Source organism: Salmo trutta, chromosome 40 (assembly GCF_901001165.1).
Source record: "Salmo trutta chromosome 40, fSalTru1.1, whole genome shotgun sequence".
NCBI classification, from domain to species: domain Eukaryota; kingdom Metazoa; phylum Chordata; class Actinopteri; order Salmoniformes; family Salmonidae; genus Salmo; species Salmo trutta.
Window position 1 is genome coordinate 24,916,708 of NC_042996.1, and position 288,358 is coordinate 25,205,065.

General features: G+C 42.9%; 5 protein-coding genes and 1 pseudogene across 13 annotated transcripts; 3 read left to right on the plus strand and 3 right to left on the minus strand.

The window, feature by feature from the left end:
- Positions 1–739: 739 nt before the first annotated feature.
- LOC115180326 (protein phosphatase 1H) lies at positions 740–55,265 on the plus strand. The gene is made up of 10 exons (XM_029742336.1): positions 740–1,250; positions 21,675–21,843; positions 25,029–25,385; positions 29,886–29,998; positions 33,732–33,816; positions 34,111–34,229; positions 49,841–49,904; positions 50,057–50,164; positions 52,848–52,999; positions 53,203–55,265. The coding sequence occupies exons 1-10, from the start codon at positions 1,021–1,023 to the stop codon at positions 53,348–53,350; spliced, it is 1,545 nt and encodes a 514-aa protein (XP_029598196.1). The 5' UTR covers positions 740–1,020; the 3' UTR covers positions 53,351–55,265.
- Positions 55,266–63,301: 8,036 nt separating this feature from the next.
- Positions 63,302–107,383, minus strand: LOC115180587 (ubiquitin carboxyl-terminal hydrolase 15). Of its 5 annotated transcripts, none has more exons than XM_029742777.1 (22): positions 107,252–107,383; positions 106,233–106,363; positions 105,509–105,639; positions 103,139–103,265; positions 101,245–101,390; positions 85,693–85,754; positions 84,200–84,289; positions 75,732–75,873; positions 75,059–75,232; positions 74,187–74,345; positions 73,828–74,052; positions 73,259–73,342; positions 71,522–71,616; positions 70,711–70,899; positions 69,474–69,589; positions 68,925–69,230; positions 68,639–68,709; positions 67,391–67,506; positions 67,004–67,153; positions 66,445–66,548; positions 66,155–66,243; positions 63,302–66,058 (listed from the first exon to the last, which is right to left on the minus strand). In XM_029742777.1, the coding sequence occupies exons 1-22, from the start codon at positions 107,338–107,340 to the stop codon at positions 65,816–65,818; spliced, it is 3,039 nt and encodes a 1,012-aa protein (XP_029598637.1). In that variant the 5' UTR covers positions 107,341–107,383; the 3' UTR covers positions 63,302–65,815. The 5 variants fall into 5 exon arrangements, with proteins under 5 accessions (XP_029598637.1, XP_029598636.1, XP_029598639.1 ...); XM_029742776.1 differs by having other exon boundaries at positions 85,693–85,766; XM_029742779.1 differs by lacking the exon at positions 84,200–84,289.
- A 290-nt stretch (positions 107,384–107,673) lies between these two features.
- On the minus strand, positions 107,674–131,006 carry LOC115180427 (sodium- and chloride-dependent GABA transporter 2). Its single transcript, XM_029742499.1, has 15 exons — positions 130,022–131,006; positions 129,172–129,372; positions 126,404–126,538; positions 125,996–126,136; positions 125,743–125,830; positions 125,391–125,523; positions 123,008–123,142; positions 119,655–119,758; positions 119,394–119,518; positions 119,166–119,278; positions 118,794–118,931; positions 117,437–117,539; positions 115,589–115,689; positions 115,214–115,384; positions 107,674–108,499 (listed from the first exon to the last, which is right to left on the minus strand). The coding sequence occupies exons 1-15, from the start codon at positions 130,026–130,028 to the stop codon at positions 108,332–108,334; spliced, it is 1,863 nt and encodes a 620-aa protein (XP_029598359.1). The 5' UTR covers positions 130,029–131,006; the 3' UTR covers positions 107,674–108,331.
- Positions 131,007–131,139: 133 nt separating this feature from the next.
- Positions 131,140–182,174, minus strand: LOC115180426 (lysine-specific demethylase 5A). 5 transcript variants are annotated; one of them, XM_029742497.1, is made up of 29 exons: positions 180,574–182,174; positions 179,295–179,372; positions 178,565–178,687; positions 178,172–178,342; positions 176,393–176,557; positions 166,415–166,493; positions 162,684–162,775; positions 162,288–162,455; positions 160,222–160,341; positions 159,806–159,964; positions 159,360–159,541; positions 155,794–155,956; positions 154,919–155,038; positions 153,743–153,937; positions 153,282–153,463; positions 147,473–147,597; positions 147,171–147,321; positions 146,729–146,849; positions 146,418–146,594; positions 146,090–146,268; positions 145,297–145,453; positions 139,194–139,373; positions 138,307–138,873; positions 137,944–138,102; positions 137,073–137,201; positions 136,639–136,783; positions 135,955–136,175; positions 134,066–134,515; positions 131,140–132,660 (listed from the first exon to the last, which is right to left on the minus strand). In XM_029742497.1, the coding sequence occupies exons 1-29, from the start codon at positions 180,718–180,720 to the stop codon at positions 132,286–132,288; spliced, it is 5,280 nt and encodes a 1,759-aa protein (XP_029598357.1). In that variant the 5' UTR covers positions 180,721–182,174; the 3' UTR covers positions 131,140–132,285. The 5 variants fall into 5 exon arrangements, with proteins under 5 accessions (XP_029598357.1, XP_029598356.1, XP_029598355.1 ...); XM_029742496.1 differs by having other exon boundaries at positions 162,684–162,778; XM_029742495.1 differs by having other exon boundaries at positions 176,381–176,557.
- A 62,367-nt stretch (positions 182,175–244,541) lies between these two features.
- LOC115180197 (transcription intermediary factor 1-alpha) lies at positions 244,542–256,385 on the plus strand. The gene is made up of 17 exons (XM_029742093.1): positions 244,542–245,550; positions 245,738–245,856; positions 247,288–247,435; positions 247,616–247,748; positions 249,496–249,612; positions 249,741–249,855; positions 250,001–250,147; positions 250,322–250,436; positions 250,559–250,998; positions 251,230–251,358; positions 251,496–251,619; positions 251,749–251,797; positions 251,915–252,044; positions 252,135–252,616; positions 252,827–253,034; positions 253,229–253,384; positions 253,814–256,385. The coding sequence occupies exons 1-17, from the start codon at positions 245,253–245,255 to the stop codon at positions 254,426–254,428; spliced, it is 3,525 nt and encodes a 1,174-aa protein (XP_029597953.1). The 5' UTR covers positions 244,542–245,252; the 3' UTR covers positions 254,429–256,385.
- Positions 256,386–257,962: 1,577 nt separating this feature from the next.
- LOC115180198 (fibulin-1-like) lies at positions 257,963–271,328 on the plus strand (annotated as a pseudogene).
- The last annotated feature ends 17,030 nt before the right edge of the window (positions 271,329–288,358 follow it).

The following is a 288,358-nucleotide window of genomic DNA, read 5'->3' on the forward strand; positions in this document are numbered from 1 at the left end:
CAGTCCGAGCTTGTTTTCTTTCAAGATCCCAGTTGTCCTGAACGCACTGAAGTCGGAAGTCAGAGATTTACGAGTTCCAAGATCGTTGTTTTGAATGCAGCATATTACCGGAGTTCCACCTCTATTGAGAACTTTCTGAGGCTTACCCATATTAGGGAAGCCTGGTTCTCCATGAGGCTAACATTAAATACATATTTTTGATTTCAAGTGTAATGTTTGGGCGTTTCCATCAAACACAGAATAATATTTAATGGTTTTATTTTAGTCACCATTAGCTACTACTAGCTAGCATGACTATAGCCAGTAACCAGGTAGGGCTAGCTCGTGCCAGCTAGTGCATTTTGGCATATTGCGGACCCAATTATAATAACACACAGGGGAGCAACTTTCACTGGGGACAACATTCAGAAATTGCATTTTTGTCCCCTCCAGTTTTATCATTTGAATGTGATACCAAACAAGGTAAGTGTTTTATAGGACCATGCAGACCCTCAGAACGGTCAGGTAGGGTGTTTTGAAGTGTTTATTCGACTGGATAAAACATTTATAAATAAAAAAAGATATAGATATATAAATGTCCCCCCCACTTCTAAAATCAAAGTTGCCCCCTGATAACACACACCTCTGGGAAACTCCACGATGCGTGTAAGTCCAGGGGTTGTCCCTGACAGGTTGTAGACGTTGTCTACAATGCTCAAGATCCCAGGATAAGTGATACCTTTGACCCTCAACTGTTAGTCAACCCTATAGCTCAGTGCTCGTGCGGTGGCCCTGGCGACCAAATCCAGCAGCTTGATAGGCTGGAATCACATGACTCTGTTAATCGGGAGTGTATTTCCGCGTCCACAAGAGGACTTTAGCTCTCTCTCCAGCGGCTTTGAATAAAATCCTGAATCGGAGGAGGTATTTTTTGCATCCATCGCGCTGTCGTCGAAACGTGTCGCCGAGCTGGGAGGAAATTCGGGAAAGGGGAGCCGCGCTGGAGCACCGCACAGCACCGACACACGACGCGGCACGAACATGCTCACTCGGGTTAAATCTGCGGTGGCCAATTTCATGGGAGGCGTTGTGGCTGGTGGCGCTGAAGGTGACTATTCCGGATCAGAACTGCCGCTGAAATTCCCCTACACGAGACCCGAGTTCCTAGGACTGACCCAGGAAGAAATCGAGTGCTCCGCAGATCACATCGGGCGGCCGATTCTCATCCTCAAAGAGAAGAAGAGATTGCCGTGGGCCACTGGTTACGCAGAGTAAGTACAGTAGCCTAAACTGATGTAGCCTATAGATACGTCCATCTTCCAAGATTTGTCAACCCTTTCTTTAGTTTCATTGCAAGGCTGCACCCATAGCCCATCTCTCTGCCTCAGCATCCGCTGCCTTTTACAGATAACGGTTTTGGAACTAGATAAAAATGCGTGCCACATAATAGAATGAAACATGTAGGCTATTGCCTATCATAGATTTATGTTGTGTGTCACAGTCCAATATGTTATTCGCAATGAACAGAGAGAGAGAGTGTATGCATGTATGAGGATGGAGGAGAGAAGACAGCATCTGGGAATTATCATTTTATTTATGGCCATGGAGTTTGCGTGCCACTGACAGCTCCTTGCCTGCTCCCACGCACAGCTCAGCTCAGACGCATGAGAATAAACCTTCCGATGTATCCTGCTCATCTGTAGATAGATGTAGGCCTAATAGAAATTCCTTGTGCAGACCCATGCATTTATTGGAAACGAAAACAATCCTGAAGTCCTAACTTAAATGTGTGATAATAGCAAAATGTTTGCAATTATAGCTCATTGGAATAGGCTAATCCTTTGTCTATATGCAGTTATTTTATTCCGCACACTATTATGCTGATTTTAATGGCCTACATGTTTCATTCTCCCATTTATCGCCCGTTTTCCGCAAGTCAACATCAACAGGGCGAAATTCCATCAGAGCTCACTCAGTTACATCATCCAATATGTAGCAGTTTTCCACTTCAGAAAAGGGGGCTAGCTCTCATCAGCCCTAGGAGCTGGGTCTTTACCGGTAGCGGTGTGTGAGTAAAATCACTGGGGTAGCTAAACCAAAAAAACAGCCATAATTTGGTTGCAACCTATGTGTTGTGACAATAGCATTATTTGCTTTATAACCTGTTAGTTCATATGCCTTGTGACCGTGATATATATATATATTATATTGGGCTCCCGAGTGGCGCAGCGGTCTAAGGCACTGCATCTCAGTGCAAGAGGCGTCACTACAGTCCCTGGTTTGAATCCAGGCTGTATCACATCTGGCCGTGATTGGGAGTCCCATAGGGCGGCGCACAATTAGCAGAGCGTCGTCCGGATTTGGCCGGCGTAGGCTGTCATTGTAAATTAGAATTTGTTCTTAACTGACTTGCCTAGCTAAATAAAAAAGACAAGCGGAAGACACTGTGGCAGAATAAATTCAACCACACCTTTGTTTCATCACAAAACTGGAGAGCAACCTCTGGTTGGTGAAATCCACCGACCATATTGCATGTAACAAACAGTTACATGACCTACAGAATGGTCAAGCAACTTCATGTTTCTGAAATTTTCAGACTACGAAGCATCTATTGATTTAGAACGATGGAGAGTTACCGCAAGGCGCAAAGAAAACAGGAGCGGCCTCCACTATTCCAGCACCATTTCAACTTCAACATCATCAAATCTCCTATGCAGTGGCGACCCGTCATTGAGCCCCACATTTTTAGCAAACAAAAAAATATATATATGTATACAGTTGAAGTCGGAAGTTTACATAGACTTAGGTTGGAGTCATTAAAACTCGTTTTTCAACCACTCCACAAATTTCTTGTTAAAACCTCTCTGGGCTAGGTGGGACGTGACCGTCTCACACTATTCAACAGCCAGTGATATAGCATGGCACGAAATACAAAACAGCAAAAATATCATAATTTCAATTTCTCAAATATACGACTATTTTACACCATTTTAAAGATAAACTTCTCATTAATCCAACCACATTGTCCGATTTCAAAAAGGCTTTGCAAAGAAAGCAAAACATTAGATTATGTTAGTAGAGTACATAGACAAAAATAACCACACAGCCATTTTCCATGCAAGGACATGTGTCACAAAAACCCAAAACACAGCTAAATGAAGCACTAACCTTTGACGAGCTTCATCAGATGACACTCCTAGGACATCATGTTACACAATACATGTATGTTTTGTTCGATAAAGTTCATATTTATATCCAAAAACAACATTTTACATTGGCGCGTGATGTTCAGAAAATGTATTCCCACCAAAACTGCCGGTGAATATGCACATCAATTTACATCATAAATGTTGACAAAATACATAACAATTATTTAAGAATTATAGATACAGTACTCCTTTATGCAACCGCTGTGTCAGATTTTAAAATAGCTTTACGGAGAAAGCACATTTTTCAATATTCTGAGTACACAGCTCGCCATCACAGCAAGCTATACAGACACCCGCCAAGTTTGGGGTCACCTGAACTCAGAATTAGTATTATAAATATTCTCTTACCTTTGCTGATCTTCGTTAGAATGCACTCCCAGGACTGCTACTTCCACAACAAATGTTGTTTTTGTTCGAAATAATCCATATTTATGTCCAAATACCTCCGTTTTGTTCGTGCGTACAGAGCACTATCCAAAGGCAAAACGCGCGAGCGCAGTACCAGAGACGAAAAGTCAAAGTGTTCCATTATCGTACTTAGAAGCATTTCAAATGCTGTTTAAAATCAATCTTTATGGTATTTTAACGTAAAATTGCGATAATATTCCAACCGTACAATAGCATATTCATTCAAGAAGAAAAAGAAGGAACGGCACGCTCGCGGGACCGCGCATATCCAATCTGATTTGTGGAATCACCTTCAACACTTTGCCTATGAAACACATCGTGAGTTAGGATTCATTTAGCACTTCCTAAGGCTTCCACTAGATGTCAACAGTCTTTACAGTGGTTTGAGTCTTCTCCGGTAAAAACTGACCGAACGAGAGGCCTGGAAGGTTGGTCATAGAGGGAGGGCCATTACTACTATGACGCGGGCGCCCGTGGGTACCCTCTCGTTCCGAAACGTTTAGTAAGACAATGCAATCGTCCGCCTTGAATATTATTGAAGCTCTGATTGAAAAAGGCCCTAAAGATTTATGTTATACAACGTTTGACATGTTTGAACGAAGTAAATATATATTTTTTGCACATTCGTGACGACAAGTCCCGCGCGCCTAGTACATTTTGAGTAGCCTTCGGAACGCGCTAACAAGAAGGAGCTATTGGGACATAAATTATTAACTTTTTCTAACAAAACTACATTTGTTGTGGACCTGGGATTCCTGGAAGTGCCTTCTGATGAAGATAATCAAAGGTAAGTGAATATTTACAATAGTATATTTGATTTTAGATGACTCCAAGATGGCGCTAACCTGTATCGCCTAGCCTATTTTTCTGAGCATAGCACCTCGTTTATTGCAAAGTGTGATTTCCCAATAAAGTTATTTTTAAATCTGGCAATGCGGTTGCATTCACGAGATGTTAATCTATAATTCTTTGAATGACAATATTATATTTGACCAATGTTTTCGAATAGTAATTTTGTAAATTGTAGCGCTGATCCACCGGAAGCATTTGAGGGAAAATATTTTCTGAACGTCACGCGCCGATGTAAAATGCTGTTTTTATATATAAATATGAACTTTATCGAACAGAAAATGCATGTATTGTGTAACATGATGTCCTAGGAGTGTCATCTGATGAAGATTGTCAAAGGTTAGTGCTGCATTTAGCTGTGTTTTGGGTATTTGTGATGCATGCTAGTTGCTTTGAAAATGGCAGTGTGATTATTTTTGGCAGGGTACTCTCCTAACATAATCTAATGTTTTGCTTTTGCTGTAAAGCCTTTTTGAAATCGGACAACGTGGTTCGATTCAGGAGAGGTGTATCTATAAAATGGTGTAAAATAGTCATATGTTTGAGAAATTGAAGTTATAGCATTTATGAGGTATTTGTATTTCGCGCGACGCGATTCCACTGGCTGTTGACTAGGGTGGGACACAAACGTCCCAGGTTCCCAGACAGGTTAAACTCACAGACACCATTCAAACAATTTTAGAAACCTCAGCGTGTTTTCTATCCAAATCTACTAATAATATGCATATTCTAGTTTCTGGGCCAGAGTGGTAATCAGTTTAATTTGGGTACATTTTTCATCCGGCCGTGAAAATACTGCCCCCTACACCTTGACAGGTTAACAAACTATAGTTTTGGCAAGTCGGTTAGGACATCTACTTTGTGCATGACACAAGTAATTTTTCCAGCAATTGTTTACAGACAATTGCTGGAAGATTACAGATTATTTCACTTATAATTCACTGTGTCACAATTCCGGTAGGTCACAGAAGTTTACATACACTAAGTTGACTGTGCCTTTAAACAGCTTGGAAAATTCCAGAAAATGATGGCATGGCTTTAGAAGCTTCTGATAGGCTAATTGACATAATTTCAGTCAATTAGAGGTGTACCTTTGGATGTATTTCAAGGTCTACCTTCAAACTCAGTGCCTCTTTGCTTGACATCATGGGGAAATCTAAAGAAATCAGCCAAGACCTCAGAAAAAATTGTAGACCTCCACAAGTCTGGTTCATCCTTGGGAGCAATTTCCAAATGCTTGAAGGTACCATGTTCATCTGTACAAACAATAGTACACAAGTATAAACACCATGGGACCACTCAGCCGTCATACCGCTAAGGAAGGAGACGCATTCTGTCTCCTAGAGATGAACATACTTTGTTGCGAAAAGTGCAAATCAATCCCAGAACAACAGCAAAGAACCTTGTGAAGATGCTGGAGGAAACAGGTACAAAAGTATCTATAGCCACAGTAAAACGAGTCCTATATCGACATAACCTGAAAGGCCGCTCAGCAAGTAAGATGCCACTGCTCCAAATCCGCCATAAAAAAGCCAGACTACGGTTTGCAACTGCACATGGGGACAAAGATCGTACTTTTTGGAGAAATGTCCTCTGGTCTGATGAAACAAAAATACAACTGTTTGGCCATCCTGACCATTGTTATGTTTGGAGGAAAAAGGGAGAGGCTTGCAAGCCGAAGAACACCATCCCAACCGTGAAGCACGGGGGTGGCAGCATCATGTTGTGGGGGTGCTTTGCTGCAGGAGGGACTGGTGCACTTCACAAAATAGATGGCATCATGAGGAATTGAAAATGATATGGATATATTGAACATCTCAAGACATCAGTCAGGAAGTTAAAGCTTGGTCACAAATGGGTCTTCCAAATGGACAATGATCCCAAGCATTCCAAAGTTGTGGCAAAAGGGCTTAAGGACAACAAAGTCAAGGTATTCGAGTGGCCATCACAAAGCCCGTACCTCAAAAAAGCGTGTGGGAGCAAGGCGGCCTAAAAACCTGACTCAGTTACACCAGCTCTGTCAGGAGGAATGGGCCAAAATTCTCCCAACTTATTGTGGGAAGCTTGTGGAAGGCTACCCGAAATGTTTGACCATAGTTCAACAATTTAAAGGCAACGCTACCAAATACTAATTGAGTGTATGTAAACTTCTGACCCACTGGGAATGTGATGAAAGAAATAAAAGATGAAATAAATCATTCTCTCTACTATTATTCTGACATTTCACATTCTTAAAATAAAGTGGTGATCCTAACTGACCTAAGACAGGGAATTTTTACAAGGATTGAATGTCAGGAGTTGTGAAAAACTGAGTTTAAATGTATTTGGCTAAGGTGTACGTAAACGTCCGACTTCAACTGTAAATACACTACCGTTCAAAACTTCGGGGTCATTTAGAAATGTCCTTTGTTTTGAAAGATTTTTTTTGTTTTTTGTCAATTAAAATAACATAAAATTGATCAGAAATACAGTGTAGACATTGTTAATGTTGTAAATGACTGTTGTAGCTGGAAACGGCAGATTTTTTTAATGGAATATCTACATAGGCGTATCGAGGGCCATTATAAGCAACCATCACTCCTGTGTTCAAATGGCACGTTGTGTTAGCTAATCCAAGTTTATCATTTTAAAAGGCTAATTGATCATTAGAAAACCATTTTGCAATTATGTTAGCATAGTTGAAAACTGTTGTTCTGATTTAAAGAAGCATTAAAACTGTCCTTTACACTAGTTGAGTATCTGGAGTGTCAGCATTTGTGGGTTCGATTACAGGCTCAAAATGGCCAGAAACAAATAACTTTCTTATGAAACTCGTCAGTCTATTCTTGTTCTGAGAAATGAAGGCTATTCCATGCGAGAAATTGCCAAGAAACTGAAAATCTTGTACAACGCTGTTTACTACTCCCTTCACAGAACAGCACAAGCCATATCTCAGACTGGCCAATAAAAAGAAAAGATTAAGATGGGCAAAAGAACACAGACAGAGGAAGATTGGAAAAAAGTGTTATGGACAGACAAATCTAAGTTTGAGGTATTCGGATCACAGAGAAGAACATTCGTGAGATGCAGAAAAAATGAAAAGATCCTGTAGGAGTACTTGACGCCATCTGCCAAGCATGGTGGAGGCAATGTGATGGTCTGGGGGTGCTTTGGTGCTGGTAAAGTGGGAGATTTTCTACAGGGAGAAGGGATCTTGAAGAAGGAAGGCTATCACTCCATTTTGCAATGCCACGCCATACCCTGTGGACAGCGCTTAATTGGAGTCAATTTCCTCCTACAACAGGACAATGACCAAAAGCACAGCTCCAAACTATGCAATAACTATTTAGGGAAGAAGTAGTCAGCTGGTATTCTGTCTATAATGGACTGGCCAGCACAGTCACCGAATCTCAACCCTATTGAGCTGTTGTGGGAGCAGCTTGACCGTATGTTACGTAAGAAGTGCCCATCAAGCCAATCCAACTTGTGGGAGATGCTTCAGGAAGCATGTGTTGAAATCTCCTCAGATTACCTCAACAAATTAACAACTAGAATACCAAACGTCTGCAAGGCTGTAATTGTTGCAAATGGAGAATTCTTTGACGAAAGCAAAGTTTGAAGGACACTATTATTATCTCAATTGAAAATCATTATTTACAAACCTTGTCAACGTCTTGACTATATTTCCTATTAGTTTTGCAACTAATTTCATGTATGTTTTCATGGACAACAAGGACATTTTTAAGTGACCCCAAACCTTTGAACGGTAGTGTATATGGAACCTGCATCTGTTTATGTACTGTAGATGTGCACCTCACTCAGCTTTCAACTCAGGTTGCATGGCCTTAACTTATGTATGGAATACTATGTGATAAGTGCATGTGTAACCATATCCAAAGTATGCTAATGTATGGTGTGAAGGCATTTGGGAAGTGGTGTAAAGTACTTCAGTAAAAATACTTTAAAGTACTACTTAAGTATTTTTTGGGGGGGTATCTGTACATTACTTTACTATTTATACTTTTGGCAACTTTTACTTCACTACATTCCAAAAGAAAATAATGTACTTTTTACTCCATACATTTTCCCTTACACCCAAAAGTACTCGTATACATTTTCACAGGAAAATGTCAAGTTCACACACTTATCAAGAGAACATCCCTGGTCATCCCTACTGCATCTGATCTGGCAGACTCACTAAACACAAATGCTTTGTTTGTAAATTATGTCTGAGTGTTGGAGTGTGCCCCTGGCTATCCATCAATAAAAATAACAAAACATTGTACTGTCTGGTTTAATATGAGGGATTTGAAATGATTTATACTTTTACCCAAGTATGACAATTTAGTACTTTTGCCACCACTGGATGTGGCTGGGGGTTATAGCATTTCTTTCACATTACCCATCAATTTAGACAAGTGTGTCTGGGTAAGTGTTATCTAATATTTATAAAATATTTTTATCCGGACACTTTCTGTTTACCTTTGCTACACTACTCACTGTTTAGCTCATGACCTCACATGTGAATCCTTAAAGAGTGGGGCTGGCTTAAGAGTATGAACAATGCCGAATGGGTGTATACAAAGGAGAGCTCTCCAGTTGGTACCAAAACATTCAAAGGCCCTTTTCTCAAAAGTGAGTTTACAAGTTTATCAACTTTCAAAGCAGAATTACTTTCCCATTGTTCCTCAAAAATGCAGTATATGATATACCATTTTGTTTCTCAGAGTCTCTACTTTTATCCAATGCAACAAAAAAAACATAAAAAATGTTGCTACATAAGACTGATTTGAGCCAGTCAGTCACATATGCCCCTTTTAGTTATCCTACGGTTTTGACTTAATGTACAGGGAGAACACTGTAAGAACGGCCCATGTTCTGAATTCTGTCGCTGTACATTTAAAAAATGCTGAACAAATAGTTATATTGACTCTGTCCGTCCTAGCTCGTTCATTAATGTCTTAATCGAAATTACGGTTTGCCTCTTATTCGCTTGTCGTCCCCTTATGCCATAGTTTGTACATCTCAATTGTCAGTAGAAACCACAAGTCAGCCATATCAGCTATGTTTTTTTTTATAAAGGCAGTAAATGAGGCTGAATGAACTATTTCGCTGCCAGACAAGGCTCCGCTGATAGCCAGGTGTAGCAGTGGTATAGTGCAATTCATGTATTGTTTAGTGTTGTGTAGTGGCTTTGCTGGCATGCATCCCACACATTTAATTTTTTGCCCCACCAAGATTTACATGATGAAATCGCCACTGCTCCTATGCTTAGTCTAATACAGTTACAACTAAAAGATACCAAAAAGGATTTAGTCCAATCAACGTAAGCTAAATATGATGTGGCTGTCCATGGTTGTGATTTGTGTGTGTGTGTGTGTGTGTGTGTGTGTGTGTGTGTGTGTGTGTGTGTGTGTGTGTGTGTGTGTGTGTGTGTGTGTGTGTGTGTGTGTGTGTGTTCGCATTTGTGCAAGTAGAAAAAACATGTTGACTCAGCCTACTTATTGAGAAATGCCAATGCCATCCTCCTTTCTTTCATGTTGATGAAACAGTCCATGACTCATATAGTACACACTTTTATTTTTTGTTGTCCTAGGCTACCTGGCTAAAATGCTTGCTCGCTAGCCTAACTTCCTGTCAAGTGCAACATTTACTGTAATTCAGCACCACCCCACACACTACAGTACCATACTGTATTTTTGGTATCTGAAAAACTTTTTCTCTAAATCTACTGTGATTTACTGGCTACTGTGCTGCCAATAATTTGGTGTAATTCAATAGCACCACACAGAATACAGTACCATAATGTATTTTTTGAGTGCCAAAAACATTTTGAACACTAGTGGGTGCATGATATTGTTGTTTCTGTCTCATTAATATGTTTTGAGGCGTGCCTTGTAAGAGGCTATATTTGTTGCGCTGTTAGTGAGAGTGTTGTACCAATTTAACTGAAATGTGGTAGTAGTTCTCTAACAATGTAATGTGTATAAGGGACATATCAGAGTGGCAGCAAGACTCAAACCTTCAATGGTTGAGTGTTTAGTCCCTGCCACTTTAGAAGCCTTTGTTAAGACCTTTACAAGTGCAAGTGATATAAAGCACCACATATTATTGGTATGCTGTAATATATGATTACATATTCACTGTTAGCAATTGCTGTAATTTTATTACATTACAATTTAACAAAGTACTGTATTGCTGTTTTGGTGTATATTTACTGCAGCATTCTGTAAATTATGGTGCACAGTGGACACATTTTGTGGGAGGGTAAGTAATTGCTGGCTCATTAACCTATTTCGAGGCGTGCCTTGTAAGTGGCGCTATTTGTTGCAACCATTAGTAAGAATCATGTACCAATTTGAATTATATATACACTGCTCAAAAAAATAAAGGGAACACTAAAATAACACATCCTAGATCTGAATGAAAGAAATAATCTTATTAAATACTTTTTTCTTTACATAGTTGAATGTGCTGACAACAAAATTACACAAAAATAATCAATGGAAATCCAATTTATCAACCCATGGAGGTCTGGATTTGGAGTCACACTCAAAATTAAAGTGGAAAACCACACTACAGGCTGATCCAACTTTGATGTAATGTCCTTAAAACAAGTCAAAATGAGGCTCAGTAGTGTGTGTGGCCTCCACATGCCTGTATGACCTCCCTACAACGCCTGGGCATGCTCCTGATGAGGTGGCGGATGGTCTCCTGAGGGATCTCCTCCCAGACCTGGACTAAAGCATCCGCCAACTCCTGGACAGTCTGTGGTGCAATGTGGCGTTGGTGGATGGAGCGAGACATGATGTCCCAGATGTGCTCAATTGGATTCAGGTCTGGGGAACGGGCGGGCCAGTCCATAGCATCAATGCCTTCCTCTTGCAGGAACTGCTGACACACTCCAGCCACATGAGGTCTAGCATTGTCTTGCATTAGGAGGAACCCAAGGCCAACCGCACCAGCATATGGTCTCACAAGGGGTCTGAGGATCTCATCTCGGTATCTAATGGCAGTCAGGCTACCTCTGGCGAGCACATGGAGGGCTGTGGGGCCCCCCGAAGAAATGCCACACCACACCATGACTGACCCACCGCCAAACCGGTCATGCTGGAGGATGTTGCAGGCAGCAGAACGTTCTCCACGGCGTCTCCAGACTGTCACGTCTGTCACAGTCACATGTGCTCAGTGTGAACCTGCTTTCATCTGTGAAGAGCACAGGGCGCCAGTGGCGAATTTGCCAATCTTGGTGTTCTCTGGCAAATGCCAAACGTCCTGCACGGTGTTGGGCTGTAAGCATAACCCCCACCTGTGGACGTCGGGCCCTCATACCACCCTCATGGAGTCTGTTTCTGACCGTTTGAGCAGACACATGCACATTTGTGGCCTGCTGGAGGTCATTTTGCAGGGCTCTGCCAGTGCTCCTCCTGCTCCTCCTTGCACAAAGGCGGAGGTAGCGGTCCTGCTGCTGGGTTGTTTCCCTCCTACGGCCTCCTCCACGTCTCCTGATGTACTGGCCTGTCTCCTGGTAGCGCTTCCATGCTCTGGACACTACGCTGACAGACACAGCAAACCTTCTTGCCACAGCTCGCATTGATGTGCCATCCTGGATGAGCTGCACTACCTGAGCCACTTGTGTGGGTTGTAGACTCCGTCTCATGCTACCACTAGAGTGAAAGCACCGCAAGCATTCAAAAGTGACCAAAACATCAGCCAGGAAGCATAGGAACTGAGAAGTGGTCTGTGGTTACCACCTGCAGAACCACTCCTTTATTGGGGATGTCTTGCTAATTGCCTATAATTTCCACCTGTTGTCTATTCCATTTGCACAACAGCATGGTGAAATGTATTGTCAATCAGTGTTGCTTCCTAAGTGGACAGTTTGATTTCACAGAAGTGTGATTGACTTGGAGTTACATTGTGTTGTTTAAGTGTTCCCTTTATTTTTTTGAGCAGTATATATATAGTAGTAGTGCCCTAACACTTTTGTATGGTTATAGGGGACAGATCGAAATGTCAGCAAGGTTTAAACCTTTAGGTTGAGTGGTTTGCTCTGTAATCACAGCCAGTTTGGAAGACTTTGTTTAGGCCTCTATAACGGCAAGTGATAGTAAAACCAAATATTCTGTAATATACAAATGCATAATAGCCAACCTGCTTGCACCATGTAATTACAGTCAACTACTGTTAAATACTAATATTAAGTTTACAGTAGCATTTAACTTCTAAAAGTATAGTAGGATAATTTTACACTATTGTGATGTCTTTTTAATCAACCTTAGTTTAATGCACTGATTGTAAATTGATTTGGACAATAGCGTCTGCTTAATTATGTAATGGGAGGAGGGCTGATAATCGGCATTAATGAGTAATCTGACAATTTGACTGTCTGATCTGGAAGAAATTGTGGGGTTCATCCAGACTACTCCATACCATTGTTTTTCTCCTTGTGGCCTTCTGGCTGTTTTCTCAATCATAGCCTTACACAATCCTTGGAGAACAGCCACTAGAGTAATCACATTGTGGCTTAGCATCCCTGAGACTCATTGAGCTATCAGTCTGACCCTTGGGTGATTTTCACACACACAAAGACACACACACACACACACACTCACACACAGCGAACAAGGTTTCTGCTCTGAGCAGTAGATAATGAGTATGGGTGATGCTGCTACATTTGTAGAGCAGACACCCACAGACTGGTGCTACAGTGAGGTTCAAAAGTATTTGAACAGTGACAGTTTTTTGTTGTTGTTTTGGCTTTCTACCCCAGCACTTTGGATTTGAAATTATACAATGACAATAACTATAAGTGCAGACTGTCAGCTTTCATTTGAGGCTATTTCCATCCATATTGGGTGAACTGTAAAAAATATACAGCACTTCTTTTTCATAGTCACCCCATTTTTAGGGAACCAAAAGTATTTGGTCAAATTCACGTGTGTATATATATATATATATATATATATATATATATATATATATATTAAAAAAAAATTTTAACTAGGCAAGTCAGTTAAGAACAAATTCTTATTTACAATGACGGCCTACCCCGAACAACGCTGGGCCAATTGTGCACAGCCCTATGGGACTACCAATCACAGCCGGATGTCAAATCAAATTTTATTTGTCACATACACATGGTTAGCAGATGTTAATGCAAGTGTAGCGAAATGGTTGTGCTTCTAGTTCCGACAATGCATTAATAATATCCAACGAGTAATCTAACCTAGCAATTTCACAACAATGACCTTATACACACAAGTGTAAAGGAATGAATAAGAATATGTACATTAAAAAATATATATGAATGAGTGATGGTATAGAACGGCATAGGCAAGATGCAGTGGATGGTATAGAGTACAGTATATACATATGAGATGAGTAATGTAGGATATGTAAACATTATATGAAGTGGCATTGTTTAAAGTGGCTAGTGATACATTTATTACATCAATTTTTCCATAGTTAAAGTGGCTGGAGTTGAGTCAGTATGTTGGCAGCAGCCACTCAATGTTAGTGATGGCTGTTTAACAGTCTGATGGCCTTGAGATAAAAGCTGTTTTTCAGTCTCTCGGTCCCTGCTTTGATGCACCTGTACTGACCTCGCCTTCTGGATGATAGCGGGGTGAACAGGCAGTGGCTCGGGTGGTTGCTGTCCTTGATGATCTTTTTGGCCTTCCTGTGACATCGGGTGGTGTAGGTGTCTTGGAGGGCAGGTAGTTTGCCCCCGGTGATGCATTGTGCAGACCTCACTACCCTCTGGAGAGCCTTGCGGTTATGGGCGGAGCAGTTGCCGTACCAGGTGGTGATACAGCCCGACAGGATGCTCTCGATTGTGCATCTGTAAAAGTTTGAGTGTTTTTGGTGACAAGCCGAATTTCTTCAGCCTCCTGAGGTTGAAGAGGCGCTGCTGCGCCTTCTTCACCACGCTGTCTGTGTGGTTTGACCATTTCAGTTTGTCCATGATGTGTACGCCGAGGAACTTAAAACTTTCTACCCTCTCCACTACTGTCCCGTGGATGTGGATATGGGGCTGTTCCCTCTGCTGGATGTGATGCAGTCTGGATTCAAACCAGGGACTGCAGTGACACCTCATGCACTGAGATGCAGTGCCTTAGACCACTGCGCCCCTCGGGAGCCCACATAATACACTTAGTCAAAAGTTTAGTATTTGGTCCCATATTCCTAGCACGCAATGACTACATCAAGCTTGTGACTGTACAAACTTATTGGATGCATTTGTGGTTTGTTTAGGTTGTGTTTCAGAATATTTTGTGCCCAATAGTAAATAATGTATTGTGTCATTTTGGAGTGACTTTTTTTTTATTGTAAATAAGAATAGAATATGTTTCTGAACACTTCTACATTAATGTGGATGCTACCATGATTCTGGATAATCCTGAATGAATTGTGAATTATGATGAGTGAGAAAGTTAGAGGCACAAAGATCATACCCCCAAGACATGCTTGGATAGCATTTTTTGGGGGGATATGATACAATATGTATGCCTCTGTAGCTAGATTTTCATGTGAATATTCTCAAATCCACATAAAGAAGATATGCAATTTTTCCCATCAGTGGTGTGTTTCCAGCAAACCGACTTGTTGCGGATAAAAGTCAGTGTGTGATGACATAGTCCACACAAAATGTACTTTTTTGCTTAAGTTTTCATGTGCAGAATACAAATCTAAAGTTCAATGTGTTTCCATCGCATTTGCAACTACCTATAGTTTTGTCACAAAAACTGTTGCATTAAATAGCAAATGTGCCTACTCTGGTCTTGACACGTGCGCTCTTGCCAACAGCTCGCAGATACAGTGCGTGAAGGCTGTGCGGATAGGCTAGCCTACATGATGAGATTTATTATGGATAAGAGAGAAAATGTTTGTATTTGTCAAATGGCAGTCAAGCATCGATCAATATGTCACCAGAATAAAACCCTCAATATTTATTGGAAAGGAGCATCAACATCGCCGTGCACTTTCACCTACCTGTGAAGTTCATCATAACTTATTTAATCTGTAGCATAATAAACTGCATGATTGTCTGAGTTGTAGTGGGAGGACCACACACAATATGACTCCAAGTTTATTTCAATATGATGGTTATTATATCCATATTTGCCCATAAAGGCATTTTCACCACCATTTCATTAATTAATTTTACTGACACAAAAAGATCCCACCATGTCGAACGATCAAATTACAGCATCTGTAGGCATTTATAAAATTGGACAGAAATGTCCTGTTTCCATCACATCTGTCATAATATTTGTTTTTTAAATACGGTATGACTTTACTCGCATAAAATCCTGTGGATGGAAACGTGGTTTGTAACTTTCTCACTCCTCATTGATCATTGTCTCCACTAACCTCCCCCTTCTCCAACCTTCCCCTTTTCCCCCTTCTCCCTGTCTGTGTCAACCAACCTCCCCTTCTCCCTGTCTGTGTCAACTAACCTGCCCCTTCTCCCTGTCTGTCTCAACTAATCCTCGCTCTTCTGATCATACATTGGCAGTATTTCTATTTTAGTATTTTACATGTATTTGAAATATGTATTTAAATTCCTTCTAAGTATTTTGTAATTTGAATAACATTGGGCTGAACAACACTTCAATGTATTTTATAACATGATACTTTCGGGAGCTGTATTTTTCTATATATTCTATATATAGCGGTTCATATTTTGTGGCTCCCTTTCACCCTGCATTGGTATCAGAAGTCTGATGGCACTATGGTATGATAAGAGTGTCTCCTAAATAAATTAAATAAAAAAAGTAGATGTAAAAATTAACAATCGCAAAGCATGCTGAGTATTATTCTAATGAACGCCACCCTCAAACAAGGCCAATAATAATACCCAGTGTGCATTGCTGTTCATTTAGGTATCTTTATTTTCACATATACATTTACATCTTGGTCATTTAGCAGACACTCTTTTCCAGAGTGCATTCAACTAAGATAGATAAATAACAACATATCACAGTCATAGCAATAAAAAAGTTAATGTAGACTGTTACCGGTATGCCATCGAGCCCTGGGGTTTTTCCAGATTGTAAGGATTTATTAATAGCCTCTAAAAGTTCTTCCTCTGTAATTTGGCCTTCGCACTGATCTTTCTGTACATTTGTTAATTTTACATTTTTTTGTATTATTTGGTAATAATTTGTTACCGTAATCTTCATTCAGTGGGAGAGGATGAGCTGGAAAAGAGAACATCTGCTTAAAATATTTTGCTTCCTCTTAAAATATAATTTGGAGAATCATAGATGACTTCAGTAACAACAAGTTTCTGCAAATTGTTTTTGTTAGCGTTCCTGTGTTGGAGATTCAGGAAGAATGTTGTGCATTTTTCTCCATATTCCATCCAGTTTGCTTTATTTTTGTAATAGATTACATTTAGATGGTTCTTGAATAAGTTCCTCAAGTTCTTTTTGTTTTTCTTCTGACTTATTTTGTATCTCTGTAGTATCATTTTATTGCTATCTACCTGTACTATTAGTTCATGTATTTCCCTTGTTACATTTACATTTAAGTCATTTAGCAGACGCTCTTATCCAGAGCGTTAGTCTTGTCTCTTTAGCCAGAAACTGCTTTTTTATTATTGATGAATATTGAATTGAATGACCTCTGAAGGTACATTTAAAGATATCCCAAACAATAAGTGGATTTGCTGTTCCTATATTATACTGGAAAAATTCAGTTATAAATTATTTTGTCTTAGTTAAAAATAACTTGTCCTCCAGTAAACTTTGATTAAATTTCCAATATCCCCATCCACATGGAAATTCTATGAGAGTTATGTGAAGGCCACATAGATGATGATCCGATCGCATTCTGTCTCCTATTGAAACTTTTTAAATCTTTGATGCAAGAGAGAAAGAGACAAGAAAGTAGTCAAGACGACTAGCTTAATTAAGTCTCCTCCGTGTATATCTCACTAGGTCTGGATTTTTTTGTCTCCAAATATCCACTATTTGTAATGTGTCCATAATATTTGTGATTTCCTTAAGGGCACGGTGATGATAGTTTGTAGAGTGATTTCCTTTACGGTCCATTGAGGTACTTAATATCCTACCATAATTATTTTATAATTTGTTGCCTGTAGGTTCAATCAATTGGTATAAATATTTTCGTAGCAGTATGGATCATCCTGATTTGGACCATATAGATTAATGAGCCAAATCTCTTTTTCGACGACTTTCATATTCAAAAAGATCATTCCTAACTGTTTGCACATTCAGATCTAAATTTATGTTAATTCATTTCATCACACCTTTTGAGTTGCTTTGTCCATGACAGAAAATTATTTCACCATCCATTTCCTTTTTCCACGAAACTTCATCTAAGGATGTAGAGGGAGTTTCCTGTAAACAGTAAATGTTATATTCCTTTTCTTTTAGCCACATAAAGACTGATCTAATTTTTTTATAATCTGCTAAACCGTTACATTTATAACTGGCTACACTTATTTCACCCCTTACAATAAGTAGATACTATTCTCGGTCTAAATTGACCATAATTAGTGCTTGTAAAGTTACTGCCATCAGAGGTATTGTGACGGTCAAAACTAGAGCTTTCAAATGTCTGATATTTAGAATTCAAGAAATAGGTTCTAGCAATATGTGTTTTATTCCCTTGCCTGTTTGCCTGTGAGCCAATGCCACAGATGTTAGAAAAGTGAGACAAAATATTATGTGTGTAGTAAATCTGAGTAAGTTGATGTGTATAGTATTGGATGTGATTTAGTGAGTGTGTACGATGTCTGTACACACTCTAGGGGCTAGGGGGCAGTATTTTCACGGCCGGATGAAAAACGTACCCAATTTAAACAGGTTACTACTCTGGCCCAGAAAATTTAATATGCATAGTATTAGTAGATTTGAATAGAAACACTCTGAAGTTTCTAAAACTGTTTGAATGGTGTCTGTGAGTATAACAGAACTCATATGGCAGGCAAAAAACCTGAGAAAAATTGAGTCAGGAAGTGGGAGAAATTCGAAATGTAGTTTTTGTTTAGAATCCCTTGGAAAACTACAATGACATTGGATTTACGTTGCACCTCCTGACTCTTCCATTGGCTGTCAACAATCTTTAGGAACTGCTTTCATCCGTCATCTGTAACCGGGCAGAAAATTCTGGCTCGTCTGAGAACAGGTGTCTTATGACGCGCATCCACGTGACTTAGCTGTTGTTTTATTTTTCTTGTATGACGAATACCTATAGCCCGGTTGTAAAATTATCGCAATTAAAAAATACCCTAAATGATTGATTGTAAACATCGTTTGATGTGTTTCTACAAACGGTAATGGAACTTTTGGCCATTTCGTCTACGGATTTGCGTCCACGCCACATGGCATTGTAAAGTGTTCTGGATGGGTCAACAAAACGGACGTATTTGGAAATAAATTATGGGCTTTGCAGAACAAATGAACATTTCTTGTGGAAGTGGGTGCCCATCCGAGTGCATTCCGCCGAAGATCAGCAAAGGTAAGTAAATATTTCGAACATATTGTTAAAGATTTGTCGACGCTGTGGTTGTAGGCTAACTGTATAGCTTAGCATTGAAGGCTAAGTTCTGTACTCAGAATATTGAACAATGTGCTTTTTCCGTAATGTTATTTTGAAATCTGACAAAGTGGTTGCATAAAGGAGTAGATTATCTCTAATTCTTTAAATAATTGTTATAAACATTTTCAACGTTTGTGAGTTCTTCCGTAAATTAAATGTGCCTATTCACCGGGAGTTATGGGGAGAAAACATTTTCTGAACGTCACGCGCCAATGTATAAATTGGGGTTTTGGATATAAATATAAACTTGATCGAACAAAAAATGCATGTATTGTCTAACATGATGTCCTAGGAGTGTCATCTGATGAAGATTGTCAAAGGTTAGTGCTTCATTTTAGCTGTATATCTGGTTTGTGATGATAAAATAATCTAATGTTTTTCTTTCACCGTAAAGCCTTTTTGAAATAAGACAATGTGATTGGATTAACGAGTAGAGTATCTTTAAAATGCCGTATAATACTTGAATTTTAATTTTGAGATTATTTTGTTTTGAATATCGCGCCTTGCTATCTCACTGGTTGTTGTCCAACCAATCCCGTTAGTGGGATTGTATCCTCAAGAGGATAAGAGTAAGACTATAATGTGTGCTGTTCAAATAAATAATAACCCCGGCAATTTGCATGGTTGAGTGTCTATGTGTGTAACATGTAGTGCGTATAGCCTTAATATTCATGATGATAATTGTAATCAATATCGTATCACCATCATAGTTTCAATTAAATGTGCTAAGGTAAAAGGAGGAAAACTCATGAAAGAACTCTTAGATGGCATCTCCCTATAGGGGAAGGATGAGTCAGAGCTGTGCGTTTGCGCGCTCATGTTTATCATCTGTTGCCTGTACGGCTGTAACTTCTGGATGCTTTTACAAGACCAGTTCATTTTTCTCTTCCTGCTATACTCCTAGAAACAAAGGTTTAGATTTGCTCTTAAAGGGGTACAAACACTAGTCACTGTAGTGGTACCATGTAAGATACACCTTTGTACCTTTAGTTATAGGTACATAATATTTCAGATATTACCTTTCTTACACATAGTCAACAGGTACAGAAGAATGCCTTTTATAATAGGTACATTTTGCCTTTGTAGGGTACCACCACAGTGAAAGAGCCATTTATTTATTGTAAATGGCAAAAATGTACCTGTGACCACTCTACCATAGACCACTTAAACTGGTACAACACTTCCACTAACGGTTGGCTAAAAATAATTGACTGAAAGCCACGCCTCCAATATAATTTCCCATTGTGCCTTGCCTTTTCAAGTGAATTGTTAATTACCACCCATGACTGTTTTTTTTGTGACAGTTCTTAATTCTTTCATTTTCAGTCCTGTGGCCTGAGTGAATTCCTAGGCAAACATCATTATTTTGAGGCCTAGTTTTACCCTAATTCAGTGGCCTGAAACTCATGTTTTACAGGTCATATCAGGCTTGTAAGTAGTTACCCTACCTGCAAGTCACATTATTCTGGCTTACAAAGTGATGTGTAATTCCTATTGGACTCCAGCCAGAGTTAGGCTATCTAACAGTTGGAATTTGTATGACTGCCAGAGTAAGAAACATACAGGAGAGTAGCTAAGCCATTTAAACTGGAACTATTTCAGTAACGGGTGCAAAAAATCTAAATATTGGATTAGTTTAGAAAAATGTATGTTATTTATCTTTGTGTAGCATAAGATTAATCAATGTATATGCAAAAGCACAGATATTCAAAAATAAAAAATCTACCTTATATAGAGCATGCTGGGAAATACATATTTGCCTTTAAAGATACCGCCACAGTGACAAAGCCATTAGTTCTTTTTAAGTGGAATAAAGTCCTCATTGCACTTTATGGTGGGTATTGAGGGTTCACAAAATATGTTTGTACCCTGGGAAACAGAAATGTGCCTTCACCTTGGAGTGTGATTGTTCCATTTTTATATTCAAAATATTGGTCACAGAAATTTACCATTTATACTAGATTATCCATAGAAGTACCCAAAAAGGTACCAAACAGAACCATGTTAGATCATTGTGTGCCTCTGAAGGTACACAATGTGTATTTTGATCTTTTTGTACCCCAGGGCCCAGTTTTTAAAATGTTATATAATCGGATTCGGCACTCGGATAGGATTAAATGCATAGAAATACAATGAATAGAATGGGCGTATCGTTGACAAGAATTGGGATTCCCATTCTATTCATTATATTTCTATGCATTTAATCCTATCCGATTCCTGAAATCCAAATCAGAAAACTTTTTGAAAACTGGGCCCAGGGAACTATTTGTAGCCTAACCGTAGGGTGAAAAAAATGGAGTTGAAGCGTTTTTTTGATAATTGATGTTAAAGGTTTAAAATGGCATGTTTATTAAAACCCTTTTTTTCAATAAATTATTCAATTGTTTGAAAACCCTGTTTGTAAGCTTTTAAATTATATCAAAGTCAATCTGTCTAATGGTAGGGTGGGGTATGCAAAATGGTTCAACTTTGAGCACCTCTATATCCTTAATGTTTTGGCATTCAGTATAAAAAATGTAACTTTCTGACTAATTCTACGCATGGCAAGTTTTGTTCAAATCAAATGGGGTGCGGTCAAAAAGTGATTAAAATTAAATAGAATGACCCCTTACCCTTATTTATAAGAGTGTAAGTAGCTAATCCTGTGTGTTTGATATGTGCTCCCCTCTCCTCCAGGGTGATCAATGCAGGTAAGAGTTCCCTGAATGAGGACCAGGCGTGTTGTGAGGTGGTGGTGGTGAGAAAGAGACTAGGAGACTCCACCACCCCCATTAAGACCCCCACCGCCAAGAGAAGATCCTCGCTGCCCAACGGAGAAGACCTGGGGTTGAAGGAGAACAGCGCTGTGAGAGACAGAGGCAAACACAGACAGGCACACACACACGGGTGCCATACATATTCAGACCCCATGACTTTTTCCACATTTTGTTACGTATCAGCCTTATTCTAAAATTGAATAAATAAAAAAATATTCCTCATCAATCTACACACAATACCCCATAATGACAAAACAAAAACAGGTTTTTAGAAATTTTGCAAATGTATTAAAAATTAAAAACAGAAATACCTTATTTGCATAAGTATTCAGGGCCTTTGCTATGAGACTCAAAATTGAGCTCTGGTGCCTACTGTTTCCATTGATCATCCTTAAGATGTTTCTACAACTTGATTGGTGTCCACCTGTGGTGAATTCAATTCATTGGACATGATTTGGAAAGGCACACACCTGTCTATATAAGGTCCCACAGTTGACAGTGCATGTCAAAGCAGTAACCAAGCCATGAGGTTGAAGGAATTGTCTGTAGAGCTCCAAGACAGGATTGTGTCGAGAGACAGATCTGGGGAAGGGTACCAAAACATTTCTGCAGGTCCAAAAGAAGGTCTCAAAGAACACAGTATCTTCCATCATTCTTAAATGGAAGAAGTTTGGAACCACCAAGACTCTTCCTAGAGCTGGCCGCCAGGCCAAACTGAGCAATCGGGGGAGAAGGGCCTTGGTCAGGGAGGTGACCAAAAACCCGATGGTCACTCTGACAGATCTCCAGAGTACCTCTGTGGAGATGGGAGAACCTTCCAGAAGGACAACAATCTCTGCAGCACTCCACCAATCAGGCCTTTATGGTAGAGTGGTCAGACAGAAGCAACTCATCAGTAAAAGGCACATGACAGCCTGCTTGGAGTTTGCCAAAAGGCACCTAAATACTCTCATCACCATGAGAAACAAGATTCTCTGGTCTGATGAAACCAAGATTGAACTCTTTGGCCTGAATGCCAAGTGTCACGTCTTCACCAACCCTACTGTGAAGCATGGTGGTTGCAGCATTATGCTTAGGGGATGTTTTTCAGCGACAAGGATTCTAAGACTAGTCAGGATCAAGGGAAAGATGAGCAAAGTACAGCAAGATCCTGGATGAAAACTTGCTCCAGAGCGCTCAGGACCTCAGACTGGGGCAAAGGTTCACCTTCCAACAGGACAAAGACCCTAAGCACAATGCCAAGGCAATGCAGGAGTGGCTTTGGGACAAGTCTCTTAATGTCCTTGAGTGGCCCAGCCAGAGTCCGGACTTGAACCACGATCAAACATCTCTGGAAAGACCTGAAAATAGCTGTGCTGTGACGCTCCCCATCCAACCTGACAGAGCTTGAGAGGATCTGCAGAGAAGAATGGGAGAAACTCCCCAAATACAGGTGTGCCAAGCTTGTAGCGTCATATCCAAGAAGACTCGAGATTGTAATCACTGCCAAAGGTCCTTCAACAAAGTACTGAGTAAAGGGTCTGAATACTTATGTAAATGTGACATTTCTAAAAACCTGTTTTTTGCTTTGTCATTATGGGGCATTGTGTGTAGATTGAGGGAAAAAACTATTGTCCATTTTAAAATAAGGCTCTAACGTAACAAAATATGGAAAAAGTCAAGTGGTCTGAATACTTTCCGAATGCACTGTACACACACACACTCTCTCTCTCTTTCTCTCTCTCTCTTCCACACATTCTCTCTATCTATGCGTAAGCACAGAGACACACTTGTCTCTTTCCCTTAATCCATGATACTGTTGAGATTTAACCCATAGGTCATGCACATCCACTGGCCTTTCTTTTTCTCAGAATCCTATACCTTCTCTAGAGAGGATGTCAGTGCTCTGGTCTACTGCTTCCTGTGTTGCCTATTGCCCTGAGCAGGCCGGGGATGACTATCACTCAGCCAGTGCCAGCAGGCACATCACAGCGCTGCTCAGTGATTGGTTTGACCTCTGTAGCGTACACATGTGATTGGTCAGAGTGAGTCATGATGCGTTACTCCAGTTTTGCTGTCTTACAGAGCGAGCTCGTTACATGACTCCTACAAAATTACAAAACAAACCGAAATGTCTTAACACCAACATTTCAGCTTTGTTTTTCGTTGCTCTTATCCACTCATGCAATACATTCCCTTCATCTTTTCTGCCATAGTTTTAATGCTTTTGTATTTGAAGCAGCAGGGTACACATGTAACCTCCAGTTGTTTGATACCATAATTGCCTCTACTCTGACATAATTTCCTCACCTTTTTTGGTAGCTGTTGAATGGGGCTTGTTGCAAACCCACAGTGCGCGCACACACACACACACACACACACACACACACACACACACACACACACACACACACACACACACACACACACACACACAGAGAGAGAGAGAGTGGGGGCAGAACTCAACAACCCTTATGTACTGAATGTTCAACAGGGGTCATTTGTCATTCAAGCAACTCTTTCTCTCTCAGTTGATTACTTAGTGCTCTGAGAAGCTGTGCTGATGTATCTAATAATAGCAGGCAAGTCCATTGAAACACTAGTGTGGGTGAATGAGTGGGGATGGTTTATTATGTAGAGTTTAATGTGTATACACTGATCCTCTTATAGAGCCCTTCTAGGGACAAACAGACAGGTTTCTGGCAAGTTTAGCTCTTGGCCAGAAACACATGGGCCTGGTACTACATTGACTGGCACGATAGACTTTGTACATACTGTATTAAAGCAACAGTTGGCTAGTTATAACTACGGTAGTTTGATAACCCATTTAGAAATCCTCCTGAATGAAGGATGAACTGTGACTGAACACCATGAAAATAATCAGTTTAAATTAGATTAAGCATATTAATCTGACATGCTCCCGCCGGCCACCTCCAGGAAAATATTTGATCAAATTAAACACAATAGCCTCCTGAGTGGCTCAGCGGTCTAAGGCACTGTCTACAGTACTGCATCGTGTCACTACATACACCCTGGTTTGAATCGGCCGTGATTGGGAGTCCCATAGGATGGCGCACAATTGGCCCAGCGTCGTCCGGGTTTGGCCGGTGTAGGCCATCACAGTAACTGACTTACCTAGTTAAATAAAGGTTACGTTTTTTATTTATTATTCTGATAGCAAATCAATGCTATCAATGCTATTGAAAAATAGACTACAAAGTATCCATTCTATTCTATTTCTAAGCAAACAAATTTATATTGTCCCCCCCACACACACACGCTCACACCCCTACAGGACTCAGAGAGTCTGGTATTCTACTACTGGTCATTGTTCGACGGCCACGCCGGCTCCGGGGCTGCAGTTGTGGCCTCCAAGCTCCTCCAACACCACATCGTCAAGCATCTCCAGTCTGTCCTCGAGGTCCTAAGGAACCATGCCGTTTTACCGCCCACCATCTTCGGTGAGGAGTCTAACCACCACATGACCCCCGGGATCCACCGGGCCACTCTGACCCGGGCCACATCACTCCGTGGAGCCGCTGGCGCCCCCAGCTCCCCCTGCACCCCTCCACCACAGAGGTTCTTCACAGAGAAGAAGATCCAGCACGATAGCCTGGTGATGGGAGCCATGGAGAACGCCTTCAAGGAGATGGTGAGTACCTACCATGGCTGTTGTTGTTGCATTGTGTGCATCTCAATGAGACGCTATTGTTTGAGGGAGAATATCAGAGTTGCGGAGATGTTGCCTCTGTCCTGGTTAGATGTGCCTTATAGGTATTTTTCCTCACAGACCTCTCCCTCCCTCCCACCTCAACCCTGACCCCTCATCCCTCATCCCACCACCACCTTCACCCATTTCTAACGTATCTAGTCACAAATCCTCTTTCTATCCTCTCCATATAATTTCTCCACCATGTCTATTCATCTCATCACATCATCCAGGTCACAATCCACACAGAGAATAGCCCACCATCTGGTGCAGTGTGACATATGTATCAGTACATACAATGCTCAGCCTAAAAATACAACTGATTGTCACTGAGTGTACTAAGACCTAATAAATTGATAGCTTCAGTTCCATCTGTATGTTTGACTTAAAGAGTAATTGATTATTGAACCATGTTATCAACCATCTAAATCGCTGTATTTCGTTAAAACAACTAAAATGTGATAGCTTCCTAAATTGTTTCCTCATGCTGTCTTCCTGAGGATATGGCTTTATCTCTACTTTCTTTATCTATTCTTTATCATACTTGTGGTTTACATATCCTTAATGGAGCAATCTGCAGTTCAAACAATAGCAAAGCGATCACCCCACCACTGATTTGGTAAATAGCTGAGGGATGGGACTGGAGAAATATAACCACTCTCAAATTCATAGACAGGACTATGGATGTAAGGACGGACCATTCACAAGATCAAAATCATAGGTTTAACGATGTTTTGAGGCTATACAGTGTTAGTTTACAATTACTTTGTTTACAAACAAAACAAGCAAACTAAGCTCATGAGGCATTTATAAATGATATTCTTTAAAAATCTATTGCAGATTACCCCTTTTTAATCTCAATGCACACAACTGTGGTTTCTGACTATGATTAAATTATCACATGCTATTTTATCAAATAGATTACCTAACGTTTAATTGATTACGTGATTGAATTAAACCATGCAACAATTAAACCATTAATAACCTGGGGCACCACGGAAGCATTCATTTATATAGAGCGGTTATCTCCTGAATCCACTCTCTTAAAGATCTGAAGATCTTTTATATCAATAGCAGTCAATTATTAATCGTCACCTTGATCGGTCTCATTCTGATTGTCGTAAGTACTTGGTTATCTGCATGAACCCTAACTAACAAGTTGAATCAGCAATACACAAATTGGCTTAATTACTTATTTACTAAATACCTAAATAATCACACAGAATTACATATATATATATATATATATATATATATATACACACAGGATAGATCATACATCGATTACTAATCATGTCATGAAAAGCCCCTAGTGGGCTAACCCGATAATGATGGCTGGTTACACAAAGGAAGGGGGTTGGGTTTGAATGAAAGAGCGGGAAGACTGAGGGACAAAGGGATTGGGTCTCTATCGGACCTTGAGACGCTATGCTACCGTAAATACAGAATATTATGCATTCTAATAACCGCCCTTTCGGAAAAGGAAAATGCAAGATATATATTTACTCTGAGCTGCACTTCGATAGATGGGTCGAAGATTGAAGACTGGTTTTCCCAGCAGAGATCACCATTGTCCTTTTGAAGAATCTTTCTGGTCGTAGTGTTGTAGAGCGGATACGTTAAAGTACCCTGTTGTTCTTAGGTGATTGTCTGTCCTTTCCTAGGCCACGTATGTTTACAGCTGCAGCTGATAACTCAACGTCTATGAGGTATCACTTCTTCTTTAGTGAATAATAGTTCAAAGTTCATACCAAGTTGCCATAATCAGCTTGCACTGTATTCTGGCTGGTCTATTCGAAATTCACCATTCCAGCGTGGTGATCGTCACCTCCACGTTGAAATTCGCCCTTTTAAACGTTAGGACAGCAGTCCTAACATTTCTGGAACTAAATGTTAATTTTGTTAGGGTGTAGTTGAAATGATCTCTTTTAAACGTACGGACACCAGTCCTCACATCATCGAGAACTGAGGTTTACATCCGTCAACAGGCTTTTGTATTGGGGGAGAGAAGGGTATGTTTCATAGTTCTCAACCAATGTCTGTTCACTTGGGTGTGGCCACGGACTGGACCTACGTTTTACTATGAAACAATGTTATTTAGGAGGCTAAAATTACATTTCATCATTTCACAAATAGTTTCATATTTAAACATTTAAATTGCACAACAATTCCATGTGAGTCTGATAACTAGAATGTGTAGACTTTCCTGTGGTAACACAAGGCTTTCCAAGAGTCCATTCTGTAGAGTGGAGAGAAAAGGGGGAAAGGTATTTATGGGGGGCGTCATAAACACACATGATTAAGTGCATTTTATGCAACACATTCATATAAAATCCCAAGTGGCAGATAATTACAGTCAGAGATGGGCAGTATTTGTGTTGCATGTATTTGAGATATGTATTTCAATTACTTCTAAGTAATTTGTAAAACACTTGGCTGAACTACACCCCAATGTATTTTGTAACAACATACAAAATACTTTTCTATCACGTTTTTATAACGGTTCACAATTTTGTGCCCCCCTTTCAACCTGCGTTGGTATCAGAGGTCTAATGCACTATGGTGTGATAAGAGCGCCTGCTAAATTAACAAAATATAAATGTATATGTAAAAATGAACAATTGCAAAGCATGCTGAGAATTATTCTAGTGAGCTCCGCCTGAAACGTGGCCAATAGATGTATGTTTATTTTCACATTTACATTTTGTTCATTTAGCAGACACTCTTATCCAGAGTACATTCAACTAAGGTAGATAAACAACAACATATCACAGTCATAGCAAGTAAAAAGTTTGTGTAACCGTTACAGATTAAACAACAACTAGAGCTGAACTGTTTTCTCTAGTATACATAGTTTTTCCTGTACTGACCAGTATATAGCCTTTTGTGTAATTCCTTGCTCTGCTGAGTTTCTGATTATCGCCATGGTGTGCTTTCTGTGTGTGTTTTTATACAATGTATTTTACCAGGGCATAGTCTGACTTTTACGCATGCAACTCTGATAGAGTATCTCTTTACCCATGTCCTTTGTATACATTCCTGTGTGCTATTTTTCATGTTGTCTTCATTTTTCATGTTGCCTCTATACACTGACGTGATAATGTTGTAGATTTGTTTTGTATATAGTTATTTACCTGTCATGTGACATTTACCTGTCCCCACCCCTATTTCTAGACACACGTCAGCTTCCGTCCACAACGCTGCCTAGATAATAAAATACAAGTATTTTGTAGTTTATTTTGAGACATTGATCTTAATGGTATTTTGTAATTGTATTTTCTCTTTTTTACCCAGCCCTGATTACAGTCAGCTACCAACAGCTGTTTTGTAGGCAGCTGTCTATTCCTTGTGGCTTTACTCATAGTATTTTTCATATTGACTCAACGCTCATATCTCTCAGAAATTGTATACTGTATATGGCCTCTAGATGGCAATGTAAGTTAATATAGGATGCTCTCAAGTCTCCCACCCTGAGCTCCTTCCCATGCAAATTGAATCTGCCTTACTCAAGCTTAACCCATCTCATGTTCCCCTAACATTTAGTAAGGCTAAGGCCAGTGAAACTGCCTGCATTTTGAAGAGCCTGAGGCTCAATCACCAAGGAGCAAAATACTGTAACCTTTAAAGAGCATTACCTGCTGCAGGGCTTAGTTATACTATCCATCGGGGCAGAAAGGATCTATAGTACAGTAGTATGGGAGATGAATTTATGAACATATCCTTTCTCTAGACTGAGTACACTGTAGGCTTACTCGGCTGACCTTACTGTATGCGTTGACTGTTTTTTTTAAACTCATACCGACTTAAACTGTCTTCCAACCCCCACAGAGTTTGAAAGGATCTATTTATTGTTGCATATCTTTACTTTGTCTCAGAATGTCCTGCATTTCCCAGTGTTCCATTGGTTCCGTTGCGCCAGGCAAGCTCAAGCAAAAAATTATGTACTCTTTGAACTCCGGTCTGGTGGGGGTGGAAGGGCATTATCATGGCAGTGCCCTCAGCTGTCCCCTGTCTGTTCTGGTCAGGGTCATCAGATGGCCAATCAGCATCCAAGCAGAATACGTAGGAGAGAAACCACACCATAGCTCCTCTCTCTCGCACAGACACCTTCTGCACAGACGGCACACACAGCAAACACACACACCTTTCACAGTTCAGTGCATCTGCTTAGCCCCAGATCACTGTTTCTTGCCTTTTAGTTTATTCTCTTCCTCAGAAACTTATGAAGGAAGTCTTATTGTTTTAACTAGGTGTTAATTGCATGTTATATTTGTATTCTGTCACCTATTAGTTTCATTGATTATTTGGGGGTCAAATTCAAAAACCAACATGTTATTCACAACACCCAATTTTAGGTTGACGTGTGTGTGTGTGTGTGTGTGTGTGTGTGTGTGTGTGTGTGTGTGTGTGTGTGTGTGTGTGTGTGTGTGTGTGTGTTTTCAGGATGCCCAGATAGAGAGGGAGAAGCAGGTGTATAACATCACTGGGGGATGCACAGCACTGTGTGTTGTTTATCTGCTTGGAAAGATATATGTGGGAAACGCAGGAGACAGCAGGTTAGTGTGTGTGTGTGTTGTATCTATCCTGATTTGATCCTGAACTGCCTTGTCCCAAAAATCCACAAACCTACTCTTAACATATTGGTGGTACGCTAGGCTAATCTAACATGTCAATGTTTCCTCTATATTCATTTTTTTTCATTTTTGTTAATATTTCTTCCAAGAGGCTCTTTTTAAAGGGATAAGTGCGAGATTTTGGCAATTAAGGTCAATGTACTCGCCCCCGCGGAAATCGAATTAGCATAATACAAAATCCACATTAAAAATCCCTCAATTTAAGCTAGAGATATTTGTTTTTTTCAGATTGGATGAGTCTCAATCCATGGATCTGTGACAGTGCTAGAGCGGTGTTTGTCAGACCATGAGACATCCCGAAAATCTGTCTTCTTACAAAATCGTCTGTAGTGTCCGAACGGTTTGGACTACAAACTATTATGACCCCTCTATGTAAAGGTGAGAAGTGTCTTGGGATTCATCTGAATTGGTACAGCCAATCTGCGCACTTCTGTTTGTTGCGTCCAAACAGTTTGGGCTACACGCTAATGCCCACAGGCCTCACAAGACTCATCCGAAGGTCCTTACTACCAGTTAAAAAAAAATCTATGGAAGTATATATGGAGACAGTTAAGTGCCAAAATAAGGGGTTAGATACATGTAAAAAAAAAAGTGTGTGTATATATATATATATATATATATCTTATATCTCTGATATAGGACAGACACTTCAGAACAAATGTCCTCTCGATATATTTTGGGGGGGGGGGGACTGTCTGTTGTTCCATGTAGTGAATCTGTTATGCAATACATTTGTATGGGTTAATAGCAGTAAGGCCCAAAAATTATTTTTCATCAAGTAATTTTTGGTATATCTTTTTTTTATACTTAAAGCAGTCTTAAAAATCAAATAGCAAATGGATCCTTGGTATGACCTTCCATGTAGCTTAGTAGAACCCCCCCACCCCAGTTTAGATAGGGCTTAGACTTTAATGGGTTAGTACAATATTTTTTTTCTACTTACCCAGAGTCAGATTAATTTATGGACACCATTTCCATGTCTCTGCATGCAGTTTGAAGGAAGTTAGCTGTTCCTGTAGACTTCCAGTCATTCTTCCAACGCTAGGTAGCAATGGCTCGCAAAACTACCTTCAACTTCCTTCAAACTGCACACAGAGACATACAATTGATATCCATGAGTTAATCTGACTCTGGGTAAGTAGAAAAAAAATACTGTACTATCCCTTTACAATATAGAAAAAAATAATAATATAGGGGAAACACTGACATCTTAGACTAGCCTAGCGTACCGCCAATATGTTATGAGTAGGTTTGTGTATTTTTGGGACAAGGCAGTTCAGGATCAAGCTCTCGACTTAGTGCAAGATTTTGGCAATTATCTCTGTAAGTTCATAGTGACAGGTTACAACATACTGTACCAGTCAAAAGTTTAGACACACCTACTCATTCTAGAGTTTTTATTTATTTTTTACTATTTTCTTCATTGTAGAATAATAGTGAAGGCATCAAAACTATGAAATAACACATATGGAATCATATAGTAACCAAAAAAGTGTTAAACAAATCAAAATATATTTTATATTGGTGATTCTTCAAAGTAGCCACCCTTTGCCTTGATGAAAGCTTTGCACACTCTTGGCATTCTCTCAACCAGCTTCACCTGGAATGCTTTTCCAACAGTCTTGAAGGAGTTCCCACATATTCTGAGCACTTGTTGGCTGCTTTTCCTTCACTCTGCGGTCCAACTCATCCTAAACCATCTCAATTGGGTTGAGGTCGGGTGATTATGGAGACCAGGTCATCTGATGCAGCACTCCATCACTCTCTCCTTCTTGGTCAAATAGCCCTTACACAGCCTGGAGGTGTGTTGGGTCATTGTCCTGTTGAAAAACAAATTATAGTCCCACTAAGCGCAAACCAGATGGAATGGCGTATTGCTGAAGAATGCTGTGGTAGCAGTGCTGGTTAAGTGTGCTTTGAAATCTAAATAAATCACAGACAGTGTCATCAGCAAAGCACCATCACACCTCCTCCTCCATGCTTCACGGTGGGAACCACACAAGCGGAGATAATCCGTTCACCTACTCTGCATCTCACAAAGAAGAAGATTTCCACCAGTCTAATGTCCATTGCTCATGTTTCTTGGCCCAATCAAGTCTCTTCTTATTATTGGTGTCCTTTAGTAGTTTGTTCTTTGCAGCAATTCAACCATGAAGACCTGATTCACTCAGTCTCCTCTGGACAGTTGATGTTGAGATGTGTCTGTTACTTGAACTCTGTGAAGCATTTTATTTGGGCTGCAATCTGAGGTGTAGTTAACACTCCTTTCCTGTGGCGGTCCTCATGAGAGCCAGTTTCATCATAGTGCTTGATGGTTTTTGCTGCACTTGAAGAAACGTTCAAAGTTCTTGAAATTTTCCGGAATTGACTGACCTTCATGTCTTAAAGTAACTCTTTGCTTATTTGAGCTGTTCTTGCCATAATATGGACTTGGTCTTTTACCAAATAGGGCTATCTTCTCTATACCACCCCTACCTTGTCACAACACAATTGATTGGCTCAAACGCATTAAGAAGGAAAGAAATTCCAAAAATTAACTTTTAACATGGCACACCTGTTAATTGAAATGTATTCCAGGTGACTTGCTCATGAAGCTGGTTGAGAGAATGACAAGAGTGTGCAAAGCTGTCATCAAGGCAAAGGGTGGCTACTTTGAATAATCTCAAATATAATATATATTTTGATTTGTTTAACGCTTTTTTTGTTACTACATGATTCCATATGTGTTATTTCATAGTTTTGATGTCTTCACTATTATTCCACAATTTATAAAATAGTAAAAATAAAGGAAAACCCTTGAATGAGTAGGTGTGTCCAAACTTTTGACTGGTACTGGATATTTTTTGCAAACAGAGTGAACAGTGGCGCGAATGAGTGCCCTACAGTGCAGAGGCATGCATCAGTTTTATTTCAGGTGGTCCTACATAATTACATTTTCATGCATTTTGGCTATATTTGCCATCCCCTGCTAAAATCTGTGCGTGCATTATTAATTGTACCCTTAAGTGTTGAAGGCACCATAATATATTGTGTTGTAAATGAAAGAGTATGTGTGGAGAAGCCTGGCAGTTACAGTATGTCTAAATACCTCGGGCCCACTGACACTGTACTGTACGCACCCAGTAGTGAACATAATATTATGCTCAGTCAAACCAGTCAAATCCAGGTATATACTGTAACTGCCTACATGCACAGTGTAAAGGGGTTACCATGAATGTGACAGTAATTTACAGGCAGCTCAGTGGCAAGTAAAATTAAGTATTTAATATTACAGTACAACTACTGTAATATAAAGTACTGTGTAATTAGACAGTACAATACCATAAAATTGACTTTATTATACTGTACAAAAGTCAATACTACCTTAAAAGAAGAGGGGTTTGTATTTCAGTATTTTACTATAATTACAAGGGATTGGTTCAAGCAGGTTGGCTGCTAGGGAAACTGATTTACCTAGTTAAATAAACGTTAAATAAAATAAAAATGAAAGGAAATGTGCACAATCCATATTTTCTTTTGATGTTTATTTTCTGGCAGAATGTAGCTCAATTGGGGATTTGCACCATTCTGCTTCATTTTTTTAATTTATTGGTTGGACCTTTTAATATCTTTATTTTATGTGTGTGTGCTCGTGCGTTTGTGCGTGTATCCCCAGGGCGATCATTATAAGGGACGGGAAGGTCATACCCATGTCCACAGAGTTCACTCCAGAGTCAGAGCGACAACGGCTACAGTTCCTGGTGAGAAGAGAACCGTGGCTCACTTTTTTCATGGACACCAGTCATTTACATGTATAATATATAGCTAGCTATGATTATAAGTCAGGATACCTTGAACTTGCTCTCCTTTCTCTGCATGAAAGGTTAAAGTGTGTGATTCTATACAATATCATGAGACTACCTTATTGATTTTTCTTTTGAACTTCAAGGATCTTTTAGAAATGTCTGACAGATTGCCTTGGCTGCCAGGGCAAAGATGGCCCCGTCTGAACATAGCCTACCTAATGTAATGTAACCTTTTCTGTCTGTGTGCAGGGCTTTATGCAGCCTCACCTATTGGGAGGAGAGTTCACCCATCTGGAGTTCCCCAGGAGAGTACAGAGGAAGGAGGTGGGCAAGAGGATGCTCTACAGAGACTTCACAATGAATGGATGGTCAGTACACTTCATCTACCAGATTGAAGCCTCCCAATTTGTTACAAAACACATGTAAACTGAACAATACAGCCTTCTAAAAGCAGTCTCTGTATGGGTATCTTTCCATCATCTTTATCCACTGTACTGTATGTAGGCCTACCTATAGTTATTGTGTGCCTGTTCTCTCTACCCTATCTCCTTCATTGCTAACCACTCTATAAAGCTATACTTATCACCCTCCTTTTTTCTCTCCCTCTCCATCTTTATTCATACCAAGTATCTATCACTATTGCTCCCCCTTTTCACTCCATCGTAATTCACCCTAAGTATCTCTCCCTCTTTTCCCCTTTACTCCCCTGGTGTGTGTGTCAGGCAGGGTGCTGTGTGCAGTACTAGCATGGTTATTAGACCCGCCAGGCAGGATGGGCGGTGCTCTCTCTGTTTTGTGTCTCTGCAGTGTGTTAAAGGGATGGATGGTGTGTGCCTAGTGCATGTACAAACACCCTTCCTCCCTGTTCTTTAGATGAACCGTGGAGGAAGGGGAGAGAGAGAAACAGGGGGAGAGACAGGGAGGTAAAGAAAGGCATGGGTAGGAGAGAGGATGGGCTTGGGATGAGGGCAGAGGGAGCAGAGGCAGCATGTGGCTGGTGCTACAGTGTGGAGCTCATTTATACAGTGATGAAGCTCTGCTCTCCTGGGACACAGCATGCAGCTCAGATTGGACCAGGATGGACTAGACAACTCACTGTGGGGAAGCAGGCCATGTCTCATAATGCGTTATGTCCAATCCTTTGTGTTTAGAGCAGCCAGGTCACACCAAATCCACTTCAGTATTCAACGTGTGTCGGGGTCCCCAGGATGTCAGGAGATGCCTTCAATACCGGTCACTAGGGGCAACGTAAGCACCTATTACCATAGAGGAAAGGCTTAAACCGCGCTACGACTCCGAGGATCGCGGGTTCAATCCCGGTGCTAGGCACTTGTTTAAATGTTTTCTGTTTTAACCCTGTCCCTTACCATATCCAGTTTGAATTCATGTTTAACTTATAGGAACATTTCACCCTGGCTCTGCATATAGTCATTACTATGTTAACAACATTAAGTTTTTGTCATAAACATAAACAATTACCCATACCACAAGCATTTCACTGGTAGTCAGGAAGTTTTGACTTCCTGTGTATTTGTCTGCTCATAGTGAACCACAAAGTCCGACATTCATAGCGAATGCAGATACAGCTCCGCTAGGTAGATGGGGCGTGCCCACAAACTTGGATTTAGATGTTGTTACTTCGAAAAAACAACACACAGCAATCTCAGTACTTCTATATGCCAGATTTCTTGGGGAAACTTTTGATAACGTTTGTCATCATGCCAGTGTGGTGTTCTGTGCCTGGCTGTGCCAATTAAAAATGAGTTATCTTTCACCATTCTACCTACCAGAGATTTACCCTGATGCTTCCAGTGGCTATGAAGAATGATGTTTACGGTGACCAAAGATTATCAGAGGGAATTCATTTCAACACCAGATTTTTTTCCTTCACAACAAAACAGAAGATTCTCAATTTAAGGTAACCTACCATTAGCTAGCTTGCTAGCCTAGCTGGACTAAATTAGCTAGCTCGCTACAGTGCTGTATTGAGCTCTGAAAGCCATCAGCTAAATCGCATAGCTATCTTTTGGATACACACTACTGTCAATCAATTTAGCCTAAGCAATGCTAGTCACTGGTAGCTATCTTCAGCAAATGAAACATATTTGACTAACGTTAATGTAAGCTAGCTAACGTTAGCAAATAAGAGTATCTGAATCTTGTAGCCAGAATTTTCACTCTTGTCTGGAAAACACTTGTTACTAAAAATAATTTTCACTCTTGTCTGGAAAACACTTGTTACTAAAAATAGTTTGTGTGTTGCTAACAACACACAAACTCTCTGTTTGTGTGTTGTTAGCAATGATGAATGTGTATCAATTGTCTGCGGTTGGTTAGCTTGTTGGTTCTCAGCTGGCTACACATCTTGCTGCCAATTTAGCGATGCTAACTAGCTAACAGCAAGCTGACAATATTAAAATGTCCATGTTAGGTGTGCTAAGCTAGCCAGTCTAATACAGATCACTACAATTAGTGGGGTGGTTAAATTGTGTATTGGTATGTATTTTGTTTTAGGTGGGAAATAATCTGATTCCACCAGGATGCTTTTCCAACCGCTGGCTCTGTACAAGGTGAAGGTAAGTTGGCAAAAATATTTACGAGTTGAAGGCTAAGATAGCTTAATTTACAGTAAGCATGGCTTCAACATGAATTGGGAAGTGTTTGTATGGGTTTGTGTTATGGGGTTAGATGTAGGACCACAGAGTACCTCCCAGACAATGTAATCAATTTAGTCTACTCCTTTTCTCTTTGTAAAACTCCAGTTATTCCCAGGTCCTGCTGAAATGTATACGAGCATGAGGGAGCGGACACACCTTGCAGTTATAGAGCACCACAAGACTGTGTGACAGAAACCACTAAGGGACACTGATTCTCAAAAAACACAATACAAAAACATTACTACAAAAATCCCCCTGCCAAGGGCGACTATTGACAAGAATGATCTGTCAAAGTCAATGGGCTGGGAGAAGTTTACAAACAGGTAGTTTTTTTTGGTTGTGCAGGGTTGTGTTTAGAGACAGTAAATGCATTGTTGTGTATGAGAGCGATTGAGGTGCCATTTCTCCTCAATCAGTGTAAGAACTGCCCTCCTAAGAAGGTTCACACCTATTGCAGCCTTTCCTCTCTCATTGTCCCAAATAATACACTAGCATGTCTCTAAACACTTAGGTCCCATTCAGTTGACACTTTTATCAATAAAGTAGTGCCCTACGTCCCTTCCCCCAAATGAGTGTAAAATGCTAACACCACAACCATGTCTTTCCAGGAGACGTGCAGTACCATCAAATCTTCTGCAAGAGATCCAAACAGTTGGTGTTTAAGAAGGTCTACAAGCCCTGCACTCACCACTTCTGGCAGAGTCTTATCCAGCTGGCTATACACCGCAGACAGGACAAGACCATTCACCACAAGCACAAAGAGTCTCAGCTTCCCCAGCCCACCATGCCAAACACCATTGCCAGTGTACCGAAGCCGGATAAAGGACAGTGTGGCTCAACATAAGACCATGTAGAACCACCATGAAATAAATACAGATATTTTCTATTAATCTTAAAAATGTGTCTGCCTTTATGGATTCACAGAATATTTGTATTTAAGTTATACAGGGCTCTATAGCATCAAACAGTCCGTATATTGGTTTACAGTCCGTATATTGACATGCCTGTACATTTACATTTACGTCATTTAGCAGACGCTCTTATCCAGAGCGACTTACAAATTGGTGCAACATCATGAACAACATCATGAACGTTCTATTGTCGTCCGACATCAAACTTGTCGTTGTCATTCTGAAAAAGTGTAAACACAAAATGACAGCCTCTGCATGACATCAGCAGCCCGGTGCTCCAAATAGCATACTTTCTCTATTTTAATAATAGAGATTAAACACATTTGTTTCAAAATATATTCAGTAAATGTCAACCAATCAGCCAGGCAACTAAAAGCAATTTTCGAAACAATATTTTTGTTTGTTGCTAGCTAGTGTCTAAACGTCTAGACTTTAGTTACTTTTTATTCATTATTACAGGAAAATACACCCACAACATCATTATTTACAAGCTAATGGTGAGCTTACAGAAAATACTGCCACAGTGTGATGAAATAAAAGTAGGTCATTCTATCTGACAATTTTAGAACTCCTGCATCATCTGGTCTCAGGAGGATTTGGTCTGGTTGCTGTGGCAGTCCGGTAACCACGTCAATGGACGTTGCGACAGTCGCAGAGACTTAAACGTTTTTCATGTTTACAGACATTCTACCACCGGAGTATCAACTGGCCTTTAGACATTCAGATATCCCCCCCAAAAAATAATTGTCAAATTCTAAAATACAGGGGAATGTACACTATTTAATGCTAACTCAAAATGAGAACTGGGTGATCAGCAGATGATGGGAGAGATGGTCATGATGAAATTGCCATTCACAAAGAAACATTCAGGAAGAAAATACAGTATGATCAATGTAGTAAAGTGCAGGGAATATATGTCTGAGGTGTAAAGTGCAGACATCTGTTGATCAGCAAATGATGGGAGGGGTGTTGTCATCCTGCCATTCAGCTCCTCTTGTCATGTATTGCTTGAAATGTAGCATAATGTCCAATCCATTGAGAGGGATACAGTTCTGCTCCAATGAAAACACACAGGCAAAGGAATTATGTTTCTCTCTATCTAGAATCCACCCCAGGAAGAAGCCCAGGTACCACAGGGTATTGTCTGTAAGACAAAAAAAAGATTTACAACAGTAAATTGTTGCATTATTGTTTCTCCTCACTGCTAGTAAACCTAACTGGCTGGATAGCCAATAATTGTTATTTACATCTGTATGGAATCCTATCACGTGTCATGCTTATAGGTTTTAGATTGATTATGATAGTGGATGCATTTCAATGTCAACCTTTGTCAATTATGCTACATAGCTAGCTTGTAAAATGATTTACAGTTGTTGATGTTACACGTTTGCTAACAGGTTACAAATGCGAGGCTTGGCACGTAGCAAGTTAGCAGGAACCAGGTGAACTAGCTAGCCAACTCCAGTCAAGCTAACGTTTACTGGTAAACCTAGCTTTAGGTAGCTGGTTGTAATGTTAGTAGCTTGCTGTTCAGTAGCAATTTCTATGAAAAAAATATCTAAGTTTTACAATCAAGATAAAATAGATCTCCGATTTGTAAAAACCTGTTCTCTTTTCAGTCATAGATATGGCTACTGGTAGCTGTTTAGCTAACTTAGCTAGCTAGACTAGCTACCTACCTAAGCTAGTAAACAGAACACTAATTTGAATGTCAATAGAATATCAAAAATGCTCCATCGTCAAATTTGTGTTGATGAGAGGAATCATTTTGAAGCCATTGCGGTCTGGTCAGTTCTTCGTTTTTCACAAAGGATTTTGTGTTGTGTCTGCCTCCCCCTGTAATGGGGGAGGGACGGGTCCAGATCAGGAAGCACTTCACCACAGGAGTTGTAGTCTTTCAGAGACTGGAAAAACAATTGTCACCTTGTATACAGTGCCTTCAGAAAGTATTCATACCCCTTGACTTATTCCACATTTTGTTGTGTTAAAGCCTGAATTCAAAACGGATTCAATTATTATTTTTCTCTCCCTCATCTAAACACAATGCCTCATAATGACAAAGTGAAAACATGTTTTTAGAAAATTATGCAAAGTTATTGAAAATGAAATATAGAACTCACTTACATAAGTATTCACACCCCTAAGTCAATACTTTTTTGGGGGGGCTATCTTCTGTATGAAATAGGGCTATGTTATGTATACCACCCCTACCTTGTCACAACACAACTGATTGGCTGAAACGCATTAAGAAGGAAAGAAAATCCACAAATTCACTTTTAACAATGATTGGCTGAAACGCATTAAGAAGGAAAGAAAATCCACAAATTAACTTTTAACAATGCACACCGGTTAATTGAAATGTATTCCAGGTGATTACCTCATGAAGCTGGTTGAGAGAATGCCAACAGTGTGCAAAGCGGTCATCAAGGCAAAGGGTGGCTATTTGAAGAATCTCAAATATAAAACATATTCTGATTTATTTAACACGTTTTTGGTTACAACATGATTCCATATGTGTTATTTCATGGTTTTGATGTCTTGTACAATGTAGAAAATAGTAAAAAATAAAGGAAAACCCTTGAATGAGTTGGTGTCCAAACTTTTGATATGTACTTTATGTATAGAAAATATATACACTACCTTACAAAAGTTTTGGGTCACTTAGAAATGTCCTTGTTTTTGAAAGAAAAGCACCTTTTTTGTCCATTAAAATAACATAAAATTGATCAGAAATACAGTGTAGACATTGTTAATGTAGTAAATGACTATTGTAGCTGGAAACTGCAGATTTTTTATGGAATATCTGCATAGGCGTATAGAGGCCCATTATCAGCAACCATCACACTGGTGCTCCAATGGCACGTTGTGTTAGCTAATCCAAGTTTATCATTTTAAAGGCTAATTGATCATTAGAAAATCCTTTTGCAATGATGTTAGCACAGCTGAAAACTGTTGTTCTGATTAAAGAAGCAATAAAACTGGCCTTTAGACTATTTGAGTATCTGGAGCATCAGCATTTGAGGGTTTGATTGCAGGCTCAAAATGGGCAGAAACAAAGCCCTTTCTTCTGAAACTCATCAGTCTATTATTTTTCTGAGAAATTATGGCTATTCCATGTGAGACATTGCAAAGAAACTGAAGATCTCGTACAACGCTGTGTACTACTCTCTTCACAGAACAGCGCAAACTGGCTCTAACCAGAATAGAAAGAGGTGTGGGAGGCCCCGGTGCACAACTGAGCAAGATGACAAGTACATTAGAGTGTCTAGTTTGAGAAACAGACGCCTCACATGTCCTCAACTGGCAGCTTCATTAAATAGTACTCGTAAAAAACACTAGTCTCAACGTCAACAGTGAAGAGGCGACTCCGGGATGCTGGCCTTCTAGGCAGAGTTCCTCTGTCCAGTGTCTGTGTGCTTTTGCCCATCTTAATCTTTTATTTTTATTGGCCAGTCTGAGATATGGCTTTTTCTTTGATACTCTACCTAGAAGGCCAGCATCCCGGAGTCGCCTATTCACTGTTGACGTTGAGACTGGTGTTTTGCAGGTACTATTTAATGAAGCTGCCAGTTGAGGACTTGTGAGTCGTCTGTTTCTCAAACTAGACATTGAGTTGGAGGCGTGCTTGGCCACACAGTCATGGGTGAACAGGGAGTACAGGAGGGGTCTGAGCATGCAGTGTTGAGGCCCCAGTGTTGCGGCCCCAGTGTTGAGGATCAGCAAAGAGGTGTTGTTTCCTACCTTCACCAGCTGGAGGCGACCCATCAGGAAGTCCAGGACCCAGTTGCACAGGGCGGGGTTCAGACCCAGGGCCTCGACCCAGGGCTTGATGATGAGCTTGGAGGGTACTATGGTGTTGAATGCAGAGCTATAGTCAATGAACAGCATTCTGACGTAGATATGCTTCCTGTCCAGATGGGACAGGGCAGTGTGCAGTGTTGTGGCGTTTGTATCGTCTGTGGATCTATTGGGGCGGTAAGCAAATTGAAGTGGGTCTAAGGTGGCAGGTAAGGTGGAGGTGATATGATCCTCGACTAGTTTCTCAAAGCACTTCATGATGACAAAGGTGAGTGCTACGGGGCGATAGTCATTTAGTTCAATTACCTTTGCTTTCTTAGCTATAGGGATAATGGTGGCCATCTTGAAGCATGTGGGGACAACAGACTGGGATAGGGAGAGATTGAATTTATCTGTAAACACACCAGCCAGCTGGTCTGCGCATGCTCTGAGGATGCTGCTAAATGACTACCGCCCCGTAGCACTCACTTCCGTCATCATGAAGTGCTTTGAGAGACTAGTCAAGGACCATATCACCTCCACCCTACCTGACACCATAGACCCACTCCAATTTGCTTACCGCCCCAATAGGTCCACAGACGACGCAATTGCAATCACACTGCACACCGCCCAAACCCATCTGGACAAGAGGAATACCTATGTAAGAATGCTGTTCATCGACTACAGCTCAGCATTTAACACCATAGTACCCTCCAAACTCGTCATTAAGCTCGAGACCCTGGGTCTCAACCCGGCCCTGTGCAACTGGGTCCTGGACTTCCTGACGGGCCGACCCCAGGTGTTGAGGGTAGGTAACAACATCTCCACCCCGCTGATCCTCAACACTGGGACCCCACAAGGGTGCATTCTCAGCCCTCTCTTGTACTTCCTGTTCACCCACGACTGCGTGGCCATGCACGCCTCCAACTCAATCATCAAGTTTGCAGACGACACTACAGTGGTAGGCTTGATTACCAACAACGACGAGACGGCCTACAGGGAGGAGGTGAGGGCCCTCGGAGTGTGGTGTCAGGAAAATAACCTCACACTCAATGTCAACAAAACAAAGGAGATGATCGTGGATTTCAGGAAACAGCAGAGGGAGCAGCCCCCTAACCACATCGACGGGACAGTTGTGGAGATAGTGGAAAGTTTTAAGTTCCTCGGCGTACACATCACGGACAAACTGAAATGGTCCACCCACACAGACAGCGTGGTGAAGAAGGCGCAGGAGCGCCTCTTCAACCTCAGGAGGCTGAAGAAATTCGGCTTGTCAGCAAAAACTTTTACAGATGCACAATCGAGAGCATCCTGTCGGGCTGTATCACCGCCTGGTACGGCAACTGCTCCGCCCATAACCGTAAGGCTCTCCAGAGGGTAGTGAGGTCTGCACAACGCATCACCGGGGGCAAACTACCTGCCCTCCAGGACACCTACACATACCCGATGTCACAGGAAGGCCAAAAAGATCATCAAGGACAACAACCACCCGAGCTACTGCCTGTTCACCCCGCTATCATCCAGAAGTCGAGGTCAGTACAGGTGCATCAAAGCTGGGACCGAGAGACTGAAAAACAGCTTCTATCTCAAGGCCATCAGACTGTTAAACAGTCATCACTAACATTGAGTGGCTGCTGCCAACATACTGACTCAACTCCAGCCACTTTATTTATGGAAAAATGTATGTAATAAATGTATCACTAGCCACTTTAAACAATGCCACTTCATATAATGTTTACATACCCTACATTACTCATCTCATATGTATATACTGTACTCTATACCATCTACTGCATCTTGATGTAATAAATGTATCACTAGCCACTTTAAACAATGCCACTTTATATAATGTTTACATACCCTACATTACTCATGTCATATGTATATACTGTGCTCTATATTATCTACTGCATCTTGCCTATGCCGTTCGGCCATCACTCATTCATATATTTTTATGTACATATTCTTATTCATTCCTTTACACTTGTGTGTATAAGGTAGATGTTGTGAAATTGTTAGGTTAGATTACTTGTTAGATATTACTGCATGGTCGGAACTAGAAGCACAAGCATTTCGCTACACTCGCATTAGCATCTGCTAACCATGTGTATGTGACAAATAAAATTTGATTTGATTTAGGTATACCATCTGGGCCGGCAGCCTTGCGACGGTTAACAAGCTTAAATGTCTTACTCACGTCGGCCACAGAGAAGGAGAGCCCACAGTCCTTGATAGCGGGCCGCGTCGGTGACACTGTATTATATCCTCAAAGCGAGCGAAGAAGATGTTCAGCCTGTCTGGAAGCAAGACGTCGGTGTCCTTTTTCCTTTTATAATCCGTGATTGTCTGTAGACCCTGCCAAATACGTCTCGTGTCTGAGCCGTTGAACTGGGACTCAACTTTGTCCCTATACCGACGTTTAGCCTGCTTGATTGCTTTGTGGAGGGAATAACTACACTGTTTGTATTCTTCCATATTCCCAGTCTTCTTGCCCTGGTTATATGCGGTGGTTTGCGCTTTCAGTTTTGTGCGAATGCTCCCATCTATCCACGGTTTCTGGTTGGGGTAGGTTTTAATAGTCACAGTGGATACAACATCTATGCACTTCCTGATAAACTCATTCACCGTATCAGTATATATTATTTTCTGAAGCTATTCTGAACTAATCCCAGTCCGCGTGATCAAAACAATATAGAAGCGTGGATTCCGATTGGTCAGACCAGCGTTGAATAGTCCTTACCACGGATGCTTCCTGTTTGAGTTTCTGCTTATAGGAGGGGAGGAGCAAGATGGAATCGTGGTCCAATTTGCCGAATAGAGGACGGGCGAGGGCCTTATATGCATTCTGGAAGGTAGTATAACAATGGTCAAGAGTTTTAGAGCGTGAGTACAACAATCAATATGTTGATAGAATTTTGGGAGCCTTTTCCTCAAATTTACATTGTTAAAATCCCCAGCTACAATAAGTGCAGCCTCAGGATATGTGGTTTCCATTTTGCATAAAGTCCAGTGAAGTTCTTTGAGGGCCGTCGTGGTATCGGCTTGAGGGGGGATAGACCACTGTGGCTATTATTGACGAAAATTATCTTGGGAGATAGTACAGTCTCCATTTGATTGTGAAGATATTCTAGGTCAGATGAACAGAAGGAATTGAGTTCCTGTATGTTATCACAGTTACAGCATAAGTCATTAATCATAAAACAAATACCTCCACCCTTTTGCTTCCTGGAGAGATGTTTGTTCCTGTCGGCACAATGTACTGAGAATCCAATTTCGAGAGAGCCATGTTTCCGTGAGGCAGAGTATGTTACAATCTCTGGTGTCTCTCTGAAAAGCAACTCTCGCCTTGAGCTCCTCAACTTTATTATCCAGAGATTGGACATTGGGGTGATGTGCACGCTTCCTAAATTGGACCAGAAGACCCGAGTACCTCTCCTCTGCTGGTGTTGTTTTGGGTCAGCCTCTGGAATAAGTTAAATTACTCTGGGGAGAGCATCGGAGGATCTGCTCCAGGAAAGTCGTAATCCTGGTCGTAATGCTGTTAGTTCTGGTGAGTTACAGCCGCTCTAATATCCAATAGTTCTTCCCAGCTGTATGTAATGACACAAAACAATTCCTGAGCTAATAACGTAAAAAATTGTACATAAACAAACAAAACACTGCAGAGTTTCCTAAGAGCTAGTCGCGATGCTGCCATCTCTGTCGGCACCATCATTTAGCTCCATTCAACCCCTCCCATCTATATCTGAACACCATTCAGTTTTGATTTATTTCTATTTTCCATATATTTTTCAACCGTGCTGTGATGTTTCACAAAAGTTCTGAACCTTTCTATTCTCAGATTCTACATATTGCAAATTAAAGAAAATGTTTTGCTAATAGTATTATTATATTATTGATCGATTGACTATGACTTTTTAAATTACCCAGCAGTGCTATTTGCAGAGTTAGCTCCAGGTAAATGTTGCAATTCTTCAGCCATTCCTTAACCTGTGACGAAAAACAAGCTACATATGGACAGTACCAAAATAAATGATCTAATGACTCTGCCTCCTCGCAGCAAAATCTGCAGAGCTGGGAAGATTGTATCCCCCATATATATAACATTCTATTGGTTGCAAGAATTTTGTATAATGATTTCAATTGAAAAAAGTTTTGAATCAGCCGTTGTTTTGTGTGTCAATTCATAAACCATGTGCCATGGAATCTGAAACTGTTTTGCAATTTATATGGCACAGCTGTCAAATTTTTGGTGCTTAAATGAAATTGGTATATATTTTTATTCATCACAATTTTCTTTAACCATTTATGTTCTTTAATGCAGGGCCGACAGACAAGTTCCGTACTTTTCCCCCTTCTACTTGCCTCTTCCATTTTTGTGGTAATGCTACAATTTGTTGGTTGTAATTTTGGGTAGAGCAGACATTTCCATATGTCTGTGTTACATGCATGTGTGACCAGTCCTATTTATGATAGAATTTACAAAAATGATACATTTTTTAAACATTTTATTGAAAAATATGTTTTTTTTTTATCAATTAGTATATTTGAGTTTAACCACAATATTTCTTGTAATATTTGTTCTGTCTTTTCAGGTGGATTAAATTGAAATTGCACCCAACTTTCAAAGGCTTGTTTAAAAATAACAATATTTTGGAGATTTCGTTTTCTAATAACCGAAAGTGAGCAGTTGTAATCTGAATAAAAGGAAAAAGGCCATTCTTGAACATGGGGTGAGACATTCTTACTAATTTACTAGAGAACCATTTCAGATTTAAGTATAACTTTTGTATGACTGATGCCTTTAGTGAGAGGTCTAATGCTTTAATATTTACTAATTTATGCCCTCCGAATTCATATTCGTTATATAAATAGGCCCTTTTAATTTTGTCTGGCTTGCCATTCCAAATAAAGTTGAATATTTTTTGTTCATATAATTTAAAAAGCAGGTCACTAGGTGTAGGCAAAACCATAAGCAAATAGGTAAACTGTGATATGACTAAAGAGTTACCGTAATCAGGGTGATTTTTCCACAAATAAACAGGTATTTTTTTTTCCATGGTAGCAAGATCTTATCTATTTTTGTTAACTTTCTATAAAAAAATGTTGGAGTGAGATAATTTCTTTCTTTTGGGATATGTACAGTGGGGGAAAAAAGTATATACTTATTTCCTTCATTCAAATACAAATCATTTTATAAAATTTTTGACATGGATTTTCTGGATTTTTTTGTTGTTATTCTGTCTCACACTGTTGAAATAAAACTACTATTAAAATTATAGACTGATAATTTCTTTGTCAGTGGGCAAATGTACAAAATCAGCAGGGGATCAAATACTTTTTTCCCCCCACTGTATACGGAGTATGTCCACATCCCCGTCAGACCATTTTATTGGTAAACTACATGGTAATGTAAAAGTTGAATTTTTTTGTGATCCAATAAGTAATATAGTACACTTTTAATCCAGAGAGGTTAGCAAAAGTATCTAGATCCTCTACGAGGCTGTGGAGGGATTCTAATTGTGGTTTTAAAAGAAACCATGAATCATCAGCGTACAGCCACAGATTTCTAATCCCTTAATATTATTGTTGGATCTAATTTTAACAGCTAACATTTTGATGCCAATAATAAATAGATATGCCGATAGTGGACAACCTTGTTTTATATTTTTTGCAGTATTTCTTAAGTGACTTGTTGCAAACAGAATGCATGTTTTGGAATATTTTTATTCGGTACGGACTTCCTTTTTTTCACTCTGTCATTTAGGTTAGTATTGTGGAGTAATTACAATGTTGTTCATCCATCCTCAGTTCTCATATCATGACCATGACCATGCGATCAGTATAAAATAGAGACTCCGCAAAATGCCACAAGCATGACTAGATTTATTTTCAGATCTTGCACCTCCCCTCCCAATACACTGAAAGTCATCATAGGGTGTATTGTTCGGCGTGCGAAGCACTCTTCATGGCCACTTATTTGTGAAATATCTCACTGACCTAGAAATCCCTCGGATATGATCAAAACAAACTCATGGTCCCCCATGGTGAAATCCCCATTTTAACCATCTCTAAACCATGAGCTACAGCTCAGAGGATTGCGGGTTCAATCCCAGTGCGAGGCCCTTGTTTGTATTTTTTCTGTTTTAACCCTATCCCAAACCTTAACCCTTACTTTAACCAGTCAGAATGAATGCCTTAACTTAACTGTTGAGTTTTGACTTTTATGGACAAACGCCAATACTGTAGTGAGACCTTGAGATCTTGTTGGTTTAGAGAGATCTGGCATGCTGCTGGGATGTGCATGCGTCTACGCACTCCATTCACTAATTAATGTCCTTGGGAAGGCAGAGTGGTTGTAATGAGTGAGACAGTGTTTCACCTTCATCTCTGTAGTATACCTAGAGCCCTGGTCTTGCACGAGAGGAAGGTAGACATAATGGAAGAGATGTGGGCTGGGCAGAGCCTGTCTGTTTAAATATGCTGTTTGATGTTATGAGAGTACAGTATATTATCATTACCACAGTGAGCTAATTCAGGACGGTTCAATAGCGGCTAGACGAGGAGGGGGAACTTGTTCAGTATCGCTCTCCAATATATGGATGTGTACTGCTTTTTTTTTTTTTTACAGCTATTGCTCTGGATGGTAGTTTCTCTATGGGTCACATTAAATGTTATTATATTGTTATTATTGGAGTAGTCAACATGGTCTGCCCTTCCAGTGTAGCTCCAGTCACAGGAATAGAATGAGATTCTATTTATTTCTATTCCATCTTCGGTAGTGTGTACTACTGCAATGTTCTTTGTGTCCCAGTCACAGTAGTAAACAAGCCTTCATATCAGCCTCCCAGTCACTAACCACGTTTCCTCCACAGTTTTTATGCTAGTAAATTCCTGGCGTATAATCAAAAAATCAAGACGTGTAATGGAAACAGGAAGTGTCGGTACAATTTCATAAATGTTGACAGACAATTTGTTATCGTTCGACATGATCTTTTTGTGTAGGTCAAATTAATAATGTAACGAAATACACAACTGCTGATAGAACCGTAATCATTTCAAGGTAAATTTGCAGTCACGCGATGTTATGTTGTGTGCGAATTGAAAAAGCATGCACAGTTTAGGCTACAGGTTGGTGAAAGTGCACGGTGATGAGCTCAATGCTCCTTTCCAATAAATATCAAGGGTCTTAATTTGTATGCTAGTGACATGATGATCGATGCTTAGCTGCCATTAACAAACAAGTATCCATCTCATAATCTGTCCCTCCCGTGTCCACTTTATCAGCGAACTGTTGTCTAAAGAGCATGTGCGAAAACCAGTTTGGGCAAGTTTGTCATTTATCGCAAAAGTTTGACACAAAACTATCAGTAGAGTGGACAATGCAATTCAATGGAAACACAGGCATAAGCGACATAAGTGGTCGCTAAGGGGTCGCCGACGACAGTTTTTTGGATGTCAGTCGAGGTCTCAATTTATTGATGAGAGTTAAAATAGTAGAATATACAGGGTGCAACTTTGAAATTCGGTTGTGAATCAGCAGTTTTTATCTCATGTCAGTCACTGATAGTCACTCAATTAGCCATTAAAACTGCAAAAACAAATCTCCACTCCCTCCATGGTAAAATGGGTAGAATTGCAAGAAATTAGCTGTAAAACTGCAAAAATAATTCTCTGCCCCATGGCAAAATTTGTAGAACTGCAGGAAATTAACTTGAAAACAAATGTTTCTCTCCGCGGCGGTTACCCGCGATTTGGTTTGGGGTATTATCAAATGTTTTACCCGCGATTTGGTTTGGGGTATTATCAACAATAAAATACTTTGAAAGCAATATACTGCAGCATACAAACACCAATCCCCTCAATTTCATCCATTTATTTATTAGGATTATGGTAACATTTACTTTTTACAGCATAATACATTCAATTCTACGGTATTGTAATGTGTGTCATTACACAGTCCTTGCTTTGAGTGTATTTAGATTACAATAGGTGTACTGCAATATGAATTACAGTAACTTACTTGCTAGTGAGCCGCCTGGAAATTACTGTGAAATTCACGGAAACCCCTTTGCAACCTTTATTTAACTAGGCAAGTCAGTGAAGAATTAATTCTTATTTACAATGACGGCCTACCCTGACCAAACCTGGATGACGCTGGGCTAATTGTGCACCGCCCTATGGGACTCCCAATCACTGCCAGATGTGATACAGTATGGATACGAACCAGGGACTGTTGTGATGCGTCTTGCACTGAGATGCAGTGCCTTAGACCACAGTGTGTGTATGTGAAACTAGAGGACAGGTCATGATTAAACTTGCTGACTGTGGCTCTGAAGAACCATAATGGCTCCCTGGCCTGTTATAAAGCAAAGAAGGAAAAACTACATGAACTCTAGCAAAATTGAAAGATCTCTCTGAGGTCTCCATCTGCTTCCCTCGTTCTCAGGTGATTTTTACTGTGTTTTCTTTCTCCGTCATCTCACTCCATCTCTCGCTTTCTCTCTCCACCTCGCTCTCCCTCTCCTCCCTTCAGCGACGGGTATAATGAGGACCATCAAATACAGTGTGTGTAATGCTCAGCGCTATAAACCATGAAATAAAAAAACATTATTGTCTCCTCTTTCTACACAGGGCGTATAAAACCATAGAAGATGAGGACCTGAGGTTCCCACTGGTCCAGGGCGAAGGGAAAAAGGTTGTTTGTGTGTGTGTAACGCGAGAGAGTGTGTGTGTCTGTGTATAAATGTGGAGGTGAACAGAATTTATAACAGTTTATTACATAAGAAAAACTGATGTATATCTTAGTTTAATAGTATTCTAACTGGTGTCTTTAAAACTCTTCCTCAGGCCAGAGTAATGGCCACTATAGGAGTGACCAGAGGCCTTGGTGACCATGATCTTAAAGTCCATGATTCCAACATCTACATCAAGCCTTTCCTGTCCTGCTGTCCTGAGGTAAATCCAATTATGACACACTGCGTGTAGCATCCTGGCACCATTCTACCCACACACACACACACTATCTTGTACAGTGCCTTGCAAAATAATTCATCCCCTTGGCATTTTTCCTATTTTGTTGCATTACAACCTGTAATTTAAATAGATTTTTATTTGGATTTCATGTAATGGACATACACAAAATAGTCCAAATGGGTGAAGTGAAATGAAAAAAATTACTTGTTTCAAAACATTCTAAAACATAAAAACCTGGAAAGTGGTGCGTGCATATGTATTCACCCCCTTAGCTATGAAGCCTCTAAATATGATCTGGTGCAACCAATTACCTTCAGAAGTCACATTATTAGTTAACTAAAGTCCACCTGTGTGCAATATAAGTGTCACATGATCCATCACATGATCTCAGTATATATACACCTGTTCTGAAAGGCCCCAGAGTCTGCAACACCACTAAGCAAGGGGCACCACCAAGCAAGCGGCACTATGAAGACCAAGGAGCTTTCCAAACAAGTCAGGGCCAAAGTTGTGGAGAAGTACAGATCAGGGTTGGGTTATAAAAACATATCCGAAACTTTGAACATCCCAAAGACACCATTAAATCCATTATTAAAAAATGGAAAGAATATGGCACCACAACAAACCTGCCAAGAGAGGGCTGCCCACCAAAACTCACAGACCAGGCAAGGAGGGCATTAATCAGAGAGGCAACAAAGAGACCAAAGATAACCCTGAAGGAGCTGCAAAGCTCCACAGCGGAGATTGGAGTATCTGTCCATAGGACTACTTTAAGCCGTACACTCCACAGACCTGGGCTTTAAGGAAGAGTAGCCAGAAAAAAGCCATTGCTTAAAGAAAAAAATAATGTTCTCCAAAAGGCATGTGTGAAACTCCCCAAACCTATGGAAGAAGGTATCTGGTCAGATAGGACTAAAATTGAGCTTTTCGGCACAAACCCAACACCTCTCATCACCCCGAGAACTCCATCCCCACAGTAAAGCATGGTGGTGGCAGCATCATGCTGTGGGGATGTTTTTCATCGGCAGGGACTGGTAAACTAGTCAGAATTGAAGGAATGATGGATGGCACTAAATACAGGGACATTCTTGAGGGAAACCTGTTTCAGTCTTCCAGAGATTTGAGACTGGAATGGTTCACCTTCCAGCAGGACAATGATCCTAAGCATACTGCTAAAGCAACACTCGAGTGGTTTAAGGGGAAACATGTACATGTCTTGGAATGGCCTAGTCATAGCCCAGACCTCAATCCAATTGAAAATCTATGATATGACTTAAAGATTATGTACACCAGCGGAACCCATCCAACTTGAAGGAGCTGGAGCAGTTTTGCTTTGTAGAATGGGCAAAAATCCCAGTGGCTAGATGTGCCAAGCTTATAGAGACATACCCCAAGAGACTTGCAGCTGTAATTGCTGCAAAAGGTGGCTCTACAAAGTATTGACTTTGGGGGGGTGAATAGTTATGCATACTCAAGTTTTCGTTTTTTTTTGTCTTATTTCTTGTTTGTTTCACTCCAAAAAATATTTTGCATCTTCAAAGTGGTATGTTGTGTCAATCAAATTATACAACCCCCCCAAAAAATCTATTTTAATTCCAGGTTGAAAGGCAATACAATAGGAGAAATGCCATAGGGGGTGAATACTTTTGCAAGCCACTGTATCCAGCTCACGCCTTGTGCACACATTATAGCTCAGTTTATGATCCACGTAGCTAGGTGTACATTACCCTCGACCGAGTGAAAGTGTTGTTTTTTCAGTGGATTGGCTAACTGGGTTTGTAACAGCAAGTAAAGACAAAAGTTATCAGACTAGTAAATAGTTCAAGGAAGGAAAGAGCGATGCATAATATTTTGGGCCTTGCTTGGTTCTTGGAGTACTTTTGCCCACCTGACTGGTAGTTTCACAGCTCTTTCATCTCACTCATAGTCCATCCGTTGAGTCCGTCTCATTCAGTCTGATAATTTGCAGCTCTTTATTCATTACACAGGCAGTTCAGCCAGGGTCTCTCTACCTCTCTCTCTCTCTCATATATTATGGTGCCATTATTATACAGTATTATCATCTTTAGATCAAAGGCAGAGAGAATAGCTTCAGGGTCTACAGTAGCCTGCTCCCACACTGTTGTATGGTATGATGATAGAAGAGTTGGCTAAAGCACAGGGTGTACAGTACCACAGTTCCTCTGTCATGGTCAAACCAAGGTTGTCTGATATCAGACTCAGAGATCCTATTCGATTATATATGTAATTTGTGTTCTCTCCTGAATAAGACCCTGTTGTTTGTTACAGGGGAAGGTGTACAATAGGGTTCCCCAACTGGTGGGCAGGCCGCGGATGGTTTTATCTGGCACCGCCAAGTTTTCCAATTTTTATTGTTGGACATAAGACTTTAAAAACACCAGGAAATGAACTCCAGATGATTTTAATTTGGGAAATGTAGTAATCCCACGCGTTATAGAGATACACGTGATCGTATACAAATTTAAGCAAGGTTTGAAATGATTATGTTTGGCTTCTTGCAGTCAATTTGCAGTCGCCCCACGGCTGAAAATCTAGTTGATGATCCCTGGTGTACAACCTGACTCAGTACGAGCATGGTGCTAACTCAGTCTGCTATTGCTGTTACTGTGCACAACCTGACCCATTGTGTTGTTATTCTTTCTAGGTGACGGTGTACAACCTAAACCAATACGAGCACGGTGCTGACGACGTCCTGGTGATGGGAACAGATGGCCTCTGGGACGTCCTGTCCAACAAGGAAGTCAACGAATCAGTCTCCACCTTCTTGGCCAACTGTGACCCTGACGACTTAAACAGGTAGGTGTGTGTCTGTGTGCAAGTGGACCTGCGTGCGTGTAAAAGTACATTTTTCAATAGTTTTCCATGACATCCTTCTGACATTGTATTATGCAATTTTGTAAATTGAGTAAACATCCAACATCTTACAAACAAAGCAAATACAACTATTGACAGTGGACCATTTTTGCCATAACACCCCTCCACTTCATTTCTGTGACCAGGTACACGATGGCTGCTCAGGATCTGGTGATGAGAGCGCGGGGAGTACTAAAGGACCGAAGCTGGCGGATCACTAATGAACGGCTGGGATCTGGAGACGACATCTCGTGTTACATCATCCCTCTGATGTACGGAAACCGCCAGCCCTAGAACCACCTACAGGCTATGAATGGAGCAGACTCCCATCTCTATGGCAGGTTCCCTCCTCAACCAGCAGTACTGTACCCCTCTCTTTTTGACTCTCTCTCTGTGTGTGTCACCCCCCTCTCAGTGCTGTACTATAAGTGATATTCAAGAAACTAATCCTTCAAGATGTTACAATGTTCCCTTCTTCCCTAAAAGGGTATGAGCTTCAGATTGTGGTATGTGACCTGAGATCCCAGTCATGTGATGCTGGACTGTGCTGACCTGTGCAGCTTTGTTTCCTGCTTTGCCACAGTGTGGCTTCAGAGGAGTCACTTCCTGAAGTACAGTATTTCTTTCAGATCTACCAAGGCTCCGTACAGACAGGTGTTTGTCTGGCAGAAAATGGTTTCTACTAAAAGTATTATGTATGTCGCTTTCTAAAACATCTCACTCATCTCAACTGGAAAGGGAGGCTGAACTTAGTGAAGATCACATTTTTTTACTTGATGTAGCCTATGTAATGGAGATAGATTCTGTATCCCTCACCATAATCTGACTGAGCAAAGTGCAATAGTTTACTATGGTACTGTTTCTGTAGGACTTGATCTTGTTTTTCCTCATTGGTGTAAAAATGGTCATAGTCATTCAAAAAACAATAAGTTAAGAGTTCTATTTTATAATGTATTCATAGACCAAGACCCAAGTTCTGTTACAAATCTTATGATGTAGCTGTATATTTATTTCTGTTCATCACCCTGTTTGATCATTATTTTAGGCTGATAATGTTCAAGATGTTTATTTGCATGTAATGCTGCTTGCTTTGGGAAATTGATGGAGATTGGGTTCAGTCTGAACTACTATACCTAAGAAAAGAGATCTCTTTGCTGAAGGATGTTTTTAGGTTTCATATACTAAATGGATTATTAAGTAGGTTGGCCTACACCATTGCCACTTCAGTTTGTGCCATTTTATGCATATTTTACTTTTCAATATTGTAAGAGGATTTATTTATACTGACTGATGTATTGTCAGACTTTATCCTTCAATTCAGTGCCAGTAATCCACATGTCATACTGCACCATTGTTTTATTATTTTCATTCATACCATGATAAAACATATGAATTGATGTAAACATACTATATAATTTCCTACATGTTACATTACATATTTTGGGGAGATTGTCAGCTTTGATGTATTGTTGATGGTGGCTGAAGTTCTGGATGAAGTTTTCACAGATGCCGTGCTCGAAGATGGTTTCCTAACTAACATAAGATACTCAGTTCTGGCTCTTGACTCTGCTATCTACCCATCAGTAGACCATGTGCTACATTTAGGATAATTCCAATCAGATCTGCCTTAACCCACGATAACCGACAACTGCATAGCAGTTTGTGTTTTTATGGAGATTATTTTAGAGGTGTAACATCGTTGGAGCTGTCAAATCAGCAAGTGACTCCCGGCGTTTATACCTATCGCAGACATTGCCATTGGATGCACGAGTCGCATTAGTCTAAATCCCATGCAGCCTTGTTTCAAGCTCAAACATTGGAATGTGTGCTCGGTAAACCCTAGACACTGTCATTTTTGAAAAGCTCAGTAGGGCGGCCGTTTCTGTGATACTGGATCCGGTGCGCCTGGCACAGACGATCATACCACGCTCAAAGTTGCATAGGTCACTTGTTTTGCTCATTCTGACGTTCAATTGAACAGAAACTGAATGGCACAATGCCTGTCTGCCTACTTTATATAGCAAGCCACAGCCATGTGACTCAGTGTCTATAGGAGCATTTTTTGTGAAACCATGTGCCATTGCTTTGTGTGTCAGCAAATTTACTTGAGATAATCTCACCACAACACTGCGTCCATGTTGCTTGACATACAGTTGAAGTCAGAAGTTTACATACACTTAGGTTGGAGTCATCAAAACTTGTTTCTTTAACCACTCCACAAATTTCTTGTTAACAATCTTTAGTTTTGGCAAGTCGATTAGGACATCTACTTTCTGCATGACAAGTCATTTTTCCAACAATTGTTTACAGACAGATTATTTCAGTTATAATTCACTGTGTCACAATTCCAGTGGGTCAGACGTTTAAATACACTAAGTTGACTGCCTTTAACCAGCTTGGAAAATTCCAGAAATTTATGTCATGGTTTAGAAGCTTCTGATAGGCTAATTAACATAATTTGAGTCAATTGGAGGTGGACCTGTGGATGTATTTCAAGGTCTACCTTCAAACACAGTGCCTCTTTGCTTGACATCCAGGGAAAATCAAAAGAAATCAGCAAAGACCTCTGAAATTTTTTTTTAAGACCTCCACAAGTCTGGTTCATCCTTGGGAGCGATTTCCAAACGCCTGAAGGTACCACGTTCATCTGTGCAAACAATAGTACGCAAGTATAAACACCATGGGACCACGCAGCCGTCATACCGCTCAGGAAGGAGATGTGTTCTGTCTCTAATCGATGAACATACTTTGGTGTGAAAAGTGCAAATCAATCCCAGAACAACAGCAAAGGACCTTGTGAAGATGCTGGAGGAAACAGGTACAAAGGTATCTTATTTCCACAGCAAAACAAGACCCTAAATCGACATAACCTGAAAGGCCGCTCAGCAAGGAAGAAGCTACTGCTCCAAAACCGCCATAAACAAAGCCAGACTATGGTTTGCAACTACACATGGGGCCAAAGATTGTACTTTTTGGAGAAATGTTCTCTGGTCTGATGAAACAAAAATAGAACTGTTTGGCCATAATGAGCATCGTTATGTTTGGAGGAAAAAGAGGGACGCTTGCAAGCCGAAGAACACCATCCCAACCGTGAAGCACGGGGGTGGCAGCATCATGTTGTGGGGGTGCTTTGCTGCAGGAAGGACTGGTGCACTTCACAAAATAGATGGCATCATGAGGCAGGAAAATTATGTGGATTTATTGAAGCAACATCTCCAAACATCCGTCAGGAAGTTAAAGCTTGGTCGCAAATGGGTCTTTCAAATGGACAATGACCCCAAGCATACTTCCAAAGTTGTGGCAAAATGGCTTAAGGACAACAAAGTCAAGGTATTGGAGTGGCCATCACAAAGCCCTGACCTCAATCCAATAGAACATTTGTGGGCAGAAATGAAAAAGCTTGTGCGAGCAAGGAGGCCTACAAACCTGACTCAGTTACACCAGCTCTGTCAGGAGGAATGGGCCAAAATTCACCCAACGTATTGTGGGAAGCTTGTGGAAGGCTACCTGAAGCGTTTGACCCAGGTTAAACCATTTAAAGGCAATGCTGCCAAATACTAACTGAGTGCATGTAAACTTCTGACCCACTGGGAATGTGATGAAAGAAATAAAAGCTGAAATAAATCATTCTCTCTACTATTGTTCTGCCTTTTCACATTCTTAAAATAAAGTGGTGATCCTAACTAACCTAAGACAGGGAATTTTTACTAGGATTAAATGTCAGGAATTGTGAAAAATTTAGTTTAATGTATTTGGCTAAGGTGTATGTAAACTTCCGACTTCAACTGTAGGCTTTTCCCAAGAACTGTCTGTAAAGGTGAGCTCCCCACCCACTCAGCCTATTAGCTCCCTGCCCACTCAGTGTGTCTTTTCAGGCTTCCTGGTTGTTTGACATGAGAGAAAAATGACTTTACTCAGATATTGAGCATTGTTATTGTAAAAATCTTTAAAAAAATGATATATATAAATATATATAGAGTGGGTGATGTTTTAGTCACTCAAAAGGCTATTTTACATGGGAATCAGAATGATAGTTCAGGACCTTAAATCATGTTTTGTATTGTAACGGTTTTGACTAATTGTTTGTAGGGGTGACCGATCATTTATTTTGGTAATATAACCAATGCAAAAGAACACAGTTGTTTTTAAGTTATTTCCAATGTTTTATGGGTTTATGAAAAATGTATGTCCATACTGACTTTTACATGAGTCCATTGTATTGGTGTAGACTTGACGGACCGGATGGGACTCATTCCCTCTCAACCAAAAAGGAGAAATCTATATTTTCTCTGGTAGCCACAACCTACCTGGCACCCCCACAAAAACAATTAACCTCAAGTCAAAACCATTACAATACAAAACATGATTTAGAGTCCTGAACAATCATTCTGATTCCCATGTAAAATATCCTTTTGAGTGACCAGAACATCATCCACAATATATTTTTCTTTTTGTATGTTTTTTGGGGGTATTTCTAGGATTGGAGGTTTCAAAGAAAGTGATCACACTTGGAAAGTGTGCACATTGGATATGCAGCATTGTATTTATTATCCCAAAGTGTCCAGAAAGACTGACTAACGTACTGTAATATAACTTAAGTTGTAACCTATTTATGGATTGTTCATACTTAACAATGTGGTATGAATTTATAGTTAATGTGTTAAGCCTTAACTACTAGATGAATGTGAAGAAAGAATGAAGGCCAACTAAAGTTTTTCGTAGTTTGGAAGTAAAAAATGTAATAGCTATACTGGAATTAATACATTGCTGAAGGCAGTGGACTACTTGATATGTTTATGAATTTGTACATTTTCTAGAGTAGAACAATAGAGTAAAACAGAGAGGGTATGAAACGAAAAGTGTATTTTGACATTATTACTCTGTATCAGGAGATATATTTAACCTAGCCTGGTAGCAGATTCGTATATTTTTATCCAACTCCTCTGTCAGTCTTTGTATGCCATAAACTGTTGCTTACACGGCAGTGGAGTTGGTTATAAAGCACAAACTGGGCTGGTACCAGGCTATATTTGCCTCTCCTGTTGCTGTATATTTTAGTAACATACCAATTGCTGTTGTTTTGTTCCAAATCATCTCTCAAACCCACACTCATCCATGTGACTGATAATGAAAGGGATTAGAATTGAGGCCATTCCCTGGTGATGAGAAGATTGAAGAATGTCTTGTGCATTTCTCTGAACAAATTATGGAGAGTGGTGAAATGCTACACATTTTGATGACAATTTGACTATTCTACCCTCCTACCCCTTTACTTTATTTTGTAAACTAAAGGTAATTTAAGTCAAATAATATTTGTAAATGTTTATGGTATGTATTTATGTGCAATGACGACTTTGGGGAAATGTTTTACCTTGTGTTTTTTTTTCAGAGAATAAAAACAATTAAATGTATGTGAACACTTGAACCCAAAATGTGTCTTGTATCTTGCATTATTAGAGGACTTCTATTGGGACCTGAGACTGTTAGCAGCCCTGGCCAGAAAGCAATAGTTCCAGAAAGCATTAAGTTTCAGTCCAATCCACGAGGCCAATCAATCAATCTGAAGTGGCATTAAAATGGCACTGAGGCACAAAAACAAATCAATACCATTGCTCTTTGCATTCCCACTTCTTCTTGAGGAGAGTAAAATCAACATACCAAGTCAATATTGCTCTAACAGGTAATTGTCAGAGGGGTTTGGACATGGAGAGAGGTGGTTCAGTCCTGATGATGATTGAATGTACAGTAGTTTGTGAAAGTATTCACTCCCCTTCACATTTTTCCTATTTTGTTGCCTTACAACCTGGAATTAAAATTGATTTTTGGGGGGTTCGTATCATTTGATTTACACAACATGACTACCACTTTGAAGGTGCAAAATATTTTTTCTTGTGAAACAAACAAGAAATAAGACAAAAAAACTGAGAACTTAAGCATGCATAACTATTCACCTCCCAAAGCCAATACTTTGTGGAGCCTCCTTTTGCAGCAATTACAGCTGCAAGTCTCTTGGGGTATGTCTCTATAAGCTTGGCACATCTAGCCACTGGGATTTTTGCCCATTCTACAAGGCAAAACTGCTCCAGCTCCTTCAAGTTGGATGGGTTCCGCTGGTGTACAGCAATCTTTAAGTCATATCACAGATTCTCAATTAGATTGAGGTCTGGGCTATGACTAGGCCATTCCAAGACATTTAAATGTTTCGCCTTAAACCACCGAAGTGTTGCTTTAGCAGTATGCTTAGGATCATTGTCCTGCTGGAAGGTGAACCTCCGTCCCAGTCTGAAATCTCTGGAAGACAAACAGATTTTCCTCAAGAATTTCCCTGTATTTAGCACCATCCATCATTCCTTCAATTCTGACCAGTTTCCCAGGCCCTGCCGATTAAAAACATCCCCACAGCATGATGCTGCCACCACCATGCTTTACTGTGGGGATGGTGTTCTTGGGGTGATGAGAGATGTTGGGTTTGCACCAGACATAGCGTTTTCCTTGATGGCCAAAAAGCTAAATTCTTGTCTCATCTGACCAGAGTACCTTCTTCCATATGTTTGGGGAGTCTCACACATGCCTTTTGGCGAACACCAACCACGTTTGCTTATTTTTTTCTTTAGGCAATGGCTTTTTTTCTGGCCACTCTTCCTTAAAGCCCAGGTCTGTGGCGTGTACAGCTTAGTGGTCCTATGGACAGATACACCAATCTCCGCTGTGGAGCTTTGCAGCTCCTTCAGGGTTATCTTTGGTCTCTTTGTTGCCGCTCTGATTAATGCCCTCCTTGCCTGGTCTGTGAGTTTTGGGGGGCGGCCCTCTCTTGGTAGGTTTGTTGTGGTGCCATTATTCTTTCATTTTTTAATAATGGATTTAATGGTGCTCTTTCGGATGTTCAAAGTTTCGGATATTTCTTTTAAACCCAACCCTGATCTGTACTTCTCCACAACTTTGTCCTGACCTGTTTGGAGAGCTCCTTGGTCTTCATGGTGCCGCTTGCTTAGTGGTGATGCAGACTCTGGGGCCTTTCAGAACACACATATACATACACACATATATATATATACACACATACTGAGATCATGTGACAGATCATATGACACCTTGAAGCCCCTAAATAAGATCTGGTGCAACCAATTACATTCAGAAGTCACATAATTAGTTAAATAAAGTCCACCTGTGAAATCTAAGGGGGTGAATACATATACAACACACCACTTTTCCATTTTTAAAAAATAATAATTTTTGGGATTTTTTTGGACTATTTTGTGTATGCCCATTACATGAAATCCAAATAAAAATCAATTTAAATTACATGTTGTAATACAACGAAATAAGAAAAACACCAAGGGGGATGAATACTTTTGCAAGGCACTGTAAGTGATTGCTGCAGCAAAACAGTGAAAAGGATTGTGTCGGGTATATCACCTAAAACAGAAAGTTTCTGTTTTCTTCATTATATGCATTACTTTAAATGCATTTAGATGCATCTGATTAGTTTTTTTCAAGAAAGACTGGAGACCCCTACTTTGGAACATGAAAACACTGTGCACCTTGAAGTGTGTGTGTCTTACTTGTCCCCCCCACACCATTTTTGCCTTCAGTAACTATGTCATTTGGCATGGTTACATATCATACTATTTTGAGTGTCCCAGACGTACATTTGCTATGTTATGTCTACTCGGAGACCATGCTATGCACTGGCAGGATTGACTCTAATCTGTAAAAGAAAAGTTATTTGATATGTATACTGCTCAAAAAAATAAAGGGAACACTTAAACAACACATCCTAGATCTGAATGAAAGAAATAATCTTATTAAATACTTTCTTCTTTACATAGTTGAATGTGCTGACAACAAAATCGCACAAAAATAATCAATGGAAATCCAATTTATCAACCCATGGAGGTCTGGATTTGGAGTCACACTCAAAATTTAAGTGGAAAACCACACTACAGGCTGATCCAACTTTGATGTAATGTCCTTAAGAACTAAGAGCCCCTGGGTGAATGAGAAACTGCAAGTTAATATTTTTACTTTATTTAGAATGGAACAAAAAAACAAGTGCTCCAGCTGGTGGTGATGATGACAACCACCTACACTACATGACCAAAAGTATGTGGACACCTGCTCGTCAAACATCTCATTCCAAAATCATGGGCATTAATATGGAGTTGGTCTCCCCTTCGCTGCTATAACAGACTTCACTCTTCTGGGAAGGGCATTGTCATGCTGAAACGGGAAAGAGCCTTGACCAAACTTTTGCCACAAAGTTGGAAGCACAGAATCGTCTAGAATGTCATTGTTGCTGTAGCATTAAGATTTCCCTTCACTGGAACTAAGAGGCCTAACCTGAACCATGAAAAACAGCCCCAGACCATTATTCCTCCACCAAACTTTACAATTGGCACTTTGCATTTGGGGCAGGTTGCATTCTCAGGGCATCCCCCAAACCCAGATTCGTCTGTCGGACTGCCAGTTGGTCCATAGTCCAAAGGCGGAGAGCTTTACACTACTCCAGCCAACGCTTGGCATTGCGCATGGTGATCTTAGGTTTGTGTGCTGATATTGCTTCCAGAGGCAGTTTGGAACTCGGTAATGAGTGTTGCAACCGAGGACAGACAATTTTTACACGCTGAAACAGCCTAGTACAGAAATTTGAAGGAATGTCCACATACATTTGTATATATAGTGTACCTATCTATAGGTTAACACTTGTCATTAATATGCCAAAAAAATGACACACAGGCCTAATTGAATAGTAATTAAGTTACAACTGCACAAATACAGTTACTCAGAATGCCAAAAAAGTCATTTGGATCGGTCTGATTCAAACATGTTTTTGCTCTACAAAAATAATAATCCAGGTTTCTTGATGTGCATATCACCAGCGCCGGCAAGGCAGTCGTTTGCGCAGTTATCTCCACAGCAGGCCATGTCACAACCCGACCAACAGCACAAACTACTACCTCAGCCGGAGCACAGCGGAAAGGAACGAACCAGCGGTGTCATCCGTGTGTCTGCCTCCTGTCCAAACGGTTCAGAATGACCATATGAAGTAACTGTTCCATGATGGCGCGGTCATATACAGTATCTGTGTCGTTAAGCACTTCCCATGCGTAAAATGCAATTGAAACCCCACCCAAGTCCCCGACCGACCCAGTCTCCTGATTTCCCTGCCCTTCCCCTAAAATGACTTGATCCAATGTCCAGCCATGTCTCGGCCAAGTTCTCGTTGTAGACCTAGGCTACACAGCGTTTGACTGTGTATTAAAGGCAATAGTTTTCTTTATTTTTTATCCAAAGAGGTAGATTTCATTATCAATGATTGATATGTTAAGTAGCCTAACATCCACGTGCAGTTATCAACCTTCCTGGGGACCGAATGAAAGATGCGACATTTTACAGACCATAGGAATGAATACAGGGAGAATATTGAATACCACTATAGCCTAATACTTGACAACAAAGCTTTATCACAATCCAATAATTACGAACAGTAAAATGGCATACACACAACCTTAAAATTGTGATTGGTTGATCCAGCCCAGCAATGCAATATTGTCTTGTGCGCACACCGTATTGTCGGCGCAAGTAGCAGACAACCATCTCCCCATATCCTTTGTCAAGAAAAAAATAAAGGCAGAACAATTATCTGTGCAGTCGAGCTTTTAAGAAAAATACACGCGCAGCTCAGTCTTGCACAGCCACGCGCACGTTGCCGCATACTCTGTCAGTATGTTCCAGCTCCTTCCCGCGATCCGTGTGGAAAATAAAGGAGTAGTATGCGATCAACTGTGGATAAAATTCGCGGGAAACGTCAGATTGGGCGTAAAGAACAGCTCCATTCGTATTGGGTTGTAGGAAAGGGAGTATTTCAATTCATGCGCAAAATGTTGGCCATTGCGATTTTGGGTGAAATTCTAAAATGCACCAGACCAATTCTGAAGAAGTTTCTAATAGATAAGTCAGTCAGACAAAATGGTCATCCATGTTTGTGCTGAGCTTCAACACCTCAGACAAAATATGTTTTAGTATAGTATGAATAGACCATAATATCCAGTCATGGTCCGGCTTCAACCACAAGAGGGCCTCTATTTCCAATGTCTTTGTTGAGCCAGGAATGCTCCTGTGTTATACATTTACCTCCAGAGGGCACGAATACCCAAACCGAGTCATTATCAATCAAGTTAAATATATAGCCTACGCAACCTTATAAGGTTGGTAATTCCGAATAATTTACAGAAAAAAAAAGAGTTCTAGGCTTTACACAACTTTATTGAAGTCTGTGTGTAAATACACATGCACATTTCAAATGTAAACCCAAGTGAACTCAAGCGCAGCCAAACCTGGAAACCCCCATGTCATGCAAAGGATGCCTGAATATATTCACCTTTACAAAAAAAGTCAGAACAATAGAACATCCTTTCAAAAAGACCCAATCCCCCAGAAGAGAAAAGCACAGGTAAGAATTCTCGTTGTGTCCCAAATGGCACCCTATTCCCTATATAGGGCACTACTTTTGGCCAGAGCTCTATGCAGTATAGGGTGCCATTTCGGACAAAACCTGAACTTGTGGTCTATAAAACCAAATCCCCATTACATCTTCGGTCTTGCCAAGGTCTTTAAATATATTTTCTTATTTTTAAATGCTTACATATAAATAAATAAATGTTATCAAATGTGCACTCACAGAGTGAACTCTTATGTACAGTACTATATATCCTATATGTAATCACCACATCTCACCCACTCAGGCTGATCAGTAATTCAACCATCCACCCATCCCTCCCACTCTCTACAGAGAAAGACCCTACTCCACACACCAACCAAAATGAAGCATTATTTTCCCTTGGAAGAGAGGACACATACAGCAGTACCCAGGTATTTCTATCAAAGGTAATGAACCCCCTACTATTTCCCCCCTCACATTTAACCAAAGCAAGAAAAGAAGAGGCAAAAAAACAACCTGGCCTTACAAGTGGATCACTTCAAGTCAGTCATTCAGCATACATTCTGGCTCTCGTGTTTGACTTATTATTTTAATTGGTTGATTTCCGGTAGCAGCGGTCGCTATTCATGGATATTTCTGTTGGGGACAGCAAAGATAGGGTGTGAGGGTGTGTACATAAGTGTTCCTGTGAGTGTAGGAATGAGTTTCAGCTCGTATCTGTGTCCTGTTTAAGTGTAGGTGCGTGTGCGTTTTAGCTCGTGTATGCTTGTGTTTCAGGGCCATGCACAGACAACGTGACATAATAATGTGCTAAAGGCTACAATCTGAGATTAAGAGTTAAGGCTGAGGTGATCCAACCAAGAGACAGAAATCTAATGTATCACCAATATTCATAATCTCAAAAAAAGCCTCTAGAAGGAGCAGGTAGTAGAGGAGAGGCTCAATAAGCCGTGTAAAGCTAGAAATCTAATGTATCACCAGGCAACATAAAGCCTAAGAGAGGTGGGTCCGTTCCAGAAAAGCCCCTACTAAGCAAACACGTCTCCTAATCACTTATGAAGATCTGAAAGAATTGGATGTGACCAATAATATGGTAGTAGCTCCATCTTGTCATGTGACAGGTAAGGTGAATTTTTCGCCCCATTTCAGATCTACAAAAGTGTCTAGGGGTTTAAGGGTTGTTTCTGGACCTTGACCTTGGCTTCATGCCGCTAGGAGGATACTTACTGTAGTGACCAGCAGAAGAAAAAAATAAGAACTTAATCATAAGGCTCATATTGTGTACATTAGTTATGTGTCTAAAATGCAAGTTCACCACATGACTAGTTTGGCTGTTTTACATTATGAAATGTATTTTGCTCTTCTTCCTCCTCCTCACATACACAAAGCAGAGTAGGAGGACTGATCTAGGATCAGGTCCCCCCGTCCATATAACCTTATTCATTATGATCCTAAAGGCAGAAATGATCCTAGATCAGCACTCCTACTCTACACAGAGCAGTCACTATGTGTGGATGCGTGTTCTGTTGACCACAGTGTTTAAAGGCAGCATTCAAAGCGTTTTAACTGAGAAGACCTTGGCTCAGAGTAATTTGTAAAACAATTGCAGTACGTGGCACTAACATACAATTCATTATAAAAAAAAAAAAATGGGAGTGGAGGTGATTGTGCAACAAAATAAAAGTGTAAGGACGAATCCCCAAAAAGGCTTCAGCGCATCATGAAAACTTAATAATAATTCAGTGTTCATTCAAAAAATATATTTACAAGGCCTAGCTTAAAAATAATTGTAAAATGGTATGCCAATGCATTGCTCTCTCAGAAATATAAAAACATAAAATTAAAGCAGGTGGGTGGGAGAGAGAGAGTATCGGTTCCAAGCGCCAAAGCAGTGACACCACTGCACTGTGACATTCTGTGTTTGATACTATGATGAACTGAACTCTGGCCTTCCTAACGCTTCTAATGGAGCCATTCGATTTCAGTATGATGTCATTGTTCAAAATCAGAACAGAGCTTGACATCTTTTTCCTCCAGAGTGGATGATTCATGTAGAATGGACATGGAGAATCACTGCGACCCGAATAAGACCGGTCGGTCGGACCACAGACAACTATAGGCCCTGATTTCTTTAGTAATGTTGCTTCGTTGTTCCAGCACTGACAAACTTCTCAGTGGTTAGTTTCCCCTGGTAGCCCACTCATTGTAGGCCTGGATGGTGTCAGAGGTTAGCCTCAGGCCTGGCACACTGCTCTGTGTCTGTCGATATGGCTTAGGATGGATATTATTGTGTCTCGCTCTGTCTCCGTTTCTCCAGCTCATTTGGTTTTCATGGTGACATTGTCGTTGACATCCTCTTCGTCGCTCTGAACTGAAGCAGAGGCCCCCTGGGATGATGCGACGCTCTTCCTCTCCTCCTTCCCTGCTCTGTTCTCCTCCTCCTCCTCCTCTTCCTCTTCCTCCACCTCCTCTTCCTCCTCCTCCTCCCGGTCCAGATTGAAGTAGCCTGTTCCCTTCACTGTGTCCTGGCGCTGGTAGAACAGCACGTACGCTGCTTTGGACTGAACACACACACACACATATATATAAGTGCACATTCAATTCACACTGGGCAGTGCTGTGTATCTGACAAGATGTTAGAAGACTATGGAACTCACCACTATCTGATCTTCGTTGGCTGGAGAGACACTGCTGTCGTCAAAGTTGTACCACTTGTTATCATCCTTGTTCTTCGCATAAGCAGTATCTAAGTGTCCCAAAGATAAGATGAGAAGATGAGCATTTGTCTGCTAAAAGCAAGCATGGAATTAAGACTGTTGAATCAACTCAGATAAGACTGTGGCTAGCAATGTCTGGATTAATAATTTTTAATACACATTACGTTCAAATAAAGTTGTAGTGTTGATGAGTAACTTGTCAAATAAAAATACTTAAAAATCAGACTTACAGTGTCCTCCTCCCATGCCTCCGTAGTGGTTGGAGACCGCAATGAGATCGTAGCGACAGGGACCAGCATTAGGGTCGATCAGGAACTCTGACATTTCCATGTCACTGGAGAAAGAATCACACAAAGAACCATTCAAGAGACATTTAACATTGGTATAAGTGATTTACAACTTAAAGGGATACTTCAGGATTTTGGCAATGAGGCCCTTTAACTAGTTCCCCAGAGTCAGATGAACTTGTGGATACCTTTTGTTATGTCTGTGTCCTGTATAAGGGAAGTTAGAGGTAGTTTTGTGAACCAATGCTAACTAGCGTCAGCACAATGACGAAGTGGATGGGCATACAGGTTAGCAACTTCCTTCAAATTGCTCGCAGAGACATAAAAACTGTATCCACAAGTTCATCGGACGCTGGGGAAGTAGACCAAAATCCAGAAGTATCCCTTTAAGCCATAGGGAAACAGCTGAATGTTTTTAATTTACACAATCATACTTGTTCATAAACTTTGACAATATAGCTTACTTTGACAGAAAAGTATGTCCGTCTGGTCTAAACCGTACCTGAGTGGGAAATCGACTAGTGAATCCAGCTTGTCCCTCATATATCTGCTGTAGGAGAAGCGTTTCAGATGGACCACCAGGACTGGAGGCAGAGACCACAGGTCCAGCTTCTTAGTGGCCTGCTGGTGCTCCTTGCAGTTTGGACAATACCTGGCATAGATTAATTAATTATATTTTATGTGGCAATTTAAAAAAGCATATACTTTCTTAGTAGCTGAGACAGCCAGGATAAATTACGCATCAACCCAAATTACGGAACATTTTTGTTCTGGGTTAATGGAGATTAATATCACGTTAACACATGTTAATTTTTATTTTGAGTGAAGTATTCTTTTAAATGTTCGTTATTTTCTTTATTAGCCTTGACAATATGAAGTTAAGTCTCACCATGGGTCCTCAGCTCCGAGCTTCTCTTTGGTGGTGAACAGCTCGATGCAGTCTTTCAGTTTGAAGAAGGCTTTCTTCTGAGGCTTATAATCCATGCTCTCATGCTTCTCAAAGTCCTGTTCACAGACAGTGAGATTTGTTATTACTTATTTAGTACAGTACTATTACCATCCAAGGCTTAAAGAGAGACATTCATTCTACAACAGTGTTTCCCAAGCCTCTCCTCAAATACCTCCAGCCATTCTAACTATTTGATCAACAAACTCGCCCACAAGGGTTGGGAAACACTGTTTCAGTTTGAATGCATAAGGACAGACAGTCTGACATTAATTGATATACTGTACACCTCTCTTTATTTATTTAGACAGCGACGCAAACATTTGTAAATTTGGCTCTATACTCCAGCATTTTTTATTTTAGATCAAATGTTTCATATCAGGCGACAGTAATCAATGTCATAATGATGAGTGAGAAAGTTAGAGGACCAAAATCATACCCCCCCCAAAAAATGCTAACCTCTCACCATTACCAATAACAGGGGTGGTTATAATTTTTGGGGGATAATGATATTTGTGGCTCTGTAACTTTCTCACGTATCATTATTCATGATTATCCATAATCATGGTACCATTCACATTCATGGCTTAAAAAAAATAAAAAATACAGCCCCCATCCCCGCAGGCTGTCATTGTAAATAAGAATTTGCTCTTAACTGACTTGCCTAGTTAAATAAAGGTTAAATACATTTTTTTTTTTAAATGTAGAAGTGTTCAGAAACATTTATTCTTATTTATAATAAAAGTGACTCCAAAATGACAATACATTATTCACCATTCAGCTCCTACTGGGCAAAACATTATCCAAAAGACATCCAAAACAAACTGCAAATGCATCCAACAAGTTTGTAGAGTCACAAGCTTGATGTAGTCTAGGAATATGGGACCAAATACTAAACTTTTGACCACTTTAATACACTATAAGTTAATTAGTCCAAATACTTATGGAAAAAAAAGTATTCCAATGGGGGGACTAGATACATAGTGACTTCATTTCTAAATGGTAAAACATATGTACGAATATACACTCAAATAAAAAGGTGACATTCTGTACTGTCACCCCTTATATGAAACATTTCATCTCAAATACAAAATGCTGGAGTATAAGGCCATATTTTCACTGTCCAAATAAATACAGAGGGTAGTGTAAGTAAAATGATTTCTAGTGTTAGAGGAGAGTAGAAAGCCTTACCTCTGTGATACCCTCATCAAAGTGTTTTTTCTTGACCTCTGGTTCCCAGTCCAAAGAGAGATAGGACTGGTCTGTTACAGAGAGAGAGCAATATACCCTTAAAGACTCATTGTATAGGTGAGAATATAACAGAACGAGAAAGGTGGATTGTGCATTAAGAACTAGTAGAGGCACTGCTTAGTGCTTACAATACGTATAATGTTGTTACTCGAATGTTACCATGTTTTTATCTTTATTGGAGGGTTTCAACTTCATCTGCGTACCATATGTAAAATGCCCATCTTACCACTGAGTCTGAGGTGTCCCTCATCGAACCGGATCTGCCGGGGTTCCTCCTTGATTAAGCTGAAGTCAGTCTTGCCCATGTTGTTAAACTGGAATGTAAACAATCTCTTCTCTCCCATCGTCATAGACGTTTGGTTCTGGTGACCTTTGGTCCCAGAGTTCTCTCCCCCTGGACCAACCCCGTTCTCCAGCTCGTTGTCCCCACCACCCACAGAGTCCTCTGATTGGCTGTTGTCATTCTCAGAGGGCAGCTCCTGGTCCTGACTGGATTCGTCGTCTCCATCCTGCTCATCAGTCTCCATCTCGCCTGGAATGGAGTGGATCAGCCGATCAGATTTTGGAATAGCTTTATCGACAGGGGTTACATTTTTTATTTAACCTTTATTTAATGCTGAGACCACAGTCTCCACTATACATATCTATTTACACATCAATTACAAAATACATCAAAGGGAAACACAATCATATGAAACAAACACATTCTTCAGGAAAAAGTCCCAGGTGAGTGCATGTGTAAGTGTGTCTGTTTGAGCGTGTGTGTGTTACGTACTGGGAGAGCCCTCCTCCAGGACCCCATTGGTAGCATTGCCATTGACAATATGTTGTTTAGAAGAGGGGGTTGTCTCCTCAGTGTCCTCCTCCTCAACGACAGAACGCACAAACCGACTGCACCATACAACACAAAAACACACAATACTAATATAATCAGTTCCCATTCAATACATATAGACATAGTCCAACAACATCATTTATATGCTCCCCCCAAAGAAAGAAACATCCACCCTCAGTGCTGTTATTACTCAGTTCATCAGTGCTCCCGGAGTAGAAAACATTTAAATCGGGACATTGTGTCAAAGCCTTGTTTACACTAGAAACTAAAAAGGTTCCCTAGAAACAATGAAAAGAGCAATCAAATGTATTCATATAGCCCTTTTTACATCAACATCTGTCACAATTAGGCTAAGTAATTAACAAGAGCGCAGAGCACAAGGTCAGTTAACGGCAGTCTCTGAGATGGTTACCTACCCACCAGAGGCGTAGCAGTAGCATGTTGTAAAGCTTGCTGTAGCGCATGTATGTGATTTTAGGATTAAATTGTTTTTTTCCCCCTCAATCTACACAATATACCCCATAATGACAAAGCAAAAACTTAATTATCACATTTACATAAGTATTCAGACCCTTTATTCAGTACTTTGTTGCACCTTCGGCAGTGATTACAGCCTCAAGTCTTCTTGGGTATGATGCTACATGCTTGGCACACCTGTATTTGGGGAGTTTCTCCCATTGTTCTCTGCAGAGCCTCTCAAGCTCTGTCAGGTTGGATGGGGAGCATCAGGATCGAGGGAAAGATGATGAAAAGAGCAAAGTACAAAGAGATCCTTGATGAAAGCCTGCTCCAGAGCGCTCAGTACCTCAGACTGGGGCGAAGGATCACCTTCCAACAGGACAATGACTCTAAGCACAGAGCCAAGACAACGCAGTAGTGGTTTTGGGACAAGTCTCTGAATGTACTTGAGTGGCCCAGCCAGAGACCGGACTTGAACCTGATCGAACATCTCTGGAGAGACCTGAAAATAGCTGTGCAGCAACGCTCCCTGTCCAAACTGACAAGAGTTTGAGAGGATTGGTAGAGAAGAATCAGAGAAACTCCCCAAATACAGGTGTGCCAAGCTTGTACCGTCATACCCAAGAAGACTCGAGGCTGTAATCGCTGCTAAAGGTGTTTCAACAAAGTACTGAGTAAAGGTCTGAATACTGTTGTAGAGCATGTGTGTGTGACCCACCAGAGGTGTAGCAGCAGCATGTTGTAGAGCTTGTCCTCGCTGAGTGTTCTGGAGACAGTGATGAGGAAGGGCTGGCCAAACAGAGGAGTGGAGGTGTGGTTGTACCCTGACTGCTTGTACTTTTCTCTAAGGTGGACTGGGATCACCACATGGTCTGTGTCCTCCAGCCGGTTCACTGCCACCTCAAAGCTGTACAACAAGGAGAGTTTTATTTTTCCCCCCATTAATTTAACCTTTATTCACTATGGCAAGTCAGTTAAGAACCACCCTCTGTGGGCTTGGAAACAAGCAGATGCATCCGGTTTTCAGGGTAAATGGAAAGAGCCTGTGACGTAAATACCGCTTTTGGATGTTAACAAGGCGACACTCCATCTTAACTCCTCCTCCATATTTACATATTTATTGGTTGAACAGTGCACAAGAGAACCTGTGCAGATTTTTCTCTTTCTCGTCTGGACAAGAAGGAAAGAAACCCCGCTCAGATGCATGCTACGTTAAGTTAGTTACTAAGAACAAATGCACTGCCACCTCAAAACTACAGAACTATAGGGTAGGGTGAATGTGTTGCAGATGTTCGCATCTTTGGTAAGTTAAGGGTCGTATTCATTCGGGCATACCGTAGCAAAACATTTGCAAGGGAAAACAGTGTTTCCTATTGTACAGGTTCAGGTAGTCCCTTCCGGTTTCAGTCCACGCCCTTCTGTTTGGTGCCTAATGAATATGACCCAGGTTTCTCAGATCTAACACTGGAGGGAGAGTAGACACTGCTTCATCCAACTGCCTTCATCAGAAAAGTCTATCTGACACTCACACATAGATGTCGTCCCTCTCCATGATGCTACTGAGGTTCTCATTGGTGGCAAAGATACGATGGAACCGATGGTTGTAGATATCTGTTACAATCATCTGAATTTGGAAAGAAAATAAAAACATTTTAAGTACACATAGTGCATTCGGAAAGTATTCAGACCCCTTGACTTTTTCCACATTTTGTTGCGTTACAGCCTTATTCTAAAATTGATTAAATTGCTTTTTTTGCTCATCAATCTACACACAATACCCAATAATGACAAAGCAAATACAGGTTTAGAATTTTTGCAAATGTATAAATAAAAAACTTGAAATATCACATTTACATAAGTTTTCAGACCCTTTACTCAGTACTTTGTTGAAGCACCTTTGGCAGCGATTACAGCCTTGAGTGTTCTTGGGTATGATGCTACATGCTTGGCACACCTGTTTTTGGGGAGTTTCTCCCATTCTTCTCTGCAGATCCTCTCAAGCTCTGTCAGGTTGGATGGGGAGCGTCGCTGCACAGCTATTTTCAGGTCTCTCCAGAGATGTTTGATCGGGTTCAAGTCCGGGCTCTGGCTGGGCCACTCAAGGACATTCAGAGACTTGTCCCAAAGCAACTCCTGTGTTGTCTTGGCTGTGTGCTTAGGTTGTTGTCCTGTTGGAAGGTGAACCTTCGCCCCAGTCTGAGGTCCTGAGCCCTCTGGAGCAGGTTTTCATCAAGGATCTCTCTATACATTGCTCCATTCATCTTAGCCTCGTTCCTGACTAGTCTCCCAGTCCCTGCAGCTGAAAAACATACCCACAGCATGATGCTGCCACTTCCATGCTTCACCGTAGGGATGGTGCCAGGTTTCCTCCAGACGTGACGCTTGGCATACAAGCCAAAGAGTTCAATCTTGGTTTCATCAGACCAGAGAATCTGGTTTCTCATGGTCCGAAAGTCCTTTAGGTGCCTTTTGGCATACTCCAAGCGGGCTGTCATATACCTTTTACTGAGGATTGGCTCCCATCTGTCCACTCTACCATAAAGGCCTGATTGGTGGCGTGCTGCAGAGATGGTTGTCCTTCTGGAAGGTTCTCCCATCTCCACAGAGGAACTCTGCCAGAGTGACCATCAGGTTTTTGGTCACTTTCCTGAACAAGGGCCTTCTCCCCCGATTGCTCAGTTTGGTACTGTGCCGACACAATCCTGTCTCGGAGTTCTACGGACAATTCCTTCGACCTCGTGGCTTAGTTTTTGCTCTGACATGCACTGTCAACTGTGGGACCTTCTATAGACAGGTGTGTGCCTTTCCAATCAATTGAATTTACCACAGGTGGACTCCAATCAAGTTGTAGAAACATCTTAAGGATGATACAGAATCAGTTCAATTTCGAGACTCATAGTAAAGGGTCTGAATTCTTATGTAAATAAGGTATCTGTTTTTTATTTGTTATAAATCTGCTGAAATTTCCCAAAAACTGTTTTCACTGTCATTATGGGGTATTGTGTGTAGATTGATAAGGAAAAAAATTATTTGATCAATTTTAGAATAAGGCTGTAATGTAACAAAATCTGGAAAAAGTGAAAGGGTCTGAATACTTTCCGAATGCACTGTACACCATTCCAGAGCGTACATTTTAATTTAGCCACTATTTAACCAGGTATAAAACCCCTTGAGGCCAAAAACCAATTTTTTGAGGGAGAACTGATTTAGTTAATAGCAGGACAGACGCGTGTGTGTGTGTGTGTGTGTGTGTGTGTGTGTCTTACCTTCTCAGCAGGGACACCAGATAGAGTGGAGAGCGAAGTACAGAGGTCTGATATGTAGCCCACCTTGGGCACAGTCAGTTTATACTGAAACACAGAGAAAGACAAACAGCCATTAAGCCGGGGTCCTAAGATTAACTCATAACTTAATCCACAGGAGCAGAATTTACCCAAACCCAATGAAGAATGAATAGCTGCAGATTCATTAAATATACACCAAGCCTTCAAAAGGTATTGAGAAAAAAGACCTCCCTCCAGATTCCATCTAGCCCTATTCAGAGCATACTGAAATCCACTTCAGAGGATATCCATTAAAAAGCAGAGAATATTGTGGGTGACCACAATATGTGAAGGATGACTAATTTCTAGGTAGGCGGTAACAGCTCAGTACCTGTGTGGGTTTGGCCAGGGGGTCCAGACTGACCTTAGTCATATTCACTAGGTACAAAACAGAAGCAAACAGGCCAAAACGGGGAGGTGCTATCCAATAAGAAACATTTGTTTTTGTTTTCAGTTGTAAAAGCTTTTGCTACAGTGTGCACTAATGAATACAACCCAGATACTGTAGTTACCTGTGTGGGTTTGGCCAGGGGGTCCAGCCTGACCAGGTAGACCTCCAGAGTGCGCTCCTTTTTCATGGGCAGCGGCAGCGTCAGGTAGCAGAAGGGGTCAAAGGTGACGGAGACCTTGGCGCAGACGGGGCACACCAGGGTGGACTTGAACAGGCCGTGGAAGATGTCCACGATGATGGAGTCGTTCCTCTTGATGTGGTTCTCCCACGCCTCCTCGGCCACCACCTACAGACACACAGAGGGGAGGGAAGATAGTGAGGAACCATTTTTGACAAAGTGTGCATGGTCCCTGGCAAATAGTAAAGTGAATGAAACTAAACTAACAAAATAAAGAGTGCAGCAAGCTAGCAGTAACAGACCTTGTCAGGCCTGCCCTCAGCATCTTTGAGCAGGATGTAGGGTTTCTTCCTGATACGGTTCAGGTCCTCGTGTAGACCATCCAACAGGAAGGCCAGCAGCTCGTGAGAGTCCTGCTGCTGGTAGCCTGAGAACTGGGGGGCGAAGCGACCCACCTGGGTCTGGAGGGAGGGGAGAACATAGACACACACAACAGGTTCAGCAACAGATCTATAGGAAATTCCAAATTGACACCTCACCCCTAGGGAACTTGTGTAGATTGAATTGGTGGAAGCAAGCAAAATAGCACAGATTCCACCAACCTGTAGCCTGTCAGTTAGCAAAGTAGGAATATTGCCATATTTCTTATGTGGGATCCTTTCTGATCTACTCTAGAGCAGTGGTGTAATCGAGGGTAAACGCACGTAAACACCGTTTACGCACCTTTTCAATTTTGCGTGAATGTTTACCTACCTATTGCGGAAAACCACATTGAAAGTATAGGGAGCGTTACTTTATTCACCACGAATGGAAATCAGTGTTTACCCACCCATTCTTTCTACCACTACATCACTGCTCAAGAGACTCGGTTGTTGTGGCTTGTGGGTCTAAGGGTCAATTTGGGATTGGGCACATCATAGCTGCATTTCAATCCAGAATCAAGGCAGAAGTGAGGGAACAACTTTCAGACCATGTGAATTTCAGAAGTTGGTATGGTACAGTACAGGGTTGGAGTCAATTCCATTTAAATTCCAGTCAATTCAGAATGTGAACCAAATTCCAATTACACATTTTCCCAATTAAAAAGCATTGAAGATAATTGGAATTTCAGTGTACCTTCTGAAATGCATGGAATGGAAATGGACTTGACACCAACCCTGGTACCGTAAATTACCTTGAAAGGCCGTGGTGTGACGTAGCTGTACTTCCCAGACCACGACTGCTTTGTGATCTCAGCGTAGGCTTTGGCGATCTCCCCTTTCATTCCCAGAGGGTTGTCCTCGTTCAACTCATCGTTGTACTTGTCTTTCAGGAAATACTCGGTGAGAGGAGGTACATTACTTAAACACTGCAGAAAAATATATAAAAACGATTCAAGTTGGGAAAAGAAGCAGTAAAATATGCAAGAGACAGGGAATAATGAGAAAATCTAACAGTCAAAGGAATCACCTAAACCAACAGTATAATACAATGCCAAAGGTCAATCAATACCCGCAGCTGTTCCTGCCATGATACAATTAAAACCAATGCATACACACCAGAGTTCAGAGTTAACAGTTTAATGTATATTTTTATTTAACCAGTAAAAAACTAATTCTTATTTACAAGGTAAAATACCTCCTGCAGGGGCTGCAATTAAAAAAAAAAAAAAGAGGGACCAAATACAGATCACGACAAGAGAGACACCACAACACTACATAAAGAGAGACCTAAGACCACAACATAGCATGGCAGCAACACATGACAACACACCATGGTAGCAACACCACATGACAACACAACATGATAGCAGCACAAAACACGGTACAAACATTATTGGCGCAAGTTGAGGGGTTAGGGTATGGTACCTGCAGTGCAGAGTTCATGAAGCAGGTGTTTCCCAGGTTGGAAAGACCACACAGGCCAGCCCGCTCACTCTGCCTGCCCTCGGAGCACTCATAGCTGTTATAAGGGTGGTAGGACGGAAGGCTGTAGCTGGAGTTTTTCACACTGAAGAGGATACATAACATCAGTCAGGAATAAATAGAGAACATGGACTTAGCCTATTGCATATGGCTGGATAAAATTACTGGATGTTACCAAACAAATGCAGGCATAAAGTACTCAGAGTAGTGGTGTAATAATGTGTTGTTTGTATGACGTACTGTTTAATTTATCTTTGTTAAGTAATTGCCTTAATCTTGTTTGGACCCCAGGAAGAGTAATGGGGATCCTTAATAAATACAAAGGCTAGTGCCCACACACACAAACCTTAAACATTTCTATTCAACCCCCCAAACACACAATTTCTTCCCATAAGGTCTTTCAAACTTCTCATTCAGTGTGGGGAGAAAAGGTACACAGTAAGAAAACACAATTGTACAATAAAAACAAAAAGCTGAAACCATCAGAAAAAAATGAACACCTACAGTATATAGCACAACTCCCAATAGGGTCGGGTGATATTACGATAGCATTGTCTATCGACAATTATTGACAGCCAACAGATGGTGAGGACTTTGTGATGTGACAGGTGAAAATAAAAACAATAACAAAAATAAAACATGCAACATTAATTATGCCGTAATCTATGGATTTCACATGACTGGGCAGGGCTGCAGCCATGGGTGGGCATAGGCCCACCCACTTGGCAGTCAAGCCCACCAACTGGGGAGCCAGGCCCAGCCAATCAGAATGAGTTCTTCCCCACAAAAAGGTCTTTACAGACAGAAATATTCCCAAGAAATCCCCCACCCCTCAGACGATCCTGCAGGTGAAGAAGCTGGATGTGGAGGTCATGGGCTGGCGTCGTTTCAGATGGTCTGCTGTTGTGAGGCCGGTTGGATGTTATGCCAAATTCTCTAAAACGACGGAGGTGGCTTATGGTATAGAAATGAACACTCAATTCTCTGGCAACAGTTCTGGTGGACATTCCTGCAGTTAGCATGCCAAACGCACACGCCCTCAAAACTTTAGACATGTGGCATTGTGTTAGACAAAACGGCACATTTTAAAGTGGCCTTTTAATGTCCCCAGCACAAGGTGCACCTGTGTAATGATCATGCAGTTTAATCATCTTCTTGATATGCCACACCTGTCAGGTGGATGGATTATCTTGGCAAAGGAGAAATGCTCAATAAACAGGGATGTAGACAATTTGTGCACAAAATTCTAAGAAATAAGATTTATGTATGTATGAAAGATTTCAGGGACATATTTCTTCAGCTCACGAAACATGGGACAAACACTTTACATGTTGCGTTTACATTTTTGTTCAGTGTGTGAGATACTTTTAGTCTTGGTGGTGTGTGTGTGTGTGGGGACACCTGATTGTCAAAAATCTAATTCCAAAATCTCGGGCATTAATCTGGAGTTGGTTCCCCCTTTGCTGCTATAACAGCCTCCACTCTTCTGGGAAGGTTTTCCACTAGATGTTGAAACATTGGAAGCAAGTCCCCGCAGCATTCAGCCCACAGACCATTAGTGAGGTTGGGCAGTGATGTCTGGCGATTAGGCCTGGCTCAAAGTAGGCGCTCCAATTAATCCCAAAGGGGTTCAGTGGGATTGAGGACAGGGCTCTGTGCAGACCAGTCAAGTTCTTCCACACCAATATCAACAAACCATTCCTGTATGGACCTCGCTTTGTGCATGGGGCATTGTCATGCTGAAACAGAAAAGGGCCTCCCCCAAACTGTTGCCACAAAGTTGGAAGCACATAATCATCTAGTACATCATTGTATGCTGTAGCAATAAGATTCCCCTTAATTGGAACTAAGGGACCTAGCTTGAAAAACAGCCCCAGACAATTATTCCTCCTTCACCTAACTTTACAGTTGGCACTATGCATTGGGGCAGGTAGTGTTCTCCTGGCATCCGCCAAACCCAGATGCGTCCGTCGGACTGCCAGATAGTTTAGCGCGAGACTCATCACACCAGAGAACGCGTTTCCACTGGTCCAGAGTCCAACGGCGGAAAGCTTTACACCACTCCAGCCAACGCTTGGCATTGCGCATGGTGATCTTAGGCTTGTGTGCACGGCTGCTCGGCTATGGAAATCCATTTCATGAAGCTCCCGACGAACAGTTCTTGTGCTGACATTGCTTCCAGAGGCAGTTTAGAACTTGGTAGTGAGGGTTGCAGCCGAGGATAGACGATTTTTACGCTCTTCAGCACTCGGTGGTCCCGTTCTGAGCAGCTGAGACGCTTTAGCTCCTAGACGTTTCCACTTCAGAATGTCAGCACTTACAGTTGACTGGGGCAGCTCTTGCAGGGTAGAAATTTGACAAACTGACTTGTTGGAAAGGTGGCATCCGTGACGGCGCCACATTGAAAGTCACAGAGCTCTTCAGTAAGGCCATTCTACTGCCAGTGCTTCCCTATGGAGATTGCATGGCTGTGTGCTCGTTCATACATGGGATGTTTAGACATTATGGACAGTATATGGATAGAATCTCTGAATAGTATATGTACAGCAATAATTAAAGAGGATAGGGATCAACTAGAATAAAGTCATACACTATATACACAAGTATGTGGACAACCCTTCAAATGGCTATTTCAGCCACACCCGTTGCTGACAGGTGTATACAATTGAGGACACAGCCATGCAATCTCCATAGACAAACACTGGCAGTAGAATGACCTTACTGAAGAGCTCAGTGACTTTCAATGTAGCACCTTCATAATCACCAAACAACAGTGCCCGACCTCAGTAATGCTGGTGGCTGAATGGAAGCAAGTCCAGACAGCAACGTTCCAACATCTAGTGGAAGGCATTCCCAGAAGAGTGAAGGCTGTTATAGCAGCAAAGGGGGAACCAACCCCATTTTAATGGCCATGATTTTGTAATGAGATGTTCAACAAGGTGTCCACAAACTTTTGGTCATGTAGTATACATATGAAGTGGGTAAAACAGTATGTAAACATTAAGTGACCAGTGTTCCATGACTAGGTACAGCAACCTCTAAGGTGCATGGTAGAATAACCAGGTGGTAGCAGCACAATTGAAAAATATATGGCAAGTAGAAATCAAAACTGTATGGTTAAGAGATAGTTTGAGGGGTTGATGGTAGCTGAAGGGTGGGACTATAAGGAAAAGAGGGATAACTAAAGTAAAATGTACAGTGGCCGTAAAAGGTATTCAGTGCATTTGGTAAGTATTCAGACCTTGACTTTTTCCACATTGTTAAGTTACAGCCTTATTCTAAAATTGATTAAAATAGTTCCCCCCCATCATCAATCTACACACAACACCCCATAATGACAAAGGCCACACCAAAAATACATTTTTGCGAATGTATCAAAACAGGAAGAAACTGAAATCTTACATTTACATAAGTATCCAGACCCTTCACTCAGTACTTTATTGTAGCACCTTTGACAGCAATTACAGCCACAAGTCTTCCTGGGTATGACGCTACAAGCTTGGCACACCTGTATTTGGGGAGTTTCTCCCATTCTTCTCTGCAGATCCTCTCAAGCTCTTTCAGGTTGGATGGGGAGAAATATTTTGCACAAATATTTTGTTTCAAGTCCGGGCTCTGGCTGGCCCACTCAAGGACATTCAGAGACTTATCAAAAGCCACTCCTGCATTGTCTTAGCTGTACAAGATCTCTGTACAGGATCTCTGTAGCTCCGTTACTTTTATAAATGTAACCTTTATTTAAATTAGACAAGTCAGCTAAGAACAAATTCTTACTTACGGGTTTGGCCGGTGTAGGCCATAATTGTAAGTTACGGCCTACACCGGCCAAACCCGGACGACGCTGGGCCAATTGTGAGCCGCCCTCCGGAACTCCCAATCACGGCCGGTTGTGACAGCCTGGATCTTTCCCTCAATCCCGATTGCTCAGTTTAGCCGGGCAGCCAGCATTCTGGTGGTTCCAAACCTTTTCCATTTAAGAATGGAAAGTCACTGTGTTTTTTGGTACCCTTCCCCAGATCTGTAACTCGACACAATCCCGTCTCGGAGCTCTGCGGACAATTCCTTCTACCTCATGGCTTGGTTTTTGCCCTGACATGCACTGTCAACAGTGCATTATATAGACAGGTGTGTGCCTTTCTAAATCATGTCCAATCAATTGAATTTACCACGGTTGGACTCCAATCAAGTTGTAAAAACATCTCAAAGATGATCAATGGAAACAGGATGCACCTGAGCTCAATTAAGTCTCTTAGCAAAGAGTAAGTACTTATTTAGATAAAGGTATCTATTTTTAATACATTTGCCAACATTTCTAAAAACCTGTTTTCGCTTTGTCATTATGGGGTATTGTGTGAAGATTGAAGCGATTTCAAAAAATGTTTAAATACATTTTAGAATAACAAAAAGTGGTGAAAATCAAGGGCTCCGATTACTTTCTGAATTAACTGTATGTATGTATGTATTGGAAGTAGAAGTCTAAGTATTGTTGTCCATTAGTTTACTCCAATTTGGGGAGGTTTGGAAGGGTTAGGGAAACGAAAGGAAAATATATTGAAATAAAATATGGGGGATTGGAAATTAGGAAAAAAAATGACATTGATAGAACTCAGTCTGCAATATTAAAGCTGATCAACACTCATCTGCATCTAAATAATTACATATATATATATATTTTTTTTTTAATTTATTTTTATTTTTTATATCCAGTAGACTGTAAAAAAAAGTATTTATGCAAGTCAAGGAACTCAGATTTGATCCCATATACTTTGTCATTGAGATAATTATGAAACCATTGGCAAGCATCAGAACCCAACCATATCGAGGACAGCTTATTCAACAGACATGGCAGCACAACTCTTTAAAGGAATTTGCAATATCATTTACAACAAGCATGGTAGCCGTAGTGGTGCTGTGTTAGGTTCTGAATCCGTATTGATTAACATTAAGTACACCATTTACAGATAGAAAATAATGTAACTGTGTGGTCCAATGATTCTAGTATTTTCGCAAGACAGGGGAGCCTGGAAATGGGTTGATAATTATCGAGATCACTACTATCCCCACCCTTATGGAGTGGTAGCACCAAAGCTGCTTTCCACACTTTTGGAACATTTCCCGATACTAAAGTTACATTTAAAAAAAAGTGTGCGTTACTGTGCCAGCTGCACACTGAAGCAAAGACGGGTCCAAATTGTCAGCCTCTAATGACGTCTTGGTGTCAATAGCTAATAATGCAGCAATAACGTCGGTTTCTGTGAGTTGCCAAAAAGAAAAACCGAGACTACCATTTCCCAAGTCACGTGAGGTTGACTGATTATCCATCGAGGCAACTGGAGGCTGTATGTGGGAAGAACAGTCAACTGACTGGCCAAAACCAGAATGATGACCATTTCTTTAAATAGGAAACCAGAAGAGATAAAATGCTGATTAAAACCATCATAAATCTTAGCAGTTTCCTACATTACTGAATTAACTGTTTTCCAGAATTTAGCGTGTTCACTAACAGTCTCCCATAGCGCTTAGGAATAGTTTGATTTGGCCTGTAACCTAGCTCACTACAGTAAGACAGCTCGTTCATCAGACAGTCACTGCTCCCCAAAGATTTGCCATTGCCTGAACTTAGCCTCTGCCAGGCTTTCAACTTGTTTCGTCAAAATCCATAGTTTCATTCGATTTCGTGCCACAGCCCAATTTTTGTTTTAGCGGATGTTTTAAAATGCTTTTTTATTTTACTTTTTGGCGGTGTGGCTAATGGGGGCGATAGATTCATATATCAATGTTTTATGGGTACATAATCACGATAGGACAAACCCTAGCGCCCTAGCGCCCAATAATTACTCTAAACCTGAGGACACAGTCAGCACATCTTAAAGACAACACACTTTGCATATAGCCTCAAACCTAAAGCCTTGAGGTACAGCAAAAGGCCTTGCAACAGCAATAACAGTCAGACCTCTGGGAGTGGGGTGACTCTGCGTCCCATTGATCAAGGGGTGGTGTAGCAGCACCACCAGTAATACCACCACCGGCCCCAGCAGTAGAAGTGTTGGCATTAGCAGCTTGCTCACAGCTCAGCACTCTCTCCACCACCACTCTGCTCCTGTCTAAATCTGTCGAGGCGTTCGTCCTCAGCTCTGTCCTCAGCTCTGTCCTCAGCTCTGTCCTCAGCTCTGTCCTCAGGCACCACCAGCAGCACAGGAGCATCTCATCTCAAACACTTTAACCATCCGACACCGGCCTCACAAAATCCATCTCCATAACTCGGCCCTACTCCGGGGCTTAGTTTGATCCAGCCCTAATCCGATCCCCAAGTCCAGTTGTAGCTCAGCTCACTCCTTGACCAGGCCTTGGTCCCAGAGCTCAATCCCAGTTCAGTTCAGACACGCAGCAGAGAGGCACAGTAAAGCGAGGCCCGTCCCGAGCACAACACAGTCAAACACAGCTAACGAAAAGACCCCTCCCTCCTCCTCCGTCAGTGTTCAAGTTTTGCAGTGCCTCTTCTCGCTCGCTCTCCGAGCCCAGCTATGTGACAGTGTCAACCCCTGTCCTGCCCTCTAGCATGCCCATGTCCTGACGTGTGCTCTGCCTTGCTGCTACCACAGGATAGCATATTTATAGCAGCAGCTAGCTAAGCTACGACGATGGTCAAGAATCCGCTTGAGGAAGTAGAGGTACACAGATGGAGAGAGTGAGCGAGGGGAGGGGGGGCGAGAGAGTGGTAAAGGGAGAGGGGAGACAAGAGCAAAGGAGAGACAAGCTAGAGGTGGAGTACAGAGTGGTACAGGAGAAAGAGAGATGTAGGGTGAAAGAGGAAAGGGTACAGGAGAGAGACGGATGGGTATAGGAAAGAAAGGGGATGTTCCTATCAAGATAGAGGGATGAGAGAGCTCAAGAAAAAGGAGGGTAAATAGCAGAGGGGCGGTGACAGACGGGGCCTGACAGCAGAGAATTCCTGCTGAGGCTGAAGAATGCATTGTGGCCAAATAGATAGGTACTTTCTCTAGTAGCTAGCTACTTTAATATGCAATTAGGTATTCATATAACTGGGTCTCCTTAAGAATCTACTGTAGCCTGAGTAGAGAGCATAGCTGGAGGAGGATGTGAGGAGAATAATTAAGTAGGCATCTGTCGCAACCAGGCGAGAGAGAGAGAGAGAGGGTGGAGGTGGAGAGTGCAGATGAAATGCATTCTGAAGGTCACACAGGGACTGCAGAATATGCAGCACAATAAGCTCAGAGAGAGAGGAAGAAGAGAGAATACATAGAAAATGTGAACGAGAGGACTGTCAATGTACACTGGGAGTCTAGGGACAGTGGCTCAGAACAAATGCATCTTGCCCCACCCTATCCACAATCATACAGTCAAACAAAGATGCATCCTTAATCCTGGTTTGAAACATCCAAGATTAAAATAGCACCCTATCCATTATTCAATCCCAGAGCGGACCAAGCTGGCACTGTACAGTGAGGAGTGGGTTGACAGGAAGGGGATCTGCAGGGAGATCCTATTCCTACATCTCCACCATGGAGTCCACAGAAACAAGAACACAATATGGAAATAAATCTACCATTAGTGTGCAATGGTGAAAACAGTGATGTGCTCGAACCGTAAGTGTGCTACATACATACATACATACATACATACATACGTAGTGTGCCCGTATTTCTCAGATGCCGGGTAAAATAAAATCGTACGTAGCCTATATCCACACACAAGCCTTCAGTGAGAATATCCTACAGTGTTGAGTGACACTGATATTACACCCATTCCAGCATGCAATGGTTCACAACTACAGTGGAAAATAAAACATTTCTCTACTATTAGGCTATTGTTCAACTGGACAGTGACAACACAATCCACACCCACAGCAGTGTCCAACCAAGATCTCCGAGTTCCTGGGTTGCATGAGGTTCACACTAGCTATTGATTCTCACTAGAAGCACCCACACAAAATTACTCTTCTTAAATCTTATTAGTTAAGACTGAAATGTCAATTAATCCATAATTCCGTCAGTAGATAATGATTTAATCTGAGATGACATTCAAATAGTTTAATATGCAGAAGCTCTTTAGTCCCATGATAGAATACACTGCTGTGAAAACATAGATAAAAACCATAAACCATGCAGGCAACTGCAAATCCCCGCATAACCACCTCAAGCCTTAACCCAGAGCCATAGATGTACGGAGTCCACAAACTATCCTCCATATTGGCACCAAACATTCCACTAAATCAATAACATTCTAATTTGCACTCTTTGCCTAGATAGAACCTTTGGAGCCAAGATCGCTGATGTTCAAAACTCGACATCTTTAGAGTTTGCTGAATTCCGTTGTGTCTCTCTATGGCTCTATGTGCCCCAGCCCAGTCAGTCAATTAGACAACCCTCTCTATGCTCAATAGTCCTTACTTCCTGCTGTTGAAGCTGCTGTTATGACTGTTTGTGAGAGATGAAGGGGAGATCTTTGGCAAAGCAGAAAGATTGGAAGTACCAGATGACCTTCAAAAGATAAAGAATATCATGAGTTAGAGAGAAAGGATAAAGGCTCTCAAAGAAGTGGATTTTGAGAGGTGAGGGTTAATTCAAAAAGTATGGAAATATGTTAAACCAGGGGTTTTCAAACTAGGGTCCAGGTACTGCAGGGCGTCTGCCATTTCTATCAATATCACAAGCTGCAATAGAATAACATCGTGGATACAATGCGTCTCTGCGTCCAGTATGAAGTTAGTTAAAGGTAGTTTCACGAGCCAATGCTAACTAGCGTTAGTGCAATGACTGGAAGTCTACAGGAACAGTTAGCATGCTAACTGTTCCTCAAATTCTGGGGAAGTAGATAAAGGGCTTCATTGCCAAAATCTCCAACTACCCCTTTAAAATTGAGGAAATTATAGTAATTGGAGCTGATCACAGGGTTTGCTCTATGTAGGAAATTTTTAGGCGGGCCATCTAAGCGGTAATTTGAGGGATGGAAAAACAGTTGCGTCAACTTAAATGACCAAACCCAGATAAAAATCATGCATAAAAGATATTGCACTGTATTTTTAAATACCAACTTTGAGAACTAACAAAGAAAGCTAGACAGTAAGGGAGATCGAAAACTACGAAAACTGGGCATTCAATGCACATGCCCATTGATTTTGTTATGTTTGAGCAGAAGAACAAAGCATTAGCCATTGGAAAATGCATAAAACTGCAAGAAATATGCTTTAAAAAAAAGCTAAATTGTCTCTCAGCTCCATGCCAAACCATGTAGAATTGCTGGAAATTTGATGAAAAACTGCTCAATTCTCTCAGTTCAATAGAAAAATGTGTAGAATTGCAGAAAATGTGCTTTGATACTGCAACACTTTCTCTACGCCGCCAAGACACCTTTCTAGCTAATAGACTGTGTTAGAGCTTACCCTTCCAACAAACTGTGGGAAGGTCAAAATAATGAAAGTTAATTTTAAAAAAGTTGATTACTTCTACCTGCCATTATCATTCACCTGATGAGACAAGACATAACGTATTATGGGGGTCCCTATGTCACCGGTTTGCCTGGGCGGGGGTCCCTGGGCAAGAAAAGTTTGAAAACCCCTGAGTTAAACGATAAGAGATATGTCAGCAACTAAAGCCAAGCAAATAAGATGGAGGCAAATATATGATAGGGAGTTGAAATTCAAAGATGAAAGACTGTAGGAAAATAGTAGCAAAAATAATCATAAGGGTCTGCTGGGTTGAACATAAATGTATACATTGAATGTATGAAACAAACTTAGCAGAATAGACTAGCATTGAGAAAGCTCAGCCTCAGAAGAACCAATGTCTTTCAATCTCCAGGCCAAGTGAGAGTAATTCCTAATTGGAAGTACAGCTACTCACTCCCATAAACTAAGGTCATGGACCCAGCCAGACACACTCACTTAGGTGCAGAGGAACCTCTAGGCCACGATCCATCCTCATTCTTCTGCTCTATTACCAGGACCTGCATGGATATCAGAAATAGAAACATAATACACATATAAATATATGGAAACATAATACATACGCCACTATGTTAACAAACTTTCTTTGTCAGATTGGCATACTGTACCATAAATGGAATACTATGGCAACACTCGTCTTGTAGTATTTCCAAATCTGTTTTACAATTGCATCTACTTACAGTAGGGCTACACGATATGGGCAAAACAATCTAAAAGCTATTTTACCAAATATTGAGATTTTACTTCCGATAAAGATCAAAGACTTGGGAGAATGTTTTTTTTTGTGAACTTTTGGACCCATAGAAATATGATTTATGTCAAGAAGCAAAGTGGAAAGCAACATTGCTCTTGTTTGGAACAATCTGTTGACTGCATTTGACATAGAACAGCATGCAAACGTATTGTGAATCTACCAGCGAGGAGGAGGAACTGTGCTGCTTGAGTGACAGGGGGGCGAGGCTTGGTGTGTGTGGTAGAGGTCTTCACGAGACCAAAAAGTTTGACCCATTACGAAATGGACCTGGGGCTTTCCTTTCCCACCCGATATGGATAAATATATATTTTTTTAATAGAGAGACCCGTTCCGAACGGACCCGGGGACAACTAGACCCATTCCGTATAGACCTGGTCGGATCCAGACCTGGTCCGTCCGAGCGATGGAAGCAGCAGTAAAGTCATTTTTCAAGCTACTTCATTTGCAGAGCTGATGTGAGAGGAGGGAGAGATCTGCCACTCTAGCAGTTACAAATAACTCAATTCAGAATCTTAAGTAGCAGCCTACTCTTTGGCTCTTGGTCATTGTAACCTATCCTTTAACTTTTAATTCCGTCACGTTAATTCCATCTTCCATTGGCTCCCGAGTGGCGCAGCAGTTTAAAGCACTGCATCTCAGTGCTTGAGCCGTCACTACAGACACCCTGGTTCGAATCCAGGCTGTATCACAATCGGCCATGATTGGGAGTCCCATAGGGCGGTGCACAATTGGCCCAGCATCGTCCGGGTTTGGCCGTCATTGTAAATAGGAATTTATTTTCAACTGACTTGCCTAGTTAAATAAAGGTTAAATTTAAAAAAATAATACAAATAAATCGATATATTGTCACACACTGAGGCTCTATATGACTGTAGTCTATTGCCACTTTCATGACTTATGATTGGCCAACAACAAGCTACAAGCTCCACTCTCGAGAAACAAGTGCAGTAGCATAAATTATGAAATGTCTCTTGCTCTCCCTACTGCAGCAGTCACGTTTGGATCTGTCCCTTCCAGACAAGTCGGTTAAAATTACACATGCCCGAGAACCGTGACACTCTTATCAGACCCGACCTAGACCCGTAACATTATCTAGCTTGGGTCCCGGATAGGGTCTCAGGTATTCAGGTACAGGTGGGTGGATCCGTGAAGACCTCTAGTGTGTGGGAAGCAGTCGGAAGGGTAGAGAGGGATCGAGACAACAGAGTACAATGTAAAAACAGACATAAGGCTGAGTGGCGTTTCAGAATATTGCATGCAATATGGATTTCTTGCGATTTGGATATTGAGCGTCAATATCGCGATTTCTATGTGAAATCGATTGGAAATGCAGTTTAATGAATCTACTGGTACTTCTGTATTTCTCACATCGGTTTACTGCATCTAGTTAAGAGTAGTAATTTCCCAATCTCATAATACAGGGAAACAGGGAGATGAATCATATCCCTAAGTATCCCTTTGCCTCTTAATTGGCTTTGTCGTAGGCAGACTGAAAAGCCAAAGTGTCTGGGCAGTGTCCAAAATGGAATCTTATTCCATATTTAGTGCACTACTTTGACCAGGCCCCAAAGGGCTCTGGTCAAATGTGGTGCACTCAGAGCTCTAAAGTGCGACCATTTCGGTCACATATGCTCCGAGATACTGTTCTGTGAGACCCCAAAAAATAAAACAAATTAAATTAAAAATAACTGCTAGTGGTCACTCATATTGCCAGGGTGTGAAGCTCATTGGTTGAACTCACATTGCTAGGGGGCTGGCCCACGTGGTGGAAAATGTAAGGGGGAAAAAATTAAAATGGCACAGCACAGATTCCAGAGAAACAGTTGCTTTCAAACTAGGAAAGGGAAAGCCTTAATGGACATCCACATCTCTGGCGCCCGAGGAACAGTGGGTTAACTGCCTTGCTCAGGGTCAGAACGACAGATTTTTACCTCGTGGCTAATTGAGCAAAGACAGCAATTCTTCTCATAGGTTATGCATATATGAACTGCACATTGACAAATTCGGCCCAAAGTGGGAGGTTTAAGAAAGCCTTAGTAGTCGCCAAAGTTCAGAGCATGTCTAAAGAATGTATCAGTGATAAGTATTTCTTGCAACTTTCTCAAGACATAACTGCATGGGAATGCCTGGGCCTACCACTTTGTGTTGCCAGTTAGCGATGCCGAAACAGTCATTTGTAAAGGCTTTCCCATAAAACTTTACAAATGAAATAAACTGCAAAGTAAACCTGGCAAAATAATGATATCAATATGATTTATATCCATCGGGTGGTCTTTTGTTTCATAAACTCTATCGCCATACAGAAACACCGCCCGCCAAATTCCAGTCTCTTGACATGCACAATTGAAATTAAAGGGCAACTACACACCAAAATATGTTTTACTTTCTTTCCCAGACATCAAAACATGTGATTTAAAAGCATTGTTGTGGACTTAGAAAACAAACTAAATTGGATGATCACACTAAAGTGGATCACACTAAAGTGTGATTTTGAGAATGAAAACCTGAAAAAAAAAAAAGGGGAAATCCAAAACCTGGCCGATAGTTTTTTGGTGCTATGCCAAATGTATTGGCTGGTAGATTTTTCCCCCAATTTTTTCTTCATCAAGTTTGTTTTTGGCCCTATTCATAAACCATGTTGTGGATCGTTCTAAATCTACTCACATTTGTTTACACCTTGTTTAGTCACGTTTGCTAGCTAACAACCTTGTTACTTTACTAGTATATCTAAACACTTGGGGGCACAGAAAAAACAGGAAAAGGGATAGCTTCATTAGAAGATAAATCATCATAAAACCAATGACTGATTTCATGCATGTCATCACTCAAACTTGAGGCTCTTAAAGAGACCGTGTAAAATTTGATTTAACTCATCTCAATAGGTCCTTCAAACTCAACCTCGATGCCAGTTTGACTGCAATTTTTCATTGTTCCTCTCTAATTAGGGACCGATTTAGATCTGGTCACCAGGTGGGTGCAATTAATTATCAGGTAGAACAGAAAACCATCAGGCTCCGTACCTCATAGGGTAAGAGTTTATACCCCGTCAATAGGTAGAGCTTTTACACAATGTAGAAACCTAATATTCCAAAAATGACTATAATTTCAATGGCAGGATTTTGTATCAACATTCTAGCTTTTAGAAACCAATGTCTTCACACGGTTAAATATTAGATAGAGCACAGCATGTGCTCAAAAGTAGGTTGTCATGACATTGGCCTGTTGGGGGAGGTTTATGACCCCCATAAATACCTTTCCCCTTTTCCCTCTCTACTCTATAGAGTTGACTCTTGTAAAGCCTTTGTAACATAGAGAGTCTGGTAACATCAAAAGGTGGGAAACTGAACCATATTTCGGGAATCCAAACAGTTGAAAATATGCATTGGTACTTAATGAATATGATCTCAGATCAGTTGATGTCGGAGACATTACTACTAATGACAGGATGACAAACTCTTGGAAAGTCTAGTTCTCAGATTCACATGGAATTGTTGTGCAATTTAAATGTTTAAATATGAAACTATTTGTGAAAAGATTAAATGTAATTTTAGCTTCTTAAATGAGAGAACAGTTTGTCATAGAGAAACTCTGCTCACTCAGAGGCCCCGCCCAAGTGAACTTGGTTGTAAACTATGAAAACACGCCCTTCTTTCACCACTATATAAACCCGTTGACGAAAATTCTACTTTCTGTTCCGAGAATGTGAGGACGACAGTCCTACGTTAAAAGGGCTCAGATAATAACCTAACGAAATTAGCATCGTGTTCAATGTTAAGGTGACAATCGACACGCCGAAAGGATGAATTTCAACTATACCAGCCAGAATATAGCACGAGCTTAAAAGTATGGCAACTTGGTATGAACTTTGAACTCTTCACTCCAGAAGTGATACCTCCTAGCCGTTGAGTTAGCAGCAGCCACTGTAAACGTGGGCTAGGAAAGGATGGACGACGTATCCAATCTAACACACACACAACGATTCTACAACATTTCCAGTTTGCCACCAGAGACATTCTTCAAAGGACAAGAGATCCCTGCTGGGCAACCCGGCCTTCCATCTACGACCAACCTATTGAAGCGCAGCTCAGAGTAAATATTTATTGCATTTTCCTTTTTCCAAATGGGCGGTTATTTAGAAGGCATAAGATTCTGTATTTACGATAGCATAGCTTCTCCCTTTGTTACTCAGTCTTCCAGCTCTTTCATTCAAAACCCAACCCCCTTTCTTTGTGTAACCAGCCGTCAAATCTGTTCCGTCTGCTAGGGACATTTTCCTTTATGACACAATTTGTAATCAATGTATGATCCATTCTGTGTAGATGTAATTCTGTGTGATTTAGGTATTTAGTAAATAAATTATTAAACCAAATTTTGAATTGCTGATTCAACTTGTTAGCCAGGGTTCGTGAAGATAACCAAGAATTTACAACTTTCAGATGAGACTGAATAAAGTGACGATTAAATATTGACTGCTACTGATGTAAAAGATTACTCGGTCTTTAAGAGTTTATTCGGAAGATAAGATCTATAAACATTCTTTCGTGGTGCCCCAACTTTCTAGTTTAATTACATTTACCTGATTAGCTTAATCAGGTAATATTAATTACAGAGAAATTATTTTATAGAATAGCATGTCATATCACTTAATCTGGCATAGCAAAAGACACGACATTAATGACACCCCGTGCGAGGAATCTAAAATAGGATGACGCTTTCATTTTGATTCAGCCTATATAAAATTGAAAAGCAGATTACATAATGTACCAAGCTTATTATACACATTATTGGAGTTGTAGACAGGAATTATTGGTGGTGCGTGTGTGCGCTCTGTAGAACTGCCTCTGTGTTGTTCAATGATGTAGTCAGTGGGTAGCGTAAGCTATACATTTCTGTGGCTGATAAAGCTAATTTGAGATCTGAGAAATAGAGCGTTTGGCCAAACGCAGGGCTATTTCTGCCTTGCGCGTTTCAGATGCGGCTCGGTCATAAACCAGCCAATTGAAATTGAGTAGATATTAGTTTGACCAGCGATAATTCTCTCTCGCGCGCGCGCGCACACACCACACACACACACACACACACACACACACACACACACGAGCAGACCACGGTGCATTTCGTTGTTTGCCGCGAGTTCCGGTTAAAACATTGTTAAATAACTCAGAAAAGGGTTTGAACATAATGTTATGAGTGAAACCTTTCCCTTGCCAAGGGAATCTTATGTTATGCCTGAAAATGCACAAAGTAGGATTAGCTTGCACGAGATGCTAAGCTAACAAAGGGAAAACAGCCATTTTGTTTTCTTCTGCTTTGCAGAACGGAAGTCCCACCCTTTTGTACTTTCGTTGGATTTCAGTGTGTGCTATCAGTGACACCCAAGTAGTCACTTATGATATCCAGATGGCAATCAATGCCTTATTCAATTTAACTAATCAGTGAAATTGCCAGATTTACATTCTCAAGTGGATCTTTTAAATAATATTCTAATTGTTTTTCTAAATGAGACATTGTAAACTTTTTCCACATTAACCTAGATGACGCAACCTCAGGTTAATTAAAGTTTAATTCCCAAATAGCCTATACAGCTTTGATTTATCATTAAAATTGATCATTCAGTAAAATGTTGTTTTTGCAAAACACATTCAGTAACCCCACCTCCAGCGGGAATCCCATGTGGCTTCGGCCTTAGGGAGAAGTGTACCATTGTGGTGAATGTACCTTAACATTTGAACTACTGTTTACACTTATGATATCGAATCAATGGAGGAGATTGTATGGATTATCGTCTCATTCAATTTAATAAGTTAAATTGTTGAACATACCTTAATGTTCTTCCAATCAAATGAGACACTTTTAAACTTCCCATATTAACCTGGATGAACTAACTTCTCAGGTCAATTAAAGTTTAATTCCCAAATAGCTATCCAGGTATGATTAATCATTATCATTGATTAATTAATTCAAATTTGCTTTTGCAAATTCATTCACGTCCAACTTCCATATTACTGGTACAGTACTGATGGTTCGGTAACATCTATAAATAGATTAAACTTGTCTTTGCAGCTTCCAACGAATGCCAAACCGAAAATTATTATTATTATTATTATTATTTTTTTTTTTAAATAGGAAAGCTTTAACATTATTAGAAAAGCTATCAGAGGAGGTGGTCGCCACTCCTCCGCTAATTAGTGAACCGCCACCCATAAAAGGATTGACCTCAGCAGCGATACCAACCTTAATTATACCATTAGCGAAAAAACAGCCGAAATTGTGATGTGATGGTTCTCTCCACTTTAGCACTTATATTTTACCATCAAAGATTGGCATCGGTCCAATACCACAGTGCACAGCTGAAGCACGTGCAAGACATGGCTAAAATGAGGGGACAGGTGGAGAGAACTGAGCAACTATTGACAAAAGCAGGAAATGAAAACTTTCTGCTAGTCGAGGAACTGCGTTTGAAATCTGAACAATTAAATGTAATTGCAAATGCTTCTGACGATGAACGAGCACAAACTCTCCAACAAAATCGTTGTCTCCAGGAACAACTCGATTTAGCCAAAACTAAATACGATGTAGTCCACTCCAAACTAGATAAATCTGTCGAGTTATCTACAAACAGGAGCGCGCAATTTGATAACATGCAGGCAGTTTTGTTGAACGTTACTCAAGGTAACAATGTTCTACTCCAAATTCTGCAGACCATAGACGATCAGTTAATGAAAACAATGACTAAGTTGGATGACAAAATCAGCAGATATCATTGAAGTCGCTGACCAAATGAATGATGAGAACTCAGGTGATGAAGATGGAAATATTGATTTCTAAGCAAGCGGAAGAAATCCCATCACTAAATCTCTCGCTCCGTACTCAAAACCTCTATCTGCAAACCATGATAGATAAGTTTGAGACCGAAAGGAGCAAGTGCGACACTCACGTGTCCAAAATCAGAACTCTAAGTGCTCAAGTGGACTCTGCAATGCAGCAGAATACCAATCTTAGGTACCATCTGGAGGAAGTCCAGAATGGTCACGCTCTATCCATCCAAGCAACCGGAGCCCTGTACTCAAAGGAGTAAAGACGATAGGTTTCAGACATTGCCTCCATCATGTGTCCCTCAGTCTTCTTCACTTGGCCATTCGGCACTGAGTGATATGGCGCCTCTTGGCCAACAAAGCCAAAGCTTGGCTTCTCCTCTTGGCCTTTCAGCCCCAATTTCCCCACAACCCTTTCTGCCCGCTTGGCGTGGAATACCATGACAAACTCATCAAGAATTTCCCCACCTTTGACCCCATTCCAGGTCAGGCAAAAGATACTGAGACGTTCCTAGCTGACATAGACGCATTGGATGGCTACCCGAACGCTACGGGTTCTGACAGGGTTTACCTGTTGAAGCAAACGTCGAATAGACACGTGATGGAGTTCATTCATCTACAACAGCAACACGTGCTAAATGACTACGCAAAACTTGCCACAGCTTTATAATTAGAATTCAGTGGTTCTGCGATTCACTAACACCGTCAAACAAGCTCGGAACGAGCACCCACAAGCTTACCATCATAGGCTTCGATCAGCTTACTTTGGCCTACTCACTGAAATAGGAATGGAAGAGCTGTTACCATTCAAACAAATGTTTGTCAAACATGTATCCCATCTTCATTACCTACTTGGGCCTTGCAGCCCACGTTGGCTTGCCCATCTTACAACTCAGAGAGCTTGCAAGCACAGCTTTTGAGGCATCAAAAGCTTGCATTGCTAAGAGCCCTGACCACTCGGGTTTTGTAGTTTGACCAGGAGTACTCACTCCAGTTAGAGGGTACATTATCAGGTATTGGAGCGTTGAGAGATGACGCACAACAACGGTTTCTACCACGGAACCACGAATCCAATAACCACCGCGGTCAAAATAACCGTAAAGTACGTCGCCATCAAAACGACTACCTCTACAATCGAACTGTTCGCTACGTTCCTGCACCCAACCAACACAAAGTGTCAGAGCACAAGGGTAACAAAGGGTTGATGGACGATCAAAACGTAGACCAATGTTCTCCAGAAGTTCCACTACGTGAAGAACTAAAGCGAGAAACATTTGAGAAAAGGGCAAAAGATAAGTCACAAGTACTAGACTGGGAATTTGTAAGTCGCTCTGGATAAGAGCGTCTGCTAAATGACGTAAATGTAATTACCGGACACCAGGACCGCAGGAATTAACACCCATAACAAGAAGGGTAAAATTCACATTTCTCCCGCTCTCATTCGAGACCCTATCCAGGGCCCGCTTGATCAAGAAACAAGCCCACAGGCTTTGTCTATAGACTCTGATACAAAGGTTGCGAAGAAAAAGGTCAAACCCTTCATTAAAGCCAAGCACACTCAAAATCGGAAAAGTCAATCTGCTTCCACCTTGAACAGAAATGACACATCACGTCGTTGTGCGAACGACCACTCTACTTTGTGGGGAATATGTCCACTAAACACAAATCTAAACGGCCATAACTGGAAACAGTCCTGGAGGAGTGCTTAACTTGTCATTCGCTAATTGATTCGGGTGCGACAATATCCCTCATCTCTCAAACATTGTTCGATGATCTCAAAAGAGCTTTGAAGCCAACTAAACATTGGTTAAAAGTGGAACGATGCGACACTACACCTCGAGGGGTCACTCAGGACTACCTCGCCTCTCACATTGAGAGTCATGCTTAAACTACACTTCCAGAAGTATCGCTTGTTCACCCTGTCTCTGTTACCAGCCTCGAATCTGTACCCCTGCTACTTGGAGCAGACTTGATGGATCGGTTACTCCCAGTGATGGATTGGAAAACCAACCAGGTATGGTCACAAGCCACAGTGCCTTCTCCACTGACCACACTGTCCTCCCCTAACGCTAGCTGCAACGCAGTCATTCACGAGGGGTATCTGTCGAAAGCACCCCTTGGGAAAAAGATGTTTAGAAACCTCTTTGTGCAGAATCCGATCCAAGGAGATATTACGATATCTCGACACATTCCATCAGCCAACCTGATTGACCATTCTTTCCATGATTTTGAGCCAGCTGTCTCTGTGAATGAGCAACTTCCCTCCTCCTCGCAGTCGTGCAATACAGTAGTTGAGATGAACTTCTCTTGCCCTTCGGACACTTACGTAAGCACTGCGGCTGTCTCAGAAAGAAAAACATTGATGTGCAGAGTATACTCTGCTTCCGATGATACACCTTCCGCTTTGTGGGGGACTGTCACCCCTTACAATGACACTAATGGCATCAGTCCAGCAACTGACCCGATGACTCCCACTGGTGAAACACTTTGCGATATCACAGACCGATATCCTCATCTCAGTTCGCATGTACTGAAGAGATTACCACACGCGGAAGCGGTGGTAACTGACAGGCCTCGACAGCCACTGAGTGAGTTGAAGCACAAACACCAGGAGATTAGGTTGAAAGGTTACAGCCATTCTCATAATGCGGCCACTGACAACTCGTACATAGGGTACGAAGTTTTTTGCACCGCGGATACCAACACCACCCGGAGGGGGGGGGGTTCGAGACTACGGACAAAACCATTCGAGGCCGTAAACTCCCCTATGAGGTGAGGAGCAGATAGGCCCCTAGACGGGGATTATTTTAGAACCCATCTAAGACAGTACTGAGGTGTATACCACACTAGTCGTAAAGGAAGTCCAGTGGACTTGAACACCTCCAAAACAAATGGTAACAATCATTCCTTGCCATGTGTAGTAGCCACTACAAGACAACTAGTAAAATGCTATAATGTATTCCTGTAGGATAACATTTCAGAATAACTTGGTAGGACAACTGGTCCCCTTGAGTACCAGTACCAATACCATAGTCAGTCCAGCAACACTCAGTAAGAGGATTAGTAACCTCACAAGTTACCACCGCTTCCGCGACAAGGTAATGGATTTTATGTTTTACTCTTAACTTTAAGTTGGGAGCACTAGCACTACCAATGACATTTTAATTTAGAGTCCTGAGTGCACTATGTAGGGAATAGGGTAGCGTTTGGGACACATTCCTTTATATCCTCTAGAATGGAATGTCCCTCCAGTGACCCATTGCCCAGTTGTCTGGATTAATCCCTGCTTGTAAATGGATGTTTAGGCCTAGGCTACTTCTGGTAAACTCCCCCAGGTGGGGGGGACAGGACACTTGCCGCTTTCACTGTTCTTTGGAGCCAGACATTTAAGATGTGTATAATAAGACATGTAGGCTATATGTACAGTTGAAGTCAGAAGTTTACATACACTTAAGCTGAAGTCATTAAAACTCGTTTTTCAACCACTCCACAAATGTCTTGTTAACAAACTATAGTTTTAGCAAGTCAGTTAGGACATCTACTTTGTGCATGACAAGTCATTTTACCAACAATTGTTTACAGAGAGATTATTTCACTTAATCACAATTCCAGTGTGTCAGAAGTTTACATACACTAAATTGACTGCGGCTTTAAACAGCTTGGAAAATGCCAGAAAATGATGCCATGGCTTTAGAAGCTCTGATAGGCTAATTGACATCATTTGAGTCAATTGGAGGTGTACCTGTGGATGTATTTCAAGGCCTACCTTCAAACTCAGTGCCTCTTTGCTTGACATCATGGGAAAATCAAAAGAAGTCAGCCAAGACCTCAGAAAAAAAAGTGCAGACAAGTCTGGTTCATCCTTTGGAATAATTTCCAAACGCCTGAAGGTACCACGTTCATCTGTACAAACAATAGTACGCAAGTATAAACACCATGGGACCACACAGCCATCATACCACTCAGGAAGGAGATGCGTTCTGTCTCCTAGAGATGAACGTACTTTGGTGCGAAAAGTGCCAGAACAGCAGCAAAGGACCCTGTGAAGATGCTGGAGGAAATATGTACAAAAGTATCTATTGCCACAGTAATACAAGTCCAATATCGACATAACCTGAAAGGCCACTCAGCAAGGAAGAAGCCACTGCTCAAAAACCGCCATAAAAAAGTCAGACTACGGTTTGCAACTGCACATGGGGACAAAGATCGTACTTCTTGGAGAAATGTCCTCTGGTTTGATTAAATAAAAATAGAACCTTCCTTCTGATTCCTGCTTGCAAGTCGAAGAACACCATCCCAACCATGAAGCACGGGGGTGGCAGCATCAATTTGTGGGGGTGCTTTGCTGCAGGAGGGACTGGTGCACTTCACAAAATAGATGGCATCATGAAGTATGAAAATTATGTGGCTATATTGAAGCAACATCTCAAGACATCAGTCAGGAAGTTAAAGCTTGGTCGCAAATGGGTCTTCCAAATGGACAATGACCCCAAGCATACTTCCAAAGTTGTGGCAAAATGGCTTAAGGACAACAAAGTCACGGTATCAGAACAGCCATCACAAAGCCCTGACCTCAATCCTATAGAATATTTGTGGCCAGAACCGAAAAAGGCGTGTTGGAGCAAGGAGGCCTACAAACCTGACTCAGTTACACAAGCTCTGTCAGGAGGAATGGGCCAAAATTCACCCAACTTATTGTGGGAAGCTTGTGGAAGGCTATCCGGAACGTTTGACCCAAGTTAGACAATTTAAAGGCAATGCTACCAAATACTAATTGAGTGTATGTAAACTTCTGACCCACTGGGAATGTGATGAAAGAAATAAAATATGAAATAAATTATTCTCTACTATTATTCTGACATTTCACATTCTTAAAATAAAGTGTTGATCCTAACTGACCTAAAAGAGGGAATTATTACTAGGATTAAATGTCAGGAATTGTGAAAAACTGAGTTTAAATGTATTTGGCTAAGGTAATGTAAACTTCAACTTTCATGTAAAGCGTTGGTCCCATGAGCTGAAATAAAAGATCCCAGAAATGTTCCATACATACAAAAAGCGTATTTCTCCCAACTTTTGTGCACAAGTTTGTTTACATCCCTGTTAGTGAGCATTTCTCCTTTGCCAAGATATGCCACACCTGTCAGGTGGTGGATTATCAAGAAGCTGATTAAACAGCATTATCATTACACAGGTACACAGTGTTAAGATGGCACCTAAAAGGATTGCTGACATTTTACATACTTCTAACCAACTGTGCTATTTTGTTAGTTTTCTTGCGTTGTTTAATTTATTTTGTACATAATGTGGCTGCTACTGTCTCTTATGACCGAAAATATATTCTTGACATCAGAACAGCGATTACTCAACTTGAACTGGAAAAGCTTTTTCCTTTAATGAGTCTGACGAGAAGGATATACTGCTTTCCCGGGAACAAGCCCAAATCCCCGTCATTTGCATGAAGCCGGAGAAAAAGGGAGCAGAGGTCGGGCTGCCTTATGAGAATTCGTAGGCGAGCAAGTAAACTCCCACTGCCATCCGTTCTATTGGCCAACGTGCGATCATTGGAAAATAAGATGTATGACCTAGAATTAAGATTATCCTACCAACGGGACATTAAAAACTGTAATATCTTATGACTGAACGACGACACGGATAATATAGAGCTGGTGGGATTTCCCATGCATCGGCAGAACAGAGAAGCTACGTCTTAAGACGAGGGGTGAGGGTGTGTGTCCATTTGTCAATAACAGCTAGTGTGCGATGTCTAATTTAAAGAAGTCTCAAGGTATTGCTCGCCTGAGGTAGAGTACGCTATGATAAGCTGTACACAACACCATCTATCGAGAGAGATCTCATCTATACTATTCCTAGCCGTCTATTTACCACCATAAACCAATGGTTAAACTAAGACCGCACTCTATAAGGCCATAAGCAAACAAGTCAATGCTCATCCAGAAGCGGCGCTCCTAGTGTCTGGGGACTTGAATGCAGGCAAACTTAAATCAGTTTTACCAGCATGTCACATATGCAACCAAAAAAAAAAACATTAAAAAAAAAAAACTCTAGACCACCTTTCATCCACACACAGATGCATACAAAGCACTCCATCCATTTGGCAAATCTGACCATAATACCATCCTTCTGATTCCTGCTTACAATCAAAAACTAAAGCAGGAAGTACCAGTGACTCGCTCAATACGGAAGTGGTGTCTATGCTACTGGACTGTTTTGCTAGCACAGACTGGAATATGTTCCGGGATTCATCCAATGGCATTATATATATATATATATACCACCTCAGTCACCGGCTTCATCAATAAGTGCATCGAAGACGTTGTCCCCAGTGACCGTACGTACATATCCCAACCAGAAGCTATGGATTACAAGCAACAACTGCATCGAGCTAAAGGCTAGAACTGTCGCTTTCAAGGAGCAGGACACTAATCCAGATGCTTATATAGGCTCTCTCATTGTTGTCGGTGATCAGGCCTACCACTGTTGAGTCGTCAGCAAACGTAATGATGGTGTTGGAGTCGTGCTTGGCCAGGCAGTCATGGGTAAACAGGGAGTAAAGGAAGGAACAAAGCACGCATCCCTGAGGGACCCCGTGTTGAGGATCAGTGTGGCAGATGTGTTGATGCCCTACCCTTACCACCTGGGGGCGGCCCGTCAGGAAGTCCAGGATCCAGTTGCAGAGAGAGGTGTTTAGTCCCAACGTCCTTAACTTAGTGATGAGCTTCATGGGCACTATGGTGTTGAACGCTGAGCTGTAGTCAATGAATAGCATTCTCACATAGGTGTTCCTTTTGTCCAGGGGGGAAAGGGCAGAGTGGAGTGCCATCAAAACTGCATCATCTGTGGATCTGTTGGGGCGGTATGCGAATTGGAGTGGGTCTAGGGATTCTGGGATAATGGTGTTGATGTGAGCCATGACCAGCCTTTCAAAGCACTTCATGGCTACCGACATGAGTGCTACAGGGCGATACTCATTTAGGCAGGTTACCGTCGCTTTGTTGGGCACAGGGACTATGGTGGTCTGCTTGAACCATGTAGGTATTGCAGACTGGGTCAGGGAGAGGTTGAAAATGTCAGTGAAGACACTTGCCAGTTGGTCTGCGCATGCTCCGAGTACACGTCCTGGTAATGCGTCTGGCCCCGCGGCCTTTTGAATGTTGACCTGTTTAAAGTTCTTGCTCACATCGGCTACGGAGAGTGTGATCACACAGTCGTTCAGAACAGCTCGTGCTCTCATGCATGCTTCAGTGTTGATTGCCCGAAGCGAGCATAAAATGGCATTTATCCCGGCCTGGTAGACTTGCGTGACTGGGCAGCTTGCAAAGGGTTTCCCTTTGTAGTCCGTAATAGTTTTCAAACCCTGCCACATCCAACGAGAGTCAGCTGTTCTAGTAGGATTGAATCTTAGTCCTGTACTGACGCTTTGCCTGTTTGATGGTTCATCTGAGGGAAAAGCGGGATTTCTTATAAGCGTCCGGATTAGTATCCAGCTCCTTGATTTCGGCAGACCTATCCTTTAGCTCGGTGAGGATGTTGCCTGTAATCCATGGCTTCTGGTTGGAATATGTACGCACGTCGGGACGAAGTCGATGCACTTATCGATGAAGCCAGTGACTGAGGTGGTATAACTCCTCAATGCCATTGGATGAATCCCGGAACATATTCCAGTCTGTGCTAGCAAAATAGTCGTGTAGCGCGGCATCCGTGTCATTTGACCACTTCCGTATTGAGCGAGTCACTGGTACTTCTTGATTTAGTTTTTGCTTGCAAGCTGTTCTGTCCTGCCAATGCATGGAAAACCCTGCCAACTGTATATTATCTGTGTCATCGTTCAGCCACGTCTCGGTTAAACATAAGATATTTGTTTTTAATGTCCTATTGGTAGGATAGTCTCGAATGGAACTTATCCAGTTTATTCTACAGTGATGGCATGTTGGCTAATAGAACTGATGGCAGAGGCAGGTTACCTACTCGCTGACTAATTTTCACAAGGCACCCTGATCTCCTCCACCTGAATTTCCTTTTCTTCAGGCGAATGACAGGGATTTCGGCCTTGTCTGAGAGAAAAATTATATCCTCATTAAAGAAAAAAATCTTTGTCCAGTGAGTATTCGCTGTTCTGATATCCAAAAGCTATTTTCGGTCATGAGAGACGGTAGCATCAACATTATGTAAAAAATAAGTTACAAACAATGCGAAAAAACACAAAATAGCACAATTGTTAGGCGCCTGTAAAACGGCAGCCATCCCGTCCGGCGCCATTCCTAGTAACAAGAGCATAGAGAATTTCCTTGTCAGTTTGCATGGTGTGGAATAATCTAGATCCTATATAACTGGTGCGATGACAGGACAGGAAGAAGAGACAATGTATAAATAGCCTTGTATCCAAGGGTTATTTCATACCTGTCCTTGGTAGAGTCCTGCGTCCTGTATAGTGCTGTCCGGTTTGTTCAGAGGCTCGAACGTGTTGCTCATGTACTTGTTCCACAACCTGGTCTCTTTCTCGTCTGGGATACTGAACAGTTTACGCATCTCCTTCTCAATGGTGTCTGCATCACAGGAGGTTATAGAACAAAGGTAACAAATAAGCAACATGCCACATACATTGAGTATACAAAACATAAGGAACACCTTCATAATATTGAGTTGCATCCCCTTTATGCCCTCAGAACAGCCTCAAATTGTCAGGGCATGGAATCTACAAGGTGTCGAAAGCATTCTACAGGGATGCTGGCACATGTAGACTCCAACGCTTCCCACAGTTGTGTCAAGTTGGCTGGATGTCCTTTGGGTGGTGGACCATTCTTGATACTCATAGGAAACTGTTGAGCGTGAAAAACCAAGCAGCATTGCAGTTCTTGACACAAACCGGTGCACCTGGCACCTAGTACCATAGCCCGTTCAAAAGCACATATCTTTTGTCTTGCCTATTCATCCTCTGAATGGCAGACAAACAATCCATGTCTCAAACGTCTCGAGGCTTAAAAATCCTTCTGTAACCAGTCTCCTCCCCTTCATCTACACAGATTTAAGTGGATTTAACATCAATAAAGGATCATAACTTTAATCTGGATTCACCTGGTCAGTCTGTCATGGAAAGAGTAGGTATTCCTAATGTTTTGTACACTCAGTGTAGGTGACAAATTGAAAAAAAGTACACACATGCACCTGCATACTAAGGGCAGAGAAAAATTGGGTATATAAATCTCATGCTCTGATAAATTGGCACCAGATTAATTCATTACTTTATAGTAACACTACCTGCCCATGTAATTGCTGATTACTTGTGTGTGCTTTAGGGAGCAGAGTTTTGGCAGTTATTTTGTGAGTGCATAATTTTACAGTAGTCAAAAGCAAAGTCAGTGTTCATAAGAGGTTGACAAACAGATATCAGTGACCTTCCCCTGTGATTTCACTGTTTAAATTGACCATTAAAAGGATTGGCAATTCATCCGATTTTCATAAACTTAAGAGATGTTTGTATTATCAGTGAAATAACTAAGAGCAATGGTGCACGGGAACCAAAGTATACAATCAACAAGTCAAATTTAGAACATGTCAGGATATAAATATACAATCCTAATATCAGGTAGAAAATGAGTGGAAACAAATATATTAGTTATTAATTCTCTGTCAGGTAGAAGACAATTTCTACTGTACAATCACTATGACTGGTGGCTAATGGATGGGAATGATCGATTCATTCATTCGCTGGCTGAGAGAAGTGGCCAGTTGCTACATTTGTCAGGTTAACTGTACAATGAATATAATGGTCATACCAATGCTTACTAGGGTTACACCAATATAATGGTACTCTATAGCTCAGTTGGTAGAGCACGGCGCTTGGTAGAGCATGGGTTCGATTCCCAGGACTACCCATACATGCACGCATGACTATAAGTCACTGTAGATAAAAGTGTAGGCTAATACTTATAATACTATTATATTATAATGGCAGGGGCTCATGAGTGGCGCAGCGGTCTAAGGCACTGCATTTCAGTGCTTGAGGCATCACTACAGTCCCTGGTTCGATTCCAGGCTGTATCACAACCGGCCGTGATTGGGAGTCCCATAGGGCGGCGCACAATTGGCCCAGCGTCATCTGGGTTTTGCCGTCATTGTAAATAAGAATTTGTTCTTAACTGACTTGGCTAGTTAAATAAAGGTAAAAAAATGTTTAAAACGGGGTAGAAAACAGGTGGAAATAATCCATGAGAAAAGAGACTAGAGTTTCTTCGAAATAAAGATACTATCTGCTCCATTCATTCTGTTAGGGAGAATAACAGTGTCTGCCTACCTATCGTGTCTGCTTTGCTGAAGCGTCTGGTGACCACGTTGTCCATGTTGCGGTCTTCACACAGCTTCAGTTCTGTGAGGTACACCTCCACCTTGCAGTGCTTCACAAACATACCCTGTTCTACCACCTGTTGAAATATGTCAATAGAGGGTGTCTTACATCATGACAGATGGCAAAAGAAGAAAACTCATTAACAAATGTGTTTGTTTTTCAAATTAAAACACTCTACAATGTTAAAGTTCTTACATGACAGCTGGCATGAGAAGAAAATAGTTACCACTCGGTTATAATTTTGGCAATTAAACTCATTACATTGTTAATTTTGTTCAAATCATTTGTTGTACATGGCATATGAAGGAAAGTAAAATATGTTTTGCTAATCAAACTCATCATGACATTGCTCCAATATGGGCAAGATTTGCATTGCTGATTGAGTACAAGTTGGAACTTTCTAAAACTCTTCGACATTGAACAGAGAAGCAATCACCAACTTCACCAAGGAAACAAGAAATAAAGAACACAGCATATGGCAGTAGAAACAGAAACAAACTAAGAATTTGGCTACCCAGTTAATAGGACTATCTATAGACTGAAAGCATTGTAAGTGTATAAACTATAGGCTACACTTTCTAACTCCCTTGATGGGAGCGTGTCACGGAGACTCTTAATATAGCCCCAGAGTGTAGACACAGCTGAAGGGTCCATTCCTATTCATTTCACACAGCCCCTCCGCTGGTGGCTGGCCCCACACCATAGGGTACAGACCCGCCCTAACCCCAGGCAATGAGATCAGCTGTAGGCATGGGTCAGATTCACCCACCAGACATCACCCACCGCCCTCCTTATAAAATGAATGCCCAGCCATGTGTTCCACACAACGCAGAGATAAAAGGCAAGTCTCATAGTAACAAACTGACAGAACAGTCAAAGTTCGAAAACAGCTATGCTAAGAACCAACCCCGATCCACCCCGCCCCCTCTCTTTCTGCTTAGGCTCTCTCTCCCTTGTTCGCTCTTCCTTCGCTCTTAAAAAGCCTCTGTCGCTCTCTCTGTTTGACCTCAGGCAGCATTCCACTATTTGAAAAAACAAGGACACTCTAGAATCACTCCCCAGGTGACAGGTTCTCTACGTTGAAGCTGAGTGGAACCGCAATAGGAGAACCCGGAAAATCAATTCCAACAGTCTGACAACACGGTAAAAGAACCCCCAAAAGTGAGAAAGAAAGAAAACCTCCTGCATGTTGTGTCTCGTAGCTCGCTCCATGTTGCGGTGTTTCAGTCATCCAGAGCACTCTCTGAAAATAGAAATGGCCAGGGCCACTCGATACCCCCCGCAACATACATGGCAAAAAGGGGAGGATCGATGGGGGGAGAAAAATAAAGCACTGCAGCAGCCATGATGCCATGACTGGCTAGATTTGAAAATGCAGAAAGCCATGTCTGGCCTCACGGAAGTACAGTAGGCCCGGCTGGCAGTTAGCCGTTAGAAATAACCCTACGTTATCATAACCCCTTTGGTGTTTCCAGGAACACAATCCTTATGTGAGTTACTGGCTTATACTGTAGTCAGTTGCCAGAGTTAAACCAAAAGCACACCGAATAAAAAATGCAACTAAATAATATCAATGCAGCCTACTTCCATTAGAAAATCTGATCTTCTGAGGACAACATTGAATCAGTAAGCGTCTGTACTCGGGACCACTTCAGGTTTAAAAACCAATCAAGTCCTTATACAGAATGTTAGTTTCGGTCCATGTATTACAAATTATAGCTAGCATATTTGGAATACCGGTAGCTAAATTGTATCAAAACCAGTCCAGCTGCGTTTCTCTTGAAGAAGACAGTGAGGGACATAGCCTAAACATTGAGATAACTTATGCTTGAGATTCAGTTACTAGCTGGGAGGGACTAAATATCGATCTAGAAATCAAAGTTATCCTGGTATCCTTTTTCACAAATCGTCCCAATCTGACCTGTGCTGAAGTATATTGATCAATCCAACCCTACATCCAAGATTGACACAAATGGAAACTTCTCAATTACTCCTCAAACCACAATAACCTCTTCAGCTACAAGTAGGTTATCAACAAACAGGCCAAACGGCAACCATTGAAATGTAACTGTGTACTGACCATATTATCTTATCTCATACTATTCACCACTTCACATAAAGTACCTGAGCCTTGTGCTCTGACTGAGCATCTCTTTCATCTGGCTACCGCTGAGGCATTGGTGCTACGTACACTGTACCCAATCAGCTCTTATACCCATACAGTAGGTCTACATTATTTTATTTATTTGACCACTTAAAAACAATGATATTGGACCACACCAGCCATAATTAGCCACTAATAACATCACCCATCCTTACCTTGCGTGAGATAGGCTCTTGTCCCTCCATCAGTGGATACCAGCTCACTAGCTTATTCCAGCCTTCTGTTGGGATCAGGATGTAGTCCAGCTCATCAATGAGGTGCTCCTTGATGGCCAGAACATCCCCATCTACTCGAGAGAGCCGGGTCATGTTCATTAGGCAACAAACAATAGAAAATGGACTGACACGGAAGGACTACCTGAACCTGGCCAATAACAAACATACATTTTTGTTTGTTTGCCATAATGAATATGACCCAGGTTGTGTGGCGAAAGAGGGTTTACTAAAGGGAAACATTTTAGGACAATGTATGGCTAGGGTTATAATGGGGTTGTTCAATTGGGACAGCTTCAATGGTGGTAGTCTACTCATAACGGCAGTTTCTCATACAATAAAACAAAGCAACAGAGAGCTTTCTATAGACCAGAGTAAGGCTACCCTTAACCATTTTCATTGATGTTTAGAGTATATTATAGAGCTATGTTTTGTCATACTTAGCCTATAGAAATTGCACATATAACAGCCTTTAGTTAGCTATATCAGGTAAGATGCATCATGTTGTTCACTCTAAACATCCTGTACTGCGCAAAACAGTGGTGGGTTCATCTGGACACACTGGGGATGAGTAAAATAGCATGTTATGAAATCACTATTTCCACTAATCCCTCCAGAGATAGACAATAAATATTGCTCAAGGAGGTCTAAGTGTGGTGCATCTTACCACTTGTAAGGAGCCCCGAGTTGTCCACTGGCCCAGGGTAGACATTCTGGTCTCCCATCTGATATTTGTCCCAGCTGTCAAAGCCCACATATTTCTTCCACTGTTTGAACCAGTGGCTGTCCACTAGGTACCTATGTAGAAAGAGCACTGTTTATTTAGATTTGAGATCACGCTAGACCTAATGAGTTTGGGGTAACAGATGGTATCTGATAAGTAAAAAAAAAAATGTAAAAAAATAAAGTGTGTAGCTCCAAAGTACAGGCAGGGTACCCACTAGCCAGCAGAGCTGAGAGAAAGTTACAAAAGTCTGTGTTTCTCATTCAGTTGATCTTTGTTAATTAGAGAGAACTCGAGACAAAGGGGTCATTTCAGAATGACCAGCAGCTGTTCTGTTATTAGTTTAAAAAAAATTACTTTCATTGACATTCATTTGGAGTAACGTTAAACAATGTAAAGAATGTTACAATTACCATAAAACAGATGCTTGCTAACAGTGTGAGCTAGACAAAAGTTAGCTAGTTGGGACACTTGATTGTCACTAAATATCAATTATGTCAGCAGCTAACTGTTTGATACTGGCACGTTTGAATGTGTTAGTTGGCAAGCCAAGTAATTTTGACAGTTGCTTTTCATGACTCCTCCCTGACTTGCCAGATGAGCTTACGTCACGGGCAAACCACTTGAAATCAAGCTAGCCAGCTTTGAATCGCAAGATCATGAAACTGAAATCATTGGGAAAATACATGTATTTTACTAGCTACGTTGGTAACGTGCCTATGTGTCTAGACAATCCCATGTTGGCAAATAACTTGGTCACTAAAAACAGTGGAATGTAGCGAACCAGCTGGCTAGCTTTAGCTGACAGAAGCTGATTGGCTTGATAGCTAACGTTAACTGGCAAGGTAACTGTCAACACGGCCTGTCACACCCGCTCTCCGCTGCTTTAGCACTTTGACAGCCACAATAAGATCAGCCAGCACCTTCCTAAGACCTTTAAAAAGTTATCTGCAAACTCTTACCAAGTATCTCCCTTTCGTAGCTGTGTTTTCAGCAGTGCTGCGACTTCTCCTCTCTGGGTATCCAGATCAGCCGCTCCTCCTTCCGCCATCTTTCCTTGAACATCACCCGCTGCATGGTGGGATAGAGAAGCGTCTCACACGGGCGTAAGACAGCCCTTTTCAGCCAATCATCAACCCGAACTGGAACTGTGCCTAGTAGTCAGCGTGGATAGCGCGACTTCTAGTGGTTCACAACATGTGCCGTGAATATTGCGAGATCATTCTTGCTCTGATTTATAAAAGATCTATACCTAGAATAGAACTTGGTCCAAGAAAGACAGGAAAATACTTGAATAGACTAGAACAATAATGTGAATGGATTGTAAAGCCTTCCCTAGTGAAGAGTGATGTCACAAGGATCATAATAATAGCATAGAATATACTGATACTACACATTTTGTTTATTTCGAAACACACAGATTCAGATTTATTTTGTACAGGCTTTTGTAGTCATGTTACACAGGAAATCAATCATTTAAATATTGTACACGTTTTCTATTAGCCCAACTGTTGTTAGCTCTTGTTAAATTGACAAAGACGACACAATACATCCTCGTTTAGCAATGATCCACATTCTAACAACAACAGTTATTCATCTCAATTGTAATGTACAGCTTCCTTTACCCTCCCACTGGGCACACAGTGGTTGAATCAATGTTGTTTCCATGTAATTTCAATGAAATTACGTTTAAACCAACGTGGAAGACGTTGAATTGGCATTGTGCCCTGTGAGATGATTCCTTTAATACATGGAATACAATACAGTAGGCCTAACAACAATCTATCACTTGGCAATAGACCAACAATAAAATACATGTGGAGATCAGTGTCCATTGAACAATGAGAAAGAAGCTTTTGTAATTGAACAGTTGACTTGTTTTATACCTGAAAGCACATTGGTTGTGTAAAAGAGCAAAATTGTTCCTTTCTCTCATTGCTTATCGGGCTGCCTGATACACTTTATCTTGAATTGGAATTTCAGTTCATTTCTCAAAATGACTAAGCTGAATTAGTCACTCCAATGGTGTCACTGGGGTCTTATTAGCAGTTTGAGTCCTTCACCCCCACTGGGAGGTAGCCATCTTTGACTGGTACCCCTACTGGCTCCATGCCTCCCTCGCCCTTGGGGTCAAAGGTGGCCAGCATTCTCTCCTGTTCCCTCTTGGTTTTGGGTAGGTCGTTAGAGGGCTGGAGGAGGATGTGAATGCGCTGCAGAGAAGATTTAAATATTTATAAAGAATAATGGACTGAGTAGATTGAGATAATGTTAGTAATGTTGTGTATCAAAGAGGAATGAAACAATGGCCATAAAAACACTGGACTGAGAAACTTAAGGTTACTTGCTTAACCCTGTTTCTCTGATAATATGGGTGAGACATCTAACTGTGGGGTTCACCAGAATAAGTAGCTCGAAGGACCAATTATACACAAGTGTTGGACACAGACAGGTCGCGTGGTGAATGAGGGCACCCCTCCTCCCCTCATACTAGAGTCACTCGCCTGCCCTCTGATCACTCTTGAACGAAACAAACTTCCTCACACGCTTGCAACTAGGGGAATGTGGTGAGATGTCACTCTCATAATATTAGAGAACTGGGGTTACACAAGTAAACTTAAGTTATCTTTCAATTATTTGTTTTCGACGTCTCACTGTGGGATATGGCAAACTCCCGTATCGCACATGCTCTCTGAAGCCATGCAGTCTCAATATCAACCCTCAGAGGCCCGTCACCGAGGACAGTATGCACCAATGAAGGCGCAGTGACATCTTGTCGGAAGAACCTCAAAAGTATGAGGGGATGCCCAAAAAGCCACATCACAAATCTCCTGCAAGGAGATGCCCTTGAACAGTTCCCAAGAGGTGGCCATACCTCTGGTGGAGTGAGCTCTTAGGCCCTCCAGAGGCTGTAACCCTTTGCTATTATAGTCCAACACAGCTCAGCATTCAACACCATAGTGCTCACAAAGCTCATTACTAAGCTAAGGACCCTGGGACTAAACACCTGCCTCTACAACTGGATCTTGGACTTCCTGACGGGCCGCCCCAGGTGGTAAGAGTAGGCATCAACACATCTGCAACGCTGATCCTCAAACCGGTTCCCCTCAGGGGTGGGTGCTTAGTCCCCTCCTGTACTCCCTGTTCACCCATGACTGCGTGGCCAAGCACGACTCCAACACCATCATTACGTTTGCTGATGACTCAACGGTGGTAGGCCTGATCACTGACAACAATGAGACAGCCTATAGGGAGGTCAGAGACCTAATCAGTGTGGTGCCAGGCCAACAACCTCAATGTGAGCAAGACAAAGGAGATGATTGTGGACTACAGGAAAAGGAGGGCCGAACAGGCCCCCATTTACATCGACAGGGTTAAAGTGGAGCGGGTCGAGAGTTTCAAGTTCCTTGGTGTCCACATCCCCAACAAACTATCATGGTCCAAACACACCAAGACAGTCATGAAGAGGGCACGATAACACCTTTTCCCCCTTGGAAGACAAACGATTTGGCATGGTTCCCCAGATCCTCAAAAAGTTCTACAGCTGCACTATCGAGAGCATCCTGACCATTTGCATCACCACCTGGTATGGAAACTGCTCGGTATCTGACCATAAGGCGCTATAGAGGGTAGTGCGTACAGCCCAATACATCCCTGGGGCCAAGCTTCCTGCCATCCAGGACCTATATAACAGGCGGTGTCAGAGGAAGGCCCAAAAATGTGTCAAAGAGTCCAGTCACCCAAGTCATAGACTGTTCTCTTTGCTATCGCACGGCCAACGGTACCGGAGCGCCAAGTCTAGGTCCAAAAGGCTACTTAACAGCTTCTACCCCCAAGCTATAAGACTGCTGAATCAAATGGCCACCCAGACCATTTAAATAGCTAGCGCTATTTAATCTCCATGCTTTCCAATGGCTCAAAAGGCTGCTGTGAAACAGTCTCAAGCACAATAGACACATTACATGACAGGGGTAAAAGCTTGGGAACTGTACGTAAGCGACAGGCCCCCTTAAAGAAACAACATGACGGGATGTTTTCCCACTGTGTTTTTGTGGAAGCCTATTTGACAGGCCCAGATAGCAGCTAGAAAGACCTTAAGAGTTGAGAAAGCCTTCCCTCAGTCCAAAAGATCCTGCAAGAAGCATAACACCTAGGATACAGAGCATTGGAACCAATCTGTTTTTGGTCACACCACTTCTCAAAAATCCACCACTTATTTCCATACAGTGAGCATGTGGAATCATCAATGACAAGAGGCAAGCCTGTCACATCCAGATTTAACTTCAGAGGGCCATGGATCCGGGTGAGGGTGGAAAATCTTATTTTCGCTTGGGTCAGCAGATCCCTGCGTAACGGGAGTTGACAAGGCCCGTTGTATTGCCAAGCCATGGCGGGGCTACCAAGATGAGGGATAAGCCGCCTTCCCTCACTCTGGCCAGAGTGGGGAGTATGAAGCTGAGGGGAAGAAAAGTGTGCGTGTGTTCTTGCAAACACAAAGAGCTCTACAGACGCTTGACCATATTTCACCCAGATCTGTCTCACCACCTGGGGAAAGAGTCCCCAGTCCCTTAGATGGGGATTCCCTCTGGACAATAAATCCACTCATATGTTCAGTACACCCGGGACATGAGTCGTGCGTCAGGACAGTAGGTGTGCTCTGCTCCACAGAATAATCCAGATTAATAATCTGTGTAAGCACATGGGGTGAGTGCCACCCGACTACAGTCGTATTGTCCCTTCTGATCAAAACATGACAATTCTAAAAGGGAGGGTAGAAAGTGTTTCAGTGAAAGAAACACCGCCAGCAGATAAAGGTAATTTCTGTGAGCAATTTGTGAAGTGGGGTCCTTACTCCGTTTATTACATTTCCCCCGTGAACTGTGCCCCAGCCCGTGAGTGATGTCACCACTTCCCTCGTTGCCATTACAGTTAGGGGAGTGCCAGGAATGAGGATCGAGGGGCTCTTCCAGTGACGGAGAGCCGAGAGATGTATGGAAGTCTAGTCAATCGTACACAGACGTTGGGCAAACACCCAGCACTGGAAGTCTCTCATGCTAAGTAGGCCAAGAGGTACTACTGAGATGGTGGACGCTATCAACCCCAGCACTCGGAGGCACGTCTTGAAAGTGACAGAGTGCCCCCTGTGGAACAGAGAGGCATTGCCGGTAGCCACGATTCCCGGGTCTACTGGCAGAGAAGTTTAAGGCTTTGCCTTCCTCCTTTCAAAGTTCTGCCGCATGGACGTGACAGCTGGCAAACAGTTCCTTCAGGAGCGTAAAGGAAACCAGCTTTCTCCTTGTATAACAGGCTGGACAGGTTGAGCCACAAATCTCTCATCTACCACTGCAAGGCTCATTTCACAGCTGAAGTCTTGAATGGCACCCCTGAAGGCTCGAAGGTTGAGGTCTGTGACAACACAGATCTCATCCCACGGGTCTGGGTTAGGCTTGCCAATCGATATGAGATTGTGCATCTCCAACTCAAATTGGGCTGATAAACCAGTAGTAGGAACATAACATTCAACGCCCGTACAGAACGTGTTGAAGACACAGACCTTTTTGTAAATAAACTCAAAGAAGCAACGTGAACATAGCTAGCATTCGCTACGTGGGCTAGTTACCTAGCTAGTTAGCGCTATGCTGGTCTTACGACAAACAAAAGCATGGCTCTTGACAAATAAGCAATTTCTAGTCAACTCCGGCGAGAGAGCAAACTAGTAATTCTACCCTTCCTAGTAGAAAAGCCTTGAGGCGAGCTAGCCAGTTTAGCTAAGCCTTGCAACTAAGCTAGCTAAGTCTCCGCAGCTAGCTTTGTGACGCTAGCTAAAACTGGAGACGTAGGAAGAAAATCAGTGAAGCAAAGTCTAACCCTAAATCGGAAAGCTTTCCTTTTGGTAGTCACCCAACACCAAAGACACGAGCTGATAATTCAGTGCTTAGCGATGTAACCTTAACGCCACACCTGTGAACAGTTAAACAGGAAAACAGATCAAGTCAGGCGAGTGGCTCTTCTGTCTTTGACAGAAGTGTTGGAATGGTCCATTGAGCTATTTAGGAGATTCTGGTGAATCCCAGTGAGATGTCGAAACAAATAATGGAAAGACAACTAAAATTAATAAAGTGTATTATATTAATGTCTAATTTACAAACAGCAGAATTTAGGCACATACAATAACGCATCCAACCAAACATTAATAACAACAATGATTTCAGATTCAGTTGACAGAAAAAAATGCTTTTGGTATACAATGTTTCTCTGATATTATATTCTGTTACATGTCATTCCCTTCCATTAATCACAAAACCTACACCACACACACACACAGTACCAGAAAGGTTAGGACACACCTACTCATTCAAGGGTTTTGCTTTATTTCTACTATTTTCTACATTGTAGAATAATAGTGAAGACATCAAAACTATGAAATAACACATGGAATCATGTAGTAACCAAATAAAGTGTTAAACAAATCCAAATATATTTTATATTCCTCAAAGTAGCCACCCTTTGCCTTGTTGACAGCTTTGCACAATCTTGGAATTCTCTCAACCAGCTTCATGAGGAATGCTTTTCCAACAGTCTACAGGAGTTCCCACATATGCTGAGCACTTGTTGGCTGCTTTTCCTTCCCTCTGCGGTCCAACTCATCCCAAACCATCTCAATTATGTTGAGGTCGGGTGATTGTGGAGTCTAGGTCATCTGAGGCAGCACTCCATCACTCTCCCGCTTGGTCAAATAGCCCTTACACAGCCTGGAGGTGTGTTGGGCCATTGTCAGGTTGAAAAACAAATTATATTCCCACGAAGTGCAAACCAGATGGGATGACGTATTTTTGCAGAATGCTGTGGTAGACATGCTGATTAAGTGTGCCTTGAATTCTAAATAAAATCACTGAGTGTCACCAGCAAAGCACCCCCACACCATCACACCTCCTCCATGCTTCACAGTTGGAACCACACATGCGGAGATCATCGGTTTACCTACTCTGCATCTCACAAAGACATAGCGGTTGGAACCAAAAATCTCAAATTTGGACTCCAGAACAAAGGACAGATTTCCACCAGTCTAATGCTCGTGTTTCTTGGCCCAAGCAAGTCTCTTCTTATTATTGGTGTCCTTTAGTAGTGGTTTCTTTGCAGCAATTCAACCACAAAGGCCTGATTCACGCAGTCTCCTCTGAACAGTTGATGTTGAGATGTGTCTGTTACTTGAACTCTGTGAAGCATTTTATTTGGGCTGCAATCTGAGGTGCAGTTAACTCTAATGAACGTATCCTCTGCAGCAGAGAGGATATAGTGCTTGATGGTTTTTGCGACTGAAACTTTCAAAGTTCTTTAAATTATCCGGACTGACTGACCTTCATGTCTTAAAGTAATGATGGACTGTCGTTTCTCTTTGCTTATTTGAGCTGTTCTTGCAATAATATGGACTTTGTCTTTTACCAAATAGGGCAATCTCCTGTATACCACTCCTACCTTGTCACAACACAACTGATTGGCTCAAAATGTACTTTTAAGAAGGCACACCTGTTAATTGAAATGCATTCCAGATGACTACCTCATGAAGCTGGTTGAGAGAATGCCAAGAATGTGCAAAGCTGTCATCAAGGCAAAGGGAGGCTACTTTGAAGAATCTCAAATATAAAATATATTTTTATTTGTTTAACACTTTTTTGGTTACTACATTTACATTTTATCCAGAGCGACTTACAGTAGTGAATGCATACATTTAATTAAAAATAATTCCCCACATACCCCAGTCTGCTCCAGAGAATACATATCTATATGTCGAAGACATGCTGTAATTCAATTTAAAATAGTTAAAAATCGGGTGCATTGGTCAAAGGCAATACTATCCGAGATTAGACCAGAAATAGATTCCACTTGTGACCGATGTAAGCAGGCTCCTGCTACTTTATTACACATGTTTTGGACATGCCTGAAATTGACAGATTTCTGGATATCAATTTGAGACATTTTCTAAGATACTGGAGACACCTATATAACCTTCTGCCTTTATTGCATTATTCAGAATGGCACCACAGGAAGCCCCTCAACAGTTCTATGGGCAACATGCTGGCATGTACTACTCTTCTAGCTAGACGTCTCATACTATTTAAGTGGAAGGATCGGTTTCCTCCTACTTTTAATTATTGGATAAAGGAAGTTATGCAACATCTCAAGCTAGAGAAAATACACTACTCCGTTAGGGGATCTGCAATTATACTTTATAATATCTGGCAACCTTTCCTATCCTTTGTAGAAGACATGAACCCAGCTAATTTCACAACTCCTTAAACCAACCCAAATTAGAATTTGTATGATTATTTTTACTCTAACTTTGTTAAATAATATCTTTGTATTTTTTTTTACCTATTTGATTAGATTACTCATTGTATATCAAGCCTGCTTTAAGTCTGGTTTTGGGGTGGGGCTCTGTTAGAACACGGGGGGGTTTGGGGTGGGTTTGATTTGGTAGGGGACCCATGTGAGTTCTGCACTCTAACTGTTCTGTATTATCTGTATAATCATAAAAAATGCCAAATAAAAAAACCTTTGTTGAGATCGGTAGAAGATCTTGACAGGCCTGCACAGAGCCCTGACCTCAACCACATCGGACACCTTTGGGATGAATTGGAATGCCAACTGCGAGCCAGGCCTAATCGCCCAAAATCAGTGACCGACCTCACTAATGCTCTTGTGACTGAATGCAAGCAAGTCCCCGCAGCAATGTTTCAACATCTAGTAGAAAGCCTTCCCAGAAGAGTGGAATGCTGTTATAGCAACAAAGGGGGAAACAACTCCATATTAATGTTCATGATTTTGGAATGAGATGTTCGACGAGCAGGTGTCCACATAGTTTTGACCATGTAATGTATGTTGTGTCAAGAGGAAATGTGCAGGTAAGCAAAGGAATCTAAATTCACCTCTCTGAACGTTCCTTCTGTGGTGGAGAGTTTGTAGATAATCCAGAAAGGGATGCAGACCATGGAGGCAAGAGCCAGGAGCCAGCCTATCACATAGCCCCACCAGGGGTACACATACTCATTGTTGTACTTCAGAGGGGTGTACTTGATGAGGGAGAACGCAAAGGTGGCCTAGAGAAAAAAACAAGTATTTGATTTAGAAGTGGGCCTTGACTGGGGCCGTCAACATATACAACTAACTGGTGTTTTTCCAGATCATGGGATCTGTCTAGGCCCAGAGTTTTTCCTGGTCAGGAAAAAAATCCTTTCCCTAACCATAACTAATGACATTTTATACTGTATATGAGAGTTTACATGGGTTTGTAGGTTACTCACAACACATGTGGCTGGGGTGACATACAGCCAGCAGTATTTAATGTAAGGTCCTGGACGGTAGCCAATCATGTCTTCGATGTTATCATAGAAGCGGTCGACACCTGGAACAACATACAGAGACAGGCTAACCATGCTGGGTTTGGTCATAAGAGCTGTGGACACAAATGTCAACAACTGAGACAATGAAGCAGTCTCTGAACAGTACTATCAAAGGTGAGGAATATACAGTGCATTCGGAAAGTATTCAGACCCCTTGACTCACATTTTGTTACATTACAGCCTTATTCTAAAATTGATTAAATCCTTTTTTTCTCTCTAATCAATCCATACAATGACAAAGCAAAAACAGTTTTTTTGAAATGTTGGCTAAGTTCAATTATTTATTTATTTTTTAAATAAAAAAAAGCACATATCACATTTCCATAACAATTCAGACCCTTTACTCAGTACTTTGTTGAAGCACCTTCGGCAGCGATTACAGCCTTGAGTCTTCTGGGTATGATGCTACCAGCTTCGCATACCTGTATTTGGGGAGTTTCTCCCATTCCTCCCTGCAGATACGCTCAAGCTCTGTCAGGTTGGATGGGGAGCGTCACTGCACACTTATTTTCAGGTCTCTCCAAAGATGTTCGATCTGGTTCATGTCCTGGCTCTGACTGTGCCACTCAAGGACATTTAGAGACTTGTCCCGAAGCCACTCCTGCGTTGTCTTAGCTGTGTGCTTAGGGTCGTTGTCCTGTTGGAAAGTGAACCTTCCCCCAGTCTGAGATCCTGAGCAATCTGGAGAAAGATTAGTAATGAAAACTGTCTGTACTTTGAGCCGTTCATCTTTGCTTGGATCCTGACTAGTCTCTTCCAGTCCCTGCCACTGAAAAACATCCTGACAGCATGATGCTGCCACCACCATAGTTCACCCTAGGGATGGTGCCAGGTTTCTTCCAGATGCTACGCTTGGCATTCAGGCCAAAGAGTTCAATCTTGGTTTTGTCAGATTGAAGAATCTTGTTTCTCATGGTCCGAAAGTCATTTAGGTGCCTTTTGGCAAACTCCAAGCAGGTTGTCATGTGCCTTTTACTGAGGAGTGGCTTCCGTCGGGCCACTCTACCATAAAGGCCTGATTAGTGGAGTGCTGCAGAGATGGTTGTCCTTCTGGAAGGTTCTCCCATCTCCACAGAGGAACTCTGGAGCTCTGTCAGTGACCATTGGGTTCTTGGTCACCTCCCTTACCAAGGCCCTTCTCCCCCAATTGCTCAGTTTGGCCGGGCGGCCAGCTCTAGGAAGAGTCTTGGTAGTTACAAACTTCCTCCAGTTAGGAATGATGGATGCCACTGTTGTTGGGGACCTTCAATGCTGCAGAAATGTTTTAGTACCCTTCCCCAGATCTGTGCCTTGACACAATCTTGTCTCAGAACTCTACGGACAATTGCTTTGACCTCATGGCTTGGTTTTTGCTCTGACATGCACTGTAAACTGTTGTACCTTATATAGACAGGTATGTGCCTTTCCAAATCATGTCCAATGGAAACAGGTGCACCACCTGAGCTCTCATAGCAAAGGGTCTGAACACTTTTTTATAAATGAGAAAAAATGTCTCAAATCCTGTTTTGTCATTAAGGGGTTTTGTGAGTAGATTCATGAAAAAACCCAACATTTAATCAATTTTCGAATATGGCTGTAACGTAACAAAATTTGGAAAAAGTGAAGGGGTCTGAATACTTTCCCGAATGCACTGTATTCTGGAATAAACCAGTGACAGTTCTGTCTTTGTGGGATTGATATGGTGTAACTATCTTTTGAACGGTTCCATCAGATATTTTGTTGTTGTTGTAGAATTGTATTCTAACTTACCATAGACCCATGCGATGGAGACTGTCTCAAAGATGGCCATGAAGAGAAGACACATGCCACTAGCAGCATAGTAGTCCATCAGCTGGAATACATATAACCCACCCTGAAGAGACAAGAAAACAACTCAAAAACACTCGAGATCAGTGTGGAAGAACTTGTCTGGCCTGCACAGACCCCTGACCTAAACCCCATCAGAATGAATTGGAACGCTGATGGCGAGACAGGCCTAATCGTCCAATATCAGTGCCCGACCTCACTAATGCTCGTGGCTTAATGGAAGCAAGTCCCCGCAGCAATGTTCCAACATCTATTGGAAAGCCTTCTGTTATAGCATCAAATAGGGACCAACTCCGTATTAATGCCCATGATTTTGGAATGAGATGTTCGACGAGCAGGTGTCCACATACTTTTTTTAAACTAATTTTTAACCCCCTTTTTCACGATATCCAATTGGTAGTTACGATCTTGTCTCATCGCTGCAACTCCCCAACGGGCTCTGGAGAGGCGAAGGTCGAGTCATGCGTCCTCTGAAACATGACCTGCTAAGCCTCGCTTGAAATTTTTTGTTTAACCTTTATTTAACTAGGCAAGTCAGTTAAGAACGAATTCTTATTTACAATTACGGCCTACCGGGGAACAGTGAGTTAACTGCCTTGTTCAGGGGCAGAACAACAGATTTTTACCTTGTCAGCTCGGGGATTCGATCCAGCAACCTTTCGGTTACTGGCCCAACGCTCTAACCGCGCTGCTTCATAACACCTGCTTGCTTAACCTGGAAGCCAGCCGCATCAACATGTCGGAGGAAACGCTCAACTGACAACCGAAGTCAACTTGCAGGCGCCCGGCCCGCCACAAGGAGTCACTAGAGCGCGATGAGCTTAGGAAAACCCTCCCCTAACTCAGACAACGCTGAGTCAATTGTGCGCCGCCCTATGGGACTCCCGGTCACAGCCAGCTGTGACACAGCCTGGGATCGAACCCCCAGGCAGTAGTGACGCCTCAACACTGCGATGCAGTGCCTTAGACCGCTGCGACACTCCGGAGGCCCCTGGTCATGTATTGTACAACTGTCCTGAACCACAGTGATGAGGCTGTTAATCACTCTAAAGTGGTTTCTGTCCTCAAAATGAAAAAGTCCTAGGTGATAAAACAAATCAGAGTATATATTTGTTTTGTTTGCTTTGAACGCAATCTTGACCAGCCACCTGGTAAGTTAGACTGGTAAGTCTGTCTGTCTGCATATTACAGCTAAAGAACACAATGAAATAGGCCTTGAGGGTTTATCCCCAACCCAGTCCCCAGGCACATGTCTCCCCCTAACTAACCCATGAGGGTTAATTCCAGATGTGATGCCTACCTCCATCAGCATGACCAGGCCCATGAGGAAGGAGATGAAGGCCACAAAAGCCAGAAAGAGCTCCCTGCGGTTCTTACGACGAAACACCTCGGGATACATGTCCACCATGGCTGTTGTCAAGCTCTCTACACACACAAACTGAAGAGAAAGGGAGAGGTATTTTAACACATCTCAGTTCTAGGCATGTTTGGTAACAAATAGTAAGCATCTCTGATATCATGTTAGGCTAGGTATGTTTGGTTACATAGATAATGATGCTCTTGGATCTCCTCTCAGTTCTCGTTGTACAGAAGTGGTCCGTTTTATCCTTAACCGGGCCAATTTTCTTGACAGTACGTTCATAAACATTGTAAATTACTTCGGAGGCCTTACTTGACTGTCCAACCCTAGCAGGATGATCATGATAAAGAAGAAGACGGCCCATAGTGAAGAAAACGGCATCATGGCCACAGCACGAGGGTACGCAATGAAGGCCAGACCAGGACCTAATGAAGAGAGAACAGGGAATCATATATAATACAAAATAACATTATACCTGCATTTGAACAAATTATTGAAATGATCTTAAATAACAACTAGGTCACATTAAAAGACACTCACCAGACTCTGCTACCTCTGAGATGGGGACATCCTGTTCATAAGCCATGAAACCCAGGATGGAGAAGATGGCAAAGCCTGCCACAAAGCTTGTCCCACTGTTCAGGAAGCACAGGGCCAGGCAGTCTCTGCAAAACAAGATACCAAAGACATGAAGATTTAAGGGGAGTTTGTTTTCCTCTTATAAGGGAATAATAAAAACAGAACCAATAATTACCATAGTGTGTGTGTTTGGTAAGAGTGTTTAATGCATCTTTAGCGTACTTGTAGCAGTTGTTGTTGTACTTGTTGTAACTCCCCAATGCTATGAGGGAGCCTAGACAGATGGCATAGGAGAAGAAGATCTGGGTGCCTGCATCCATCCATACCTGTCATACAGAGAGAGGTGAGGGCACAGAGGCCAGTCAAGCAACTACTGTAGGAGAAAATTGACTAATAAAGGCAAAGGTGTGTCATCTAGGGATGGTATTGGATCATACCTAAGCTCATGAATAATGATGCCACTTTAATAATGTTTGCATATGTTACATTACTCATATCATATACTGTATTTTATACCATCTACTGCACCTTGCCTATGCAGCTCCGCCATCGCTCATCCATATATTTATATGTACTTATTCTCACTCATCCCTTTAGATGTGTGTGTATTAGGTAGTTCTTGGGAAATTGTTAGATTTGTGTGTATTAGGTAGTTGTTGGGAATTGTTAGATTATTTGCTAGATATTACTGCACTGTTGGAACTAGAAGCACAAGCACTTCGCTACACTAGCATTAACATCTGCTTACCATGTGTATGTGACCAATAACATTTGATTTGAATAAAACTGTGCAAATACAAGCCTCCTTTTAAAAAGTAATGGAGTGACCCGTTTTTGTTTTGGCAGGTTTCCTGACTGAGGGCCACCATTTTATATATATCTATACAGTGGGGGAAAAAAGTATTTGATCCCCTGCTGATTTTGTACATTTGCCCACTGACAAAGAAATGCTCAGTCTATAATTTTAATAGTAGGTTTATTTGAACAGTGAGAGACAGAATAACAACAAAAATATCCAGAAAAACACGTCAGAAATGTTATAAATTGATTTGCATTTTAATGAGGGAAATAAGTATTTGACCCTCTCTCAATCAGAAAGATTTCTGGCTCCCAGGTGTCTTTTATACAGGTAACGAGCTGAGATTAGGAGCACACTCTTAAAGGGAGTGCTCCTAATCTCAGCTTGTTACCTGTATAAAAAGACACCTGTCCACAGAAGCAATCAATCAGATTCCAAACTCTCCACCATGGCCAAGACCAAAGAGCTCTCTAAGGATGTCAGGGACAAGATTGTAGACCGACACAAGGCTGGAATGGGCTACAAGACCATCGCCAAGCAGCTTGGTGAGAAGGTGACAACATTTGGTGCAATTATTCGCAAATGGAAGAAACACAAAAGAACTGTCAATATCCCTCGGCCTGGGGCTCCATGCAAGATCTCACCTCGTGGAGTTGCAATGACCATGAGAACGGTAAGGAATCAGCCCAGAACTACACGGGAGGATCTTGTCAATGATCTCAAGGCAACTGGTGAAAGTGTTGTGGTCAGATGAGACCAAAATGGAGCTCTTTGACATCAACTCAACTCGCCGTGTTTGGAGGAGGAATGCTGCCTATGACCCCAAGAACACCATCTCCACCGTCAAACATGGAGGTGGAAACATTATGCTTTGGGGATGTTTTTCTGCTAAGGGGACAGGACAACTTCACCGCATCAAAGGGACGATGGACGGGGCCATGTATCGTCAAATCTTGGGTGAGAACCTCCTTCCCTCAGCCAGGGCATTGGAAATGGGTCGTGGATGGGTATTCCAGCATGACAATGACCCAAAACACATGGCCAAGGCAACAAAGGAGTGGCTCAAGAAGAAGCACATTAAGGTCCTGGAGTGGCCTAGCCAGTCTCCAGACCTTAATCTCAGAAAATCTGTGGAGGGAGCTGAAGGTTCGAGTTGCCAAACGTCAGCCTCGAAACCTTAATGACTTGGAGAAGATCTGCAAAGAGGAGTGGGACAAAATCCCTCCTGAGATGTGTGCAAACCTGGTGTCCAACTACAAGAAACGTCTGACCTCTGATTGCCAACAAGGGTTTTGCTACCAAGTACTAAGTCAGGTTTTGCAGAGGGGTCAAATACTTATTTCCCTCATTAAAATGCAAATCGTTTTATAACATTTTTGACATGCGTTTTTCTGGATATTTTTGTTGTCATTCTGTCTCTCACTGTTCAAATAAACCTACTATTAAAATTATAGACTGAGCATTTCTTTGTAAGTGGGCAAACGTACAAAATCAGCAGGGGATCAAATACTTTTTTCCCCCCCACTGTATATCCATCCACACACACACACACACACACACACACACACACACACACACACACACACACACACACACACACACACACACACACACACACACACACACACACACACACATAGGGGACAAAGAGGAAGAGAAAGGTAAAACAAGCAATACCACGTAAAAATAAAAAACACATTTAGTTATGTGTGTTTTGAGAATATGAGAGAAAGAGCAACCTCATGTGGAACACCACATTGCATGCTTGTTTTACCTTTCTCTTCCTCTTTGTCCCTAATGAGTTTACCTAATCATTAAGGACCACTGACACTGCAGAGGTGAATTGTCAACTAGTCAGTTAAACGTCTTGTGGTCTAAACATTGATTAACAATCCCCACCTCTCAATCCACAACCAGAGACTGAAGATCTGAAAGGTGGGAATGGGGCAGCAAAAGGCCCTGGGTTGATGATGCAATCAAAATATTTGCCCTGCTAGGGTGTAGATGGGTGGGCTTCGAGAAAGGGCAGGAGAAATCTGTAGTGTCAATGCCATGATTCCCACAGGCTCAAACCCCCTGCAGACAAACACAATAGGTTTTGGTACTGAGTTTGCCAAAATCTAAATCTATGGCATGAGCCATGCTGCGGCTGAGTCCCAATTCTCGAATTCCCCAGTCCACCATGTGGAGAACAGCACTTTGATGATGGTGAACATGAAAAGACCGGGCTTCGGTCCAGACCAGGCTAAGCCAGTTGAGGGCTGAGCCCTGAGGGGGGAGTCTAGCAGCTGGAGGGTCCTGGAGGTCAGTGTTCCCCTTCAGTGCAGTGTCCCTGCCCCTCCGTGTAACCCCACCACTCACTGCCTCCTACAGACTCTTTCATGGAGCACAGATGGACCGAGCAGAAAATAGCATTCCAGATAACCCTGGGATATCTACACTCACACCTGGAGGACCTTCACCCAAGGACCTTCTTCCAAACTTCAAATTCCCTAGTCTGGAAAGACATTGGGTAATATTGAGATAACTATTATGGACAATTTCTTTGAAATCATACCAGTCCTGAACATACCTCATTATGTTCTGATAGTCACCTCATTGTAAAATACTGAAAGTAGACTGTCTGTTTGCTATTCTGAGTATAAAATGTAATTTCATACCATTGCTCCCACAACAATAAGCTACCTGATGCAAGTGTGTGAGTGTGTGGTTCAGTCAAAAGGGTTTCTACTATGTAATAGCAGGGGCCAGGGGTTATTATTGTTGTGGTACCTACCTGAGGGTCTGCTAGTCTTGACAGATCAGGGTAAAGGTAGAACTTGATCCCCAGGTCCGCTCCAGGTAAAGTGACTCCACGAATCAGCAGAACTATTAGCATCAGGTAGGGGAAGGTAGCTGTGAAGTACACCACCTGTAGATTGGATGGAATCATATTGAAAAGGTCAGTGATCTAACGCATCAGGGTCATGTTCATTGAGGGAAAACACACTTTTTTTTTATTCAATGGAAGAAAGAAATGAACAAGAACAAATAGTCTCTCCCCGTTTCACTCTGCTTCTTCTGTGTAGCTCTTTACACTCGTACCCGTATACAGGATCAAAATAGAAGATTTGGACACTGATAAGCGCCTAAATTGGAACGCAGTGGCTGTACGGTAACATGCTATACATGACCTGTTTGGCCCTGTCCGGGGGTATCATCGGATGGGGCCACAGTGTCTTCTGATCCCTCCTGTCTCAGCCTCCAGTATTTATGCTGCAGTAGTTTATGTGTCGGGGGGCTAGGGTCAGTCTGTTACATCTGGAGTATTTCTCTTGTCTTATCCGGTGTCCTGTGTGAATTTAAATATGCTCTCTCTAATTCTCTCTTTCTCTCTTTCTTTCTTTCTCTCGGAGGACCTGAGCCCTAGGACCATGCCTCAGGACTACCTGGCATGATGACTCCTTGCTGTCCCCAGTCCACCTGGCCGTGCTGCTGCTCCAGTTTCAACTGTTCTGCCTGCAGCTATGGAACCCTGACCTGTTCACCGGACGTGCTTGTTGCACCCTCGACAACTACTATGATTATTATTATTTGACCATGCTGGTCCTTTATGAACATTTTAACATCTTGACCATGTTCTGTTATAATATCCACCCGGCACAGCCAGAAGAGGACTGGCCACCCCTCATAGCCTGGGTCCTCTCTAGGTTTCTTCCTAGGTTTTTGGCCTTTCTAGGGAGTTTTTCCTAGGGAGTTTTTCCTAGCCACCGTGCTTCTTTCACATGCATTGCTTGCTGTTTGGGGTTTTAGGCTGGGTTTCTGTATAGCTCTTTGAGATATCAGCTGATGTACGAAGGGCTATATAAATAAATTTGATTTGATTTGACCTCAGAGCTCAAGGTTTCCACTTTACAGCCCAGTATTTGTTTTGACTGACAGCGGTTCAGAACTTGAACACCGCACGTGACAAGAAGTTGCCCCCATCCCTCCTGCTAGTTGGGTAACTTTTGCAACATTTTTGTTGTCTGAATAAGGGAAATGCTGTAAATAAATAAGGCGACGTATTTCGAAAGATGAGACGTTAAGGATTATAATAAATACAGCTTTGATGTCCTACAAGCAAGCCAAACACCCATTAGTCCAAAAGTGCACTTCACATTTCCATATCATCAAACCCATGTAATATACACTGTCAACATTTATGATCACTATGCTTGATGTACAATTACAAGATGATATGGCATCATACCATTTGGTTGTTCTGAACAGAATGCCTGTTTGTGGTATTGTGAACACGCATTTGAATACACTTGTCACCCTATTCTATGCACACCAAAATTACAATCTGCTTCTTTGAATTGCCTTGTGAAAGCCTAACACTGTTAGAACATGACCCTGATCTGTAACTTAGCTAACCATGTTGGCAATAGAACACTCTTTAAAATGATGCCCACCTGACCAGAATGCGATTTATAATGGACCATTTATGGAATAAACAACCAACAGTAATTGTGTAAAGTGCAGGATGCAGGGATGTGCCACCAACCTCAAATGCTATGCTCTACCAACTAAGCCACATGGGAGTTCCAAAGAAAACTACAAGTCTGCTTGATCTAGTTCCTCAACGGCACAACAAGGAGAGCACAAAAAGGCACCTTAGTGGAAAATGTATCTTTGAGTCATAAAAGTGCATTGAAATGACGTAGGAACTGTGCACACTTTGGAGAGCTGTGTGGCCACTTAGAAACTCCAGTTAGACCTTTCACTCACATTTTTTGGGGGGGGATGCACCTACCCCAAATGTTCAATGAATATTCGTATCATTTTACTCAATGTATCCAGAGTATTTTCAAATTTCGTTATCAACAAATGTGACGTAACGTACATTTGCACCACAGTAAATGCACAAAAAATCAACAGTGTAATGTTTGGATTCAATCTTGATTCAGATTAACTGTTTTGTCGTCACCTTTAGTCTAATAATTTCCCCATAATCTCCAAACTGTTCCCTTTTGATTGCTACCACTTATGCATATACCTTCAATATTTCTTCTGTAATAAACATTTCAATTGATCCCTTAAGGTCAATTCCCACAAGTGTAAGGGGTTAATGCCTAATGAACATGACCCTGGTTCAAATCAATGAAGACAGGAAGAATTGAAAGAAACAAGCCCACCTTCCCAGTGGATTTGACCCCTTTCCAGATGCAGAAGTAACACATGACCCAGGCGATGGCCAGACAGAAGGCCAGGTCCCAGTTCAGAGAGCCCATGTGGTCGATGCCGGACGACAGCCTCAAGGCTCTTCTCCTGAATAAACACATAACACAGGGGGTCAGAACAAAATCACAATGGATGAAGTGCAATAACAATTCTAGTTTAGATATTCTTCAAATAAGGTTAAAAGATCATAAAATCTTAGACTTGAGGATCCAGTTTCCAGGACACAGATTAAGCCTAGCCCCGGAGAAAAAAATGTTTTTAATTGAGATGTGTTGAATAACAAAGAGAGGTGCTAAGAATACTTACTCCCAGAATTCAATGACAGGGGATGTGGAGTTTTCGGGCAAGGTGTAGTTGACAGAATAGTTCTTCCTCTGAAACTCCACGCAATTTTCTTAGATAAAAATGTTTACATGTTGCATCATTACCACCATAAAAATCACTGACAAGTGTTAAAAGCAGTAATATGGAATTCTATCATTTTTTATTTGTAATATCGCTCCATACAGCAAAGCCACTTATAACAAAGTTGACATTTCCATTATTATTGTTGTCTCACCTGTATTCCAGGTGTTGTTGCAGGAGGACCAAGGGAGTTCCCAGGAGAAGGAGAAAGACAGGTAGAAGATTCCCCAAGCCAGAACCACGATGTAGTAGGAGTTCAGCAGAGCCACAATGATCTGGGTGCCATAGCCAAGACCTGGAGCAAACACCGGGACAGACAGGGAGGAATGGATAGAAAGTAAATAAAAAGTCCCACTTTGCAGTGTCACTCAAACCAGGAAAAACACATGGTAGTAACTATGTAATTACAATATAAGTACACATTGTTTATTGCATAATGTATATAACAGTGACGCATGAAAAAGTGTAAAAAGCTCAGACAAACCGTTATTGTATAGCATATGCTTATTTACAGTATAACGCCTTAAAGGAAGATATAGTCCCATAGGAAAGAGCAGGTTACCCTCAAACAGTGGACTGATCTTCCTCCAGCAGGTGATGCCTCCCTCGCTGGTGTACTGGCCCAGAGCAGTCTCCAGGAAGAACACAGGTATGCCACAGGTGAACAGGAAGATCAGGTAGGGGATGAGAAATGCACCTGGGGGATGGGAAGTCATCCAAAAAATATACACAGTGTACAAAACATGCTCTTTCCATGACAGACTGACCAGGTGAATCCAGGTACCCGCTGGGACAATTGTGCACCACCCTAGGGACTCCCGATCACTGCGGGTTGTGATACAGCCCGGGATCGAACCAGGGTCTGTACTGACGCCTCTAGCATTGCGATACAGTGCCTTGGACCGCTGCGCCACTCAGCAGCCCTATATACAGGTGGTACCGGTAGAGAGTCAATGTGCGGTGGTATAATTTATTTGAGGTAATTTGTACATGTATGTAGGAGTAAAGTGACAACGCACAGATAATAAAACACTGAGTAGCTGCAGAGTAAAAACAAAGGTTGTGGGGGGGGGGGGGGGCGCCTTCGTCTGAAACCACCTAGTATATAGGTCCTGGATGGCAGGAAGCTTGGCCCCAGTGATGTACTGGGCAGTATGCACTACCCTCTGTAGTGCCTTATGGTCGGATGCCGCGGTGATGCAACTGGTCAGGATGCTCTCGATGGTGCAGCTGTAGAACATTTTGAGGATCTGGGGACCCATAAAAAATGTCTCCTGAGGGGGAAAGGCATTGCTGTGCCCTATTCACAACTGTCTTGTTTGGACCATGGTAGTTTGTTGGTGATGTGGACAGCAAGGAACTTGAAACTGTCAACCCACTTCACTATGAAACTGTCAACCCGCGCCCAGTCGATGTTAATGGAAGCCTGTTCAGCCAGCCTTCTCCTGTAGTCTACGCTACGATCAGCTCCTTTGTCTTGCTCACGTTGAGGGAGAGGTTGTTGTCCTAGCAACACACTGCCAGCTCTCTGACAACCTCCCTATAGGCTGTCTCATCGTTGTCGTGATCAGGCCTACCATTGTTGTGTCGTCAGCAAACATAATGATGGTGTTGGAGTCATGCTTGGCCAGGCAGTCGTTGGTAAACAGGGAGTACAGGAAGGAACAAAGCACGCATCCCAGAGGGGCCCCCGTGTTGATGATCAATGTGGCAGATGTGTTGATGCCTACCCTTACCACCTGGGGGTGGCCCGTCAGGAAGTCCAGGATCCAGTTGCAGAGGGAGATGTTTAGTCCCAGGGTCCTTAGCTTAGTGATGAGCTTTGTGGGCACTATAGTGTTGAACACTGAGCTGTAGTCAATGAACAGCATTTTCACATAGGTGTTCCTTTTGTCCAGGTGGGAAAGGGCAGTGTAGACTGCGATGTTGGTGTGGTATGCATGTAGGTGCGGTATGCAAATCGTTGTGGGTCTAGTGTTTCCGGGATAATGGTGTTGATGTGAGCCATGACCAGCCTTTCATGGCAATACGCGAGTGCTACAGGGCAGTAGTCATTTAGGCAGGTTACCTTCGCTTTCTTGGGCACAGGGACTATGGTGGTCTGCTTGAAACATGTAGGAATTACATACTAGGTCAGTGAGAGGTTGAAAATGTCAGTGAAGACACTTGCCAGTTGTTCCGCGCATGCTCTGGGTACACGTCCTGGTAATCCGTCTGGCCCCGCGGCCTTGTGAATGTTGACCTGTTTAAAGGTCTTACTCACATCGGCTACGGAGAGCGTGATCACACAGTCATCCGGAACATCTCATATGCTCATGCATGCTTTAGCCTTTTATGCTCGCTTCGAGGCAAGCAACACTGAGATGGAACGAGCGAGTCGGAGTAAAGATACACTACCAGCCAACTTGACAGAACTGTGGAAAGCATTGGAATCAACATGGAAACGCTTGACACCTCGTAGAGTCCATGCCCCGACAAATTGAGGCTCTTCTGAAGTCACAAGGGAGTGCATCCATTTTTGTAAAAAAAAAATTATTCGCTCAGTTCATCCCGGGAATCAAAACCTCTATCCTGGCGTTACAAGTGCCATGCTCTACCAACTGAGCTACCGAGGACCATGAGAGTCAGTGATAAGGTACGCACGCCTATGAAAGTCAGAATTACCTCAGGTAGACACTATAATAAAGGTGTTTCATCCATAGGGTTTCATTGACTTACATTTCAGTCTGTGAATAATCTCAATGCAAACAAATTTTATTTTCACGCCGAGTTAATGACGCAACGCAGACTGTCGACTTTTGACGTCAGCCAATCTGAGGATGTTTAGAGTGCTTGGATGGATGGATTTCCGGAGCATGGCAAACGCTGCAGGGGCAACTGCTTGACCACAGGCTATTTAGGACGGAGGGGAAACAGCTGTGACATTCTCTGACCCCTAACCTCTGATCGCATACACCCCACAGAGAGAAACGTCTGATGTAGCACCTACATAAGCATTTCCCTAAACCCATGGCCTGATCTAAATAGGCCTGAGTCCCAATTAGACCCAACAATGTTTTTATAGCTAGGCCTCAGTGTATGTTATTAATAACAAACAAATGTTATTAAATTAAAATAGCCATTTGCAAATCAGTTGCTGGAGATACACGGTTGAAGCTCTATGCTCCACTAGGACCTAAAATGAATAAGTCAAGAAAATAATTTGCAAACTATTACTTTAAATTAAGAACAAATTAAAATGACGACCTGTCAAACATTAATACATGCTTGTCTTTGTGACTCCAAATTTAACGTCTGTGACCTAGTCTGGGCTCACCCTTTAGAACTTACCTCCTCCGTTCTTGTAGCAGAGGTAAGGAAAGCGCCACATGTTCCCCAGGCCGATGATGGATCCCATCACAGACAGGATGAACTCCAGTTTGTTGCTCCATTGGCCCCTCTCCTGCATCTTCTCCTCTGACTGGGGCTGAGGGATAGGGACCAGGTCCTTCAACCTGCTGGTGATCTTGCCATTTGAGAGGCCTGCTTTAACTATTTCAAGCAATAAAAACACAGAATGAGTATGGCTGTTTTCAAGACAAGTAGCTACATGTAGTGATGCATATACACATGTATTTATTTTAAATGTAAAGTAACATGTAAGTAGCCTAGGTACCCGTCCGTTTGAGTTATTATTCCACTCCATGTCATGTTGACCAAGGAGTGGAAAGTTAGCAAAACAGGTTCTAGATTTCAGGGTAACATGTCAAGTGCATTGATACTGTGCCATATCTTTTGTCTAACGACTCCTCAAAAAATGTGTGTGGCTCTCTCAAACTGCCATCTGAAGAACTTAATGTACTCAAAAAAAGGCAGAGCTTTACACAATCAAGTTCAGACCAACCTTAAAATGATTAACATGTGACATTGATCATCATGTCATGTACATACTGTACTGACATTGATCATGAATGGGTGGGAGCGGCAAAAGCCCTGAGACCGCATGCTTACAGAATTGATTAGCTCTTTACAAATGTTTTACATTGATTCAACACTAAATCTTAGATCTCCCATTAAAATATGCCCAGAGGTGAAGTCATCTTACAACTTGATACAAAATGTTAAAAAAAATGTAGAAAAGACATGACGTACCATGTTTTATACCAATGTCTTAGAATTCAAATATTAGTCAAGTACGTACCATTCATTGTTTGGGGTGTCTCAAGTCTCAAGTTTGGCTCAGTCAGTGAATATTGATCTGTAGATATTCACATTTTAGTATTTAACATGAGGAGCAAATAGGGGGTGGGAGGTTGTAATCCTAAATTTAGGCTCAGCCTCCAATCTACTCTCTGCCCATATGACCCCTCCCCTCTTAGATACTCCCACTTATTGAGTCAGTTGATTCTAATGCTTAAAATAGTCATTCACAAGGCATACAGAACCATGTAGTGAATATTGACATGCCAACAAATGAATCAAACATTAATTATACAATTTGTTTTGGTTAATGATCCAGTGTCCAACTGCGATCACCTATGTCCTGTCTCGTTTGCCTCTCTGGTTAGCTTGTCTCTTAAAGTGGTGAGTGGGTCAAAGCAGCGGAGGTCAGGACTGGATTTTACTTGTCTTTGCTTCCACTGGTTGGTGGATTCCCCCTCCATACAGTAGCTGAAGGAGATATGTTCAGAATCACATTACATGCACTTAACACACCTTTACTGCATTCCCCTGCACAGGTACAAAAAGAACACTAATTTGAATTTAAATCATGCGATTAGATATTTGCATGATTAGACTTATCACCAAGCCAAACAATGAATTAAAGAGAGCAGACCAATAAAATGTAATGAGTTCATAGCATTGCTGCAAGAAAATTGATTTCATATTGGTGTACAACAGTCAACTGATAGCCAATATTAGATTTTTTAAACTCTTAATTAACCTTTCCTTCTCCTTTGACAACTCCTACAAAGACATACAGGTTGATCTGGGATTGGGAGTGAGACAAAAACATGTGAAAAAAAATGGCAAGCCACATGTGGCCAGGGAGATCCTGCTCAATACTATGGATCTCTCGTCATGGGTTGAATACCAGAAGTTGTGGCCTGAATCCTTTGATCCCACAAAACCCACTGCTCCTAAGACAGTCAGGCCTTCTGATGACCCACCCCAAACTATCTAAAAGAGGTAGATGGGTAGTTTCAACATCTGATACAAGACATTGGTATTGACATTAAATTACATATCAAATCATCGCAAACAGGAAATTGTATATAATGGTATTGAAAATAAAAGAAAAAATGCTCCTCCTTACTCATTTGACTAGGAATTGTTTATTAAAGGTGTGAAAACAAAACAGCAACATCCAATCACTTAATTGCTTAAAACCTATATACACATTATAAATACGTATCACTACATACAACCATTGTTCCTAGTCCTACATGGAGCTGTTACTTATTGTTTGGGGCCAGGCAGAGAGGAGAGGATACTGAATGTTCATCCCAAATCTTTACATATACATTTTTGTCATTTAGCAGACGGTCTTATCCAGATCGACTTACTGGATCAATTAGGGTTAAGTACATTGCTCAAGGGCACATCGATACATTTTTCACCTAGTCAGCTTTGGGGTTTTGAACCAGAGACCTTCCGTTAACTGGCCCAACACTCTAAAAAGCTAGGCTACCTTCCAACAGTCATCATGAATATGTGGAGGTGTAACACTACAACCCAAATGGCACCCTATTCCCTTTATAGTGCACTACTTTTCACCAGAGCCCATGTAGTGCACTACATAGGGCACAAGGTGTCATTTGGGACACAGATTTACACCTCTACAGATTCATGATGACTGTACTGAAGTTTCTGACTGTAGTAGGACTGAGGCAGATTGTCTCCAAATAATTATCAGAGGGGACAAGAGAACGTTACAGACCTGAAACTGAAACTCAAGAAACAGACAAAACAGCCCATGGTCATTCCGAGTCGTGCAGTAAAAACCGCTCTGATACTCTGTGCACACAGTGTTCTCTGGATTATAAGGCCTTCTTTAACAGTTCTGAATTAGAGCTAAACAAATCCTCATCAACAATTGGTTCCCATGAGAGAAGAGGGAGAGTGGGAAAAAAGGGCATCTGGAGTTTCAGTCTGTGATGCAGAAAATACCTCTCTCGCCTCAAACAGGACCACAAGCCTTTAGCTTAAAGTCTCATTTCTTTGTAGTATTATTCTCATGGAAGTATCATCATCCAGTCTTGAGGATACCCCTTAATTTGAAGCTCCTCTACCACTAAATCAAGATTAGCGAAATATGTTGGTCAGAACAGGTCTGGAACAGAACATGTCAGGGTCTTCCAGACTCAAAATGGTCTGATGCGAGCTTACCGGGTGTGTGTGTGTGTGTGTGTGTGTGTGTGTGGTGGCCGACTGTGTGAATGTGGTCTCTGTCCTGGGTCTGCGCTAGCTGCTCTCCCGAGGGTTCGGCTGCTGCTGTTGGGGGAGGGAGATAGAGGGAGGCATCATTTGGGTCTGGGTAGGGGGCATCATTATGGAGTGGGAGGGGGGCATTAAGATCTGGCTTAGCCCGCTGCAGACTGGCGCTTCCAGCACCACCGGCTCCTCACAAACACGCTCCATCTTCACCACTGCTGTCACCCCTCCTCCTATGCCCATGCTTCTGCCCAAACTTCCAACTACGGCCCCACTCAAGATGGACGACTTGCGGGTGCAGTCGATGCAGATGTAGTCCTCCTCCTCAGCCATCTCGCAGGTCACACCCACACACACCTGGTGGAACCACTCGTCACAGCCGCCGTCGCACTGAACCCAGTCCACCTGACAGAGGGAAGAGAGACAAACATACAGGCGATCACACATTCTGCTTAAATCAGGATATAATATCATCAGCTAGTGCTCAGAAAAGGCCATTGCCCTTCAGATTCACAAGCACTATACTTGTAGAGCGTTTGTTTTTTAAAGGAATATAGCATTATGTACATGAAGTACGTATAATAAGCATGATATTTGTTGCATTTTATTATGGTGCATTTAAGCCTAATCCAATCCAGTCCCCCTTAAAGTTCTGTAAAGCTGGAGGATATCACCATGCCTCTGATGTGTTCTGAGAGCACATGGATGGGTAGGACTGGGAGGGTGGTTAGGCTACTCATTGACTTAGTGTCTAATTTACAGTCACTTCCAACAGCACCTAGCTTGTCCTGTTAATACGTTATGTGTAACTCTTTAAGGTGTTCCAGTGCTGTTATCAGCTGTTGATATTCAATTGTTCCATGATGCTCACTTCAAAAGATGTTTGCTTCACAGTGTCAAATATTAACTCGGCATACTTAGCGCTGCATCATAGTCAGCAAACAAAAATACAAAGTGAGACTCAGTTTTCGCTAATATCATTAAACCTCCTAAAGGAAAGTATTAAAACCTCCCACTACTGTTTGTAAAGGTGATTGTGACATACTAAGAGAGGAAATTGCTGTGGAACAGTTAAAAATGAAACATCTTATTGGCATAAATGTCCAGTGATTTATTTGTAAAAACAGTGTTTCCCAAAATTATGGGTGAATTGTAGAATGAAATGTTGATCTTAATTTAAGAAATTATATACAAACTAATTGAAAACATTACATTAATAAAAATGACAAAATGTCTAAGAACAGGACCTACTCCTTAGTAAGGACACTAAGATGTGGGTCCTAATTCCATTGACTGAATTTGAAATTTTGCCTATGCATCTCTACTTGTACTTGGGTCAAAAAAGGACACCCTCTCAGGCCACACACTGAACCCATCTCAGGCTCTCACTGACCTCTGTTGCACCCTGTTAACCAATAAACCCTCACACCTATCAATCATCTATGAAAATCATCTGTCAGAACGAGTCGCTACATCCTCTCTCAAATGAGCCCCTCTCCCCTAGTCCAAAAATGCTCCTTAGGCTATATTCAAGGTCTGACAACAACTGCAGAAGATGCACTGCCCTCTGCTGGCAAATGGAAGGTCTCAGTCAGTCAGTCTGGATTGGACATTTGAATACCAGGGCAGAAGTCAATCCCTAGGCTGAGGTTGTACCCATAGACACAATAATAGCCCCAACTAGGTGTTCTGACCATATTCCTTACACCCCTCCAGTTATTTTGAAATGTGCATCAAGTAGTGTATATTGGAGATAAGGCTTGATATACACACACAATAGCTGTGTATATGCTTCTCGTGTCGCTCTCACCTTGTCCTTGCAGGGTCTCATACAGTTCTTGGACGCACAGACAGCGTTCTCATCATTGGAGTCCTCAGCTCCGGACCAGTCATATTTTGACGGTATATCCAGGATCTTCTTCTCTTTCCTTTTCTCCAGTCCCTCCCTGACAGCCTCAGCCTTGACCACAGCTTTCTCCTTCCTCTTCCTTTCCTTCTCCTCTTTAGCCAGGCGCTTGGCCAGCTGTTTCAGTTCACGGTTCTTATCCGGCTTCAGCTTCTTCTTCTTGGGTTTCCCCAGCGGGTCTAAGAGGCTCCGTTTCGGATCCTTTGAGGACTTGGGGGACCGCATCATGTCTCCGACCCCTGAGACAGCTGCCATGAGAAGCTGGTGCTCCGCCCTCTCCAACTTCCTTTTCCTCTTCTTCTCAGAGTCCTTCATCTTGATCTTCACCGGCTTCTCAAACTGAGAATCCTCATGCTGGGAAGGGAAGACAGGAAAGAGGGATAGACAAAATTGTTCAATCAATACTCTCTACTGAAAGTGCTTTTAAGTCCATTAAGTAGACTTAATCAGGATCCAGGAAACAAGCCTTGGTATCACCCATGTTCAGCTCAGATTCTAACATGTGTTTTCAGCCAGTGACTTTCTTTACTGGAGCTGCCCTCTTGGCCAGGTCTACCTTGATCTCAATGGCTCAACCTGGTTAAATAAAATAACATGCACTGAACAAAAATATAAAACACAACATGCAACAATTTCAAAGATTTTACTGAGTTACAGTTCATATAAGGAAATCAGTCAATTGAAATAAATTCATTAGGCCCTAAGCTATGGATTTCACATGTCTGGGAATACAGATGTGTGTTGGTCACAGATACTTAAAACAATAGGTAGGGGGGTGGATCATAAATCCAGTCAGTATCTGGTGTGACCATTTGCCTCCTGCAGCGTGACATCTTTGCATAGTGTTGATCAGGCTGTTGATTGTGGCTTGTGGAATGTTGTCCCACTCCTCTTCAACGGCTGTGCTAAGTTGCTGGACATTGTCGGGAACTGGAACACGCAGTTGTACACGCCGATCCAGAGCATTCCAAACATGCTCAATGGGTGACATGTCTGGTGAGTATGCAGGCCATGGAAGAACAGACATTTTCAGCTTCTAGAATTTTTGTACAAATCCTTGCAACATGGGGGCGTGCATTATCATGCTAAAACATTAGGTTATGGTGACGGATGAATGGCACGACAATGGGCTTTAAGGATCTCGTCACGGTATCTCTGTTCATTCAAATTAACATTGATAAAAATGCAATTGCGTTCATTGTCCGTAGCTTATGCCTGCCTATAACATATCCCCATCGCCACCATGGGGCACTCTGTTCACAACGTTTACAAAAGCAAACCGCTCTCCCACACAACTCCATTCATGCTGTCTGCCCAATACAGTTGAAACCGGGATTCATCAGTGAAGAGCACATTTCTCCAGCATGCCAGTGGCCAGCGATGGTGAGAATTTGCCCACTGAAGTTGGTTATGAGGCCAAACTGGAGTCAGGACGACAAGCACGAAGATGAGCTTCCCTGAGACAGTTTCTGACAGTTTGTGCAGAAATTATTTGGTTGTGGTAAAGAAATTAACATTCAATTCTCTGGCAACAGCTCTGGTGGACAGTCCTGCAGACAGCATGCCAATTGCACGCTCCCTCAAAACTTTAGACATCTGTGGCATTGTGATGTGTGACAAAACGACACATTATAGAGTGGCCTTTTATTGTCCCCAGCACTAGGTGCACCTGTGTAATGATCATGCTTTTTAAATCAGCTTCTTGATATGTCACACCTGTCACTTCACATGTTGCGTTTATATTTTTGTTCTGTATAAAAAAATAAGTGTATAAACCAGTGCCTCTCTCCTACCTCCATGACCTGTAGGAACCTCTCCTCAGAGGGAGGGTGTGTGGCCTCCAGAATCCTCCAGATGTGCTGGGTCTCATCCAGGGACACCTCCAGCAGGTCCCCCACCATCATCAGCTCCTCCAGCTGGGCCTTGGCCGGGGGGGACAGATCCAGCACAGGGGGCTCGAGGGAGCGGGGCACCAGGGGCGTCTTCCTGGGCTGCTTCCTGGGGGTGCTCTGGTCTGGAGGGTAGAGGGTGAGAAGGAGTCATCAATCAACCAATGAAACACACATTTACCACTTCAATATCTACAACATTTATATGTATAGTTTAAGGTTAAGTACCTTGAGATTCTCGTTTCTAAATAAAGGCCCCAAAGGCAATACACATTAGGAAACAATGCTCCAGAGCAAAATTAATGGATGCAACATTTAGAAGTTACTACTTTATTTTTGGGGCTCCCGAGTGGCGCAGCGGTCTAAGGTACTGCATCTCAGTGCTAGAGGCGTCACTACAAACACTCTGGTTCGAATCCAGGCTGTATCACAACCGGCTGTGATTGGGAGTCCCATAGGGCGGCGCACAATTGGCCCAGGGTCGTCCGGGTTTGGCCGGTGTAGGCCGTCATTGTAAATAAGAATTTGTTCTTAAAAAAAACTAGGCAAGTCAGTTAAGTATGACAGATGTGCGTAGCCATGTCTTACTCTGAGGGCAGGACTTGGAGGCAGAGGAGTAGGCGTGTTCAGCACAGAAAGAGGGTGTGGTGGGCCACATGTGACTGACAACTTCCTCCGACTTGACAGGGATCTCCTCATCACAAAACAGGTACGGCTTCACCTCACCTGGGTCCTGACACACACACACGGAGCGCGAGAGAAAGAGCGAGCAAGAAAGTGGGGCAGGTGAGGACACAATGCTAGAAAAGCAGGATTTGCTTAGTGCTGTGTCTTTGCATGAGATAAATTGAATAGTAAAGTTTTACTGGCTTCATTACCACTCCGTCTAAAACATTGCCTATAGAAAACTAGCAGATATACAGTAGTATATGGTTTAATTTTAATTGATTCAACAGGTATTTCTGATATTTTAAAAAACGCTTGAAGTTTGAGAAAATTCTCCATAGGCCACACCACAGTACCTTCATGTCGTAGCCATATGTTTCCCTGATGTCCTCGTCTGAGTCTGTCTCCTCATCATCGTAGTCGACAGACTGCCGTGGCGACGCTGCCCTGCTGAACCCTGCCTGCTGGAACGTCTGGATGTGACCCTACGGAGAGAACAGATGTCACAGTCATTCTGTTACTTCTCATCAGTAGTAATATCACTACTGTCATGAAGTTGCCTTGAAATGAACCCCCCCCATAAATACCTATCCTGTGTACGTAATTCTGTGTGATTATTTAGGTATTTAGTAAATAAATAATTAAGCCAATTTGTGTACTGCTGATTCAACTTGTTAGTTAGGGTTCATGCAGATAACCAAGTACTTACGACAATCAGAATGAGACCGATCGAGGTGACGATTAATAATTGACTGCTATTGATATAAAAGATATTCAGATCTTTAAGAGAGTGGATTCAGGAGATAACCGCTCTACATAAATGAATGCTTCCGTGGTGCCCCAGGTTATTAATGGTTTAACTGTTGCATGGTTTAATTCAATCACGTAATCAATTAAACGTTAGGTAATCGATTTGATAAAATAGCATGTCATAATTTAATCATAGTCAGAGACACGACACTACCGTGGAACCAATCTTTCTGTTTTTCGCTCTCTAATGCACTGAACAAATGAGGAGGAAGAGAAGGAGGACATGAAAAAAAAAAACACTTCAGTTTGTTCATCTCTTGACTTACCTTATCCCTAAGCATCTTATTTAGAGGAATGACTGATCATGAGATACATATAGAGAGTTAACAGACAACTTTTTACACTGGACGCCATGTTAGCATCTCCAAACTCACTATACATTGCTCTGAGTACCATACGGCACCATTCATCTCTTACCTGCAGGTCAGGGTTTGCAGCAGCCTTCTGCAGCTCAGCGTTGATAATCTTTTCGGTCTTCTCCCGGGCAGCCTGTTCTACCATCCTCTGACTGAGCACCGACAGCTTGGCCAGGGCCGAGGACAGCTCGTCTGTAGCCAGGGCCTGCCTGGCACGGTCCTGCAAGTAGAGAGGATTTAGATTAATCAATTCCATTAATGAACAGAGATAAGAGTTGAAATAAACAAGATTTAGTTTGATTCAGAATGTATGGCTTTTCACCCTTTCACATACACTTCTTACCATGTTTTGCAGGTAAAACTCCTACCAAACTTAAACCATAAAATAATTGATTCTGAAAACAGGTGTTGAACTCATCCCTACCTGCCAGCCCATTGCCCTCTCCGTCAGGCACTGTAGGGCCTCCCCCTCAGGCAGACGCACCGGCAGCTTCTGGAGGGACACCAGGAGGGACAGGATGGTCTCCAGACGCGGGCGACGCGAGCGCTGGCACAATGGGCACAGGAACTTTGCCTCCTTGCTGTTGCTCTGCCAACCGGCTGTGCCCATGAGCTTCTTCTGAGAGCCCGTTTTCGGTAACGGCACGCAGGCTCCGTGGAACCAGTCCTTGCACAGTTCACACTGCAACATAAACCCGCTGGCGGTCTTACGACACAGACAGAACTTTACCTCCTCGATACGGTCAGACATGGCCATCTTAGCCAGGTTGGCAGCTCGGAGGGAGTGGATGGCCTCAACCTCTTTCTGCTCCTTGGATTTGAATGCCGCTACAACGGTGGCCGGGTCGCAGGCGTCTTCGTAACTCTCGTCTAGGTCACTGAGACCCTCCAGGTCCATACCCCCTCTCTCCTTCTCAAGGAGCTCCTTGACTCGTTTGCGTTTGCCCTTGCTGTTGCCGTAGATACCAATATCCACACGTGGACTAAGGACCTAAGACAGACAACACACAAGAATAGAGATTAGCAAAGACGCTATCTAACTACCAGTCCTATGATAATATTGGTCCTATTCCAAACTACCTACAGTATAGACAGATGGAATTCACAACAATTTGCGAATGGTGATTCACCAACTTCTGCACCATTCTACATAGCTTAAGCAAATATCTCATATTGCACTCTAGGGTCAGCATAGTCTGAAAAGAGCTGCTTGGTTGGGAAAAAAATATTTCAAACCACCATCTCAGCAACATACTCATCCATGCCTTCTCAGTGCCTAGGTACAGTCCAACCCAGGGTATTATGACTTACCTGTAGCAGGGTGTAGGTGGAGTTCTTCTTGAGGAAGGTGCGTGCGGTCCTCTCCCTCCAGGCGCGGGCTGAGGCCACCTGGGATTCGACCTGGGGCAGGGGGTCCAGCCGGACGGGGATGGAGCGACCTCTCGCTAGCAGGCTCTCCAGCTGCTCCAGGTATGCATAGTTACTGCCAGTCTGGAGGGAGTGAAACACACAGGGGAAACATAGGGGGAAATTAATAAAAAGTGATGCATCGCACAGTATCACCCTTTCCATTCATCATTCACGTTCTGACGACAAGATAAATTACAAACTTAACTGGTAACAACCACCATGTTTCCATCCAACTATTTTTATGCAGTAAAGTTCCTGTCGGATAAAAAAAATCTAATAATCATGACAGGCCTGATGGAAACAGTATAAAATCACCAGTAAACTTTCCAAATGTCGACAGAAGAAAAAAAAAACTGGGGATAATTGTTTTGTCGGTGAAATAGATAAATAGGACAAATGCAGTGGAAACGCTTTGATGTGGATTTGTTGATGGTATACCCATGTTGCAGTAAATAATATGGTTGTGTGGTCCTCCCAGTATGTCTTGGAAAAGCATTCACACTGCACAGTTTATTAGGCTACAGACTAAATAAGTTATGATGAACTTCACAGAGTGGTGAAAGTGCAGTGATGAGGAGCTTGTTGCTTCTTCCCAATAAATATTGAGGGTTAATTTTATGCTGGTGACATGATCGGTGCTTGGCTATCAAATAAAAATGATCTTGCTCTTATCCATAATCTCATCATGAAGCCTACCCTCTGCTCTCTATCTGCGAGCTGTTGACTAGAGCACAAGTGCCAAGACCAGATTGGGCACATTTGTTGTTTATCGCAGACTTTGCGGCAAAACCATCGACAGAGTTAAAAAATGGGATGGAAACACATCGAACGTCTGTTTTTTTTATTCGGTAAAGGAAAAGTTACGTGCTTTTTATTTGTTCTACGTCAAGCAGCACAGCTTTAAATTCGCAACAAAGAGAACTCTGCTGGTAAAATGTACATATTTTTTGGTGTGAATATTAGATTATTCGCTTGAAAATGTTATTTTTTATTTCCAATTTCGTGATATCCAAATTGGCAGTTGCAGTCTTGTCCAATTGCTGCAACTCCCGTATGGACTCGGGAGAGGCGAAGGTCGAGAGCCATGAGCCCTCCGAAACACGCACTGCTTCTTGACACACTGCTCGCTTGTTCCATCACGACTGTTCTGCTGACGTAATTCTATCCGTTGTGCCCTCAACCGGCCTTTGCCAGACGTTGGTGCAGACGCTTCTACTAGCCCCGGCCTGCTAACTTTATTTGAATGCCGTGTCTCCCGCTTGCTAGCGTAGTAACGACTACCTAGCGGCTTCCCTGTTTCATCTATTGCTGTTCACTGGACCCTATGATCACTTGGCTACATAGCTGATGCCTGCTGGACTGTTCATTAATCACGGTACTCCATTTTGTTTATCTGTCGGCCCCAGACTCGAACTCAGGCCCTGTGTGTTAGCCATTTTACCTGTTGTTGTTGTCTTAGTTGAATAGCTGCTGTTTTACCCGTTGTCTTAGCTAGCTCTCCCAATCAACACCTGTGATTGCTTTATGCCTCACTTTATGTCTCTCTCTAATGTCAATATGCCTTGTATACTGTTGTTTAGGATAGTTATCATTGTTTTAGTTCACTGCGGAGCCCCTAGTCCCACTCAACATGCCTCAGATACCTCATATGTCCCACCTCCCACACATGCGGTGACCTCAACCGTCTTTTTTGGGCCTCCAATCGGTATCGGCGTTGAAAAATCATAATCGGTCGACCTCTAGCTTCCACTAGATGTCAACAGTCATTAGAACCTTGTTTGAGGCTTCTACAATGCAATTTGATTGAATAATACCCGGAACGGTAAGTGGTGGGGCTGGGGTCATTGACTTACCTCGTGCGCACTCACACAGGGCTAGCCATTTTTATTTTTATTCTGTAATGAATCTGCTATTGTCCGGTTGGAATATTATTGAAATTCTACGTTAAAAACACCGTAAAGATTGATTGTGAACATGGTTTGACATGTTTCTACAAACGCTGAGGGAACTTTATAACTTTTCGTCAACGGTGGATAGATGCATTTTGGAATGGTGTTCTGGACGCGCCATCAAAACGGATTTATTTCGACATAAATGATGGACTTCATCGACCAAATGAACATTTCTTGTGGAAGTGGGAGACCTTCCGAGTGCATTCAGCCAAAGATCAGCAAAGGTAAGATAATATTTTTAACATATTTCAGCGTTTTGTGGATGCCGTGGCTGGACGGCTAACTGAATAGCTTGGGGCTCAGTACTCAGAATATTGAACAAAGTGCTTTCTCCGTAAAGTTATTTTGAAATCTGACAAAGCGGTTGCATAAAGGAATAGTTAATCTATACTTTAATTAATTGTTATATATTTTGTCAACGTTTATGATGAGTATTTCTGTAAATTATGGTGCATATTCACCGGAAATTTGAGGGTGAATACATTTTCTGAACGTCACGCGCCAATGTAAAATGTTTTTTTTTTATATAAATATGAACTTGATGGAACAAAAAATGCATGTATTGTCTAACAATGTCCTAGGAGTGTCATCTGATGAAGATCGTCAAAGGTAAGTGCATCATTTTAGCTGGTTTTGTGCTTTTGGACGGCTACCCTTGCTTGGAAAATGGCTGTGTTGTTTTTTGCTGTGGTGGTATCCTAACATAATCTAATGTTTTGCTTTCGCTGTAAAGCCTTTTTGAAATCGGACAACGTGGTTGGATTCAGGAGAGGTTTATCTTTCAAATGGTGTAAAATAGTCGTATGTTTAAGAAAATTGAATTGTGGTATTTTAGTTGTTTTTGTATTTCGCGCCATGCGATCCCATTGGCTGTTGGCTAGGGGTTCCGCTGGCGGAACGGGCTTCCGCTAGCGGAACGCCTAGATGTAAGAATTAACACCCTAGCAGTCCTACAATCTAAGCTAGATGCCCTCAATCTCACACAAATCATCAAGGAACCCACCAGTTAGAACCCTAAATCCGTAAATATGGGCACCCTCATAGATATTATCCTGACCAATTTGCCCTCCAAATACACTTCTGCTGTTTTCAATCAGGATCTCAGCGATCACAGCCTCATTACCTGCATCCGCGGTGAAACGACCACCCCTCATCACTGTTAAACGCTCCCTAAAACATTTCTGCGAGCAGGCCTTTCTAATCGATCTGGTCCGGGTATCCTGGAAGGATATTGACCTCATCCCGTCCGTAGAGGATGCCTGGTCGTTCTTTAAGAGTAATTTCTTCACCATCTTCAATAAGCATGCCCCTTTCAAAAAATGTAGAACTAAGAACAGCCCTTGGTTCACTCTAGACCTGACTGCCCTCAACCAGCACAAAAACATCCTGTGGCGGACTGCATCGAATAGTCCCCTCAATATGCAACTTTTCAGGAAAGTCAGGAACCAATACACGCAGTCAGTTAGGAAAGCAAAGGCAAGCTTTTTCAAACAGAAATTTGCATCCTGAAGCTTTAACTCCAAAAAGGTTCGGGACACTAAAGTCTATGGAGAATAGGAGCACCTCCTCCCAGCTGCCCACTGCACTGAGGCTAGGAAACACTGTCACCACCGATAAATCCACAATAATCGAGAATTTCAAAAAGCATCTCTACGGCTGGCCATGCTTTCCTCCTGGCTACCCCAACCCCGGCCCATAGCTCCGCACCCCCCGCAGCTACTTGCCCAAGCCTCCCCAGCCAGATAGCAGATGTTCTGAAAGAGCTGCAAAACCTGGACCCGTACAAATCAGCTGGGCTAGACAATCTGGACCCTCTCTTTCTAAAATTATCCGCCGCCATTGTTGCAACCCCATTACCATTCTGTTCGTATCGTCCGAGATCCCTAAAGATCGGAAAGCTGCCGCGGTCATCCCCCTCTTCAAAGGGGGTGACACTAGACCCAAACTGTTACAGACCTATATATCCATCCTGCCCTGCCTTTCTAAAAGCTTCGAAAGCCAAGTTAACAAACAGATCACCGACCATTTCGAATCCCACCATACCTTCTCCGCTGTGCAATCCGGTTTCCGAGCTGGTCACGGGTGCACCTCAGCTACGCTCAAGGTACTAAGCGATATCATAATCGATAAAAGACAGTACTGTGCAGCCGTCTTCATCGACCTGGCCAAGGCTTTCGACTCTGTCAATCACTGTATTCTTATCGGCAGACTCAACAGCCTTGGTTTCTCAAATTACTGCCTTGCCTGGTTCACCAACTACTTCTCAGAGTTCAGTGTGTCAAATCGGAGGGCCTGTTGTCCGGACCTCTGGCAGTCTCTATGGGGTTACCACATGGTTCAATTCTCGGGCCGACTCTTTTCTCTATATATCAACGATGGCGCTCTTGCTGCGGGTGATTCCCTGATCCACCTCTACGCAGACGACACCATTCTGTATACATCTGGCCCTTCTTTGGACACTGTGTTAACTAACCTCCAGACGAGCTTCAATGCCATACAACACTCCTTCCGTGGCCTCCAACTGCTCTTAAATGCTAGCAAAACAAAACGCATGCTTTTCAACCGATCGCTGCCCACACCCGCCCGCCCGACTTGCATCACTACTCTGGACGGTTCTGACTTCGAATATGTGGACAACTACAAATACCTAGGTGTCTGGCTAGACTGTAAACTCTCCTTCCAGACTCATATTAAACATCTCCAATCCAAAATTAAATCTAGAACCAGCTTCCTGTTTCACAACAAAGCCTCCTTCACTCACGCTGCCAAACATACCCTCGTATAACGGACTATCCTACCGATCCACGACTTCGGCGATGTCATTTACAAAATAGCCTGCAACACTCTACTCAGCAAACTGGATGCAATCTATCACAGTGCCATCCGTTTTGTCACCAAAGCACCATATACTACCCACCACTGCGACCTGTATGCTCTCGTCGGCTGGCCCTCGCTACATATTCGTCGCCAGACCCACTGGCTCCAGGTCATCTATAATTCTTTGCTAGGTAAAGCTCCGCCTTATCTCAGCTCACTGGTCACCATAACAACACCAACCCATAGCACACGCTCCAGCAGGTATATCTCACTGGTCATCCCCAAAGCCAACACCTCCTTTGGCCACCTTTCCTTCCAGTTCTCTGCTGCCAATGACTGGAACGAATTGCAGAATAATAAAAAAAAAAAAGTTAAAAAAAAATAATCGCTGAAGTTGGAGACTTATCTCCCTCACTAACTTTAAGCATCAGCAAGCTGTACACAGCCCATCTGTAAATAGCCCATTCAACTGCCTACCTCATCCCCATATTGTTTTTATTTACTTTTTCTTTTGCACACCAGTATTTCTACTTTCACATCATCATCTGTGTAAATTTGCTAAATTTGATACTACTTCGCTACTACGGCCTATTTATTGCCTTACCTCCTTACGCCATTTGCACACACTGTATATATACTTTTTCTATTGTGTTATTGACTGTATGTTTGTTTATTCCATGTGTAACTCTGTTGTTTGTGTCGCACTGCTTTGCTTTATCTTGGCCAGGTTGCAGTTGTAAGTGAGAACTTGTTCTCAACTGGACTACCTGGTTACATAAAGGTGAAATAAATAAATAAATAAATAACCCGGAGGAAACAACGTATAGCTGGCGACCAAACTCAGACGCTATAGCGCGATGGGACAAGGAAATCCCGGGCGGCCAAACCCTGCCCTAACGACGCTGGGCCAATTGTGCACCGCCACATGGTTCTCCCGGTCACGGCCAGCTGTGACACAGCCTGGGATCGAACCCAGGGCTGAAGTGACGCCTCAAGCACTGCAATGCAGTTCCTTAGACCGCTGCGCCACTTAGACCGCTGCACCACTCGCTTACAAATCTTTCGACAAATTGATGGAAACCTAGCTGACGTAAGCATCTAACAAATGAGCAAGCCGTTCCATTGCGTATAAATAGAGCCGAGCGCATCACAGACAAATATTTAGAGATGCCTGCCTATACTGTAGCTACATCTGTATCACATCACAAATTGAATCTAAACTCATCAGTAATTACCGTGTGACGCGACACTACCTGAATGGCATCCACCTTGGCACTCCACTCCTTGGCCTTGTGCAGAGCCTCTCGGAGGGCCAGAACGTTGGGCAGGTAGGCCGGGATGTTCCTGGCCTCTACCACAATGCTCTCCAGGGTTAGCATGCTGTGCCGAGGCCTGGGGGAGGAGAGACAAGAAATAATGGATTTAGAGAAATTCATCTCACAGGCATCCTTTGATGCAATATGCTAAACAGGAATTGGGTCACAAACGTTTTGAAACCGAGTGAAACTACCTGAACTTGTCCAGTAAGAAGACCAATTTGTTAAACATTTTTGCGATGGTGTACACTATTGAACACGACCCAAGCATATGACACCAAAGCTATAGGCAGGTGACTTAAGAACAGCATTATCAAATTTGCATTTACCTGGCCTGTAAGGCAGATGAGAGAACTGTCCTACAGGTATGTAATGTGCAGCTTCATCATTACCTGGACTGTAAGGCAGATGAGAGAACTGTCCTACAGGTATGTAATGTGCATCTTCATCATATTCGCATTTACCTGGCCTGTAAGGCAGATGAGAGAACTGTCCTATAGGTATGTAATGTGCATATTCTTCATTACCTGGCCTGTAAGGCAGATGAGAGAACTGTCCTATAGGTATGTAATGTGGAGCTTCATCATTACCTGGCCAGTAAGGCAGATGAGAGAACTGTCCTATCGGTATGTAATGTGCATCTTCATCTTATCTGGCCTGTAAGGCTGATGAGAACTGTCCTATAGGTATGTAATGTGCATCTTCATCTTACCTGGCCTGTAGGCATGCGCGGGCCTTGTCCTCCCATCTCTCTGACACAGTGAGTATCTCCTGCAACTCAGTCATGGCCTTCTCCACAGCATGGTGTGGTGCCAGCCCCACCCCCGAGTCTATCAGCCGCTTCATCAGCTCCAGGGTCACCCGGTGGGGCTCTGCCAGCATCATACGCACCTAATCATAACAAAACGTTTCAATTGAATATTATTCCTCTCCCAGAAAACAATTTTAGACTGCTGAAGAAACCACACAAACAAACACTACACTAATGGTAAAACAGGTAAAACACTACACTAATGTACAATAATATCATCAGTCATCACCTCATCCAGCCAGCGGGCCTGCTGCAGCTCCTGTTTGAGCCTGGGCAGTTCAGGTAGTTCCACATCCAGACCTCCACCCAGGTCTAGCAGGGCCTGCAGCTTGGACGAGTCAGGTAGCTCGTCAGCCAGGGCTACCTGGGCTCTCTCATGGAAGTCCTCCACGTTCTCTAGTAACTCCTGGGGGAGGGAGAGATGAAGAATATGGTGTTATATACTAACAATCAAGGATTACTAATCAACGAATACTGGTTTGGGGAGAATTACTGTACATCTCTTAATAATGGCCAGTGACTATTAGGTTTGGGACTTACTTTGACCTGTCGAGCCTGTCCGATGACACAGGGCAGTTTGAACAGCTGCTCTACAAAGACTTTCAGCTCCTCCACTGTCAGCTTGTTACGAGTCCTGCTGCTCTCTGGACGCTGCCTGGTACTGGAATACAGAGAGATATACTTTGAGTTGGTTTATTACGCACAGGTAGGGGTATAAACGTTAAAATGGTGCTTTAGGTTATGTCCCGATGTGCTACCCTTCTCCCAAAGTGCACACTAGCACACTCTCCCTCACAGATTCTTTGGTGTAGAAACAATAAAGGAGAATGCTTGCACCGATCCAATGTTTTTAATTCCATGGTGTGGAGTGTGCAAGTACACAATTCAGGAGAAGAGAACAGGGACATAAACTTCAGTGTGACATAACAGCAGTGTGTGTGTGTGTGTGTGTGTGTGTGTGTGTATCTTGTACTCCACGGACCTGTGTCTCTGCTTGCGGCTGAGCAGTAGCTGGGCCACAGAGGAGCAGGTTTCGGCCTCCTTGACCATTTCTCTGAGCCGACGGAACAGACTGTTCTCTGGGTACTTCCTGTCCTCTGCATCCTCCAGAAGAACCTTCAACTCTATCAGGTCTGACAAAGGGAGAGGGACAGTGACACAGACAGGAGAGAAAGAAAGATAAGAATAGAGGAGAGAGCAACATGAGGCATGGGGAATCGCAGTACAATTGTTCTAATATTGTGCCGAGTATTTCCGCCTTTACAGTATAGAAAGTCCACCTACCTTTCTTGTTCTTGTGGTCAGCAGCTAAGGCCTCAGTGACCCGCTTGGCCCAGGTGTCATAGGACTGGGCTCTGGACTTCACCCCATACAGCATGGAGGGAAACTCCTCCAGATCATACCGGTAGCTGGAATAGAAAGAGACAGAGGAGCATCAGCACCTATTTAATATTGATTGCGCTATAGGGTTAGTGACCCAGATTAAACCTATTCATAAATTAAAAAACTACTTTCAGTGGAGATGAGATTTATTCTGGGCCAGTGAAACTACATCTTGTTAGACTTCAGTGCAGCTTTTGACATTCTCGATCATAGTCTGCTGCTGGAAAAACTTGTGTTATGGCTTTATACCCCCTGCTATAATGTGGATAAAGAGTTTTCTTGTCTAATAGAACACAGAGGGTGTTCTTTAATGGAAGCCTATCAAATACACTGCTCAAAAAAATAAAGGGAACACTAAAATAACACATCCTAGATCTGAATGAATGAAATAATCTTATTAAATACTTTTTTCTTGACATAGTTGAATGTGCTGACAACAAAAATCACAAAAATAATCAATGGAAATCCAATTTATCAACCCATGGAGGTTTGGATTTGGAGTCACACTCAAAATTAAAGTGGAAAACCACACTACAGGCTGATCCAACTTTGATGTAATGTCCTTAAAAAAAGTCAAAATAAGGCTCAGTAGTGTGTGTGGCCTCCACGTGCCTGTATGACCTCCCTACAACGCCTGTGCATGCTCCTGATGAGGTGGCGGATGGTCTCCTGAGGGATCTCCTCCCAGACCTGGACTAAAGCATCCGCCAAGTCCTGGACAGTCTGTGGTGCAACGTGGCGTTGGTGGATGGAGCGAGACATGATGTCCCAGATGTGCTCAATTGGATTCAGGTCTGGGGAACGGGCGGGCCAGTCCATAGCATCAATGCCTTCCTCTCGCAGGAACTGCTGACACACTCCAGCCACATGAGGTCTAGCATTGTCTTGCATTAGGAGGAACCCAGGGCCAACCGCACCAGCATATGTTCTCACAAGGGGTCTGAGGATCTCATCTCGGTACCTAATGGCAGTCAGGCTACCTCTGGCGAGCACATGGAGGGCTGTGCGGCCCCCCAAAGAAATGCCACCCTACACCATGACTGACCCACCGCCAAACCGGTCATGCTGGAGGATTTTGCAGGCAGCAGAACATTCTCCACGGCGTCTCCAGACTCTGTCGCATGTGCCCATTGTGAACCTGCTTTCATCTGTGAAGAGCACAAGGCGCCAGTGGCGAATTTGCCAATCTTGGTGTTCTCTGGCAAATGACAAACGTCCTGCACGGTGTTGGGCTGTAAGCACAACCCCCACCTGTGGACGTCGGGCCCTCAGAGCACCCTCATGGAGTCTGTTTCTGACCGTTTGAGCAGACACATGCACATTTATGGCCTGCTAGAGGTCATTTTGCAGGGCTCTGGCAGTGCTCCTCCTACTCCTCCTTGCACAAAGGCGGAGGTAGCGGTCCTGCTGCTGGGTTGTTGCCCTCCTACGGCCTCCTCCATGTCTCCTGATGTACTGGCCTGCCTCCTGGTAGCGCCTCCATGCTCTGGACACTACGCTGACAGACACAGCAAACCTTCTTGCCACAGCTCGCATTGATGTGCCATCCTGGATGAGCTGCACTACCTGAGCCACTTGTGTGGGTTGTAGACTCCGTCTCATGCTACCACTAGAGTGAAAGCACCGCCAGCATTCAAAAGTGACCAAAACATCAGCCAGGAAGCATAGGAACTGAGAAGAGGTCTGTGGTCACCACCTGCAGAACCACTCCTTTATTGGGGGTGTCTTGCTAATTGCCTATAATTTCCACCTGTTGTCTATTCCATTTGCACAACAGCACGTGAAATGTATTGTCAATCAGTGTTGCTTCCTAAGTGGAGAGTTTGATTTCACAGAAGTGTGATTAACTTGGAGTTACATTGTGTTGTTTAAGTGTGGGCTTGCTCCTACCCATCTTTCCGATTTGGTCCTGCCGTACATACCTACACGTACGCTACGGTCACAAGACGCAGGCCTCCTAAATGTCCCTAGACTTTCTAAGCAAACGGCTGGAGGTAGGGCTTTCTCCTATAGAGCTCCATTTTTATGGAATGGTCTGCCTACCCATGTGAGAGACGCAGACTCAGTCTCAACCTTTAAGTCTTTACTGAAGACTTATCTCTTCAGTAGGTCCTATGATTAAGTATAGTCTGGCCCAGGAGTGTGAAGGTGAACGGAAAGGCTGGAGCAACGAACCGCCCTTGCTGTCTCTGCCTTGACGGTTCCCCTCTCTCCACTGGGATTCTCTGCCTCTAACCCTATTACAGGGGCTGAGTCACTGGCTTACTGGTGTTCTTCCATGCCGTCCATGGGAGGGGTGCATCACTTGAGTGGGTTGAGTCACTGACGTGGTCTTCCTGTCTGGGTTGGCGCCCCCCCCCTTTGGGTTGTGCCGTGGCGGAGATCTTTGTGGGCTATACTCGGCCTTGTCTTAGGACGGTAAGTTGGTGGTTGGAGACATCCCGCTAGTGGTGTGGGGGCTGTGCTTTGGCAAAGTGGGTGGGGTTATATCCTGCCTGTTTGGCCCTGTCCGGGGGTATCATCGGATGGGGCCACAGTGTCTTCTGATCCCTCCTGTCTCAGTCTCCAGTATTTATGCTGCAGTAGTTTATGTGTCGGGGGGCTAGGGTCAGTCTGTTACATCTGGAGTATTTCTCTTGTCTTATCCGGTGTCCTGTGTGAATTTAAATATGCTCTCTCTAATTGTTTCTTTCTTTCTCTCTCTCTCCCTCTCTCGGAGGACCTGAGCTCTAGGACCATGCCTCAGGACTACCTGGCATGATGACTCCTTGCTGTCCCCAGTCCACCTGGCCGTGCTGCTGCTCCAGTTTCAACTGTTCTGCCTGCGGCTATGGAACCCTGACCTGTTCACCGGGCGTGCTTGTTGCACCCTCGACAACTACTATGATTATTATTATTTGACCATGCTGGTGATTTATGAACATTTTAACATCTTGACCATGTTCTGTTATAATATCCACCCGGCACAGCCAGAAAAGGACTGGCCACCCCTCATAGCCTGGTTCCTCTCTAGGTTTCTTCGTAGGTTTTTGGCCTTTCTAGGGAGTTTTTCCTAGGGAGTTTTTCCTAGCCACCGTGCTTCTTTCACATGCATTGCTTGCTGTTTGGGGTTTTAGGCTGGGTTTCTGTACAGCACTTTGAGATATCAGCTGATGTACGAAGGGCTATATAAATACATTTGATTTGATCCCTTTATTTTTTTGAGCAGTGTATAATCCAGTTAGAATCAGGAAATCTCCAGGGTAGCTGTTTAGGCCCCTTGCTTTTTCAATTTTTACTAATGACATGCTACTGACTGAGTAAAGCCAGAGTTTCTATGTATGCGGATGACTCAACACTTAACACGTCAGCGACTGAAATGACTGCAACACTTAAGAGCTGTAGTTAGTTTCAGAGTGGGTGGCAAGGAATAAGTTAGTCCTAAATATTTGAAAAACTAAAAGTACTGTATTTGGAACAAAACACTCACTAAACCATAAACCTCAAATAAATAATGTGGAAATTGAGCAAATTGAGATGATTCATCTGCTTGGAGTAACACGAGATTGTAAACTGTCATGGTCAAAACATATTGATGCAGTAGTAGCTAAGATGGGGGGAATTCTGTCTGTAATAAAGCGATGCTCAGCCTTTCTTAACAACACTATCAACAAGGCAGGTCCTACAGGCCCTAGTTTTGTCACACCTTGACTACTGTTCAGTCATGTGGTCAGGTGCCACAAAAAAGGACTTAGGAAAATTGCAATTGGCTCAGAACAGGGCAGCATGGCTGGCCCTTGGATGTACACAGAGAGCTAATATTAATAATATGCATGTCAATCTCTCCTGGCTGAAAGTGGAGGAGAGATTGACTTCATCACTACTTTTATTTATGAGAGGTATTGACACGTTGAATGCACCGAACTGTCTGTCTAAACTACTGGCACACAGCTCAGACACCCATGCATACCCCACAAGACATGCCACAAGAGGTCTCTTCACAGTCCCAAAGTCCAGAACAGAATATGGGAGGCACACAGTACTACAGAGCCATGACTACATGGAACTCTATTCCACATCAAGTAACTGATGCAAGCATTAAAATTAGATTAAAAAACAGAAAAAACTACTTATGAAACATCAGGGACTGTGAAGCAACACAAAATTGGCACAGACACACAAACACGATAACATTCACATGGATTTAGTACTGTAGATATGTGGTAGTGGTGGAGTAGGGGCCTGAGGGCACCGTGTGTTGTGAAATCTGTGAAAATGTTGTAGTGTTTTAAAATTGTATAAACTGCCTTAATTTTGCTGGACCCCAGGAAGAGTAGCTGCTGCTTTGGCAGGAACTAATGGGGATCCATAATAAATACAAATACATCCAAGTCCTCACTGATGCATTGACAGGTAAAACTACTATCATTAATCAGTGGGCTCTTATGGAGGCTTCTGAGCAGTAGAGATCATAACTCCTCTACTTCATTCATCCATCCATTCCTTCTCACCAGAGACACTTGCAACTCCTTAAATTAATGTATTCACTCACCCAAAAACCAACCCACTCACCCACCCAAAAACCAACCCTCTCTCCGTAGTAGAGCTGGGACAATAAGCCAAAAATTATAGACACCGACCATACCAATCACTTATCGTTCATTATGATAAGTAGCCTATATGTAAAGTTTGAAATGAAATAAGTTTGTTAATGTGGGTGATTCTTAACTTCTTTGGGAATGGGGGGCAGTATTGAGTAGCTTGGATGAATAAGGTGCCCAGAGTAAACTGCCTGTTACTCAGGCCCAGAAGCTAGAATATGCATATAATTAGTAGATTTGGATAGAAAACTCAAAAGTTTCAAAAACTGTTCAAATAATGTCTGTGAGTATAACAGAACTCATATGGCAGGCAAAAATCAGAGAAAAATCCAACCAGGAAAAGGGAAATCTGAGGTTTGTAGTTTTTCAAGTGATTGCCTATCCAATATCCAGTGTAAATGGGGTCAGATTACACTTCCTAAGGCTTCCAGTGGATATCAACAGTCTTTAGAAAGTTGTTTCAGGCTTCTATTGTGAAAGGGGAGCGAATAAGACCACTCAGAGTAAGTGGCTCAGCTGAAAGCCATGAGTTGTTTATCGCGCGCGAGCTCCGTTCCCTTTCCTTTCTAATGAAAACAGTATTGTCCGGTTGAAACATTGAATATTTATGATAAAAACATCCTAAGGATTGATTAGAAACATTGTTTGACATGTTTCTACGAACATTAATGGAACTTTGACTTTTCGTCTGGACTTAGTGCCCGCGCTTTGTGCATTTGGATTAGTGAACTAAACGTGCAAACAAAAAGGAGGTATTTGGACATAAAGATTAACTTTCTCGAACATAACGAACATTTATTGTGGAACTGGGATTCTTGGGAGTGCTTTCCGATGAAGATCAAAGGCAAGTGAATATTTATAACGCTATTTCTGACTTTTGTTGACTCCACAACTTGGCGGGTATCTGTTTGGCTTGTTTTGGTGGCAAAGCGCTGTACTCAGATTATCGCATGGTGTGCTTTCGCCGTAAAGCTTTTTTGAAATCTGACACAGCGGTTGCATTAAGGAGAAGTTTATCTTTAATAGGACAATTGATAGCTACAACCATTAAACTAGTAGTAGTACAACTGATAATAAAAATAACTGCCGCACATTCTTATGAACTTATGTCACCCAGCTGTACTCCTTACCGTAGACACTTGTTTTCCAGGGGACAGTCACAGAGTTCCTTGGCGTGGTGTAGACAGACGAGACGCTCTGGGCTGCAGGGACACGTCAGAGCCGACAGGAAACATGTGGTCTTACACTTCTGACACTGACGCTCGTCATCAGGGACCAGCTCAAACACCTCCTGCTCCGAGGACAGCACACCCTGCAGTCAGGGAGGGAAATAGCAATCAGAAAACAATCCACTTCAACTAGAATGGGAGGACGTATGTGAAATTACATAATTGATTCACTTTTGGGATGTTAATTTGAAACATATATTTTGGATTGTGTGATGTCAACATTGTTGGATAGTGTATCAACATAATGTATTCCCAAGTAAACCCCGCTTGCATTACTTCACCCTCTCTGTCTGTCCTGTAAAGTTTTCCTAAAGTGGCAAAAAGTTGTTCATATAGAAATCCCCCTGGGCCCTGTCCCTCACCATCTCCTGCACGGACTTTCTGAGCCGTGTCTCTTCCTCCATCATCTCTCCCATCTCTCTGAAGACTGCAGCAGCCAGCTCCACATCCAGGCTCTCGGGGTCGGCAGCCATCTTACACAGCAGCTCCTCATGGGAGAAGACACAGTAGCGGTGGAGCCGCCGGTAGTGGGCCACACATTGACGACCCATCGGGAGCTGGAAGGGAACAGGGACACACAGACAGACAGAGAGAGAGAGAGAGAGAGAGAGAGAGACAGACAGACAGAGACAGAGAGAGAGAGAGAGAAGAGTGACAGAATGTCAAAAGTCTTTAATCGATTCCTTGGATCTTTTCTCCTAGCCTCCTCAACAGATCATGGGGAAGCAAAGAGAACATTGGAGGGGGAATATCTAAGATGAGAGTTTCACCAAGACAACATTGCGGACAGTAAGAAGGGTATAAAATACTTGACTTAAAATAATTGAGTTAAGCTCCCAACTAGGCTTGGGCGGTATACCGGGGTATTTGGAAATAGCAACGGGATGGTTTTCTAATACCATCATTATCGTTGAAACGATTTATTTTATCAAATTGAAAATTTGAAGTTAATTCAATAAATACCTGCCGTCAACTTGCGCAATATGTTAGGAGATAAAGGTTGCGCTCTTCCATTTCACAAAATAATTTTTCATCATGAAGCGTAACGGTAGTCCCCAGTCACGTTGTGTTTGTTTGCCTTGTTGTGCAGCATGCACCAGGTGATCTAGTTACAGCATAGAATTCACGACTTAATGTTTGCCAGCTAGATATCATAACTAAGTTAACTGTCTAGAATGTGCTAAAAGATCTGCAGTTGTGCATATGGTTTGCTAATTTAGTAGCTAGTTGGCTAAGTGGTTAGCTTCTTACAAGATCAAGCATTCACTTAGTAACAGCAGAGAATCCCCTCCTGGATCAAAAGCCTTGCTGTCTAAAATTTTATTTTTTTGCTTTTTGTTTTTGTTAGCATTGCTAACCTTCAGATTAAAGAGAATCAGTTGGGGTTTGAAAACAGTCCTGGTATTAGCGAATTTCCCAGTATGACACAAGGTCAGTATGAAGGTATGATAATCTTGATACAGCCCAAAGCAACTTCCAATTCAACATTCTGGTAATATTTGTTAACACTCGAACACTTGCTAAAACTTTAAACTCACCCAGTCTGCGGTACAGAAATTGACAGCCTCAGCAAAGTTATATCCCTGGTTGAAGCCACTGTGGTAGGCTCTGGGAAAGGTCACCACAAACTCCCCTGCACACTGGTTGGTCCGGAAAACCTGAGTGGTACAAACACACACCAGTAAGACACAATGCAGACTTGGTCTCGTAAAAGCAGTGGTGGTAAAAGTGCCCAATTGTCATATTTGAGCAAAAGTAAACATACCCAATAGAAAATGACTCAAGTAAAAGTATTTGGTTTTACATATACTCAAATATCAAAAGTGTAATTGAAAAAATATACTTAAGTATCTAGAGTTAAAGTAAAAGTATAAATCATTTCAAATTTCTTATATTAAGCAAAACAGACAGCACAGTTGTATTTTTTTTAAATTTATGGATAGCCAGGGGCACACTCCAACACGCAGACATAATTTACAAAATTAAGAATTTGTGTTTAGTGAGTCTGCCAGATCAGAGGCAGTAGGGATGTTCACTTGATAAGTGAGTGAATTGGACCCTTTTCCTGTCCTGCTAAGCAAAAATGTAAGAAGTACTTTTGGGTGTCTGGGAAAATGTATGGAGTAAAAAGTAAACGATTTTCAAAAGTAGTCCAAAATATGAATAGTAAAGTACAGATAACCCAAAAAAAATGACTTAAGTTGCACTATGAAGTATTTTTACTTAAGTACTTCACACCACTGTGTAAAAAGGGGCAAGGGCAGTATGATTCAAGCATCCAGGATCAGATCCCCACCCCTGTCCATATAAACGTATTCATTGTGATCCAACAGGCAAAACTGTTCCTAGATCAACAGTCGTATTTTGAATCACTTGATACATACAGCCACTGATGAAAACACACACTACATACAGGCACGCCGTGCTCCATGAGGACGTTGGGATTCATGATGGTGACAAGCTGGTGCAGCAGGTCAGGCTGAGAGTCAAACAGCTCTGGGGCCAGCTTCTTCATTACTGACTCCAGCTGCTCTGCCGCGTGGGCCGGGACACCATACCACGTCTTAGGCTCCCCCCTAGAGAGCGAGCGCGAGCGAGAGACAGACAAATCCAGAATTGATTAAAAACATCAAGGGACAGGACATCATAATCCTACTGGAAAGATGGTGTCGTTGGAGAGATAGATACTCAGTGTCCCTCAGGCTATAGAGAAAGTTTACTACCATCAATCAAACAAAAATGTTGAAACGGGGCTAAGACTCAGGTGGAATCATCATTTGGCATAAGCAGCACTGAATGAAATGAAAAATGGTACTAATCACATTTGGCTAAAACTTAACAAAGGTACAATCTATTGTGACAATGATGTATACGTATGTGCAGCTTATGTTCCTCCTTCAGATTCATCATATTATGATGATCAGTTTTTGACAATCTCCATACAGAAATCATTACATTTCAGGCAGAGGGTAAAGTGCTTCTTTGTGGAGATTCCAATGCAAGAACAGGTTTGAGAAAACCAAAGAAATGCACCATCAGAAACAAAAAACAAAATGTTTCTGAAAAATGGTTTGATAAGGAATGTAAAACAATTAGAAAACACCTAAGACAAATATCAAATGAAAAACATAAGCTGCAAAACAACCCAGAGCTACGCTATGAATACTTTGAAACAGCATAAACATACACTGAAATGCAAAAAATTGAATTATACCAACAAGACACTTGAAAACGCAATTGACCAAAATCACTTCTGGGACATGTGGAACAATAAGCACGACAAAGCCACAAGAATTAGCCATACAAGATGAAGGAATTTGGAAAACGTATTTTGAAAATCTATACAAAAACACTTACAACAGAACCAATTAGAAATTAAAGAAAAATTGAACATCCTTGAATCAGTCATTAAAAACAACCCAAATCCATTAGATTACCCAATAACCCAACAAGAACTAAATGAAAAGCTCAAATCTATAAAATCAAAGAAGGCTTGTGGTCTAGATATCAGAAATAAAATGCTGAAAAACAGCACACCTGAGTTGCAAAATGCTGTGCTTAAATTGTTCAACATGGTTTTAACTTCTGGCTGCTTCCCAGATGTCTGGAACCAGGGGCTCATCTCCCCTATCCACAAAAGTGGAGACAAATCAGACCCCAATAATTAGAGGAATTTGCGTAAACAGCAACTTGGGAAAGGTTTTCTGTTGCATTTTTAATTCAAGAATTCAAACCTTTCTTCAAGAAAAAAATGTAATAAGCAAATGTCAAATTGTCTTTCTCCCTACCCATCGCACTACTGACCATATATATACACACACACACACACACACACACTAATTAATAAACACGACCACCAAAAAAAAATGAAAAAAGTGCAAAATCTTTGCTTGCTTTATTGACTTTAAAAAAAGCATTTGATTTTATTTGGCACGAAGGGCTATTCTACAAAATTCTCCAAAGTGGGCTTGGTGGTAAGGTGTATGACTTAATAAAATGTATGTAAACAGAAAACAAGTGTGCAATAAAAATCAAAAACCAAAAGAATAGAATTATTTTCACAACGTCGAGGTGTGAGACAATGCTGCAGTTTGAGTCCAAATCTTTTCAACATTTATATCAATGAATTAGCAGACATGTTGGAACATTCTCCAGCCCCAGGACTCACACCATTTGACACAGAGGTAAAATACCTGCTATATGCATATGACTTGGTATTTCACCAACGAAAGATGGTCTTCAACAGAACCTTAACATTATAGAGCAATATTGCCATAATTGGGCCCTGGCAGTACATTTCCAAAAATCATGATTCCCCCCCAAAAAAAACAATGTCAGAAACACAAATATAAATTCACCCTGAACACCACCATAATTGAACACACTAAAAATTACACCAACCTTGGACTGACCATATCTGCATCGTGAAACTTTAATACAGCAGTGAATGCACTCAAAGAAAAAGCCCGCAGAGCATTGTATGCAATAAAAATGAAATAATTAAAAATCAACATCCTAATTAGAATTTGGCCATAATATTTGACAGCGTAATCCTACCAATAGCTCTTTACGGAAGTAAGGTTTGGGGGCCACTCAATAAACTAGACTTCAAAATGTGGGACAAACATCCTATTGAAGCCCTACATGTAGAATTTTCCGACAGAATTCTGCAAGTCCATAGAAATACACCAACTAATGCATGTAGGGCAGAATTGGGCCGCTTTCCAGTGGTAATGAAAATACAGAAAAGATCATAAAAATGTTGGCTACATCTAAATTCAAGTCTGCAATTTAAAGCACTTCAAACCCAGGAGCTGAGCCCAGAAACGAGCGCTCTCAGTCAGCTGGTGTTGGACATAACCAACCAAGCTGACACCAGCACTGCTTCAAAAGAATGAATTCCAATAAACAAAATCATGAACCAATCAAAGGACTCATATTTACAACATTGGAAAAACTAAACAAAATCCCAAAGCCGACTAAATTGCTATCTGACCCTAAACAGAGAATATGAATTGGCTGATTTTCTCTATTCTGTCAGAGATACGAAGCAGAGAGGAGCGTGTATGTGGTCACTGCACGACAGGGGATCTAGAGACAGAGATGCACTTTCTCCTTTACTGTGATAAATATTCCTCACAAAGAGATTCCTTATTCACAGAAATGACTACATTTATTCCAAATTTTAACTTATTAAACCCAGAGGGAAAAACTAAAAATACTCATAGGCGAAGGAGCAATGGCTTCTCTTGCAGCCAAATATGTATTTGCCTGCCATAGCCTGAGGGACACTGAATAATAACATCTGCATAGTAAGCAGTAACTTATTATTACTATTATTGTTATTACTATTATTGTTGTTTATCATTCCAAATAGTAGTGGTATGGGTGGTAATGGTAATGATAGCAGTTTAATGATGGTGGTGGTAGTAGTAGTAATGACGATGGTAGTTGTAGTACTGATGTAATGGTGAAGATGTTATTTAGATGTTATTTAGTTATAAGTTAGTTATAGTTTCATTTTCCATTTTTATATTTATTACATTTATACTATTGACTGTTACCATTATATTATTATTTTTGTATTATTATTTACTACCATTTTATATTATTATTCTTTATAATTTTATTACAATGTATATTGTATACATTGTTACTTTGGCAATATTGACACAATGTTTTTCATGCCAATAAAGCAGCTTGCATTTTAATTTGAGAGAGCGACAGAGCGAGAGGCACACAGAGAGAGAGAGACAGAAGACAGTCAGACGAATGAAGATGGGGAGTACAATTGTATCTACGACCCATTGCAACATTGTATAGGGTTTACATTGTTTTGTACATGTGTTTGTTAGTCTCTTCCCACTGAGGACTGTGTTAGACATTTTATGTATGTCCTTTGGACTAAAATAAACAGTATTACTCAATAATTGGGCAAGTGGTCGATTTAGGACAAGGCATTTCTGTTTGTTACTTTACCAGTGCAGGAAGTTGATGGAGTAACTCCAGTGGTCCTCGATGTGCCAGCAGAATGAGGAGAAGCACATGCCCACGTAGAGCCAGGGCACCTTCATGCCAGAGATATCCACGTTTATGTGGGTAAGGACCGACTGCTCCAAAACTGGCATGTTGTTCAGGTTCCAGCCTGAGTTGGCGTACTCCTACAGAAGAACAAGACAGAGGTGATGGAAGTTACTTACTGGTCATAAGTAACATAAAAGCCATTAAGGGCGTGGATTTCATACCGTAGCTCTTTCTCAATCTTAGCACGATTCCTCGTGTCCCTCTCTCTACTCCATAAAAGGAATTAGAGGACAAGGACCGAATGTAGGAACAACGGATCTTCACCTCCAATGCGTTTTGAAAAGGCGGCGAAAGACTAACGAGAAAGAGCCTGGGTCCTTTGTCCAAGTTGGTGCAGTTACCTCTTGGTCTCCCAGTAGCCGTCTCTTGCCGTCCCTGACGGGGAAGCCACTGCCCACCTCCTTAGAGCTGATGTCAGCGCCATATTCCACAATGACATCCTCCTCGATGGAGCTCACCAGACGCCAGAACTCCTTCTCCACCAGCTCTGTAGGCACCATCTGGGGGTGCAGATAAAAGAGAATACAAAACACATGCATTGTTTACATGTTATTGGGCATTAGTGGGAGAGAAAGTTTAGATGTTCAACTTCAAAACAGCATGAACGATGAAAACCTCTCCCAAAGAAAGTGGGTTGACTGCATTGGACTTGATTTTGAGATACAGACCTAACCTGAACATATGTATTCCAAAAGCATAGTTTATTTTTTTGATTCTTGCCTATAACTCAAAGTGACCGTTTGATTTTGATACATACGTGCACGGGCATGTTGAAGTAGTCTGACTTGAAGTGGTCAGCCATCTCTCCAAAGCTCTGGAGGGTGTACTCCCTCACGGCTTGCTCAAAGCCAAACGCCTCCCGCGGCTTACTGCACTCCTGTAGGGTGAAACGGGGTGAGACAGCCAGTGAGAAAACATCATCCTATCCCATAGTCCTCAATATGATTTATGTACAGAACCAATCAAAAGTTTCTTTATCTTTACTATTTTCTACATTGTAGAATAATAGTGAAGACATCAAAACTATGAAATAAAACATGGAATCAGGTAGTAAGCAAAAAGTGTTAAACAAATCAAAATATATTTTATATTTGAGATTCTTCACCCGTCGCTTTGATGACAGCTTTGCACACTCTTGGCATGCTCTCAATCAACTTCACCTGGAATGATTTTCCAACAGTCTTGAAGGAATTCCCACATATGCTGAGCACTTGTTGGCTGCTTTTCCTTCACTGTGGTCCAACTCATCCCAAACCATCTCAATTGGGTTGAGGTCGGGTGATTGTGGAGGCCAGGTCATCTGATGCAGCACTCCATCACTCTCCCGCTTGGACAAATATTCCTTACACAGCCTGAAGGTGTTGGGTCATAGAACTGTTGAATAACAAATGACAGTCCCACTAAGCGCAAACCAGATGGGATGGGGTTTCGCTGCAGAATGCTGTGGTAGCCATGCTGGGTAAGTGTGCCTTGAATTCTAAATAAATCACAGACAGTGTCACCAGCAAAGCACTCCCACACCATCACACATCCTCCTTCACAGTGAGAACCACACATGCAGAGATCATCCAATCACCTACTCTGCGTCTCAAAAAGACACAGCAGTTGGAACCAAAAATCTCAATTTGGACTCATCAGAAACAAGGATAAAGTTCCACCTGTCAAACGTCCATTGCGCATGTTTCTTGGCCCAAGCAAGTCTTCTTATTGGTGTCCTTTATTAGTGGTTTCTTTGCAGCAATTTGACCATGAAGGCCTGATTCATGCAGTCTCCTCTGAACAGCTTATGTTGAGATGTGTCTGTTACCTGAACTCTGTGAAGCATTTATATGGCCTGCAATCTGAGGTGCAGTTAACTGTAATGAACTTATCCTCTGCAGCAGAGGTAATTGTGGGTCTTCCTTCCCTGTGGTGGTCTTAATGAGAGCCAGTTTCATCATAGCGCTTTTTGTTTTTTGCGACTGCATCTGAAGAAACGTTCAAAGTTCTTGAAATTGTCCGTATTGACTGACCTTCATGTCTTAAAGTAATGATGGACTGTCATTTCTCTTTGCTTATTTGAGCTGTTCTTGTCATATTATGGACTAGGTATTTTACCAAATAGGGCTATATTCTGTATACCACCCCTACCTTGTCACAACACAACTGATTGGGTCAAAAGCATTAAGAAGGAAATCAATTCCACAAATTAACTTTTAACAAGGCACACCTGTTAATTGAAATGTATTGCAGGTGACTACCTCATGAAGCTGGTTGAGAGAACGCCAAGAGTGTGCAAAGCTGTCATCAAGGCAAAGGGTGGCTACTTTAAAGAATCACAAATATAAAATATATTTGGATTTGTTTAACACTTTTTTGATCACTATTAGTCTTATTTCATAGTTTGTCTTCACTATTATTCTACAATGTTGAAAATAGTGAAAATTAAAAACCCTTGAATGAGAAGGTATGTCCAAACTTTTGACTGGTTCTGTATATCGGTCCTTCACTTCCATATCATCACAGCTTGACAAACACTACAACCTAATCATACGGAGAAAAAAATGTAACACGCTGTAGGCAGGTGTGAACTGTATCCATGTTTTTTTTCTTGTTGTAATTCTCCTTGTGATTTACATTTTTGTATGTATTTATGCACTAAATATGGTGATGTTGTGCTGTTTGAGATGAATGATACATTTTCCGAAAGGGACACAATAAAGAAATTATTATAACTCAAACAACTTCTGCAAAAACCTTCCATCAAGTTAGCTGTCATGTATGTTTCTCAAGTGAGGAATCGGCTTCGGATTGGGTAGTGGAAGAGTCACCAGAGTTCCATACCTCAGCGACACACTTGGGGCATCGCCAGTCCCCCTTGGGGACATCCTGTAGGGGCGGAATCAGACAGAAGGTGTGGTAGCTATCATCACAGCCGTCACACAGCAGGAGGCGATCCTCCTCGTCGCCTCGCCCACACATCAGGCACATGTACAGGTCAATCTGGGGGATCTAGAACAGGACAATAAACCAGAACAATAAATCAGTCAAATGATAACATTCAAAAACTGGTCCATGTAACTAAAAACATGTTTTGCGCCGTTGTCCACTAGTGATTAATTTGTGAGTGAGTAGAACAATACAGACAGAGAAGAAAAGTGGAAATCAACACACTTACAAAACTTGAGATTATAGAATAATAGACAGACACAGATGAGGAAGTTAACTGGTGACACTCACAAAGTTGACCTCCAGGGTCTCCTTGCGTGGTCGCATCTTAATGGCGAAGGCCTGGGCTTTCAGGTGACGCTGCTTTTTATTCAACCCATCGTCTTCTCATGTAACACAAGAACAGAATTGCTCCAATAACGAGCTGAGGAAATTGACATTACGCAACTTGTATTTCCCCCCCAAAACAAATATTGGAAAAAAAACATTGCACACATATGCGCCAAAAACGTATGGTCCAAAACATTTAATGGAATTAGCAACCAACGTTTTGGCATGCAGTGCCTTCTTCAGGGTTACATGGCAAATGATTGAACCAGGTTATGTAAACAAACACTGCAATTAGTGCAGCCAATGAACACAGTGAAGGGAGTATCATAGTAATTGAGGTAATGAGGGACGAAAAAGTGGAACTCTTAAAAAAAAAAAAAAAATATTTTACAGCATGCCAAGATGTAAATAATTGGCCAATGTATTCATCATCATCATCTTATGTCAACATGATTAGATATAATAGAAAAATCTTGGTCCACCGAGAGTAGTCTGTTCTTTCAACCAATCCATTGGTAGAAATTTTAAAAGTGTATTTTTACATGTATAGACACTGCGTTTGAATGAAATGCACATATGCACTGAGCTTCTCCGGTGCTATGAGGACACTGTTGGAATAATTAAAAGAACATACAAACGACTCAAGGGGAAGCCCAATGGCCACGCTGCGTTAAAGAAAATTAGTATGAGAGCGCCTGTGTGACTGGCACATGTTCTCTCTCTTCTCCCTGCTGCAGTGAGCAGGCACTACAGCAAAGCAAGTGTTCATCGTTCTGCCAGTGCTGAAGCTGCAACATAAGTACAGCCGTTTAATTTCTTACTTGTTCCTCTGACTGAAAAGTTCTGTTACCGAAATTGTTTAGGATAACAATTCCATCTCTATTCCATCAACCCCTGCTCTGTTTACACAATGCATTGCAACCACATGACCAATAGACCTGACCTATAGACTATCATAATCACATCAACAAATTGGTTAAAAACTCCCAACACCGTGACAGCAAATGAATGTGGAGGACGTGGAAAAACAAACTTGAAAACGGGGGAATGTTTACTGGTTGCTCAGGAGGGAAAGTCAGATGTGTGGAAGACATTTGAATTTGTTGTGGAAACTACTGGAGATCCAGATAAAAGGAGGGTATAGGAGCAAGTGCTGCATGAGTATTGTGTCAAACAGGTGCTGTTAGATTACAATATAATTGTTCTGCCCGTTTGGAACGCTGTAAACACTAAATAAATTAAATCATACCAGAGTCTTAAAACAATTATTTTTGTAAACCTTTATTACAGCATAGCAACGATTTAAAACAGCCGAATTTGTGAAATTGCTTTACCCAACATATTGCGGTAGCGTGAGGCTAGGTGCTCACACAAATCAGTAGGCCATTAAACAAAACACTCAAACAGGCAACAGAAGCAGGATCTGTCTTATTTATGTAGATATATATGGATGATTTAAAAAAGAAGGCACGTTTAACAGTTATGCTATTGATTATAGGCCTAATTAAGTTGGCGTTTCCTCTTGCCTCAATTTTCAGTCAATTAGAGCAAAAATTGTTTCCTCGTCTCTTCACTCCGCTGCTGCCTCCAACTCTTAGTTCACAACACCAATATGCTGGTTAACTTTTCTATTATGCACATAGCAACATATAGGGAAAGTCTGGGCTCTGGCTGGGCCACTCAAGGACATTGAGACTTGTCCCAAAGCCACTCCTGCGTTGTCTTGGCTGTGTGCTTAGGGTCACTGTCCCGTTGGAAGGTGAAACTTTGTCCGAGTCTGAGGTCCTGTGCTCTCTGGAGCAGGTTAATAAACTCTGTACTTGTCTCTGTTCAGCTTTCCCTCGATCCTGAATAGTCACCCAGTCCCTGCCGCTTAAAAATATCCCCTATGCATGATGCTGCCACCACGCTTCACCTTTGGGATGGTATTGGCTAGGTGATGAGCGGTGCCTGGTTTCCTCCAGACGTGACGCTTGGCATTCAAGCCAGAGTTTAATCTTGGTTTCATCAGACCAGAGAATCTTGTTCCTCATGGTCTGAGAGTCCTTTAGGTGCCTTTTGGTAAACTCCAAGCGGGCTGTCATGTGCCTTTTACTGAGGAGTAGCTTCTGTCTGACCACTCTACCATAAAGGCCTGATTGTTGAAGTGCTGCAGAGATGGTTGTCCTTCTGGAAGGTTCTCCCATCTCCACAGAGGAACTCTGGAGCTCTATCAGAGTGACCATCAGGTTCTTTGTCACATCCCCGTCCAAGGCCCTTCACCGATTACTCAGGTTTGGCCAAGCGGCCAGGTCTAGGAAGAGTCTTGGTTGTTACAAACTTCCTCCATTTAAGAATAATGGAGGCCACTGTGTTCTTGGGGATCTTCAATGCTGCAGAATTGTTTTGGCACCCTTCCCCAGATCTGTGCCTCGACACAATCCTGTCTCAGAGCTCCACAGACAATTCCTTTGACCAGTGGTGTTAAGTACTTAAGAAGAAATACTTTAATTTTAAAAGTACTACTTAAGTAGTTTTTGGGGTATCTGTACTTTATATTTTTGACTACTTTTACTTCACTACATCCCTAAAGAAAATGTACTTTTTACTTAGATTTTCCCTGACACCCAAAAGTACTCGTTACATTTGGAATGCTTAGCAAGACAGGAAAATAGTCCAAATCACACATATCAAGAGAACCTCCCTGGTCATCCCTACTGCCTCTGATATGTCAGACTCACTAAACACAAATGCTTTGTTTGTAAATGGGTGTTGGGGTGTGCTCCTGGTTATCCGTAAATTAAAACTTACCAAGTGCTGTCTGGGTTGCTTAATATAAAGAATGACATTTTTTATGCTTTTACTTTTCATACTTAAGTATATTTTAGCCAATTACATTTACTTCTGATACTTAAGTATATTTAAAAACATACACTTTTAAACTTTTACTCAAGTCGTATTTTACTGGATAACTTACCTTTTTTTAAAGAAAAATGACTCAAGTAAAAGTGTATCTTTCCTTTTACTCAAGTATGTCAATTGGGTAGTTTTTCCACCACTGCCTTTGACCTCATGATTGGTTTTTGCTCTGACATGCACCATCAACTGTGGGCCTTATACAGACCGGTGTGTGCCTTTCCAGATATTGTCCAATCAATTAAATTTACCACAGGTGGACTCCAATCAAGTTGTAGAAACATCTCAAGGATGATCAATGGAAACAGGAGCTCAATGTCAAGTCTCATAGCAAAGGGTCTGAATACTTATGTAAATAATGCATGTTTGTAACATTTTAATAAATAAGCAAACATTTCTAAAAACCTGTTTTCGCTTTGTCATTATGGGGTATTATTTTTATATTTCATCAATGTTTTTTTTTTCATACATTTTTTAATAAGGCTGAAACGTAACAAAATGTGGAAAAAGTGAAGGGTCTGAATACTTTCCAAATGCACTGTATAGTGCCATTATCTTTCCTACATACTTTATATCTGGTTTAAGTTTACACTGAAAGCATTTTAACATTCCGAAAATGTATTTACAAATTATTTAAAAAATAATAAATAAAAAGTTTGGACTAAAGCGTCCTGAAAAAATGTTGAGGCGGATTTCCCAACAGTTTCAATAGTTGAAAAATCCCTGAACACATACTTGTCGTTGCAGCATCTGCTCGGAGTAAGTGAAGTCAAATAAATACTAGCTAAGTTCCTTACCAGCTGGTACAATCTCTAACCCAACCATCTTGGGAACACTGCCAAAGATATGCAGGGTCTTGGGCTCTTTGATTTCCCGCTAGGAGAGGAGACAAAAACATAATACAACATCAAGGAACGTTCCTGTGACAAGTCCAAATTGTCACCCTTTTGCCTATATAATGCACTACTACTGACCAGAGCATTATGCAGGCCCGGTCAAAAGTAGTGTAATATATAGGGAATAGGGTGCTATTTCAGATGCAGAGTCCTGGAGAGATGTCCAGGAAAGTTAGATCCTGTTGGAATGACAAACATTAGCCACTGACCACGTCGAGAGTTCCACTGACTGCAACTGGGGAATCTAGGACATGAAGGGGCAGAAGCTGGGTCGCTGTTCAATTAAAAGGTAGCCAACAAAAGTAATGTGATATTGGGCTTGGATAATCAATGAATCCATGGTGATACCTCTGTAGGCTGTATATTGTATGTCATTTGGATGTCTTTATGCCAAAGTACACAAACAAAACTGTATTTTATTTGTCACATGCGCCAAATACAACAGGTGTAGACCTTACAGTGAAATGCTTACTTACAAGCCCTTAACCAACAATGGTTTGAGAAGAAAATTAAGTAAAAAAAAATAGATAAGCAGAAAATAAAAGTACCAAATAATGAAAACAGCAGCAGTAATACAGTAAGTTAACTCTGGACTACCTCTTGCAGTGTTTCCGTTAACTGGTAGAAGCCGGCTTCTGGCAAATAAAGATTTTTTTGAACGCTGATAAATAAAATTGCTGCTGGCAAATTCTGGGAGAATAAGAAAAAATCCCATTGCGAAATAGTGCTTATCGGTCTATAGGTTCATTTGCATACTGTTGTGGAATTAAATTGGCACGTGTACAGTATATTCGTTACGTATCTTATTCATCACACGCGTAGATACAAAGCCTTTGAGCAGAAAATCTGTCAAGACAGCACGGGAGCTGCTGCTTCAGTATCTCAAACAGCAAATGCATAGGCAACGGTAGACAGGTTTCATCAGCGCATCACACACACCACTTTGCAATGAGCTTGAGACAATATGCATTTTGAAAACATATACTTAATTGTTTGAAACCTGAACGTTTTAATACGAGGCACGTCTTACCTTGCTTAAAAGTAGTCGAGCAAAAATCAGACCATATCCACAAAGGCAATTATTTTATATCACCTTTCTTTCATTGTCCAGTAGCCAAAGGCACAATCATATTAGATCTGTTCTCTTTCTACATTTCCATCTCTGTCACATGAAACCACTCGCATGTGCCCTTTTGACAGCCGTGTTCTCTCACCAATTGCATTATGGAACAAACATTTGCGCGTAGCCTACTACACATTGCTGCGCTTAAGTGAAAATATTGTTTGTAATGTGAAGAAATAGTTTATCAACATTAAGCTACATTTTCTAACCTGTTGCATCAGACTAATTGCTTTTGATAGTTTTCTATGTAACCTAGACCTACTGGTACTATTGCCCCACAACTGTCCCAAAGTCAGTTTGGATAGGCCATTTCTTTCTCGACAAGCTGACCAATAGAATAGGTAAACTTTTCTACTAAGGGGATATCAGTTTGACATAAGCTAGTAATTTTGCTATTCGTTACGCATCTTGTTGGCTAAGGAAAAGTAAATATGGACAGTTATTCTAACATCTTCAAAGTGCACATCAGAACACCATACGGGCTCTGACGCTCGTCGGTTGTGGCAGGGCTTGAAAACTATTACAGACTACAAAAAGAAAGCCTGCCGCGAGCTGCCCAGTGACGTGAGCCTACCAGACGAGCTAAATGCCTTTCATGCTCGCGTCGAGGCAAGCAACACTGAAGCATGCATGAGAGCACCAGCCGTTCCGGGCGACTGTGATCACGCTCTTGGTAGTCGATGTGAGCAAGACCTTAAAAACAGGTCAACATTCACAAAGCAGCGAGACTAGACGAATTACCAGGACGTGAAGTCCAACTGGCAAGTGTCTTCACTGAAATGTTCAACCCCTCCCTGACCGAGTCTGCAATACCTACATGTATCAAGCAGACCACCATAACCCCTATGCCCAAGGAAGCGAAGGAAACCTGCCTAAATGATTACTGCCCCGAAGCAATCGTCGGTAGCCATGAGGTGCTTTGAAAGGCTGGTCATGGCTCACAACACCATCATCCTGGAAACCCTAGACCGACTCCAATTCGCATACCACCCCAACAGATCCACAGATGACGCAATCGCACTCCACACTGACCTTTCCCACCTGGACAAAAGGAACACCTATGGCAGAACGCTGTTCATTGACTACAGCTCAGCGTTCAAAGCTCATCACTAAGCTAAGGACCCTGGGACTAAACACCTCCCCCCGCAACTGGATCCTGGACTTCCTGACGGCCACCCCCAGGTGGTAAGGGAAGGCAACAACAAAAATGCCATGCTGATCCTCAACACTGGGGCCCCCCCTCAGAGGTGCGTGCTTAGTACCCTCCTGTACTCCCTGTTCACCCACAACTGCGTGGCCAAACACGACTCCAACACCATCATTACGTTTGCTGACGACAACAGTGGTAGGCCTGATCACCGACAACAGTGAGAGCCTATTGGAAGGAGGTCAGAGACCTGGCAGTGTGGTGCCAGGACAACAACCTCTCCCTCAATGTGAGCAAACAAAGGAGCTGATCGTGGACTACAGGAAAAGGCTGGCCGAACAGTCTTACATTAACGGGGCTGTAGTGGAGCGGGTTAAGAGTTACAAGTTCCTTGGTGTCCACATCAACAAACTATCATTGTCCAAACAAGACAGTTGTGAAGAGGCAAACAACACCTTTTCCCCCTCCGGAGACTGAAAAGATATGGCATGGGTCCCCAGATCATCAGAAGGTTCTACAGCTGCACCAATGAGAACATCCTGACCAGTTGCATCACCGCCAGGTATGGCAACTGCACGGCATCTGACTAAGGCGCTACAGAGGGTAGTGCGTACGACCCAGTACATCGCTGGGGCCAAGCTTTCTACCATCCAGGACCTATATACTAGGCGGTGTCAGAGGAAGGCCCAAAACAATTGTCTAAGACTCCAGTCACCCAAGTCAGACTGTTCTCTCTGCTACCGCACAAAAAGTGGTAACAGACCGCCAAGTCTGGGATCAAAAAGCTCTTTAAAAACAGTTTCTACCCCCAAGCCATAAGACTGCTGAACAATTAACCAAATGGCCACCCAAAAGATTTACATTGACACTCTCCCTTTGTTTTTACACTGCTGCTAGTCGCTGTTTATTATGTATGATTAGTCACTTTACCCCTACCTACATGTACCCCCGCACATTGACTCGGTACCAGTGGCCCCTGTATATAGCCTCTTTATTGTTACTTTTACTATATTTTCTTAACTCTATTTATTGAACTGCATTGTTGGTTAAGGGCTTGTAAGTAAGAATTTCATGGTAAGGTCTACACCTGTTGTATTCGGAGCATGTGACAAATAAAATATTATTTGATTGAAGGACCACACAATCGTTGCATCCTCGACTTCCATGTTCTGTTAATATGACGTGCCATAATACGAAATGTGATTTCCTTCATTCTGAGCATCGTGGGTGCATACGCATATGGGTCCATACATTAGATCAGTATCTCAGTTAGTAGCATATAAAAACTACAACCCCCAACCTAACATCCTACAGAACTTGTGATAAGAAATATGTTGTGCTGAATTCCACAAGAGGAAAAGTTAAAGATACTGTTTATTAACCATGCATGGTCACTTCAAATTTTTTTTAAAAATAGGTAATTTTATTTGTCACATACACATGGTTAGCAGATGTTAACGCGAGTGTGGCGAAATGCTTGCGCTTCTAGTTCCGACAGTGCAGTAATATCTAACAATTCCCTAACCACCACCAAATACACACAAATCTAAAGAGGTGAATGAGAATATGTACATGTAAGTATATGGATGAGTGATGGCCGAGCGGCATAGGCAAGGTGCAATAGATGGTATAAAATAGAGTATATACACTACCGTTCAAAAGTTTGGGGTCACTCAGAAATGTCCTTGTTTTTGAAAGAAAAGCTAATTTTTGTCCATTAAAATAACTTCATGACAGAAGTGAGTGCTACGGGGAGATAGTCATTAAGTTCAGTTACCTTTGCCTTCTTGGGTACAGGAACAATGGTAGCCATCTTGAATCATGTGGGGACAACAGACTGGGATAGGGAGGGATTGAGTATGTCCGTAAACTCACCAGCCAGCTGGGCCAGCAGCCTTGTGAGGGTTAACACGTTTAAATGTTTTACGTCAGCCACGAATAAGGAGAAGGGGCGGGGGGGCTGTACTATCCTCAAACCGGGAAAAGGTGTTTAGTTTGTCTGGAAGCGTGACGTCGGTGTCCGTGGCGTGGCTGGATTTCTTTTTGTAGTCCGTGATTTCCTGCAGACCCTGCCACATACGTCTCGTGTCTGAGCCGTTGAATTGCGACTCCAACTTGTCCCTGTACTGGCATTTCGCTTGTTCGATTGCCTTGCGGAGGGAATAGCTACACTGTTTATAGTCAGACATATTCCCAGACCTCTTTCCATGGTTAAATGTGGTGGATCGCGCTTTCAGTTTTGCGCAAATGCCGCCATTCATCCAAGGTTTCTGGTTAGGGTAGGATTTAATGGTCACAGTGGGTATGACGTCTCCAATGCACTTATTTATAAAAGCACACCGAGTCAGCGTAAAGGTCAATATTGTCCTCTGAGGCTGATCGGAACATATTCCAGTCCACGTGATCAAAACAACCTTGAAGCGTGGCTTCCGATTGGTCGGACCAGCGTTGAATGGTTCTTGTCACGGGTACAGTGGGGGGAAAAAGTATTTGATCCCCTGCTGATTTTGTACATTTGCCCACTGACAAAGAAATTATCAGTCTATAATTTTAATGGTAGGTTTATTTGAACAGTGAGAGACAGAATAACAACAAAAAAATCCAGAAAAACGCATGTCAAAATTGTAATAAATTGATTTGCATTTTAATGAGGGAAATAAGTATTTGACCCCCTCTCAATCAGAAAGATTTCTGCCTCCCAGGTGTCTTTTATACAGGTAACGAGCTGAGATTAGGAGCACACTCTTAAAGGCAGCGCTCCTAAACGCAGCTTGTTACCTGTAAAAAAAAGACACCTGTCCACAGAAGCAATCAATCAATCAGATTCCAAACTCTCCACCATGGCCAAGACCAAAGAGCTCTCCAAGGATGTCAGGGACAAGATTGTAGACCTACACAAGGCTGGAATGGGCTACAAGACCATCGCCAAGCAGCTTGGTGAGAAGGTGACAACATTTGGTGCGATTATTCGCAGATGGAAGAAACACAAAAGAACTGTTAATCTCCCTCGGCCTGGGGCTCCATGCAATGATCATGAGAACGGTGAGGAATCAGCCCAGAACTACACGGAAGGATCTTGTCAATGATCTCAAGGCAGCTGGGACCATACTCACCAAGAAAACAATTGGTAACACACTACGCCGTGAAGGACTGAAATCCTGCAGCGCCCGCAAGGTCCCCCTGCTCAAGAATACATATACATGCCCGTCTGAAGTTTGCCAATGAACATCTGAATGACTCAGAGGACAACTGGTGAAAGTGTTGTGGTCAGATGAGACCAAAATAGAGCTCTTTGGCATCAACTCAACTCGCCGTGTTTGGAAGAGGGGGAATGCTGCCTATGACCCCAAGAACACCATCTCCACCGTCAAACATGGAAGTGGAAACATTATGCTTTGGGAGTGTTTTTCTGCTAAGGGGACAGGACAACTTCACCGCATCAAAGGGACGATGGACGGGGCCATGTACCGTCAAATCTTGAGTGAAAACCTCCTTCCCTCAGCCAGGGCATTAAAAATGGGTCGTGGATGGGCATTCCAGCATGACAATGACCCAAAACACACGGCCAAGGCAACAAAGGAGTGGCTCAAGAAGAAGCACATTAAGGCCCTGGAGTGGCCTAGCCAGTCTCCAGACCTTAATCCCATAGAAAATCTGTGGAGGGAGCTGAAGGTTCAAGTTGCCAAACGTCAGCCTCGAAACCTTAACTTCTTTGGGATAGGGGGCAGTATTTTCACGGCCGGATAAAAAACGTACCCGATTTAATCTGGTTACTACTCCTGCCCAGTAACTAGAATATGCATATAATTATTGGCTTTGGATAGAAAACACCCTAAAGTTTCTAAAACTGTTTGAATGGTGTCTGTGAGTATAACAGAACTCCTATGGCAGGCAAAAACCTGAGAAGATTTCATGCAGGAAGTGGCCTGTCTGACAAGGTGTTGTTGTTCTTGCTTCTGTTTATTGAAGAGTCAGGATCTTAGCTGTAACGTGACACTTCCTACGGCTCCAATAGGCTCTCAGAGCCCGGGAAAAACCTGAACGATGACGAGGCAGCCTCTGGCTGAAACACATAATCGCCTTTGCCAAGTGGCCGATAAGAGGACAATGGAATTAGGCGCGTGTCCGATTCGACCCCGTGCTGTATTTTCTTTCGGCGGTTTACCTAATTGCAGATTCCCGGTCTGAATATTATCGCTTTTTTACGAGAAAAATGGCATAAAAATTGATTTTAAACAGTGGTTGACATGCTTCGAAGTACGGTAATGAAATATTTAGAAATCCTTTGTCACGAAATGCGCCGTGCGCATGACCGTTATTTACCATTGGGATAGTGTCTAGAACGCACGAACAAAACGTCGCTGTTGGAACATAACTATGGATTATTTTGGACCAAATCTACATTTGTTATTGAAGTAGAAGTCCTGGGAGTGCATTCTGGCGAAGAACAGGAAAGGTAATAAAACTTTTCTAATTGTAAATCTGACTTTGGTGAAGGCTAAACTTGGTGGGTGTCTAAATAGCTAGCCCTGTGATGCCGGGCTATCTACTTAGAATATTGCAAAATGTGCTTTCACCGAAAAGCTATTTTAAAAATCGGACATATCGAGTGCATAGAGGAGTAATGTATCTATAATTCTTAAAATAATTGTTATGCTTTTTGTGAACGTTTATCGTGAGTAATTTAGTAAATTGTTAGTAAATTCGCCGGAAGTTTGCGGGGGTATGCTAGTTCTGAACGTCACATGCTAATGTAAAAAGCTGGTTTTTGCTATAAATATGAACTTGATTGAACAAAACATGCATGCATTGTATAACATAATGTCCTAGGGTTGTCATCTGATGAAGATCATCAAAGGTTAGTGCTGCATTTAGCTGTCTTCTGGGTTTTTGTGACATTATATGCTAGCTTGAAAAATGGGTGTCTGATTATTTCTGGCTGGGTACTCTGCTGACAATCTAATGTTTTGCTTTCGTTGTAAAGCCTTTTTGAAATCGGACAGTGTGGTTAGATTAACGAGAGTCTTGTCGTTAAAATGGTGTCAAATAGTCATATGTTTGAGAAATTGAAGTAATAACATTTCAAAGGTATTTGAAAATCGCGCCACAGGATTCAACTGGCTGTTACGTAGGTGGGACGAATTCGTCCCGCCGGTCCTAGAGAGGTTAATGACTTGGAGAAGATCTGCAAAGAGGAGTGGGACAAATCACTCCTGAGATGTGTGCAAACCTGGTGGCCAACTACAAGAAACATCTGACCTCTGTGATTGCCAACAAGGGTTTTGCCACCAAGTACTAAGTCATGTTTTGCAGAGGGGTCAAATACGTATTTCCCTCAATAAAATGCAAATCATTTTATAACATTTTTGACATGCGTTTTTCTGGATTTTTTTGTTGCTATTCTGTCTCTCACTGTTCAAATAAACCTTCCATTAAAATTATAGACTGATAATTTCTTTGTTAGTGGGCAAACATACAAAATCAGCAGGGGATCAAATACTTTTCCCCCCCACTGTACCTCCTGTTTGTGTTTCTGCCTGTAAGACAGAAGGAGCAAGATGGCGTCGTGGTCGGATTTGCCAAAGGGAGGGCGGGGGAGGGCTTTGTATGCATCGCGGAAGTTAGAGTAGCAGTGGTCGAGGGTTTGCGCATGCGCGTAGCGTAATCAATATGCTGGAAGAATTTAGGTAGACTTGGTCTCTAATTTGCTTTGTTAAAAAGGAATAATAAAAAAAACTTTGCCTACATATTATATACATATTACCTCGACTAACCGGTGCCCCCGCACATTGACTCTGTACCGGTATGTCCTGTATATAGCCTCGCTACTGTTATTTTATGGTTGATGCTTAATTATTAATATTTATTTTAATACATTTTTTTTACTTCAGTTATTTTTGTTAACACTTTTTTTGTAAAACTGCACTGTTGGTTAACCTGTTATGGTATAGGGGGCAGTATTTTCACGGCTGGATAAAAAAATGTACCCGATTTAATCTGGTTACTAATCCTACCCAGTAACTAGAATGTGCATATACTTATTATATATGGATAGAAAACACCCTAAAGTTTCTAAAACTGTTTGAATGGTGTCTGTGAGTATAACAGAACTCATTTGGCAGGCAAAACCCTGAGAAAGATTCTGACAGGAAGTGGATACCTGATGTGTTGAATTGACTTTAAGCCTATGCCATTGAAAAACAAAGGGGCTGAGGAATGTTTTGGAACTTCCTATTGCTTCCACTAGATGTCACCAGCCTTTACAAAGTGTTTTGAGTCTTATACTGTGAGATCTGACCGAACAAGAGCCTTGGAACGGTGATGGCCCATTAGACACCTGGCGTGCGAGTTGATGTTGGGTACTCTCGTTCCAATACGTTTTAAAAGAGAACCCAATCGTCCGCCTTGAATTTTATTCATGTTCTGGTTAAAAAAGGCACTAATGATTTATGCGATACAACGTTTGACATGTTTGAACGAACGTAAATATATTTTTTCCGTTCGTGAAGTGAAGTCCGGCTGGCTTAGATCATGTGCTAACAACACAGAGCTTTTTGGACATAAATGATGAGCTTTTTTGAACAAAACTACATTCGTTATGGACCTGGGATTCCTGGAAGTGACATCTGATGAAGACAATCAAAAGGTAATGGATTATTTACATAGTATTTTCGATCTCTCCAACATGGCGGTTAGTCTGTATCGCAAAGCGTATTTTTCTGGGCGCAGTGCTCAGATTATTGCAAAGTGTGATTTCCCAGTAAGGTTATTTTTAAATCTGGCAAGTCGATTGCGTTCAAGAGATGTAAATCTATAATTCTTTGAATGACAATATAATATTTTACCAATGTTTTCTAATATTAATTAATTATTTTGTTGTCATGACTTGACTGCCGGTTATTGGAGGGAAACGATTTCCTGAACATCAACGCCATAGTAAAACGCTGTTTTTGGATATAAATATGAACTTGATAGAACTAAAAATGCATGCATTGTCTAACATAATGTCCTAGGAGTGTCATCTGATGGAGATTGTAAAAGGTTAGTGCATAATTTTAGCTGATTTTATGGTTTTGGTGACGCCTGTCTTTGAATTGACAATACATTACACACAGCTATTGTCAATGTACTCTCCTAACATAACCCAACTTTATGCTTTCGCCGTAAAACCTTTTTGAAATCGGACAACGTGGTTAGATTAAGGAGATGTTTATCTTTCAAAGGGTGTAAGTTAGTTGTATGTTTGAGAAATTTGAATTTTGACATTTATTTGGTTTCAAATTTGCCGCTCTTGAAATGCACCTGCTGTTGATAGGGTGCGCCACGGGTGGCACGCTAGCGTCCCACATAGCCCCAAGAAGTTAAGGGCTTGTCAGTAAGCATTTCACTGTAAGGTTTACACCTGTTGTATTCGGCACTTGTGACAAATACAATTTGATTTGAATTAAAGCCCTTACAGTAACCACGTGACCCCATGACACAGGGTGACGAGCAGATTTGCCAGTAGAGAGAGATCTCTCTTGATGTTATAGGCACTTTGCGCAGACACAGAACACGCAAGGCCAAATACATTTTTAAAACAGTCTCCGGTGATCACCTCATCACCGACCTCAGACTTCAGGCGGCGGGAGCGTCGCTCAGGGAGCGGGCAGTCCTTGTTCGGAGTCCCGTCACTCAGGCTGTCCCTCTCTCTGTCCTCTTCATCCTCCTCTTCCCCCATGCCCTCATCCTGCTCCTCTCCATCATCTCCCTCCTCGTACAGACGGTGGATACCCTGAGGGGGACAGAGAAGGTAGGGAGCAGAGGTAAAAGACAGCAACAGAGGCAGGAGAACACCTACAAACCCACTTCACAACAAGGTGGTGGTATGGTAGGTTTTACTGTAGCAGATGTAAGGTGTTGGTTGCTAGCTTCTTGGAGTGGTTGAATAGAGCAGGGAGTAGTAACATTTATACCATGGCATTGTTGAATGCACATTTCTGATTGGCATTCTAGATCATGCATTATTTAAGTGATAATGCCCGATAAGCCAGTGTTTGAAGGATATATTGGCATGGGTGTTAGGCCCGAGGGACGGCAAACCGTGCCAATATATCCTCCAAACATTGGCTTCAAGGGCATTATCACTTTTATACAACAGGTTACATAGGTAATATATTCAAATAATGACTGACATATTTTCATTAAAAACTTTTTTTTGATTAATTTATTCATACTATTTAATCATTCTACAAGATATAGTCCCGACACAAATCTAGGGTTGCTACCCAAGCCGGCTGGTCGTGCATTCTATCTATTGGTTCAGTTGCTAGAGACGCGACCCAGTCGTTCAGTCTTTCTGTTCGTTCTAAACGTTCCATTGCCTTACTGGCTGGCAAAGTTCTTATCCCGTGCTTGCTAACTTAGTCACGTCAAACAATGAGGTGCGATTTCACCTGGCATATAAACTGTGCTCTCGTCAGCACACTGTTGAGCAAGCCAACACAGTAACACAATCACTTCAAACACTGAAGCTGTAAAGACCGCAAACTAGCTGCACTTTGTTTTACCTTTTTTCAATTGACATTTCTTTGTATATATCCCTAAAAATTATGCCAGCTGATTCATGACTTTAACTGACTGAGAAACGCTGCCTGCCTCTGTTTCGTCCTGACTCCCGACCCCTACACGTTCATTACTATGGGACAGCTGGAGATCTAATTTGAATATTGAAACAATATCGCAAATGTCTGAGAGACAGACAGCAAGGTTTATACTAAGCTTCGCTGTTGAAAACTAAATGTTAGTCTAAAAGAAATGTGAGAATGTCTAGATGGTTTTTATAGTGGAGCTCAAGTTTATAATTTGCCTGGCTGGGCTGATGAGAAAGTGGATTGCGCAGTCAGACGGAACAGAGTAAATAGGCATTTTAACATCATAGATTTAGCTGATGCAAACTTGTGGAATAGACACTGGCTGGAATGCGCATTTAACCAATCAGCATTAGGCTCACCCGTTGTATCATTCCCAATAACACACAGTATATCTGCATGGTAGCATTCAATGGCTATAGTTCATTCTTACATGTTCTATGTTTGAGCTGCTTTTGAAAGCAAACTTCAAATGAAAAACATTATTGGCATTGTTGAATTTGATTTTCATAATGGCAAGCTAGGACTGATAGTTTGGTTAGCTAACCTAGCAAGTCTGTTTGGTTAGCAAAGGCAACTACTGTAGCTATCGAGTAAACTTGCTAGCTATTCCAGTGGATGTTGAACACATTTCTAGCAGCAAAGGTGTTAAATTATAGCCATGGTATAAAAGGGATAATCAACTCGAGGCTCTATGTGTTCTCTGGAAAATAATGCACGTTGTTATTGTGTGCATGTGTCGGACAATAAGTGCTTACAGTGAGCGTTGCTCCAGACTGGAAGAGCTCATAGGGGTAGAGGATCCTCTCAAAGTGGGACCGCAGCAGAGAGCCCATACCTTTCCCCGGGGGGAAACCCATCCTGCTGGCCACCTTGGACCATCTCTTCTCCTTACACACTGTCTCAAAGCCTCCCTCGGAGGAGACAATCTGAAATACAATTTTTTTAGTAAGATGGTTGTGGTTGACTCATACACAAAAGGCATATTTTCAGAAAACTAAGGAGACATTCAAATGTACACCAGCACTTAGCACCTCTTTGTTGTCCTAAAACAAAATCCAAAACAAACTACTTACTCCTCAGTTATACTTACACAAACACCACCCTGCATGTTTATAAAAACAGTATACTGTTCAGGTTAATGGTCTGACCTTGCTGAGCTGGTACAGATCAAGGATCTTCCTCTCCACATGAGGGAAGCGCAGCCTGGACCCCTGCAGCTCCCAGAACTTGGCAATCTGATCCAGGAAGTTGAGCTTGACTCGAGTGAGGGCCTGAAAGCAATGGGAGAGGTGAGGAAAGGGTACACAAAACACATGAAAGTCAAATCAAATGAAAAATATGGCACGCTCCACTCTAAACAGGAGTATAAAGAGGTGTCTTTGGGTGCTGATGCCTAGGAGAAATCAAAGTAAAGACAAAGCCTACACATTCCAGTGACTAATATCCTTTAAACACTTAATGTAGGCTAAGATACAACTTTTCTGACCCTAAAAACCCTTCCTAAAGCAGGCCTAGGCCTACCACCCATTCAGCCAGCGCTGTTAACCCAGTCATTGTATTCAAGAGTGCTGCCCCCAAAATGTGACGACAGCTGCAGTCAATGCACAAAAGGTCTGCACTGTCCAGCCACACCAACATATAGGCAACCTCCTCACAAAAAAGCATGTGTATTCATAGGCTACTACATCTATTTAAACACATAATAACATATGGTTAAATAACATACATCAGTGAATAACTGACAAACTCAGCTGAATTGACTCCTTACTTAGGCAATACCTCTATTTAGGCCTATACCTTATAATGACTACAAACAGGCTCCTAACTGTATTTCCATCATAGTCTTCACAGTGTTGTAACTAGGTACAGTATACTTACCTCCAATTCATTGAGTCTCTGGACTCTGGGAGTGAAGCGGAAGTTGCGTACGTCGCAGGCGAAAGGAGGTGCCCAGTCCTAACAGACAGAAGAGAACAATTGAAACCAAATTAACAACTTTGGTTCAGATTTTCATACAATGAAGTAATGAGGAAGTAAAAGCAACAACAAAAAAACAAGAAAACACTTGTCAACATAAACATTACATAACACTTCAAATCCCCTTTTCACATAAATATAGGGATGTGTGGATTACAGATTGGGAAAGCGTCACCCAGGAAATTAGATGTTAAAAAAAAATATGCTAAACATATAAAAACGTTTAAATCCATCCGACAATACTGGATATGACACAAATAATTTAAGTCCCTGTAGTCTAATTGCGTCAAAGACTTATACCCAAAAGACAAATAATATTGGAGCACAGTGCATCAAAGAAAGCCTCCCAGAAGCAACTGTCAAGTTTCAGTGCTGGTGCAAAATAGACCAAATATAAGAGGGTTAGCCTAATCACTCAAAGGTTCCATGTGGGAAATAAGAATAAAAGAGAAAAATACAAAAAGGGCAATATTAGACATACATTTGATCTGCACAAGGCCAAATATGAAAAACATGAAAAGTAGAGCATTAAGGTTCTAATTTCACGTCCTGCTACTGTTGGCCTATCCCCCCCCACCCCAAAAAATAAATAAATAAATAAATATATATATATATATATATATATATATATATATATATATATATATATATATTACTCTTTACAGCTAAATACATGGATATTGTTCATATTGATGTCATGATGTAACAAAAACTTGAAAATATAGGGCATCAAATGAAAAGCACCTAGGAGTTCATATCAAATTGTTAATAGTTAAAAAATGTATCTAGACATCATCTAATTCGTGTAACGTTACTTGATATTCCGAATGTAAGTTGCGATCTGTCCAGGAAGCACCAAAAAAGAAAACAAAGAGTCATAGACGGGAGTCTGGAATAGAGGCCGCTGTTTTAAAGACGACTTTACTTTAACTGTTTGGCAAAATATAAACATACAAAATCATTGTTTAAATAAAATGATTAACAAACATGAAATTTGACTCATATTTGACCTCCACAAGTGAAAAATTCAACGAGTAAAATGTCCTTACCCAACTAAAAATGTGCGTCGGGCTAGGCCGAAAATACCATAAGTAGATGACAAGGGCACAAACCAACGCAGGCGTAAATCTTAAAATGGAAGCAATGTGTTATATTCCAAAAGCAGAAACAGTGAGGTTACCTCGGGCGGTCGAATTTTGCAGATGCCAGTTCTCTCTGCAATAGGTCGAATCTTGTTTATAAATCCTAGTGGATCCGAAAAATCTTCCCAACTCGGCTCAAAAACTGGGCACTCCGGAGGGGGTACGAATTCAGCAAAATCGGACATGATGAAATCACAACTGTTAAATTGTCTTTAAAAAGCCAATAGTACTTGTGTTAAAAATGTATTATGTTGACATCTGTGAGTGACATCAGTCCATGATTAGGCGCCATCTTTCAATTAGCACACATATTGTTGCTTCGGCAACTTCTCCTTCATGTTCATGATTGTTTTAGTCTGAAGAAAAATAATTTCAATGAAGACAATTTCTTGATATGCCAACAGCTGGGCGACATGACAATATTGTTGAGTTGAGGTCTCAAAGACAAAACTGTAAAAGATCAAAAATAAAATGTCCATTCCTATTCCATTTTAAGGAAATTACTGGGCCAAGCCGGGCGGCGTCCACCCCCACCACTCCTGTGCAGCAACGTAAACTGCAGAACTACCTGAAGCGCAGGACAAGATCAGTCAAAAGCGCCATCGCTCCCCTGGACATATGATCCCCCATCAAAATAAAAACGGCCCAAAAAAAAATGCATTTATAACTATTCTAAGCTGCATATTCACCGAATAAACATTTTCCACATTATTTGCGATTTCACTTTTGAATATCCATCGGTTGTGACATCTTCATGTGCCAGGATATTGTATTATTTCATCCAGATTTCGCAATATCATCCATTTAAAGTTGCGCATCAGTGGTTATCCAATCTAACTATGACATTCTTGAGTCGTTTTCCAGCCTAAATGAGTGCGATCCTCTTCATCCCGACGAGTAGCTGATGACCATCAACATTGAAACGAGAGCAGTTAGCTAGCAATTCGCGCACATTGTTGATCAAACCGTGTCCACTCCGACGTCCATTCATTTGAAGGAAAACGTTAACTTAGCTAGCTCGTCGCTACAACAGGCAGGGGGATCCGTGGAGTTTAAGGGTCGACCTTCCCGATGCAGCAACAGACGTTATTTGCTCCACAATAAACCAGACGACGAGCTAATTGAAACCATTTCCATGCATACAGTTATCCTGCTTCGTGTCACTCGAGTACTTCTAGCTGCCGTTGTCATTAAAAACAACGATACTTCCTAGCTAATTCAGCCTAGCCACACGGTGCTGTGACTGCTTGCTAGTGAAAAACTTCATATGGTTTTCTTTAGTTTACTCGCACAGTTCTGGAACAATATATCTTTTTTCAGGATAAACATTTAGTCTAAAATTGTTCATTAGACGCCTATGTTGCTCGACTCTTGGGACTTTCCAATATTGTATATATTGAAATACTATCCACCTTTCTTTTGCTAGCAATGACCATATCACTACCGTGTACCAATCCTCCACTTCCGCCTCCACATCCGCTTCAATAAAACTAGAACCATGGTTTTACTTATCTCCCTATACAAAATCATATGCCTCCAGATATGTACATCAACATTTATGGTAAATTAGTTGTAGTTTTGTACTCCGTTCTTAACCAAGTGGAGGAAAAATCCATCCTCACTAGTGGCGCTTTCAAGACCACTCGGATTCGGGGAAAAAACGAAGTCAAATCGTGACGTCAGGGATATTGAGGTCGGAGAATTCAGGGCTCTAGGATGATCCCAGAGTATCCGACTTGGAATTCCGAGTTGGATGACCGTTCAAAACAAATTTTCCAAGTCGAAACACATTTTTCCGAATTGCCAATTGTATTGAACACACTGACGTCAGATGTCGGAGATTTCCGTGTTCCCAGTTGTAATGAAAGCGGCATGAGCTCCGACTTCTCTCCCATTATGACCTCTTTTTTTTTACTTAACTAGGCAAGTCAGTTAAGAACAAATTCTTATTTATAATGACGGCCTACACCGGCCAAACCCGGGCCAATTGTGCGCCGCCCTATGGGACTCCCAATCACAGCCGGTTGTGATACAGCCTGGATTCGAACCAGAGTGTTTGTAGTGACGCCTCTAGCACTGAGATGCAGTACCTTAGACCGCTGCGCCACTCGATACTGATATCAGTATCAGGAAATTATCTCCATAACAGATTTTTCGGCAGTTAAGTGGAACAACTAAACATGATTTATTAAAGCAATCTATTAATATGTTGTTTTTTTTCACACTGTATTTTCTTTACAAGCATGATTGATAGCTGTACTTGTAGTTTATGGTTGACCATCTTGTTGGCCATTAGCCAATCGGCGTTTCAACGAGTTCAAATCATGTGTGAATGCATCCAAATTGCTATTACACTTCACAACTAGTAATTACCACCTTCCCATTTGGTCATGCTGCGTTCATGTGCTCGTCGAAGTATTTGATTTCGATAATATTGCTTCGTTTCATTCATGTGCTTTTTGGTTGGACTCTGAAAACTTGTTGGATGCATTTGCTGTTTGTTTTGGTTGTTTTTCAGATTATGTTGTGCCCAATAGAAATTCATGGTAAATAATATTTTAGGAAGGTAGAAAGAAAGTAATTTGAACCAGCAATTCGTAACATGCTACATTTGGATCAGTTTGAGGTCCTGGGGACCGATGCATTCAAATCTTAAACATTTGAACCGGGGATCAATACCTATCGTGAATCGTTACATCCCTAGTGTTTCCTACTCTCCTTGTCTGTTCCTATCTCACTGTGTATTTGTTTCCTTTCAGGACTAGAAGTACACTGGGTATCTCTCCTCTGATGGCTGCCATGAATGGTCACGTCCCTGCGGTCAAGCTGCTGCTGGACATGGGCTCAGACATCAACACTCAGATCGAGACCAAACACAACACAGCACTGACCCTGGCCTGCCAATGTGGAGCACTGCGTCAAGGTGAGAGCAGCCGTCATCGGCTGAACCTGGCATGTTATGTTATCTGGGCTAGAGTCAAATACATTAGGAATGATGTTTGGTGTTAGACTGTGTGGTGCAGTATGTCACTGACCCATACGTTCTCTCTGACTGGTCAAACTCCTCTCATGGAGGCTGTGTCAGGTGGCTATGCTGAGATGGGGCATGTGCTGCTGGACAAGAGCGCTGACGCTACCTGTCCAAACCTCCCAAGACACCGTGTGCACCATTGCTGCAGACAAGGGCCACTACAAGTTCTGTGAGCTTCTCATCAACAGGTAATTACTGTTACTTTTACAGCCTACCTACAGTATGAGGGTGAGTGTCATTTCAGTCAGAATACCATTCCTCTCCAGTCTCATTGCTCAGACCTGCGACTCTTCTCTGAGTGAGTTATTACAGTGTTATAACCAGCAGTGTGTGTAGTTCGGAATTTGCTTCTCGCTAAAGTCCAAACTATTCACATTTCCTCTCTCCTTTAGTCCAGTCCATCTCAGAGCTGTGACCAATCAAATCAATTCAAATCAAAGTTTATTTGTCACGTGCGCCGAATACAACAGGTGTAGACCTTATAGTGAAATGCTTACTTACAACCCCCATTTCCCGGGCGTAACATGTGACTTCTCTCTGAGTGAATATGTGTGCTGTTGTAGATGGGGCTTTGCTCCCTACCCTGTGATTTGTTGTATGAATTGCTGTGATTTGAGGCTGTAGTTTATGTTTGATTTTTATTGTATGTGTGTGCATAAGGGGACACTGCTGTGGTGGATGTGTGGCTCAGGGCTATGTTCCCTACTCCCTACAAAGTATTTTGTTGTATGTATTGTAATAATATCTTTCCTGTTTTTTCTTGTTTTGTTTTTTGGTATAAAATATAATTCTGAGCAATGACTAAATGTCTACTTGTTAATTGTTTCAGGTTGTTAGTTTACAACTATCGGGGGTTGAGGGATAATATGAATTTGCATCAGGACACTTCTGAGGGGACACTGGCGATACACCTGCAGGATCGACTTATTTCTGGCAGACAGAATGGGCCGATTCTGGGCAGTCATTCAATATGACATCGTTGCTAGCTGGGTAAAATGTTAGAAGATCTTTTAGTTTTAGTTACAGCACAATAAAAAAGCAATACAAATTGTCGTTACCACCACCAACTTGTACGGGGTGTAATAACAGCCATGGTTGATGCTTTTTGCCTACTGTAAACATTGCACTCAGAAATTAGGATATAAATAGAACCCCAAACTGATCCAAATGTAGCATGCATCTGTCAAGGCTGTGGGTAACTGGTGGAAGGAGTCAGGCGCAGGAGAGCTGAGATGCGGGGACAAGGTATTTAATACAAGATAACACCAGTATACACACAATACTTAGGTGCGGGAAAAATTCTGGTACCACAAAATAAACGGGCATAATCACAAAACCCGGCAACAATATACCAGCCGTCAGATACAGCCTTCACGATAAAACAAACACGCTGTCATAAGATAGTTCTGCAGGAAGGGGTGAAGTCAGGCGCAGGAGACTCAGGTACGTGAAACACGTAGTATTTTAATAAAGGGAAAAAACAGTCCAAAATATCAAGCCGAAAAGGCAGGGAAAATTCCAATAAAGGAAGACTAACATAGTCTTCTAAAATAATTCGGGACGCAGCCCAGCAACCCTAACGCCTAAACATTAAGATATAAAAATGACAGGAATAAATTCCCCAACCTACAACAGCAGACACGAACCAATCCCGCACAACCCCAAACAAGAAACTGACAAACTAAATACCCTCCCACTAATTACAAACACGAAACAGGTGCGCACAAAACAGACATTACTAACAAACACATGAAACATGGATCGGTGGCAGCTAGTAGGCCGGTGACGACGACCGGGGAGTGGCGCCACCTTCTGTGGACGTTGTGACACACGCACACAAACATGGGGGAAACTAGAGGGCTAAATAATGAACATGTAATGAGGGAATTGAAACCAGGTGTGTAGAAAACAGACAAAACAAATGGAAAATGAAAAGTGGATCGGTGATGGCTAGAAGGCTGGTGACGTCGACCACCGAACGGCGCTCGAACAAGGAGAGGGACCGACTCCGGCGGAAGTCGTGACAGCATCGGTCAGAAAATCGATTCAAATGTTACGAATCGCCAGTTTACTAAATGTTTTTGTTCAAATTACTTTCTTTCTACCTTCCTAAAATACATTATTTACCATTCATTTCTATTGGGCACAGTATAATCTGAAAACAACCAAAACAAACAGCAAATGCATCCAACAAGTTTGTAGAGTCACAAGCTTGATGTAATCATTGAGTGCTAGGAATATGGAACCAAATACTAAGTGCTTGACTACTTTAATACGCATAAGCGAATTAGTCCCAATAATTTTGGTCCCCTAAAATGGGGGGACTATGTACAAAAAGTGCTGTAATTTCTAAACGGTTCACTTGATATGGATTAAAATACCATCCAATTAAAGCGGACAGTCTGCACTTTAACCTTATAGTCACTGTATCATTTCAAATCCAAAGTGCTGGAGTACAGAGCCAACACAACAACAAAATTGTCACTGTCCCAACACTTTTGGAGCTCACTGTATGTTGACAGTCATTGATCTACAAGTCATTTTGCATGAAGAACAACCCCTGGCAATATCAGTAGCTTTGTCAAACTGAGCGCTATCTACAGCTTTGCATGTTGACCACGGAGAGGTAGACCTATACCTGATCTGGCACATCTGTGCATCTCCTTCAGCATTCAAATGTTTGTAAAATGGTTTGCGCAATATTATGCTTTATTAGTTGAGTGACAACTAATGTCATTTTCTAGGTTCTTTTTTATCAAATGCGCTGTTCAAAAGGGTGTTTTACTGGAATAAAAGTAGCCTAAACTACCGCTGGAGGCACAACTCTCAATCTGGCTATAGGTAGGCTACATTCTGATCAGGGCTTACATTAGATTTTATTTCAATTGTTCATGTTCACCATCAGCAATAGTTTTGGTAGTTTTACTTGAAGCAATCAGTATGCATGGTCATTTTCAGATATACAGGGTAAAGTTCAGAATTTCATAATGAGGACAGCAATCACTTTTGCTACCAAAAAAGTGCATGATCGAAGCGGGAGAAGAAGAGTTGCTCAATCCAGAGTCTGTCAAAACTTCCAAACAGTCTAAACCATTCTATTATGAGACATGGTAAAATCCAAAGTTGTGCTATATATTCATTGGCAATGTCATAGAACATTTTTTAAGATACGTATTGATACATTACTAGCTCTAACACTTTTAAACAGCAATGGGCTGATAGTGGGGTGGTAGATGCCCAGTTTCCCTTATAGCTCAGCTCAGGTGACTACATACACTATAGATATATACATCACACACACACACACACACACACACACACACACACACACACACACACACACACACACACACACACACACACACACACACGTCAGCTCAGAGAGATCCAGCTCAGAGTCCCAGCTCATTTACAGCAGATTACTTTAGAATGGAAAATGAATGTGTTTAAGCAACAAATGTAAGTGCATCAAACCATGTCATATTGCATCGAACTGAATCGCATCATTAATTTCTCTAATCAAACCGAATCGTTCCTGTATTGTATCGGAGCCCATGTATGTAGATATGTATCAAATCATCTTGAAAGGGAAAGATACACATCCCTAGGAAACATAACATGTGGACAGGGGTGATTATACTGTACACACAGGAGTTGATTTCAGCACCAGCGTTTAGGAGGATGTTGATGCAGCCCCCTGAGTGGACCAGGCTCAGAGGAGTGTCGTCTGAAACATTACTGTGTTCCTTATTAGCCCTGCGCAGCAGCAACAGCTTTACCACCTGGAAGGAATGGACCACAGGTTTAGTCAATCCACAAAACACCTTTGTTGAATTTCCACTTAGGACATTTGTATTTTGTACTCTTTCTGGGGTCCAGCAACATTAAGGCAGTTATATACAATTAAAAATATTACATGACATTACATTTCATAACACTTTTAACAACACAATAAGTATGAGCCGTCCGGCCACTAGTCTACTACCACATATCTACAATACAAAATCCATGTGTACATGTGTATAAAGTGTGCGTGTTAGTATGTGTATGCGTGTGTGTGTCTCTTCACAGTCCCCGCTGTTCAATAAGGTGTATTTTTCTGTTTTTTAAATCTGATTCTGCCACTTGCAACAGTTATCTGATGTGGAATAGAGTTCCACGTAGCCGTGGCTCTATGTAGCACTGTGTGCCTCCCATAGTCAGTACTGGACTAGGGGAATGTGAAGAGACCTCTGGTGACATGTCTTTTAATTATTTGTTATTATTATATATATAGTGGGGAGAACAAGTATTTGATACACTGCCGATTTTGCAGGTTTCCCTACTTACAAAGCATGTAGAGGTCTGTAATTTTTATCATAGGTACACTTCAACTGTGAGAGACGGAATCTAAAACAAAAATCCAGAAAATCACATTGTATGATTTTTACGTAATTAATTGGCATTTTATTGCATGACATAAGTATTTGATCACCTACCAACCAGTAAGAATTCCGGCTCTCACAGACCTGTTAGTTTTTTTTTAAGAAGCCCTCCTGTTCTCCACTCATTACCTGTATTAACTGCACCTGTTTGAACTCGTTACCTGTATAAAAGACACCTGTCCACACACTCAATCAAACAGACTCCAACCTCTCCACAATGTCCAAGACCAGAGAGCTGTGAAAGGACATCAGGGATAAAATTGTAGACCTGCACAAGGCTGGGATGGGCTACAGGACAATAGGCAAACAGCTTGGTGAGAAGGCAACAACTGTTGGCGCAATTATTAGAAAATGGAAGAAGTTCAAGATGACGGTCAATCAGCCTCGGTCTGGGGCGCCACGCAAGATCTCACCTCGTGGGGCATCAATGATCATGAGGAAAGTGAGGGATCAGCCCAGAACTACACGGCAGGACCTGGTCAATGACCTGAAGAAAGCTGGGACCACAGTCTCAAAGAAAACCATTAGTAACACACTACGCCGTCATGGATTAAAATCCTGCAGCGCACGCAAGGTCCCCCTGCTCAAGCCAGCGCATGTCCAGGCCCGTCTGAAGTTTGCCAATGACCATCTGGATGATCCAGAGGAGGAATGGGAGAAGGTCATGTGGTCTGATGAGACAAAAATAGAGCTTTTTGGTCTAAACTCCACTCGCCGTGTTTGGAGGAAGAAGAAGAATGAGTACAACCCCAAGAACACCATCCCAACCGTGAAGCATGGAGGTGGAAACATCATTGTTGGGGATGCTTTTCTGCAAAGGGGACAGGACGACTGCACCGTATTGAGGGGAGGATGGATGGGGCCATGTATCGCGAGATCTTGGCCAACAACCTCCTTCCCTCAGTAAGAGCATTGAAGATGGGTCGTGGCTGGGTCTTCCAGCATGACAATGACCCGAAACACACAGCCAGGGCAACAAAAGGAGTGGCTCCGTAAGAAGCATCTCAAGGTCCTGGAGTGGCCTAGCCAGTCTCCAGACCTGAACCCAATAGAACATCTTTGGAGGGACCTAAAAGTCCGTATTGCCCAGCGACAGCCCCGAAACCTGAAGGATCTGGAGGTCTGTATGGAGGAGTGGGCCAAAATCCCTGCTGCAGTGTGTGCAAACCTGGTCAAGAACTACAGGAAACGTATGATCTCTGTAATTGCAAACAAAGGTTTCTGTACCAAATATTAAGTTCTGCTTTTCTGATGTATCAAATACTTATGTCATGCAATAAAATGCAAATTAATTACTTAAAAATCATACAATGTGATTTTCTGGATTTTTGTTTTAGATTCCGTCTCTCACAGGTAAAGTGTACCTATGATAAAAATTACAGACCTCTACATGCTTCTTAAGTAGGAAAACCTGCAAAATCGGCAGTGTATCAAATACTTGTTCTCCCCACTGTGTGTCTATATATATATTATTTTATTTTTTACCCCATTTTCTCCCCAATTTTGTGGTATCCAATTGGTAGTTAGTCTGGTCTCATCGCTTCAACTCCTGTACGGACTCGGAAGAGGCAAAGGTCGAGAGCCATGCGTCATCCGAAACACAACCCAACCAAGCCGCACTGCTTCTTGACACAATACCCACTTAACCCCACTTGTCACATCTGCTCCTGCTCCTCCCCTCCAGCCTACGACGTCACCAGAGTACTAACCACCGGTCTTGGGATTCATCATAACGCACACCTGGCACTCATCATTATGCGCACATGTGAATCATTATGATTCACACCTGGACTCCATTACCTTCATAATTTCCTCCAAGACGGCCGTAGCCCATGTTCACTCACCAGTTGGTATTGTTCTTGTTTATCGACGTACTATTTTATGTTAGTGTCGTGTTCTTGGTTTTGTTGTTTTATTAAACGTTGCACCTGCTTCCAACTCACCGCCCCATCATTACAGAATACCAACTCAAAATATGGAAGCAGCAGGACAACCGGACATCTCCCAGACGATCAATGAACAAGGTGACCTTCTTCGTCAACACCATGATCAGCTGGCTCAACTCAGAAGATGTTCTCCGCAGTCTACAAGATCTCAACAGATGTTGGATATTCTAGAGCCAGTCTACCCAACGAGTCAGCACACCAGCCCATTCAGCAACCTGCTCAGGTCAGCGATGCCCGTCTATCCCTCATGGAGAAATATGATGGGACACCATCCAAATGCCGTGGCTTCCTCATTCAGTGCTCCCTCTATTTCGCACATCAGATGGGAGCTCCCACCACCGAGAGGTCTAAGGTTGCCACGGTTATTTCTCTGCTGACTGGGCGGGTATTGGAATGGGCTTCGGCTGTCTGGGAGAGAGAAGAGGAGGAGCTCGAGTCTTATGAGGGGTTCATAGCTTTGTTTAAATGTATTTTCGATCATCCTGCGGGCAGAGAGGAAGGTGAGCGTCTGCTTCAGATCCAGCAGGGGAATCAGACGGCTGCTGAGTATGCGCTTACCTTCCGGACAGTAGCAGCTTCCAGTGGATGGAATGAGCTGGCGCTAAGCACATTATTTAGAAGAGGTCTGCGCGAGGAGGTCCAGACGGAACTGGCCTGCCGAGATGACAACCTCACCCTGGACGCACTCATTGCGAAGGCCATCCATCTGGATAACCTCTTCCGGGAGCGTCGGCATCTCCATCACTTCTCTCCCTCCTTCTTTGGCAAGTGTTCAGGATCAGATCCTGAACCCATGGAGGTAGGGGTCACATGCCTTCCCGCGGCGGAATGACGCAGACGGATACAGCTGGGGCTCTGTCTGTACTGTGGCCAGGGAAGGCACAAGCACCAGCAGTGTCTGATACTTCAGAATCCGGGGTCCACTAGAGCAGAGGGACGGTCACATGATGTTACATCCACTGGACCAGAAGTGAGTAATCCATCTACTGCTCTTCCTGTTAGACTCTGTTTAGTACCCATCACTCTGGCTGACTGTCCCTCATGCCCTGTGTCTACAGCTTTAGTGGATTCCGGTGTTGCGGGGAACTTTATGGATCAGACCTTTGCCTCCTCTGTCAATATTACTACCTACCCTCTTCCCTCCCCTTTTCCGGTTCAAGGTCTCGACTGTCGGCCTCTAGGATCCGGAACCATCACACACATCACCCAACTACTCACCCTCACCATGGAGCCCAATCACCAGGAAAACATTCCCTTCTTCATCACCAGTGCACCAGTTCACAAGATCATCCTCGGCCTACCTTGGCTTCAGCACCATAACCCTACCATCTCATGGTTGAGGATGAGAATCACTGACTGGTCACCTGAATGCCGGAAGACCTGCTTTCCTGTCCCCTGTGGTTCCATGCCGGTTGAGAGTCCTGTGGATGCCCTCCAGCCCAACATCCTGGAGAAATATCAAGATCTAAGGGAGGTATTCTCCAAGACCCACCCTACCTGTCACCCTCCACATTGCCCCTGGGACTGTGCCATTGACCTGTTTTCCGGTGTTACACCCCCGCGCAGACGCATCTACCCTCTGTCGGTGGCTGAGACACAGGCCATGGAGGACTACATTCAAGAGGCGCTCCAACAGGGTTTCATCCGCAAGTCCACGTCCCCTGTGTCGGCTGGTTTCTTCTTCGTGGGCAAGAAGAAGGGAGGATTACGCCCTTCTATCGATTACCGTGGACTAAATGACATCACCACAAAGTATCAGTACCCTCTCCCGCTGGTGCCATCAGCCATCGAGCAGCACTGCAGGGGCCTGGTTCTTCACCAAACTGGACCTGCGGAATGCCTACAATCTCATTCACATCCGGGAGGGGGATGAGTGTAAGACGGCATTCAGCGCAATGTCTGGTCACTACGAGTACTTGGTTATGCCCTTTGTCTTAGCCAATGCTCCGTCAGTGTTCCAGGGATTCGTCAACGAGGTGTTCAGGGACATGCTCGGACGTCAGGTGATTGTGTACATCGATGACATCCTGATCTTCTCGACCAACCTGGAAGATCACATCACTCACATTCGAGCAGTCCTGGAATGCCTCTTAGCTAACCACCTGTTCATCAAGGCGGAGAATTGCCAATTCCACCAGAGGGCTATCTCCTTCTTGGTCTACCAAATCAGCCCTGCAGCGAGTGAGGATGGAGGACAAGAAGGTAGATGCGGTAAGGTCATGGCCAGTCCCAACCACCATCAAGAGGTTACAACGGTTTTTGGGGTTTCCCAACTTTTACCGCCACTTCATCAGGAACTTCAGCGCCGTCGCCACCCCTCTCACCTCCCTCCTCAAGGGTGGGCCTCATAGGTTGGTTTGGTCTCCAGCAGCCGACGAGGCCTTTCGTCTCCTCAAGGGGCGTTTCACCTCCGCTCCCTTGCTGAAAAACCCAGATCCCACTCTACCTTGGTTGAGGTAGACGCATCGGAGGTGGGTGTGGGGGCAGTTTTGTCACAAAGACAGGGGGGACCCACTAAAATTGTATCCTTGTGCTTTCTTCTCCGAGAAACTGTCCCCTGCAGAGAGGAATTACGACGCCGGCGATCGGGAGCTCTTGGCGGTGAAGTTGGCATTAGAGGAGTGGAGACACTAGCTGGAGGGTGCCAAGGAACCATTCGTCATCCTCACCAACCATCGGAACCTTGAGTACATACGGAGACTGAATCTGTGCCAAGCCAGGTGGGCCCTCTTCTTCACCAGGTTTGACTTCACGCTGACCTATTGTCCAGGTTCTGAGAATATCAAGGTCGATGCCCTGTCCCATATCTACAATGTTTTATTTTTTTTACTTCACCTTTATTTAACCAGGTAGGCTAGTTGAGAACAAGTTCTCATTTACAACTGCGACCTGGCCAAGATAAAGCAAAGCAGTGCGACACAAAGAGCAACACAGAGTTGCACATGGAATAAACAAACATACAGTCAATAATACAACAGAAAAAGTCTATATACAGTGTGTGCAAATGAGGTAGGATAAGGGAGGTAAGGCAATAAATAAGCCATAGTGGCGAAATAATTAGAATATAGCAATTAAACACTGGAGTGATAGAGTGCAGAAGATGAGTGTGCAAGTAGAGATACCGGGGTGCAAAGGAGCAAAATAAATAACAGTATTGGGATGAGGTAGTTGGATGGGCTATTTTACAGATGGGCTATGTACAGGTGCAGTGATCTGTGAGCTGCTCAGACAGCTGGTGCTTAAAGTTAGTGAGGGAGATATGAGTCTCCAGCTTCAGTGATTTTTGCAGTTCGTTCCAGTCATAGGCAGCAGAGAACTGGAAGGAAAAGCTGCCAAAGGAGGAATTGGCTTTGGGGGTGACCAGTGAAATATACCTGCTGGAGCGCATGCTACGGGTTGGTGTTGTTAGGGTGACCAGTGAGCTGAGATAAGGCGGGGCTTTACCTAGCAAAGACTTATAGATGACCTGGAGTCAGTGGGTTTGGCGACGAATATGAAGTGAGGGCCAGCCAACGAGAGCATACAGGTCGCAGTGGTGGGTAGTATATGGGGCTTTGGTGACAAAACGGATGGCACTGTGTTAAACTGCATCCAGTTTGCTGAGTAGAGTGTTGGAGGCTATTTTGTAAATGACATCGACAAAGTCAAGGATCGGTAGGATAGTCAGTTTTATGGGGATATGTTTGGCAACAAGATTCGGGAGAGGCTCCTGTCCAGAGGGAAACCCATAACCCCATCCTCCCGAGTCGTGGGTCCAGTGGTTTTGAATGTAGATGTGGACATCCGCCAGGCTCTAAGAGAGGGAACCCGCATGCCGGAATTGTCCTCCCACAAGCATCTACGTTCCCACAGGGATAAGGGATCGGCTGCTGACCTGGGCACACTCAGCTGTTGTCGCTGGACATCCAGGTATTTCTCGCACTATCCATTCCATCACTGAGAAATACTGGTGGCCCACCTTGGTGCAGGATGTTACGCAGTATGTCTACTCCTGTTCCGTGTGTGCTCAAACCAAGTCCCCCCGGAATGCTCCAGCAGGGAAGCTCCTGCCACTTCCCGTGCCTCAGCGACCTTGGTCCCATCGATCCATTGACTTTGTTACTGATCTTCCCCCTTCTGATGGTTTCACCACCATTCTGGTGGTAGTTGATAGATTCTCCAAGTCATGTCATTTAATCCCTCTTCCTGGTCTTCCCACTGCTCTCCAGGTCGCTGGGGCACTCTTCTAACAGGTCTTCCGGCATTATGGCCTTCCAGAAGACATCGTCTCAGACATTGGCCCCCAATTCACATCCCATGTATGGAGGGCCTTCTTGGAGAAGCTTGGGGTCACGGTTAGCCTCACATCTGGGTATCGGCCTCAGTCTAACAGGCAGGTGGCGAAGATGAATCAGGAGCTGGGGAGGTTCCTGAGGAGTCACTGTCAGGACCGGCAGGGTGAGTGGGCACGTTTCCTTCCTTGGGCAGAGTACGCCCAGAACTCTCTACGTCACACCTGTTGTATTCGACGCATGTGACAAATACAATTTGATTTGAACTAGAAAAATATACACACTACATGTACAAAGTTTCCATCCTCTGCGTTGTGCATTATGAAAAATGATCAAAGTATTTTTGTTAAGAGAGGGATGTGAATTTAGAAACTATAAGAGGAAATTGATTCTATAACTGTGCACAGTAAAATGATGGGTTAAGAATTAACATATAAGGTGGAGAGAACCAGGAAACTACACTGCGTGCACAATTGTTAGTCAAATTGTATTCCTTGGGATTCATTTTATTGTTGAACAAACACAATGCTCTCAGTCAATCCAAAATGTTATTGAACCTCAAACCTGAATGTTTAACAAAGGAAAAGTGAGTTTTATCTTTCTCAGGGAAATATATAAGTGTGCACAATTATTAGGCAACTATTAGTGTGCAGAATTATTAGGCAAGTAAATTACAAAAATAATTTCTCTCAACTCACTTGTTGATTCTCAATTTTTCGAGTAAGTGTAACAGATAAGTAACACAAAATGACAATTATATAACATTTTTGGCCTTTCAAAAATATTCAGTGACCAATATAGCCACCCTTATTTTCAAGAACTGCCATGAGCCTTCCATCCATGGAGTCTGTCAGTTTCTTGATCTGTTCACGATCAATTTTCACTGAAGCAGCAACCACAGCCTCCCAAATGCTGTTCAAAGAGGTGTATTGTCTTCCCTCACTGTAAATCTCACGTTTGAGAAGGGCCCACAAGTTCTCAATAGGATTTAAGTCAGGTGAGGAAGGGGGCCAGGTCATTATTCAGGCATCTTTGAGGCCCTTGCTGGCTAGCCAAGCAGTGGAGTACTTGGATGCATGTGATGGAGCAGTCCTGCATAAAGATCATGGCCTTCTAGAATGCTGAGGACTTCTTCCTGTATCACTGTTTGACGAAAGAATCTTCCATAAACTGGCAGTAGGTTTGGGAGTTGAGTTTCAGTCCATGTTCAACCTGAAAAGGTCCAACTACCTCATCCTCAATGATAGCAGCCCATACCAGTACCCCTCCTTCACCTTGCTGGCACCTGACTCAAAGTGGTGCCCTGTGTCCATTACTGATCCAGCCACGGGCCCATCCATTTGGTCCATCAAGAGTCACTTTCATTTCATCTGTCCATAAAACCTTTGAAAAATCTGTCTTCAGGTATTTCTTTGCCCAATCTTGACGCTTCAACTTGTGAATCGTATTCAGTGGTGGTCTTGTTTCAGTCTTCTTGACCTTGGCCATGTCTCTGAGCACTTGACACCTTGTACTTTTGAACACTCCAGGTAGGTTGCAGTTCTTGAATACGGTGGCACTGGAGGATAATGGGTTCCTGGTAGTTTGACATTTAATTCTTCTCAAGTCTTTTGCAGTTAATTTGCGCCTTTTCTTCCCCATGCGTTTTTTGCGCCCTAGTTGACTATTCGCAACAAAACCTTTGATTGTCCGGTGGTCACGCCTCAATAGTTTAGCTATTTAAAGAGTGTCGCATCCGTCTGAAAGGCATTTTACATTTTTGGCTTTTCAGTGTCAGTTAAATCTCTTTTTTGGCCCATTTTACCTGAGGTAATGAGGCTGCCTAATAATTATGCACACCTTGATATAAGGTGTTATTCACTTTCGCCACACCCTCCCTCATTACACAAATACATATCACCTGAAAATGATTAAATCCAATAAGCATTCAAGTTTATATGGTTTGGAGTTTGAAAATGTGAATAGAAATAATGATAAGATCAGAATACTCACTTGCCTAATAATTGTGCACGCAGTGTAATGACAAATGCAGAAAAGGAAAAGATGCTGCTAGCCGAGGAACTGCATTTGAGAACGGAACAATTAAAAACGAATGGCAAAAACTTATGACGACGAATGAGCACAAACTCTTGAACAACTCAATTTAGCCAAAAATAAATACGACGAAGTCCACGCCAGAGTTAGCTACAAATAGGGGCACGCAACTTGATAACATGCATGCAGTTTTGATGATCGCTACTAAAAGCAATAATGTTCTAGTGAAAATGCTGCAGACCAAAGACGATCAGTTAATGAACACAATAACCAAGTTTGATGACAAAACAGCCGAAATCATCGAAGTCGCTAACCATGAATGAGGGAACCTAGGTGCGGAAGATTTTAAAAATGATCTCTAAGCAAGTGGAGGAAATCTCATTACTGAATCTCTCACTCCGCACTCAAGACCTCTACCTGCAAACCATGAGAGATAAGTAGGAGGCCAAATGGAGCAAGTGCGACACTCACGTGTCTAAATGAAGTACTCTAAGCGCCCAAGTGAACTCTGCTATGCAGCAGAATACCACCCGGTGCCACCTGGAGGAACTTCAGAACAGTCACACACTACAGCGTGACTACCCAACCAAGCTTGCAACTGGAGCTCAGTACACAAAGGACTGAAGACGACAGAAGATTTCAGACTTTACCTCTCTCAGGTGTATCTCAGTCTTTTCCTCTTTGCCATTCGGCACAGAGTAATATGGCACCTCCTCGCTAACTAAGCCAAAGCTTGGCTTCTCCTCTTGGCCTTTCGGCCCAAAATTCAACACAGGATGATGCCAACCCTCTCCGTGCTCTTAGTGTGGAACGCCTTGACAAAATCGTCAAAAACCTTTGACCCCGTTCCAGGGAAGCCAAATGACACTGAGACATTCTTAGCAGAAATAGAGGATGCCTTGAATGGCTACCCGAATGCTACGGGTACTGACAGGCTTTACCTGTTAAAGTGAACATCGAATAGACACATAACAAGGTTAATCCGTCTACAACAGCAGCACGTGTAAAATGACTACGTGAAACTTGCCACAGCTTTGAAAATAGAATTCAGTGGTTCTGCGACTGACAAACACGAAAGCTTGCTGGCTAACACTGTCAAACCAGCTCGGAATGAACACCCACAAGCACACTATTATAGGCTTTGTTCAGCTTACTTTGGCCTACTCACTGAAACCGGAATGGAAGAGCTTCTACCATTCAAACAAATGTTTCTGTCGAACATATATCCCAACTTCATTAACTACTTGGGCCCTACAGCCCATGTTGGTTTGCCAATCTCCGAACTTAGAGAGCTTTCGAGCACAGCTTTTGAGGCATCAAAAGTGAGCTGCGCTTAGAGCCCTGACATCTCGGTTTTCAATATTGAACAGGAGCACTCACTCCAGTTAGAGGGTGCATTATCAGGTATAGGAGTGTTAAGAGATGACGCACAACAACGGTATCTACCACTTAACTACGATACCAATAACCACAGCAGTCCAAATAACTATAAAGAACTTTGCCAGCCAAATGACTACCGCTACAATCAACCTGATTGCTACGTTCCTGCACTTAACCCACACAAAGTGTCAGGGCACAAGGGTAACAAGCGTGACAAAGGGTTAAATGACGAACAAAGCATTGACCGATGCTCTCTAGAAGTTCTGCTAAAGAAGTACAAAAGTGCCAGAAATTTGACAAATAGGAAAAGAAGTCGCCATGACTAGGCATGGATTTGACGGAGAACAGATCCGCTGAAATTAATACCATTTGCGAGGACGTAAACAATCAAATTACCCCCGCTCTCACGTGAAACCCTATCCAGGTCCCGCTCGATCAAGAAACAAGCCCACGTGCTTTGACTATGGACTCAGATACAAATGTTGCGACCCACAATGTAAACAACAGCGCAATAGCCAATTCCACTCAAACTCCGATAAGTTGATCTGTTTTCACCATGAACACAAATGACACATCACGTTGTTGCGAACAACCACTCTACTTTGTGGGGAATATGACCACAAAATGAAACTCTGAAAGTCGATACTTGGAAACAGTCCTGGAGGACTGCTTAACCCGTGATGCGCTAATTGATTCAGGCTCGACAATATCGCTCATCTCTCAAACATTGTTCCATGATCTCAAAAGGGCTGTGAACCCAGTTTAACATTGGTTAAAAACGGAACGATGGGACACTATACTTCAAAGTTTCACTCAGTCTATCTCGCCTCTCCCATAGAGACTCATGCTGAAACTACACTTCCAAGACGTATCGCTTTTTCACCCTGTGTATGTTACCAGCCTCGAATCTGAACCCCTCCTACTCGGAGCAGACTTGATGGATCGTTTACTCCCACTAACGGACAGGTCACAGTACCGTCTCCAATGACCACACTGTCTTCTCCTAACCCGAGCTGCAACACAGTCATCCATGAGGGGTATCTGTCAACAGCACCCCTTGGGAAAAAGATCTTTCGAAACCTCTTGGTGCAGAATCTGACCCAAGGAGATATTACGATATCTCGTCACATTCAATCAGAAAACCTGATTGACCATTCTTTTTATGATCAGCCTCTGTGAATGAGCATCTTCCCTCCTCCTTGGAGTTGTGCGATACTGTAGCTGAGATTAACTTCTCGTACACTTCTGCAAGCACTGTACTCTGCTTCCAGTGATACATTTTCCGCTTTGTGGGGGACTGAAACCCCTTACAATGACATTAATTGCGGGTGTCAGTCCCGCAACTGACCCGATGACTCCCACTGGTGAAACACTGTGCGCTATCTCAGACAGATATCCTCATCTCAGTGAGCAGGTACTGGAATGGTTGCCACACACGGACACTGTGGTGACTGACAGGACTCGACAGCCACTGAGTGGTTTGAAGCACAAACACCAGGAGATTTGGTTAAAAGATTACAGCCATTCACATAACAACGTGGCTATTGCCAACTCGTACAAAGGGTCCGACCTTTTCGTTTGTGCCTCGGACACCAACAACAACCGCTAGTGGGGGGGATCCAAGACACAAAGGGGGGGAATACTAGCCCCGACCCACAATGAGCCTCATCGAGGCCGGTGGGGGGGTCGAGTCTACATGGAACACTGTACGAGGCCACCAGAGTAGGAAACAAATCTAGTTGTGAGCTTCCCCATGAGAACAGAGAGGACATTAGCTAGTAAATTAATAATTCAACCAATTTGTGCAGTACTGAATCATAAGTAAGGCTTGGGTTTTTGCAGATGCAAAAAGGTTACGATTGTTCAGAATAATGATATGATATCAGGTTATGATTAATAAGTTGACTGTTTATAGATGTGTTAGGTAAAGACCTTTTAGAGTTTAATTCAGGAGATGGTAACTCTTTAAAGAACCGCTCTCATGATGCCCCAAATCCTGATGAGTTAATTGTTACAAGAATAATTTAATCGGGTAACAATTAAACTTATTTATGTTGATTAGATAAATAACTTCAGATTAATGAAAGTAGTCACAATATATTGGAGCCCCGTGCGAGGAATCCAAGACAAAATTAGGCCTTACTGTTGAATTCAGTCTACATGAATGGTGTAGTAAATTACACCAAAGAGCAGTATGCAGGATTGTCGTTGAGTGTGTGTGGTTTCTTTTCGACCCAGATAGCAGGGAAAGATTGACTCCGGTGTTGTATACCTGCTAAAGGGTCAGAGTGTGTAGGGTGAATTATTAAGTTTCCAGAGCTAGGACATAAGGGCCAGTCGATTTAAGGAAATTTGGGAAAATATATTTGTTTGGCCGAAGCAAAGTATTATCTCTGTCTCTCGCGCTTCAGGAGCGGGCAGACTCGGCGAGTATTACGTTTCCAGAGCTAGGACAAAAGGGCCAGCCGATTTTAAGGAAATTTGAAAAGATTTGATTGAATACAAGTAAAGATGTGATCGAATACATGTGGATGATTTTATTCCTGTGCTGTTTTTAAATACCCTGGTAGGTTGATTGATAACCTGAACCAGGTTGCAGGATCTGGTTACGGTTTGAAGCTTTTTTCTTGAGTGGGCAGCTTAATGAAAACCAGTCAATATTTAAGTCACCCAGAAAATATACCTCTCTGTTAATATCACATGGCTCTCGACCTTCGCCTTTCCCAAGTCCGTATGGGAGTTGCAGCGATGAGACAAGACTGTAACTACCAATTGGATACCACGAAAAAATAAATAATAATACAAAATAAATAAATGAATGATTATAATAATTAATAATAAAAATAAAAAATGATAAAAAAGAAGAGACGCATATATGATGAGAACTACATTGATTTGGGGTTCACTTACATTGCGAGTAGTGCCTTTCTTCAGCCACAGGTGTTATATGTGCCACAATACTACTATCTCACAACTCGATGAAACTTTCACTCTTGCGCAGACATTTAGAAACAAAACATGCCAATTTGAAAAATAAGCCACGGAAGTTTTTTAAGCGGGAATTAAGACAACTTTCAAGTAGTAAGACATGTTTAAAAGCAACTGTCACGTCCTGACCATAGTAAGATGTGATTTTCTATGGTAAAGTAGGTCAGGGCGTGACAGGGGGTGTTTTGTGTTTTTCTATGTTTTGTATTTTTATGTTTAAGTTCTAGGTTTCTATTTCTATGTTGGGGGGTTTTGGGATGATCTCCAATTGGAGGCAGCTGGTCCTCGTTGTCTCTAATTGGAGATCATACTTAAGTAGGGTTTTTTTTCACCTGTGTTTGTGGGCAGTTGTTTTCTGTTTAGTCTCTGTACCTGACAGAACTGTGCGCGTTCGTTTTCTGTTTGTTACTTTGTCTTCAGTATTTTGAGTTCTAATAAATTATCATCATGAGCACTGAACACGCTGTGCTTTGGTCCCCTCTCTACGATAGCCGTTACAGCAACAGATGCCATTAATATGAAGGGGCTAGAAGCGTCTTATATGGTGAGCTACCGAGCCTATCTGGGTGATGTTTTTTCTCGCCTGAATGATCTGAATCTAGGATTACAGGGACTCTCCGCAAAATTGAGGCTATGATTAAGAAGTTGGAGCTCTTCTCTGTCTGTATTAACAAGGACAACACACAGGTCTTTCCATCATTGTATGATTTTTTGGTGTGCAAATGAACTCAAGCTTACGGACAATGTCAAATGTGATCTAGCGAAGCACCTGAGTGAGTTGGGTGCGCAATTATGCAGGTACTTTCCCGAAACGGATGACACAAACAACTGGATTCGTTGTCCCTTTCATGCCCTGCCTCCTGTCCACTTAACGATATCCAAACGAGAGCCTCATTGAAATTGCAACAAGCGGTTCTGTGAAAATTGAATTTATATTAGAAGCCTCTGGCAGATTTCTGGATTGGGCTGCACTCAGAGTATCCTGCATTGGCAAATCATGCTGTTAAGACACTGATGCCCTTTGCAACCACGTACCTATGTGAGAGTGGATTCTCGGCCCTCACTAGCATGAAAACTAAACACAGGCACAGTCTGTGTGGAAAATAATTTAAGACACTCTCTCCAATACAACCCAACATTGCAGAGTTATGTGCATCCTTTCAAACATACCCTTCTCATTAACCTGTGGTGAGTTATTCACAATTTTTCGATGAACAAACAAGGTTTTATCTGTAAGATGGTTAAATAAAGAGCTAAATTATTGATGATGATTATTATTATTATTATTTGTGCCCTGGTCCTATAAGAGCTCTTTGTCACTTCCCACGAGCCAGGTTGTGACAAAAACTCACACTCATTCTTATGTTTAAAAATGTATCGTATGTGGCAGGCTTACAATGATGGGAAAAAAACAACATTTGAGAGTGCGCTGACCCTGGTGCTAGAGCGGGTATGCAGCTGGAAGTTGAATGTATGAAGGGGTACGGGACTATAAAACGTTTGGGAACCACTGCTGTAGAGCATCTTCTGTTTCCAGAAGGTGTCAAAGTTGTCTATAAAAGTTATTCCAACAGAGATACAGTAATCTGTTTGCCTTTTAGCCAGGCGTGTAATGCTAGTAGCCTGCTGAATCTTTCACACTTGTGGCCAAACGATGGTACCAGACATGATATAATTGGCCACTTTTTGTAATCTTTCAGAGCTAGAATCAATTCATTAAAATCTATTTTCATAATTTCCGAGAGAGCCCTCCTAATGTCGTTTGAACCCACATGGACTACGACAGCTTCAGCTCCCGGCAACTGTCATAGAATGGTCAGAAGCAGCTTTGTAATGTCCTCGTGCTCCATGATAGCACAGGATTTTTGCCCCGGGGACCGAGATGTTTCTCACCATAGAGCTGCTGATGACGACAGCTGGTGCAATGGCTGAGGAGGTCTTTCGTCTCGAGTGGTTTTGCATATCCCTCAAGGACCGAAGGGCGAAGGGGACTGATGGACCCAAGCCAGCTGTAGTATCCATTGTGGATGGTGAATGGGCCGGAGTCTCAGACAGCCTCACAGACATCCATACGGGGGAGCTCTGAGAATCTGCACCCCAAAGGAGAGGGAGACAGAACAGAGGAGGCACAGGTACCTACGGATCTAATCTTGAATTGGAAGTCACCAGGGAAGAAGGTGCCGGAATCTCTGGATCCAGGGCGGCAAAGCTGTTTCTTGTCTGTGTGTGGTCCGGGCTTACCATTGCCAAGGAGGCCCCCATTGCCAGATGTTGCTGCTTTCAAATTTCACAGCGAGTGACGTATCTCCATGGCTGGTTGGTAGGATCGAGAAAGGGGACATCCACCAAGTCATCCAGAAACAACCTACTAACTCCATTCTCCAGGGAAGGGGGAGACACCTTTGGGGAGGAATCTCTGCAGAGCACCGGCCAGTCGGCTGTGGAGAGCCGACAAGGCGGCAACCCTTTCACCAAGCCAGAGCGGCGTCCGGATATCGGGGTTGAAGAGAAAGAAAAAGTAAGTGGAGGTGACTAAGACTAAGGAGATGATTGTGGACTACAGGAAAAGGAGGACCGAGCACGCCCCCATTCTCATCGACGGGGCTGTAGTGGAGCAGGTTGAGAGCTTCAAGTTCCTTGGTGTCCACATCAACAACAAACTAGAATGGTCCAAAGACACCAAAGCCTATTCCCCCTCAGGAAACTAAAAAGATTTGGCATGGGTCCTGAGATCCTGAAAAGGTTCTACAGCTGCAACATCGAGAGCATCCTGACTGGTTGCATCACTCCCTGGTACGGCAATTGCTCGGCCTCTAACCGCAAGGCACGACAGAGGGTAGTGTGTACGGCCCAGTACATCACTGGGGCTAAGCTGCCTGCCATCCAGGACCTCTACACCAGGCAGTGTCAGAGGAAGGCCCTAAAAATTGTCAAAGACCCCAGCCACCCCAGTCATAGACTGTTCTCTCTACTATTGCATGGCAAGCGGTACCGGAGTACCAAATCTAGGATAAACAAAAAAGTCTAGGACAAACAGTTTTTACCCCCAAGCCATAAGACTCCTGGACAGGTAATCAAATGGCTACCCGGACTATTTGCATTGTGTGCCCCCCCCAACCCCTCTTTTTTTACGTTGCTGTTTCTCTCTTTTTATCATATATGCATAGTCACTTTCACTATACATTCATGTACATACTACCTCAATTGGACCGACCAACCAGTGCTCCCGCACGTTGGCTAACCGGGCTATCTGCATTGTGTCCTGCCACCCACCACCCTCCAACCCCTCTTTTACACTACTGCTACTCTCTGTTCATCATATATGCATAGTCACTTAACCATATCTACATGTACATACTACTTCAATCAGCCTGACTAACCGGTGTCTGTATGTAGCCTCGCTACTTTTATAGCCTCGCTACTGTATATAGCCTGTCTTTTTACTGTTGTTTTATTTCTTTACCTACCTATTGTTCACCTAATACCTTTTTTGCACTATTGGTTAGAGCCTGTAAGTAAGCATTTCACTGTAAGGTTGTATTCGGCGCACGTGACAAATAAACTTTGATTTGATTTGGAGGTGGATTCAAATAAAAATCAAATAAAAAAAAAGTGTCACATACACATGGTTAGCAGATGTTAATGCGAGTGTAGTGAAATGCTTGTGCTTCTAGTTCCGACAGTAATTTCTAACAAGTAATCTAACAAATTCCCAACGACTACCTTATACACACAATGTAAGGGGATGGAATAAGAATATGTACATATAATATATGGATGCACGATGGCTGTGAGGCATAGGCAAGATATATGTAAACATTATTACAGTGGCATTATTTAAAGTGACTAGTGTTCCATTTATTAAAGTGGCCAGTAATTTGAGTCTGTATGTTGGCATCAGCCTCTCTATGTTAGTGATGGCTGGTTAACAGTCTGATGGCCTTGAGATAGAAGCTGTTTTTCAGTCTCTCAGTCCCAGCTTTGATTCACCTGTACTGACCTCGCCTTCTGGATGGTAGCGGGGTGAACAGGCAGTGGCTCGGGTGGTTGTTGTCCTTGATGTTTTTTTTGGCCTTCCTGTGACATCGGGTGCTGTAGGTGTCCTGGAGTGCAGGTAGTTTGCCCCCGGTGATGTTTTGTGCAGACCGCACTACCCTCTGGATTCCCCAGTAGCTTGTATAAATTCGCTACTTGTTTCCAAAGAGTAGCCGATTCTCACCTGTAGTCCTCTGCAAGCAAAGTCCGGGTGGTCCACGTTGTCCCGGAATAGAGCAAAATAAACACAGCTCCTGCAGCATTGAAAACATTTGTTAGCATCCTCTATTTGAGGCTACAGGCTACAGGCTTCCGTGTCTCTCTTCTTGACAGGGAGTTCTCAACGTCCAAGAGAGAATTACAAGGCTATGAACACCTCAGGCCAAGGTAAGCCTACCTTGGCCTGAGGTACACACAATTAATTCAACAATTTTAGAAAAGGACTAAGGGGGGGCGAAATATACTTCTCTCATGGGCAAAGAAACTCAAAATCGGTGTTGATATCAATTATTAATAATTAACAATGTTATATTATGTGTTATATTATTTTGGGCGGAAAATGTTATTTTATTTGGCTTTTCACAGCGTTGACATCAGCTAACCGCTCGCCCACACAACGCCATTCACGTGGTCTGCGGTTGTGAGACAGGTTGGAGGTACTGCCAAATTCTCTAAAACAAAGTTGAAGGCGGTTTATGGTAGAGAAATTAACATAACATTATCTGGCAAAAGCTCTGGTGAGCATTCCGGCAGTCAGCATGCCAATTGCATGCGCCCTCAATTTGAGACATCAGTGGCATTGTGTTGTGTGACAAAACTGCACATTTTAGAGTGACCTTTTATTGTCCCCAGCCCAAGGTGCACCTGTGTAATGATCATGCTGTTTAATGAGCTTCTTGATATGCCACACTTGACAGGTGGATGGATTATCTTGTCAAAGGAGAAATGCTCATTAACAGTGATGTAAACACATTTGTGCACAAAATTTGAGAGAAAAGCTTTTTCATCTCTGGTGACACTCTTGATTCACCTGGCTAGAGGTTATGCGGTGGGGTCCAGCTGACCAAGAGGTTATGTGGTGGGGTCCAGCTGAAGCCACAATGAAGGAGATGGGACCTAGGGTAGAGACACGTGGCACCTAGGGTAGAGACAGGGGAAGATGAATGGGAGGGAAAGAGAGAGGGGAGTATATGTGAGTAGAGTGCTGTCCAATATAAGGTCAAGTCAAGTGTGAGAGTTTGTGTCTCTGACTGCATGTCAGTCAATCAATCAGTTGCTACTCAAAGCATAGTCTACCTCGGTCAGTAGAGCACTTTATGACGATGAAGTTGGCTCCTACTTCGGCAGACGGACTTCTTCCCTGCCTCAGCGACGGAGCAGGGGGATCTGATGGGTGCTTATCTCTCCTGCAATAGAAGTATTGAATGCGGAATAAAGCATCGCTCATGGTGAATGGATGTGAATAAAATTTTTGCCAATTGTTGAGAAGAGCTTCTGTTGTTAGCCTAGTCCCAGATCTGTATGTCCACTCACACGCATCTACTAGTCATAGACCACGGGGTCAATATGAAGTTATAGAAAGGATGATGGAGAGAGAGAATTTGCCACCAGAGTAGTAGTTGATCTAGGATCAGGTCCACTCTATCCATATAATAGTATTCATTAGGATCTTAACTTTTGCAAATTCTTAGTATGGATTGTAATCTTGGTGAAAGTGGAACCTGTACATTAAATAAATATGAATTAGTATCAGGATAAGGATCAGAGGCAGGCAGAGTGGTCAGGTGGGCGGGTTCAGGGTCAGGACAGGCTAGGGTCAAAAACCAGGAGGTCGAGAAAAAGAGAGGCTAGGAAAAAACAGGATCTGACAGGACAAACGCTGGGAAGCTTGACGAACTGGCAACAGACAGAGAACCCAGGTGTAAGTACACAGGGGATAATGGGGAAGATGGGCGACACCTGGAGGGGGTGGAGACAAGCACAAAGACAGGTAAAATAGATCAGGGCATGACAGTAACCCCCCTCTAGGGGCGCCACTTGGCGTCCTACCTGGGCGCATACCTGGTTGACCGGGGTGCCGGTGGTGGAAGTCGGCCATAACCCTCTCAGTCAACCAGGTACTGGAAATCTCTGCCCCGTGGTCGAACCATCAGGAGACGTCTCACAGTGTACGCCGGATGGCCATCGACGACACGGGAGTAGGGGTGGGCCTGGAAATGGAAGGAAACAACTTTGCCATCATTATCATGTAGCTAGCTACCATATAGCACACGAAAACTCTAGGTGGCATACTGCCTTCTCCCTAAAGCTCACCAGCTTGTTGTAGTCAAGGGGCCAGGGTTCCAGTCTAGAAGAACGGTTTCGATTGCTCCTACAGTTTTGCTTCATTACTACAGTTTAACTGACGACCGCCCCAGAAAGACAATTTCCATACACGGCCACATAGAGAAGTCAGATTTGAAAATTACTGATGGCTAGTCTATTTGAAATTATGTTCATTTCTTACATTCACCTTTTCATGTTTATTCAACTACTTTTCATTCAAATCCGTATGGTTTGGTTTCAATACTTAAATACCAGTTGGAAGGTCCAGGTAGTCACAAAAATAGATGGGTGTTGGTTAAATTGTGATTCTAATAAATGGAGCGGGAGTTTCCTTTTTTCTGTGAGCGGTAGGAAAGGACATGGAGCACCGCTTCATGATCGATGAACAGAATTTCCAACCCAAACTCATTTCTATTTATTTACCCCTTTTTTGTGATATCCAATTCGTAGATACAGTATTGTCCCATTTTTGCAACTCCCATACGGTCTCGGGAGAGGCGGAGGTCAAGAGCCATGCATCCTCTGAAACACAACCATGCCACACTGCTTCTTGACACTTAACCCGGAAGCCAGCCGCACCAATGTGTCAGAGGAAACACTGTACAACTGGTGACCGAAGTCAGTGTGCATGCGCCCAGCCACACAGAGTCGCTAGAGCAGGATGGGACAAGGACATCCCAGCTGGCCAAACCCTCCCCTAACCCGGACGATGCTGGGCCAATTGTATACCGCCTCATGGGTCTCCCGGTCATGGTCAGCTGCGACACAGCCTGGTATTGAACTTAGGTCTGTAGTGACGCCTCTAACATCACGATGCAGTGTCTTAAACCGCTGCGCCATTCGGGAGGCCCCCTGCTCACATACTCTGATTAGGACACGCAGGTTGAAAAATCTAAACGAACTCTGAACCAACTACATTCATTTGGGGACAAGTCGAAACACATGAAACATTCATGGACATTTAGCTAGCCAGCTGGAACATTTAGCTAGCTAGCTTGTTGAGTCTAGTAATCTCTCTTCTGTGGACTTTATATGACGGTTGGCAACCAACTTTACAGTGCATTACCACCACCAACTGGACTGGATTGTGGACCTCAGTTCATCTTTCAGTCACCCATGTGGGTATATGCTCCTTAAAACCAATGAGGAGATGGGAGAGACTTGCAACGTGTCAAGTGTTAATAGAACCAAGTTCTATTTTAGCGCCTGGCTAGCAGATGTTTGTTGACTCGCGCAAGCAGTTTGGATGAAATTATTGAATAACATGAATGTTATTGTGGTTAAAAGCGTTGGGCCAGTAACCGAAAGATTGCAGGTTCAAATCCCAAAGCCAACTATGTGAGCAAGGCACTTATCCCTAATTGCTCTTGTAAGTCGCTCTGGATAACAGCGTCTGCTAAAATGTAAATTTGTTTTGCAACGCATGTGCACGCAACGCGGGCGGTGTTGTCATCATGTGAGTGTTTGTACACGTGATGTTGATCCGTATCAAATCGGATGCAACCTGGATACAGTGGCGTGTACTGTCAGAGAAATTTTATAGGAAGAGAGATTGCCGATTATTTGTAACAACAATTTTATTATAAGATTTGCAAAAATGATACAAATCAAATCAAATTTATTTATATAGCCCTTCGTATATCAGCTGAAATCTCAAAGTGCTGTACAGAAACCCAGCCTAAAACCCCAAACAGCAAGCAATGCATGTGAAAGAGGCACGGTGGCTAGGAAAAACTCCCTAGGAAAAACTCCCTAGAAAGGCCAAAAACCTAGGAAGAAACCTAGAGAGGAACCAGGCTATGAGGGGTGGCCAGTCCTCTTCTGGCTGTGCCGGGTGGATATTATAACAGAACATGGTCAAGATGTTAAAATGTTCATAAATGACCAGCATGGTCAAATAATAATAATCATTGTAGTTGTCGAGGGTGCAACAAGCACGTCCGGTGAACAGGTCAGGGTTCCGTAGCCGCAGGCAGAACAGTTGAAACTGGAGCAGCAGCATGGCCAGGTGGACTGGGGACAGCAAAGAGTCATCATGCCAGGTAGTCCCGAGGCATGGTCCTAGGGCTCAGGTCCTCCGAGAGAAAGAGAGAATTAGAGAGAGCATATTTAAATTCACACAGGACACCGGATAAGACAAGAGAATACTCCAGATGAAACAGACTGACCCTAGCCCCCCGGCACATAAACTACTGCAGCATAAATACTAGAGACTGAGACAGGAGGGATCAGAAGACACTGTGGCCCCATCCGATGATACCCCCGGACAGGGCCAAACAGGCAGGATATAACCCCACCCACTTTGCCAAAGCACAGCCCCCACACCACTAGAGGGATGTCTACAACCACCAACTTACCGTCCGAAGACAAGGCCGAGTATAGCCCACAAAAATCTCCGCCATGGCACGACCCAAGGGGTGGGCGCCAACCCAGACAGGAAGACCACGTCAGTGACTCAACCCACTCAAGTGACGCACCCCTCCCATGGACGGCATGGAAGAACACCAGTAAGTCAGTGACTCAGCCCCTGTAATAGGGTTAGAGGCAGAGAATCCCAGTGGAAAGAGGGGAACCGGCAAGGCAGAGACAGCAAGGGCGGTTCGTTGCTCCAGCCTTTCCGTTCACCTTCACACTCCTGGGCCAGACTACACTTAATCATAGGACCTACTGAAGAGATAAGTCTTCAGTAAAGACTTAAAGGTTGAGACTGAGTCTGCGTCTCTCACATGGGTAGGCAGACCATTCCATAAAAATGGAGCTCTATAGGAGAAAGCCCTACCTCCAGCCGTTTGCTTAGAAATTCTAGGGACAATTAGGAGGCCTGCGTCTTGTGACCGTAGCGTACGTGTAGGTATGTACGGCAGGACCAAATCGGAAAGATAGGTAGGAGCAAGTCCATGTAATGCTTTGTAGGTTAGCAGTAAAACCTTGAAATCAGCCCTTGCCTTAACAGGAAGCCAGTGTAGGGAGGCTAGCACTGGAGTAATATGATCAAATTTTTTGGTTCTAGTCAGGATTCTAGCAGCCGTATTTAGCACTAACTGAAGTTTGTTTAGTGCTTTATCCGGGTAGCCGGAAAGTAGAGCATTGCAGTAGTCCAGCCTAGAAGTAACAAAAGCATGGATTAATTTTTCTGCGTCATTTTTGGACATAAAGTTTCTGATTTTTGCAATGTTACGTAGATGGAAAAAAGCTGTCCTTGAAACAGTCTTGATATGTTCTTCAAAAGAGAGATCAGGGTCCAGAGTAACACCGAGGTCCTTCACAGTTTTATTTGAGACAACCATCCAGATTAATTGTCAGATTGAACAGAAGATCTCTTTGTTTCTTGGGACCTAGAACAAGCATCTCTGTTTTGTCCGAGTTTAAAGTAGAAAGTTTGCAGCCATCCACTTCCTTATGTCTGAAACACAGGCTTCTAGCGAGGGCAATTTTGGAGCTTCACCATGTTTCATTGAAATGTACAGCTGTGTGTCGTCCGCATAGCAGTGAAATTTAACATTATGTTTTCGAATGACATCCCCAAGAGGTAAAATATATAGTGAAAACAATAGTGGTCCTAAAACGGAACCTTGAGGAACACCGAAATTTACAATTGATTTGTCAGAGGACAAACCATTCACAGAGACAAACTGATATCTTTCCGACAGATAGGATCTAAACCAGGCCAGAACTTGTCCATGTAGACCAATTTGGGTTTCCAATCTCTCCAAAAGAATGTGGTGATCGATGGTATCAAAAGCGGCACTAAGATCTAGGAGCACGAGGACAGATGCAGAGCCTCGGTCTGACGTCATTAAAAGGTCATTTACCACCTTCACAAGTGCAGTCTCAGTGCAGTCTCAGTGCTATGATGGGGTCTAAAACCAGACTGACATTTTTGAGAGGAATGGAAGATTCGATATAGGCCAATAGTTTTTTATAATTTCTGGGTCAAGATTCGGCTTTTTCAAGAGAGGCTTTATTACTGCCACTTTTAGTGAGCTTGGTACACATCCGGTGGATAGAGAGCCGTTTATTATGTTCAACATAGGAGGGCCAAGCACAGGAAGCAGCTCTTTCAGTAGTTTAGTTGGAATAGGGTCCAGTATGCAGCTTAAGGGTTTGGAGGCCATGATTATTTTCATCATTGTGTCAAGAGATATAGTACTAAAACACTTTAGTATCTCCCTTGAGCCAAGGTCCTGGCAGAGTTGTGCAGACTCAGGACAATGGAGCTTTGGAGGAATACCCAGATTTAAAGAAGAGTCCGTAATTTGCTTTCTAATGATCATTATCTTTTCCTCAAAGAAGTTCATAAATGTATTACTGCTGAAGTGAAAGCCATCCTCCATTTGCGAATGCTGCTTTTTAGTTAGCTTTGCGACAGTATCAAAAAGAAATTTCGGGTTGTTCTTATTTTCCTCAATTAAGTTGGAAAAATAGGATGATCGAGCAGCAGTGAGGGCTCTTCGATACTGCACGGTACTGTCTTTCCAAGCTCGTCGGAAGACTTCCAGTTTGGTGTGGCGCCATTTCCGTTCCAAGTTTCTGTCGGCTGAATAAGCGACACCGGTTGAGCATTCCTACAGCGTTTCCCTCCAGAAGCCATGAGAAAGTTGTCCGGCTGCGGGGACCGTGCGAGGGGGTTTATACTAACGTTACTATCTGTACTTGCTGGTGGCACAGACGCTGTTTCATCCTTCACTGAAATTACCCTTGCCTAACGATTGCGTCTGAAGCTGGGCTTGCAGCACAGCTATCCTTGCCGTAAGGCGATCGTTCTCCTGTATATTATAAGTACAACGACTGCAATTAGAAGGCATCATGTTAATGTTACTTAGCTTCGGCTGTTTGAAGTCCTGACGAACCATGTCCAGATAAAACCTCCGGGGTAAGAAAGTTGAATGAAAAGTTGAGTGAGGGTAAAAAGTAAAAATATACGGTAATGAAAAAGTAAAAACCGTTAGGTAGCAAAGTAAGATCGGCAACAAAAACGCACAGCAGCGTAAACAAGTCTGCAAGTTGAGACAATCAACCATCACTAAGGATAGTCGGAGTTGAAACCTCAACGAACAGAGTTGCCTCTCAGCTTTTGTCGGGGTAGGTTCCTTGTTCTTTGTCAATCATTGGCTTATTGGTGAAATCAGCAATCAGACAATATCTTCTTTAAGTCAATCAATCAAACCTTTATTAATGCAATTGCAGACAGAAGTTGACAAAGGAAACACAGCACGTATGTTTCAGAGTAAGTTCTGCAAAATAAAAAAGGTCAAAGTTGCTTTAATATACTTGCAGTCAACCCCTAGTGATGTAACTGCCTATGTCAACACCTTCTACTCACGACCAAGACCATGCATATACAGTTATACAAACTTGCAGGAGAAAACAATAGTCCAGTGTTTTCTAAGGGCTCAGCAGTAATTTTCCATTCCCGTGTGGCTTGACGTGTGTTTGACGTGTCTCTTATCTATTTACTCCACTGCAGGGGTCTGTGTCAATGTATCTCTTTTAGTCTTGAGGCGCTTTCTCACAGACACCCAGTTTTGACTGCAATAGCTCACACATCTTTCAGACCATTTCTTATAAGAGGCAGAGACTAGAAAAGAACTGTGGAACAGTATTAAACCTTATAATGCATATATTGCTAATCTGTGGTCCAGGACCCTATAAATGTAGTGGGGGAGGGTCTTATAGCCCTTCCCCTTCTATTAATAGAACATAAGCATAATCAATTATTATAATATATCAATCATTTGGTGCAGCCCCTATCATGACCCCCAAGGTGACCCCCATCACTTTTATAGAAAAGTCCAACCTCTTTGTCTATGGGGCAGTTAGCAGATGTGTGCAAACAGGGGTGGGGAACATAGTGTATAAAAGGCATTTTGTGTAGATTAAGATAGCTGACGTTGCCACCATTGTCTGTTCCTTCCTGCAAGTTTCCATACAGAGGAGTTCCTACAAATAGTACAAATGGGATGTAACATACTGCAGTCACACCAAGCTCTTATCTGTATGCCCAGACTAAGTCACACAAGACAACACGCCTGCATCAGGGGGAAAAAAACACTAGTATGTAACAATGGAAAATTCTCTAAGTAAAAACAGGATAGTATGTCTAATTTTGTAATTTTCCACACGTCCTTTTTGAGACTAAGTCTCAACCTAATGGTAAATTACTTACAAGCATTTTCATCAAACAAGCATCAACATGAGGAAAAAGAGGGAAAAGGAATGACTTTCTTACGCTTAGTATATTACAATTGTAAATGACCTCCGTTGTCATTGAGTTTCAAACCTTCACATAGTGCAATTCATTCTCAGAAGGGGGAAAGGAACATATGGATTAAACATCAGTACATGCTTCATCACCACACACAAGGCAATCACTTTGTTTGGTGTTTGTTTGCGAGATCACTGTTGAGCTCTTTCAGATGTTCCACTACAATAGTCAAGTTACCCTCACTCTGGGGTATGAATGTACAGCAATGGTCACCTATCATTTGGCACACTCTGCAGGAGATGTGATGCTGCTACTACTACAGCGAACTTCCCTTCTGTTGAGGGGGCCTCCTGTATACAGGGATCTGTGGCCATTGTTTCAAGTGTTGTACCTTCTTTAACAAACCCTGAAATAACAACACTATCTCTGCAACTAACACCCTTATGCAAAAATTCTGTCCCAAATACATGCCCCATATGTACTTAGCCTCTGGTTACAAATACATTTGCACAAAAATCATTCCATCTAACCCATAACACGTTAGTCACTACTGCTAGACCACTTATATTGTTATAAACATACTAAAAACATGCTCAAGTCAATGTACTGTATCATCCAGAAAGCCATATGTATTGATGCGCTTTACCATTAGAATTCTGATAACATGGTAAAACAAAACCCCTACTAACAATGTCTTCATCATGGTTATACAACCCAAATTTAGAATGACAGTCCTTAGTGCTCCACGTTGAGTCTATCACTCAATTTCAAGACCCTCAACTTAGAACACACCGACAAGGTTAGAATGTGGACAATAAAACGGGACCATAAATTACCAGTATTAACTTTATAACATTACAGCCCCAGTTTGTCCCTGTTTTACTGTTGCGAGAGGCATGTTAATGACAGATCGGTATCTCAATGCATTTTAATCCAAATTACAATAAGCTTCCTAGTGTGTAAACCATGTCGCACTCCTGAGAGAAGTTGATAGCTTCGACTGGATGCTGTGTACTGGTTGCTGGCTCGGACTCAGGTCTCGCGATAGGAGTGGTGAAGGATAAGTTCGTAGTGAACACCATTTCTTCATAAGGTTGGGGGGGTGAAGTTCACACTGTTATTGTCAATTTATTCCTTCCATGCATCAAGATACCGTCTGTAGTCACTATCACCATAACTTCGAAAGAGGACAGACCAAAACAACAGTTTAAGACATTCCTGATTCTGGAAATTCAGACCAACTATTCACCGTATGAAAAATTATTACACTCCCAATTTTCTTAATACCAACATTTCTAAGACAAATGTCAAAGAGCTTAACAACACACCTATTGAAACCATTTTTCAAACTTTCTTAAACTCCCTTATCATAATGGCAACCTCCCTACCAAGTTACCCATTAGGGAGAAATTCCAACCGTACAGCAGACCCAATCTGGTGAGATTTGTATCAAAACAAGACAAAAACAAACAAACAACACAACAACAGCAATGCACTTCTTCATATAAACTAGAGGTGGGAAAAACATTTCTTCCTTTTATAGGGAGACAAATTTACATATTAACCAAAGGCCCCAGGGGACCGGTAATTCAAAAACAACTACACTGCCTGTTAAATCAAAAATAAACAAATTAGAATAAGAAACTAACAATGTCACCCCAATGGTGGAACAAGCTCCCTCACGACGCCAGGACAGCGGAGTCAATCACCAACTTCCGGAGACACCTGAAACCCCACCTCTTTAAGGAATACCTGGGATAGGATAAAGTAATCCTTCTTGATTAAAGTAATCAAATTAGAATTACAACTCTTTATAACTCCTTAAGGAAATAATTGTATCATTTTTAGGTAATGGTAATGGTAAAATAGACCAGACAGTTGTCCCTCATTCAGGGCAGCGCTCTCGCTCTCTCCTTCTCATGTTCCAAATCACAGATAGGACTATTGCTAAATTATAAACTTCTTCCTAATTATTACTGTCTACATAGCCAATTTAAATCTCACCCAATGTCTTCAGTCTTTCTTGTGAGGCCTCACCAGGAAGTCAGAACAGAGGTCATTCAACCCCATGAAGTGTTTTCTTTCCCTTTTCTGTCCATTTACCTCAGAAACCATTTTAAAAACATTTCAAACATTTACCTCATTCTGCATACCCAGTTTACAACCAAATTAAAAAAGAACTCACATAATAAATCAAACATGGTATTAACACTTCTTAACAAATATTCATAACAGGTGGGCCAGGCCTTACTTATTTGGGAGCTCCCTTTACGGCTGAATCCGAATACCTTTATACTTTATAAAACGCCAGAATTTCACTAACTACTTTCCTAAGGCAACAGCCATGGGAAACTTTTCAAAGGGAGAGAAAATAAAAATGTTGTTCATTTTGCTAAATCTTAATCAGTCCAAACAATTCAAATTCGAATTCTTACTTTCCCATTAACTTCCCATTTCCTTTGTTACCTTCACTAGTCTACATCTCTGTTATCTTTAACTCAGAAGCCCTCTCAATCACCATCACCCAGTACATTTCCCTTCCACTCTAACACTTGTTTCCCTCTACAATCTCTACTATACTTGTCACGGTTGTCGTCGGTGAAAGAGGACCAAAATGCAGCAGGTACGTGTATGCTCATTTTGAGATTTATTAACTTTCCAAAATGAATACAAAATAACAAACCACGAGAATGAACAAACAACCAACAAACAGTCTGGCAAAGCCTAGGGCTGAACACAGAACAATCACCCACAACATCAAACACAAACACACCCTCATATATGGGACTCTCAATCAAAGGCAGATAGACAACACCTGCCTTCAACTGAGAGTCCCAACCCCAATTAACCAGACATAGAAACAGACATACTAGACTAGACATAGAATACCAGAACACCAAACAGTACCCAAAAACCCCGGAATACTTAAACCAAATGCCCTTCAACAAAAACACACCACCCCGAACCACATAAAACAAATACCCTCTGTCACGTCCTGACCAAACTACAATACTAATTAACCCTATACTGGCCAGGACGTGACAGTACCCCCCCCTTAAAGGTGCTTCCCCAGAAGCACCTTAACCAAAAAATAACCCCAAGCAACACCAAAAGAAAAATTCCCCTTTTCTAGAGGGAGGGAAGGGAGGGTGGCTGCCGTCAACGACGGCACTGTGCTACACCCCCCCTCCCCAACCCACCTATTTTTGGAGGTGGCTCCGGCTCAGGCCGTTCCAGGCGGTCTGGGCAGTCTGGCAGCTCGGGACAGTCTGGGCAGTCTGGCAGCTCGGGACAGTCTGGGCAATCTGGCAGCTCGGGACAGTCTGGGCAATCTGGCAGCTCGGGACAGTCTGGGCAATCTGGCAACTCGGGACAGTCTGGGCAGTCTGGCCACTCGGGACAGTCTGGGCAGTCTGGCCACTCGGGACAGTCTGGGCAGTCTGGCCACTCGGGACGTTCAGGGCAGTCTGGCCACTCCGGCAGGTCAGGGCAGTCTGGCCACTCCGGCAGGTCAGGGCAGTCTGGCCACTCCGGCAGGTCAGGGCAGTCTGGCCACTCCGGCAGGTCAGCGCAGTCTGGCCACTCCGGCAGTTCAGCGCAGTCTGGCCACTCCGGCAGTTCAGCGCAGTCTGGCCACTCCGGCAGTTCAGCGCAGTCTTGCCACTCCGGCAGTTCAGCGCAGTCTTGCCACTCCGGCAGTTCAGCGCAGTCTGACCACTCCGGCGACTGTTGACTGGCGGGCAGCTCCGACGACTGTTGACTGGCGGGCAGCTCCGACGACTGTTGACTGGCGGGCAGCTCCGACGACTGTTGACTGGCGGGCAGCTCCGACGACTGTTGACTGACGGGCAGCTCCGACGACTGTTGACTGGCGGGCAGCTCCGACGACTGTTGACTGGCGAGGCTGGGTTTACGCACTTGCCCTTTAGTGCGGGGAGCGGGAACAGGACGAGTCGGACTGGGTGGACGCACTTCCGGGTCCGCACGAGAGACAGGAGCTGGAAACCCAGGGCTATGGAGGCGCACAGCCGGTCTAGATCTTACCTCCTGCACAACCCGCCTTGGCTGGATGGAACTAGTAGCCCTGTACGAGCGGAGTGCTCGTACAGGGCAGACTGGGCTGTGCAGGGGCCTGATGGTAGCCGTGCGTAGAGCGGGAGTTGGGTAGCCTGGTCCTCGGAGGCGTACCGGCGACCAGATGCGCTGCGCAGTCATCCTCCTACCAGGCTGGATGCCCGCTCCAGCACGGCACCTGCGAGGGGCTGGAATAACTCGCACCGGACTGTGCGTGCGTATGGGTGAGAGAGTGCGCTTCTCAGCAAAACATGGCGCTCCCCACCTCATACGCTCCTCCATATAACCACGGGTAGCTGGCCTCCGGCTCTTCCTACACCTAGCCAAACTACCCGTGTGCCCCCCCAAAAAAAATTCTTGGGGGTGCCTCTCGAGCTTCTCCCTCAGCGCGTCTCTGGCCTCGTACCACCGCCTCTCTGCCTTGGCTGCTTCTATTTCCCACTGCGGGCGGCGATACTCCCCAGCCTGATGCCAAGGTCCGGCCCCGTCCAGAACTTCCTCCCAAGTCCACTTCTCCCGCCAGTCCAACTCATAATTCCTCCGCTCCTTCCTCTGCTGCTTGGTCCTTTGGTGGTGGGTGATTCTGTCACGGTTGTCGTCGGTGAAAGAGGACCAAAATGCAGCAGGTACGTGTATGCTCATTTTGAGATTTATTAACTTTCCAAAATGAATACAAAATAACAAACCACGAGAATGACCGAACAACCAACAAACAGTCTGGCAAAGCCTAGGGCTGAACACAGAACAATCACCCACAACATCAAACACACCCTCATATATGGGACTCTCAATCAAAGGCAGATAGACAACACCTGCCTTCAACTGAGAGTCCCAACCCCAATTAACCAGACATAGAAACAGACATACTAGACTAGACATAGAATACCAGAACACCAAACAGTACCCAAAAACCCCGGAATACTTAAACCAAATGCCCTTCAACAAAAACACACCACCCCGAACCACATAAAACAAATATCCTCTGTCACGTCCTGACCAAACTACAATACTAATTAACCCTATACTGGCCAGGACGTGACAATACTCTTTTGTCTTTCTGTCTAATGTTACTTCACCAGGTGAACAAAAAGGTTTAAATGACAGTCAAAACAAACATGTTAAGTTCTGTTCACAGGAAGGACACTGTCCTCCCTCCACTAATTGTTAGTTATTTTTAATTTTTTATTGAATATCCGAAACATACAATATTCTTGCAGTGAAGCCACTCAACAACTACATCATACCAGTCATCCAACAGACTCCCATTCAGAGCGACACACAGAAGCATCCAATGCCCTGCTCAAGGGCACGTTAACAGATCTCCCACCAGGCCAAAAAACGTGAACCCGAACCATTCAACCATTCGAGACCCCTCCCACAGTGCCCCCCCAAGAATAAAAATAAAAGATCCAATTAATTCCATTCCCCACCCCCAAGAACCAACAACCAAGAGAATGAACTAAAGAGAAAAAAGAAAAAGTCAGAAAACAGCAAACAACATAGAATGATGGTCAACCTTTTATCTTTGACCATCATTCTATCTCCGCACAGCTACTCCACTCCCAATTGTCTCCAATTCCACATCCCAACCCTCAACTTCCCTCAGCCCATCCCATCAGCCACCCACTTCGGGTTTCTACGCAACACATATGCTGTGATGTTTAACGTACAATTTCAATCTATCTAATCGAATAGAATCCACAGATTGCGTGTTGAAGATAAATACTTTTACTAAGAGTATTAGTAATTGACTGACCTGGTCTCTCCAGATCTCCTAACAGTACTATTTCTAGGGTCAATTTTAGATCAATGCTATGCATTTTCAGCCATTCCCGAACCTGAGATCAGAAACAGGCTACCCGACGGCAAAACCAAAATAAATGATCTATTGATTCTGTATCCTCACAACAAAATCTGCAGAGCTTCAATGATTTTATGCCTCAAATATTCAACATTTTGTTGGTGGCAAGAATTCTTCATAATAATTTGAGCTGAAAAGCACGAAGTCTTGAACCTTAAGTTGTTTTATATATCAACTCATACACCTTGTACCATGGAATCGGTACATCAAAAATCTCTTCCCAACTATTTTGCAATCTTTTTAATTTTTTATTTATTTCACCTTTATTTAACCAGGTAGGCTAGTTGAGAACAAGTTCTCATTTGCAACTGTGACCTGGCCAAGATAAAGCATAGCAATTCGACACATACAACAACACAGAGTTACACATGGAATAAACAAAACAAACAGTCAATAATACTGTAGAAAAAAAGAAAACAAAAAAGTCTATATACAGTGAGTGCAAATGAGGTGAGATAAGGCAATAAATAGGCCATGGTGGCGAAGTAATTACAATATAGCAATTAAACACTGGAATGGTAGATGTGCAGAAGATGAATGTGCAAGTAGAGATACTGGGGTGCAAAGGAGCAGATAAATAAATAAATAAATAAATAAATACAGTATGGGGATGAGGTAGATAGATGGGCTGTTTACAGATGGGCTATGTAGAGTTACAGGCACTTGTCATCTCCCGTCTGGATTACTGCAACTCGCTGTTGGCGGGGCTCCCTGCCTGTGCCATTAAACCCCTACAACTCATCCAGAACGCCGCAGCCCATCTGGTGTTCAACCTTCCCAAGTTCTCTCACGTCACCCCACTCCTCCGCACACTCCACTGGCTTCTAGTTGAAGCTCGCATCTGCTACAAGAACATGGTGCTTGCCTACAGGAGCTGTGAGGGGAACGGCACCTCCGTACCTTCAGGCTCTGATCAGTCCCTACACCCAAAGAAGGGCACTGCGTTCATCCACCTCTGGCCTGCTCGCCTCCCTACCTCTGCGGAAGCACAGTTCCCGCTCAGCCCAGTCAAAACTGTTCGCTGCTCTGGCACCCCAATAGTGGAAGAAGCTCTCTCACGACGCCAGGACAGCGGAGTCAATCACCATCTTCCGGAGACACCTGAAACCCCACCTCTTTAAGGAATACCTGGGATAGGATAAGGTAATCCTTCTACCCCCCCCAAAAAAAAGATATAGATGTACTATTGTAAAGTGGTTGTTCCACTGGATATCATAAGGTGATTGCACCAATTTGTAAGTCGCTCTGGATAAGAGCGTCTGCTAAATGACGTAAATGTAAATGATATGTACAGGTGCAGTGATCTGTGAGCTGCTCAGACAGCTGGTGCTTAAAGCTAGTGAGGGAGATATGAGTCTCCAGCTTCAGTGATTTTTGCAGTTCGTTCCAGTCATTGGCAACAGAGAACAGGAAGGAAAGGTGACCAAAGGAGGAATTGGCTTTGGGGGTGACCAGTGAAATATACCTGCTGGAGCGCGTGCTATGAGTGGGTGCGGCTATGGTGACCAGTGAGCTGAGATAAGGCGGGGCTTTACCTAGCAGAGACTTGTAGATAACCTGTAGCCAGTGGGTTTGGCGACGAGTATGAAGCGAGGACCAACCAACGAGAGCGTACAGGTCGCAGTGGTGGGTAGTGTATGGGGCTTTGGAGACAAAACGGATGGCACTGTGATAGACTGCATCCAATTTGTTGAGTAGAGTGTTGGAGGCTATTTTATAGATGACATCGCCGAAGTCGAGGATCGGTAGGAGGGTCAGTTTTACGAGGGTATGTTTGGCAGCATGAGTAAAGGATGCTTTGTTGCGATATAGGAAGCCAATTCTAGATTTTATTTTGGATTGGAGATGCTTAATATGAGTCTGTATGGCACAGTTGTCAACATCCTGGCCCTCAAATGAAACTGGTATACTTTCCTATTTATGCTATTTTTATTCCTCCGCCAGTTTTGATCCTTTATATTGGGCAGACAGACCAGTTCCCTACCTCCTCCCGCTGCCACCTGCCTCCTCCATTTTTGGGGTAATGCTGTAATCAATTGGTTGTACTCTTGGATTGAGCAGACCTTCCCGTACAATTCTGATAACTCCATTAAGGACATAACTCTACCATTCCAATTTACAATATCATTTAAGAACAAAATACCCTTTTCAAACATCTTTCCCATAAATACAGGTATTTTATCAACCAGCACATTTGAGTTCAGCCATAATATTTGTTCTATCTTTTCAGGGGGATGAAATTGAAATTGTAGCCAGTTCTGCAATGCTTGTTTGAAAAACATAGTTACTTTGAAAAAAGTATCATTTTCAATGAATCGAAAATGAGACATGGCAATCTGCACAAAACCAAAAACTCATTAATAATTTGTTTTAATCCATCCCAACGTTTATGTACCCTTTATTTAGCATGTACTAACCTTAGACATGGCAACATTTATCTCACCACCGAGTCTAATGATTTAGTCCTATATATGACTGCCTGTTCTCTCTTTTCCCCATGCTTTTCCATAACCACTGCACTACATTGCCCTTCATGTTTATGAACACACATTTTAAAAGGTCATTTTAGGTTTGGCAACCCCAATGCTGGAGCCTGACACAATTGCTTTTTCAAAACTCTACAAACAATTACTCACAATATTATCTCCACTCTAATTACTCGCGACTCCTCCCTTTCGTCAATTCTATAAATCTATTTCAGAATAAGACAAAAGAAATTGTATCGGCTCAGCATTCCTGGTCTCCAGTGCGTCTCTTCGGCCCAGGTTATCCTGCGCCAGCTCTACGCACGGTACCCCCCGTTCACCAGCACAGCCCAGTTCGTCCTGTGTCAGCGCTCCACCCTTGCTGGGCTAAAATAACCATCCAGCCAGGATGGGGTGTGCCAGGCCTAAGCTCCAGACCTCCAGTGCGCCTCCACGGCCCAGTATACCCTGTGCCTGCTCTGCGAACCCAGTCTCCTGTGCGTCTCCCCAGTCTGGTGAGACTGGTTCCAGCTCCACGTAGGAAGCCTCCAGTGATGATCTGTAGTCCGAAGCCTCCAGTGATGATCCATGGCACGAAGCCTCCAGTGATGATCCATGGCACGAAGCCTCCAGTGATGATCCATGGCCGGAGCCTGTAGTGATGATCCATGGCATGAAGCCTCTCGTGATGATCCATGGCATGAAGCCTCTCGTGATGATCCATGGCATGAAGCCTCCCGTGATGATCCATGGCCCAGAGCCTGTAGTGATGATCCATGGCCCAGAGCTTGTAGTGATGATCCATGGCACGAAGCCTCCAGTGATGATCCATGGCACGGAGCCTCCAGTGATGATCCATGGCCCGGAGCCTGTAGGGATGATCCATGGCCCGGAGCCTGTAGGGATGATCCATGGCATGAAGCCTCCAGTGATGATCCATGGCGCGGAACCTGTAGTGATGATCCATGGTACGGAGCCTGCAGCGACGGTCCCCCGTCCGGAACCTACAGCGACGCTCCCCAGTCCGGAGCCTTCAGCGACGCTCCCCAGTCCGGAGCCTTCAGCGACGCTCCCCAGTCCGGAGCCTTCAGCGACGCTCCCCAGTCCGGAGCCTTCAGCGACGCTCCCCAGTCCGGAGCCTCCAGCGACGCTCCCCAGTCCGGCGCCTCCAGCGACGCTCCCCAGTCCGGCGCCTCCAGCGATGCTCCCCAGTCCGGCGCCTCCAGCGACGCTCCCCAGTCCGGCGCCTCCAGCGACGCTCCCCATTCCGGCGCCTCCAGTGACGCTCCCCAGTCCGGAGCCTCCAGCGACGCTCCGCAGCCCCGAGTCTTCAGCGACGCTCCGCAGCCCAGAGTCTTCAGCGGCGGCCTGCAGCCCAGAGTCTTCAGCGGCGGTCGGCAGTTCAGAGCCTCCGGCGATGATCCACGGTCTGGTTCCTCCGGCGACACAGAAGCGGGGGGATCAGCGGGCGGTGTGGGGGCTACGCCCCGAACCAGAGCCGCCGCCAAGTATAAATGCCCACCCGGACCCTCCCCTATAGGTTCAGGTTTGCGGCCGGGAGTCCGCACCTTTGGGGGGGGTACTGTCACGCACTGACCTGAGGGAGACGGTTTATTTATCTGTTGTTAGGTCAGGGTGTGGGGTGGGCATTCTATGTTTTTTATTTCTATGTTTTGGCCAGGTATGGTTTCCAATCAGAGGCAGCTGTCTCTGATTGGGAACCATACTTAGGCAGCCCTTTTCCCTCCTTGAGTTGTGGGATCTTATTTTTGTACTGCTTTGTTAAGCCTGCAAGACGTGACGGTCGGTTTTCCATTGGTTATTTTTGTTTAAGTGTTCAGATTTAAAATAAACATCAAGATGAACACATACCACGCTGCACCTTGGTCTACTCATTTGGACAACCATTACAGATGCCTTGTGACCCTGCTCTATCAAATAGTTTACTAATGTGGTGATGTCTGGCATATGAGTTTCTTTTGTCTTTTTACGCCAATAACAAATTCACACACTGTATCAACACAGAACCCTCAAATGTACACCCTTTAGCGATTGTTTAAATGCGGCGTGATACAAAGGTGGACTATTTGTAAACATTATTCATGCTCTCGCCCATATATACTGCCAATTTTAATAGGTTACCTAATATCCACTGTTTTTTATTCTCGCAAAGATTATCCAACCCCAAAATTGTCTTTAGATTTTTCCCGTTAACCCACTAAATATAAAATGTTTATTGCATAATTTTAGCCAATTTCGAGCTCTATTGCCCCTACACTCATTCTGTTTGGTAGGTTCGGTTTGACATGCTCTGGCGAAATGTCCCTTCTTTCCACAGTTGTAACAAGCAAAGTTCCTATCCTGTAGTGATTGTCGTCCAGCCCGTCTGCCAGCACTGGCACCCTCTCTCCCCTTCCTCCACCCCTTCCTCTTCCCTTCTGTCCATTGTTTGGAGGAGCTCCCTGAGCCTGCCACTGCTGGCCCCATCCTTGATAAAAAGTCAGAGTTCATGTGGGCGGTGTACAGAATGGATTTCCACTCCTTATGGGCCGCCTCCTAGGGGTCTGCTGGTCCCGCAGTTGTATCAGGTCTTGTTGGGGCTAGAGCTGCGGCGGGGGAGATGGCTGAGCGAGCTGCTGTCGGAAAACCAGGGCTGGTTCTAGTGCAGTGAATAAAGGGTATAAAAGGGGGTGGAAAGTCATTGTCATCATCCCTGTGTCATGACTCTCTCCTTGTTGAAGGCCTTGGATCAGCTTGGCAAATGGCTGACAGAGGAGATGGGGGATTTGGAGAGGAGAGGGGGGATTTGGGCCGGTTTTGACATCTTAACACCGGGTCATAAAGACTCGCAAAAGGATCTTTCCTCCCCTGCAGTATTGGGAAAGAAATGTGCTTAGTGTAGAGACAGACTCTTGCCGCCAAAACCTTTTTCTTCAAAAACATGAACATGGGAACAATATTTATAAGATGTGTTAAGAATGGTCCGTGGGGATCTAAAGAATAATCCTGTCACATTGCTTTTCATTTTGTGATGTCATTAAAAACTCTATAACGAAAATTCTGTAGCTTGGGAAGGAAACACATTCTAGCTGTAAAGTTTCCATCCAATAGGATGTTAATACAATACGAAGAACAATGAAACTATTTTTGAAAAGAAAGAAATGTGATTTTACTCTTCTGAGAGAATGGTTTTTCATGTCCGTTGCACATGAACTAAATCACGTTCCTAATGAGGTCAGAAGAGCGTGTCAGTGTGATGAAACTGCCTTTCCGACCAGAGTGCTTAAAAGGACTCGCTGAAACTACCAACACCAGGGCTACCCCTCCCTCTCCATGTGTAACAAGCCGTCATATCTTGTTAGTCCACTAGGGACTTTTATCTAGGTTTAAGTGTGTTTTCTGTGTTATTATTTAGTTAGTTAGTAAATAAATAATTAAATCAATTTCTGTAGTACTGAATAATCAGGAAGGCTGGGTTCTTGCGGATCTAAGGATTATGCGACTTTCAGAATCAAATCAAATTTTATTTGTCACATTCGCCGAATAAAATAGTGAAATGCTTACTTACAAGCCCCTAACCAACAATGCAGTTTAAAAAATACAAATAAGAAATGAAAGTAACAAGTAGTTAAAGAGCAGCAGTAAAATAACAATAGCGAGACTATATACAGGGGATACAGAGTCAATGTGCGGGGGCACCGGTTAGTTGACATAATTGAGGTAATATGTACATGTAGGTAGAGTATTAAAAGTGACTATGCATAGATAATAACAGAGAGTAGCAGCGGTGTAAAAGAGAGGGGGCAATAAAAATAGTCTGGGTAGCCATTTGATTAGATGTTCAGGAGTCTAATGGCTTGGGGGTAGAAGCTGTTTGTAGAAGCCTCTTGGACCTATACTTGGCGCTCCAGTACCACTTGCATTGTGGTAGCAGAGAGTACAGTCTATGACTTGGGTGGCTGGAGTCTTTGACAATTTTTAGGGCCTCCCTCTAACACTGCCTGGTATAGAGGTCCTGGATGGCAGGAAGCTTGGCCCCAGTGATGTACCGGGCCGTACGCACTACCCTCTGTAGTGCCTTGCAGTCGGAGGCCGAGCAGTTGCCATACCAGGCAGTGGTGCATCCAGTCAGGATGCTCTCGATGGTGCAGCTGTAGAACCTTTTGAGGATCTTAGGACCCATGCCAAATTTTTTCAGTCTCCTGAGGGGGAATAGGTTTTGTCGTGCCCTTTTCATGTCTGTCTTGGTGTGCTTGGACCATGTTAGTTTGTTAGTGATATGGACACCAAGGAACTTGAAGCTCTCAACCTGCTCCACTACAGCCCCTTCGATGAAGGGGGCGTGCTCTGTCCTCAATGATGGGGGCGTGCTCGGTCCTCCTTTTCCTGTATTCCACAATCATCTCCTTTGTCTTGATCATGTTGAGGGAGAGGTTGTTGTCCTTGCACCACATGGCCAGGTCTCTGATCTCCTCCATATAGGCTGTCTCGTCGTTGTCGGTGATCAGGCCTACCACTGTTGTGTCATCTGCAAACTTAATGATAGTGTTGGAGTTGTGCCTGGCCATGCAGTAATGAGTGAACAGGGAGTACAGGAAGGGACTGCGCACGCACCTCTGAGGGGCCCCTGTGTTGAGGATCAGCGTGGCGGATGTGTTGTTACCTACCCTTACCACCTGGGGGCGGCCCGTCAGGAAGTCCAGGATCCAGTTGCAGAGGGAGGTGTTTAGTCCCAGAGTCCTTAGCTTAGTGATAAGCTTTGAGGGCACTATGGTGTTGAACACTGAGCTGTAGTCAATGAATAGCATTCTCACATATGTGTTCCTTTTGTCCAGGTGGGAAAGGGCAGTGTTGAGTGCAATAGAGATTGTGGATCCGTGGATCTGTTGGGGCGGTATGCAAATTGGAGTGGATCTAGGGTTTCTGGGATAATGGTGTTGATGTTAGCCATGACCAGCCTTTCAAAGCATTTCATGGCTACAGACGTGAGTGCTACGGGTCGGTAGTCATTTAGGCAGATTACCTTAGTGTTCTTGGGCACAGGGACTAGGGTGGTTTGCTTAACATGTTGGTATTACAGTGAAGGCACTTGCCAGTTGGTCAGCGCATGCTTGCAGTACACGTCCTGGTAGTCTGCGGAGAGGGTGATCACACAGTCGTCCACAACAGCTGGTGCTCTCATGCATGTTTCAGTGTTATTTGCCTCGAAGCGAGCATAGAAGTAGTTTAGCTCATCTAGTAGGCTCGTGTCACTGGGCAGCTCTCAGCTATGCTTCCCTTTGTAGTCTGTAATGGTTTGCCAGCCCTGCCACATCTGACGAGTGTCGGAGCCGGTGTAGTAAGATTCGATGTTTGTCCTGTATTGACACTTTGCCTGTTTGATGGTTCGTCGGAGGGCATAGCTGTATTTCTTATAAGCTTCTGGGTTATTTGAGTTTGAGTTTATTTTTATTTTTACAGGGACAGTGCACATTAATCAACGTTTCAGTAAAAGTGCTGGTTTTAGCCAGCCGGCTAATTTTCAACCGCAGTCCCTGGGCAGGTTATTAAAAACAATTACAATAACAATACAGACATTCATTGAGCAGTGAGCACACACAGAGCAACATAGGACAAGCAAGACGTAGCATGCAGACAGAGCAACATAGCACAAAAAGCAACAAGACAAAATCCATAATCCAACTGATTTCTTTTGATTTTCCCATGATGTCAAGCAAAGAGGCACTGAGTTTGAAGGTAGGCCTTGAAATACATCCACAGGTACACCTCCAATTGACTCAAATGATGTCAATTAGCCTATCAGAAGCTTCTAAAGCCATGACATAATTTTCTGGAATTTTCCAGGCTGTTTAAAGGCACATTCAATTTAGTGTATGTAAACTTCTGACCCACTGGAATTGTGATACAATGGATGATGAGTGAAATATTCTGTCTGTAAGCAATTGTTGGAAAAATTACTTGTGTCATGCACAAAGTAGATGTCCTAACTGACTTGCCAAAACAATAGTTTGTTAACAAGAAATTTGTGGAGTGGTTGAAAAACAAGTTTTAATGACTCCAACTTAAGTGTATGTAAACTTCCGACTTCAATTGTATAATTTATATATACACTGCTGTTCAAAAGTTTAGGGTCACTTAGAAATGTCCTTGTTTTTGAAAGAAAAGCACATTTTTTTGTCCATTAAAATAACATGAAGTTGATCATAAATACAGTGTTGTCACGTCTTGACCAGTAAAAGGGGTTATTTGTTATAGTAGTTTGGTCAGGGCATGGCAGGGGGTGTTTGTTTTGTGTGTTTCGGGGTTTTGATGTGTGTTCTATATCTATGTTCATTCTATGTTCCCTATCTATGTTTTGTATTTCTGTGTTTTGGCCTGGTATGGCTCTCAATCAGGGACAGCTGTACTTCGTTGTCGCTGATTGGGTAGCCCTTTTTCCACCTGTCTGGTGTGGGAAGTTGTTTTTGCATTGCTGTGAGTAGCCTGCGAAACTGTTCGTTCGTTGTGTTGCTTCTTGTTTTGTTTTTTGCTGGTTCACCGTTTTATATTAAATCATGATGAACCCAACCCACGCTGCGCCTTGGTCTCATTCCAACAACGGACGTTACAAGTGTAGACTTGTTAATGTTGTAAATGACTATTGTAGCTGGAAACGTCTGATTTTTATTGTAATATCTACATAGGCGTAGAGGCCCATTATCAGCAACTGTAACGTGGGTCGTATAAAGGGGACCAAGGCGCCGCGTGTGAAGTGCTCATATTTCCTTTAATGAATACACTTAAAACAGAAAACAACAAAACGACCAAACAGTTCCGTCAGGTACTACAGACAAAACGGAAAACAACTACCCACAAAACCCAGGAAGAAAAACCCCTACTTAAATATGATCTCCAATCAGAGGCAACGAGGGTCAGCTGCCTCCAATTGGATCAACCCCAACATAGAAATAGAAATACTAGAACTTAAACATAGAAACGAAAACATAGAACAACCCAAAACACCCCCTGTCATGCCCTGACCTACTCTACTATAGAAAATGACATCTTACTAGGGTCAGGATGGGACAGCAACCATCACTCCTGTGTTCCAATGGCACGTTGTGTTTGCTAATCCAAGTTTATCACTTAAAAGGCTAATTGATCATTAGAAAACCATTTTTGCAATTATGTTAGCACAGCTGAAAACTGTTGTCCTGATTAAAGAAGCAATAAAACAGCCTTCTTTAGACTAGTTGAGTATCTGGAGCATCAGCATTTGTGGGTTCGATTACAGGCTCAAAATGACCAGAAACAGACCTTTCTTCTGAAACTCGTTAGTCTATTCTTGTTCTGAGAAATGAAGGCTATTCCATGTGAGAAATTGCCAAAAACTGAAGATCTGGTACAATGCTGTGTACTACTCCCTTCACAGAACAGTGCAAACTGGCTCTAACCAGAGTAGAAAGAGGAGTGGGAGGCCCCGGTGCACAACTGAGCAAGAGGACAATACATTAGGGTCTAGTTTGAAAAACAGATGCCTCACAAGTCCTCAACTGGCAGCTTCATTAAATTGTACCCGCAAAACTCCAGTCTCAATGTCAACATTCTTTTGCCTCAACGTCTGTGTTCTTTTTCCCATCTTAATCTTTTCTTTTTATTGGCCAGTCTTTTTCTTTGTAACTCTACCTTATAGGCCAGCATCCCAGAGTACCGTCTTCACTGTTGACGTTGAGACTGTTTTGTTGGTGCTATTTAATGATATATATATTGTGGCAAACCTCTTCAAAGCTAGGAGCGTTTGTCACAAATTAAGTGAGAAACTGTCACCAAAGTCAGCCCAGAATTAAAGTTCTTTCGAACATGACAGTACCTGTGTGTTTGTTTCTCTGTCCTGGTCCACCCAGGCCGCAGGTAAGGTCAAGGATAGCAGGGTTCGGTACACAAATCTGGTTCTCGGTAGGTCCAGGTCTAAACGCCAACAGGTAAGTCCAAAACAGTCCAGCTCGTACACGGTAAATCCAGCCAATGTAGAATGTCTCTCTCTCTATGGTTCATAGATCCTTCCCGCTCTCTCTCTCTATGGTTCATAGATCCTTCCCGCTCTCTCTCTCTCTCTTCCTGGTTTTTCTTGACCTTTTATCTGTGGGTCGGCTCCACCTTCTGAGGGTTCCCCTTGCTTCTGGGAATTGTAGTTTTGGCAGTCGGCCATTTTGTGATCTGTAGTTCTGATTGGGGTGGCCATTTTAGTGATCGGGCAGAGCCCGTTTATTAGTTCTGCCCTCACATATCTGCCATTTATCACTCGACCCCCTTCTTTGCCACAATATATATATATAGCTGACGTTGCCACCATTGTCTGTTCTTTCCTGCAAGTTTCCATACAGAGGGATGTCACATACTGCGGTCGCACCCGGCTCTTATCTATACGCCCAGACTTATAACTAAGTCACACAAGACAACAAGCCTGCGTCAGGGGATTCGCTAAGTGAAAACAGGATAGTATGTCTAATTTTGTGATTTTCCACAACAGTACTCATGGATGCCAAGGGAAGGCAAGATTCCCCCCAAAATGTACCAACAAGAAATGACAAAACATACATTTTTTGGTATCTTTCGTCTCTCTGTGTTTCATTATTTTCAGAGCGAGTGAAACAGCGCCACTCTTTTTATCAGTATGTGTAGCCCATATATCTGATGCTGTCTGTGTAATGGGTGTCGTAATGAGTGGACCAAGGTGCAGCGGGAAAATGTATACTCATCTTCTTTAATTTTGAAAAGAAGGAAAAACAAACAAAACATGTATACACAACGAACGCCACTAACAGTCCTATCAGGTACATAGACACTAAACAGGAGACAACTACCCACAATTCCCATTACCAAAACACCCCTATACATAGGACTTTCAATCAGAGGCAACGAGGAACAACTGCCTCCAATTGAAGGCCAAATCAATAAACTAAACATAGAACTAGAAAGACTAGACTAGATCATAGAAATATACTAACATAGAACATAAACCAAAACCCCAGAACACTCTAATAAAACACCCCTCTACAAAACACATAGCCCAACAAACCCCGAAACACTCTAAACAAATACCCCCTGCCACGTCCTGACCAAACTATAATAAGAAATAACCCCTTTACTGGTCAGGACGTGACAGTCTGGTCAAAAAGTGTATGACATTGTTGCCGCCCGTAGCATTAAATGCAAGGAAAGTCAGCGAGCATTTGGCCACACTTGATTTTTTTAAAAATCATACAAAAATTGACGATCAGCATTGAGCTAAACTGAGTGAGCTCAACTGTGAATGGTCCTGGTGCACCAAAAGTGTCTAAGGAAGCCAGTTTGGATTTTACTTCACACCAATCACATCAAAAGCAGAACATCATTTACAGACATTTTTTTAATTGTTGCATCTCATTGTGTCGTTGTCCTCCGGTGGCTAGTTAGCTAGCTAAAATAATCATTTTTCTAAATTAGCCATGGATGGAGATAGGGATTTGGACTTGTGGTTTTATTAATTCTCCATACTGGCCAATGATTATAAGGGCGATTCCTAGCCAACCATAAATTCATACATTGTGCCACTGGTCTGAGAGGATGGAAGTTCAATATGTAGCTAGATGTAGAAGGCTAATGTTAACTAACTGTCCTTGCGCATCGTTGGCCATGAAAGGAGGTTAGGCTAGCGAACAAGCATTTTATCCAAGTAGCCTGTAACAACAAAAACTAAAAGCGTGTACTGTATGACGGTCATAGACCGTTTCATCAACATGAAAGAAAGGAGGATGTCATTAGCGTTTCTTTACAAGTGGGTGTTTTTCTACTTTCACGGACGCAAGCACACACACACACACACACACACACATACACACACACACACACAAAGAAATCAGTACCAATACCAGCCTTACCATATTTAGCTTACGCTGATTGGACTACATTGTTTTTGATATCTTTTAGTTGTCACTGTATTAAACTAAGCATACGTGATTTGATGAAGTTGAAATGGTGCTGGAATAGTGGAGGCACCTCCTGTTTTCTTTTCGACTTGCAGTAACTCTCCATGGTTCTAAATCAATGGTTGTTTAGTAGTCCGAAAAATGTCAGAAGCATTAATTTGCTGTAGTAGGTAGTGTAACTATTTGTTAAATGCAAAATGTTTTGTGGAATGCACCGGACAGATGTTGCTCTCCGGTTTTGTGATGAAACAAAGATGTGGTTGAAAACAACGTGTGGACATCTTTACGCAGTGTCCAGTTCTTATTATACCTCAGTGGTTGTAGTCCTAAAAAAATCGAAAATGAGTTACATCTGGTTCGTTCCGCCATGACCAGTGCTATCTGGGATCCTTGGGATGTCCCCACCCTTAACCTTAACCCCTTTTTGTTTCATAAATGCTTCAACATTCACAAAAAGTGACATAGCTGATGGAGATTATCCAGTGTTGGGGAGTAATGAATTACATGTAGGGTGAATTCAGAAAAAAGTGGGAGATCATATAAACTGGGACAGATTAATCCTGGCATGTTTTTTTTCTTGGTCTGACAAGTAAAAATCAAAACTATTGTTACTAACTACATTATCAAAATCACATCACTTCATTGGTGTGACATCATAGAGGTTGGCAAAGCAAGATTCAAACAGGAAGATCACCCAACGAAGCACATGGTAAGATTAGTGACAGTTTTTGTTTGTTATAAAACTGTCAAATAATATACTGTGCCAAATTGTGATGTACGTAAATGTACACACTATGTACTGGTGCGTTCAAATGAATAAAAAAGTTGACAATATTTTGTCACAATTATGTAATTCAGTATTTGTTGTTGTCCCGCTTTAACAACCATAGCTAGCTAAAGTAGGACAGCATGGAGTAGCTAAAGTGGCACAGTCTTATAGGCTTTTCCAATAGAGGAACGAGATCCAGTTTACATTAGCAATCCCCTGTACTTAGGTTAGTCAGGGCTTAGACCAAGATGTACTCTTAAGGAGCCTACCGTTACTCCTTAAGGTCCAGGATCTTATGTTATTTTCAGAGGAAGACTGGCTCTGGCAGCCAAAACAACCAAATACTCCATCTAAATGGGAACCGATTGTCAATTGTGATGTGGTTCTAGAAACATCAACATCATTTCACAAACGCAAAAATATATACTTACTGTACACTGTTTTAACCGGCTTTATCACAGTTGCAGCCGACAGTATTTTTCAGCATAGCACATTTTCAACACATCCACGGTTTTCTTCCGTTACACACAGGTGTTCTGAGCATGCTAGATAGCTGACAGGTTATCCCTCTATCTTCCATCTGTCTTTTGTAAACAAGCCACAATCATGGGCATTAATATGGAGTTGGTTCCCCTTTGCTGCTACAACAGCCTCGACTCTTCTGAGATGGCTTTCGACTCGATGTTGGAACATTGCTGCGGGGACTTGCTTCTATTCAGCCACGAGCATTAGTGAGATCAGGCACTTATCTTGGTCGATTAGGCCTGGCTCGATGGGGTTCTTCCACACCGATCTCGACCAACCATTTTGTATGGACTTCACTTTGTGCACAAGGGCATTTTCATGCTGAAACAGGAAAGGGCCTTCCCCAAACTGTTGCCACAAAGTTGGAAGCACAGAACCGACTAGAATGTCATTGTTTTTGTCATCTTCCAATGTCATTGGGTCGGCAGGTAGCCTAGTGGTTAGAGCATTGGGCCAGTAACCGAAAGGTTGGTGGATTGAATTCCCGAGCTGCCAAGGTCAAAATCTGTCGTTCTGCCCCTGAACAAGGCAGTTAATCCACTGTTCCTAGGCCATCATTGTAAATAAGAATTTGTTCTTAATGACTTGCCTAGTTAAGTAAAGGTAAAATAAAAAAATTGTATGCTGTAGCATTAAGATTTCCCTTCACAGAACTAAGGGGTCTAGCCCGAAGCAAGAAAAACAGCCCCAAACCATTATTCTTCATTTACTAAACCTTACAATTGGCACTATGCATTCGTGCAGGTAGCGTTCTCCTGGCATCCGCCAAACCCAGATTCGTCCGCAGGACTGCCAGAAGGTGAAGAGTGACTCATCACTCCAGAGAACGCGTTTACACTGCTCCGGAGTCCAATGGCAGCGAGCTTTACACTACTCCAGCCGACAGTTGGCATTGAGCATGGTGATCTTAGGTTTGTGTGCAGCTGCTCGGCCATGGAAAGCTATTTCATGAAGCTCTCAACGTACAGTTACTGTGCTGACATTGCTTCCAGAGGCAGTTTGGAACTCGGTAGTGAGTGTTGCAACCGAGGACAGACGATTTTTACGCGTTACACGCTTCAGCACTCGGCGGTCACGTTCTGTAAGCTTGTGTGGCCTACCACTTTGCGGCTGAGCCGTTGTTGCTCCGAGACGTTTCCACTTCACAATAACAGCACTTACAGTTGACCGGGGCAGCTCTAACAGGGCAGAAATTTGACGGACTGACTTGTTGGAAAGGTGGCATCCTATTGCCAATGTTTGTCGATGGAGATTGTGTGCTCGATTTTATACACCTGTTAGCCATGGGTGTGGCTGAAATCGCCAAATCCACTAACTTGAAGGGGTGTCCACATACTTTTGTAAATAGAGTGTATCAATATGTTGGAATGATGTCGAAAGAGGTTACAGAAGTCGGAAATGCAAACAGTGTCTAACTTTTTCTGAATTCACTCTAGTTGCCTTCAGAAAATATTCACAATACTTGACTTTTTCCACATTTTGTTGTTGAAATGGATTTAATTGTATTTTTTGTCAACGATCCACACAAAATACTCTGTCAAAGTGGAAGAAAAATGTTAACATTTGTAAAATAAAATATAAAAAATAAAACACTAATATATCTTGGTTAGATAAGACCTCAAACCACTGAGTCAATACATTTTAGAATCACCTATGGCAGCGATTACAGCTGTGAGTCTTTCTGGGTATGTTTCTAAGAGCTTTCCACACCTGGATTGTGCAACATTTTCCATTATTCTTTTCAAAATTCTTCAAGCTCTGTCAAATTGTTTGTTGATCATTGCAAGACAACCATTTTCAGGTTTTGCCATAGATTTTCAAGAAGATTTAAGTCAAAAATGTAACTCGGCCACTCACTGTCTTCTTGGTAAGCAACTCCAGTGTAGGTTATTCTCCTGGTGAAAGGTGAATTCATCTCCCACTGTCTGTTGGAAAGTGGACTGAACCATGTTTCCCTCTAGGATTTTGCCTGTGCTTAGCTATATTCCGTTTCTTTTTATCCTGAAAACCCTCCAGTCCTTAACGATTACAAGCATACCCATAACATGATGCAGCCACCATTATGCTTGAACCTATGGAGAGTGGTACTCAGTAATATGTTGTATTGGATTTGCCCCAAACATAACACTTTATATTTACATAACACTTTTTATGTAGCACAGCCCGAGTGGCCCTGTACTACACCCTCCCCCAACCCACCTATCCTGGAGGTGGCTCAGGTGCGGGACGTAAACCTTGCTCCACCTTCGGCGTCGTCCACTTTGGTGGTGCCGATAGCTGCGCCGGACAGACGGGCCACTCGGGCTGACCCTGGCAGACGGGCCACTCTGGCTGGGCCGGAGGACAGGCGGGCCACTCGGGCTGGGCCGGAGGACAGGCGGGCCACTCGGGCTGGGCCGGAGGACAGGCGGGCCACTCGGGCTGGGCCGGAGGACAGGAGGGCCACTCGGGCTGGGCCGGAGGACAGGAGGGCCACTCGGGCTGGGCCGGAGGACAGGCGGGCCACTCGGGCTGGGCCGGAGGACAGGCGGGCCACTCGGGCTGGGCCGGAGGACAGGCGGGCCACTCGGGCTGGGCCGGAGGACAGGCGGGCCACTCGGGCTGGGCCGGAGGACAGGCGGGCCACTCGGGCTGGGCCGGAGGACAGGCGGGCCACTCGGGCTGGGCCGGAGGACAGGCGGGCCACTCTGGCAGATCCGGCACGGCGGGCCACTCTGGCAGATCCGGCACGGCGGGCCACTCTGGCAGATCCGGCTCAGGATTCGCCAGGCTGGGGAGATATGAAGGAGGCCTGGCTCTGGGCGCAGGCCCTGGACTCACCAGTCTGGGAAGATCCGCTGGAGGCCTGGTTTGAGGAGGTGGCACAGGAGAGACCAGGGTGGAGAGACCCACTGGAGGACTGGTCCGTGGAGGAGGCACGGGTTTGACCAGGATGGGGAGACATGCAGGAGGCCTGGTTCTGGGCGTAGGCACAGGACGTGCAGGGCTGGGAAGACATGCAGGAGGCCTGTTTCTGGGCGTAGGCACAGTCTTTACCAGACAACCAGCACGCACCTCAGGACGAGTATGGAGAGCTGCCTCAGGTGACATCATTCCCACGACACGCTCATTAGGGCGAATGCCGTACTTTATGCACCACACTAGCAGCTCTCTCATCTCTCTCTCCTTTAATTTACCCATTAACTCTGTCACAGTCTCTGCCTCGTACCCCTCGCTCACCTCCCATGTCAGCCCGACTGGCTCTGGTTCCGACGTCGGCTCCGCCGACTGTCCCGTGTGCCCCCCCCCCCAACAAAAATTATTGGGGCTGCCTCTCGCGCTCGTTGCGCTCTCTCTCCTCGTAATAGCGCCTCTCCGCTCTCGCCGCTTCAATCTCCCATTGCGGGAGGCGATAATCCCCAGCCTGAGTCCATGGTCGCTCTCCGTCCAGGATTTGTTCCCAAGTCCATTGGTCCATCACGCTGTACTCCTGCTGCTCCTTCCTCCTCCGCCGCTTGGTCCTGGTTTGGTGGGTAATTCTGTAACAGCTGTCTGAGGAAGAAGTGGACCAAAATGCGGCGGAGTTAGGGTTCGTCATATTTAATCACACGAACACTTTACAACTACACAAAAACAAGGAAACTGACAGCCAACACAGTCCTGTCAGGTGCAACCACTGTGACAAGAACAATTACCCACGAAACACAAAGGAAACGTAGGCAACTTATGTGTGACTCCCAATCAACCACAACCCTCTTCAGCTGTGCCTGATTGGAAGTCACACGGCCAAAATCAACAAAACAATAAAAAACACACACTCCCTCTGCCACGTCCTGACCCAACTACACCCTCTACTGGTCAGGACGTGACAGAGACATCTACTCATTCAAGGGTTTTTCTTTATTTTTACTATTTTCTTCATTGTAGAATAATAGTGAAGACATCAAAACTATGAAATAACTCATGGAATCATTTAGTACCCAAAATATATTTTATCTTTGAGATTCTTCAAAGTAGCCACCCTTTGCCTTGATGACAGCTTTGCACACTCTTGGCATGCTCTCAACCAGCTTCACCTGGAATGCTTTTCCAACTATCTTGAAGGAGTTCCCACATATGCTGAGAACTTGTTGGCTGCTTTTCCTTCACTCTGCGGTCCAACTCATCCCAAACCATCTCAATTGGGTTGAGGTCGGGTTATTGTGGAGACCAGGTCATCTGATGCAGCACTCTATCACCCTCCTTCTTGGTCAAATAGCCCTTATACAGCCTGGAGGTGTGTTGGGTCATTGTCCTGTTGAAAAACAAATGATAGTCCCACTAAACTCAAACCAGATGGGATGGCGTATCGCTGCAGAATGCTGTGATAGCCATGTTGGTTAAGTGTGCTTTAAATTCTAAATAAATCACAGACGGTGTCTGGGATGCACAATATATCGGTGAGCATATCGGAATCGACCGATATTAGCTGCAAATGCCAACATCGGCATCGGCCCAACGTCTAGTTTAATGCCGATGTGCAAAACCGATGTCAAAGCTGACGTGCATACCTACATAACGTAGGTAGATTACGTAACGACGCCACAAAAAATATAGCGCTACACGTGCAATACATCATTCCTAACCTAGCCCACAATGTCTGCTGTGTGGATCGAGCAGTCAACAAGTCGAGCGGTCATTTGAAAGAGTAAGGACATTTCGGCGAGACAACTCAAAGGTGAAATCCATTAACGCCAAGATAATGGAATTCATTGCCCTTGACAATCAACTGTTCTCTGTTGTGGATAATGTTGGCATTTGCCAGCTGGTCGAGCACTGGTACATACTACCAAGTAGGCGCTATTTTTCAGATGTTGCCCTACCGGAGTTACACAGTATTGTTTTAACTCACATCCATGAGCGTCACTGCTATTAGCTTCATGACTGACATTTGAACCAGCGATGTCAGCCCCATGAGCATTATGAGTCTAACAGCACAGTGAGTCGATGAGGATTTCATACTGAGGAAAGCCATATTGCATGCTCAAGAATGTGCTGGTTCTCTTACCACTGCTGCCATTTCAATGGCATTTGAACACTCCTAGCTCTATTCGAGCAACTGACTGGAGAAATAAGTTTACTAAGGGTTGGTAACAGGGTGATTGGTCGGCTATTTGAGCCAATTAAGGGGGCTTTACTATTCTTGGGTAGCGGAATGACTTTTGCTGCCCTCCAAGCCTGGGGGCACACACATTCTAGTAGGCATAAATTGAAAATATGGCAAATAGGAGTGGCAATCTAGTCCGCTATTATCCTTAGTAATTTTACATCCAAGTTGGCAAACCCTGGTGGCTTGTTATTGTTGATAGACACCAATACTTTTCTCACCTCTTCCACACTCACTTTACAGAATGCAAAATTACAATGCTTGTCTTTCATAAATTGGTCAGCTATACTTGGATGTGTAGTGTCAGCGTTTGTTGCTGGCATGCCTAAATCATCCATAATTGAGTTTGCAGATGACACAACAGTGGTAGGCCTGATCACCGACAACGAAGAGACAGCCTACAGGGAGAAGGTCAGAGACCTGGCCGGGTGGTGCCAGAATAACAACCTATCCCTCAACGTAATCAAGACAAAGGAGATGATTGTGGACTACAGGAAAAGGACGACGGGGCTGTAGTGGAGCAGGTTGGTGTCCACATCACCAATAAACTAGAATGGTCCAAGCACACCAAGACTGTCGTGAAGACGGCACAACAAAACCTATTCCCCCTCAGGAGACTGAAAAGATTTGACATGGGTCCACAGATCCTCAAAAGGTTCTACAGCTGCAACATTGAGAGCATCCTGACTGGTTGCAGCACTGCCTGGTATGGCAACTGCTCGGCCTCTGACTGCTAGGCACTACAGAGGGTAGTGCGTACGGCCCAGTACATAACTAGGGCTAAACTGCCTGCCATCCAGGACCTGTATATAACCAGGCGGTGTCAGAGGAAGGCCCTAAAAATTGTCAAAGACCCCAGCCACCCCAGTCATAGACTGTTCTCTCTGCTACCACATGGGAATCAGTGACGGAGCGCCAAGTCTAGGACCAAAAGGCTTCTCAACAGCTTTTACCCCCAAGCCATTAGACTCCTGAACAGGTAATCAAATGGCTATCCGGACTATTTGCATTGTGTCCCGCAATTTCGACGTGGTCTGCATCTGGGTCTTACCGTCCTACCTGATAGTATGAACTGGCCATGACTGACCCAGCAGACCCAGGCCATCTGCACAACGCCATCTCCTCCCAAGGAGCCTCCATTGGTGGTCTAAACACTCCATTGGTGGTCCAAACGAGAGGGAGCGCCATGACCGGGCGTTAGACATGCTGCAGGAGCAATTCCGCAGGTTGGCTGGGGGGCAGCCTGTCATGGTGGTAACCCCACCGCCCCTCAGTAACTTGGCGGTTAGCAGTGCCGCCCCACCGGCCACTCCTCCTTCCCGGGAGCCCCGGTTACCTCCCCCGGAGCACTTTAATGGAGAGTCGAGCACCTGTCGGGCATTTTTAGCTCAGTGTGCCCTCATTTTTGAGCTTCCGCCCTCCTCCTTCCCCTCGGATCGCTCCAGAATAGCCTACCTCATCACGCTTATGTCTGGAAGGGCTCTCACCTAGGCTACCGTCGTATGGGAACAGCAGCCAACCATATGCTTGGGTTCGTGGGAGAGGTGAGGAAGGTTTTTGATGCCCTGCTCTCCGTGAGAGAAGCTGCCCAGAAGCTAATACAGCTCCAGCAGGATGCCTCTCACAGTGGCTGACTATGCGGTGGATTTCCGCACGTTGGCAGCGGAGAGTGCGTGGAACCCGGAAACATTGTTCGACATGTTCCTGCACAGCGTCTCGGAGGAGGTTAAGGACAAGCTTGCAGCTCGGGAGTTGCCCATGGATCTTGACTCCCTCATTGCTTTTACCATCCGCATCGATGGGCGATTGCGGGAACGACGGATGGAGAGGGAAATCGACTTTACTCGCACGTCCAGGGATCTTGCCGAGAGCTGTGAGCACCCAAGGTTTCCTAACCTTCCTCAAGAGTCACCGAAGAGGGCCGAGTACTGTTTCCCGAGCCCATGCAACTAGGCAGAGCTGGGCTGTCACCAGCGGAACGGCAACACAGGATCAGCACAAGGAGCTGTCTGTATTGCGAGACTTCTGGTCATTTTGTGTCCTCATGCCCGGTTAAGGATTAGGCTCACTAGGGAGCGAGTACTCTGGTGGGCCATATGGAGAACATTTCTGCTTCCCTTACTCGCACCCCTTTTCATGTCATTTTCCTGTGGGGAAACCAGTCCAAATATCTCCGGGTCCTCCTTGACTCTGGGGCCGATGAGAGCTTCTTGGATGCCACACTGGCTTCCAGTTGTTCAGCAAGGCCCGGGCCACTTCCCTTCCGCCGCACCGCCCCTATGACTGCGGGATTGACCTTCGCTCACGGCGCTCCTGGGACATCTGTACTTGCAGTGAGGACCAGAGACCAAGGCTTTGGAGTTCTACATTGGGGACTCCCTAGCTACAGGATTTATCCGTCCCTCCTCCTCTACCGCTGGCACAGGGTTCTTCTTTGTGGAGAAGAAGAACAAGACCCTGCGCCCGTGCATTGACTACTGTGGACTCAATGACATCACTGTGAAGAACCGTTATCCGCTACCACTCATTTCCTCGGCCATCAAGCCGCTCCAGGGGGCCACGATCTTCTCCAAACTGGATCTACAAAACGCCTACAACCTGGTGCAGATATGAGGGGGATGAGTGGAAGACTCCCTTCAGCACAGCCAGCAGTCACTACGAATATCTGGTCATGCCCTTGTGGCTCTAGTGAATGACGTTCTCCGTGACATGCTGAACCGGTTTGTCTTTGTCTACCATGATGACATCCTCATCTTCGCCCGCTACCCCCAAGAACACGTGCTCCATTACCGGCAGGTTCTCCAGCGCCTTCTGGAGAACCAGTTGTTCGTTAAGGCGGGAAAAGTGCAAGTTCCATCGCTACACCATTCCCTTTCTGGGCTACATCATCTCTGCTGGGAGTGTCCAGATGGATCCCGAGAAGGTGAAAGCAATGGTGGATTGGCCTCAGACTACGTCCAGGGTGCAGCTGCAATGCTTCCTGGGGTTCGCCAACTTATCGCAGCTTTATCCTGGGTTACAGCACCCTGGCCTCCCCCGTCTGCCCTCACCTCAACCCAGGTTCTGTTCACGTGGTCCATGGCCGCTGACTGGGTGTTCCGGGACCTTAAACATCACTTCACCACGGCTCCGATCCTGGTTCATCCGGACCCATCTCGTCAGTTTGTGATAGAGGCCGATGCACGGGTGACGGAGTGGGGGCTATCTTGTCCCAAAATTCTGCCCTGGACCTTAAGCTGCATCCCTGTGACTTCTTCTCCCACTGCCTCAATGCCACAGAGAGAAATTACGATGTGGGGAATCGGGAGCATCTCAAAGTGAAGATGGCATTGGAGGCACTGGCTCGAAGGGGCGGAACATCCGTTCATTGTGTGGACCGACCACAAAAACCTGGAGAATCTCCACACCGCCAAGCGCCTCAATTCCAGGCAGGCTAGATGGGCCCTGCTGTTAAATAAATACATACAAATTAAAAAAAGTTTAATTTCACTGTGCTGTGATGCTTCACAAAAGTACTGAACCTTTCTATTTTCATAGCTTCTACAGATTGTAAATTAAAAATAAACATGTTTGCTAAAATAATTATTATATTATTGATTGATTGACCATGGCTTTTCAAATCACCGTATTGCTATCTGCAGCGTTAGTTCTAGGCAAATGTTGCAATTCTTCAGCCATTCCTGGACCTGTGACCAAAAACGAGCTACATATATGGGCAATACCAAAATAAATGATCTAATGACTCTGCCTCCTCACAGCAAAATCTGCAGAGCTTGGAAGATTGTATCCCCCATATATATAACATTCTATTGGTTGCAAGAATTTTGTATAGTAATTTAAATTGAATATTTTGAAGTTTTGAATCTGGCGTTGATTTTGCGTATCAATTCATAAATCATGTGCCATGGAATGGGTACATCGAAAATCTCTTCCCAACTATTTTGAAATTTATATTTTTTGGTCCTTAAATGAAATTGGTACATGTTTTTATTTATCACACTTTTCTTTAACCATTGATGTTCTTTAATACAGGGCCGACATACAAGTTCCTTACTTTCTTCCCCTTCTACTTGCCTCTTCCATTTTTGTGGTAATGCTGCAATTAGTTGGTTGTAATTTTGGGTAGAGCAGACATTCACATATGGCTGTGTTAGCTGCATGTGTGACATAACTCCACCAGTCCTATTTATGATGTCATTCACTAATACATTTTTTTTTTACATTTCTTCAAAAAATACGTTTTTTTAAATCAATTAGTATATTTGAGTTTAACCACATTATTTGTGGAATTCATATTCATTATATAAATAAGCCCTTTTAATCTTGTCTGGCTTGCCATTCCAAATAAAATTGAATATTTTTTGTTCATATAATTTAAAAAGCAGGTCACTAGGTCTAGGCTAAACCATAAGCAAATAGGTAAACTGTGATATGACTAAAGAGTTAATCAGGGTGATTTTTCCACAAATAGGTATTATCCTTTCCATGGTAGCAAGATCTTATCTATTTTTGTTAACTTTCTATAAAAATGTATTGGAGTGAGATAATTTCTTTCTTTTGGGATTTGTATACCAATTATGTCCACATCTGTCAGACCATTTAATTGGCAAACTACACGATAATGTAAAATTAGCATTTTCTTTGTGATCCAATACATAATGTAGTACGCTTATTATAATTTGGTTTTAATCCAGAGAGGATAGCAAAATTATCTAGATACTCTATGAGGCTGTGAAGAGATTCTAATTGTGGTTTTAAAAGAAAACATTAATCATCAGCGTACAATGACACCTTAGTTTTTAAGCCATGTATTAATAATCCCTTAATATTATTGTTTGATCTAATTTTAACAGGTCACATTTCGATGGCAATAATAAATAGATATGCCGATAGTGGACAACCTTGTTTGACTCCTCTAGATAGTTTAAAACTTTCTGAGATGTAGCTATTATTTACTATTTTACACCTATGCGTAACTTTAACCCATTTTATAAGAGATTCCCCAAAATTGAAATATTCTAGGCATTTATATATAAACTCCAGTCGTACTTTATCAAAAGCCTTTTCAAAATCAGCTATGAAAACCAGGCCTGGTGTCCCCGATATTCCATAGTATTCTACTGTTTCCAGTATTTGTCTTATATTATCTCCAATGTATCGTCCATGTAAAAAACCTGTCTGATTAGGATGAATAATATCTGACAATACTTTTTTAATTCTATGAGCCAAGCATTTTGCTAGGATTTTTGCATCACAACACTGAAGTTTAAGAGGTCTCCAATTTTTTAAACGGACTGGATCTTTACATATAAAGCTTGGTTCCTGTTTCAGTAATAATGATATCAGACCTTCTTGTTGCATGTCTGATAATCTACCATTTATACAGGAGTGGTTAAAACATGCTAATAATGGTACTCTGAGTATATAAAAAAAGTTTTGTATACTTCCACTGGTATGCCATCCAGCCCTGGAGTTTTCCCAGCCTTAAAGGCTTTAATTGCATCAAGAAGTTCCTCCTCTGTAATTTGGATTTCACATGAGTCTTTCTGTACAGATGTTAATTTTACATTATTATTAGGAAAATAATCCATACAATTAGTTTCAGTTAGTCAAGATGGAGGAGACTGAAACGAAAACATATTCTTAAAGTACTTTACTTCCTCTTTCAAAATATAATTTGGTGAATCATGCGTGACTCCATCATTTGTAACATTTTTTTGGTAGCATTTCTATATTGAAGATTGAAAAAGAATTTGGTGCATTTTTCCCCATATTCCATCCAGTTCGCTTTATTTTTATAATATATTACACTGGATCTTTCTTGAATAAGTTCCTCCATTTCTTTTTGTTTTTCCTCTAGCTTATTCTGTGCCTCTATGTTACAGTTTCTATTGCTATCTAACTGTACTGTTCGTTCTTCAATTTCCTTTGTTAATATGGACTCTTCGATTTAAATTGGTTTTGTTTTATAGATGAGTACTGAATTGCATAGCCTCTAAAGGCACATTTAAAAGTGTCCCATACAATAATGGGATCTGCTGTACCTATGTTATGTCTGAAAAAGTCAGTTATAAAATCTTCTGTTCTAGTTCTAAACAATTTATCATCTAGTAGGCTTTGATTAAATTTCCAATATCCTCGCCCACGTGGAAATTCTGTAAGAGTAATATATATGCCAATTATGTGATGACCCGACCGCATTCTGCCCCCTATCAACACTTTTGTAACTTTTGGTGCCAGAGAGAATGACATAAGAAAGTAGTCAAGACGACTAGCTTGACAATGCCTCCGCCATGTATATCTCACTAGGTCAGGGTATTTAAATCTCCATAAATCCACAAATTCCAATATAGCCATGATATTCATGATTGCCTGAGGGTGATAGTTTGTTGTGTGACTTCTACTTCTTGCTCCGGGAAGAGTGGGGGCTGATACCCCATGGAGTACCCGAAGGGGGAGTCCAATGGCCGAGCAGGGAAGAGTGTTCCTAGCATACTCCACCCACACCAGTTGCTGGCTCCAATTGGTGGGGTTAGTAGAGATGAGACAACGAAGTGTCATTTCCATGTCTTGATTGGCTCGCTCCGACTGGCCGTTGGATTAGGGATGAAACCCGGAGGACAGGCTGGCCGACGACACGACATGGGCAGCTTTGGAGAACCTGTCCACCACCGTAAGGATGGTGGTGTTGCCGTCTGACTGTTATTTGCTTATGTTGATTTCCTTGAACAATTAAAAAACGCCTTTCGAATTTAATAAGCTATTTTGTCCTGCACTGGGCGCCGTACCATATAAAATCGAAGTGTATGCTGGGGCTGCGTGAGTGGTTTTTTTTCCGGGCGGAGATAATAATGTTGTTTCCACAAATGGTAGCAAGCAATTTCCATTGATAGAAGTTTGTATTGCACGTTTATTGTACACAATTACTATTATGTGTCCTCTACTATTGTTCAGTTTCATTGACACTAGGCAGCTATTTAATAGCTAAGTTGCGTCATCCTTCGTAGTAGCAAATGTGTCATCTTGCTAACGTTAGCCAGCTAGCTTCCCAACCGCAGAGTTAAACCTTTGAAATTAATGTTTTTATACTAATGTTGGCTAAACCTGCCATTACTGGGGGTCATTTCGGAAGGTAGTATTATGTATGAACCATGAACTTTGCTCGTGCAAGACATATGCCCAACTGATTTCGACGTTAACAGACTGTAGAGAGACTAGCTAACATTAGCTAGTATCCGCTAGCTAGCTAACAGTGATTGGTTTCCAAGCACCCAAGTCCATCTTGAATAGGCACACAGCTACAACAGAGACAATGGATGAGAGCCCAGAAGCTGCCGTGGACAACGATGACCTTGTTATTATTGTGGAAAACGAGGCAGAGAGCTTGCCAGCTGAAGAGGAGAGGGCGAAACAACTAGGAGGTAGCCTCGGTCTCATGGACACTTGCCCTGTCTGCAAGTTGAATTTCCACAACAGAGAGCCGAAACTTCTGCCATGCCTCCACTCTTTCTGCAATAAGTGTCTTCCACCTCCTTCAAGGAACTTAGTCAACACTGAACAACGGCGCGACCCGCAACTTCAAGCGGACAACTCGAAACCACGTGAGCTCCGTCAGTTTCTTTATCGGAAAGTTGATAACTACTGTAGTCAGACTACTAGTCACTGAAGTGCAGGATAATCATTGCAACTTTTCATTAAAACGCAGATTTATTTTGTAACTTGGCCATACTGTCAGATTGGTTGTAATATTAATTGATGCCTTACTCATTTCTGTGAATGTTATTCCACTGGTTCCAGTCAATGTGATCCGCTGCCCAGTGTGTCGACAAGAGTGCTGGGAGGTGGAGGTGCTCGATAACTTCTTTGTGAAGGACTCTGTGGAAGTTCCCAGCAGCACAGTGGAGAAGACCAGTCAGGTGCGTTAATATTGGTTACCAGGAAGGGTCACAAATGGTACGCTCAAATGGGGAAAACATTTTTCAGATGGTGAATCCTTGTCTGGTAAGGTCAGGTAGTAAGTGCTCACTGACCGAGACCCAGGACACCTACAGGGCCTTTAGAAAGTATTCATACCCCTTGACTTATTCCACATTTTGTCGTGTTACAGCTTTTATTCAAAATCGATTTAATATATTTTTTCTCACCCATCTTCCCACATTACCCCATAATGACAAAGTAAAAACATGAAAATTAAATACAGAACTATTTCATTTACATAAGTATTCACACCCTTGAGTCAATACTTTGTAGAAACAGCGATTACATTTGTGAGTCTTTCTGAGTATGACTTTAAGAGCTTTCCACACCTGGATTGTGCAACATTTGTGAATTCATCTCCCAGTGTCTGTTGGAAAGCAGACTGAACCTGGTTTTCCTCTAGGATTTTGCCTGTGCTTAGCTCAGTTTATTTTTTTGTCCTGAAAAACTTCCTAGTCCTTAACAATTCCAATCATACCCATATCATGGTGAAGCCACCACTACGCTTGAAAATATGGATGGTGGTACTCGTAATGTGTTTTGAATTTGCCCCAAATATAACACTTTGAATTCAGGGAAAAATGTTAATTGCTTTGGCACATTTTTTGCAGTATTACTTTAGTGCCTTGTTGCAAACAGGATGCATATTTTGGAATATTTTTGTTCTCTACAGGTTTCCTTTTCACTCTGTCAATTAGGTTAGTTTTGTGGAGTAACTACGATGTTGTTCCATCCTCAGTTCACCCCTTTCACAGCCATTAAACTCTAACTGTTAGTCACTTTTGGCCTCATGGTGAAATCCCTGAGAGGTTTCCTTCCTCTCTGGCAACTGAGTTAGGAAAGATGCCTGTATCTTTGTAGTGACAGTGTGTATTGATAGATAATCAAAAGTGTAAATATTAACTTCACCGTGATCAAAGGGATATTCAATGTCTGCTTTTTTATTTTGACCCATCTACTAATAGAGGTGCCCTACTTTGCGAGGCATTGGAAAACCTCCCTGGTCTTTTGTGATTTTATCTGTGTTTGAAATTCACTGCTCAACTGAGGGACCTTACAGATAATTGTGGGGTACAGAGATGAGGAATTCATTCAAAAATCATGTTAAACAGTGAGTCCATACAACTTATGTGACTTGTTAATCAAATTTTTACTCCTGAACTTATTTAGGCGAGTGACAACAAATCTCTATTTAATTAAATTCAGGCTGTAACACAACAAAATGTGGAGTAAGTCAAGGAGTGTGAATACTTTCTGAAGGCACTGTATACCATGTGTCACCACTGAAGCGTTCCCTTGCGTAGGACTAAAATCATGGATTCAAGTAAAGGCAAGTTCTTGCTCATATGTTCTACCTTCCCTATTTCCAGGTGTGTATGAGTTGTGATGACAACACAGAGGCCACGGGGTTCTGTGTGGAGTGTGTGGAGTTCCTGTGTGTGACGTGTATTGAGGCCCACCAGCGAGTCAAATTTACCAGGGATCATACCATACGGCAGAAGGAGGAGATGTCCCCAGGTAGCCTACTCTATGAAAATGTGGCTTTCTGAATTGTATACTGTAAGAAAATAGAATGCCAAGGAAGGTGGTAGGTAGGAGCTGCACAACTAAATCCTATGAAACCGAATCACAAATATGTAGATAGGTAAATGCGTAGTGATTTATTTTCTTCTAGGCTAAATTCTTGTCTTATTCCAGAGGCTGTTGGTGCATCCACACAGAAGCCAGTGTTTTGTGACATCCACAAGCAGGAGCCCCTCAAGCTGTTCTGTGAGACCTGCGACCGTCTCACATGCAGAGACTGTCAGCTGCTCAAGCACAAAGACCACAAGTATGACCACATTTATTTATTCACCCTTTATTTATTTTGGAGTGGCGCAGCGGTCTAAGGCACTGCATCACAGTGCTAGAGGCATCACTACAGACCCTGGTTCAATCCCGGGCTGTATCACAACCAGCCGTGATCGGGAGTCCCATAGGGCGGTGCACAATTGGCCCAGTGTCATACTGGTTAGGGTTTGGCCGGTGTAGGCCGTCATTGTAAATAAGAATTTGTTCTTAACTAACTTGACTAGTTAAATAAATAAAAAAATATGTTTCCAGGTTAGTGTCAGAGAATCTCTTTTGTCGTGCTTAGCTACCATAAAGGGATACTTTGGGATTTTGACAATGAGGCCCCTTATCAACTTCCCCAGAGTCAGGTGAACTAGTACATACCATTCTTATGTCTCTGTGTCCAGTATGAAGGAAGTTCATTTCGCAAGCCAATGCTAACTAGTGTTAGCTCAATGACGAAGTCTATAGGCATTTGCTAGCATGCTGTATCTGCTAGCACTAACTAAGTCGCTCTGGATAAGCACATCTGCTAAATGACTTAAATGTAACAAGAGACCTACCTATTAGAGGCCTGAGTTGAAACCAACAACAGTCAATATTATGCTCAAACTGGTTCTATATTTTTAAGTATTATTTTTGTACCACATCAGTCTGCTACAGAATCTGTGTCACAGATACATTGCATTATCAGTGTGCCCTAGACTCAGTCAAACTTTAACCATAACATTCAGCACTGGCAGACATTTGATACTGACAGTTAAACAGGTCAAAGGTCGGAACATCAACTTATACTCAACAAAAATATAAGTTCAACATGTAAAGTGTTGGGTGTTGGTCCCACGTTTCATGAGCTGAAATAAAAGATACCATGAATTTTCCATATGCACAAAAAGCTTATTTCTCTCAAATGTTGTGTACATTTGTTTACATCCCTGTTAGTGACCATTTCTCCTTTGTGAAGATAATCCATCCACCTGACAGGTGTGGTGTATCAAGAAGTTGATTAAACAGCATGATCATTACACAGGTGCACCTTGTGCTGGGGACAATAAAAGGCCACTCTAAAATGTGCAGTTGTGTCTCACAACACAATGTTACAAATGTCTCAAGTTTTGAGGGAGCATGCAATTAGCATGCTGACTGCAGGAATGTCTACCAGAGTTGTTGCCAGAGAATTGAATGTTAATTTCTCTACCATAAGCCACCTCCAACGTCGTTTAGAGGATTTGGCAGTATGACAAACCTGCATCACAACTGCAGACCATGTGTAACCACGCCAGCCCAGGACCTCCATATCCGGCTTCCTGAAACTGAGTAGTATTTCTGTCTGTAATAAATGTCTTGTGGGTGAAAACACATTCTGATTGGTTGTGCCTGGCTCCCCAGTGGGTGGGCCTGGCTCCCAAGTACCCACCCATGGCTGAGCCCCCTGCTCAGTCATGTGAAATCCATAGATTAGGGCCTAATCATTTATTTTAATTGACTGATTTCCTTATGAGCTGTAACGCAGTAAAATTGTTACAGCAGATAGTCTATAATTAACAGACACAAAATGACTTAATTAAATATGGTACTTAAACATGCGTGATTACCTCCTGTTTCCCTTCCCCAAGGGAACGCATCTGTCTGCGTCTCCCTGCACATAGTCATGTTTTTTACATATCAATCCATATCACCAGTAAGTCAAATACAGGAAAATAATTACTCAATTTCCCATTACTCTGCATACCTTGTCTCTCCAGTTACCAGTTCCTTGAAGATGCCTACAGAAACCACAGGCAACACCTGGAAAACATGACACATCAGCTACAGGAGAAGAGGAAAGCCATAGAAGAAGTGTCCAATTGCATCAACAATGGGTAACTTATTACATACACTAAACATGCAAACAACTCACATTTTATGTTATGTACACAGACAAGTTCAATAGCATTGACTACAGGCAAACTCATAATTTCCTTTTCCACTTCTATCTTTATTCTTTCAGACTCCAGCAAGTTGATGAAAACCGCAAGTCTGTCACCAATGAGATAAAGAAGTCAATTTGCAACTTGATCATGGAGATCAACAGAAAGGGAAAAATCTTGGTCAATCAACTTGAGGTATGCTTGTTAAATAGGACATGAGCAATCATGTTGTCATTCCACCACATAATTAAATAATGTACACTTCTGCAGACATGGCTCTAATTACACTATGTGAGCATATTTGTAAGTAGCTTTGTGCTAATCATGGTGGTTGTGTCAGACACTGACGAAGGACCATGAGGTCGGACTGAAGAAACAACAAGAAGATGTCAGCCACCTCACCAGACATCTAGATCACGTCATCAACTTCACCAAGTGGGCCACAGCCAGTCACAGTGGCACAGCTCTGCTGTACTGCAAGAGACTGGTAGGAACCATAACTTTCACTGGGGAGTTGGATTTATTTTTGGCCTACCTTTTAAACCCACAAGGGAAAATGTTGACCTAAATTGTTCAGACAGCTCTGTGTGGAAATACACATTAAAAACTGAATTTGTGATGTTCAAAAGCATTTGAGTGATTCAGAAACCTTTTCTTTCAGATTCTTTGCCAAATCCATTACCTAATGAGGGCCAACTGTAACGCATCCATCGTCCCTCAGAGCTCAGTCCGCTTCCAGTGCCGCTCCGGTTTCTGGGCCTCAAATGTCGACCTTGGTAAGAACGCTAAAACTTCAGTTCTGACGGATACTGTAGGCCTAATCCAAAATAATCCCCATGATGTTAAATTCAGACCTTGTTGAACTAATGTTTGTTCATGTTTCTGTGCATTTCCTAAGGGTCTTTGGCAGTAGAGAGAATCCCTGGTCGTCAGCCCAGTTCCATGCAGCAGGGCTTCCCTCCTGGCCAGCCTGGCCCCGGCCCTAGAGGAGAGGGCCCTCCCGGGGCCTTCCCTCCAGGCTCCTCCGCCCATCAGCGTGGGAGCACCCTGGCCCAGCTCCAGCTGCAGGTAGAGAAGCTTGCCCAGCACCCCAACAGGGCTGGACAGCCCCCTCCCAACCATTGGTCCTGGTACCAGCAGGGTCTGAAACTCCCGGGGCCAGGTCCGGGGGGCCCACCTCCACAGAGGCCCCACCAGGGGGGTTCTCCATCACAGGGTCCCCCCAACATGGTCCAGATCCAGCAGCCAGGCCGGAGTTACGGACCCCCCGGGCCCCAAACCCATCCCAACCCCAGGAGCCCCACCTCTATGCTGCAAAACACAGGCTTCCCTCCTCAGGTATGTGTGTGATTCTTTTTTTTTTTTTTTTTCTAATCCCTTTTTGATGTTGTAGATTTGCTCTTTGCTGAGTCACTGAGACCATGCTATTTCAGTTATGATAAAATAGAGACAAGCTGATGCAAAGGAACCAATTATGATTTGTGTTATTGTCTTTTTTTTTTTTTTTTTTCGTAATTGCAAGACTTGTGAAAAATGCTTGCCTCTGACGTTTGCCATATCTCATTCTAGTCTCTAAGGGATCTCATCCACAACTCCAGCTTCCCTCCCAAACCAATGGATGTGCTACAGGGTACCTCCCGCTACTCTCATGCACCTCCTAACACAGGACCCATCAGCACTCAAGCCTCTATACACCAGGTATATGCGGTTTCCTATAAACTGAAGCTGAACCTCATTTTTTTATATATTTTATTTCTCTGGTTGTGTATTTACCACAAACAAACAAACAAACAAACAAATGAGAAATAGAGTAAGTCTTTGGTGGTTCTTCTTAGCGTAACATGATGGAAGCCGCACAACTGAGGAGGAGTGACCCCAGTGGATCTTCATCATTATCCATGCCCAACCCCAGAGCTAGTTATGCTCCGAGCCTAGCCACTGCCTTCCCAGACCGACATGGTAGGCGTTTCACCCTCACACTTCCCTCATTTGTTAGATGCAAAACAAACTTGAAATATAATTAAATCAGCTATTCATGCCCAATCATACATTTATCTCAATTTAACCCATTTCTCTTTCTCCCCTCAGCACAAGGAAGACAGAATTCCCCCATGTCCAAATCTGAAGCCAACATAGGGTAGGTGAACCCTAGTATGTACCGTGTGGTTGGTGTGTTCCTGGTTGTAATATCTATGGTTATATACTGTGTGGTTGACGTGTTCCTCGTTGTAATATCTGTGGTTCTGTGTTGAAGGTCTGCTTCCTGGAAGCGCACAGAGCCTCATGCTGCGGCTCCCCCCTCAGCTAAGCGGAGGCGAAGGTCGTCCCCCGGACCAATCATCGTCATCAAGGACGAACCAGAGGACGATGACGAAGTCAGCTTTGTAAGTATGAGTGCATGTAATCTGTGTGCCTTTGAAATATGTATATTCTATACAATCATATATCTCCCTAGTGTCTCTTCCATCTTCCAGGTGCAGTCTAGTGTTGGAGCCTCAGCCAGCCTGCCAGACAGCAGTACAGGCATCCAGCCCAAGCCCCAGCAGCAGTCTTTCCCAGCACCCATGGTGGAGCTCCAGCTAGAGCCAGAGCCCCAGCCAGAGCCCCAGCTAGAGCCAGAGCCCCAGCTAGGGCCAGAGCCCCAGCTAGGGCCAGAGCCCCAGATAGAGCCAGAGCCCCAGCCAGAGCCCCAGCTAGAGCCAGAGCCCCAGCTAGAGCCAGAGCCCCAGCTAGAGCCAGAGCCCCAGCTAGAGCCAGAGGCCCAGCCAGAGACCCAGGTAGAGCTAGAGGCAGACTCCCAACCAGACCGAGAAAATGCCCCAGGTGTCCCTGAAGACGACCCGAATGAAGACTGGTGCGCCGTGTGTCAGAATGGGGGAGAACTGCTCTGCTGTGACAGATGTCCCAAAGTCTTCCATCTGAACTGTCATATACCTTCACTTAGAGAGTCTCCCAGGTAATTAACACCTACTTTAACATTTCTATGCACCACTCACAGCTGCACCGTCCTGCCTGCTCTGCCTGTTATAGTTAATACAGCTGTCTCTGAAGGGTGATAAGTGTGCAGTACCTTGTAATATGAACTGGGAATTGTTTACCCCCAAAGTGAGACAAGAGACTGCAATATTGTGAATTCACTAACCCCCCTGTGTGTCTGTGTTTCCAGTGGTGAGTGGTTCTGTTCGTTCTGTCGTGACCTGGCCAGTCCTGAGATGGAGTATAACCCAGATAGCCAGGGAGAATCACCAGCCATGAAGGAAGAGCCAGGATCAGAGAGATTCCCTCCAGTTGATAAAAGGAAATGTGAGAGACTGTTACTCTGCATCTACTGCAACGAGTTCAGTACAGATTTCCAGGAGCCTGCTTCACCGTCGGTAAGACTGCAACTACCCCATAGAACATTTTTGCTCTATGGTTTTAATTCAATCAATACGATACGACTTTGTCTATCGAGTCAGAAAATGGTCTCCCAATCCCCAAAATGGTCTCTCAATCCCCAGACACCACACCATTCATTTTGGATAATTTATCACAGTTAAGTAATGATGCTTCCCCCATCTATGTCCAGTCAATCCCAGAGTATAAGGAGCTGATTGAGACTCCAATGGACCTGTCTATAGTGAAGAGCAGGCTGGAGTCGAAGGAGAGTCCATGTTACTGCAGTGCTGAGGAGTTTGTCAAGGATGTCAGGCTCATATTCAGGAACTGTGCAAAGTATTACCAGGTACGGCAAGACTACACGACACACAATATGACGCACTTGGGTTGGATTATGGTGCTTGCTTACAACGCTAGGATTCACATTTTGTTTTTGTATTGAACCACAAAACTGAAAATGCCCCAGTTTCCCAGACCCAGGTTAAGCCTATTTAGAACGGACTAAAAGTATGCTCAAAGTCCAGTAGAAGGATTATTTCAGAAACCAGGCCTAAATGTGTTAACAAAATTGAGACACACACCACTTGTTTGTTTAATTAGAGATATACATAGCATACATTGACGTGCTTGTTTTCCTGTTTTATTCCCTATGACAGTGCTGTCTGTGCTTTCACTTCTGCTTTGCTTGCTCTTTGAGCCTGGGTAGCCGTAAAGCACTTTGTGACAACTACTGATGTAAAAAGGGCTTTATAAAATACATTTGTTTGATTGACAGGCAGACACTGAGGTGGGAGCTGCAGGACTGAGCCTGGAGGAGTACTTTGAAGAGCAGCTGAAGCTCCTCTACCAAGACAGGAGCTTCTCTGGGGGCAGAGAGGAGGGCATGATACCCCCTGTGGAGGATGAGATGGAAGAAGGGATGGAAGATGACGGGATGGCTCCTAACGAAGGGGATATGCCCCCGGTCGAGGACGATCTAACACCTGTTGAAGAAGGGATGCCTTCTATGGAGAAAGAAGGAACGGAAGAGGCTCCTGTGGAAGGAGGGATGGAGGAAGAAGGGATACCTCCTTTAGAAGAGAGCATGGAAGGGGAAGAGACTTCTCCAGTGAAAGGAGACTCACCACCTTCTGATGCTACTGAACCAGTTGATCCATCAACAAGGGGTGCATCATCACCCAACCTTCCCAGCAAGGATGCTCCTCAACCCCTCTCAGATACCCCAGACAACCCTCATTCCGAGGAGGCCCCCCAACCCCTCTCAGATACCCCAGACAACCCTCCTGACACCAGCCCTGCTGACTACCAGGACACCAGCCCTGCTGCAGGCTTAACCACAGAAAATGAGGGGACGACTGAAGAAGTGCGAGACGAAGCAGAAGAGGAATGATTCTTGTTCTTCCACTGTAAATTGGACAGACAATAAAGCTTTTAGAATTATCTATAGGATCTGTTGTCTGAAAATACAGGGAGACCTCTTTGCTGCGTCATACACTTTTTTTTATATGATTTTCAATAATACATTTTTTTTTTTAAACAGAAAGCTGGGACTTTTAACAGGGTACAGAGATGGACAATGAATGCACAAATGTTTGTCTTGTTACAAAGCAATGTAGCTTCATGTATGAACCAATAATGCACAGACTGTTCTGTCTGCTGAGATTGAGAAGTTACAATCATGCTGTAACTGATGAACTTTCTACAATAACAATCATAACACACAAATAATGTCCATTATTATTGATAAGTTGTCTGCAATTTTCCATGTTGGCTTTTGTAAAGATGAATGCCATATAATACTGTATATTTAAAATAATGTAAGTGATATTATTTATCCAACTCTTAAGAAAAATAACTGCAAAGACGGAACTCCATGAAAACCATAGCCCTACATCACATCTTAACTCAAAGTTTTTGATAAAGGTCAATAATTTTTGTAACTTTTATGTATTGTTGTGTTTGTTATAATTTAGTTAAATTATAGGCTACTCTTGTACAGAGCATTGTTAAGGAGGTATTCTGAAAGGTGGACTCAGCGATATAACATAGATGCAAAAGGCAAACAGCATAGTGGGTCAATTTCAGCGACAACTAAGAGCGCGCGGCTCAACTTCTCTGCTGTTTTGATGCCCTGGCTACTGTGAAGAGAACTGTGTACGTGAGCAGATACTGTGTGAGAGCGAAGTCTTGCATCCGCTCATCTCAATATCTGCTGTGCTGATGGTGGCAATGTCATTTTTCTGAGTCTACCTTTAAGACTGTGTTCACTAGATTACAGGGATGTAAAATGAAAGTGCAGTGTTCTCGAATGGTGCTGCTTGATTTTTGGCATGTAAAGAGAACCAAACTGTAGCCCTCACTTTTCCTTGTTGCATGTTTTCTTGTTGCCTGGCTACCCAGACTTGGTCTGGCCAAACGCTACGGCCACAGACGTTATTTCTTCTCCACTATAAGTCTGGATCTGAGTACCTGCTCAACCCTTCACCGAATGCGAACACATTCGGGGCCGTCTGATTGATCCAGAAACCGATGGGTTGGGCCAGAGCCAGAACACACGTGGATAAAGCATCCAGTTAGAAAATGTGTAATTGACTTTGAGACTGATTGGTTAGAGATTATCCAATCGATGAGGACTTTGTTTTGTACAACGCCCCTCATCGCCACCACAAGGCTTCAATAGATGCTGTAAAGAGGTCACTGGAAAGTAGACTTTGGGGGATAGAAGAAGGATGCCAGATTGGTGCACAGTCAACAAATCTGATCTAACAAAGTGCATATTCGTCAAATCCATCGTGATTGATGTATTGTAACAGGCCCACTGGTTACTAAAGTCTGATTTGGATTTATTTGGCTGCATAACATTTAGATGTAGTCCCTTTTCAGGTTTAGAAGTGAATGCTAAATGCTAACTCTTGTTGGTATAAGCTGGTAGCATACAATAAAACTTGAATTAAACGCTGAATCTCAAATAGCCGCCTGTCCCTTTTAATAGCCAGGCAATGGCACACATTTCAGCAAACAAACGCCCCTTTCAAAATTAAATTAATTGTTTACAGAGGTTCCATCAATGACCAAAAACAGTCAACAACTTCCGGAGTACAGACCCCTAAAAATCGCCCGATCGCCTTCTAGTGGCGAAAGTAAGAACTGCCGAAAATGCAGTCAAGGAGAATAATGATTCTGTCAATGAAAAGTTTTTTAAATATTTTTTTTAACAGAGGCATACTAGGACAAAAGAAACTTGACACAATGTGTACATGATAACACAGTGTAGGAAATGAAGAAATGTATTAAAATGCTGGAAGTGAATGCTGGAATTAAACAATTAAATATGCAAATGAGCAAAAGTTGTGTGGATTAAGGAAAATAGATGCCTGGCTCACATTGAAGCCTGTCTCAAGTAGATGCCTGTTGTGTTCAGTGATTTAAGCAAATAAACACTGGGCTATTAATTGTGGTAGCTAGTATAGAGAAATCAGTGGTGTTAGTCAAAGTGTTTTTATTTTTTAATTGTATTTCACCTTTATTTAACCAGGTAGGCCAGTTGGTTGGCTATTTCTTTGTCAACTTGTCTATAATAAGATACATCAACTTCTCTTCTGCCATTATATGTTGCCATAGAAGACTATATAAACCATTGCTCACGAGAATAATGTCATAGACCGATAGAATGTTTCGAATCTAGTTGACATTGGTTAAGTTTCTCTATTTTTTTCGCAGAGCAAAGACATTCAGGGACCTGGCAAGAAAATGTAATAACAAAAAATGGCTGTTAAAAATGTCCTTAAATCAGTTTTACCAGTTTTAAGGAAATAGAAAGCTGTGAAAACTACTCAACATGTTTCTGATAGGATTTCAGTTCGAATTGGATGCATATTTTATGTGGTTGAAATACTATCAGCTTTTATAATGCTGATAAAGATAGATACATTCTGTAGAGGTGCTAACTGTGCATTCACATTCTCTCAAGATGTTGAAATAAATCAATCATATTTCTCCACCCAAAAGTTTGCCTACGTTAGAGCTGCCCTTTCGAGCTACCTTTGTACACTATATATACAAAAGTATGTGGACACCACTTCAAATTAGTGGATTCGGCTATTTCAGCCACACCCGATGCTGACAGGTGTATAAAATTGAGCACACAGCCATGCAATCCCCATAGACAAACATTGGCAGTAGAATGGCCTTACTCAAGAGCTCAGTGACTTTCAACATGGCACCGTAATAGGATGCCACCTTTCCAACATGTCAGTTCGAGCTCCCCGGTCAACTGTAAGTGCTGTTATTGTGAAGTGGGAATGTCTAGAAGCAACAACGGCTTAGCCGCGAAGTGGTAGGTCACACAAGCTCACAGAACGGGATTGCAGAGTGCTGAAGTGTGTCGTGACGTGACTACTATTAATCTGATGACTTATTTATCAAATCAAATAACTATGTTTAACTGTTACTCAATTAAATTAATCATGTAACAATTAACTCATTAGGAATTTGGGGCACCACGGGAAAAGTTGTTTAACGAGTTACCATCTCCTGAATTCAACTCTAAAGATATATAGATATCTCTTACATCAATAACAGTCACTTATTAATCATTACCTCTGAACGTTGTAGACCTCTTGAATCCACAAGAACCCCAGCCTTTCTGATTATTCAGTTCTACACAAATTGATTTAATTGTTTATTTACTAACTAACTAACAACACAGAATACACATACACACTTACATGAGACAAAAGTTCCTAGTGGACTGACAAGATATGACAGCTTGTTACACATGGAGAAGGAGGGGTAGAGAAAGAGAGGGAGAGACAAAGAGAGTCAAACTTATCATACATTTGAAAACTACCCTCAAAGTAATAATACTACTTTGCTCACGAACCACTGCTTGTTTGGGTAAGGAATGCAATGTATTTACATGTAGATGTCGTTGTCGTCGTCTCTGTTGAAACCAAACAATCCTTCTACGAAGAAGGGGCTGGATGGGTGTAAGGCTCTGGTTGTCCACAGGAGGTCACAATATCCTTCTTTGTATCGCTTCTCTGGTAGTGAAGTGTTTGTTAGAACAGACACCTGAGACGCACTAACGATTGTCTGAGATGGGATTCTCCTTCCCATGTTGTGTCTTTAGTCAAAGTTCTAGGACCACTTTTACATGCACAGCTGCAGACTGGTCTCGTAGTGTAGATTATCTTCTCACTTCCTGTTGGTAGGTTCAGAGTTTCCAACCATTTCGTAACGTTCAGCTCCTGCTTCACGTCGGCTGGTCTGGTAGTTTCAACCATTTCAACGTGTGAACCACGGTCTCAACGTCTTTTGGCCTGATATGTTAATTCTTAGTAAGTCCTTTTAAGCACTCTGGTCAGAAAGGTGATTCCATCACACTGACACGCTCTTCTGACCTCATTAGGGGCGTGGTTTAGTTAATGTGCAATTGACATGAAAAACCATTGTCTCGTTAGAAGACTAAAATCAGTGAGGTGTCTGTGTCCCAAAAGCATTTGATGACTGGCGTGTAGGCTACAGTTATAGGTCCTAAATACAGTTATAGGCCCTAACGCACTAATGCCAGATTACCTAAAATAATGAAAGAAAAACCTCAATGTATCCTATAGCTATAAATTGCACAATAATGATAAATGTATGGATTTTTTAAGGTATTGTTCAACCCGCCTGCCACTCACCGCCCTTCATCAACACAATATTTCATGACCCTAAACCCACCCGCCCCACAGATATAACCACAGGGACTGTTGGTTATGAGTCAACCCACACATCACTAATCCACATGTACCAGGACAACTTTTACACTTATGTCAATACATAGCAGTCAGTGGGGAAAAGATGAGTGACAACCAATTGAAGCTTATGCCAATACATTCCAGTCGATGGGAAAATATGTAAAGTTGAGACTCACAAACCGACAGACATCTCTCTCTCTTTCCTCTAATCCCCCTTCTCCCCGTCTCTCTTCTCTCCCACCTCCTTCTCCTCACCCCCCTCTGTTTCTTTCTCTCAACCTCATATTTATCCCCCTTTCTCTTCTCTTCTCTCTCCCACCCCCTTCTTTTACCACCTCCAACCTCTCCCCCTCTATCTCCCTCCACCCTCTTTTCTATCTCTCTTTCTTTGTCTCCCTCCTCTATCTCCCCTCCTTCCTCTCTCTCCCCCTCCCTCCTTCACCCTCTCCCTTTCTCTCTCCCTTTCTCTATCCCCTTTCCTCACTCTCCCCCTTCTCTCTCTCCCTCTTCTCTCACTTCCTCTTCCTCCCAGACAGAGAGGCAGAAAGACAGACACACAGACAGGTAGGCAGACAGACAAGACACACAGACAGAAACAGAGGCAGACAGGCAGAAACACAGACAGACAGACCGGCAGGCAGACAGACATGCAGACTCTCTCCCCTCCCTCCTCTCTCTCCCCCCTCCCTCCTTCACCCTCTCCCTTTCTCTCTCCCCCTCCCTCACTCTTCCCCTTCTCTCTCCCTCTTCTCGCTCTCCTCCCTCCATTATCTCTCCCTCATTCTTTCTCTCCCTCCCCCTCTTCCCATCTCTCTCTCCAACCTCCACAGACAGGATATTGACTCATAAATATGTGTCAAGGACATTGACGCGTAAGTCAATGCATTGCATTCAAGGCAAAAAAGTTGGTGATACAGCTGCAATGGGTAAATTGGTGAAAAACTCAGACAGGCAGGCAGGCAGGCAGACAGACAGACAGACAGACAGACAGACAGACAGACAGACAGACAGACAGACAGACAGGTAGACAGGTAGACAGACAGACAGACAGACAGACAGACAGGCAGACAGACAGGCAGACAGACCGGCAAGCAGGAAAACAGAGAGACAGATGCAGACAGACAGACACAGGCAGGTAGGCAGACAGAAAGACAGACAGACAGACACAGACAATCCATCTAAAAAAAAAGACCCATACCCTCTTCAGAATTCATTCTAACAAGGCTTTATTAAGCTTCTAGAACTGCAAGATTATTGTGTCCAATGGAGATCAAAAAATACTTTGACTTCAAATATCATATGTCGAGTCATGACAGTCCCTGGTCACAAATATGTAAAATCTGGGAAGGATTAACCTTTTTAACCTTTTGAAACCACCCCTAGGACCCTCAATTAAGTCACTTCCTGTAATCGCAGGAAGCTGTACTTCAATGTACTGCCTCTCGCGGACACTATTTAACAATGCACTTTACGTAAATAATTGACCGTTCTACAGAGGATGGAATACAATGTTTTTGTGTAACTGCAGGGAGAGAATGAAGTACCATGTTGAGGATGAATTAAGCAATTTCCTGTTGCCACAGTAAGCTGAACCTCAACACAGGGCAGCCCTGTCATGGTTATGTGAGAGCTGTAGGTAATGCTTTTTTCTATGAAAGAAAGGCCTTGTTCTCTGTGAACTCTGAAGCTCTGTCTGAGTGGCCATCGGGTTCTCGGTCACCTCCCTGACCAAGGCCTTTCCCCCATGATTGCTGTTCAGTTTGGCCGGGCAGCCAGCTCTAGGAAGAGTCTTGGTGGTTCCAAACTTCTTCCATTTAAGAATGATGGAGGCCACTGTGTTCTTGGGGACCTTCAATGCTGCAGAAATGTTTTGGTACCCTTCCCCAGATCTGTGCCTCGACACAATCTTGTCTCGGAGCTCTACAGAGAATTCCTTCGACCTTATGGCTTGGTTGTTTGCTCTGACATGCACTGTCAACTGTGGGACCTTATGTAGACAGGTATGTGCCTTTCCAAATATTGTCCAATCAATTTAATTTATCACAGGTGTACTCCAATCACGTTGTAGAAACATCTCAAGGATGATCAATGGAAATAGGATGCACCTGAGGTCAATTTTGAGTCTCATAGCAAAGGGTACTTAAGTAAATAAAGTACTTCTGTTTTTTAAATGTGTAAACTCTTTTAAAAACCTGTTTTTGCTTTGTCAATATGGGGTATTGTGTATAGATTGCTGAGGATACATTTTTTATTTAATCCATTTTAGAATAAAGCTAAATATAACATAACAAAATGTGGAAAAAGTCAATGGGTCTGAGTAGTTTTCGAAGGCTTTCACTTTGTCATTATGGGGTTGTTGTGTCTTTGGGCACCAAACTGAAGACATGTTTATCAAATAACTCCCTGTAATTATTATTACAGTTAATCGTTTAACTGTAATTAACTAGGAGATCGGGGCACCAAGGAAAATATTCAGATTACAAAGTTATAATTTTCCTAATATAACTTTCCTATATTATAACATTATATATTATATTATAGTATCTGACCGATTATCTTCTGGTTTAAATGGTGTATTCTTTACCTCGTCAGTCTCATTCCAAACGTCGTAAATTGTTGTTATCTGCACGAACCCAGTCTTCACTAAGTCATCCATACATCAATTGTCTTAAAATCATTTATTTACTAAACTAATTAATTCACAGAAAGCATACAAACAGTAATTATCGTTACAAAGAAATGGTAGACTAATGTGCCCTAGTGGGCTAAACCGGCATGGCGGCTTGTTAAACAAACAAGGGGGTTGGGGGCAGCGGAGAAGACACAACAGAGTTGATAAATATTAACAATTGATATGCTAATCCTTTGCACATGAACGCTCACTCATTCGGGAACAATTGCAATCAATATATATTTACGCTCAGTGTGTCGTCGGGATCCTTGTTGGAGAGTTTTTGTCCTGTTGGAGAGTTTTTGTCCGCGTTCTCTCTCTTTCGGTTAGAATGGATCTTTCAAAGCGACATTCGTTCATGTCGTTATAGAATGGATGTTTCGTCGGTCTTCACGTTCAATGATACCGAATTTCTAGCTGCAGACTAGTAATTAATATCAAAGACTTGTTATTATTCTGTCGGTATCGATAATCTAAAAGTTTAACCACGTGGTATGGTTAAGGTTCAGTAAAGGGATGCATGGTCAAACCTTGGCTCTCTCTTCTGAGGTAAGCTGGTCTGAAGAAAGAAATTCTGGGTGGGGGTTTTATACTGAACATAGAAAAGCTGTCACATGACGCCTTGTCCTGTCTGTGTCCCTGGGGACGTGCCGATGACTGAGTTAAGCTTTGTACAGAAATACAATTCTCTCACATTAACATCAGTACATAGCATCTCAACATATTCCAAATAGCTTTAATCTTATTAAATCATTTTATACAAGCATTAGATGTAAGTCTCATTGCTGAGGCTAGTATATAAACCTTAGTATGGTAATATGGCCATATTGTCTCTAATGAGCCTCACAAAATTGTACCAAGCGGACCAGTTCGTAGCTGGATTCTTCACCGATCTTTTATACCTTCTCCAGAACATAAATGTCGTTCGGTTCTCCAATTCTGTGAGGTGGAAGAATCCTTTGTTCTCTCCATAAAAACACTCTGTCTCTTTATACTGGGGCCATGAGGCAGGACATTCTCCTTTGGAATTTTATGACCCCTTCACACAGCCTTGTGTCAGAAGTATAGAGGTCGGGGGATGGTGCATAGAAAGCCCAGAGGGCAACATCATGACAGGGTATTGTGTGTAGATTGCTGAGGATTTATTTTTTATTTTATAAATTTTAGATTAAAGCTAAATATAACATAACAAAATGTGGAAGAAGTCAATGGGTCTGAATAGTTTCCGAAGGCAGAATATACATTTATATATTCTTACTGTATATCCTCTCTAGGGTAGGTGGGACGAAATCGTCCCAACTACGTAACAGCCAGTGGAATCCTGTGGCGCGTTATTCAAATACCTTAGAAATGCTATTACTTCAGTTTTTCAAACATATGACTATTTTACACCATTTTAAAGACAAGACTCTTGTTAATCTAACCACACTGTCCGATTTCAAAAAGGCTTTACAACGAAGCAAAACATTAGATTATGTCAGCAGAGTACCCAGCCAGAAATAATCAGACACCCATTTTTCAAGCTAGCATATAATGTCACATAAACCCAAACCGCAGCTAAATGCAGCACTAACCTTTGATGATCTTCATCAGATGACACTTCTAGGACATTATGTTATACAATACATGCATGTTTTGTTCAATCAAGTTCATATTTATATCAAAAACCAGCTTTTTACATTAGCATGTGACATTCAGAACTAGCATACCCCCCGCAAACTTCCGGTGAATTTACTAAATTACTCACGATAAACGTTCACAAAAAAACATAACAATTATTTTAAGAATTATAGATACAGAACTCCTCTATGCACTCGCTATGTCCGATTTTAAAATAGCTTTTCGGTGAAAGCACATTTTGCAATATTCTAAGTAGATAGCCCGTCATCACAGGGCTAGCTATTTACACACCCACCAAGTTTAGCCCTCACCAAAGTCAGATTTACTATAAGAAAAATGTTATTACCTTTGGTGTTCTTTGTCAGAATGCACTCCCAGGACTTCTACTTCAATAACAAATGTTGGTTTGGTCCCAAATAATCCATAGTTATATCCAAATAGCGGCGTTTTGTTTGTGCGTTCAAGACACTATCCGAAAGGGTAAATAAGGGTTACGCGCCCGACGCGTTTCGTGACAAAACATTTCTAAATATTCCATTACCGTACTTCGAAGCATGTCAACCGCTGTTTAAAATCAATTTTTATGCAATTTTTCTCGTAAAAAAGCGATAATATTCCAACCAGGAATCTGTGTTTTAGTTCAAAGAGAAAGAAAGTAAAAACATGAGGTCGCCCCGTGCACGCGCCTCAGTCTGATGGTCCTCTGATAGACCACTTACCAAAGGCGCTAATGTTTTTCAGCCAGCGGCTGGAATTACATCATTCAGCTTTTTCCTGGGTTCTGAGAGCCTATGGGAGCCGTAGGAAGTGTCACGTTACAGCAAAGATCCTAAGTTTTCAATAAACCGTGCCAAGAAGCCCAAGGAATGGTCAGAGAGGGTACTTCCTGTACAGAATCTTCTCAGGTTTTTGCCTGCCATATGAGTTCTGTTATACTCACAGACACCATTCAAACAGTTTTAGAAACTTTAGGGTGTTTTCTATCCAAAGCCAATAATTATATGCATATTCTAGTTTCTGGGCAGTAGTAACAACCAGATGAAATCGGGTATGTTTTTTATCCGGCCATGTAAATACTGCCCCCTAGCCCTAACAGGATATACAGTTAGATTATATCTTCAGGAGGAGAGGTGCTGTGATACAATATGTTTTTTATCTGTTTTTTAAAACTAGCTTTTTGCCTGAGTAACCTCTGGTGGCAGAGCGTTCCATGATGACATTGCTCTATTCATAACTGAGTGATGCATTAAATCTGTTTTTGGTTTGGGTACAGTGAAGAAGCCCATAGTGGCATGTCTGATGGGGTATGTACGTCTGTTTTAAGTGTATGTAAATAGATGATACAAGTGGTTAGGCATTTTCAACACATACATGTTTCTTATAAAGTCTAGACAAGAAGTAGTCAATTTCTCATCAACTGTCATGAAATAGATTACCCTTACGCAAACCCTGAACCAGATTAATGGCCACATCCCGACTCAACCCTGATCCTAGCCTCAACCCTAACCCTTACCCTTCGCTTCATCTCTACATCTTGGCTCAACCCTAGCCATAACCCAAACTACTTGTCCACTAACCCTAGACATAACACTAATTATCAATGAATTAATTCACCTCACCTCCCAACTACATTGCAGAAAGGTCTCACTTGAAGCCTGGCATCGAGTTAAATGTGCTTTTGAGCGACGTCAGCAGAACGGTTGAGGCTAGAAACAAAATGCAGGTATGGGATTGTTCAACAGACGCTCCCGATGAACACATGCCTACAACTGAGTATGTAAAATGTACTTTTGACAGTGAAAACTTGGTCCCACAGAGAACAAGGCCTTTCTTCAGTAGAAAAGCATTACCTTCTAGCTAACCGTCCTTCCACACAACTCATTGTGACCTTACTGGGATGCCCTGTGTTGAGGTTCAGCTTCCTGTGGCAACAGGAAATGGCTTAATTCATCCTTAACATGGTACTTCATTCTCTCCCTGCAGTTACACAAAAACACTGTCTTTCATCCTCTATTGAAAGGTCAATTATGTACGTAAAGACAGTGCATTGTTAAAGAGTGTCCCCAAGAGGCAGTACATTGAAGTACAGTGTCCTATGATTACAGGAAGTTACTTAATTATCAAATCAAACCAAATGTTATTTGTCACATGCGCTGAATACAACAGGTGTTGCAGTGATCGCTTACAATGATATGCTTACTTACAATGCAAATAGTCTGGGTAGCCATTTGATTAGCTGTTCAGGAGTCTTATGGCTTGGTGGTAGAAGCTATTTAGGAGCCTCTTGGACCTAGACTTGGCGCTCCGGTACCGCTTGTCGTGCAGTAGCAGAGAGAACAGTCTATGACTAGGGTGGCTGCAGTCATTGACAATTTTTAGGGCCTTCCTCTGACAGCGCCTGAGGTCCTGGATGGCAGGAAGCTTGGCCCCAGTGATGTACTAGGCCGTACGCACTACCCTCTGTAGTGCCTTGCGGTTGGAGGCCGAGCAGTTGCCATACCAGGCAGTGATGCAACCCGTTAGGATGCTCTTGATGGTGCAGCTGTAGAGCCTTTTGAGGATCTGAGGACCCATGCCAAATATTTTCAGTCTCCTGAGGGGGAATAGGTTTTGTTGTGCCCTCTTCACGACTGTCTTGGTGTGCTTGCACCATGTTAGTTTGTTGGTGATGTGGACCCCAAGGAACTTGAAGCTCTCAACCTGCTCCACTACAGCCCCATCGATGAGAATGGGGGCGTGCTCGGTCCTCCTTTTCCTGTAGAACACAATCATCACCTCTGTCTTGATCACACTGAGGGAGAGGTTGTTGTCCTTGCACCACACGGTCAGGTCTCTGACATCCTCCCTATAGGCTGTCTCATCATTGTCAGTGATCAGGTCTACCAATGTTGTGTCATCAGCAAGCTTAATGAGTTTGCTGATGAGCACCATGGCTAGAGACGTGCAGTCATGAGTGAACAGGGAGTACAGGGGGGGACTGAGCACGCACCCCTGAGGGGCCCCCGTGCTGAGGATCAGCGTGGCGGATGTGTTGTTACCTACCCTTACCACCTGGGGGCAGCCCGTCAGGAAGTCCAGGATCCAGTTGCAGAGGGAGGTGTTTAGTCCCAGGGTCCTTAGCTTAGTGATGATCTGAGCCCCAATCAATGAATAGCATTCTCACATAGGTGTTCCTTTTGTCCAGGTGTGAAAGGGCAGTGTGGAGTGCAATAGAGATGCGTCATCTGTGGATCTGTTGGTGCGGTATGCAAATTGGAGTGGGTCTAGGGTTTCTGGGATAATGGTGTTGATGTGAGCCATGACCAGCCTTTCAAAGCATTTCATGGCTACAGACATGAGTGCTACGGGTCAGTAGTCATTTAGGCAGATTACCTTAGTGTTCTTGGGCACAGGGACTATGGTGGTTTGCTTGAAACATGTTGGTATTACAGACTCAGACAGGGAGAGGTTGAAAATGTCAGTGAAGACACTTGCCAGTTGGTCAGCACAAGCTCGGATTACACTTCCTGGTAATCCATCTGCCCTGCTGCCTTGTGAATGTTGACCTGTTTAAAGGTCTTACTCACATCGGCTGCGGAGAGCGTGATCACACAGTCGTCCGGAACAGCTGATGCTCTCATGCATGTTTCAGTGTTACTTGCCTCGAATCGAGCACAGAAGTTATTTGGCTTGTCTGGTAGGCTTGTGTCACTGGGCAGCTCTCGGCTCTGCTGTAGTACGAATCGATCTTAGTCCTGTAAGCTTCCGGGTTAGAGTCCCGCTCCTTGAAAGCGGCTGCTCTACCCTTTAGCTCTCTGCCTGCCTGTCTGTCTGTTTTCACAAATGTACTAATTGCAGCTGTATCACCAACTTTTTTTTGCCTTCAATGCAATGTATTGACTTATGTGTCAATGCCCTTGATGCATATTTATGCGTCTATATATCTTCTCTGTGGAGGTTGGAGAGAGGAGGGAGGGAGAGAGAGATGGGAAGAGGAGGAGGGAGGGAAAGGAGGGGGGAGACGGGAGAGAGCAGAGGGAGAAAGAGAAGGGGGAGAGTGTGGGAGGGGGAGAGTGGAGAGAGAAAGAGAGAGGGTGAAAGAGGGAGGAGGGAGAGAGGAGGGAGAGAAGAGAGAGAGGGAGAAGAGGGGAAGGGAGAGAGCAAGGGAGAGGGTGAAGGCAGGAGCAGGGAGAGAGGAGAGAGGGGAGATGGAGATAAGGGGGAGAGGGTGGAGGGGGTGAAAAAAAGGGGTGGTGAAGTGGAGGGGGATAAAGAGAAGGTCAATACCATTGAATGCAATGTATTGACATAAGCATCAATTGATTGACGTTTCTCTTTTCCCATTGACTGCAGTGTATTGACATAAGCATCAACCCTGTGCCACTCATCTTTTCCTATTGATAATGGGCTTACCAGGAAGAGTAACTACTCTCACTTTCCCCAGACATTAATGAGTGTTTCAAAGAGACTCAAAACTGTGTCACCGGGCAGAGTTGCATCAACACAGAGGGCTCTTTTTGCTGTCAGCGTGACACAGACTGTGGTACAGGCTACAAACTCGCTGACACCAACACCTGCCAAGGTGAGTGTTCTGTACTGCCTGGAATGTGTGGATGATTTATCTTTACCCATCAATCACCCTGTTAAGTTTGACTGTCTTCAAGAACATTAATACTCTGTTCTCATTCTCCACCAGATGTTGATGAGTGTGCTTTTAGATCCCACAACTGTGGCCTGGACTTTGAGTGTAGGAATACGGCAGGGTCGTTCTGCTGTCACCCACGGGAGCAGTGTGGAGAAGGATATATCCAGGACGCAGTGGGAAACTGTATTGGTGAAACGCTTCCACTACCAATACAACCACACACAATGTATGAGAGTGGGTGACTGAATCAGTATGAGAGTGTGTTATCTACCCCACTACTGATAATCACACACCAATATGTGATTACATTGATACATATGTGTCTCTCTCCAGTCTGCCAGATATCAATGACTGTGTGACCCAGTCCAGCCCGTGCAAGTCATGACCTGTATTAACACAGTGGGGTCGTACACCTGTAGAAGATACTCTGTCACCTGTGGACGAGGACATCACCTCAGTGAGGACAGTAGTCACTGTGTGGGTAAGGTCTATTGTTTTTTATGTATTATTGGGGAAATGGCTGGGTATTACACATTGGTTGTGGATTGGGTGAGATCCCTCGTACAATGTAAAGCTTTTTGAAATTAAATGACAGTTGCTATATAGTGTAACTGCAAACCATGTTATTGTATAAATGTTATTAGTGTCTCATGTTTATCAAGTTAATCTTCTTATTTACTCTCTCCACTTGCTTGCCCTCTAGATGTGGATGAGTGTCTGGTAGAAGGGGTGTGTCAGGGCCATGGTTGTGTCGAACCTGCTGGGTTCCTTCCTCTGCGAGTGCAGACCTGGCTTCATCTTCAACACCATCATCAGACTCTGTGAAGTTACTGTATGCTGCCATCCCTCCCCTCTGAAGCAACACTGAAGGGGTCTCAAAATATGTGTCAAATAATACTTGTCAAATAAGACTAATACTGTCATCCCTCCCCTCTGAATCAGCTGTTTCTGGGAGGCAGATTCAGTATTGTGAACTCAACTGAAGCCTCTTTTCACACATCTCTCTTGTTATTATGTGTTAGGCATTAACGAGTGCAGGCAGTACTCAGGACGCCTCTGTGCCCACAAGTGTGAGAACACCCCGGGGTCCTACCAGTGTTCCTGTACCACAGGCTTCAAACTGGCCAGCAACAGCAGAAACTGTGTAGGTAAGAAGCTATGACTCCACCAGAGAAGTTAATTCTCTCTGAATCCATCTTTCAGTCTGCTTGTGGGTGCTACTCCAACCCTGCAGTGTGCTATTGGTGCTGGGAGAGAAAAGCTGGAGTATTTTTCCCTTTTGTTCTATTCAGGAATTCAGGAATTACAGTAGTCTCACATATTTTAGTTACAAATCCAACCAACATTTGTAATTCACACTGATACAAATCATGTTTTATAAAGTGTCTGACTCAGTTGACCTGTGACCTTTGACCTGTTCTAGATGTGAATGAGAGTGAGATGAACCCCTGCAGTCAGGAGTGTGCTAATGTTTATGGCTCCTACCAGTGCTACTGTCGCTTTGGTTACCAGTGACATTGATGAGATCACTTGTGAAGGTAGGTCAATTAATGTGAAGGTAGGAGCAAATATTGGCAGTATTGGAAGAATTTACTAAGATACCACTATATAGGACGTAAGTATTTAAAGTAACTGGATTTTTAGGACAGCATGCTTTTAGGACAGCAAGCATGGTATTAGGCTGAGATGGAGGAAATGTCACACCTTCCAATCTGCATTAAGTTGCCTTCCTATTCGAGTCAGCCACGCTTTTTCAGTTGTTTGGGTACAATCTCCTCTCTCTCTCTCTCTCTCTCTCTCTCTCTCTCTCTCTCTTTCTCTCACTCTCACTATTGTCAGATATTGATGAGTGTGCCCTGCCAACTGGGGATCACGTGTTCCTACCACTGTTCCAACACCGCAGGCAGCTTCCGCTGTACCTGCCCTCCCATGGGCTACACTCTCGCCCCCAACGGACGCACCTGCCAAGGTCAGTGAAAAAATGTCACCATCCCTCCAAACCTCCCTTGTCCCTCATTCTCCCTCACTCTTAGAAAAAATTGTTATTCTGCTGTCCCCATAGGAGGACCCTTTTTGATTAAAGGTAGAATCCTTTTTGGTTCCATGTAGAACAATCTGTGTTCTAACTGGAACCAAAAAGGGTTATTCAAAGGGTTCTCCTATGGAGACAGACAAATAACGCTTTTAGGTTTTAGGTAAACCTAATAGGTGCTATCTAAACACTATTGTTTAGATAAACACATTGGAAATAATGTATTTTGTGTTTTTGTGAATGTGTCCATTATGTGCAGTGTGTTTACATGTAATTTAATACAGATGCATTTAGATGTGCATGACTGTGTATGTGCAGTATTGTGTGTGTGAAACACACTGCTAACATTTTTAGTTCTCTCTCTGTTCAGATATGAATGAGTGTGGCCGGATTCCACAGCTGTGCTGTGACAGAGAGCTTCTGTTCAGATATGAATGAGTGTGTGGCCGGATCCCACAGCTGTGCTGTGACAGAGAGCTGCTTCAACGTACAGGGAGGGTTCAGATGCCTGTCCTTCAGGTGTCCACCCAACTTCCGTTGGGCAGCAGAGGGGTGAGAACTAGAACTGAACTGAGAACAGTGTTTACTTTCCTTTACTATCTGGCCTGCTGTGTCTGTGTGAAATTAGTCATTTCTGTTTTACACGCTCTTTCTCTGATCAATTATCATTGCTCTTTAAAACTCATCCTTTTCTTAAAAGGTGGCTGGCATCTGAGATACTGTATCAGACTGCAGGTTTGCATATGGGCTGCAGCGGATGGGGGCAATCTTTGGTGACAATTTTGTCTGACCAGAATTGTCACTTTGTACCTTGTGACAGTCACACAACTCTTCTTTTTAATTTCACAATTTCTGACTCTTTGTCCCTTGTGCCTCGAACCCCTTCTGATTTTTCCTTCTCCTTCCAGCCATTGCGAACGCGTAGCCTGCGAGTACGTAAGGGACCCCTCGTGTTTATCCCTCCCCTTAAAAATCTCTTTCGACAACATCACTTTCCCCACCAACATCTCCGTGCCGGCTGATGTCTTCCGCATGGGGCCCTCCAACTCAGTCTCAGGGGACGACATCCAGCTAGACATCGTCACCAGAGACCAAGGCGGCTTCTTAGTGCCCAGAGACTGGCCCACAGCAGAGGGATCTCACTGCAAAGCATCGTGACAGAACCCCAGGATTTCTTGCTCACAGTGGAGATGAGGCTCATGCGTTACGGGACTGTTCATTTTTATATGGCTAAGATTGCGGTGTTTATCACCTACGAGCAGCCCATCCCACCAATACTTCCATTCTAAATACCATTATTTAACCCTGCTGTCATAATATGGCTGATCTCATATTTGACCATCATGATGAAGAATCATCTTATTTATTTAGTAGCATTCCTGAACCTTCTGTGTTCTGGGGAAGTTACATGGTGATATTCAAGTGTTGTGGCAATGTGTGTTGTGATGTGTAATGTTCACTGGGTGGGGATCATAGGCAGTATAAGAATCTAATCTCACCAATCTACCTCATGATTTGCATGGCAGCTTTGCTTTGGATTTTGAGCTTTTGTTGCTTTTTATTGAATTTTTTTGCAATTAAAATGAATTTGTCACACAGGGATTTTTGTTTCTCTTTCTAATTTCCCTTCTACCCCCTAACCAGATACTAATACAATACGTATTGCTTTCACTAACAATTGCTGCTGCAGCAATATCCATTCATACTATTCTATCCTGCCCTGTGGTGATTACTAATGACGGTTGGGGAATTCATATTTCCCGATGCCATACCTACCTCTGCCAAACTGCCTTAACAGAGGATCAAGGATGTCACACTTTAGTGGAGCAATGAAAAATAAAACATGCCACTTATTTATGGTTACCCGGTCCCTGGCGGGAGCTCAATTAGTGGTCTCCTAGCGTTACAGCCAAGAAGATGGATGATGCTCTTAGTGTTAGTGTTGGGTGGTTATCAATGAGTACTGCTGGTAAGTTATACGAAAACACAAGGAGCTGTGATCGACTTGAGCCAGGCAACTTTTACTTTCCAGTGATCAGGTTTTCTTTTATAGTTTAGTCTGGATTGTGGACTACTACTCCCCATGGATTTGTGGTTTGGCATCCGTTGAATACAGAAGCTGTTTTGAAATGTATGGATGGATATTTCCTATTGAGAGTCTATAGAATATTTAAGAAATTTGGGATTCCAATTCCGGTCTCTCTTGCTTTTGATGTATTAACAACCAGCTGTGGCTCACTTCTATTCTGTCTCATTATCTTCCCATCCAGTCACCTTAGTTTACATTTTGTGTCTGAATTGCTGAAGGGGGGCTATAGTTACCTCAGTTACCCTCTGTGGCAATTTTTATTTTATTTTATCTTTATTTAAAACCAGGTAGGCTAGTTGTGAACAAGTTCTCATTTGCAACTGCGACCTGGCCAAGATAAAGCATAGCAGTTAGACACATACAACACAGAGTTACACATAGAATGAACAAAACATACAGTCAATAATACAGTAGAAAAAAAGAAAACAAAAAGTCTATATACAGTGAGTGCAAATTAGGTAAAATAAGGGAATTAAGGCAATAAATAGGCCATGGTGGCAAAGTAATTACAATATGGCAATTAAACACTGGAATGGTAGATGTGCAAAAGATGGATGTGCAAGTAGAGATACTGGGGTGCAAAAGGAGCAGAATAAATAAATACATACAGTATAAGGATGAGGTAGATACAGTGGGGGAAAAAAGTATTTGATCCCCTGCTGATTTTGTACGTTTGCCCACATACAAAGAAATGATCAGTATATCATTTTAATGGTAGGTTTATTTGAACAGTGAGAGAAAGAATAGCAACAAAAAAATCCAGAAAAATGCATGTCAAAAATGCTATAAAATGATTTGTATTTTAATGAGGGAAATAAGTATTTGACCCCTCTGCAAAACATGACTTAGTACTTGGTGGCAAAACCCTTGTTGGCAATCACAGAAGTCAGACGTTTCTTGTAGTTGGCCACCAGGTTTGCACACATCTCAGGAGGGATTTTGTCCCCTCCTCTTTGCAGATCTTCTCCAAGTCATTAAGGTTTCGAGGCTGACATTTGGCAACTCGAACCTTCAGCTCCCTCCAAAGATTTTCAATGGGATTAAGGTCTGGAGACTGGCTAGGCCACTCCAGGACCTTAATGTGCTTCTTCTTGAGCCACTCCTTTGTTGCCTTGGCCGTGTGTTTTGGGTCATTGTCATGCTGGAATACCCATCCACGACCCATTTTCAATGCCCTGGCTGAGGGAAGGAGGTTCTCACCCAAGATTTGATGGTACATGGCCCAGTCCATTGTCCCTTTGATGCGGTGAAGTTGTCCTGTCCCCTTAGCAGAAAAACACCCCGAAAGCATAATGTTTCCACCTCCATGTTTGACGGTGGAGATGGTGTTCTTGGGGTCATAGGCAGCATTCCTCCTCCTCCAAACACAGCGAGTTGAGTTGATGCCAAAGAGCTCTATTTTGGTCTCATCTGACCACAACACTTTCACCAGTTGTCCTCTGAATCATTCAGATGTTCATTGGCAAACTTCAGACGGGCATGTATATGTATTCTTGAGCAGGGGGACCTTGCGGGCGCTGCAGGATTTCAGTCCTTCACGGGGTAGTGTGTTACCAATTGTTTTCTTGGTGACTATGGTCCCAGCTGCCTTGAGATCATTGACAAGATCCTCCCGTGTAGTTCTGGGCTGATTCCTCACCGTTCTCATGATAATTGCAACCCCACGAGGTGAGATCTTGCATGGAGCCCCAGGCCGAGGGAGATTGACAGTTCTTTTGTGTTTCTTCCATTTGCGAATAATCGCACCAAATGTTGTCACCTTCTCACCAAGCTGCTTGGCGATGGCCTTGTAGCCCATTCCAGCCTTGTGTAGGTCTACTATCTTGTCCTTGACATCCTTGGAGAGCTCTTTGGTCTTAGCAATGGTGGAGAGTTTGGAATCTGATTGATTGATTGCTTCTGTGGACAGGAGTCTTTTTTACAGGTAACAAGCTGCGGTTAGGAGCACTCCCTTTAAAAGTGTGCTCCTAATCTCAGCTCATTACCTGTATAAAAGACTCCTGGGAGACAGAAATCTTTCTGATTGAGAGGGGGTCAAATACTTATTTCCCTCATTAAAATGAAAATCAATTTATAACATTTTTGACATGTGTTTTTCTGGATATTTTTATTTTTATTCTGTCTCTCACTGTTCAAATAAACCTACCATTAAAATTATAGACTGATCCTTTCTTTATCAGTGGGCAAACGTACAAATTCAGCAGGGGATCAAATACATTTTTCCCCCACTGTAGATGGGCTGTATATAGATGGGCTATGTACAGGTGCAGTGATCTGTGAGCTGCTCTGACAGCTGGTGCTTAAAGCTTCAGAGATTTTTGCAGTTCGTTCCAGTCATTGGCAGCAGAGAACTGGAAGGAAAGGCGACCAAAGGACGAATTGGCTTTGGGGGTGACCAGTGAGATATACCTGCTGGAGCGCGTGCTACGAGTGGGTGCTGCTATGGTGACCAGCGAGCTGAGATAAGGCGAGGCTTTACCTAGCAGAGACTTGTAGATAACCTGTAGCCAGTGGGTTTGGCGACGATTATGAAGTGAGGGCCAGCCAACGAGAGCGTATAGGTTGCAATGGTGGGTAGTGTATGGGGCTTTGGTGACAAAACGGATGGCACTGTGATAGACTGCATCCAGATTGTTGAGTAGAGTGTTGGAGGCTATTTTATAGATGACATCGCCAAAGTCGAGGATCGGTAGGATGGTCAGTTTTACGAGGGTATGTTTGGCAGCATGAGTGAAGGATGCTTTGTTGCGAAATAGGAAGCTGATTCTAGATTTAATTTTGGATTGGAGATGCTCAATATGAGTCTGGAAGGGGAGTTTACAGTCTAGCCAGACACCCAGGTATTTGTAGTTGTCCACGTATTCTAAGTCAGAGCCGTCCAGAGTAGTGATGCCGAATGGGCGGGGAGGTGCGGGCAACGATCGGTTGAATAGCATGCATTTAGTTTTATTTGCGTTTAAGAGCAGTTGGAGGCCACGGAAGGAGAGTTGTATGGCACGGAAGCTCGTCTGGAGGTTAGTTATCACAGGGTCCAAAGAAGGGCCAGAAGTATACAGAATGGTGTCGTCTGCGTAGAGGTGGATCAGAGAATCACCAGCAGCAAGAGCGACATCATTGATGTATACAGAGAAGAGAGTCAGCCCAAGAATTGAACACTGTGGCACCCCCATAGAGACTGCTAGAGGTCCGGACAACAGGCCCTCCGATTTGACACACTGAACTCTTTCATAGAAGTAGTTGGTGAACCAGGCAAGGCAATCATTTGAGAAACCAAGGCTGTTGAGTCTGCCAATAAGAATGTGGTGATTGACAGAGTCAATGAATAGGGTCAATGAATACAGCTGCACAGTAATGTCTCTTATCGATGGCGGTTATGATATCGTTAAGGACCTTGAGCGTGGCTGAGGTGCACCCATGACCGGCTCTGAAACCAGATTGCATAGCAGAGAAGGTAGGGTCTGATTCAAAATGGTCGGTAATCTGTTTGTTAACTTCGCTTTCGAAGACCTTAGAGATGCAGGATAGATATAGGTCTGTAGCAGTTTGGGTCTAGAGTGTCTCCCCCTTTGAAGAGGGGAATGACCGCGGCAGCTTTCCAATCTTAGGGAATCTCAGACAATACGAAAGAGAGGTTGAACAGGCTAGTAATAGGGGTTGCAACAATTTCGGCAGATGATTTTTGAAATAGCCCGGCTGATTTGTAGGGGTCCAGATTTTGCAGCTCTTTCAGAACATCAGCTATCTGGATATGGGTGAAGGAGAAATGGTGGGGGCTTGGGCGGGTTGCTGTGGAGGGTGCCGGGCAGTTGACCGGGATAGGGGTAGCCAGGTGGAAAGCATGGCCAGCCGTAGAGAAATGCTTATTGAAATTATCAATTATAGTGGATTTATCAGTTGTAACAGTGTTTCCTAGCCTCAGAGCAGTGGGTAGCTCGGAGGAGGTGCTCTTATTCTCCTTTATAGTGTCCCAGAACTTTTTTGAGTTTGTACTGCGGGATGCAAATTTCTGTTTAAAAAAGCTAGCCTTAGCTTTCCTAACTGCCTGTGTGTATTGGTTCCTAACTTCCCTGAAAAGTTGCATATCACGGGGGCTATTCAATGCTAATGTAGAACGCCACCGGATGTTTTTGTGCTGGTCAAGGGCAGACAGGTCTGGAGTGAACCAAGGGCTATATCTATTCCTGGTTCTACATTTTTTGAATGGGGCATGCTTATTTAAGATGGTGAGGACGGGACTTTTAAAGAACAACCAGGCATCCTCTACTGTCGGGATGAGGTTGATGTCATTCCAGGATACCCCGGCCAGGTCGATTAGAAAGGCCTGCTCGCAGAAGTATTTTAGGGAGCGTTTGACACTGATGAGGGGTGGTCGTTTGATCGCAGACCCATTACGGATGCAGGCAATGAGGCAGTGATCGCTGAGATCTTGGTTGAAAACAGCAGAGGTGTATTTGGAGGGCGAGTTTGTTAGGATGATATCTATGAGGGTGCCCGTGTTTACGGATTTGGGGTTATATCTGGTAGGTTCATTGATAAGTTGTGTGAGGTTGAGGGAATCAAGCTTAGATTGTAGGATGGCTGGGGTGGTAAGCATGTCCCAGTTTAGGTCACCTAGCAGCACGAGCTCAGAAGATAGATGGGGGGCAATCAAATCACATATGGTGTCGAGGGCACAGCTGGGGGCAGAGGGTGGTCTATAGCAAGCGGCAACGGCGAGAGACTTGTTTCTGGAAAGGTACATTTTTAGAAGTAGGAGCTCGAATTGTTTGGGTACAGACCTGGATAGTAAGACAGAACTCTGCAGGTTATCTTTGCAGTAGATTGCAACACCGCCCCCTTTGGCAGTTCTATCTTGTCGGAAAATGTTATAGTTAGGGATGGAAATTTCAAGGTTTTTGGTGGTCTTCCTAAGCCAGGATTCAGACACGGCTAGGACATCCAGATTGGTGGAGTGTGCTAGGGCAGTGAATAAAACTTAGGGAGGAGGATTCTAATGTTAACATGCATGAAACCAAGGCTTTTACGGTTGCAGAAGTCAACAAATGAGACAGCCTGGGGGATGGGAGTGAAGCTAGACACTGCAGGGCCTGGATTAACCTCTACATCACCAGAGGAATAGAGGAGGAGTAGGATAAAGGTACGGCTAAAGACTAACAGAACTGGAAGTCTAGCACGTTCAGAACAGAGAGTAAAAGGAGCATATTTCTGGGCACGGTAGAATATATTCAAGGCATAATGTACAGACAAAGGTATAGTAGGACGTGAATACAGTGGGGTAAACCTGTGCATATAGTGATAATGAAAGAGATATTGTCTCTAGAAATAGCATTTAAACCAGGTGATGTCACTGCGTGTGTGGGAGGTGGAACTAAATTGTTAGCCGAGGCGTTTTGAGCAGTGCGAGAGGCTTTACAGTGAAATAAAACAATAGTTACAAACCAAAACGGCAATGGACAAGGCATGGTGACGTTAGGGAGAGGCATGCGTAGCCGGGTGATCATAAGAGTCCAGTGCGTGGCTTCAGGCAGCTAGCAGCGCTAACAGAAAGGCCTTAGAGGGGCGACGCGACAGAGGAAAGTCTGTTGTGGCCTCCTCGTGCAGTTACACCAGTGGACGGATCAGCAGGGCTCCGTGTGGTAAACCAGGCCAATTGGCAAAATATGTTTAGTGGCCAAAGAAATATGTCCAAAGGGCCTCTTAAGCCAGCAGTCCAATGTGCATTAGATAGCTAGCAGGCCGCGGATTAGACGTTAGCTGCTATAATTCTAGGTGGGGGAAAAAATTATATATATATAATAATAAAAAATAATAAAAAATAGGTTCAGAGCTTGCAGTAGGAATCCGGAGATATGGAGAAGAATAAGTCCGATTAGCTCTGGTTTGAGTCGCACTGTACAGACTGGCGAGAGTTGTCCGGGATGAAGGTAGCTGATGACCGCTAGCAAAGGATAGCTGACTGCTAGCTAGTAGCTTCGGAATGTATTCGATGGGCCTTGTAAGCTAACAGTCCGTTGTGCTCTAGACAGGTAGCATTCAGGGGACGTTAGCTGCGAAAGTCGGAAGGTGAGAAGGTTCAGAGCTTGCGGTGGGAATCCGGAGATATGAAGAAGAATAAGTCCGACTAGCTCTGGTTTGAGTCGCGCTGTACAGACTGGCGAGAGTTGTCCGGGATAAAGGTAGCTGATGACCGCTAGCAAAGGATAGCTGACTGCTAGCTAGTAGCTTTGGAATGTACTCGATGGGCCTCGTAAGCTAACAGTCCGTTGTGCTCTAGACAGCTAGAATTCAGGGGATGTTAGCTGCGAAGGTCGGAAGATGAGAAGGTTCAGAGCTTGCGGTAGGAATCCGGAGATATGGAGAGAAAAATAGGTCCGGTATATTCTGGTTGAATTGCGTTGTACAAACTGGCGAGAGCTTTCCGAGCTAACGGTTAGCTGATGACCGTTAGCTGGCTAGCTTATGTTGGAGATTTCAGTAATAGAGGTAGAGAAAAATAGTTTAGAGAAAAAGCAGGTCCACACCTCATTGGGTGAGGCGGGTTGCAGGAGAGTATTTTGAAGTAAGGGGTTAGAAAAATATAAAAAGATATGCGAAGAAAAAGATATACAAATATACATACATGAGACACGACAGGACGAAGGACAAAGACGTCTGACTGCTACGCCATCTTGGATTCCAATGCCCTCACATCAGAAACCACACAATCATTTTGTGGCTTTGGCCCACGGACCTGAATACACATGGACCCACCTGCCAGCAGTGCTAGAGCTTAATTTCAAGCCCCCTTCCCTTTGGAGGCTTGACTTCCATGAAGAGGCTTATTTTTTCACCTCAGGAGACCCTCGATGGGTCCAATGACTTGTTTGGCCTCTCCTCTTAAAACTTCTTCAGGCTAGGGTCCTTTTTTCTCAATTTCCGCCTGACTGACGTGCCCAAAGTAAACTGCCTGTTGCTCAGGCCCTGAAGCCAGGATATGCATATAATTGGTACCATTGGAAAGAAGACACTTTGAAGTTTGTAGAAAAGTAAAATTAATGTAGGAGACTATAACACAATAGATATGGTAGAAGAAAATCCAAAGAAAAACCAAACGGAATTCTTTTTTTTGAGAGCCCATGCTCTTACATTGGAAAGTATAGTGAAATAATTAAATCTAGCTCCCAGTATGCAATTCCGATGGCTTCCACTGGGTGTCAGCACTCAATTTTCAAGGTTTCAGGCTTGTTTCTTCCAAAACGAGTAAGAATAATGAGTTTTACTACAGGGACACAGACTTGGAAATTCGTGTATGCGCGCGATGAAGAGGTCGCGCCCGCTAATATCGTTTTCCTATGAACACATCTTTCCATATGAAATATTATAGTTTAGTTACATTTTAGGGTATCTGAGGATTAAATAGAAATGTATTTTGACTTATTGAAACAAAGTTTAGGGGTAGATTTTCGGATTCCTATCTTGGCATTTTGAACGAGTGGATTACTCAAATCGATGGTGCCAACTAAACAGACGTTTTGGGATATAAAGAAGGATTTTATATAACAAAACAACACTACATGTTATAGCTGGGACCCTTTGGATGACAAATCAGAGAAAGATTTTCAAAAAGTAAGTGAATATTTAATCACTATTTGTGAATTTATGAAACCTGTGCCGGTGGAAAAATATTTTGATGTGGGGCGCCATCCTCAAACAATCGCATGGCATGCCTTCGCTGTAGATTAACTGCAGTTAATCTACAGCGAAGAATTTAAGCTTTCAACTGATATAAGACACTTGTATGTACCTAAATGTTTAATATCCATAATTTTTATGATTACTTATTTGAATTGTGCGCCCTCCAGTTTCACCAGAAGTTGTCCGGCTAGCGGGACGCCTAGCCTTATTAAGCGTTGATTCATTAATAAACCATTGAAAATATCTATGGATCTATTCAGGCGTTGACAGAGTTTTGTGTGAAATGCTCTGGATTGTAGAAGTGCTTATCCATTCATCACCATTGCATTGAATGAGGGATCCTTGTGAATTTGAAAGTGTTATTGGCACTTCAACACTGATTTGTATATATTTCAGTTTACATAATGTAATTGTGCACTTGTATAGAACATGTCTCTCTCAATTCAATTCAAATGGCTTTATTGACATTGGAAACATATGTAGTTTGTCCCGGTGATGCTTTGTGCAGACCGCACCACCATCTGGAGAGCCTTGTGGTTGAGGGCGGTGCAGTTGCCGTACCAGGTTGTGATAAATTTCTTCAGCCTCCTGAGGTTGAAGAGGCGTTGTTGCGCCTTCAACACACTGTCTGTGTGGGTGGACCATTTCAGTTTGTCTGTAATGTGTACACCCAGGAACTCAACTTTCCACCTCCTCCACTGCTGTCCCTTCGATGTAGATAGGGGGGTGCTCTCTCTCCTGTTTCCTGAAGTCCACGATTATCTCCTTTTGTTGACGTTGAGAGGTTGTTTTCGTGACACCACACTCCGAGTGCCCTCCCCTCCTCCCTGTAGGCTGTCTCATCGTTGTTGGTAATCAAGCCCACTGCTGTTGTGTCTGCAAACTTGATGATTTGAGTTGGAGGCATGCATGGCCACGCAGTCATGGGTGGGTGAACAGGGAGTACAGGAGGGGACTGAGCACACACCCTTGTGGGGCCCCAGTGTTGAGGATCAGCAAAGTGGAGGTGTTGTTTCCTACCTTCGCCACCTGGGGGCGGCCCGTCAAAGTCCAGGACTCAGTTGCAAAGGGAGGGGTTGAGACCCAGGGCCTCCAGCTTGATGATGAGCTTAGAGGGTACAATGGTGTTGAATGCTGAGCTGTAGTCAATGAACAGCATTCTTACATAGGTATTATTTTTGTCCAGATGGGATTGTGCAGTGTGATGGCGATTGCATCATCTGTGGACCTCTTGGGGCGGTATGCAAACTGAAGTGGGTTTAGGGTGGCCGGTGAGGTGATATGATCCTTGACTAGTCTCTCAAAGCACTTCATGATGACAGAAGTGAGTGCTATGGGGCGGTAGTCATTTAGTTGAGTTATCTTTGCCTTCTTGGGTATAGCAACAATGGTAGCCATCTTGAAGCATGTGGGGACAACAGACTGGGATTGGGAGTGATTAAATAAACACACCAGCCAGCTGGTCTGCGCATGCTCTAAGGACGTGGCTAGGGATGCCGTCTGGGCCAGGAGTGTTGCGAGGGGAGGGGGGGGGGGGCGATCCGTGATGGTGGCACTGTATTATCCTCAAAGCAGGCAAAGAAGGTGTTTAGTTTGTCTGGAAGCGTGACGTCAGTATCCTTGACGTGGCTGTTTTTGTAGTCCGTGATTTCCTGTAGACCCTGCCACACACGTCTCGTGTCTGAGCCGTTGAATTGCAACTCCACCTTGTCCCTGTACCGTTTGATTGCCTTGCGGAGGGTATAACTACACTGTTTATATTCAGCCATTTCTCCAGACCTCTTTCCATGGTTAAATGCGGTGGATCGCTCTTTCAGTTTTATACGAATGCCGCCATCCAGCCACGGTTTCTTGTTAGGGTAGGATTTAATGGTCACAGTGGGTACGAGGTCTCCAATGCACTTATTTATAAACGCACTCACCGAGTCAGCGTAAAGGTCAATATTGTCCTCTGAGGCTAATCGGAACATATTCCAGTCTGCGTGATCAAAACAAAAAGAAAACCGGTCGTATTCGCAGAACTTCAGATAGTCAGGTGGGGCCCAGACAGGAGGAGTACGATTGTAGGCGGTTTCCGCCTTCTGATAGTGTCTGATGGGCACAACACTCAAAACAGGTGTTAACACACACACACACAGGTATCCTAAAGAGGAGACCTTACAGTTTATCATAACACAATTTATTAACCCTTTAAAAGGTACGAGGCCTTGGTTTAACCCCTTCATGTGCCATGTGTTGAGCATACAAATCAGTTAATTTGTCTATTCAAACAGACCCTATTTCAAAGGAAACAAGCACTCAATAATATCAGGTGTGGAAAACGGAATGCATATGTTTTTAAATAGCATTCTTAGAACGTTCTCTGAATGTTACTAAAGTTTTCTAGTGGTTTTTATGGATAGTTTTCTTAATGTTCTCGGAACAATTTGAGAACATGACTTGAAATATAACCATGAGGAAAGCTGTAGGATACATTACGCTGAAGTACTGAAATTCCCACAGAATGTTGTTTCTTAGCATACACACGGGAAACTGTTGAGCGTGAAAAACCCAGTAGGGTTGCGGTTCTTGTACGAACCGGTGCACCTACCATACCCTGTTCAAAGGAACAAATCTTTTATCTTGCTCATTCCCCTTCTGAATGGCACACATACACAATCCATGTCTCAATTGACTCCAGGCTTAAAAATCATGAATTAACCTGTCTTCTCCCCTTCATCTGATTTGAATTGGATTTAACAAGTGACATCAATAAGGGTTCATAGCTTTCACCTAGATTCAGTCAGTTTTCAATGTCATGGAAAGAGCAGGTATTCTTAATGTTTTGTGTATTCAGTGTATGTCCTATGGGAGCCACTGTACCTGCCTGTGCTAAACAGTTGTTATTTTAGCTGAAGAATGAGAGTTGTAGCTAATACACCTGAGCAGTTTATAAAGATTGCATCTAGTCTCGTTCATCTACATAATAGTATTCTTCCTTGAAATCGGAGTCCCTCGAGCTTCCCGTCCTTAGCCTATCTAGACTATATGCCTATGATTGAAATCAACACGGGTAGGCTGCAATTGTTTTCAAATATGTAGCCTATTTGACTGATAAACATTAGTTTACAGCCTAATACATTTTAAACTACGTCTTTAGTCTACTTAGCAAAAGGGAAAATCATATTTCCTTTTCTACAAAGCAAAAAGGAAATAGTTTAAAAAAGACGTAGTTTAAAATGTATTAGGCTGTAACCTAATACATTTTAAACTACGTCTTTAGTCTACTTAGCAAAAGGCAAAATCATATTTCCTTTTCTATAAACGACCCATGCCATTAATCAACTTTTTTTTACCAGCATTGCTCCGTGAGAACTATATACTTGCTTTCTATGACACCATAAGCCCAAATCAAACAAATATGCTTTTTAACACGGGTGAACGAGCTTGTACAGTACATGCTGGAATTAGGATGTATGGTAGTGAATGAGAGGTCAGACTTGCGAGTGTAAACGGCGTCAAATTATAAAGCAAGTCAATTATTTTTCGCTGCTGCCAAAAACATTGTTGGTAAAATGAACAGATAAATTCTCAGAAAATAGGTTTGTGTATTTTTACATCTAGGATTGGGACACATATAGGTAGTGTCTTTTTAGTGTTGTTAATAATACTGCCAGTGCCAATAATACATATTTGAAAACCATAACGTTATGCCTACCTGTGTTGATTTCAAAGTAAATGTCCCTTTTTCAGGACCTTGTCTTTCAAAGATAATTCGTAAAAATCCAAATAACTTCACAGATCTTCATTGTAAAGGGTTTAAACACTGTTTCCCATGCTTGTTCAATGAACCATAAACAAGTAATGAACATGCACCTGCGGAATGGTCATTAAGACACTAAATGCTTACAGACGGCAGGCAATTAAGGTCACAGTTATGAAAACTTAGGACACTAAAGAGGCCTTTCTACTGACACTGAAAAACACCAAAAGAAAGATGCCCAGGGTCCCTGCTCATCTGCGTGAATGTGCCTTAGCCATGCTGCAAGGAGTCATGAGGACTGCAGATGTGGCCAGGGCAATAAATTGCAATGTCCGTACTGTGAGATGCCTAAGACAGCGCTACAGGGAGACAGGATGGACAGCTGATCGTCCTCGCAGTGGCAGACCATGTGTAACAACACCTGCACAGGATCAGTAGATCCGAACATCAGACCTGCGGGACAGGTACAGGATAGCAACAACAACTGCCCGAGGTACACCAGAAATGCACAATCCCTCCATCAGTGCTCAGACTGTCCGCAATAGGTTGAGAGAGACTGGACTGAGGGCTTGTAGGCCTGTTGTAAGGCAGGTCCTCACCAGACAACACTGGCAACAACATCGCATATGGGCACAAACCCACCGTCGCTGGACCAGACAGGACTGGCAAAAAGTGCTCTTCACTGACGAGTCGCGGTTTTGTCTCACCAGGGGTGACGGTCGGATTTGCGTTTATTGTTGAAGGAATGAGCATTACACCGAGGCCTGTACTCTGGAACGGGATCGATTTTGAGGTGGAGGGTCCGTAATGGTCTGGGCGGTGTGTCACAGCATCATCGGACTGAGCTTGTTGTCATTGCAGGCAATCTCAATGCTGTGCGTTACAGGGAAGACATCCTCCTCCCTCATGTGGTACCCTTCCTGCAGGCTCATTCTGACATAACCCTCTAGCATGACAATGCCACCAGCCATACTGCTCGTTCTGTGCGTGATTTCCTGCAGACAGGAATGTCAGTGTTCTGCCATGGCCAGTGAAGAGCCCGGATCTCAATCCCATTGAGCACGTCTGGGACCTGTTGGATCGGAGGGTGAGGGCTAGGCCAGCTTAACCTGGTGAAAGCTGGCTAGTGATGGCTATTTAACAGTCTGATGGCCTTGAGATAGAAGCTGTTTTTCGTATCTCTTGGTCCCAGCTTTGATGCACCTGTACTGACCTCGCCTTCCTGTGACATCGGGTGCTGTAGGTGTCCTGGAGGGCAGGTAGTTTTCCCCCGGTGATGCGTTGGGCATAAGAGAGAGAGAGAGGAGAGAGAGAGGATAGCCCTGTGGTTGTAGTGTAGTTTCCGTGCCAGCTGGTGATACAGCCCGACAGGATGCTCTAAATTGTGCCTCTGTAAAAGTTTGTTATTGTCATAGGGGCCAGGCCAAACATTTTTCCAGCCTCCTGAGGTTGAAGAGGCACTGTTGCACCTTCACCACACTGTCTGTTCTGTGTGGGTGGACCATTTCAGATCGTCAGTGACGTGTACGCCAAGGAACTTGAAGATTTCCACCTTCTCCATTGTGGTCCTGTCGATGTGGATAGGGGTGTGCCCCCTCTGCTGTTTCCTGAAGTCCACGATCAGCTCCTTTGTTTTGTTGATGTTGAGTGAGGCTATTTTCCTGGCACCACTCTACCAGGGCCCTCACCTCCTCCCTGTATGCTGTCTCGTCGTTGTTGGTAATCAAGCCCACTACTTTTGTGTCATCTGTAAACGTGATGATTTGGGTTGGACCCTTGTGGGGCCCCAGTGTTGAGGATCAGCAAAGTGGAGGTGTTTCCTACCTTCACCACCTGGGGGCGACCCGTCAGGAAGTCCAGGACCCAGTTGCACAGGGCGGGGTTCAGATCCAGGGCCTCAAGTTTAATGATGCGCTTGGAGGGTACTATGGTGTTGAATGCTGAGCTGGAGTCATTGAACAGCATTCTTACATAGGTATTTATTTTGTCCAGATGGGATAGTGTGCATTGTGACGGCGATTGCATTGTCTGTGGATCTATTGGGGTGGTAAGCAAATTGAAGTGACTCTAGGGTGTCAGGTAAGGTAGAGGTGATATGATCCTTGACTAGTCTCTCAAAGCATTTCATGACAGAGGTGAGTGCTACGGGGCAATAGTAATTTAGTTCAGTTACCTTTGCTTTGGGTGCAGGAACAATGGTGGACATCTTGATGCAAGTGGGGACAGCAGACAGGGATATGCTGTCAGTATTTATGCTGCAGTAGTTTATGTGTCGGGGGGCTAGGGTCAGTCTGTTACATCTGGAGTATTCTCTTGACCTTATCCGGTGTCCTGTGTGAATGTAAATATGCTCTCTCTAATTCTCTCTTTCTCTCTTTCTTTCTTTCTCTCGGAGGACCTGAGCCCTAGGACCATGCCTCAGGACTACCTGGCATGATGACTCCTTGCTGTCCCCAGTCCACCTGGCCATGCTGCTGCTCCAGTTTCAACTGTTCTGCCTGCGGCTACGGAACCCTGACCTGTTCACCGGACGTGCTTGTTGCACCCTCGACAATTACTATGATTATTATTATTTGACCATGCTGGTCATTTACGAACATTTTAACATCTTGACCATGTTCTGTTATAATATCCACCCGGCACAGCCAGAAGAGGACTGGCCACCCCTCATAGCCTGGTTCCTCTCTAGGTTTCTTCCTAGGTTTTTGGCCTTTCTCAGGAGTTTTTCCTAGGGAGTTTTTCCCAGCCACCGTGCTTCTTTCACATGCATTGCTTGCTGTTTGGGGTTTTAGGCTGGGTTTCTGTACAGCACTTTGAGATTTCAGCTGATGTACGAAGGGCTATATAAATAAATTTGATTTGATTTGATTTTGATTTAGGGAGAGATTGAATATGTCTGTAAACACTCCAGCTAGTTGGTCTGCGCATGCTCTGAGGACATGGCTAGGGGTGCTGTCTGGGCCAGCAGCCTTGCGAGGGTCAACACGCTAGTCCGGAAGCAAGACGTCGGTGTCCGCGACGTGGCTCGTTTTACCTTTATAGTCCGTGATTGTCTGTAGACCTGGCCAAATGCGTCTCGTGTCTGAGCCGTTGAATTACGACTCCACTTTGTCTCCGTACTGACGTTTTGCCTGTTTGACTGCCTTAGAGGGAATAACTACACCGTTTGTATTTGGCTATATTCTCAGTCACCTTGCCATGGTTAAATGCGGTGGTTCACGCTTTCAGTTTTGCGCGAATGCTGCCATCTATCCACAGTTTCTGGTTTGGGTAGGTTTTAATAGTCACAGTGGGTACAACATCTCCTATACACTTCCTGATGTACTCCGCTCTGATATTCAAAAGTTATTTCCGGCTGTATGTAATAACACAAAACAATTCTGGGCTAATAATGTAAGAAATAACACACGAAAAAACTAAATACTGCAAAGTTGCTTAGGAGCTAGAAGCAGAGCTGCCATATCTGTCAGCACCATCTTACTACATTTCTACAGATGCCGCAGCCATATTGTTGCCCGACAGTAGAACTGTGGCTAATCACTATTTAGTCTAAATTACACTAGGTGCTTGGGAATGCATTTGCAAAATCTGCATATATTTAGTAGTAAACAACTTTGCAATCATGTTGTCAAATATACTTTAGACAGAAATGTTGTCATTAACTAGCAAAGTTCGTCAAAAATAGCTAGCAATGCTAAAGTTGGCTAGCTAAAATCTGGAGGTCTCCCCTTAATCTTAGCTAGCTAACATTGTACTGCTACTAAAGTCAATCTGGCAACATCAGAATTATGACAAGTTTGTCTAAAGGCGGGAAATAATTAGTAGGCAATCTTCATCAGCGCCCAATGAGGATGCATTGAGTAGAATGCTCAGTTGGGCATCAGTCCTAAAACGAACGTTCAAAACAATATCGTAACGCAACGTGTAACCCATGAATAGCCTAGGCAGGCTATGGCTGGGAAGCTCGAGGAATTCACATTTTCAAGACAATACTTTTATGTAGAAAGAATGAGGCTAGCTAAATTCTTTATAAACTGCTCAGGTGTATTAGCTACAACTGTCCTTATGTTCGTGAGCTAACAACTGTTTAGAGCAGGCAGGTACAATGGCTCCCTTAGGACATATAAGGTGAGTCAAAAGGAACACACAATAATAATTCACGAGGACTACATAGTAAACATAACAAATACAACTGTTTGTTATGGATTCTCGTGACAATTCAATTGGCATACGTTACGCAGTGTATGTGAATTGACGCGCTCTACTCTCACATGCCAATTTTGATGCCGTGGATGTTGTCACTCTGTGTGTTTTGAGATGTAGATGCTGTTTAACTCGCAGCCCATCTGTTTTCTCTCATTCACGCCTGTGCATTCGAATTCGTTTGATTTGAACTTTACTTGTCTTTTCCTTTAACATGACGTGCAAATTATTTTCATCTTATGTTTCGATTGAGGGCTGGGTTTTATGTAAATATTACCACCCACCAGCATGGCAATGTTTGCTAATCTGAACCACCTGCTGCAAAGTTCTTTCTATTTGCGAGTTGTCTGAGAGCCAAAGAGCTTTTCTCTAAAGCCCTCACTTGGGTTTCTGCCAGATAAAACACCCAAGTCAAAATTGTTTATCATACATATTCATGAAAATAAAATTAGGTTTTGGCCTTAAATGAAGGTTAGGGTTAGGCTAAGGACAGCAGTGTGGTTAAGGTGAGAGTTAGGTTTAAAATCTGATTTTAGAATTAGACGGGTTTACGACGGCTGTGTTAACTAGTGATTACCCTACACTTTGCCACCTTGTCATGCAGCAAATAAAAATAGGTGGTGCAAACTGTCTTTGTACGTCGCCTTTTTTTACCAGTAAATTATCATAATCCATTGGATAACTGGTTAAATTTGGCTTATTTTTGAGCTAGTCTGTTTATAAATTTATTATTTATATATATATATTTTTTAATGGTCAAATTTCGTGATATGATAGCATTTTAGAACCCAGCTCCACCCGTCGCACCAAGATTAATGGTTTTGACCACTGTTTTAGGCACATTCATTTTGTATGTGCAGGGTTTGGTAATTTTCAATCATTCCATTGTTCCTAAAGATAAATTAAAAAATGTATAACAAGTCA

Bases quoted from the DNA above. Each gene is read 5' to 3' on its own strand.
- LOC115180427 (XM_029742499.1), bottom strand. The intron at 126,539-129,171 runs GTAAGTTCTAAA...CCCATCCCCCAG, and splicing joins CTGCTACAAGAACGGAGGAG to GTGCATTTCTCATCCCCTAC. The intron at 115,385-115,588 runs GTGAGTAACCTA...TTTTTTCTCTAG, and splicing joins TCACCCCAGCCACATGTGTT to GCCACCTTTGCGTTCTCCCT.
- LOC115180426 (XM_029742494.1), bottom strand. From the start codon at position 180,720: ATGTCCGATTTTGCTGAATTCGTACCCCCTCCGGAGTGCCCAGTTTTT. The intron at 159,542-159,805 runs GTAACTGCACCA...GTTCTTCTGTAG, and splicing joins GGCTACTGGGAGACCAAGAG to GAGTACGCCAACTCAGGCTG. The intron at 136,176-136,638 runs GTAAGACATGGC...TCTACCCTCCAG, and splicing joins CTCCAAGTCCTGCCCTCAGA to ACCAGAGCACCCCCAGGAAG.
- LOC115180587 (XM_029742776.1), bottom strand. From the start codon at position 107,340: ATGGCGGAAGGAGGAGCGGCTGATCTGGATACCCAGAGAGGAGAAGTC. The intron at 105,640-106,232 runs GTAAGATGCACC...TCTCTCGAGTAG, and splicing joins CTCGGGGCTCCTTACAAGTG to ATGGGGATGTTCTGGCCATC. The intron at 75,233-75,731 runs GTACCATACCCT...ATTTTTCTGCAG, and splicing joins TCATGAACTCTGCACTGCAG to TGTTTAAGTAATGTACCTCC.
- LOC115180326 (XM_029742336.1), top strand. From the start codon at position 1,021: ATGCTCACTCGGGTTAAATCTGCGGTGGCCAATTTCATGGGAGGCGTT. The intron at 25,386-29,885 runs GTGAGTACCTAC...GTGTGTTTTCAG, and splicing joins AGAACGCCTTCAAGGAGATG to GATGCCCAGATAGAGAGGGA. The intron at 33,817-34,110 runs GTGAGAAGAGAA...GTCTGTGTGCAG, and splicing joins GACAACGGCTACAGTTCCTG to GGCTTTATGCAGCCTCACCT.
- LOC115180197 (XM_029742093.1), top strand. From the start codon at position 245,253: ATGGATGAGAGCCCAGAAGCTGCCGTGGACAACGATGACCTTGTTATT. The intron at 247,436-247,615 runs GTAGCCTACTCT...GTCTTATTCCAG, and splicing joins GAAGGAGGAGATGTCCCCAG to AGGCTGTTGGTGCATCCACA. The intron at 252,045-252,134 runs GTAAGTATGAGT...TCCATCTTCCAG, and splicing joins ACGATGACGAAGTCAGCTTT to GTGCAGTCTAGTGTTGGAGC.